General features: G+C 42.0%; 2 protein-coding genes and 1 non-coding gene across 3 annotated transcripts; all 3 read left to right on the forward strand.

Moving 5' to 3' along the window:
- The first annotated feature begins 78,463 nt into the window (after window positions 1–78,463).
- CPVL (carboxypeptidase vitellogenic like) lies at window positions 78,464–192,192 on the forward strand. The gene is made up of 12 exons (XM_052638916.1): window positions 78,464–78,632; window positions 86,463–86,581; window positions 103,711–103,825; window positions 104,800–104,858; window positions 106,662–106,741; window positions 112,059–112,125; window positions 127,260–127,382; window positions 128,101–128,232; window positions 134,233–134,331; window positions 136,436–136,609; window positions 164,604–164,786; window positions 192,088–192,192. The coding sequence occupies exons 1-12, from the start codon at window positions 78,467–78,469 to the stop codon at window positions 192,190–192,192; spliced, it is 1,422 nt and encodes a 473-aa protein (XP_052494876.1). The 5' UTR covers window positions 78,464–78,466.
- TRNAS-GGA (transfer RNA serine (anticodon GGA)) lies at window positions 184,460–184,531 on the forward strand. The gene has a single exon. It is a non-coding gene; the product is annotated as a tRNA-Ser (tRNA).
- A 47,808-nt stretch (window positions 192,193–240,000) lies between the features above and the next one.
- Window positions 240,001–242,430, forward strand: TRIL (TLR4 interactor with leucine rich repeats). The gene has a single exon (XM_052639245.1). It carries the CDS (start codon window positions 240,001–240,003, stop codon window positions 242,428–242,430), a length of 2,430 nt encoding a protein of 809 aa, XP_052495205.1.
- Window positions 242,431–288,358: the final 45,928 nt, after the last annotated feature.

A 288,358-nucleotide genomic window follows, 5' to 3' on the forward strand; every position in this document is an offset into this window, starting at 1 on the left:
GAAAAACATCTCAAAGTTTCTTTATCTATTACTTTACTTGAGTTGATTTTTCTTCTTTTTTAAAATTTATTTGTTTTTTATTTAAAGGATAATTACTTTATAGAATTTTGTTGGTTTCTTCCAAACATCAACATGAATCAGCCATAGGTATACATACAGGGTCTCTGTAACAACCTAGAGGGGTGGGGTGGGGTGGGGATGCAGATGAGAGGGAGGTTCAAGAGGGAGGGGACATATGTATACCTATGGTTGATTTTTTTTTCTTTCATCTGTGAAATTATCCATTTGGTGATCACATAAGTAATACGCAAAAAGTTCTTATTTCAATTATAAAAGCAAATCTGACTCAAGATCATTAAGAAAAGTATTTTGCAAATCAACAATTGTTTATTTCAGAATATAATCAAGTACCACAGGCTAGATTAAAAACTTAAGGATAGGGATTCCGTTCCCCAGCCCCCCATTTAAAATAATAAAGGTAATCAAACCTTCCTGCCAATCTAGGTGATTGTGAAATTTAATTACCAGCAGTTATCATTAAAACAAAGGCAAAGCAATTTCTTTTATACATAATTGAATATTCCAGAAGCAAATTTCTAAATAGTTCTCAGAAAATGTATTTAAAAATTAATTTTAACTTGATTATTTCATCTGTTGTGTCCCAGCTGGTAATATAGAATAAATGAGATGCTTAGGCAATGTGGTCCACCAATAGCAAGTAAGAACACATTTACAGGAAAATCAGATAACGTTAAGCTTAATACTGGGTAAACTGTTAGATTTTTACTCTTCATACAAATCCACCCAAACGTAAACCTCCCACAGCTATTCCTCTAAGAGAAGTTTACCCATGGTATTCTATTCAAGTTCACCTCTCCATAGGCTGGAGACTACAGAATCAACTGTTACCTTCTTAGCGCTCAATTGCTCAAATATATCCTGAGGTGTGGAGAGCTGGACTATCAAACCCACTTTTACCTGAACAGAAAGAAATCCTCCCGCAGCAGCAGCCTTGAGTGATCTGGCAGCTCCATGATTGAGGCTGTTGATGGGCCTATAAGCATAACTGTCCAGAGAAGAGGAACCACCAAAAAACAACCCTAAGAAGTTGAAAATTAGGCTATGAACTTCCCTATCTCCAGGCCTTTGCCTAAGATCATCCCTCTCCCTAAAATGCCTTTCTTGCTCTCTGTTTTCTGAAAACATCCCACTCATCCTTCAAGGCCCAAGTCATCAGTCACCCCTACTGACCCCTCACAACTGAGGTCATCCGTCTCCTCCCTGTACTCTCTTCCCCATAACTCATTTTCTCAAAATAGAGTATAGATTGTTGTTTGTCCATCTCTGCTGCTGGATGGGGAGGGAAAGGGTCTTGATTCATCTTTCTATTCCAAACACTTGGGGATTATGCCTGGAGGCTAAAGAAACTTAATAAATGCTTGTTTAATGGAGCTCAAACCTCAAGACCAAATCTAACATGCAATGCAAGAGGCAGATTTGATATGTGTTGGACTTACTTTGGTACCTACAGTCTGAGCCAGTGAAAGCTTTTTATTTTTTCCTTCCTCCAAGGAACAAACTTTATTCACACTGAGCATTCATTAAGTGCCACACCCTATGCTAAACGCTCTATACACATTACCTCATTTCATCTCCATGACATTCTTATGAAATAGTTCCTATTATTAGCATTAGATGAGGAAACTGAGGCGTGGAGAAGTTAAATAACACACCCCAACTTATCCACCGGTGGAGCCGAACTCAAGGACAATATCACAAAGCTTCAAAGCGAGAGGGGTATGTGCGTTAGTCACTTAGTAGGGTTCGAATCTTTGAGACTCCATGCACCATAGTCTGCCTGGCTCCTCTGTCCATGGAATTCTCCAGGCAAGAATACTGGAGTGGGTTTCCATTTCCTTCTCCAGGAGCTCTTCCTGACGAAGGACTGAATCTGGGTCTCCTCCGTGGCAGGCAGATTCTCTACCATCTGAGCCACCAGGGAAGCTCTAAAGAATCCTTAAATTATTTTCAACACTTAACCTCCTTGAAGCTGAGTCTGAGGCCAACCTGAGGTCTGGCACACAGTAGGTCCACCTACTATAGAAAAAACGGTGATTAATAGACTGATGAAGTGCCCTCTATTCTCAGACTCTGACCTTTGCCTGAGAACCCAGCTGCCATCAAAAACAAGCTCTATTCTTTCCTGCCCAACACTTCTCACAGGTGTGAATTGCTTGTGTTTTCTGAATTATTCATGATCCACATGATGGTAAGTGTGCTTAAAAAGAGAATTCTGGTTCTCATATTTTTCAAGACACAGTACCTGATTAATTGGTGAATTAGCCAATATAAGTTCATGGGCTAGATTGATTCATGGTAAACAACATATCCCGACCTACTTTGTGAATCTCAGCTTTCCTATTATCTCTCAGTTTTCATTAGGATTTAAAACAGTGGTAACTAAAGCAAAAAATAGAACCTTCACACGCATATCTCTCCTATCTACAAAGCAGTTAACGTCATTTAAAGCTTATACTGTGCTGCTTCAAACCCATGTATTCTTCCTAAGGCTGAGTTAGGTTTCTCAATAAGGCTCCTTAAGCTTAAGGAGATATTTCATCAAGATTTGAAAATTCAGATGCCACAGCACCTGTAATTCATACACCAGTAAATCACATGATAAAACCACCTTACTGTCCTTCCTCTTGTCTTCTTTCCCTTCATTACCACTCTCCCACCAGTTCATCTTGTGGGCCATTTTCAAAGAGGGGTAACCATATGGTAACCATAAGCCAACAGCACTGTATTTTAAATTCAATGTTAGTCAACCAAAATGAATTGAAAAGCAGCATCAGTGGTTTGAGGGTACTAAAAATAAGCTGTAGCATTTGCTGAGTTCTCAGAATTAAAAACCACAGGCGGTCGGTCAACTTGTTGCTCTTAATAAGATATGACTGTTCTGCCCCATTGGCTGCTACTACCAGAAACTTCGACTACCTTGTACACGTAACAACACTGTGCTTTTCATCAGTTGATAATGATCAAAAAAGGAAGTGCTATTTCACTGGAACTAAAACCTGCCAAAAAAGATAATAGATGACTTTCAAGTAATCACCTTGTTCCATGTCACAACTGCACCTTAGTCAAAGCACCTTGCATTCATGATTTAATTAGTCACACATCTAGAGATAGGGTTCCTTAATGCCTGGCTTGCTGTCCAATGCCTCCAATAGAACGTTTCTTTCTCTGAGTTTAATTTTTGGAGTAATAATTTAAAGTGGACACACAATAGAAATTAATACAATATTGATATATTGAGTATTTCCATTAGGACTTCAAGACCTTCTTGACCCTTGAATACTGTAAACTACAGTAAATGTCTTGTCAGCTATCCCTTTAGGGTTTGTCATTAAAGTTTTCAATGACCAGAGCGGTAGAAGCATTCTACCTAATGCATCATCCTGATTAGAAACCTGTCATACTCAGAATCCAGAGGGTCTGCTGCTATTGATTCCTACTCCTTCAGATTCATTAGCGATTTCTTCTCTTCAATTAGACCCGCTGATCAACCATAGAAAAGCTGAAAGAAGCCCTTCCTTTGCTCAGCCACACTTGAAAGAAAAAAAAAATGTATGCCGGGAAAGTAAAATTACCAAATGTATTCTAAGAGGCCACAGAGGAAAATCACACACACACATACATACGCACACTTGAAACTGGGCAAGTGGTCAGAGGCTGGGCTTGACCGCCGGTCTCTAACTTCAATCAGAATCAGAATGACAGAATCCCTGAATTATCCCTATCTCAAGCCCATACACCAAGCGTGCGTCTACACGGAGCTAATTTCTGAAACAAACAAAGAAAATGAAGTATGCGAAGAGCAAGGGTTTGCTCCCCTTGCCTTGAATCTGGGCATCCAGTGGAATGGGCACCGCACAGCCAGAGGGTCGGGGCGCCCAGCGGCACCCTCACCTTCCCCGACCCGCCAGCCCTGGTTCAGTGGCGCTAGAAAGTGCGAGTCCGCCCTGCTCGCCTCGCTTCTTGCCTGCTGCTCCACAAATCCCCAACACCCCTACTTCTGCACACCAAGGGCGCCCCCGCTCTCCCACCTCTGCGCTGTCAGACTCCAGGCGCGAAGGTGCAGTGGGCGCCCAAGGATGCCGGCCAGCCAAACAAGTGTCACAGCGGCCGCCTGCCCTCACTCCGGGAGAGCGGGCAGAACGGCCACAGGTAGGCTCTCTCCATCCCAGAGTGCGGGGCGCGGGCAGGGGACGAGACACCCAGCGGGGCAGCCGCTCCCGATGGGCTGAAACTCACCGGAGGACACCGAGGAGCCGGACAGGCTGGAGTTGCTGGACGCTGCCATCTCCGTGCGCCCCGCGCGACGCTTCTCGCTCAGCCCCGGAGCGGACGCCGCCGCCGCTGCCCTGGCCCGGCCGCTCGCAGCCTCCGCGGCCCCCAGCCCATGGCAAAGTCCAGGGGACGCGCAGAAAGCACCAGCCTCCGGACTCTGCCTGCACTTCCTGCTCCGCCAGATGACGCGCTGCTGCCGCCGCTATTTATTTGTGGTTTCCGTCCCTCTCGGCGCCTTCGCACGCTGTTCTCCGGGTGTCGGGGGTAGGTGGGAGCCGAGGGAGGCCGAGGGGCGGCCGGAGCGGACGAATCGCGCCTCCAGCCCAGCCCCAGCTGCGGTCCGCGCTTCCCAGCGCGCGGCTGGAACCCGGGCTCCCGGGCGGCCCACAGTCCCTCCACCAGCTCCCCGCACCCTCCCCGTGGGCTCCCTCCTCCCCGGCCGCACTTCAAGCTGCCCGGGCAAAGGCAGCGGGAGACAGACCGACAGAGCGACCTCCCCCTTCTCCCTCCGCCCCAACTCCTCTCGCGCGCACACAAAGGAAGGAGAGGAGACGCGGGAGCTCCGGGGCTGGCTCAGCGGCTGCGAGCTTGACAGCTCCTGCGACGGGGGCTGGAGGAGACGGCTATGGACTGCTGGGCGGGGGTAACACTGGCCCTAGGAGCCGGACCCAGAGGTGCCAGAGAGGCCGCGGGGGGCCGCGGGGCGAGCGTGGCGGCGGTGCGCAGCGCTGCTCCAAGGGTTTGAGGGCGCCCCGAGTGGGGCGTGGGGGGAAGGTGGTGGGTCGCGGCGCCCCCGGCCAGACTAAGGAGCAGCGAGACAGCCCGGGTGGGATGCAGAGGATGAAGGCGGGGTCACTAAGGACACGATGCTAGGGAGAAGGGGGCCTGGGATGCCAGAGAGGCTGTGGAGCGCTCCTTCCACTCCCCTCGAAATTGTCCTTTGTTGCTCTGGAGCCGAGGATCCCTGCCCTGCAAGAAGGTGCGTTTCCTAAAAGACCCTCAAAACACTCCGCAAGCCAGTTGGGCTGCACTTAAGTACCCCAGCCACCGGACCGCTCGACGGGACCACTGGGCTTTTGAGATGGGCCTTCAAAGAAATAGAGACGTTCCAGATATGTCATCAGGCCCACACAAAGCCAGCAGTCAAACAGAAAGGTTCTCAGCCTGTGTCTTGCAAACGAGCCTCACAAAAGACCTAAGACTTGGCAGCAGGTCCTACTGTGCGCTAAGCAACTGCTTAGGTGTGTGAGAGAAAGAGGCTCCAGCGCAAGGTGTGTACCTTACCCCTGTATTTAAAGCTAAATTAATTTCACTGGGAGGAAATATCATGCCGATTTTTTAAAGTCTATTTCACGCTCCCAGCAGGGTAATCAGTTCTTTCATTCCTGAAGCCACAGAAAACTGTGAAATTTGAACAGAAATTGTTAGATCAAAGGAAAAAGCAAACATTAAAGGGATGAAAGTACTCTCATTATGTAGCAAAGTGGAAAGTGTTCACATTGGAGTAGTTCAGTGTTTAAAAACACGGTTAAAAGGACATAGTCAATTTAAAAATTATCAGGAGTGACACAGGAACAGCAGCCAGTCCTAGGGGGTCCGCCTCAACCAAGCACCTAACACACAGTGAATAAATGTTGAATAATCACAATATGCACCCATGTAACATTTTCTAGTTGATTTAAACTATTTTTTTTGAATGCCCTCCAGGATACCATCCCAGTGTATGTTCCCAATAGGGCTCAATTTTTTTTTTCTTATGGACTTCCCTCATGGCTCAGACAGTAAAGAATCTGCCCACCATGTGGGAGACCCAGGTTCAATCCCTGGGTAGGGAAGATGCCCTGGAGAAGGAAATGACAACCCACTCCAGTATTCTTGCCTGGAGAATCCCATGGACAAAGGATCCTGGTAGGTTACAGTCCATGAGGTCGCAAAGAGTCGGACACAACTGAGCAACTAACACTAACAGAATACCATCCCAGTGACATTCCCATTAAGGCAGCTTGCTGAATAGTTGACAGCTCTTGAGTACTCTCCAGTCACACAGGACTAAGTCTTCCTGACCCTCATCTACGTGGTACTTGAAACATCCCTGTCTGGTATAAGGAGACCCAAGCACCCCCTCTCCCTCCCCTCTTCCATTTTTCTTTTTTGTGTGATGCAACCTTGATGCAGTTTACTGTGGTGCCCTTCAAAGACATACGGCCCATCAAAACCTTGACCACTCTATCAGAATGTAACTTCCAGTAATTTTTTCCAGAGTTCTGATCAAAGGCATCATCTTCCTCTCTGACTAGTGATCTGTGTATCCCTCCAGATCTTTAGCTGGTGGACTGTCTAAGTTGGCTATGTCACCTAAGTAGGGTTGTCTCTCTCTGGGCTTGGAAGGAGACAACACCTGGACTCAAACTCTGGTTCTGCCACTTATTAGCTATGTGACCTCAAGCAAATGACACATTCACTGAGCTTCAGTTTCTCCACCTGCAACCATACTCCTGATAACGTAGGGTGTTGTGAAGATTAAATGAGATATATAAAGCCACAGTACCTGGCCAATAGTCTGTGCTCCCTAAGTGATAGTAAATTGTTTACTTGAAAGATAGAATGTATGATTTGAACAACTTTCGCTTTCTCCATTGCATCTGGAGATAACTGAGGGAACTAATCAGTAGTGGCTTATTCTACCAGGGGAAATGCTCATCTTTGGCCCAAGGTTTGTATCTTTCTTGTCCCACACTGAGCAACATGCAACAGGTTTCATGACTCAGAAGTCTCACAAAGGGATGTCAGATTCTATTTCTGCAGTTGGGATGATAGCATTTACACTCAAAGAGCTTTACAGTCCTTAGTTGGAGAAAGTCAACCATGATTCTGTGAAGTAGGTCATTTTTCTTACTCCCAGTTGACAGGTGAAAGGAGAGCAGGACACCCGTTGTGAAGGCATCACCCCAGGGCTCCACCCTGTGCTGCACAAAGTAGTCTAAGGTGGAGAAGAACTTTGTCCACTGGGTCCAGAGGTCGGACGAATACAAGACCAACACATGTGCTTGCTGGGTAGAAATGGGATGACTGGGGAGGCTTAGCTTGATGGTAGGAAATGGATGGAAATTCTGAAGTATATTATTTTGAAGAACAAAAGGAAAGCTCTCAATTTAGAACTAAATTCTGAAAGACGATCAATAACTTGGATTGTTAAAGTCAGAGCCAACGGAGAGAACTCGGCAGGCACGATCACTATTGTTTTTCTTAGATTCAGAGGCTAATGGCTTGCTGCTACTTGTAACAATGTTTAATATCAATAGATTAGCAGCAGGCTGCTGAAACAACTTGCCAACCCCCTCCTCAATAGGCCAAGGAACCTGTTTGTGAACCTTCCAAAGCATTTCTCTAAGTGAAACCATCATTCATCTGTGTATTTTATTCACTCACATATGGCATTATTTCTAGGTAATGCCTGTTTGCTGGTAAAGAGGGAATATTGGTGCTGCAAAGATCTTAAGTCTGTTTGACAAGCAAGAGTTTTTCAAGACATGTCTACCTTCTTCAAATTGTAAAATACGTATGGGATGAAAGGAGTCTTGTCGATAATGTGGTCTATGACCATTTTGTTTTAACTTCGCTTACATGCTTAGTTCAGCATGTAAAGCCTTCCCACTTCCCCTTTCCAAACACATTTCCTGTTGTCCCCTTCACAAACGTAACCCCACCACATCACACCCTGTGCCACTTGGGGCTGCCAGCACCGGCCTTTTCCCATCCCTCCCTGCTGGACGTCCTACATACCCTGAAGGGTCAAGAAGAATGTTTCTTCTTAGGGAATCGTCCCTGCTTCTCATGCCGGAAACCAGCTCTCCTTCTGTTGAATTCCTATAGTCTTTTCTCTCTACCTCTCAAGTGGCAGATGCTCTGTCTTGCCTTGGTCACAATTGTGGAATATATTTGATCTCCCTACTTCATTAAAAGGCTTCCTAGGGGGTAGGTTTCTTTTCTGGCTAGCCTTTGCATTCTTTACCATGTTTGACACACAATAGGTGTTCAGTGGATATTTGTTGAATATGGGAGTAAACCAAGGAACAAGTGGTTCTCTTGGACACCAATTAATTTTCACATCAGCAGCTGTGACCACTGAGTAACAAGGTGATGAGTGAGGCATCTGGAGCACACACACACAAAATCCTGATGAACGTGTAAGGACACACTTTTGCTGTGAACAAGAGAAACTAAAATGGTGAAAATGAACAAATTTTGATGGATCACATGTTTGCCATCCCTACCCCCACGCCTATCACTGCTGTTACAACTCGTGTAATTTATTGTTTACAGAGTAGCTCTTATGTTACTGTAATTTGTTTATTTTTGCTTTACTGTTCGTTCCTTTGAAGTTGAAAAGCAGATATGAAAACACCACAGGGTGAATGTGGCTGCCTTGGCTGGGGCTGGGCTCCCATATTTCAGGCACTCAGGGGTGTTTGTGAAGGTCATTCCTTTTCTCTGTGATAAGCCTAGAATGAAATATTCCTGACTTTCAAGATTAATCCAGTGGCCAGCATTCCCTGGAGAACAGTGGAGCTATTTGTCAACTAGCTTTAAATATATTATGGCAAATACCTTACACAGGAAATGGGTCCTTTTGCCATCAATTTCTCCACATAGAGATACTCTTTGTTGTAGTGAGAAGTATTTCCCTTTGTAGTTTAAACTGTGTTTCTAATACAAAGATGCGTAGTCCTGTTAAAGAGAAAACACTGGCTCCTCGCGGGTAATGTCAAGTGTAACTAGTGACAGACGCAGAGAAACAGGGCATTTCCTCCAAAGAAGTGCGCCGGCAGCCCAAGCTGGGGTAACAGAGCAGCCGGCTCAGACGCCGCAGGTAGCAGCCCAGCCTCTGAACAAAAGGAGTCCACACCTGGGGTGCAGACAAAGGAGGCCGCCTCGGCTACCCAATTCCCAGTTCACACTGCCTGCTGCGGGAGACCCCTAGTGGCCACACGCCGCAAGCACAGGTGTTCCTGAATCTCCTCTGAAATGCGGGGACAAGCACAGGTAGGTGTTCCTGAACCTCCTCTGAGATGCAGAGGGATTCAGGGGCATCACTTTAAGCTTCCCTGTTGGCTGCATAATTTGGGAGTACCAAACACACTTATGACACGGCTGTCAGCTACAACCTCTTTGACTTGAGAGAGAGACAAAGGGAGGAAAAGAGAAAGAAAGAGGTACTGAGAAATTGAGAAATGACTTTTCTTACTATCTAAAGAAAAAAAAATCGAGAGTTCAGAAACTCAGTGATAGAGTTCCGAAATTTGTTGAATATGCTTTCCTCTGCAGATCACCTCTCTGGTTTTGTTCCCTGACGTTTAAGATAACAAAAATCTTTTCTACCCTCAATGTCCGAAGAGAAATCTAGTGTAAACTAAACTGAAGAGCGTTGTAAGCCTGCTCTGGGTAAACGTGTGTAGGGAGTTTGTTTTTCATGTCTTCTGGGGTAAGTTTGGCTTGATGCTCTTTTACTGTCAAAATCTGCTTTCACAAAAGTATCCTATGGATTTGTTCTCTAACTATCCATTCATTTGTGTGTTCATTATTTTACTCAATGATGTTTACTAAGCACTCACTGTGTGTCTGGGAGTATGTTAGCCCCCAGGAAGAAAGATAAGAGGAAAACTACATTCTTGCCCGGGGTGTGCTACAGTGTGGCGCCTCCACTCCTCCTTGGAACATTAACATTTTAGCTGGGGCAACGTTTTTTTGTGTGTTTTGTTTTTAAATACTGTACTCTAAATGTTCTGTGCCCTCACCTTCCAGAAAAGTTCATTTCATTCCCTGTAGCAGCTACAGATGGAACAATCTTTTTTTTTTTTTCTTAAAGGAGGGAGGGTAAGTGAGCATTGGAAGAAAGCTAATAGATACAATATCTGGCAATTTTCTGATATTAAAAAAACATATTTAGCCTTTTGCAAATATTCCAGATTTTTTGTAAAATGAGGTATGCAATGATTCTGGAAAAGTTTAATGTGTATCTGTGGAGTCAAACCAACCTGAATTTCAGTCCTAATTGGCATTTGTTAACTGTGAGACCTTCATCAAGTTATGTCTTAATCTCCTGATTTTTAAAAATGAGGTGAACAATTTTGTGAAGCCCAAACAAAACAACAGATATAACGCAGCGTCTTCCACACAGAAGCCCAGTTAGGAGTTCTGGGTGTCTGCTCCTTAGAGCAAGATACAGTGTGCTGACACCTGTCTCTCCAGAGCAGTCTGGAAGAAGAATGTCTGGAAGTCGTTTCCCCTCTGCCTACGTTCAGTCACCTGCGTGAGATTACAGTGAGACAGGTGAGAGAGGCCTGGGCTCTGGAGACTGACCCAGGTGCAAATCCTGGCTCTGCTGTGTCTCACGTGGTAACACTGGACAAGGAGCTTAATTCTTCTTATTCTCATTTTTATGTAAAAGGCACTGATGTTAGTGTATGCAGCATTATTTTAGTACTCAGTAGGCAATGGCAACCCACTCCAGTACTCTTGCCTGGAAAATCCCACGGACGGAGGAGCCTGGTAGGCTGCAGTTCGTGGGGTCGCTGAGGGTCGAACACGACTGAGCAACTTCACTTTCCCTTTTCACTTTCATGCATTGGAGAAGGAAATGGCAACCCACTCCAGTCTTCTTGCGTGGAGAATCCCAGGGACGGGGGAGCCTGGTGAGCTGCCGTCTACAGGGTCGCAGAGTCGGACACGACTGAAGCGACTTAGCAGTAGCAATATTAATGTCCAGCAGGGTTTTACCCGTAGTCGCTTCTGGAGACAGAGTGATTTTGCTGGAAGAAGAGTGTTTCAGAATCTTCAGAGAGTGGCATGTGTAATATTAAACTGTTTACTCAAGTTTTTTTTTTTTCCCTGTCTCTCTCTCTCATACACACACACACACACACACACACACACACACACACCCTACACAAGATAGCAATGCCTCACATTGAGACATTTTCCCACAACCTCTCTGGATAAGAATCCTGGTAGAATTTGAAAGCAGGGTTCAGTGTAAGAATGTAGGCAGATTACTTAACTTTTCTAACAAAACCTGGCCCCTATAAGAAAAAGGAGAGAAAACTAACGTTACTGCTGCTAGTGCTGCTACTTTTATCACCACTCAGAGCATTGCCTGCCGCTGGTGATGCAGAAGAATCACCTTCCACTCAATAATCCTTTACTGTGCGCCAAGCCCGTGCTGTACACGTTGTTCTATACGACAGTCCTGAAGGGAAGATCCTGAGCTCCCTTTTCCATCTGGGGAAACTGAGGCCAAAAAGCTATGTCACATCTTAATCAAGACAGACGGCGACCCCAGTATTAGGCAGTATCATCTCCTCTTTATCTCGTTAAGAAAACCTAAAGTTAGAGAGGGTACATCATTTATCACGCGTATACGCATCAATTTGAACCCAGCTTTGGCTCATTCTTTTCACAATACATGAAAATTCTTTTCAAACACGTAGTTTTTATTTGAAGAGTCTTTCTGCCTTTTTTTTTTTTTTTTTTCCGGTAAACATTTTCCAGTTCAAGCCTTTGTGTAGGTAAGAAAGGAAGTCTTTAAAATACATTTTCTTTGCTTTACTCACTCATGTATCCCTATTTGAACCTTGATAGTCCCATTGTCCTTGCCTTTGCAAAGACTGGGTTCTGGACAGCTCACAGGGTGACCTTGTGATCTGACTCCAAGGGCCTGGGCAGGGACAGGCATTGTGTCAGGGATATGAAAGCATTCACCCACATGGGGGGATTTCAGGGGACTATAAGTGCTTCTGACCAGAAACTCCATCGCATCCCAGCTTTCAGATGCTGGAAGTCTCATGATTAGAATTTTTAATAATTTTTTTTCTTCAATAAGAAAATGTTAACTCAAGTATAGTTAATCTACAATTGTGTGTTAGCTTCAGGTAAGAACTTATAATCTGACTTAATCAAACAGTGCTGTGAATACCTATTAAAATTCAATCACCTTTGGGGGACCTAAGACATTAAAGCAGAACCATTTTTACTTGAGTGAGCTTCCCCTACACCCCCAAGCTGATTTTAATACCCAGGGATTTTATACCAATTTTAATTGATTTTAATACCAATACATAGGATGGGGCTGTGCAACACTGAAGATGTCTACAGCTTACCTGGGAGTCTCCTTAGAATGCAGATTCAGATTCAGCAGGTATGGGGTGGGCTCCGATTCTGTATGTCTAGCAAGCTCCCAGGTGATGCAGATGGCACATCGGCACACCTTGAGTAACAGGACCCTAAAGTGATGGCTTGCAACTCTAGCTGAGTGTCAGAATCACCTAGAAGGCTTTCATAAATCCCCAACTTGCACCCCAGGACAGTCAAATCGTAAATCTCTGTGGGTGGGAACCAAACATCAGTACTCTTTTTTATAAGTCTTTAGTGATTCCAATGTACTGCTAAGCCAGTTATGGGAAAGATGAGATTTTTAGAAAAGATATCATATTGTCAAAGGAGTCAGTTGGGAGTGGCAAGGGCAAATATTGCTTTAATGATACTTTGAGGACTGTCTCTGTTCCCAAAGGAAGAAGAGAGAATCAAGTTCTTGTCAAGACCTTTTATAAGACCACGTGACCCCAGCAATTGTGGTGAAAGAAAACAGAATATGATCTAACATTAGGATAAAATTTCCTCAATCAACGTGGGGGCAGTTCTTCTTCAAATTTTAGTTCATGTTGCGATTTTTAAAATATACTTCTCAATGAATAAACATCGACAATATGCTCTTACCTTAGAGCCACTCCCACAAGGGCCACCAGCTGTCAGGGAGGCAGATGTCGGTCAGCAAATCCACTCTATCATTTCTCAATCAGAAAGAAGATTAGAGATGGGATTTTCAGCTCAGATGGGGTTGAAGGGGGATGTTTATGCCAGAGAAATACTTCACGCCACAGCTAGAAAAATTGCTTTGGGTAAAAATATAACCCCTCAACTTCCTATGTGCTATGAATACATGAAAACAAAATCCTCCACTTGGACAGAAAGAGGTAGTATCATAGGTGAACGAACCTGACTTCCACTTCTTATGTGGCAATAGCAGAGAGGCAGAAAGTATTTTAGCTAACTCTTCTACCCAAAGAATTTATCCTCATTGAGGTACACTCCCATTTCTCAGAGCTGAAACTTGAAAAGGTGACAAGGTAAACCAAAATGTTTACAACAGTTAGTTGAGGTATGATGGTTAATTTCATATGTCAACTTGACTCATGCGATGCCCAGACATTTGGTCAAAAAGTATTCTGGGTGTCTCTGTGAGGCTGTTTTTAGACGAAATTAACATTTAAAACAGTGGACTGAGTAAAGCAGATTGTCCTCCCTAGTGTGGATGGGCCCCATCTAATCAGTTAAAGGCCTGAATAGAACAAAAAGTTGATTCTTCTCTAAGTAACAGAGAATTTGTCCCCAGAGCCTCAGCTCTTTCTGGGTCTTAAGCCTGACAGTCTTTGGACTAGAAATAAACCATCAGCTCTGCTGGTCTCCAGTGTGCTCACTGAAGATCTGGAAGTACCAAGCTCCATATATAAAGGAATTGGCTTGGCATAAATATATATTTATACTTACATATGAATTCAGTTTATCTGGAGAACTTTGACTAATAATCCACAAGGGCAATTTTCCACCTTTTGTATTTCTCCAGATTTTCAAATGTTTCTATAATGAGATTGTATAATCATTGATTTTTAAATTGTGGGCTATTAAATGGACAACTGGAATGATTATAGGCTCTTACATCACGAGGGTCTATACTTCAGAGCAATGCTGCTTCTCAGACTTTAGAGTCTATGAACATTACCTGCAGAGCTGTTAAAACTGGGTCCCATCTGAGAAATTCTGATTCAGGAGGTCTGGGCAGGGAGGAGGGGCTGAGTGTCTGCATCTCTCACGGGCTCCTGGGAGATGCTATTCCATGGAGCCTGGTCTGAGCGATGAGGACTACGATCACTGTAATAATGATCACAGCGCCTTTCTGGGAAACTGTCCTTTAATCTCCACTTCCTGTGTTTATACCACTGTTTCAGCCATTAAAAAAATTCCACGATGATTTGCAGTTTTCTTTCTACCTGGCACGCTCATGTGATGGGAAGATTCTGGAGGGCAGCAATGATGTTTTGCCATTTTTTCATCTCTCTTCCCCAATCCAAGAACCTTTCTTATAACAGAATTTGTAAAATCGTACCAAAATTGGAAGTTTGAAAAATGTTTGTAAAATCCAACTGACTTCATTTGAAAATCTTTGTTCTGGTTTCCCAAGCCATTTAAAGGAGGCAGGCTGATTTTCCAGGCAGTTCTGATTTTCCACACGAAAGGGCAGGAGCAAAATGAACATAATTGGATGCTGTCTGATATTCTCTTCTGCCCTGTCCAAAGAACTTAATCTTCTATAAGCCTAGCTCTAATTCTTTTTGGGACAGTTATATCAAGAACCTTAATGTTCCATAACCTCTTTTGGCATTAAAGGCTTTTCTAATGAACACTAATGATGTTGGGGGATACAGAATTTACTCAGTTTGTATTTCTAGACATGTGAGTGTATGGAGTTGTATAAACAAAATGAGTAAAGGTTGAACTGACTTTTTCAATTTTGATCCAAATGTGTAATACTGGGTAAAAATATCCTAGGATTATACATGAGTAGATACGTAGATGACACCACCCTGATGGTAGAAAGCGAAGAAGAAATAAAGAGCCTCTTGATGAAAGTGAAAGAGGAGAGTGAAAAAGTTGGCTTAAAATTCAACATTCAGAAAACTAAGATCATGGCATCCTGTCCCATCACTTCATGACAAATAGATGGGGAAACAATGGAAACAGTGACAGACTTTATTTTGGGGGCTCCAAAATCACTACAGATGGTGACTACAGCCATGAAATTAAAAGACACTTGTTCCTTGGAAGGAAAGCTATGACCAACCTAGACAGCATATTAAAAAGCAGAGATATTACTTTGCCAACAAAGTTTTGTCTAGTCAAAGCTATGGTTTTTCTAGTAATCATGTATGGATGTGAGAGTTGGTCTATAAAGAAAGCTGAGTGATGAAGAATTGATAATTTTAACTGTGGTGTTGGAGAAGACTCTTGAGAGTCCCTTGGACTGCAAGGAGATCCAACCAGTCAATCCTAAAGGAAATCAGTCCTGAATATTCATTGGAAGGACTTATGCTGAAGCTGAAACTCCAATATTTTGGCCTCCTGATGCAAAGAACTGACTCCTTGAAAAAGACCCTGATGCTGGAAAAGATTGAAGGCAGGAGGAAGGGGGACAACAGAGGATGAGATGGTTGGATGGGATCACGACTCAATGAACATGAATTTGAGCAAGCTCCAGGAGTTGGCAATGGACAGGGAAGCCTTGGTGAGCTGCAAGTAGTAGTAAAAAGTCAGACATGACTGGATGACTGAACTGACTGATACATGAGTTATATTGACTGAACTTGTCAGTAGCTGAATATGATGATCTGGCAAGACTCAGGGAGAAATCTAAACAAAACTGCAACTTTACACATCTTCATTTTGATCTGAGTCTTCATTTCCCCATTTGGCTATACTCTGTGTGTCATACCACAATGACGAGCTTTTGTCTCTTAATGCAGTTTGTGGTCTCATTTATTATTGTTAGACAGAATACTATAGGCTCATACAAGTCTTTTAAGGCATTCAGAATAGAAATCTTCTGCCACCTCTAACCTTCCTCTGCCCTCCTATTTTCCAGGCTCTATCATTACCTTCTCTTCTGCAGAGCATCCTGTCATAGCCCCATAATAGAAGTTCAGCTTGTTTGCACATGCCTTTGCATGTCTTCATTAAGAGGAAGACGGCAAAGTGATTAATGAGCGTTATTTCTCATTTTGTAAAAGAAGTATGTCTATGTTTTTTACATTCTGCATTCAAAGCACCAAAAGAAAGTTATAACTTAGCTAAACATAAGTCATTTACAGCATTTGTTACTTAAAATGTTTTTCTTATAAAGCAATCATGCTAACTGTAGATGTGTTAGAAGTAAAAAAAAGAAATCAAAGAAAAGACAAATTGTCCATATTCCCAATAGCATGAATAAGTATGTTAATACTTTTGTTGTATTTTTCTTCCTTTGGGGATTAGTAGTTTAGCAGTCTGCTCTCTGCGGTTTATGTAGGAATATGAATATACATGTATAAAATGTTCTTTAGGACATTTATAAAAAATGGCTCTCTCTTTGTATGTTGAAATTATTATGACTATTTTAATTTTCTATATCGTGTCATTCAAAATGATTATATTTTACTTTGATATCAGAAACAGTAAGAAAGCTCCTTTTGTTTTGGAATAAGGGTGTACAAATATTCTTCATGTCATTACATAGTCAATGTGATTTTTAATGGCTATCTAAAATTCCGTTGAATGAGTCTATAATAACCTAATTCATCATTCCTCTATTGATTAAAATTTAGATTATTTCTCAGATTTTGCATTTTGTGAATTATAGTGGCATAAAAATCCTTGGAGATAAATCTGTTACTAACTTTCTTGTTTATTTTCTCAAGTTTGGTTGCTGTAAGTTGAGCATGTTAATGGTGGGGCCCCAGAGGCATGACTCTAGAGGGCACCAGACACAGTGTGTTCTATATAAATAGTGCAAATTCAGACCACAATGTGAGTTGAGTCTGTTGGAGTAGAGCAATGGCTGAGCATCATCGAAGGTGATAGGAATGTTTAAAGCTATTAATAAAAACTGCCAAATTTCCTTCTGGAAAGATTGTCTCAATGTATATTCATTCCAGGACTCATCACATACATATCAAAACTAAAAATGAGAACATATTTTACCATTTCAAATTTGCTAGGAAAAAATGATATATCATTGCTGTTTAAATTTTTATCTCTTGATTACTAATGAGATTTAAATTTTTGCCTTTCTACTAGTCACTTGTATTTCTTCTTTTCCAAGTTGCTTATTCATGCCAATACCACAGTAACTACTGAGTTCCAGTAATCACACTAACAGCTGAGCATGTATGATCTTGCATAAGCGCTACATTGATCCAGGTATGTCCCACTCTTTGCGACCATATGGCCTGTAGCCCACCAGGCTTCTCTGTCCCTGGGATTCTCCAGGCAAAAATAGTGGAGTGGGTTGTTATGTCCCACTCCAGGAGATCTTCCCAACTCAGGGGTTGAATCTGGGTTTCTTACATCTCCTGCATTGGCTCAGGGCTTTACCAGCATCACCACCTGGGAAGCCCCATTTACTCTTCTCAATTACATTGAAGCAATCACTTTTAGTAATTCTGTATCCCACATTAGAATGCTAAGAGGTGCATGAAAGTTAAGGGTCTTGCCCAGGGTTCTTCAGCAAGTGATAGGACTTCAGTTTGAACCTAGTTCTAACTCCAGAGTCTGGACTCTTTAACATTGGACTATATGGGAAATAGATGGGGAAACAGTGGAAACAGTGTCAGACTTTATTTTGGGGGGCTCCAAAATCACTGCAGATGGTGACTGCAGCCATGAAATTAAAAGACCCTTACTCCTTGGAAGGAAAGTTATGACCAACCTAGATAGCATATTCAAAAGCAGAGACATTACTTTGCAAACAAAGGTCCGTCTAGTCAAGGCTATGGTTTTTCCAGTGGTCATGTATGGATGTGAGAGTTGGACTGTGAAAAAAGCTGAGTGCCAGAGAATTGATGCTTTTGAACTGTGGTGTTGGAGAAGACTTCAGAGTCCCTTGGACTACAAGGAGATCCAACCAATCCATTCTAAAGGAGATCAGCCCTGGGATTTCTTTGGAAGGAATGATGCTAAAGCTGAAACTCCAGTACTTTGGCCACCTCATGTGAAGAGTTGACTCATTGGAAAAGACTCTGATGCTGGGGGGGATTGGCGCAGGAGGAGAAGGGGACAACAGAGGATGGGATGGCTGGATGGCATCACTGACTTGATGGACGTGAGTTTGAGTGAACTCCAGGAGTTGGTGATGGACAGGGAGGCCTGGCGTGCTGTGGTTCATGGGGTCACAAAGAGTTGGACACGACTGAGTGACTGAACTGAACTGATAGTGCTCCTTTGTTGCTATGTCAGTGTTCTTATTAGCTTGTAACAACTCTTTATATAGAAATTGTAATAAAATTTGGTCACAGTTGTGCAAATACATTTTTCCTGGCTCACTATTTGCCTTAACTTGATGTACTATAGATTTCAGTCTTTCTTCGTGTTAACCTACTGGACTTCTTTCTATAACAACGGTATTAGCCCTCTGTCACATGTTTTAAATACTTAAAATTTGTTTCAGATACTAAAATGCCTGGTGGGAAATGATATTTTCCTTCCTAAGTAAAAACAAAGCTACTGCAGGAAGAACCAATTTTCGAATACTAAGAATGTAACACATGTCACCACAATATGTGAATATTTGCAAATCAAATAATATACATCATTGGTGAAGGGTCATCTTAATTCTCAGTGGTGTTTCTACCATCTCTAGGGGGAAATAATGAATCAAAAGTATAAGACAAATAACAGATCAATCAAATGTTTAACAATGTAAATTACTCTAATATTTTAAAAATAAGATGGTGATTAGATTAGGTTTGTAATACCTAAGCTAATTTGCTGGAAATAATAAATATATCCTCATGTGCACTAATTCACTGAAGGTCTAGTATAAGAAAAAAATATACATAATTAACACTGCTGCTGCTACTGCTAAGTCGCTTAGCAGTGGGGATGTCCGACTCCGTGCAACCCCATAGACAGCAGCCCACCAGGCTCCCCCATCCCTGGGATTCTCCAGGCAAGAACACTGGAGTGGGTTGCCATTTCCTTCTCCAATGCATGAGAGTGAAAAGTGAAAGTGAAGTCGCTCAGTCGTGTCTGACTCTTCGCGACCCCATGGACTGCAGCCTACCAGGCTCCTCCGTCCATGGGATTTTCCAGGCAAGAGTACTGGACTGGGGTGCCATTGCCTTCTCCAAGAAATAGTCCCAATAAATGTTCTGTTCTCAACTGTACTTTGCATTCTTATGATACAGAACAGACAATAAATAATTTGTATTTTGTCATTTGAGAAGTGAATACATAGTAATTATTTCTGGTCCCTCCACTTAGAAGAGGAGAATTTTTATTGACATCTATCATAATAATTTTATTTGACAAAAAACGCATATAAACTATTGACATATTAATGTCTGCCTTATTCTTGTTGCTGAAGGAGACAGTATCAGGGTGAGAATTCTCCCTTCCCACTGCAGGAAGCCTTTGTGTTGAGCCTGGGTTCCTGGGTCCCCCAGTGTCCAAAGGTGGTTAAATAACTCTTAGATGGTATTAATAAAATTTAAGCCTGAGACTTCTGAGCAGAACCTTCAGGAATCCTTTCTCCAGTCAGGCTGATTGAGAAGCTGGAGCTGGGTCTTTCTTGGGAGTGAAGAGAGCAAACTTCCTCGTGACCTGGAGTGGGGCTGGTGATTCTCAAGGATGGCAGCCCACACCCCTTATCACACAATGTTCTGTGAGGGGACAGAGCCAGCATGACCTAACACAAAGAAGCCTCATGCCCAGACTTGAAAGCACTGCTTTCAAAGGAACCATGAGGGCTGGAAGTGCGTCAGCACAGATTAGAGAATGGTCTCAATTTTTTGACACCCCTGGGGCCTCTGTAACCCTAAGGAGTCAAGAGACCAATTAACAATGGCCAAGAGGGTAGAAGTTCTTGTTAGCTCTGGCAGATGGGGGTCCCGACCAGATTATCTGATTCTTAAACATGAAACGAGGTAACCATTTTTTGCCTCAGGTTGTGGAATTGATTAATGTCAGAGTCATTCAACAAATAATAACTGAGCTCCTGCTTTGTGCCAAGGCATAGTTATGGACTATGAGAGGGGCATCAGTGCACGGCTACAGCGACCTCCTACCCAAAAACTCTCTCAAAAGCACCCAGCGGAGACCACGGAGAGGAGCTTGGGAGTAGGTACAAATCCCCACGTGTCTGGGATCCCCATTTATTCTAGACTGATATAGTAGTGGCTACTCTGCCTTTAGGAATTTTTTTTTTCAATGTTTAAATTTCTTCCCCACGCTGTGGCAGGCACCTCTTCCTCCCACGCACTGTCAGAAGTAAAAAAAAAAAAAAAAAAAAAAAAAAAGCCATGTGCCCTGCGTCTCCTAGACGGGGACTTTTCATTCTTTGAGATCCAGTTTCCTGATTGCTGGTGACCTCAGCCCTCTGATGGGTTCAGGAAAGCTAAGATGGATTTTGTACGCCGTTCAGCATTTTCCTGTTGTTAGGATGGGAATGACATATTCTCACAGCTTTCCAGATCTCCAACAGAAGCAGAATTCCCATTCTACCCCTAACAGCACTACCTTTCACTTCCCAAGCACGCTGATTTGGAGGATAAATCACTGCATGGCCGCTGAAGGTCAGGACAAGCTCAAAGCCAGGAGCACCCGGCAGAGGCCTTCATGGCAATGTCAGCTGCAGGGCTCACTGCCTCTCTGGGTTCCTGCTGTCTTATTTTGCAGGCCTGAGAGGATTTCTCTTATTTTTGTGTAAGCCCAGACGTGCATTTAAAAAGATGTCTTTAAAAAAAATTACCTTATCCAGCATTTTTAGTGACACATAACATAATGTCTTCCAGACAATAAGTCCTATAGCTAGAAACAGAAGTTGGAAAAAAGTGTTTCATAATGTTAAAATGTTAATAATTCACTTTTTTCCTTTATTAAGATGAACGGTTCTCCAAATTGTTGATTAGAAGACTGCATAAGTCAAAAAGCAATGGTTAAATGTGAAATTAATATTTTAAAAATGGAATCCGTTAATGTGAAAGATTGACTTTACTAAGCTTTTCTTACATACTCTAAAAATTCAATTTATCTAGAAGATGTTAACATGAATAATTTAAAATTCATTTTCCAACTGCAGGAGAAAGAAAATTGATTTTGAGGATTTTCCTGAATCCAAAAGTTTATTAATATATATTTTTTTAATTTGACAAATGATGAATGGATGGTTACATGAAGTCAGAGGATCCTTGGGTCAGAAAGTTGATAAACTAGATACAACAAATAAGATAACAGAAATGAGCTCAGATGCCTATAGCACCTATGCTAACAAGACAGCTGTAGGACTGGATCCTGGAGAGAAGATAATGAGGAGTTTTGATGACCTACAGTAAGATGTTTTACTCAGGAGCTGAATCACTGCATGATTCCCCAAATAAGAAAACTAGTTGCTTCTGAATCACTGCATGATTCCCCAAATAAGAAAGCTAGTTGCTTCTTGGGTTCCATTCAGGAGGTAATGTTATCCCAGTATGTTAACATGATCCATCAGACCCTACAGTCTGATTTGGCTGATCTGGCTGACTGGATGGTCGTCTTCCTCCTTTGTTATTCAGTGAGTTTTCCTCTGTGCACACTGAGTGCTAAATTGAGGAGGACAACCTCTTCAGATAGAACTGATCGTTCTTTACTATCAAGAATATAGGGCTTCCCTCCAAACAAGCTCTTAAGTTTCATTTGTAGGAACTATATGTGAGGACTTCCCTCCAAACAAGCTCTGAAGTTTCATTTGTAGGAACTATATGTGAGGGCAACTTCCCTGGTGGCTCAGACTGTAAAGCATCTGCCTACAATGCCGGAGACCCAGGTTTGAACCCTGGGTAGGGAAGATCTCCTGGAGAAGGAAATGGCAACCCACTCCAGTATTCTTGCCTGGAGAATCCCATGGACAGAGGAGCCTGCTGAGCTACAGTCCATGGGGTTAAAGAGTCGGACACGACTGAGTGACTTCACTATCTATGTGAGGGCATACTTGAAAGCTTCATTACCATACTTCATTTCTTTAAAACGGTCGGTTTGATAGTTTTTGTCATTTCCCTACCCCTTTTGGGCAGGCCAAATAATGGCCCCACAAAGATGTCTTCACTCTAATCCCTAGAACCTATGAATAAGTTACTTTACATGGCCAAAGGAACTTTGTGGATGTGAGATAATCTGAAAATTAACCTAGATTTTGTACGTGCATGCTCAGTCATTTCAGTCGTGTCCAACTCTTGCAACCCTATGGACTGTAGCCCGCCAGGCTCCTCTGTCCAAGGGATTCTCCAGGCAAGAATACTGGAGTGGGTTGCCACACCCTCCTCCAGGGGATCTTCCTGACCCAGGGACCGAACCTGCGTCTCTTGTGTCCCCTGCATTGGCAGGCAGGTTCCTTACCACTAGTGTCACCTGGAAAGCCCAATCTAGATTCCAAGTGGGTCCAATTTAATCAAATTGGACAGTAGTTCCTCCCTGCTCCACAGGGATACATTCTAAGACTCCTCAGTGGATGCCTGAAACTGGAGATAGCGCTGAACCTTCTACATACATGTTTTGTCCTATACATTCATACTTATGATAACATTTAATTTGTATAATAGGCACAGCAAGAGATTAACAACAATAACCAATAATAAAATAAAACAACTATGATTGTGGCTATAACTTTGCAGTTTGAGGTTCAACAGCAAAATTAGCAGAAATTTCTTTTTTCTTCTTTACAATTTCATGGATGAAGATTCATTCTTACCACTGATCTCAGCAACCTCAGCATACAATTTTTCCTTTCCTTATTAATTTGAGAGATTTTACCTTTTCACTTAAAGGAAGCACTGTATAGCTTCTCTTTGGCACATCTGAATTACCAGCATCACTACTCTTGTTCTTTGGGGCAATTACTAAGTAAAATAAAAGTCACTTGAACACAAGCTCTGAGATACTGTGACAGTCAATCTGATAACTGCAACAGTGGATCTGATAACTGAGGCAGTTACTAAGTGACTTCCAGGATACACAGACAAAGGGAAGATTCAGATCCTGGGCAGGACGGAGCTGGACAGCTTAAGATTATAGCATGCTACTCAGAATGGTGTGCAACTTAAAACCTATGAATTGTTTATTTCTGGAATTTTCCACTTAATATTTTTCACTGTTATTTGATCTTGGGTAACAACCATGGGAAGTGGAACTGCAAATACAGGGAGGACTATTGTACTGGCTCAGATGGTAGAGTCCATGCTGGAGACCCAGGTTAGGTGGGGAAGACCTCCTGGAGAAGGGAATGGCTACCCACTCTGGTATTCTTGCCTAGAGGATTCCATGGACAGGGGAGCCTAGCGGGCTACAACCCATGGAGTTACATAGGGTTGGACATGACTGATTGACTAACACACTGTACTTAAAGACTGTTTGCCAGCCATGGTCAGAGAAATCCAAGGGAAGAAGAGGCAGGAGAAATTGAAAACAGGACAGAGACTTGATCCACTGTTGCTGACTCTGAAGATGAGAAAGAGGCCATGAGACAGCAAACCCAGGCAGCCTCTAGACACTCAGAACGACCATGACCAAGAGCCAGCAAGGCAATGAGGACCTCAGGCCTGTGAATACAACTTGTGAATTCTGCCAACACCTGTATGAACAAGGAAACAGACTCTTCCCAGAAGCCTTGAGAAAGAATGTGTCCCTGTAGAAATCTTGATTTTTGCCTGGTGAGACTCATTTCAGACTTAGGATCCACAGAATTATGAAATAATATACTTGTGATCCTTAAAGCCACTAGATTTATGGTAATTTGTTACAGCAGCACTAGGAAAATAACAGCCTCCTGTTTTCACGTCTCTCATCACCCACTGTATGCTTTACTCTGTTCTGACTCTACTTGTGTATTCCAGAGCCTTCATGGCTGTTTTAATGGTCCTGGGAGCCCCACTGCAAACACAGGGCTAAGCACAGCCAATCAAGTCCCTTCTAAGTTCCATTTGGGATTGATAGGGTTGCTGGGAGAGGTAGTATGTTTCTCCTCTTGAGATGACAAACCAAATAGAGGCCATGTAAACGTGGAGATCTCACAAGGATAACTCAAGGAAAAAACAGCTACAAGATTCTGAAAGCATAGCTCAAGTACCCAGATCTATTTATACCTGAAAGAAAATAACCTCTAGAATTTTAAGTTCAGGTCAGTCATTCAGTCATGTCCAACTCTTTGCAGTCCCACAGACTGCAGCATACCAGGCCTCCCTGTCTTTCACCATCTCCCAGAGCTTGCTCAAACTCTTGTCCATTGAGTTGGTAATGCCATCCAACTGTCTCATCCTCTGTCATCCCCTTTTCCTCCTGCCTTCAATCTTTCCCAGCATCAGGGTCTTTTCCAATGAGTTGGCCTTCTCATCAAGTGGCCAAAGTATTGGAGCTTCGGTATTAGTCCTTCCAATGAATATTCAGGGTTGATGTCCTTTAGGATTGACTAGTTTGATCTCATTGCTGTCCAAGGGACTCTCAGCAGCCTTCTCTAACACCACAGTTAAAAAGCATGAATTCTTTGGAGCTCCTCCTTCTTTATGGTCCAACTCTCACATCCATACATGACTACAGGAAAAACCATAGCTTTGACTAGATGGATGTTTGTCAGCAAAGTGTCTCTGCTTTTTAATATGCTGTCTAGGTTTGTCATAGCTTTTCTTCCAAGGAGCAAGCATCTTTTAATTTCATGACTGCAGCCACCATCCATAGAGATTTTGGAGTCCAAGAAAATAAAGTCTGTCACTGTTTCCACTGCTTCCCCATCTATTTGCTGAAGTGATGGGACCGATGCCATTATCTTAGATTTTGAATGTTGAGTTTTAAGCCAGCTTTTTCACTGTCCTCTTTCACCTTCATCAAGAAGCTCTAAAGCTCCTCTTTGCTTTTCGTCACAAGGGTGGTGTCTTCTGTATATCTGAGGTTATTTATATTTCTCCTGGCAGTCTTGATTCCAATTTGTGCTTCATCCAGCCCAGCATTTCACTCCATCCATAGTTCTTCAGGCACTCTTTCTATCAGATCGTATCCCTTGAATCTATTCACCACCTCTACTATATATTCATAAGGGATTTGATTTAGGTTATATCTGAATGATCTAGTGGTTTTCCCTACTTTTTTCAATTTAAGTCTGAATCTTGCAGTAAGGAGTTCATGACTGAGCCACAGTCAGCTCCCAGTCTTATTTTTGCTGACTGTATAGAGCTTCTCTATCTCCAGGTGCAAAGAATATAATCAATCTGATTTTGGTATTGACCATCTCATGATGTCCATGCGTAGAGTGGTCTCTAGTGTTGTTGGAAGAGGGTGTTTGCTATGACCAGTGTGTTCTCTTGGCAAAAATCTGTTAACCTTTGCCCTGTCTCATTTTGTACTGCAAGGCCAAACTTGCTTGTTACTCTAGGTATCTCTTGACTTCCTTCTTTTGCATTCTAGTCCCCAATGATGAAAAAGATGTCTTTTTTTTTTTGGTGTTAGCTCTAGAAGGTCTTGTAAGTCTTCATTTCAGTTATCTAACTTAAAAAAAAGAAAAAGAGCCCTTTAAGTTTGAGTGTGTTCCCCTTCCATTACAAGAGGCTTGGCAAATGAAAGTAGAAAAGTCTGGGTGTCCCTGTATTGCTGGGTATACTCAATCATGTTGGCCTCAGGCACAGTTTTTCAGTCCTTCCCAAGGAAAACCTCACGTTTCAGACATGCCCTCCCCATTCCCATCTCCAATCTCAAACTCTTAGGACTCTGAAAGGAGACATGGAAACCATGGAAAATCTTACACACGATAATAATGTGTATGAATCTTCTTATGAATTAACCTTTCTCACTGAAACTGAAATCTGTGGGGCTTCTGGATGCAGAAACCTTTCCATGTCCCCCATTTCTTGTTTGTAGGGAATAGACTGCAGTCTCCATGACCTGCCCTGAGTTTCAAAGGGCAGACTGCAACAGCTGCTAGTCAGGGAAGAAGGGAGGAGAAGTCAAGAAACGAAAGTGAAGCCTTGCTGCACAGCCTTGGTTCCTCCTCAAGGTATACACAGAACACTATCTTTGAGCTCTTCTATCACTGCAGATGGTGACTGCAGCCATGAAATTAAAAGACACTTGCTCCTTGGGAAAAAAGCTATGACAAACGTAGACAACATATCAAAAAGCAAAGACATTACTTTGCCTACAAAGGTCCATCTAGTCAAAGCTATGGTTTTTCCAGTAGTCATGTATGAATGTGAGAGTTGGACTATAAAGAAAGCTGAGAGTTGAAGAATTAATATGTTTGAAGTGTGGTCAAATCAGTCCTGAATATTCACTGGAAGGACCGATATGAAGCTCAAGCTCCAATACTTTGGCCAACTGATGCAAAGAACTGACTCAATGGAAGAGACCCTGATGCTGAAAAGATTGAAGGCAGGAGGAGATGGGGATGACAGAGGATGAGATGGTTGGACGGCATCACAACTCGATGGACATGAGTTTGAGGAAGCTCCAGGAGTTGGTGATAGACAGGGAAGCCCACTGTGCTGCAGTCCATGGGGTCACAAAGAGTTGGACAGGACTGAGTGACTGAACTGAACTGATAGAAATAAAATCCCCAAGGAATCAAAGAAAAACTACTTGATGAAGGATTCCTAATTCCAGAGAGAAGGTTATGGTTCCATACCCTTAAGAACCAGATAAGCTCATTAGGAGACCACCTGAAGCCAGGTTAAAGGACTATAGGCCCTGAACACACCCTGATCCTTATTTGCAACACCTCCCTTGAACCATTGCTAGAAAACTCTTCACCAAATCCTCCTGGGTTGGGACACACAATTTTGAGGGACACGACTTCACTATGCTCTCCTTTGCTTGGAAAAGCGATAAAGCTATCCTTTACTACTTCATGGAAAACTCTTGTCTCTCAGATTTGGTTTGGTACCAGTGCACAGAGGTTGAGTTTTCAGCATCAAAACTATTAGAGACTACAATTTGGGAGGTACTCTAGCTCCCAAGAGTGCATAGTGTATTTTAGGCACTGTGATACTGATATGGAGAAAACATTTTGGACTGGCCATTCTTTCATTGGTATCCCTTAAATTATCACTTCATTATGTCTGTATCTGAAAAACTAAAATTAAAAAAACCCTTAACTAAGACTGGAAAAGGTTCTAGCTAGGTTTTTCACTCTGCATACAGTGTCAGACTTTATTTTTTTGGGCTCCAAAATCACTCCAGATGGTGATTGCAGCCATGAAATTAAAAGACGCTTTTCCTTGGAAGGAAAGTTATGACCAACCTAGATAGCATATTCAAAAGCAGAGACATTACTTGGCCAACAAAGGTACGTCTAGTCAAGGATATGGTTTTTCCAGTAGTCATGTATGGATGTGAGAGTTGGACTGTGAAGAAAGCTGAGCGCTGAAGAACTGATGCTTTTGAACTGTGGTGTTGGAGAAGACCCTTGAGAGTCCCTTGGACTTCAAGGAGATACAACCAGTCCATTCTAAAGGAGATCAGTCCTGGGTGTTCTTTGGAAGGACTGATGCTAAAGCTGAAACTCCAATACTTTGGCCACCTCATGCGAAGAGTTGACTCATTGGAAAAGACTCTGATGCGGGGAAGGACTGGGGGCTGGGAGAGAAGGGGATGACAGAGGATGAGATGGCTGGATGGCATCACTGACTCGATGGACGTGAGTCTGAGTGAACTCCGGGAGATGGTGATGGACAGGGAGGCCTGGCGTGCTGTGATTCATGGGGTCGCAAAGAGTTGGACACGACTGAGCGACTGAACTGAACTGAACTTTTTGTAGAACCTACTATTTGTCACACTACATACCCTAGAGACAAAGGCCATGTAAGAGAAGGAACCATGTTTATATTTTCCAAATCAGGGAATGGCTACTTTTAAACAACAACATTAGCATTCTAAGTTGGTAATGGCTTGAGATTAGGCCCGTTCCTTTTTGGCATGTGCTTATACAGAAAAACAAACATGCATTGTTTGGAGACACACTGGAAGTTTTCTTAATTATTTCACATGCCTGGATTTGGCTGCATCGAGTTCTATGTTCTGAACTGTTTGTGTCTTGGCAGATATTTAGTTTGTGGAATCTGATTAAATAGAATCTCCTTATATTTTAGAGCTTGTCTTCCCTGCTCACATATAAAAGAAATATTAAAAGTCTCTGACCTTATACTCTGTATATAGAAGACTTCTGATAAAAACCTCAGGATCGAATTGAAGAGAACTCTGAGTAAATTCATTTCAGGGCATGGTGCTCTTTCTGGTAAGCTCAGCCTCTGGCTAATGCTGTAAGTTATTCCATTACCTACATATTATGTTGGATGATATCCCCACAGAATAACCAAGCCCAATTAACAGGTTGTTCTTACAGACCTGTGAAACCCCCTAGGTGCTCCTAAGGACTTTTTCGTTTCTAGGAGTGTGGCAGAAAGAATGTGGTGGGAAGCTTCTAAGGTGCTGTCAGCGCCCGTTATTTCCTGTTAAAGAGTAGTGCATATGTAAGTAGCATCAGGGCTTTGCAATCAAGTCAGAACTGGGAACTGAACTGGCAGTTCATTATGTTCAGCCCCTTTCATCTTGATTGACACACCTGGTAAACAGTCACTTTTAATAAGAGAAATGTGAGTTGGTATCCATCAGAGAAATGGATCTGCTGAGTTACAGGGCACTGTAAGTTGTTTTTGCCTGGAGGTTAGGTATTATAGAAAGTCAGAAGGATTCCATGGAGCTTGGGAACAAAAACACTAGAAGACATACATTTGTCATGTAATGATCGGTCATTCTTAAAAATATTCACTAGATATGCAAAAGCCGTCATAAAGTAGGGACAGATACAAGTTACTTAAATGAGCCATCAGATCAACCATTGGAGAAAATATGAACAATGTGGGGGATGGGGGGACTAACACAGGATCCAAGTTAATTTAAAGAAAGGACAAACCTCTGGGATCAAATAGAACAAATGTTTTATTAGGGATGCAGATAAAAGAAACATTGGCATGAAGCAAGGTGTGCTGATTAATTTTATGCATCAATTTGAGTGGGCCATTGGATGCCCAGATTACACATTGTTTTTGGCTCTGCCTGTGAGGTGTTTCCAAATGAGATTAGCATTTGAATTGGTGGACTCAGGAAAGTAGCTTGCCCTCCCCAATGTAATTAGGCATCATTCAATGGGTTAAGGGTCTGAATAGAACAAAAGATGGAGGAAGGAGGAATTTGCCCCTTTTTTTCCTGCCTCACTGCTTGAACTAGAGCACATCTCACCTCCTGACTTTGGATTGGGATTTACAGTTGGCTTCACTGGTTCCCAGGCCTTTGGACTTGACTTAAATTACACCACCAGCTTTCTGGGATCTCCAGCTTGCTGAGGGCAGCTTGTGGGGCTTCTCAGCCTCCATAATGGTATGATCCAATTCTCATTTATTTCTCATAATAAATTTTGTTCCTCTGTGTGTGTGTGTGTGTGTGTGTATAGAGAGAGAGCACATTGTTTTTCAGTTGTTCAGTTGTATCTGACTCTGTGCGACCCCATGGACTGCAGCATACCAGTCTTCCCTGTCCTTCACCTTCTCTTGGAGTTTGATCAAACTCATATCCATTGAGTCGGTGATGCCATCCAACCATCTCATTCTCTGTCGTCCCCTTCTCCTCCTGCTTTCAGGGTCGATTTCCTTTAGGATTGACTAGTTTGATCTCCTTGCAGTCCAAGGGACTCTCAAGAGTCTTCTCTAGCATCACAGTTCAAAAGTATCAATTATTCGACGCTCAGCCTTCTTTATGGTCCAACTCTCACATCCATAAAGGACTACTGGAAAAATCATAGCTTTAACTATAGGGACCTTTGTCAGCAAAGTGATGTCTCTGCTTTTTAATATGCTGTCTAGGTATGTCATAGCTTTTCTCCCAGAGAGCAACACACACACACACACACACACACACACACACACACACCCTATTGGTTCTGTTTCTTGGGATAACTCTGACTAATACAGAAGGCATATTAAAATCTTGCACTTAAAGATTCTTTGTTCCCTAGAGTTGCTCTAGTAATGAAGATTGGAAAGAAAATTGTCAGCTATTAAAACAAAGGACAGGTTTCATTAGTATCATTAGCCATCAATTGCTAAACATAAAATGGCCAAGAAAGCACATCAGAACCAGAGCTCAGGGAAGTCTCTCTTCTCTGTGAGACTCCTTAAAGCACAATTCCAGACCACGGGCTTCAGCCGGAAGTCTGGGAGAACTGGGTTAATCAAGAAGGTCAAAAACAAGGATCAAAGGGATGCACAATTCTTAACCCTGTCAGATGACCGTGGAATAAAGGTAAGGAGAGCCATAGGCATGCCAACTGTACAAGTAGCAGTCAGAGGGGAAGGAGGGGCATTTTTGGATCAAAGGTATCAAGCAAGCTCCGAGGAAAAGAGACAGCATTGCAATGATGGCCCTACAAAGGACACAAACTGGCAGAAACCAAAGGAGAAAAGGCAGGAAAAGTCAGTGATCCTGTGCTGGTCTTTTCAGTTACTCTTTGATATACTGTTAGCTACTTAATCTGCTCTTCCTCCTTTTTACACTGAAAGATAATATAATAGCAATAAAATAGTTGTATTTTTTTCATTAACAGAAAATCACTGTATTTGGACATTTATTAAAAAATATAGACAGAAATCACTAATGGAGTGCTGTGTAAAATAACTATTAAATCGTTATTTTTGAGAGGTATGCAAATGGAATTGTTAAACTCTGGAGACAAAGTACACTGTGTATGAATAACTGAGAAGAAACAGCTTGATTAGATGATACATTGGAAAAGTTCGAATGATAGAATGCTCTTTCTAGATTCTTCTTGAATGGTAATATCAGTATAGTGCCTTTATCCATAGTAGGACCACATATTTTCAGTTAAGTCCAGCGGGTTAAGAATCTGCCTGCAAGGCAGGAGCCACAGGAAGATCCCCTGGAGGAGTTAGTGGGGGAAATCCCATGGACAGAGGAGCTTGGCAGGCTACAGTCCTGGTCGCAAAGAGTCAAGACACTATTGAGTATGCAAACACACACACACACCTCTTTTAAAAAGCAACAGCGCTGAAGATACAACACATAGACTACCTAGAATAGGTGTGGAAAAAAGGAAAACTGAAATGAGTAGAATGGAAAATCCCACATTTTGTTCCATGTGAAATAAATTTCTTCTTATACCTATTAGAATAATCAGTGAAAATAAAGCTATTACTTGAGTTCATTTTCCTCATGATATCCTAACAATTACTAGGATATCTACTTTTACCAAATATGATTTATTCTATATTTAATTCTGAATCACATTGGACTGGGCATTATTTTAAACAAGGCAAATAGGAACAGTTCAGGCATTCTAGAAGCTGATAGGTTAAAACAGTGGTAAACACATACACATGTGAAAAACATACAAGCATAAAACATACCTACTAGTAAATATTCAAGCAACATGCTGCTGCTGCTGCTGCTGCTGCTAAGTCGCTTCGGTCGTGTTCTGCTCTGTGCGACCCCATGGATTGGAGCCCACCAGGCTCCTCCGTCCATGGGATTTTCCAGGCAAGAGTACTGGAGTGGGGTGCCATCGCCTTCTCCCCAGGCAACATGAGTATATACTAAACTAAATTAGTTCTGGTGCTTTTAGCACAATATAATGGAAAGGATGATGAAATTCACCTGGTTGCCTGAAACACAAATGCTCCTCAGAAGCCCACCACTTCGGTCTGAAGGGAAGGAGGAAATGCCTTAAGCCTCTGCAGGCTGGGAGATGGGAACAGAGTTCACACAAAGCTGAGTCTACAAATAGAAAAGAGATCTTTCTCTTCAGAGATACACAGATGAAGTTATATGATGTCTGGAATTTTCTTCAGAATAATCCACCAGTGAAGGGAACAAGTAACAATTACTGATGAAGCAATATTGGCCTGGAGTCAATAACAAACCTGAATTATGGCTTCATGGGGGTTTATTATACTAATTTCTCCAGTTTTGTATATGTTGGAAATTTTCTAAAATAAAATACTCTTTTTTTTTTTTTTAAGAACCATAGGATTAAAAGAAAACCCATAAATTGTGGTAATAAATTTGAAAGAAAACCAACAAAAAGATAATCCAAAATGTTTTAAGAACTCCTATCAATCAATAAAAGAAAGATAAATCAATTGAAAAATAGAAAAGCCATAAACAGACAATTATGAAAGGCCAAAAACTGGCCAACAAATACCAGAAGATGTTTAGCCTCATCATGTAAGCAGGAAAATGCAAATTAAAACCACAATGAATTTGCTACATCATGATAGGCTGGGTTAGATTGTTGCTGCCAACACTCAAGAATCTTATACTAACAAAATTTTATATCTCACACACACTAGCTATCCATTGTAGGTCAATTGGGAGACATATCCATCATAGTCACTCATGTTCCCAAGGTCACACAGCAGTCACTTCCTGAATGTTGCAGGTCTCTTTTCCAGAAGGAGAATCAGGGAGGTATCTGCATTAGCAATTAATTGCTCCAGCCTGGAAGAGGCACACATCTTTTCACGATTCATTGCTCAGTAAAAGTTACTGAACTCACCCAACCACGAGGGGTCAGGAAGTGTAATTCATCCTTCTACGTGCTTAGAAAGGGAGATATCTAAAAACGTGGTTACAGCAGCATTGTTGATAAACAAACAAAAATCCAGCTGGAGCTAGCTCTCACATCCACAAACTGTAAAATAGATAATTTGGGGAATATTTTTTTATGAGATACCATTCAGTATAGAAAATGAATGAACAAAAGATACACATTTTTATTTGGTTGAATCTCAAAAACATCAATGGAGAAGGCAATGGCAACCCACTCCAGTACTCTTGCCTGGAAAATCCCATGGACGGAGGAGCCTGGCGGGCTGCAGTCCATGGGGTCGCTAAGAGTCGGACACGACTGAGCAACTTCACTTTCACTTTTCACTTTCATGCATTGGAGAAGGAAATGGCAACCCACTCCAGTGTTCTTGCCTGGAGATTCCCAGGGACGGGGGAGCCTGCTGGGCTGCCGTCTATGGGGTCACACAGAGTCGGACACGACTGAAGTGACTTAGCAGCAGCAACAAAAACATCATAGTGAGTGAAAAATAAAGGTCAAGAATTGTGGTGTTTTGGGAAAGGCTTAAAATAATCAAAAATAATACATTGTTTTAGGAATATAAATAAGGATATATCAATCAATAAATACACCTTAAGGACTGATATTGAAGCTGAAACTTCAATACTTCGGCCACCTGATGCAAAGGGCTGACTCATTTGAAAAGACCCTGATGCTGGGAAAAATTGAGGGCAGGAGGAGAAGGGGACAACAGAGGATGAGATGGTTGGATGGCATCACCGACTCAATGAACATGGGTTTGGTGGACTCCAGGAGTTGGTGATAGACAGGGAGGCCTGGCGTGCTGCGGTTCATGGGGTTGCAAAGAGTTGGACACGACTGAGCAACTGAACTGAACTGAACTGAATGTAACACAAAATCAAGATAGATATAACCTCCGAGTGGGTTAAGGAAGGGGTGTGATCAGGGAGGGACTGATCAGGTGTTGGTAATATTTGTTTTGGAATAATGAGCTTATTATTATTTTAATAATGGAACTTTAAACATTCACTAACCAGGATTGGGTTGGATGGTCACTTATAGAACAGTCACTGGCAAAGAGGATATGTATTGCCATGACTGACTAAGGTCAAGCATGACTCAAGTCCTAGCACATTGTGGCCCTGCCCTAACTAAACTGAGACAGCAAACAGGAAGGGAAATGACTGATGGATAAGCAAGCAACCTTGTCTGCCCCAGAAAAATACAAAAGAATTGAACAGAGGAATATCAGGGAATTCAGTTCAGTTTAGTTCAGTTGCTCAGTCGTGTCCAGTCGTGTTCAGTTCAGTTCTCAGTCTTTGCAGACTGAAGCACACCAGGCCTCCCTGTCCATCAACAACTCCTGGAGTTCACTCAAACTCATGTCCATTGCATTGGTGATGCCATCCAACCATTTCATCCTTTGTTGTCCCCTTCTCCTCTCGTCTTCATTCCTTCCCAGCATCAGGGTCTTTTCAAATGAGTCAGTTCTTCGAATTAGGCAGCCAAAGTAGAGAAGCTTTAGGGAGTCTAAAAGAAGAAAAGTTATGACCAACCTAGATAGCATATTCAAAAGCAGAGATATTACTTTGCCAACTAAGGTCGGTTTAGTCAAGGCTATGGTTTTTCCAGTGGTCATGTATGGATGTGAGAGTTGGACTGTGAAGAAGGCTGAGTGCCGAAGAATTAATGCGTTTGAACTGTGGTGTTGGAGAAGACTCTTGAGAGTCCCTTGGACTGCAAAGAGATCCAACCAGTCCATTCTGAAGGAGATCAGCCCTGGGATTTCTTTGGAAGAAATGATGCTAAAGCTGAAACTCCAGTACTTTGGCCACCTTATGCAAAGAGTTGACTCATTGGAAAAGATTCTGATGCTGGGAGGGGTTGGGGGCAGGAGGAGAAGGGGACGACAGAGGATGAGATGGCTGGATGGCATCACTGACTCAATGGACGTGAGTCTGAGTGAACTCCAGGAGTTGGTGATGGACAGGGAGGCCTGGCATGCTGTGATTCATGGGGTCGCAGAGTCGGGCACGACTGAGTGACTGAACTGAACTGAACTGAATAAATTCCAGAATGTACTACTCATGTCTGCCCTCAGCATTGAACATCTGGCACCAAGTACACACATCATGGGTGCTCAGGACACATTTTAGGTTAACTGAATCTAGAAGGTGGCAAATTGAATGGAATTTAAACATGTAGAAATATTTACGAGGGCTGAAAAATCATAACACTGATATTAAAAAAGTGAGCTATCATTATCAGAAAGCCAAAAAAGCCACAATGTTTATCTTTAAAGAGGGCAAGATAATAATGAAGCCTGGCTCTTCACCATGACTAGCTGCTGATGGACAGGGCATATCCAGGGAGAAGACTGTGACTGCCAGTGAGAAGAAGAAAAAGGTGGGCACTGGATTCCCCTGGTGGTCCAGTGGTTAAGAATCCCGTCGATACAGGGGACACAGGTTTGATCCCTGGTCTGGGAAGATCCCACATGCCGTGGGGCAATTAATGCCACGCAGTACAACTATGGAGCCTGTGCTCTAGAGCCTGCAAGTCACGACTACTGAACCCTGTGTGCCTAGAGCCCAAGCTCTGAAACAAGAGAAGCCACCACAACAAGAAGCACACACATTGCAGCGAAGAGCAGCGCCAGCCCTCGCCACAACTAGAGAAAGCCCACGCGCAGCAACAAAGACCCAGCGCAGCCAAAAATGAACACATAAATAAATAATTTTTAAAAGGTGGGAACCTTTGATAGCTCAAAGAATGCCATTCGAGGACAGCACATTAATTCCTTCCACAATATTTACTGAGACTATATTATACATCAGGTGCTGTTCTGGGTACTTGCAATACATTATTGAACAAAAACAACAAAACATGTCCTATTCTCTTGAACTTATATTCTAGCATATAAAGAGTGAACTACAATTAGCAAAGGGAATTAAGATAGCAGGAGATAAGTGCTATGGAAATAAACAGAACAGGGTCAAAGGGGTCAATAATCCTGGGGTGGGCACTATGAGAAGGGATCAACAGGGTGGTCAAGGACATCTCACTGAGAAGGTGACAACTGAGGAAATTCTCCAAGGAGGTGAAAGAGGGCCAAGAGAACTTGTGGGAAGACTGTGTTCAATACTAGATACTCCATTTCTCCACTCTGCTGAGGGACTTTATTATTGGCACCTTCCCTGCCTCCAGCCTTCTAGAACTACGGGGTTCCCAAACCTTCCCTGAGAGGTCTCAATCTGCCAGGGAAGTGAGCCACTGCTTCTCCTTGAAACAAAATTGAGAAACTCTGTGTGTCCATCTCAATTTTGTGCACTGATGTGGATTTCATATCTTTTGCCATTTCACATTTAACACCAAGATGCAGTGCTTGTGTTTAAGTAAAGACGAATTGCCTTAATTTTATTGTTGCTTGTTATTATCACATTAACACGTCATTTCCAGTTAATGCTTGCTTGTGAGAACTGTAATCTGGACAACGTCATGGGAATGGTTAGTCCTTGAAAAGTAAGCTGAACCAAATGCACTGCATTTAAGATTTGGATAAATTACAAATTCTACCAAAATTTAGAAAACATTTGTGAAGGTGTCATGATTCTACCCTGACATTCTCTAAGTGAGACTTTCCAGTTAAGTAGGAAAAAAGAACAGTCTTGTTTTGGAGTGAGTCCTACACTTTTCAGTTGTGTCACTATTTTTTAGGTAAACTCAGTGGGCCTCAGAGTCCTTTTCTGTAAAGCAAAGAGCTGGATTGGTTGATCTGTGTGATCCCTTCCAGCTCCCAGATCATTTGACTCTAAATAATCATTTCATCAAGGTATGCACAGATTCCACCTTCTGCTTCTTTTAAGGGGCTTCCCTGGTGGCTCAGTGGTAAAGAATCCATATGCAGTGCAGGAGACACAGAAGATGTGGGTTCGATACCTGGATCAGGAAAATCCCCTGACGAAGGAAATGGCAACCCCCTCCAGTATTCTTGCCTAGAAAATTCCATGGACAGAGGAGCCTAGTGGGCTAGTCCACAGAGTCTCAAAGAGTAGGACTCGACTGAACCGATATGCATGCTTCTTTGAAGGAGACATTTATTTTGGCCAAAACTGCATTTTCAAAAGATTCGAATATAATTTCCAGTTACCTTGCTTGCTTTCCAAACTGTTAGTCTTAAGGTAGGGATCACTAGCAGTTTGTTTATACATAATACAGATTAATTGCATATCACAACACCATGGGATTCAGGATCAATTCAATGATAGTACATGATATGTTAAAAAATAAAACCCATTTTAAATGCTCTACTTTTTAAAAAGAATAGGTTTTTTTTTTTTTTTTTAAATTCCTTCTGATGCAGCCATCAACTCAGAGAGTCTTCAAATTCCACCATCCAAAGCACATGCATCTAGAGAAATTCACCCTACGTTCAGGACTAGTGCTCTGTGATTTCAGGGTGCTATAGAGATTTGGGAGCCAAATCCCAGTCTTACTCAAACAGCTGTGGATCCTGGAAAAATCATTTAACCTCTTTGCTCAGTTTCCTCTTCCACAAATTGAGGGAGCTGAAGGGGATGATACTTAAGTCCATTTCAGGTCTAAATTCTGTGATTCCTGAATAAATCACACTCCTGCTTACAGGAATCTGCAGCAGGTTCTTCTCACCTGCTCTGGAAGACGTCCTTACTCCCTGCAGCTCAGAAGAACAACACTCACAAATACTAAAGAGCCATCTAATGACTGTGTGTCTATGTGTGTGTGCATACGTGTTCAGTCGTGCCTGACTCTTTGCGACCCCATGGACTATACATAGCCCACCAGGCTTCTCTGTCTATGGAATTTTCCAGGCAAGAATACTGGAGTGGGTTGCCATTTCCTTCACCAGGGGATCTTCCCTACCCAGGGATCAAACCCATGTCTCCTGCATTGGAAGGCAGATTCTTTCACTACTGCACCACCTGGGAAGCCCACATAATTTGGGCAGCAAGATTTTGATTTCCTTTTATAGAACATTCCCTGGGGTAAAGTGTACTATCCAGTGGAATAACAGCATAGGATATTTTGATTGCTGGAGGATATTTCATCTGGAAATCAGGCTTCAGTTACATTCCTTTGATAGTTTTCACTTTCAGAACAAAGTGAAAACCCCCAAAGGAATGTTTATACTTAGAGTTTAAATCTATTGGAATATGAAAAGTATCTAAGAGTTAAGCATCTGTAAATATTTAAGACAAGGTGAAATCACAAACACTACTTCTAATAATCTCTTTTAAGTTTGAGTACAATCCAAAAGGAATGAACAAAATCCTGGGAACACTTTGATGTTAAACTGTTAACTCAAATCATTTCTAATAACGCAAATTGTAACAGAGAGTTGGAGGAAATGCATAAATTGTCCGTACAAATACACAACATTACATATAAGAAAGTGGATCATGTAGAAAAATCAGACTTTCTGCCTGAATTTTCATGATTTAGCTATCCTACCAGGCCTCCCTGGTGGTTGAAACAGTAAAGAAACTGCCTGCAATGCAGGAGGCTCAGGTTTGATCCCTGGGTCGAGAAGATCCCCCAGAGAAGGGAATGGCTAAGCACTCCAGTATTCTTGCCTGGAGAATTCCATGGACAGAGGAGCCTGACAGGCTATAGTCATATCACAGTATATATTTAATCTTCTCAATAGCCCATAAAAGTAATAATTGTTTGCCCTATTACAAGATGGTGGAAACTGAGGTCCCAACAGGTTATATGTATACTGTAAACTGCTTTCCCTTCAAATCCCAAAGAACATAAAGATAGTCCTTGATCATGGTCATTCATTCATTCATTTATTCATTCAAATAGAAACTCCTATTTCTAACATACACTGCTGTAAGGTAAGCATCCTCTAAACCCGCCCACTTCCCTTTTCTGACTCAGTTTTCACTGAATATGGGAACTCAGAAAAATGATTAGCTCTCTTGTATATTTGCCTCCATTATCTGATTACCCCTCTATCTTGCCTTTTCCCAGGATAAATTATAAAATTTCCTTTCTGCTTCCTTTTGGAACCATTTTTCCAAAAGACATCTTCTCCCATCATGGGGAGGGAGGTGGGAGGGGGGTTCATGTTTGGGAACACATGTAAGAATTAAAGCTTTTAAAATTAAAAAAGAAAAAACAAAAAAACAAAAGACATCTTCTCTTTTAGGAGCAGAATTGCAAACGAGAAAGAATAGTTTAGGAGAGAAACTTAAAACAAGAAGATTACCACAGCGTTTTTCCATTAGCACCATGACATTTCTAATAATCTACACAGAAGGATTTTTTTTTTCAGCATCCTCCTAAGTGCCTCTTGAAAACCTCTGTGACATACACGATAGCTACTGACTAATTTGTTCTGGCAGAAAAATGAGTTCAGTATTACTGAAAATATGTTTCCTATCACTAGATCTTATTCAGGTCATTGAGTGGCTTTTCACTGGTAGAAGGGAGTAGAATTTACCTTTAATGAAATATTATTGAGAAGAGAAGGAAAAATAACATTTTGACCTACTCCAACATTAGCAAAATGCAAATCATAGTCAATTTTCCGGGAGGCGGTATTTCAATAGTTTACATTTCTGTGGTTCTGCATCAATCTGAATATTTTTTAAAACAAGGTGAATGAAGGGTGGAAACAGACTGTGAATAAACAACTGTGAAAAACTAACTTTAAGCAGCTTTCAGCTTAGTGACTGAGATAATGCCATTTCTCCAGAGAGGTTCTAAATATAGAGGAATGATGGAGAGCAGTTTACCACAAGCTGTGTAGCTCCCTAAACCAGCGGGGCTGGGCATTGACGAGGGGAGGACTGTGCAGTCCCCACAGCAATTTCAGATTGATTAAGGATGGACTAGAGACAGGTTTCAGTGGGTGCGGTGGGGTGGGGGGTGGGGTGTCACATCTCATTCTTCCATTTTTTTTTTCTCTTCCTGTGCAGAGGTGTGGGTAGCTACCATGTAAATTGTAGATGTGGGTGATTAGGATGTTAAGTGGAAGAAAAGAGAGCTCTTCATTATTCTTCTTTTGGAAATAAAAAGGGATACAATTCAGCAATCATTTGCCTACAATTTGTCAGCACGGCTAGGACGCCAGCTTCCTTTCCGTAGGTGAGATTACTTCCTGCTGACACCAAGAGGAAGCCGGATGGACAAATGCGTGAAAAAGAAAATTAACCTCAAAGGGTAGCTTTTTTTTTTGATGGTGGCAAGACGTTTTTTCTTGCATTAAAATTAGATGTATTGATGACTGGCAGTGACAGGATTTTAACACTGAGAATTCAGGGTACACAGATTCTCAGGTGCATAAGACAAGCGTTAGTTTTGAGAGACAGCTCCGACTACTTGGATTTCGTCTTTAGCTATGCAGAACCGAAAAATCTGAACATTTAGCAGAATGCCTTCGGTAAAGTATGCCACGAAGTAAGAGTCACTTCTATTCTCATAAAAAGCTCCACGGCCAAAATCATATCAATAAATGCTTGTTTAATTAGAGTTTATAGCCAGAGAAAAAATTCAAAGATTCTTTCCTAGATGACATTTTTAAGAGATGTCTTATTCTAAATGCCTCATGGCAAAATTTCAACCCAAATGAAATAAAATTAGAGGTGGCTGGTTATTTAGCAAGATCATTGTCATTACACAGAATTGAACTTTTTTTTCAGTTAGAGCTTTATATATATTTTGGAGGTGGTTTACTGATACAGTGGCTTATATTTATAATTTTCTAATTAAAATGTATCATTCATATCAATTTTAGAGAAGTAACCAGCTTAATCCATGGCATTTAATCATTCGGATTTGTTCTGACATTTTTAGAACATGAAACCTAATACAGAGGTATGACTACTTTGCAAAAGATTTGCAAGGAAGGTGACATGCCACATGAGATTTTACAGAGGGAAAATGGACTAGTGTGGTAGGGTAAGAGAAAGAAAAGATCTCCATGTCAATTCTAAGTACATGCGTGACTTTCAAATCGCCTCTCTCTGAAGTCTAGGAATAATATTTTATGTAAACTTTCCTCCATTTTATCACGCTTCACTGTTCTACCCTGTCCCTCTTTAGATTTAAGAGGAAAAAACAAGGTTAAATGTGCAAGTAAGTTTGCTAACCAACAGCCAAAGGCTGAATGTTTGATTCACTCAGTAGGAGCGTGTGGGCTCCTCTGGACCCATCACCTCATGGCTTCTTGCCTGGTGCTCAGACTCTGACAGGATGCCCTAATATTGTCTCAACACAAACAGAAGGTATTTAAGAAGTGTCCTCTCCAGCCGCTCTTATAAGAAATTTACCACAAAGAAGAGACTAATACATCTAATTTTAACAAAAGAATAAAACGTAAGACAAACATCAAGAAGAAAAAAGAAGTCAACTGGTCCCCTCCAGCCAGACTAACTTTCTGGTCCCAGATGAGGGAGGGCTGTGTGCTGGTGACTTTGCTAAAGCGACAGGATTTAGAAATAGGGAAGTAAAGCAGGTGAAGTAAATAATCCAATTATTTATTTTAAGCTTCAGAATGGAGGCTACTAGACATAGATGTGAAAAGACAGTATCAGATAGGCCTCAATCTGAATCTTGATTCTGCCACTTGACCTTGGAAGAATTATTGAATATCTCTGTTCTGCAGTTAATTCTGTTATAGAACCAAGAATATGATACCTACCTTTTAAGGTTAGTGTGAGGTCTAAATGAGATAATGTGCGTGATATATTAAGCATGGTTTTTGACTGATAGTAAGGGCTCAATATCATTTGGGTTTTTTTAGGGCTCAACCGGAGAAGGCAATGGCAACCCATTCCAGTACTCTTGCCTGGAAAGTCCCATGGACAGAGGAGCCTGCTAGGCTGCAGTCCATGAGGTCGCAAAGAGCGACTTCACTTTCACTTTTCACTTTCATGCATCAGAGAAGGAAATGGCAACCCACTCCAGTGTTCTTGCCTGGAGAATCCCAGGGACGGGGGAGCCTGGTGGGCTGCCGTCTACGGGGCCCGCACAGAGTCAGACACGACTGAAGCGACTTAGCAGCAGCAGCAGCAGCAGCAGCAGCAGCAGCAGCAGCAGGGCTCAACACTTTTTTTTTGTTTTTGCTTTTAGAGCGCAAAACCTTTTAATATTCAAGGACCAGAGGGTCTTGGTCTTCCCTTCTAGCTTTGAAAAGAATTTTTTTTTTTGATAATTGCTTTTTTATTTAGGCTGTTAAAATGTGTTTGTTTTCTCCGAAATGGTATAAACCAAGTTTAAACGCTAATAATAGCACTTTATATGTTGGTCAGATGTGCACTGATTGGTCACATCTGGAGTAGGAGAAATACCCTATGTCTTGATATTGTTGGAAAAGAATCCAGTTTGAGCTTACCCTTCTGAATTTGAAGAGATGTCCAAAAATGACTGGTTTATAGGGACAGGGAAAAGGGTTGGGGAATCTCCTTTTACCCTCCTCCCCCTTAGACTTTAGAACATGCTAGCAGTTATTCCTGGTATATAGAAGGGAAAGGATTAGAATATATAGAATATAGAATCCGCCGGATTCAGTCTCTCTGGCCCTTGTTCTGTTGGTTACTTGGTAAAGCTGACTGGTGCCCCTTCTCCATGTGTCAACATCCTGCCCCAGACAGATTACAGAGATGCCCCAGGGCAGCCCTCACCACGGAACACAGTCCCATTCTCAGAGGCTCCCAGCACTCCTTGTTGGGTTTAGCCTGCACTGGCATCCATGCTGCCATTTTTTCACCTGATCAGTTACACCTACAAAGGTTCTGCAACTGAGAAACCCTCTATGCTGATGTAATAGCCAGATAAACCAGGCTATGATGGCCCCAAATATTAGTAACTTGAGTCAACAAAGGTTCATTTCTTTCTAAGCCCAAAGTACAGATGGAGGTCCAAGTATTATATGTCTAAGTATTTAAAGCTTGTCAACCAAAGTAACAAATGAAATGTGTTCTATCCTCTGGTATGGCTGTTAGCATAACCAACACCATCTTGGGCTGGTTCAGTTCCTCCTGTCCTTCCACTAACCCTACCTAGGTCTGTACCGTGTAGTAAATCTCTTCTCTATTGTCAAGGGTTTTGCCCTTAATAGATAGATTTTAGTGTTCATTAGTTGTGGGTGGCCTGTATGCTCTGTTAGTCCCCAAACAATGATACTGACACATTTCTGGCAACCACAAAACTAGTCACCCATCATAAGTCAGATACAGTTATGACATAGGAATACATTCCTTGTCTCTGAGCATGTACCCTCATATCCTAGTTTCAGTTCAGTTCAGTCCTTCAGTCGTGTCTGACTCTTTGCCACCCCATGGACTGCAGCACGCGAGGCCTCTCTGTCCATCACCGACTCCCAGAGCCTACTCAAACTCATGTCCATTGAGTCGGTGATGCCATCCAACCATCTCATCCTCTGTTGTCCCCTTCTCCTCCTGCCTTCCATCTATCCTTGCATCAGAGTCTTTTCCAATGAGTCAGCTCTTCACATCAGGTGGCCAAAGTATTGGAGTTTCAGCTTCAATATCAGTCCTTCTAATGAACATTCAGGACTGATTTCCTTTAGGATGGACTGGTTGGACCTCCTTGCAGTCCAAGGGACTCTCAAGAGTCTTCTCCAACACTACGGTTCAAAAGCATTAATGCTTCGGCACTCAGCTTTCTTTATAGTCCAACTATCACATTTATACATGACCTACTGGAAAAACCATAGCCTTGACTAGATGGACCTTTGTTGGCAAAGTAATGTCTCTGCTTTTGAATATGCTGTCTAAGTTGGTCATAACTTTTCTTCCAAGAAGTAAGCATCTTTTAATTTCATGGCTGCAAATCACCATCTGCAGTGATTTTGGAGCCCAGAAAAATAAAGTCTTGCCAGTGTTACCACTGTTTCTTCATCTATTTGCCATGAAGTGATGGGACCGAATGCCATGATCTTCGTTTTCTGAATGTTGAGCTTGAAGCCAACTTTTTCACTCTCCTCTTTCACTTTCATCAAGAGGCTCTTCAGTTCTTCACTTTCTGCCATAAGGGTGGTGTCATCTGCATATCTGAGGTTATTGATATTTCTCCTGGCAATCTTGATTCCAGCTTGTGCTTCATCCAGCCCAGTGTTTCTCATGATGTACTCTGCATAGAAGTTAAATAAGCAGGGTGACAATATACAGCCTTGCTGTACTCCTTTTCCTACTTGGAACCAGTCTGTTGTTCCACGCCTAGTTCTAACTGTTGCTTCGTGACCTGCATACAGATTTCTCAAGAGGCAGGTCAGGTGGTCTGGTATTCCCATTTCTTTCAGAATTTTCCACAGTTTATTGTGATCCACACAGTCAAAGGCTTTGGCATAGTCAATAAAGCAGAAATAGATGTTTTTCTGGAACTCTCTTGCTTTTTTGATGATCCAGCAGATGTTGGCAACTTGACTGGTGGTTCCTCTGCCTTTTCTAAAACCAGCTTGAGCATCAGGAAGCTCATGGTTCACATATTGCTGAAGCATGGCTTGGAGAATTTTGAGCATTACTTTACTAGCATGTGAGATGAGTGCAATTGTGTGGTGGTTTGATTATTCTTTGGCATTGCCTTTCTTTGGGATTGGGATGAAAACTGACCTTTTCCAGTCCTGTGGCCATTGCTGAATGTTCCACATTTGCTGGCATATTGAGTGCAGCACTTTAACAGCATCATCTTTTAGGATTTGAAATAGCTCAGCTGGAATTCCATCAACTCGACTAGCTTTGTTCATAGTGATGCTTTCTAAGGCCCACTTGACTTCACATTCCAGGATGTCTGGCTCTAGGTGAGTGAGCACACCATCTTGATTATCTGGGTCATGAAAATCTTTTTTGTACAGTTCTTCTGTGTATTCTTGCCACCTCTTCTTAATATCTTCTGCTTCTGTTAGGTCCGTACATTTCTATCCTTTATTGAGCCCAACTTTGCATGAAATGTTCCCTTGGTATCTCTAATTTTCTTGAAGAGATCTCTATCTAATCTTTCCTGTTCTATTGTTTTCCTCTCTTTCTTTGTATTGATTGCTGAGGAAGACTTTCTTATCTCCTCTTGCTATTCTTTGGAACTCTGCATTCAAATGGGTATATCTTTCCTTTTCTCCTTTGCTTTTTGCTTCTCTTCTTTTCACAGCTATTTGTAAGGCCTCCTGAGACAACCATTTGGCTTTTCTGCATTTCTTTTTGTTGGGGATGGTCTTGCTCCCTGTCTCCTGTAGTGTTACGAACCTCCGTCCATAGTTCATCAGGCACTCTATCTATCAGATCTAATCCTTTGAATCTATTTGTCACTTCCACTGTATAATCGTAAGGGATTTGAGTTAGGTCATACCTGAATGGTCTAGTGGTTTTCCCTACTTTCTTCAATTTAAGTCTGAATTTGGCAATAAGGAGTTCATGACCTGAGCCACAGTTAGCTCCCGGTCTTGTTTTTGCTGTCTATATAGAGCTTCTTCAGCTTTGGCTGCAAAGAATATAATCAATCTGTTTTGGGTGTTGACCATCTGGTGATGTCCATGTGTAGAGTCTTCTCTTGTGTTGTTGGAATAGGGTGTTTGCTATGACCAGTGCATTCTCTTGGCACAACTCTATTAACCTTTGTCCTGCTTCATTCTGTACTCCAAGGCCAAATATCCTAGTTTAAGTATAGAAATGTCCCAAAGGCCCCTCAGCTGCACAGAGAATTACAGTACAATCAGGGATATTGCTGTCTGTGTAGTCCCACTCTGTATGTAATTCATGCTATAATAAATTGATCCATTGACTATGTGCAACTGCCTACCTTGTTTTTCGGTCTCAAGATACTTTCTTAGTTCAATGATGGGTACTTTTTGTTCCCTCTGATTTCAGATATTTCTTATCTTGAGAAATATGACTTTACAACAACCTGTAAAACAAGACTTTAATTTAGAGTTCTGAGATGCTTTCTTACAGTTCTGTGTTAGAACTTGGTAGTAAACAGCATGATAGCCTTTTAGCCCATCCAGCTCCTTTACACCTTATCTTATACATGCAAGATCTGTAAGCGCTCTTTGACATTTCCCAAAGGGAGCATAAAACCAGAAAAGATTAGCATGCAGACTCTGGAATCCGACTTGTAGACTTTTGGGCAAGGAATTCTGAGAGCCCTGTTCTCTAAACCACAGAGGTGAATTTGCAAACATGGAATCCACAAAGAATGAAGAGTGACTATATTTTGATTTGTTTGTTTGTGTTCAGAATTTCCTGAGAGAAATGAACAACTGGGTACACAGAAAGAGGCAAGGTGGGATTAGTAACTCTTCTGACCATCCTGGTGCAGGGGAGCCCAGATTTTAATAATCCAGTGTTGAGTTCTTCTGAGAAGGAGAAGGGATCACTTCTTTTCCTTTTTGCTGACAGATCTCTGTGTGGGTGGAGGAGGACCAATTAAGCTCAGGCAGTTTACATCACACTGGTGATCACTGTGCCATCCATGACATGCACTGCACAGTTAATTAGCCCAGCGCATAATAACTTCCTAGTTCACTTAGTCGTCCATTACCACCCAGTGGGGTAAGCACAGCAGTGAGGGCAGAAGGAGCCAATGAGCTGTTACAATAGCTGCTTTCAGATGAGGAAACCAGGGTTGAGAGAAAGGCTATAATATCACTTAATTCTTGAAACTCCTGGAAGTCTTCAAGAGGTTATAGAACCAGAAAGGTAGAGAGTCACTTTTCTAGACCATCTCTGCATTGAATCATGCAATTAATCATAGGCACAATATTTTGTTAGTAAGGAGAGCCTGAACAAATCACTATTGATAATAAAGGAAAATAAAATAAAACCTGAATAAAAGAAAAAGAGGCGACACCACATGCCACTTCACTGATTTGATTTCTTTGATCTCTGATTATCATTTGTAAAACTTGCCTTCAGCAAATGAATGACTTGCTTGCTATGGGTAAGACATTGCACATACTAGCTCTATGTGCAAGTTAGTAAATCCTCAAATCAGCCCTGTAGGGCTCTCCTCTTTCCATATATGAGAAAGTGAAGGCTTAGGGAGGTTAATTAACACAGCAAAGGTCACACTGCTAATAAGCAGCTGAGCTGGGATTCAAATCCCCATCCATCTTCTCTATAAGCTGGGCTGTGCCCTTAATCAGATATTTTAGTGATCATACTGGCAGGTTCATCATAATATCAATACATACCTTGCAGGGCTGGCGTGCAAATTAAAGAGATGATATATACGAAAAGTGTTCAGCAAACCATGAGTCCTTGCAAAGCTTCGCTGTGATTATTTCTCACAGTTTTACACAGAGCCAGCTCTGCTGTCCTTAGTGGCCAAATCTATATTAATCCCATAATTCATCCTTAATCCACCTAAGTCTTGTTTGGCTGGCTTTCTCTATAACCAAAGGGATGTTGAAAGTATGCCTTTTGTAAGAAAGATTTAACACCTGCTGCCAAAAGGAGCTGGATAATCAGAGGAGAATAGATTCACTTACAAAAGATATAGATTAATTTGGACATTATTTCCCTACATAACCCAGGCACAAGGAGGCAGACAATCCAGGGAGGGATAATCATTCTGAGAGTGGAAGCACTTATTATAAATAATTACCATGTAATTATCCTCAAGTTCCCTGAGTCTGTAGTATGTTGCTGGTTTTAGGAGGTGGCCCTTCCTTACTAACTGTAAGGAGACTGTTTCCATCAATTTATCAGGGCATGCGTCTGTGCCTTACAGCTGGGTCATCACCACTTGGGCCTACTTCTCAAAGATGATGGCAGAACAGTTGTGGGGTCCCTTCCACTGGATCCATTCTGCTCTTCTCTCCTCATAGCACAGTGACTTTTTTTTAAATTTGCAAGTGTGTGAATGTGACACATCTGACTTCTTTTCTGAAGCAACATGTTTATAGAGCAAGTTCATATCAAACCAGTCCATCCTAAAGGAAATCAACCCTGAATAGTCTTTGAAAGGACCGCTGCTGAAGCTGAAGCTCCAATACTTTGGCCACCTGATGCAAAGCACCAACTCACTGATGCTGGGAAAGATTCAGGGCAAGAGGACAAGAGGGCAACAGAGGATGAAATGGTTGGATGGCATCATCGACTCAAAGCACATGAGTTTGAGCAAACTCTGGGAGATAGTGAGGGACAGGGAAGCCTGACGTGCTGCAGTTCATGGGGTCACAAAGAGTCAGACACAACTGAGCAACTGAACAACAACAGCAATACAATGGGTAGACTGTGATGTTCCTGTTTCTGATGCTGCCTCCAAGCTGTGTTCTCAAGCCATGAGGCGCCATAGAAGATACATAACAATCCTTAAAAGGAGCAATGGCAGAAGCCGTGACAAGTGAAGGGAAAGACACAGCCACTTCCAACAGGGACGCAGCTCTGTACAAGGTCAATTCCTCTGATTTTCATTCTAGGTCTGCATTATCTTGGTAGCAGCAGCTACAAATGTGAAAGCCAAGATGACTGGAATTGTATTTATCTGCTTGAGTCGTGGAAATGAGCTATTCTGCGTCTTCTTAGTTGGAAAGTAAGACTGCAAAGCTCTGGTCACAGATCAGTGAGGGACATGCTTTTCTATGTGTCCAGATACAGTGGGAGACACTGGGCGAGAAGACACAATTCAGTGTCTGGGGTGAGTCAAAGCATGACAATCACAGGCCTGGAACCTCACAGACTGAATCTCACAGGGTGTCATCATCACTACTGCTATAGCTATGGTTTCTTGGGCCCATTCTATATGGCAAGTACTTTATGGACACTCTCTCATTTCACCCTTTTAACAACACTGTGAGATAGCTAATATTATTATTTACCATGAATGAAAGAAAAAGCTGAGATTAAATAACTTGGTTGAGGTCACCAGATGGCAGGTTCTAGATTTGAACCAGGGTCCAACTCATGCTCTGAACCAACAGGTCTTAACAAACCAGAAGCTCCCCTAGGATGTGCAGGTACTGAGAACTCAGGGCTCAGGGGAACCCTGAAGTCATCTGGACCGATCGACTGGCCAATTTAAAACTGCTCTCAGAAAAGCCAGTCAGCGAGACTTCCCTCTGGATTGTGCTAAAAGATACTGAATTGTGTCTTCTCCCTCAGTGTCTTCCACTGTATCTGGATGCATGGAAAAGCATTTCCCTCATGATGGTGCAGTAGCTAAGACTCCACGCTCCCAATACACGGGGCCCAGGTTCAATCCCTGATCAGGGAACTATATCCCACATGCTGAAACTAAGAGTTTGCATGCTGCAGCTAAGACCAAACATCCCAAGTGCCACAACTAAGACCTGGCAGAGCCAAATAAACATATATTACAAAAAAGAAGATGAAAACTCAATCAGAGAAGCAGCCTTAATCAATCTTTCTACAAAGCCATTCTTTTGTCCATCTTTGAGAACTCCTGATACAAGGAATGGGTTAAAAATATTATTTCTAGCAGTTTGGTCCTCCTATGCATGTCATATATTTTGATTTTTCAGCTGTAAAGTTGATTACATTTATGGTCATTTGGAAAAAATGTAAAGAAATACTCTTTAAAGTACTAGAAATATTTGACCAGCTATGCCAAAATAAGCCAGTGAATAGTGTAGAAAAGGAATACATTTGTCCTTAAAGGAAGAAATGCACCAATTCTCTCCCATTTAATTGCTGATTATACCTGTGCAGTCTGGATGCAAGCACAGCCTACAGATGATCTCCTCCATTGAAGTGTGGTTTCCAAACAGAATTTACTCATTGGTTCACTAAATGGGTTATTTCAGAAGCCGCAGGTCACTAGAAAATGGATATTAATAAAGAGAGGGAAATTATTATTTCATGAAAATGTATAGATTCATCCTTTTTGCCCATCCCATGGTTAGCCATCCCCAAATCCTCTCAATGTACCCAAGTATCTTTCCAAGTTGTACCCTCCTTTCCATAGGGACTGTAGTGTGCTGACTAAGGCCTCCCGCCTTAAAATTCATATCCACCCAGAATCTCAGAATGTGACCTTATTTGGAAATAGGGTCTCTGTAGATGGAACGGGCTTCCCTCGTGGCTGAGTAAAGAATCCACCTGCCAATGCAGGAGACTCAGGTTCAATCCCTGGGCTGGGAAAATCCCCTGGAGGAGGGAATGGCAACCCACTGCAGTATTCTTGCCGGGAAAATCCCATGGGCAGAGGAGCCTGCTGGGCTATGGTCCATGGGGTCACAAAAGAGTTGGATACGCCTTAGCAATTGAGCACAGTAGACGGAACAAGTTAAGACGATGTCATATTGGATTACAGTGGGTCCTATATCCCGTGACTTGTGTCTGCATAGAAAGAAGAGAAGACATGAGACACACAGAGAAAAAGCCACGCAAATGTGGAGCAGATATTGCAGTGATACCGTTACAGGGAAGAAGTTTGAGGGATTTCTGGGAGCTGGAGAAGGCAAGGAGGAATCCTCCCCCAGAGCTTCAGGAGAGAGCTGACCTGCCACCATCTTGATTTTAGACCTCTCCAGAAATGTGAGAGAATAAATTTCTGTTGTTTTAAAGCACCCAGTTTGTGGTCATTTATTACCACATCCCCTCATCTTTTGCACGGGATTATTTTTAGTGAATTAATAGCAAGGAAAAATTGGAATCAACCCAAATGACCAAATGTTGGAAAATGGTTGATTAAATCATAGTATACTCATATAATTGAACATTATGTAGCCATTAATATGTTTTTGAATTAACAATGTGTGAAAATAATTGGGATATAATATGCTAACCGCTAAAGAAGAACACATATCTCCGTATGATTCCAATTTTGTTTTAAACATATGTTTGTTCAGATAAAGATTAGACAAAAATATACCATTTGGTTATCTCTAAGGAGTCACAGTGGGATTTTTATCTGATCTTTTAACATAGCCTCATAGTTGTATAAGGATCATGTATTACACTTATAATAAAAAAAAATAAGCGATACAGCTTACTTGAAAAATTCAGAAGACTTCCAGTTCAGTGGCTTTCAATTTATTTTGACCACATCTTCTAGTAAAAAATATAATTTGCATTATGACTACAATAGGCTGAATAATGCCACTCCTTCCAAAGATGTTTGAATCCTAACTTCCAGAACCTGTGAATGTCACTGTTGGAAAAAGAAAAAAAAATTCATTCTAGGTTCTTCTGATTGGTAAGAATTAACCTGACATAAGACAGATTAATAGGAGAAAGTCAAATTTAATCATGTATAGACAGAGGTCCCATAACAAAAATGGGGTGAATAGACAAGTTAGGTAATTTAAGAGTTACATGCCATCAGAGAAAAGGAGAAGAGAGTAGGAATTTGGGATCTCAAAACAAGGAAAGGAAATTCACAAGGAGATGAAAACAGATGTTTGGTAAACAAATGTTTGCTATGCAAATGTTTGATCTGAAGGCCCTACTCAGTTTCCATACCACCCCTAACCTGTATTCTTTGTAGATATCTCTGGTGATGGTGCTCTTCCTGGACCAGGCCCCTGATCTAAATTCTTTTAGGCAGGTTAAGGAAGAGGTTTTTTTTTTTTTTTTTTTTTGAAAGACTTCCCGAGTCTTCTGCTTCTTAAAGACAATCAACCTAAAATAATCCTCATGCCAAAGAAACACAATTTAGGCTGGCAAATCTGGCTTCCTTACAGTTTTGCCTTTGAAACTTCCTCAAGAAGTTTCACAGTCCAGAAGTTCAGTTGGTAGACCTGCTCTATCTCGTTGAAACAGTTTCTTAGTCCTGACAATAGGTCACTTCAGTTAGACCCACTTCAGGAGATGCTGATTTAGGTGGGCTCCCCAGACTTACAGTGCAAGCAATCAGGTGTTTAACAAGAGGCACCTCTACGGAAACAGCTCTCCCTGAATCACGAAGTGGAGGTGCAGATCATCAAGGAGTTTGAATCTGCTCTTTGAGGTCACGACAAAGTCCTATTTGTCAAGGTAGGAAGGTTGAATCTATTTTATTTAATAGTTTGTTAAGGGTGGTCTGACCTTGGTCTTAAAGGAAGAATTTTTTTCCCACCAATGAAATTTTTCTCCAGAAAAAGATAAGTGTGTAGAATTTAGTTCCTTACATAGTGTCAGTTCAATTCAGTCGTTCAGTCGTGTCTGACTTTAAGACCCCATGGACTGCAGCACGCCGGGCCTCTCTGTCCATCACCAACTCCCAGAGTTTACCCAAACTCATGTCCATTGAGTTAGTGATGCCATCCTACCATCTCATCCTCTGTCGTCCCCTTCTCCTCCCACCCTCAATCTTTCCCAGCATCAGGGTCTTTTCCAATGAGTCAGTTATTCGCATCAGGTGGCCAAAGTATTGGAGTTTCAGCTTCAGCATCAGTCCTTCCAATGAACATTCAGGACTGACCTCCTTTAGGATGGACTGGTTGGATTTCCTTGCAGTCCAAGGGACTCTCAAGAGTCTTCTCCAACACCATAGTTCAAAAGCATAAGAGATAGTGATGGCCTCAGCACATACTCTGGTACATTACATTTAGTGCCCACCACAACCCAATAAAGTAAGTACTTAATGAGAAAACCGAGACTCAGTGACATTAAGCAATTTGTTCCAGATCCGAAAGTTAACGCTACGGTTACCCTTAGCTGCATAACAAACTCCCCCAAACTGAAGTGACTTAAAATAACAGTGAATTTTTTCCCAGATTGGTGGGCTGGCTGGGCTGTTTCACTGCTGACACGTGCAGCTGCATTCTTGCTGAGGGTGGGCTGAGCTGGAAGGTCCCAATGGCTTCTCTCACCAGGCTCCCAGTTGGTGCTCTTGTCCCTGAAATGCCTCGGTTCTCCTGCACCTGACCTCTCACTCTCCAGGAGCCATACCAGCTTCTGGTCATGGTGGTCCCAAGGAGGCTGTCTCAGGGTAGAAACTGCAAGGCCTTTTGATCCTAGGAAGGAACTGGCACTTGCCCACATTCTAATGGTCAAAACAGGTGCCAAAGCCAGTCCTGATTCAAGGGGAGGGAAGGATATTTCACCTCTTGATGGGAGGAATGGCTAAGTCACCTTGCAAAGGAGCATGGTGACCTTGTTTTGGCCATCTTTAAAAACAATGGATCAGAGTTAGTAGCTTTAGAGCAGAGCCAGGATTCAAAGTCAGGTGGCTTGGCTAAGAGGCTTTCATAATTGCCGTTTCTGAACCATGGGACATGTGGGGGACATGGAAATGATGACACTCCTGTATTTTTTCTTATCTCTGTGCTCCTGCAATCTCCTTATCTTTTTAGTCTTAAGAAAAACAAAATTCAACTGATTAAAGATCTAATTGGTTTTATTAAACGATTCCTGAGCTGGGCAGCACCCCATCTAACAAAAAGAAAGGAGTCTCAAAAAGCTGCAGAAAAGCAAAGGTTCTTAAAGGCACAGGAAGGGAGGGACAGGAAGTCATAAATGAAAAAAATGAATTATTTCAGGCAAGGTTGTCTACTTTGAGGGGACAAAAGAGTCTACCAAGTGAATTATCTCACTGGTGCTGACCAGGGAATTCTAGACTGATTGGTTGAGATTATGTTAAAAGGGAGGGGAGGGTGGACTTGCAACTAGGTTAGGTATTAAGTCTTGGTTTGGTGACATGAGCTTAGCACAAGTGATACCATTGTGGGTCTGTTGTTTCTTTTTCTTAAACAAGTCTCTGTCTTCCCCCTAGTGTCTGGCTCAGTGGCCTGAACCTAATGGTGGTTAAAACTGCCTACTCAGGTAGGCCCCTTAAAAGAGATGGCCCTGAATGGACTACTTAACCTCTCCAAGTCTCAGTTTCTTGAGTGCAAAGTAGGGACAGTTATAACACAGAGTACATCCAGTTGCTCTAATATTCCGATGCAGTACTGCAGAGAAAGCACTTGAGAATGCACAGTGCTGGTTCTCAGTGCGCCCCCAGCATTAGTGCTACTACCGTGTGGAATAACTATCTAGGAATGTATGTTGGGCATTTAAACAGGGGAAGTAAAATACCACTCTGCTTCCAGATGCAAACAACAGATTTGCAAGCACCAGCTTGGGGAAATCATTTCAAAATACTGTGGAAATTCTAAGATAGCAGCTTCAAAAAGGTGGGAGAGAAAATCAAAACGCACAAAGGAACAAACAAATCAAATGGAGCTGCACCGCACGGTCAATCTTCCTCGGTTCATTGTTAATATCTCACGCTGAGATTGCTGGTTTCTTTCAGGATGGAAAAACGCTGATGGGGCGCGGCCAGATCGCGGGGAGAAATGGGTGGGGACGTACCTCTGGCCCCTTAGGTCTAGGTCACGTGGGTCTCCTCCTCCTGAAAGGGGTACTCTAAAACTCGCGGTCTGCAGGACACTGGGGACTAGGAGGGGCAAGGGAGAAAGCCGCCTTACTTCTTCCGGAGTCGGGAACCCTGAGAGATCGGTTCTGCGTGCACTCCGAAGCCGGGAGGAGCGCGGTCTGCCCTGCGTAAGTGCGCTGCTCCGCGGCGGTCGCTAGTCCCGGGACTCACAGGCGCCGGGAGGGCGGTCTCATCAGTCCTTGGCACCGAAAAGGAAGAAAGCTCGGTGGGGTAAGATGGGGTCGGGAGATCTTGGCTGGCTGGTAGTTTCCAAGTTGGATAATTCTTTGCGTGCGCTCAGCCGGGAACACGCTCCCGAAGGCTCCTGATTTCAGTGCAATCTGAGGACATCGCCCCCGGGCTTCTTCCAAGCCATGGGCGCTTCAGGGAGGCTCAAAGCTGTGGGGTCCTCAGTCATTCTCAGTAAGAGGGGTGGGAGGGACACGCCCTCCTCCTTCAGCAAGTCTCTTTGGGACGTTTTGATTTCATGGATTTTATGGAAGAAAGTGGAAAATGCCTTCAATTAGTGCGTGTCCCACAAAAGGAGACTTGGCTTGAGCGAAGCAAGGAAGGCACACGAAAAGGCTATTTTTCCTGGAATACAGAACTAGGAGGAAACCAAGGACATGGGGCAGGTGGAACGAGCTCCCTGCCAAGTGGATTTGGTCCATGCAGGGGAATTCATAGGAGCCAGGGGGGCATGTAGAGGTGTGTGAAATGGAAGCATCCAGTGCCTTTCAGGTCCCCTTGATGTCCTGGGGGAAAAGTACTTTGGCATATGTATGGATTTGAATCCTAGCATTGCCTTTGGCTAAGTGGTGACCCTGAGCAAATTATTTATGCTTACTAAGCTTCTGTCTCTCCATTTAAAAGATACTTGTCCTTTCCACATCCCCTTAAATGTGCAATGAAAACTTTTTACTTTTTCTTTTTTGTTGTTGTTGTGGGATGAGTAAGAACAGAGATTTAAGGAGGGAAAAAAAAAGTCCTATGGGACTTTGATTAACTTGAAAAAATACTTTTAAGAAAGTTGTTCAAAATAGGGATTGGAAAAATAGGGATTTGGGAAAGTAACTGCACTGGCTTTGTTGGCATATGAATAAGTCTGAAAAGTTGTCAAAACCCTTTAGCTGATTAGGCTTTCTATATTTGTACTCCAGGCTAATCTAAGTCCAGTGGAAACCCTTTATAATGTAATGCAAGTGTTCTTAGCAAGAAGCAGTCTTACTCTTCTTTTACAGGAGTTGGTTCTTTGGGATGGGCATAAGTGGCTCCACAATATATGTGAATCCCATTTATAAACTAATTTACAGTGGAGTTTTACTAGGCTTAATTTATAGCCTGAGAAATAAGTGAGCTTTGACTGACAGGCAGTTCAAATGACTTAGAAGAGTGTTAAGGGAAGTCCCCTGGGTTTATCAGTTCACTCCTCTTGGTGGGGGAAACAAGATGCAAACACCATGATAGTATTTTGTTACTGACTTTTTGTTGTGGAAAATGTTTGGTTTGTTGGAGGGGAAATTGTGTTGAATATTACCCTGCTATGCGGTTAAGACAGCAAGAGAGGAAGAACTTAGTTACTGCCCCAGATAACATCAGACTCCCCTATATCTTTCTCCAAATACCCAAGTTGAATAGGTACCGACCCATTCTTAATAGGAAGTATAGTTCATTTTAAAGAGCAAACATGTTTATTCAACATTCCCAGGGGTTTAATGATGTGGGATTTTCAGGGACTGAACTAAGAAACATTTTAAAAGAACTTAAGTAGGGAAGTGTGTGAAAGTTTTGTGTCTGACTCTTTGCGACCCTATGGACTGTGGTCCTCCAGGCTCCTCTGTCCATAGAATTTTCCAAGCAAGAATAAAGTTATGCATAATTAGAAAGGTGCCTCTAGAAGAACAAATCATTAATATCTATATTGATTTGGGAGAGATGTAAGAGGGCTAAGAACTATACTTTGTTGGTCAAAATCAGTAATAGAGTTTGAATTTTCATGCTATGCAGTTGCAAGTTCAAAGATTTAAGCAATAAACTGAGTTCACAGGAGAGTGGTCAGGTGCTTTCTTCATAAAACCTATGCTGCTGAGTATAAGCACACCAAAACCAGAGTATTGAGATTCCTCTCTCTTGGAAATATTGCAGGTACTGCCTTGAATGAAGCCACATGCTTTACTTTTACGGCTTTAACCTAGAATCTGAGAGCAAGATGGGGGTGGGAGGACTAACTCACTATGTCCTTAGATGCATTAACCTGAACAAGCAAATTCTTAGCATCACATCGTTCCAGTATCCTTAGGTCTTATCTTCTAACTTTTTCCCTGTGTTCTGATTCTAGTTAGTGGCAGTCTTTAAATTGCTAGGGTTGTTTACCGGCCAAAATAATTATTTAGGCATCCCGGGGCTAGCTCTTCCTCCTTTCCCTCTTGGAACTCCATATTTTGTTACTCATCTGTCAGAAAGACCCTTTGGCATATCTTTTTGTACCTGTATGGTTATCTGGAGAGAAGAACCCAGCTCCCAAGAGAGTCATTCCTTCATCTTACATGGACTAATATTTTTCCCAATGTCTGATTATGAAAGTTTTCAAACATTCAGAAAGGTTGAGAGAATTTGACAGTGTATTGTATACTCCCACTTAGATTCTATTGTCATTAAACTGATACTGATTTGATGTCTCCTATTTGCCTAGAGCTATGCTTACCTGTAAAGACATAGAAAGCAAAGTAAAGCTGGGAATAAAAAAAGACTTGATTTGGTGGGAGAATACAGTTTATGAAGGGGTCATATCACTTTGGCTGCAAAGTTATGCCAGAGTCACATTGTGGGAGACATTGAATTTCATGGCAGGAAGTTTATACTTTATTCTGATTGCATTTGAGAACCAGTGAAGGCATTTGAGGAGAGAAATGTCTTGTGCTTTAGAAGTTCAGTCACTCAGTCGTGTCCAACTCTTTGCGACCCCATGAATTGCTGCACGCCAGGCCTCCCTGTCCATCACCAACTCCCGGAGTTCACTCAAACTCACATCCATCGAGTCGGTGATTCCATCCAGCCATCTCATCCTCTGTCGTCCCCTTTTCCTCCTACACCCAATCCCTCCCAGCATCAGAGTCTTTTCCAGTGAGTCAACTCTTCGCATGAGGTGGCCAAAGTACTGGAGTTTCAGCTTTAGCATCATTCCTTCCAAAGAACACCCAGGACTGATCTCCTTCAGAATGGACTGGTTGGATCTCCTTGCAATCCAAGGGACTCTCAAGAGTCTTCTCCAACACCACACTTCAAAACCACCAATTCTCCGGCGCTTAGCTTTCTTCACAGTCCAACTCTCACATCCATACATGACTACTGGGGAAACCATAGCCTTGACTAGATGGACCTTTGTTGGCAAAGTAATGTCTCTGCTTTTGAATATGCTATCTAGGTTGGTCATAACTTTCCTTCCAAGGAGTAAGCATCTTTTAATATCCTGGCTGCAGTCACCATCTACGGTGATTTTGGAGCCCCTCAGAATAAAGTCTGACACTATTTCCACTGTTTCCCCATCTATTTGCCATGAAGTAATGGGACCAGATGCCATGATCTTAGCTTTCTGAATGTTGAGCTTTAAGCCATATTTTTCACTCTCCTCTTTCACTTTCATCAAGAGGCTTTTTAGCTCCTCTTCACTTTCTGCCATAAGGGTGGTGTCATCTGCATATCTGAGGTTATTGATATTTCTCCCGGCAATCTTGATTCCAGCTTGTGCTTCTTCAAGCCCAGCGTTTCTCATGATGTACTCTGCATGTAAGTTAAGTAAACAGGGTGACAATATACAGCCTAGACGTACTCCTTTTCTATTTGGAACCAGTCTGTTGTTTCATGTCCAGTTCTAACTGTTGCTTCCTGACCTGTATATAGGTTTCTCAAGAGGCAGGTCATGTGGTCTGGTATTCCCATCTCTTTCAGAATTTTCCACAGTTTATTGTGATCCACAGAGTCAAAGGCTTTGGCATAGTCAATAAAGCAGAAATAGATGTTTTTCTGGAACTCTCTTGCTTTTTCCACGATCCAGCAGATGTTGGCAATTTGATCTCTGGTCCCTCTGCCATTTCTAAAACCAGCTTGAACATCAGGGAGTTCACAGTTCACATATTGCTGAAGCTCGGCTTGGAGAATTTTGAGCATTACTTTACTAGCATGTGCGACAAGTGCAATTGTGCGGTAGTTTGAGCATTCTTTGGCATTGCCCTTCTTTGGGATTGGAATGAGAACTGACCTTTTCCAGTCCTGTGGCCACTGCCAAGTTTTCCAAATTTGCTGGCATATTGAGTGCAGCACTTTAACAGCATCATCTTTTAGGATTTGAAATAGCTCAACTGGAATTCCATCACTTCCACTAGCTTTGTTCGTAGTGATGCTTTCTAAGGCACACTTGACTTCACATTCCAGGATGTCTGGCTCTAGGTGAGTGATCACACCATCATGATTATCTGGGTCATGAAGATCTTTTTTGTACAGTTCTTCTGTGTATTCTTGCCACCTCTTCTTAATATCTTCTGCTTCTGTTAGATCCATACCATTTCTGTCCTTTATCGAGCCCATCTTTGCATGAAATGTTCCCTTGGTATCTCTAAAGAGATCTCTAGTCTTTCCCATTCTGTTGTTTTCCTCTATTTCTTTGCATTGATCGCTGAGGAAGGCTTTCTTATCTCTTCTTGCTATTCTTTGAAACTCTGCATTCAGATGCTTATATCTTTCCTTTTCTCCTTTGCTGTGCGCTTCTCTTCTTTTCACAGCTATTTGTAAGGCCTCCCCAGACAGCCATTTTGCTTTTTTGCATTTCTTTTCCATGGGGATGGTCTTGATCCCTGTCTCCTGTACAGTGTTACGAACCTCCGTCCATAGTTCATCAGGCCTTCTGTCTATCAGATCTAGGCCCTTAAATCTATTTCTCACTTCCACTGTATAATCATAAGGGATTTGATTTAGGTCATACCTGAATGGTCTAGTGGTTTTCCCTACTTTCTTCAATGTAAGTCTGAATTTGGCAATAAGGAGTTCATGATCTGAGCCACAGTTAGCTCCTGGTCTTGTTTTTGCTGACTGTATAGACCTTATCCATCTTTGGCTGCAAATAATATAATCAATCTGATTTCAGTGTTGACCATCTGGTGATGTCCACGTGTAGAGTCTTCTCTTGTGTTGTTGGAAGACGGTGTTTCCTATGACCAGTGCGTTCTCTTGGCAAAACTCTGTTATCCTTTGCCCTGCTTCATTCCATATTCCAAGGCCAAATTTGCCTCTTACTCCAGGTGTTTCTTGACTTCGTACTTTTGCATTCCAGTCCCCTGTAATGAAAAGGACATCTTTTTTGGGTGTTAGTTCTAAAAGGTCTTGTAGGTCTTCGTAGAACTGTTCAACTTCAGCTTCTTCATTGTTACTGGTTGGGGCATAGACTTGAATTACTGTGATATTGAATGGTTTGGCTTGGAAACGAACAGAGATCTTCTGTTGTTTTTGAGTTTGCATCCAAGTACTGCATTTTGGACTCTTCTGTTGACCATGATGGCTACTCCATTTCTCCTAAGGGATTCCTGCCCGCAGTAGTAGATATAATGGTCATCTGAGTTAAATTCAACCTATCCAGTCCATTTTAGTTCACAGATTCCTAGGATGTCAATGTTCACTCTTGCCATCTCCTGTTTGACCACTTCCAATTTGCCTTGATTCATGGATCTAACATTCCAGGTTCCTATGCAATATTGCTCTTTACAGCATTGGACCTTGCTTCTATCACTAGTCACATCCACAACTGGGTATTGATTTTGCTTTGGCTCCATCCCTTCATTCTTTCTGGAGTTATTTCTCCACTAATCTCCAGTAGCATATTGGGCACCTACCGACTTGGGGAGTTCCTCTTTCCATATCCTATCATTTTGCCTTTTCCTACTATTCATGGGGTTCTCAAGGCAAGAATACTAAAGTGGTTTGCCATTTCCTTCTCCAGTGGACCATATTCTGTCAGACCTCTCCACCATGACCCGCCCATCTTGGGTGGCCCCACATGGCATGGCTCAGTTTCATTGAGTTCGACAAGGCTGTGGTCCGTGTGATTAGATTGACTAGTTTTTGTGATTATGGTTTCAGTGTGTCTGCCCTCTGATGCCCTCTTGCAACACCTACCGTCTTACTTGGGTTTCTTTTACCTTGGAGGTGGGGTATCTCTTCATGGCTGCTCCAGCAAAGTGCAGCCGCTGCTCCTTACCTTGGATGAGGGGTATCTCCTTACCACTGCCCCTCCTGACCTTGAACGTGGAGTAGCTCCTCTCAGCCCTCCTGCGCCCGTTCCCTTAAGCATCAGTGTTAGGCTGAATTGGTGTGGATAGGACCTGAAGTCTTACAGACAAGATAAGAGGCTTGACATAAGTCCTCAGGGCAAGTGGAAGTTGACTTGTGCACCAAATGTGAAGAAAGACGGGACTTTGCCTGTGACTTGACATTTGGACTCAGTTTTAGAGCCTTGGGTGCCATTAAGAATTGGGAAGTCAGAAGAGGGGGGAGTTCAAGAGGGATGTTAATGTTTTGTCATAAGACTCCATGGGTTTGAGGGACCAATTGCGTACCCATGTGTAGGAGCCCCTACTGAGAGTGGGGAACCCAGTAGCAAGGTTAGGACGAAACAAAATTCTGGACTAGCAGTTAGTGATCCAGGGGGTGGTTGAATGAAAGTGTACGATGGAGAGAAAAAGGACAAGACCTTGAAGAAAATCTGACTATATGTGAATTCGTGGAACAGAAAAACATATAGATGTTCAATGATCAATTTGTATTCAATATTTTAGTGATGATTCTATCTACAGCGTTGTTGTAGCCACTGTTCTCCTTGACAGCTTACAACAGTCAATCTAAAGAGCATACCTATATAAGTAGAGTGATGTTTTTCTTATTCCCACTGCAGGAGGCACGGTGTGGAGAAAGGCTGTGAAAAGAGGGTGGAGAATGAAGTGACAGGATAGGGAAGAGAGAAAGAGAAATTCTATTTTATCTAAGACTTTTAGAGTATACAGTGCTTTATCTGTGTAAGCCATTTCTGAATACCAGGCATCTAGGTAATCTAATGAATTTGTCTATCTTTCACAAAGCAGCTCCTACTTAATCTGGGAACCATATCACCCTGTCATGATGGTGGTCATACTTTCCAGACGAAACCTCAGGTGGGACACATATTCTGAATGCCTGGTCACCAAGCCTTTTATCCAACTGTTTAGCAACCAGAACTTTCCTCTCCCTTTTTATATTATTACTTTTGTATGTGCTCTATGTGATGAATAAATAAATGCTCAGCTCTGTAAACCCATCTTATTATAATTTGCCACTGACTAAGCAAGGGAAATTAGATTTAATTAGCATCTGTCCGTGGTTAGGGGCTGTTTTTCGGTCTCAATTAGAAAGCGAGGGCAGGGACTGTCTTTTGTCTCTCTGCAGTATTGTGTATGAATTCATATATGTACATGTATCATTGCCATCATAACAATGAGTGGTAGTGTAAGTCCACTTGTACGCAGGTACTTTGTCTAATGGTACAGTTTTTAGGTGGCAGAGCCACATTTGAAGTTGTGTCTAAATTCTTTGTGTTCCTCCCATTGGACTGTATTACCTTCCCAAATGCTGACTGACTGCGTGCCTGGCATTATATCAAATGTTTGAACATGTGAGTTCCTTCCTATCACCCCTCTGATTTAGCAGATAAGTCATAGGAAAGCTCAAATCAAAATTGGTTATTTTTAGTGGAGTATCTGCCCTCTGGCACTGTCTTATTTTCACTTAACTTATTTTTTAAAAATGTATTTCATTGAAATATAGTTGATTTACATTGTTGTGCAGATTTCTGCTGTACAGCAGAGTGATCCAGTTATATATATACACATTTTTTTCACTTTTTTCCATTATGGTTTATCTTAGGATATTGAATATAGTTCCCTGTGCTATACAGTAGGACCTTGTTTATCCATCCTGTATATAATAGTTAGCGTCCCACACTCTGAATCCATCCCAGCCCCACCCACTTTTCTATTGGCGACTACCAATCTGTTCTCGCTGTCTGTGTCACCCAGCTTCTTTAACTCTGCAGAAGAGTCAAACCTTCTCAGAAATCCCACCTGCTAAGGTTCAGTTTAACAATCACTTTACTAATTCTTCTGGAGATCACACCTTCAGTCCTCTATGCTATGCTGAGTTTCTTTGGTCCTGTCTGGCTCTTTGCAACCCTATGGACTGTAGGCTCCCAGGCTCCTCTGCCCATGGGATTCTCCAGGCAAGAATACTGGAGTGGGTTGCCATACCCTACTCCAGATGATCTTCCCAACCCGGGGCTCAAACCCATGTCTCTTATGTCTTCTGCATTGGCAGGCAGGTTCTTTACTACCGGCACCTGGGAAGCGCTAAGAGAGAAAAACTCTCTTTTATTTGTTTACCTGCTTGTTTCACTCCATCAGTCTTCTGCTTTTCCCATTGTCCACTTGCTTACATACCTAAAGTCATGTTCCCCTTTCGTTCCTTACTTTCCTTCCATCCAAAAGCTTTGGAGAGAGAGTGGAATAGGCTATGGGGCTTACAGCAGAATTTATATTGACTCTGTAATTTATTGTAATTGACTCTGACGTGTCTATCTGTTCTCTTTATCCTTTGTTCTTGAAGTTGGAAGTAGCCAGTGGCACAGTGAGCAATAGGCTTGGCATTGGGAGTGAGGTAATCAGCCAGTGAGAACTTGAGTAAGCCTTGTGTTTATTAGTAGTGGCTTAGAGGATGATGTTTCTTGTTCCTTATTGCAGAACTCAAGCAGTCTGCCTGCAGATACTGGGTTTTGTGCATGCCTGCCTTCTTTTCCTGAAGGTAAGTTCTATGCCTTTTTAATCTTTGACATCTCCACAAGTTTTAGCAAAGTATTTTGTGCTTTAGTTTATGCCCAGAAAATTCCTTAATGCATTGAGTTCTGTTAAAGAAGAGAAAACTCTTTGTATGGAGAAAGAATGTGGAGAGGCCTCCACGTCTGCAGGATCCAGAAATGTGATTGTTGCAGGGAAAGCCCTAACTGGGTAAAGCCGGTAAGCTCCCAAGGTGGGCCACAAGAAATGTAGAAAGTTAACCTTTGTATAATGAGATGTAAAATTAGAGATGACGAATCTGTGTAAATTGATTATTCGCCATTACTGTTCTAATAATGGTCAACACTATATCTAAAGTGTCTGTGGTTTGTCTGTATGATGTTTAACTTTCACTTTAAACCACACAGAATAAATTAAAATGAAAAAAAAAAAAAAGATGAACCAGTCTGGAGCCTTGTAGAGTTTATATTTGACACATGGGGAAGGCAGTAATAGCTAGTTCTTAAAATGAAATATTTTCTGCCTAAGTTTCTTGATGAAGAATGTTATTGTTGTTGTTTAGTCCTAAATCATGTCCTATTCTTTTGCGACCCTGTGCGCTGCAGCCCTCCAGGCTCCTCTGTCCTTGGGATTTCCCAGGCAAGAATATTGGAGTAGGTTGCCATTTCCTTCAAAGAATGTTATTAGCAATCAAGAAATCAACTGGAAATAATCTGTTTTTTTTTTTTTTTCTCCTTCTCTGAGGACCGGAATGTTTGTAGAATTAACTTGGCTTGGAGGAGAGTGAACCCCTTGTACTATTGCACAGGCACTTTCAGAACTGGGAGACTACAGCACTTGCTATGAAACCAAGATTCTTTCTGCAGTTCACTGTAACCCAGCACCTAAATGTTAGTATCTAGAAAGTCTGAGACTTCTGTTTCTAAACTTACTGGAAGCCACTGATTTGGAATTTGGTGATAGGTTTTTTAAAAAAATTCTATGTTCAGTAAACATAAACGTCTTGTAGCATAGACCAAAAAATAGCCTTTCACCGATTTCCAGCCTTGCAGACACTCAAATGTTAAGTTCACCCAACAGACATGAAAGTTCTTTCATTGAGGTAGCCTGCAGGAATCATCACTGTGACTCAGAACCTGCAGCAGTTTTATCCCTATGCTTGGCTACTTTTTAGAATCCTAGAAATTCCTAGACAGGACGGCATGTTGGGAATTAGATAGTACATCTAATCCCCATAATTTGCAAATGAAGGAAGTGAAGTCTAGAGAGAGAAGTGAATTGATTTGCCTAAGGATGTACCTGTTGACAGAGTGGTTTTGGTGTCAGGGTAATGCTAGCCTCATAGAATGAGTTTGGAAATATTCTCTCCTCTTCACCTGATGTGAAGAGCTGACTCATTTAAAAAGACCCTGATGCTGGGAAAGATTGAGGGCAGGAGAAGGGGATGCCAGAGGATGAGATGATTGGATGGCATCACTGTCTTGATGGACGTGGATTTGAGTGAACTCCAGGAGTTGGTGATGGACAGGGGGGCCTGGCGTGCTGTGGTTCATGGGGTCGCAAAGAGTCTGACACGACTGAGCGACCGAACTGAACTGAACTGAACTTCAACTTTTTGGAATAGTTTGAGAACGATAGGTATAAAGTCTTCTATAAATGTTTGTTAGAATTCCCCTGTGAAGTCATCTGTCCTGGACCTTTGTTTATTGGGAGGCTTTTGATTACTGGTCAATGTCATCACTAGTTATTGGTCTGTCCAGATTTTCCCTTTCTTCCTGACTCAGTCTTGGAAGATTGTATGTTTCTAGGAATCAATCCATTTCTTCTAGATTGACCAATATGTTGGTATATAATTTTCCAGAGTGTTCTCTTATGATTATTTTTATTTCTGTGATATTGACAGTAATGTCTTCCTCTCTCATTTTAAATGTTACTTATTTGGACCCCCTATCTCTCTTTCTCTCTCTTTTCTTTTTTTTTGATGAGTCAGGCTAAAAGTCTGTCAATTTTATTTATCTTTTCAAAAATCCAGCTCCTAGTTTCAGTGATCTTTTCTAAGTCTCTATTTCATTTATTTCCGCCCTAATATTTGTTCTTTTTTCTGGTTTTGATGTTTGTCAGCATAATTCACCTACATAAGTTAAAAATCCAAGTCTTATTAAAATTTTCATAACAGACAATTTTAGTCCCCTATCTGACCACTCCCCAACCTTCCCTTATCTCTGAGGTCTCCTTCCATACTCTTTTATTTTGATTACTGGTCAATGTCATCACTAGTAATCGGTCTGTCCAGACTTTCTCTTTCTTCCCGACTCAGTCTTGGAAGATTGTATGTTTCTAGGAATCAATCCATTTCTTCTAGATTGACCAATATGTTTCTTCTAGTCTTTAACTTCACATTTCTAAATAATGTGCTTAGTCTGTTTCTCAATGTATTGGTTTTAGAGTTACACTTTTTATCAGTCTGAGGGATTTTCTATTAATTCCTACTAAGCAAAGTCAGAATTGAGCATTCTAACATACATTATACCCCAGCTTTCCTACCCTCTGCCCTGTTCAAAGCGTTACAGAGTTTTTTGTTGCTGCTATAATCCATATCTTCTGTTTACTATACTGATTGTAAAAGTATTGCTCACTACTGAGCTAAGTAGTGTACACTGGTTGCAATGCCTTTCTTGTATGATTTGATATTCTTCATTGAGTTAATAATTGCCTCTTTTCAGATTGTTTAGTTTTCTATGCCACTATCAGAACTTCTGTTCACTGAGAGAACTCTAGTATCCTTAGATATGATTTTTCACAAAACTCATGAAGTAATCAGTCATATATATATTTTTATATGTGTGTGTGTGTGTGAGAGAGAGAGAGAGAGAAAATGTCAGTCATTCAGTCCTGTCCAACTCTTTGAGAATCCACAGTCTGGAGCCCACCAGATTCTCTCGCCATGGGATTCTCCAGGCAAGAATAATAGAGTGGGTTGCCATTTCCTTCTCCAGGGGATCTTCCCGCCCCAGGGGTGGAACCATATCAATATCTATTGACTTTTATTTTTTTCTGAAGGGTCTTCCCTGGATCCTTCTGTGTCACTGCTTCAGTCTGCATTGGTTTTCCTTCAGGCATATAGCTGTCATCTTGGGAGCGCTCCTTTGTTAGTTCCCCTGTTAGCGGGATCCCACGTTTTTCCCCTTCGGGTTTCACTTTCTCGTGTTGGTGGAACATATATGTTGGTAGCTTTCTGACAAGTGATATATGAGTCAATTTTTTGAGGCTTTATGTGTACTTGAATGTTTCTTTAATTTATAATCATTTTTGTTTGATAGTTTGGCTGAGTATACAATTCTAGTTTGGAAATAATTTTCCTCTAAGCATTTTAAAGGCATTTTTTTCTACAGTGTCTTTTAGCTGCCATTGCTGCTGTTTAGTCCAGTGCCATTTTTGTTCTTGATTCTTTTTATATACTATCTCTGTTTTTCCCTCTGTCTCTCTTTTTTCTCTCAAGTTTGCTGTAGTCTCTTTATTTTTGAAATTTGTTCTATGTCTTTTTGTTCCTTGATCCAAGAACCTGATGATTCTTTTAAATCTGGAAATTATGTCTATACCTCTGTATTATTCCTTTAATAATCTCATACCCTGAATTTTACCTGCCTTCTCTTTCTAGTGCTTCCCTTAGTCAGAGATTGGCCTTCACAAGATTTCTTTGACTTTACTGTTCCACTCTTTTATCAAAATTTTAAAATTACTATGACCTAGTTTTAATTTTCAGGAGCACATTCTTGCTGTTTGTTCCTTCTTCATATAACATTCTATTATTTAATGAATGCAATGTCTTTTCTTACCTCCTGAAAGATATTTTTTGTTTTTGAAGAGCTATTCAGTTCTATGCATTACAGTTTTTTCCTGAGTTTTTTTTCTTCAAATAGTTTCTTTCTTTCCTTTTCAAATTACAGGCTTTCTTCCAATGTCCAGTGGCTCTTTGCAGTCTGGTTTATATTAAGTATGAGAAATTGAGCTTGTGGTTGGAAGCCCCATTGTGTTGAAGGGATTTTTCAGAAAGTCCCTGAAATTGATTGGTGGGTCCAGGAATTTTCACTGGAGGACCTCACGTGTCCATATATATAGGTCCTTTCTCTAAGATGCTTCACTTATTCCAGAGAAGAATCCTTCAGTCTCCTGCACAGGGTGAAAGATGGAGACATGGAGAGCTTCAGGGACAGTTTTCTTAGAGCTGAGTGTTAAGGGGCATGTTTGGGGTATATCACTAGGTAGACTTTCTCTTGGTTTTCAATTGAGTGCCTCATTCCCAACTTTTTCTGTTTCATATTCCCAATACAAGAATTTCTCTAGTTTAATTTCCCAAAGAATAACTTTTCTATAGACTCTCTTCTTTCCCCTGATGGAGTGGGGAAGGGTATCTGAAGCTCTACCTGCAGTTACAGAGTTTCATCAGTTCTTCTATTTTCAGCCGCATGCAGTTTCATCAATTCTGTTTTCAGCCGCATGCCTCACTTTTACCCTCTTTGTATCCAGTACTATTTTTGAACCTTTCTGTGTTTGTAATGTGAATTAATTAGTTTATTTCTCGTTTGTATTCTGGTTTCATTATCTGCAAATGATTTGTTCACTTTAAAAAAAAATTATTTTATATTGGAGCACAGTTGATTAATAATATTGTGTCAGTTTCAGGTGTACAGCAGAGTGATTTGGTTTTATGTAATTCTTTTCCCATTTAGGATATTTAGGGAGCAGAGTTCCCTGTGCTATACAACAGGTTCTTGTTTATCGGTTTTAAATTTAGCATGCGTATGTGTGAGGGCTTCCCCAGTGGGTCAGTAATAAAGAATCTGTGTGCATTGCAGGAGATACAGGGGACATGAGTTTGATCCCTGGGTTGGGAAGATCCCTTGGAGGAGGAAATGGCAACCCACTCCAGTATTCTTGCCTGAAAAATCCCCCGGACACAGAAGCCTGGTGGGCTACAGTCCATGGGGTCGCAAAGAGTCGGACACGACTGAGCACACATGCATGCACACACATGTACATCGTGTACATGTTAGTCCCACACTCCATCTGACAACAACAAAGTCTGATGTGCTGTATTTGCTTTTGTTGTTTCTATTTGGGTGGGATTTCTACCTTTGAAAGTATCTTTTTCACTTTAACAGGGTTTCATGAAGGAGCAGAAACAAATGTGTTCAGTTCACTGTTTTAACAGACAAATTAGGCTCCATTTTGACAAGCTGAGTTTAATATGCTCATGGGACATCAGGTGAAAATGTTCAGCAGGCAGTTGAATAGATGAGCCCACAGCTTTTAAGAGGAACTATCATTTTGAGTGGTGTCAATAGAAAGTGCTACTCAAAGTGATGAGACCACCATGGAGAGAGTGTGTGGAGTGAGATAAGCTGTGGACCAAGAAGAGATTCCTGACAAACCTGGTAGACAGAAGAAGAAGGAACCATGAAGGAGAACAGTCTAGAATTTACCAAAGGGGTAATGTCAATGTGTCAAAGAAGTCAGTTGAGATAATGGCCAAAACTTTTTTTCTTTTGCGAAGTGGGGAACATGGACATCACTAATGACTTTGGCAGGATGGTGTGGACAAGTCTGAATGCAGCAAATAAGAGAATAAAAATAGTTTTGTTTTGTTTTGCTTTCAGTAATCGCTAAAGAAGCAGTAATCGGGGTGTTTCCATGGTTCAAGAACCAGATTAACAAGTCTGTGGGCTTTTTCTGTTGTGTCCTCTTGGGATGCTGTCCTACTTGATTTTAGGATATTTAATGAGATGATTCAGAACAGCAACCTTTTGTTATTGCTGAATAGTCTGGTTGTGACTTTGCTGCCCTTTTATTATCTGTGTGTAGATATTTCGAATGGTTTGATTTTAGAAATAATTTTTCACCATCCATTTTCATAACTTTCCAATGCTGGTGTGGGCAAGCCAAACTGTTAGGTACTTCAAATTTTGGATATGTGAGTGAAGCTGATACTAGTAACCACTTCTTTTTTCAATCACATATATGAGGAAATGTTTGCAGAATAATAGAGACAGGGGGGTGTAGTGGGAAAAAATTCCAGCCCATTACCCTTAGCATAAAGCCCAAATTCCATTCTATTGGAGTTTCTGAAGGATCCTCCCCAAATAGCAAACTTTTTGCTGTTGCCTGAGGTATGGGGTAATTGAGAAGACAAAGGAACAAGGCAGGTGGAGAGTAAAATATTACCTTTCTTACTAAAAGTGACTGGGTTGGGTTGGTGCTCTCACTTCTAGGCAAGTGGACTAAAACCCAGACTAGAGAAGACTTGCACAGACATGCACAGCCCACGTGTGGAGACAGAAAGCATTATTTTCTGGGGAAACACCGGGAGAGCTGAGCCCAACATGCCCAATTTATCCACATTTATCTATCTGATAAATCTTTCTACCTCTCATCCTACCCTCCTCAGAATGAACAAGAGGGTGGCAAGAGGCCAGCCTTACCAATGATGGAAACATCAGAGCTGGGAAGAAGTGAGCCCCCCAAATACACGTTGGCCTTCAACACCCTGCATGGTCTGATACCTGATCCCATTTGTACCACCCTCCCCATCACTCTCACACTGCTGCCATCCTGGCTTCCATCCTGATTTCTCTAGATGAGGGGTCTTTGCAGTCACTATTCTCCAGCCCTGGATAAGGAAATGGCAACCCACTTCAGTATTCTTGCCTAGAGAATCCCTTGGACAGAGGAGCCTGGTGGGCTTCTGTCCATAGGGTCGCACAGAGTCGGACATGACTGAAGTGACTTAGCATGAGTGCACGCACTGGAGAAGGAAGTGGCAACCCACTCCAGCATTCTTGCCTGGAGAATCCCAGAGATGGAGGAGCCTGGTGGGCTGCTGTCTATGGGGTCGCACAGTTGGACACGACTAAAGCGACTTAGCAGCAGCAGCATTCTCCAGCCTGAAACTCTTCTCTCTAGATAGTCACTTGAAACTCTCCAGTACCTTCAGATCTTCCCATGTGTCACCTCTTCAGAGGGACCTCCCCTGATCACCCGACCCAAAAATGCCGCTCCCCCACCATCCCTCTCTAACCCTTTACCCTGCTTTGATATTCTTAATAGCTTTCCTCTTGTCTCCTTTATGTGGGAAGCTTCATGAAGGCAGGCACTTTGTCTCTTTCGTTTTCTGTGCCTGCATTGGAGTCTTGCTCATAGTAGAGCTAAACTCCATAGGAGCTAACATATATTTGTTTATCAAATGAATGACCAGTCCAGTGAACTTGGGGTCCGTCCCAGCTCTGCTACTGACTAGAGTGTCACTCCTTGGGAATTTGCTCCATCCACCTGAGTCTCTGTTGAAGAGCTGCATTAACTCCTTTCAAGAGTGATGTTGAGGATCCAATGAGATAATGTGTGCAGAAGAGATGAGGGAAGCACTGAAATGATCTAAGTTCTTGCATAGGGATTGCTCCCAATGACAACACTGTCTCTTTTGGAATCAAGGAGGAGTTAATTTCTTGTCACCTTAGTGACAAGTGATGGCTTAAGGTGATGACATTGAAAGATTTCCCAGGACCATCCTCACACAAAATACTCTTATCCATTATACCCAGTTTTATCCTTGTATTTGCCACATTGTGTATCCTGATTTTTTTTTTATGAAAAATTTAGTCATAATAGATAGCAAAAAGGAGGTTCATTCTAAAAAAACATAGGAATACATTTACTTCAAAAAAAAGAATTTCTCAGCGGAAAACATTTCTTTTGCCATGAGTCTTAAAGGATTGAGGGCATCAGCCATTCCCCTAAAATTATTTTCCAAGTGGAAGGAAGCTAGAAATTAATTTTGAAGCAATTTCTGAGCATGTGAATTTCACTTTTTTGCAAATAAACATGCCCTTAAATCACTCACAATTTCAGCACCGATAAATCTTGCCAATGGCATGCCAAGATAATCCAGTTAACCCAGAATTCTGCTTTTTTGTCAAAAGTTGCATGGAGGCAGATTTTGTTGTATTATGTCATTTACATAATGATATATATGAAATCAACCCTGAATATTCATTGGAAGGAGTGATGCTGAAGCTGAAGCTCCAATACTTTGGCCATCTGATGTGAAGAGCCGACTCATTGGAAAAGATCCTGATGCTGGGAAAGATTGAGGGCAGGAGGAGAAGGGAGTGATAGAGGATGAGATGGTTGAATGGCATCACCAAATCAATGGACATGAATTTCAGCAAACTCTGGGAGATAGTGAAGGACAGGGAAGCCTGGCATGCTGCAGTCCATGGGATTGCAAAGAGTTGGACAACAACAATATGAAAAGTATATGGACTTTGGACTCATCTAGATCTGGCTTCAAATTTGAGCTTCTACTGTTTAAAGGTTGAATTGAGAGCTTGAAAAAATTAACCTCGTGCTTGAGAAGCTAGTCAACCCAAGATTAAGTTTCCTCATCTGAGTATGTCTTATATAAACCTTGAGACTTAAGGCCTTTCTAAGAAGAGTGACACAGATATAAATGAAATAAATAAAACACATGCTGTCCATGAGCAAGTGAGAGGCTCTGAAACGTTCATTATATAACCAGGAAACCCATTTTAATTTGTTTGGCCCAGATTGTCCTAAACTTTTATCCTTATAAAACCTAATAATATCTTGCTGAATCAGTATTCTATAGAGGATTGTGTAGGAAATCCTGGCTTGCCAGAATGCCAGACATATCTTAAATGTAAAATCCATTTATCTTCCCTTTCCCATTTTATTGTTGACCTCTCAGAATTTTCACCCAGATGCTTAATACTAACTTAAAGTAGAACAGTTTAAGTTCTACTATTTATTCCTTTATCCCCTCCACCTTGGCTTCTTCCACAGTCGTCCCGACTATCCAGGTAGTAGTTTTATAGCAGTGCTATAGCAAAGTACCACACATTGGGTGGCTTAACTCATCACAGATTTATTGTTTTAGACTTCTGCAGCCTAGAAGTCCAAAATCATAGTGTTGGTGGGGCCTTGTTCCCTCTGAAACCTTTAGGGAAGAATGTTCCCTTGTCCTCATTTACCTTCTGGCAAAAATTTTATTTTCTTATGTTATTTCCAAACTCACCTGAATAGGGAGATAAGATCCTGGTGCACATCGCTCATTTTGGAGATGCTGTTAATAGTATTATGGGCTTCCCTTGTGGCTCAGATGGTGAAGAATCTGCCTGCAATGCAGGAGACCCAGGTTTGATCCCTGGGTCAGGAAGATCCTCTGGAGGAGGCAATGGCAACCCACTCCAGTATTCTTGCCTGGAGATTCCATGGACAGAGGACTCTGATGGGCTATAGTCCATGGGGTCACAGAGTCAGACGCAACTAAGAAATTGACACAACATTAGCAATATTGGAATTATTGAATGGTCTTTGAAAATTGATTGGTATTGGCCTCACTTCTTTGCTGTACTACTTACTACCTGTGTGATTCTGGGCAAGTAACTTAAATTCTCTGAGGATCAATTTTTCATCTGTAAAATGGGATAACAGTACTTATCTGATAAAGATTAGAAATAAAAATATAAAGTAGTTGGCACAGTTCTGATACATGGAGTGCGTTTAATGACGGGACTTTTAGTGATATCGTTATCATGAGGATGCCTCGGATCATGGGGGCGGCCTTCCTATTTCAACTATTATTAATGTTTTGGGACATTGGCTACTTTTACTTCCTACCTCCATTCAAATTTTCTTTCTGGTTAGCATGAAATTTCAAAGTAAAGCTCCCTACTATAGTGTCAGATAGTTTAAGTTCCTCCTCTTCCCGATTCTTTTCATTCACCACCTGCCACATATGTTGAGTTTGTCTCCCTTTCCTGTGAGCCCAAGGATGTGGTGGCAGAGATAGGGGTGACTAATTCAATTAGCAAGATGAGACACCACTGTCTGATGCCAGAGGGGGAGCCTGTGGAAAGGAGATAAGCATGTAAGTCTCAGGGCCCCTTCAGCAGAAGCTTGCCCATCGCCTTGTATATCATGTACTATGTCCTCTCTGGGGAAACAGTGCTTCAAATATCAACTTTAGAAATTAAAATGATGCCTTAAGGAGAACGAATACTGGATCCTTTGAAATAAAGGTTTTCTTCTACCATTTGTTTTCATGGAAATCCTTAGCAAAAAAAATAGCTAGATTTGGGGTTTGGGTTGGTATTTAATTCAGGGTTGCACAATAGCCCTTCAAGATTCAAATGCTTTGGATATGCCTGAATAATCTTGAGAGGTGACTGAATCCTTTTTAATAGGGGGACCACTTTTATGCACCTTTCTTTAATCGCAAATTTCATGGAAATGTCTGTTACTAGTTGGCCTGTTTTTTGTTTGTTCGTCCGGGGGAATGCTTTTCTTGTTATGGGAGTACTCAAGGCAGTTAAATACGTGAGAGGACTCCAAATAAATATTTTAATTGCAGCTATGACGTTTATTACATGAACGACTTTTATCCTTTAGAATTACCTATAATGTAAAATGCAGAAGTGGGAAGGAGAGAAGAAAACATAGGGCTACTTAACATGTTTGCTCTTTGTCCTCATTCTGGAGTTTTTGTTTCTAATTCTTTTTTTCACTGGTAGAACACGCACTTTCCGGTGGCTTTCTCGGATTTCTTTTCTCAAAGCGTTGCCTATCTGAGCATATTAACTGGTTGCTTCTACACACAGATGACAGCTTGGCAGGATTTCCCACTTTTGTCTCTTCTAATCATTTTCATTGGAACTGGGATGTGAGCTGATGGAAAGTAGTTTCCAGATCAGTTTTCAAGTAAGAAACATGAGACTTACATGAGCAGGTAATAAAATGTTGAATATTTGTGGTGTTTGCTGATTTCTATGGTATAAATATTCCCATCATGGCTGATTTCAGGCTACAAGATGTTACTCAACACCAGGTTGGAAAGAAATGCACAGTAGCAAACCATTATATAATCTTTCAATTAGATAAATATGAAAAATATAACTCCAGAGCATAGATGATAGAAAACATAGTAAACATGGTAAAATAGTTCAGTAGTGATGAGTTTTGAGTATTTATCACTTATTTTTTAATATAACATATTTAATGGTAAAGCTTCTGTACTCTAATTTTGAACAATAGCTGCATTGAACAGCTGACTCTCACAGTTCCTGGAGATCTAACCATTGGTTTTAACATATTGACTGGGACCCAGAAAAGTCATTGTCCTACCCAAGGTTCAGTGAATGAGTCATGTTAGAACCTGGATTAGTACAAGTCGTTTCTAAAACCCAAATTTCTCTGGAAAGACTTACTTATTGACGTATCTGTTTATTCATTTGTTTATTTATTTGTACTACATGCTTTAAAGATTTAATGAAAGAAATTTAGACTGTAGCAGACCATTACTATCTATCGAGACAATAAGAGGCAAAATATTTGAATATATATAATTACAACCACAGATGGGCGAGTGGAAAGCAGATTAGATTTAGGGCCATAAGTGAATCCTGGCTTTGAGTCTTGGTTTTGCTGCTCAGCAGCTTACAACATATTTTATTCTCTAGTTCCAGTTGTCTAGACGGTGAGATGAAGGAATTGGACCATATGAACATATACTGCCTCCTGTATGTCTAATATATCATGATTCATTATTTAGATCCATCAGTTCAACAGCTATTTGCTTAGAACCAATTATATTCTCATTTGTTATGGACTCTACTCCAGGCAGAACTGGATATAAATGCAATCGGAGTAATTATTATTAGAACAGCATCTCATGTTAATGCAGAGCCTTCTAATTCAACAAAGAGAAACTTTACTTTGAGTCTCTGAGGTTCTATGACAGTATGAGATCAGGACACATCTTCACAGAATGTTAGCGAGAGCAGAACCTATTCTAAAAGGACGAACAGAACTCTTACTCCTAGGAAACGCAAGAGGTCATAACCAGGTAGTAATAAGGAATAAGGGACAAGCCATGCCTACCAGTTGCTTCACTGATAAAAAAAGCAAAATCAAAAATGACTTTCTTCTAATTATAAGATTAGTTATTATAGAAAATTTAGAAATTATTAATGAGTATTAAATAAGGACAATATACTTTACACCCAATTTAATAGCTTCCCTTTCTTTACCTAATATTTTAGTATATTTTATAAAACATTCTCAGTAGAGTCATTTTAATTGCTGTATATGATTCCATTTTTTTAATGTACAGTAACTTATCTTAAATTGTTTACATTGTTGACAGTTTATTATTCTAAATAATACTATGATAAATACCTTTGTTGATATTAAAAAATTGTCTCTTGTACACATGATTTCCAGTTGTAATATTTAAGGTTTTTAGTAAGGTTTTGAGCTTCACAGGTGGCGCTAGTGGTAAAGAACTTGCCTGCCAGTGCAGGGAACACAAGAGATGTGGGTTCAATCCCTGGGTCGGGAAGATCCTCTAGAGGAGGGCATGGCAACCCACTTCAGTATTCTTGCCTAGAGAATCCCCGTGGCAGAAGAGCCTGGCAGGCTATAGTCCATAGGGTCACAAAGAGTCAAACACGACTGAAGTGACTTAGCACATACACGCTGTAAGATAGTTATAGTGAATCACAGATTTTGACCTGTAGCATATTTGATTCTGCCAATATTGTTTTGTACTTACATATATTTTATTCTGTTTCTGAACATTTATTAAGAGGAGCAGTTTGCCTGTATCCTTCAGTAAGATGTATTTGAACTGGAAATAACACCAATGTTTTCATATCACTTCAAGTAGATACATAATACAGTGTAGGGTTAATAATTTTTTCACTCTCTGCGGGCAATAACTTCCAATACAGAGTTTATTAGTTTAGAAAGGACTCAATAAATGTTCAATAAATGAAAAGATTTTGGCTAATTTAGGATAGGCAAAATACATTAGCGAAAGAGGTGAAGAAAGAAAATACTCCACTCATGATATGGCTTTCATTTTCATCAGGAGAGATGACAGCTAAGCACAGTCCAGGAACTCTGACCATTAAATGAAACAGTGAAATGAAGTATGTTGTTTTTTTAATTCACCTACATGGGAAACCATGACTCTAATAGTTATTTGATTAAATGTTAATGGGGGCTCCTAAGTTGACCCAGCTCTTGCTTTTGTGTGTTAGACTTATGTCAGCTAAAACAAGACCAATTTCACCTTTCTTTCTTTAACATCTTTGAGTCAACATTTGCTGACAAAAGAAGTTGTAACTACCCTGGTTATTTAAATATGAATGATTTCCATTAAAGGGGGCTGGATGTTTACAGCAGAATGATTGAGAAATTAGCTGGTATGATTAGTTCCTTGCCTCTGCCTGCAGGAAAAAGCCTCTTAATGGAAGAGCTCCTTCCAGTATGTTTTTCATACCACAGATTTTTTTTCCCCGTGAACCAGGGAGTAAGATTGTTGACTTCAAGCATTCCTTGAAAGTAGCTGTTATTAAAACATTAGCATAACAAGTTCTTATAATTAAAAAAAAATCTTTCATCAGTGCCATAGTGGTCATAATACTTGGGCTTCTTGGGAACTTAATTTCAGTTTCTAAAGTCATTTTGTTCCTTATTATAGTAAAAAGACAAAACCACTCTTAAGTACATGGTCTATTTGGTTGGGCTTGTTTACCTTAAGTCTGGGGAATTCTATTAAGTTAACCATGAAAGACTTGACAAGGGTCATGTATTCAATCAAATTATAGTTATAAACTTTTATCTTATTGGAGTACCTTTCTAAATTTGCTAGAACCAATATTTTCCTATTATGCTAAATTGGGTTGTGATTAGCATGTGGTTAATAGATTACAACACCTTGTATATTTTTAAGGTATATTAATGACTTGGTATATTAAGGCACTGAACAATCAAGCCAAGCGTTGTATTTGCCTATATTGTATATTTCTCTTTGCATCCAGAATCTGAGTGAGCAGAGTATTTAACTAGCGGTAGTACAGAGTCATTTAATAGCACTGGTGCAAGAATCATATTACTTAATAGAGTCAGGATTAACAGAAGCAATTGAGGCACCTGCCTTGGATGTAAAATCTAAGAGTGCCAAAAAAACTCAGTAATCAAGATAAATAATATTTAATGCAATACTTGAAAAAATCAAAGTTAACTCAAAAAAATCCTTGATGGACAAAATTTCAAAATTAAAAAAAAGATAAGGTCCCACTTTACGTGGGACCACTACGTCAGACTCACTTTACCCTCAGCCCAGCCCTGACTGCATACTAGTTCTGATTTCTCTGTTTTGATGTCTGTAGATAAGGTACTCCTTTGAATCAAATTTTCCGTGTCTAAGATTGATGATGATAACCCTTGTTTTCCTGGTTGAGTTATCAGGAAGTTCAAATCAGCTAAAAATACATTGGAAAAACCCATTGTAAATACAATTTACATGTTTACAAGTTTAGGGAATTCACCACACATTTTTCAGCAAACATCAGGTTAGAAGATCCTTGAAAAGCTTTGTGTTAATAAAATGTGAGGTCTAACTTTTGAGTTCACTGGACAGCTTGCTATAGGGGTAAGGGCCTGTAAATGGTTGTAGGATCTTCTGTCTCTTCTTTCTTTTTTGTTTTTGAATGCAAAGTTTGGTGATTTGTAAGAGATAAAAAGCTGGCCAGAAATTATTTTAAATTTCCCTGCAAAACACCCGTGGACAAGTCAAGTCCGACTTTTCTCAGGCTTTGCCTTCCACCAGTGATGCCTTCCCCATTTCTCCTGCCTAACTGAGCTCCACCCACCTTTTACTCACCTTCTACCTTGGTAAGGTCTTCCTTCCTAGGTTCTCCTGTCCTGAAATATGTTCTGAGCCCTCTGCCTGGAGTAGATGACTGTCGCTCCCACTCTGTGATTTGTTTAGAGTCCCTGTTGTCTTCATGGTTCCTGTAATCCTTCATAGAATTTATTTTCCAGACCACAGTTTTAGAAATGGAAGTTGTTGCTCTAGTTATATTGCCAATCACTTAAATAGCCTTCCATTAGATTGTTAATTTCAGGATGAGCAAGGACTGGGTTGATCTTATTTAGGCTGTATCTAAGGTACTTAGCCAGAGAAGGCAATGGCAACCCACTCCAGTACTCTTGCCTGGAAAATCCCATGGACGGAGGAGCCTAGTGGGCTGCAGTCCATGGGGTTGCTAAGAGTCAGAGACGACTGAGCGACTTCACTTTCACTTTCACTTTGATGCATTGGAGAAGGAAAGGGCAACCCACTTCAGTGTTTTTGCCTGGAGAATCCCATGGACAGAGGAGCCTGGTGGGCTGCTGTCTATGGGGTCGAACAGAGTCGGACATGACTGACGCGACTTAGCAGCAGCAGCAGCAAGGTACTTAGCAGAGAGCTTTATGTGTATTTTTTGAGTGGCTAAATGAGTGTTTTGCATATAAAGGGGTTTGGTAAATATTTACTCTTTGGATTCATTTGTGGAAAGTTATTGTTTTCATTCTAGGCCCAGAGGGAACGGTTGGTGCCATGTGGAAGGCACTTTTTTTGCTGGTTTTGTTGGCGCTTAGCCCTGGTGCTGATGGGCTGTTTCGCTCCTTGTATAGAAAAGCCCATGTTTCCAGACCACGTAAAGGAGACCCAGGACAGCGATTATTTCTGACTCCTTATATTGAAACTGGGAAACTTACAGAAGGTAAGCTTAAATCTGAAACCGCTGAAACTGTATAGTTTCAATAGTTGTTGTTTTAGCAGATGTCTCACAGGATCCAAAAGAGAATATATTTTACTCAATTGTTTCATTTCATATATTAACAATTTGATATCATATAGTATCCGAGTTTTGAGCCAAAAAGAAAGTTCATCAGGGTCAGATTAACTAGTAGTTGAGTCTCCACATATCTATTTATAAAACTAGTATATTGCCTGTCTACAACTGGTCATTTAATGAAAGTGAAAGTGAAGTCACTCAGTCGTGTCTGACTCTTTGCGACCGCGTGGACTGTAGCCCACCAGGCTCCTCCATCCATGGGATTCTCCAGACAAGAATACTGGAGTGGGTTGCCATTTCCCTCTCCAGGGGATCTTCCCAACCCAGGGATCGAACCCAGGTCTCCCGCATTGTGGGCAGACACTTTAACCTCTTAGCCACCAGGGAAGCCTGCTCATTTAATAAGGCTAATAATAACCTTAGAACTTACTCTGTGTCAGTTATTGCTTCCAAGCATTTGATATAAAATCATTTAAGTATCTCAACAACCTATTTAAGCTTCTTTACACAGAAGATAACTAAAGCAGAAAGAAATAAAGTTACTTGCCAGTCATGCAGACACCAGCTGGTAGATGCAAGGGTCACATCCAGACAGCTTCATTCCAGAGTCTAAGCTCATAGCCATTGTGCTTGGCCCCTTTGCCTGAGAAGTTATCTGAGTCTTAGGACTCATTTTTCTCATTGATTAGATGGAGATAAAATAATTCACCCAAGTCACAGAGATGTTAAAAATATCAGATTAAAAAATGTACATGAAAACTCTTTGTAACCTGTAAGTTGCTCTCGAAATACCTGTATTCGCTGATGGCTTTTATTTAGAGATTGTCCTAATACCAGTACAAAAAGTGTCATTTGGTGTCATCAGAGTCTAAAATTTATGACCTGCCTCTACTATTAATGCTTCTTCATGCTTAGGGAAATCACTGTATAAGATAAATGATGTAATCTTTCTGGACCTCACGATGCTCCTAAACTATAAAATAGTATATAGACAGCTATCCTGAAGAGCTGTTTGTGAAAGGAAGCAGAGAAATGGGGTGGTGGATGGGGAGAGTTATGGAGTCAGGAAGGGTCATTAAGAGAGTAAGAGATAATGACAAGAGTGGTCCAGTAGAGAGGGGAAAGGTGATGGGATGGGACATCGCATGGTGGAGCGTATCTTGGAGATGAGCATCCGTAGATGGAGGTCTTGGTGTTTGCTTTGGATTTTATCCCTAGTCACATGTAGGAAGGCAGACTTAATGCCTGTGAAGCTGATATGCTGGTAGGTTTCATGGGCATGTGGAACTCAAACTAGAAATTTTAGGGAAGTGATCATTTTAAAGATAAAAAATAAATGCATATACTCTGTATGGAAGTTTAAAATAAAGCAACTTTTCTTCATTTGAAGAGATCTCATAGTCAATAGACTGTCATCATTTTTTTTTAAATTTAAAGCCAAAACATTTCCCCTTCTTATGGGTGCATTTGAGTTCTGTTCATATATCTTTGCCTGAAATATGCATTGATTCCATGTTTCATCATGTTGTTTTTTTTTTAAGAAAAGATGAAAAACTTTGATAATATAGTCAATGATAATATAATGAGGCAATGCAGTCTTTTTTTAAAAGACTCAATTTTGCTTGATGTAGAAAAGTCATGAAAATATGGCAGCCCAGTGGTACAGGCTGATGTCACTTGACGTAAATGAAGAGGCAAATTATCATTAATCTAAATCCACCCAATTGAGTCACGTGCATTGCTTTTCAGCTCAGCTCAGTCGCTCAGTCGTGTCTGACTCTTTGTGACCCCATGAATCGCAGCACGCCAGGCCTCCCTGTTCATCACCAACTCCTGGAGTTCACTCAGACTCACGTCGATCGAGTCCATGATGCCATCCAGCCATCTCATCCTCTGTCGTCCCCTTCTCCTCCTGCCCCCAATCCCTCCCAGCATCAGAGTCTTTTCCAATGAGTCAACTCTTCACATGAGGTGGCCAAAGTACTGGAGCTTCAGCTTTAGCATCATTCCTTCCAAAGAAATCCCAAGGTTGATCTCCTTCAGAATGGAGTGGTTGGATCTCCTTGCAGTCCAAGGGACTCTCAAGAGTCTTCTCCAACACCACACTTCAAAACCATCAATTCTTTGGCGCTCAGCCTTCTTCACAGTCCAATTCTCACATCCATACATGACCACAGGAAAAACCATAGCTTTGACTAGATGGACCTTAGTCGGCAAAGTAATGTCTCTTCTTTTGAACATGCTAGCTAGGTTGGTCATAACTTTTCTTCCAAGGAGTAAGCGTCTTTTAATTTCATGGCTGCAATCACCATCTGCAGTGATTTTGGAGCCCCCAAAAATAAAGTCTGATACTGTTTCCCCTGTTTCCCCATCTATTTCCCATGAAGTGATGGGACCGGATGCCATGATCTTCATTTTCTGAATGTTGAGCTTTAAGCCAACTTTTTGACTCTCCTCTTTCTCTTTCATCAAGAGGCTTTTTAGCTCCTCTTCACTTTCTCCCATAAGGGTGGTGTCATCTGCATATCTGAGGTTATTGATATTTCTCCCAGCAATCTTGATTCCAGCTTGTGTTTCTTCCAGTCCAGCGTTTCTCATGATGTACTCTGCATATAAGTTAAATAAGCAGGGTGACAATATACAGCCTTGACGTACGCCTCTTCCTATTTGGAACCAGTCTGTTGTTCCATGTCCAGTTCTAATTGTTGCTTCTTGGCCTGCATACAGATTTCTCAAGAGGCAGGTTAGGTGGTCTGGTATTCCCATCTCTTTTAGAATTTTCCAGAGTTTATTGTGATCCACACAGTCAAAGTCATAGTCAATAAAGCAGAAACAGATGTTTTTCTGGAACTCTCTTGCTTTAGCTTCTTTAATAAATGGGTACTGATGACTGAGATTATGTTCATTCACAAAGGAGAGTTAAATACTCATCACCAAACCCTACCAATCCACAGATGAGGAGCTTGAGACTCAAATATTTTACATGACTTGCCCAAGAGGACACAGGTAATAGTAGCAGAGATGGGATCAAGATCCAAATTTTCTGCCTTCTGCTCTGTAATTTGCCTACTATAATTTATTTTCCTTTGTTTAAAAAACTTGTCCTCTGCTGGAATAACCAGATGCACACACATGAAACAAGGAATCAGGCAATGCACGCTAAAGTGCTAAAGGATTACATTTGAGGTAGACATGCTGTAATTTTTTAGAAGGAAGCTATCCCTGTTGGTTGGCATAATCCAGGTAGAAAATAGTAGTAGTAGTAATAGTAGTAGTAAGAAATAAATAGCTAACATTTAGTAGTAATTATATCCCCTGTTCCTGTCACAGTGCCTGTATGTAATAGGCACTCAATAAATATTTGTAGAATTTGATATGAGACCTAACTATGTTCCTGGAATTATGCTTTATACACATTATCTCTTTTAATCCTTAGAGCAACCCTAATGAAGGATGAATAGTTATTGTTCCCATTTTATAGATGAGAAAACTGAGGCCTAGAGAAATTAAGTATCTTGCCCAGGGCTATGTAAAGCTAGTAAGTGGCAAATCTGACTTTAAAACCTATCTCTGCTGACTCATGATTCCTGGGTCAGGAAGATCCCCTGGAATAAGAAATGGCAATCTACTTCAATATTCTTGCCTGGAAAATTCTGTGGGCAGAGGAGCCTGGCAGGCTATATAGCCCATGGAGTGGCAAAAAGTCAGACACAACCGAGCACTTGCACACATGCATGCACGCACACCTGCGCGTATGCACACACACACACACACACATACACACACACACTGCTGACTCACAGCTCAAGGTGGGAACCACTGTGCTATGTGGCCAGACTTGAAGATATAGGGTAAGATTTGGACAAGTAAGAAAGAGTCTGCACATCCTGAGAGAGGAAGACAGCTTAAACAGCATTAAGGGAAAGTGTCTTTGAATTGTACATCAGGTAGAACCAAGTGCAGAGAATATAGAGAAATCTGCCCGAGATTGTCCACATCCCTCCCATTCCTGGATTTCTTGCCTATGAGCATTTCCCTCTTACGGATGTTAACGGTAGTAAAGAAAGATGTCAAGGGAAGTAGTTTTATCTTCTGTCCTTTTGTGCCAGCCCTGTTAGATCACCATCTGATAAGTGACAACATTTAAAATATTAAATCTGGTGTAACATCACTTTCTAAAGTTCTGTTACATAGTCAAAAATCTTTAAATGGAATTTTAAATGGCTGATCCAAAGTCTGGTACATCTGGGTATTCAAATGTAGCCCTGACAGCATAATTAAGGATAATTTTATTCATTCGCTTTACTGAAAGTTCAGGAAGCTTTGGACAGATGGTCAGCTCCCTCCCCTGAATCCCTTTTGTGCATCAAGTCTGTTGAAATCTTAGGGACATGAGTCTTAATATCGCAACAAAACATTTCTGAGATAAACAGTAGTTCACAATAAGACACAGAAAATTTTAATTTCTTTTAAATTCCCAGTTAACTAGCTTAGTTTTACGTAGTTGTAATTGTGTGTTTGCTTTCTCTGCAGCTAGAATAAACTGTCACTCCCTGAAACAAAATGAATAAAATTAATAATTTTAATTAAAATTAAAATAATTAAAATTAAATAAAATTAAAATAATTTTAGTGTACTTCCAAATGCTGCCTTTTCATAAACTTTAAAGAATATTTTGCTATTGGGTCTTAATTTATTAAAAATTATGGCCTGGTTGTGTCCTGCCCATCCAGATGATGTTACAAGTCTTTGCAAATATGGAGTGTCTGATTAGCTGGCTCAAGCCCTTCTTTGGTCATGCTCCAATCTTTTTGGATTGGAAGTGTTACTATCACAAGCACCAGTCACCACAGTAAGAAGTAGGAAGTGAAGCCACTTCAAAGAAAACCTTTTTCCTTTTTTCAGCTGTTTCAAACATTTGTATTATGAGTCATGGTTCCAGGAAGAAAGAAACTCCTACATCTTGGGAGTTTATTTTCCACATTCCATTAACAGATTCTGAAAGGATGAATGGGACATTTGAAAATGCCAAAAAAAAAAAAAAATCAATTTATTTGAGAGAACTTTTAATCATTTTACTGTGGTATAGTTAGAGGAAATTTAAAATTCAAAACAAGGCGAAACTCTTCCTTGTGGGCCAGAGAAAAGTTTTTCTGAATTTCCTAAGATCTTAATAAGGCCTGCCTACCTTAGGAGGTTTTTGCAGAAATGAGCTGGTCCAAATGCATTGCCAGTGTGTCATGTTTTAGTTGGTTAATTCACATTTATTCATTAACAAGTATGTATCGAATGTCTTAAGTGTTTCAATCAGCATGCTGTGCCCCTGTGGGTACAAAGGTAAGCAAAACAAATTCCCTGCTTTCCAATAGCCCCTGATCTAGAAAGGAAGGTAGAAAATATACCCCCGTGAGTTCAAGGCAACAGAGATAGAACTTTGAGATGCTCAGAAAGGGTCAGTAAGAGAGGACCAGGTAAGCATCTGAGTCATCTTCAGAGCAGGCCAGCGGACCTCGTGTTGTGCTGGTCTCAGAGAGAGAAATTGATTCAATCACCCATCTCCCGAAGTCCATTCCCTCCTGCTCCTTTCTATTATATGTTTTCTCTTCTTCTCATTCTACTCTGACCTTTCTCATTTTTCTCTGTCTTTCTTGAATGCCCATTTACTCCTCTGGGATTTACTTCTCACTCATTCCCAACCCTTCAGTCTTCAGTTCTCTGCTCTCATTTTTTTGGGAGGGTCTCTGCTGGATTTTGAGAAGGTTAATAGTTTTGTGAAAAATATTTCAAAAGTGTTTTAGGTACAAGCTTCCAACTCCAAAAGATAGGATGTGGGCTGTGATGTATGTTATAGTAAGAAGAGTTAATAAACTGTCTTGCATAGAAAGTTGCTAAGAGAGTCAATCTTAAAAGTCCTCATCACAAGAATAAAAATTGTAGCTGTAGGGGGTGATGGATGTTAACTAGACTTACTGTGATGATCTCCTCACAACATATAGTGTATGAATATTCAATCATGTTGTACGTCTGAAACCAGTATCATGTATGTCAATTATATCTCAAAAAAATGGCCAAAAGAATTGTTTTAAAGACTGCCCAGCCCTGGAGTTGATTTTTCTTTGGGCTAACTGAGAGTGGAAGCAAACACGGGAAGAGGGAACGGTGGGGGAATGGAAATGGGCAGGTACACACTATTTTCCCCTAACATCTCTCTTTTCTGTAAAATCTTTCTTTTGTCTTTGCCTTTTTTTTTTTTCAATTGGGAGGGATAAATCTCACGGGGAAGAAAATGGGGAAGAGGTAGAGAGATTGAAATAATCTTTCCTGGGGGAACTGCACTGAGTCCAAAAAAGGCAAAGTCTTCTAGACTACTCTTGGGGTGGCCCACAGGCTTATGAGAATCACCCCTTTCTTTGCCCGAGCCCTTATTTTATGTGCATCTCTGTCTGTGCTCAGTGGTCATATGCATGCTTTCATTTGATCCTCACATGCAGTCCAGGGTGGACAGATCAATATCCACATTTACACCATGGCTTACCACGTGCTATCAGTGATGTCACTGAATACCAAGTTGGGAAGAGATGCTGTCAATCGGCATTCCAGGGCCTGTGGGCTCCGGCAACCCACTGGAGACATCTCTAGTTGGTAGCACATGTATAGGATCGAGTTTCCTTGTCTACTCTCTACTAGCCAGTCTCCAACTTAGTAAGTCTCAGACTTCAGTAGCTATTCTTGAACAATCCATTTTTAGCAGGGACACTTGCTTTGTTCCCCCTAAAGGTCTCCTCTTCACCCAGACTTCGCCACCACCCCCTGCTTCCTACCTGCTTACTATCCCTTCTCCACTCCTTTCTTATTCACTGCTTCCCCCTCCACTCCCTGCTGCCTACACCTTCTGACTGACTCTCTAGCTGAGGTGCCTTGTAGCAGGGTAGGGGCAGGAGCTATCTCTGCAGCCTGACTGCTGGGTTTAAATTCCAGCCCTCTTTTACTATATGTGACCTTGGGCAAGTTACTTAACCTCTCTGTGCTTTTAGCTTTCTCATCTGTAAAGTAGGGGTAATAATTATGCCACATAATATAAAACCCTTGTTAAATCGGCCTTGGAAATGTTAGTTCTATCGGTTTTGTTTACTCCTGGGCAGCCTCAGCTATCTGAGCTTTTTCTCCCTCCCGGTCCCTTAGCTGCCATAAGAAAACCAGGACCTGTGCCTTTCACAACTCTCCCCCGTCCTGTTTGGCTCCCTCTGGGTGGCCTCACGATCACCCCCAGTCCCACTGCCTGCCTCTCCCCACCCTCCTTAGCCATCCCTAAGTATCCCCACTCCCCACACGCCTCACTTCATTTCCCTTAGTGGAAGTGTCAGGCCCTTTGCTCTCAACATCAGAAGAGTGTGGAGAACACAGGCCTTCCCTAGGCTGAGAGCTCATTCGCTGTGTTATTTCCCTTGCACCCCTCACCCCCACCTTTTGGAATTAGGTGACTTTATCCTGCCCTGGCCCTCCAGGTGGCCCAAAGTGAACACCTTGATTTAACTTTGGAGTGGAGTTGAGTATAGCTGATTTTCTTCTTGGCTAAAAGGTGAATGTTGAATATGTGGACCTGGCCAGGGCAGTAAGCACCTTTATGGCAATCCCCCTGTAGCCTTTCTGATCACTGATTCCAGACCTGGCCCCTGGGAGAAGTCTGTCCAAGATGGAGATGGCCAGCACTGCATTTATTTTTGATCTAATCCTTATACATTTTTCCCCCACTAGGGAGACAGTTGAGTTTGGTACCTCCTTTCCCAGGATGGAATTTGACAAGCTATTCCGGTTACATCACCGTGAATAAGACTTACAACAGCAACATTTTCTTCTGGTTCTTTCCGGCAAAGGTAGGCCTGCAGCAGTGCCCACACAGGACCCTGGTGCTCAAGAGCTGACTCTGTTGCTCCAGGTGGAAACGTTGGTCTACAATCAACCCAAGGGTGTTTTTTTTTTTCTTTAATCTTTTAGATTATTTTTTTTCTAAAAATAAGTGCCAATGATTCCATGTAGTGTTCCTGTTTATGTGCAGGAAACAAATGCTACTGGGGGAGGTCCAACTTTTAAATTCCTTGCAACCTAATTCGGAGTATTAGTGCCGCTATTCTCTTCCTACCACGATCTTTTCCTATCTTTTTGTTGCTTTATTCTAAAAATATTTGGGGGCAGGGATGGGTGGTGGCAAGCAAGGAAGGACAGGGAGTGGGGAGATTCCTGAATTTCACAGGTAATGCATGTCTAAGCCTGTCTACATTTAGTCAGGGATTGACTGCTCTGTCTGTGGATTTTACTGTACTGATTTTTGTTCTTATACTCCTTTGTGCATCCAATACCCACTTACTGTGTAGATCTTTGTGGGGACACAAAGAAGAGAGAACTGAACTCACTCTGTGGGCCATTAGGGGAGGGCTGGGAAGGACTGGTGACCCAGGATGGCTTCCGAGGAGGGGTCTCTTCACCTCACATCCATATAGACATATGTCCTTGTATTTTACCAGCTGTGTTTAGCTCAGTTCAAGGTTACACAGTGCTTCAGCATTGACAAATCCCTTTAGGCTTATGGATACTATTGGGGGTTATTGTAAGAGGTACTGAGATGAATACATAAATCTTATCCCACCACAGGGTAATTTTCTGTTTTTATTTTCCAAATTGAGTTTGCTTCAGAAGCCAGAGAAAACAAAGAAAAAGTTATCCCTGTGGAGGGTGGTGTTTATTTTTGCATAAAATTTGCAAATTTTATGCATATAACAGCAGTGTATATGTAATAACTGCAAAAATTGCTTAAACAAAGTTTCTTCTCTTGGTACTGTGGGGTTGTGTTTTCTTGACTTTTCATTTCTGCTTTCTCAGCCATGGCCTCTGATTGTTCATCAGGTGGTTGTGTGAGGGGTGTGGAGAAGGCATGTGAGAAATGGTGAGGAATTCCAGGTTCTTTGTGACGGGGGCTCATAGTAGTTTGCAGGCTGTCATCACTCTGGGATGCGTCTCCTGGGCCCCTTATTTCTTCCTCACTGTACTCTTGAGTGAGGCAAGGAAGGTTCCTAAAGCACAAAATTTAAGGACTCACTTTCATGGGTGAGCACCTACGAATTGATGCTTTTGAACTGCAGTGTTGGAAAAGACTCCTGAGAGTCCCTTGGACTGCAAGGAGATCAAACCAGTCAATTGTAAAGGAAATCAGTCCTGAATATTCATTGAAAGGACTGATGCTGAAGCTGAAGCTCCAATACTTTGGCCACCTGATGTGAAGAACTGACTCACTGGAAAAGACCCTGATGCTGGGAAAGATTGAAGGCAGGAGGAGAAGGAGATGGCAGAGGATGAGATGGTTGGATGGCATCACTGACTTGATGGACATGAGTTTGAGCAAGCTCCAGGAGTTGGTGATGGAAAGAGAAGCCTGGTGTGCTGCAGTCCATGGGGTCACAAAGAGTTGGACACGACTGAGAGACTGAATTAAACTGAACTCATGGGTTTACACGTGCAAGGCTGGCACTTGACTGTCCTCTAGACTCCTGCTGGAACCCCTCGTGGGGGAACCCAACTGGAAACCAGAGGGCAAGGGAGTCTGGCCCTTTGAGGTCTGCCTACCAGGGCACAGAGCCAAGTGGAGACTGGATTTTCAGAAGTGGTCAAGAAAATATCTGAATCTCCAGCACAACGATATTGAGGACAGTTGGTATAAATTAAGCCTAGAAAGATGACCTATTTTTGACAGGTGGGAAATTTCCTTGTGTTCTTAGAGTCTCTTAAACTTTATGCCTTTCAGAAACCATACTGAATGGTTTGTGATATCACATCTGTCTATATAATAGGCAAATGCAGGCATTTATCATGAATAGCAGTTGTATGAGTTTTCAATTGCCATTCTACAAATTTAGTCACTTTAAAAAAACACAGATTTATTATTTCACAGTTCTAGAGATCAGAAGTCCAATACAGGTCTCACTGGCCTAAAGTCAAGTTGTTGGCAGGGCTGCAGTCCTTCTGGAGGCTACAGGGGAGAATCGGTTTCCTTGTCTTTTGCAGTTTCTAGAGCTGCTGGCATTCCTTGAATCAATGGCTCCTTTTCCTGTCTTTACAGCCCACATCAGTGAGCTGAATACTTTGCACATTGCATCACTTTGGCCAACTCCTTATTCATCACCTTCCCTACTCTTGTATGTTGCCTCTCTCTTCATATAAGGACCCTGGGATAACTTTGGACCCACCTGGATAATCCAAGATAAATCTCCTTATTTTAATGTCAGTTGAATAGCAACCTTAATTCCATCTACAACCTTATTCTTCTTAAGAATTAACATATTCACGTGTTCTGGGGATTTGGATGTGTACATCTTTGAAGGCCATTCAGTTCAGTTCAGTTCAGTCGCTCAGTTGTGTCCAGCTCTTTGCAACCCCATGGACTGCAGCATGCCAGGCTTCCCTGTCCATCACCAACTCCCAGAGTTTACTCAAACTCATGTCCATTGAGTTGGTGATGCCACCTAACCATCTTATCCTCTGTCATCCCCTTCTCCTCCTGCCCCCAATACCTCCCAGCATCAGAGTCTTTTCCAATGAGTCAACTCTTGGCATGAGGTGGCCAAAGTACTGGAGTTTCAGCTTTAGCATCAGTCCTTCCAAAGAAATACCAGGGCTGATCTCCTTCAGAACGGACTGGTTGGACCTCCTTGCAGTCCAAGGGACTCTCAAGAGTTTTCTCCAACACCACAGTTCAAAAGCATCAATTCTCTGGTGCTCAGCTTTCTTCACAGTCCAACTCTCACATCCGTACATGACCACAGGAAAAACCATAGCCTTGACTAGATGGACCTTTGTTGGCAAAGTAATGTCTCTGCTTTTGAATATGCTATCTAGGTTGGTCATAACTTTCCTTCCAAGGAGTAAGCGTCTTTTAATTTCATGGCTGCAGTCACCATCTGCAGTGATTTTGGAGCCCCCAAAAATAAAGTCAGCCACTGCTTCCACTTTTCCCCATCTATTTCCCATGAAGTGATGGGACCGGATGCCATGATCTTCGTTTTCTGAATGTTGAGCTTTAAGCCAACTTTTTCACTCTCCTCTTTCACTTTTATCAAGAGACTTTTTAGCTCCTCTTCACTTTCTGCCATAAGGGTGGTGTCATCTGCATATCTGAGGTTGTTGATATTTCTTCCAGCAATCTTGATTCCAGCTTGTGCTTCTTCCAGTCCAGCGTTTCTCATGATGTACTCTGCATATAAGTTAAATAAGCAGGGTGACAATATACAGCCTTGATGTACTCCTTTTCCTATTTGGAACCAGTCTGTTGTTCTGTGCAAAATGGATCCTTAAAAAATTTACCCGGATTAGTGATTCACAATATGTTCTTTTATTTTATTATACTTAAGAATGATCTTCAAATTCCCCAGAGATTCTGACTCATAAACTAGGAGAGGCTAGCAAGTTGTAGGATTAGCAGGTGGACCATGCTTCAGAAATCATTGCTTCAGCCTACAGGCTACTATCCTGGATTCAGTGTTCCTGACCCCAAAGTGACTCACACTTCATTTGCCAGAAAGAAACAGCCAGAGCAGGGAAACCCCGATGGAGGTGGGTGTGTTATTCCATGCACTTACCTAGGATGAAGGCTGGAATGGGAGACTGAGGAGGTGAATGCAGCCTTTGGGGTCAGCTCTCCTAATCCTGCCACTGCCGGGTCTCCAAATCCAATGCGCTCTGTCTCTCCACCCTCACCCTAGTCCTGCCTGATTCCATACTCTCTCTTCTGCTTTGGTGGCTGGTTATGATACCAGTGAGCTCCTCATTGATTTCTGCATGATGTCTTTTTTTTTTTTGGTAATGATCCAGATTTGTGAAAACAGGGAAGTGATCAAACAAAAACAAAACGAAGACTCAGTCTTTTCCTTTTTAGGTTGCCTCTAAGCAGGTGGACAGCTTTATCAAGGAGACTGGCGATACTCTGGGACTGTAAAGCTGGTCAGGGAAAAGGGCTTAGGGTTTATACTCACTTCTAGTTGCCGGACTGAAACCCCTTGCAGTAAAATAACTGGACTGTTGGGGCCCCCCTTTAGTTAAAGAAGACCCGCCTATGCACCCCCAGAGTATGTTCTCTGGGGGTCCAGAATTGTAGCCTTAAACACATTCTAAGATGATCCCAGAAGACTTGAAACTGAGGCCACTGCGGCATGAAAGATGCTTAAGAACGTGGTGTTCTATTGGAAGTGATAGACTGTGCTTCAGGAGAGAGGCACAGCAAGATGAAAAGACGGTTCTGTTGACAGGTTATCACCACATGGCAGCTGGGATAGATAGTTCCAAGACCTCCTTCAGGGGAGCCCACACACACAGCCAGGTCCCCAAGGCCCCAAAGCAACCTTTCCTGCCTAGGCAGTCAGGCTATAAATTATGGACCAGGCCATTTTGGGTGAAGGAGATAAAGCATGCGACAAGGAGAAGCAGTGGTCACTGAGATGGGAGACAGTTCCTTTCATTTGGCAGAAATAATAGTTTGTTGCCTGTCACAGGGGAACAGCTGATACGATCATCAGGAGAGAAATGACCCCTTACGAAAATTGAAGGTAGAGAAAATAAGAGACCCAGGAAGGATGCCACACTTGTAATAGCCCCTGGGTAATTTTTTGGACTGCTGTTTCTCAAATTAATTGTGTTTCCTGTTATTTCTGTGAATCTTCCCTCTTATTATATACAAATCAATGAATAATGGGTTCCAGAACTTGAAACTGGTGTGCAGTTGGGGGACACAATCAACATGAGAAATGAACAGTCATTTTTCATTGAATAAAAAGTACAATGAAACCAATGAAAATGTAACAATTATAATAGCTGCTCTTGATTGAACATTGACTATGTGCTAATAAGTACTGTGCATTTTTCTTTAATCCTTATGAAAACCACATGAGGAAGGAATTACTATCTTCATTTTACAGTTGGAAGAGAATTGCAGAGATTAGATAATTAGCTCCAAGTTTCCCAACTAGAACTGGGCAGAATTAGATTTTAAAACAAAATCTCTGTTGGAGAAATATTTGCTTTTGATCACCCCAGGTTGATTGTGAGAAAACAAATCATGGAGGGCAATAAATTATAATTGTTAAAAGTATGGCTCTTGAGTCAGGCTTGGATAAAACCTTGGCTCCACTCCTTATGCCAAATGTAACCTTAGGCATGTTCTTAACTTCTCTGAGCATTGGTTTCCTGTTTTTAAAATGAGGCTCAAATTACCTACTGAACAATGGTTTTGAGAAAATGAGATAATATGATAAAGTCTCAGAATGGTGTTTGATATCTAATAAGTAGAGTTGCTATTATTATTTCATTATCAGTATTATCACTGTCATTACTAGTTTTTCTAGTATTAACACAAATACTCTACGGAACAAAACCAGACATAATTTGGGAGATTAAAGATGTCAGGAGATAAGGAGCAATTCCAAATTGGAAGGAGTCGGATGCCAGCCAAGAATGTGGATTAATTGTTACTGGGAAAGGAAATTACAAAGTGGAATTGGGATTTTTCATGTTTAAGAAGGTAAAAAATCATATATTATTTGCGACCCCATGGACTGTAGCCTACCAGGCTTCTCTGTCCATGGGATTTTCCAGGCAAGGATACTGGAGTGGGTTGCCATTTCCTTCTCCAGGGGATCTTCCTGACCCAGGAATTGAATCCGGGTCTCCTGCATTGCAGGCAGATGCTTTACCTTCTGAGCCACCAGGGAAGCCCATTTTTTGAAATTAGCATCCTTTTCATTAGAAAAACTATCCAGCATTTAAGTTTTTCTTATAGATATAGGAGTAATTTGTGGGATGCATTTATCTAAAACCTGTAGATTATTCAACTGCCATAGAGTCAAAATCTGAAATGTTTAGAGTTGAGTCTAAGCCCCTTTGGGCTGCCCCAGTGGCTCAGCAATGAAGAATCCACCTGCATTGCAGGAAAGGCAGGACACACGGGTTCAATCCCTGGGTTGGGAAGATCCCCTGGAGTAGGAGATGGAAATCCACTCCAGTATTCTTGTCTGGAGAATCCCATGGACAGAGGCCTATAGTCCACGGGGTTGCAAAGAGTCAGACATGAATTAGTGACTGAGCACACGTACACGCTGCTGCTGCTGCTGCAAAGTCGCTTCAGTCGTGTCCGACTCTGTGCGACCCCATAGACGGCAGCCCACCAGGCTCCCCCGTCCCTGGGATTCTCTAGGCAAGAGCACTGGAGTGAGTTGCCATTTCCTTCTCCAATGCATGAAAGTGAGAAGCGAAAGTGAAGTCGCTCAGTCCTGCCCGACTTAGCGACCCCATGGACTGCAGCCCACCAGGCTCCTCTATCCATGGGATTTTCCAGGCAAGAGTACTGGAGTGGGGTGCCAGTGCCTTCTCAAGCACCCTTTACTCAGGTCCCTACCTCGTTCCTCAGACCAAGGAGAATAACTGGTGTCCCTGGAATCTGACTGTCTGGTGATGGAGAAAGGTCAGTCTCATATTGAGGAGTCAGCAAGGCCGGGATAGAGTGAGGCATGGGAGGTGCCAGGAGGCAACATTTGAGATGATCCCTCCCTCTCAGGGTCCTGCAGGTGCTGACCCTGCTTACCCGGACGCCAGGAAAAGCATGAGTGCAGGGGATTAGATGAACACAGTCCCTGCATCCACAGTGCGATGCAGAGGCAATGAGCCACTCTGATGCTTGTGGCCAAAGCAAAAGGCATTCTCTCTGGGAGCAGGAGAGCAGGTCCCCAAGGGTCCCTGGAAGCCAGTAGACAGCCGACCCTGAGAGTGCAGACACAGGGCCTTTGCACACACTCAGTTCACTTCCTCCTTTGGATGTTTAGACTGCTTCAGTAACAGAATGGCACAGAGCAGTAGCTGCCAAACTTGTGACTGCACGTCAGACACAACTTGGGAGCTTTACAAATATGACAGATCCTCCAGCTCAGTATGTGACGTCTCCCAACAGAGATCTGATTTGTTTGGTCTGGAGAGGGCCCAGGGATCAGTGTTTCTAACAAGTTCCACAGTGATTCCAGTGCAGCTAGTCAGTTCTTTGAATTTGGAAAGAGAGAACTAAAGGTCAGGGTACTTTCTCTAGTGTAATCTCCAGACATATTGTCTCATAGTCCCTGTGCTCAAATGGTATCTGACCAATTTAACAAGTATTGAATTTTCAGCGAACACGATATTTAGCTTTGTCAGTAGAGGGTGCTGGAGGGACACTGCAGGAGGAAGTTGACGTCTCTTCTTGGTCCCTTGTTGTGCGTTTTGCTTTCTCTTGGCCCTGCTGCCCAGGCCGTCAGCAGTGTATGTGGAAGGACAATCAGTGGTGCTCTGCCTTAGCAGGGCACCCAGACCATGAAGACCCTCAGCAAGTTTATGGACTGGACTCCATCCCAGTGACCACCTGTCTGTGGCCCTCACAGACAGGTCTCACCAGTAAGCAGGCTTCCTACAGCCTAGGCTTCCTACTTTCTCTGGCACCCTCTCATCAGCCTGGACTACCTGCCTCCCAGAGGGTCACTTCCAGCAGCCTTCCTGGCATGGACACCATGCGCTTCTGGTTGTCCATGCCCTTCAAGCAAGCAGCCTCCCAACATCCTGACTTCCTCTGCATTCCTGGCCCCTGCCAGCCATAGCCTGCTGTCCTGCAGGCCTTTCCTTGCCCAGGGGTTGTTGGCCTGCTTTGCCTGGGCACCTCAGTGAATTTCTCAGCCCCTCAATGGGCTGGAACCATAGCTTCTCCAACGTGATCTGGACCGTGGCCTTGGGAAGGGCCACACCCCACCTTATGAGTTCGTCCATCCACCCGCCCTTCGGTGGACATTCTCCCTCAGCCCAGATACCCTTTAGAGTTCTCTTTACATATTTATGGTTATCCTTCCATTATAATGAACATCCATTTACATTAAAATATGGACACAGGAAGCCTACCCAGCATGCTGGCATTTGGCCAACACCAACGAAGTGGCTCAGTGGGGAAGAAGACCCTCTGGTATTCCATCCCCACCCTTGTCCTGAGCTGAATGAACATGGCTAATGGAGGCCAGAGCAAACACTAGGACTTGTAATGGTATTGAAGGTCGGTGTTTTCAAGTTAAAAAAATTTTGAAAAACAGAAAAATTTAAGAGTTAAAATTTACTGCGTGGTTATGGAGAAGTTGTCAGGACCCGCAGCAGCTGGTCTTTCTGCCTCAATCTTATTCTGCTAAGACCAGTGAATTACTCATTTGTGCTTCGTTGCAGATCAGCTTGCCTTGCTTCTTCAGGCATTTAATAGAAGATGGCTACCCTGCAGTTTCCTAGTCCATCTGTCCTTAGACCAAGCGGTAAACAGAGATTAACTAGCACTTCTCCTGGGGGCAGAGTGTGGTTGGCCCAGTTTGGATCAGGTGTTCTTCCTCAGTACTATGAGCTAAGACTGAGGGTGCTGGGTCATGTGATAATTAACATGGCTAATGGGCTCTTTCCATTGGTGAATGGACTTAGAGAAGGGGATGTAATTTGGACAAATCTCTTAAAATATGTCTACCACTGATGGCTACAAATACACCAATAATGCAGTAAAGATGTGGAGGTCACAGACATTTGTCTTCTTTAAATATTCACTGTTTATCTTCTCTTGGCTATGCACTGATAACATCAGGGATCTGGGAAAATAGAAGGTAGGTGAGTGAGACAAATCAAAAAGAAAGTAGCTAAAAATGACAAATTATGGATCATCCCATCCATAGGTATGCTCAGGCTCTGCAGAAACCTTGATATGCCTTACTGCCTTTGAGAAATGAAATTTTAATATGGAGAAACAAGTAAACTTTCAGCCATTTCTTCTGTGCATCAAGAAAGGAAAGTCAGTAATTTTCTCCAACACCCTTCCCTCATTCTTTTAATGTCCAGCGTTTTGGAAGAAGGCATGAACAGAGAAGCTAGAACTTTCTAGTGAAGAATTAACAGCCAGGTAGAAAGGTTAGGAAGGAGAAAGGTAAAGACGATTCTAGTGGGGTGTGAGCTGGCTCAAATGAATGAGACAATCCAAAGCTTGATGAGAGTCAGTGGGAACTTGGAAGGGATATGAGGAGGCTTCAGGACAGAAAAAAAGTTTTAAAAAGTTAATTGTTCATATGATGGTACAGTGGCAACTATCATAGTATAGGAAGTTTTTAGAGAGTGTTCGAAATGAACCACTATGAGTAAAATTCCCCTGAAAAGCACTGAATGTCTTGAGTAAATTATTTTTATGTGTTGGGAATATATCTGTATAATTAAAATGTTATTAAGTATCTAGTTAACAGTTCTAGTCACAAAACCAATTGCTTTAAATAAAAAACCTCTGCCTTCATTAGTATCATTAGTGTTGCAGCTGAAATATCAGCTGAACTGGGACCTGTGTGGCAAAATGGGAGTCCATTCAAACATACTCGGGGGAATTTTCAAGACAGTTACATGGGGTACTAATGACTTCAATTACAACAGAACGCATTACTTAAACCAAGCAAATGATCAGCCTCTGCATATAGAAGTGTGAAGGGAGCCTTAATTAATTTACTAATTGCTCTTCTTATTTTAAGTGGTACCATTGGTTTGGGTCTAGAGTGGTTAGGTTGCTGTTTTCTCTTACAGAGTGTGGTGTTCCTCTGTGGGGCTGGAGAAAGGGAGTATGTCCCCAGGCCTAGGCATTGGCAGATTGCTCCAGTACTTATTGGGTACCTAAGATTCCCTAGGGTTACTCCAATAAGTCCTCTGTCTACAATAAAGTACTGAAATCTGCAAGTGTTTACTGCATCCCCAGCCCCGGTGTACGAACGTACTGCTTCAGTGATTATGTAAGGTTGGAAGGTTATCTACCACGTGATGTAGACGGGGGCCCAGAAGGATGGAGTGAAAGATGGGTATTGTTTGATGGGGAACAGGGTGAAAAGGAAGACTCGAAGTATAAGAGGATGCTACTCATGTGGGAACCAGTAGGGCAGGAAGGTTTCATTTCATTAGTATTTTCATATAGAGTCCTCTATGCTCACTTTGAGAGTTGGACTATGAAGAAAGCTGAGCGCTGAAGAATCGATGCTTTTGAACTGTGGTGTTGGAGAAGACTCTTGAGAGTCCTTTGGACTGCAAGGAGATCCAACCAGTCCATCCGAAAGGAGATCAGTCCTGGGTGTTCTTTGGAAGGACTGATCTAAAGCTGAAACTCCAATACTTTGGCCACCTGATGCGAAGAGCTGACTCACTTGAAAAGACCCTAATGCTGGGAAAGATTGAGGGCAGGAGAAGGGGATGACAGAGAATGAGATGGTTGGATGGCATCACCAACTAGATGGACATGGGTTTGGGTGGACTCTGGCAGTTGGTGATGGACAGGGAGGCCTGGCGTGCTGCAATTCATGGGGTTGCAAAGAGTCGGACATGACTGAGCGACTGAACTGAACTGAACTGAACTGATGCTCACTTAGAAGCAAGGAGGAAGAAGCTGGGTGTTTTTGAAGAATCTCTTTATGTACAGAAAGAAAGAAAGTGAAGCTGCTCAGTTGTGCCCGACTCTTTGCAACCCCATAGATAGTAGCCTGCACCAAGCTCCTCCGTCCATAGGATTTTCAAGGCAAGAGTACTGGAGTGGGTTGCCATTTCCTTCTCCAGGGAATCTTTCCAACCCAGGGATTGAACCCAGGTCTCTCACATTGTAGACAGACACTTTACCGCCTGAGCCACCAGGGAAGTCCTTATGTACAGAATGTTAAATCAAATACATGAGTTTTAATACTTCAAATGACAATCTGTTAAGACCTAGGGTATTTTTTCACCATCATAGTGAATGAATAATGGAATGTGCTAATGTGAGAGATTGTGAAATTTTCTTCAGTAGAGATCTAAAAATTAATTGCTAAACTACCTCTTTCTGGGCTCTTCCTTTAGCAACAAACCCTGAGGAAAGAGTGTCCAAGTTCATGAATTGGCCACCAGGGGTCACCAGAAGAATTAAAAGGGCTTCTGAGGCAAAGCCATAGTTTCCTGTTCACTGAAGAGGGCAATTTGTGATTCTATTGTTAGAGACTTCTCACTTAAATATTTAGGATCCTTTTGTCCCTTCTTTTATATTTAAAATTTCCTTGTCCCTTATTTTTGATCGTCAGTTCTTGCTACACTACTCTGACCTATATGTCATTGGTAGATATTTTTCTTTTTAATTAAATATATGAATGCTTTTTTGTAAGGTATTATTCACATTTCAAATGCTAGTCCATCACGGAGGCTGCCTTTAAGTATTCACTCTAACATCTTCCTGTTGTTCTTTTATATTACCCATTTCTTTAATTACTTATTTATTACCTGTCTTCCCACTTTACCAGAAAAGTAGCCAGAGATAACACTTAAGTAGATACTCTAGGCACTGTTCAAGTGCTGGGCATATATTAACTCTGAATCTGCACAACAGTCCTGTACAATAGACATTATTATTATTCTTATGTTCAAGCAGAAGACACTGAGACACAGAGAAGTTAAGTAACTTGCCCAAGGTCACACAGCTATAAAACAGCATAATTAGAATTCAGACCCTGGCAGTCTGGTGCCACAGTCCATGTTCTTCATTAACTATCCTTCCTGTCCATGAGTGGGAGCTGGCCTGCATCCCCAGCCCTAGAATAATGCCTGGTGATGTTGTATGTTAAATGAATTAATAATTCATGGTAAATTCAGAGTGTCAGACTATTCAGCCAGATGATGATATGTACTGATATATGAAGAGATTTCCACAACATGCTGTTAAGTGACTGCAGCAAATATAGAATATTATATATTGTTGTTTTTGTTCAGTTGCTAAGTCATGTAGGACTAGTTTGGGGGAAAAAAAGGTACTTATGTACATAACATATGTAACATCTATGAGATATTTGCATATGTACATGTGAGGAGGTGGGGTAGGGCATAGAGAAAAATCTGAAAGACTAAATACTCCAGTGATCATCTGTAGGGAATAGGATTGGTGGGCAAGGGGGATTTTTTTATACCCTCTTTGAAAAAAAGTAAGAATAAGTATTTTCTCTATGATATGAAAAACTTTAAGTAAAAATTTTTGAATTTTTGACAAAAATAAACACACTCTCTCATTTCATACATTCTTGAATTATAGTTTCAGAATAATAAGTACTTTAAAAGTCCTTCATTTCCTAAATCTATAAATCAAGTAAAACAGTTGCTTCTTACTTCATTCGAGTCTGAATTTTGCAATTTTGTTCAGGGCGTCTTCATTTACTTTTATTCTTTTCTAAATGGGGGTAGGAGGTGGGGGAAAGGCTTCATTCCCACAACTGAGAGCTAAATATATCACCCAAGGAGTTAGATTGCCAGGGTCTGAATTCTAATTATGCTATTTTATACCTGTATGACCTTGGGCAAGTTACTCAGCTTTTCTGTGTCTCAGTGTCTTCTGCTTGAACATAAGAATAATAATAATAATGTCTATTGCATAACTTTATGCCATTATTATTGACATAATTACTGTGTGTATCATGACGTTGTGATGTCTGCATGTGTGTGTGCATGTTCAGTCACTTCAGTCATGTCTGACTCTTTGCAACCTCATGGACTGTAGCCCACCAGGCTCCTCTGTCCATAGGATTCTCCAGGCAAGAATACTGGAGTGGGTTGCCACGCCCTCCTCCAAGGGATCTTCCTGACCCAGGGATTGAACCCACATCTCTGGCATCTCCTGCACTGCAGGTGGATTTTTTACCACTGAGCCACCTGGGAAGCCTTGTGATGTCATGTCATATTAAAAAAGTCTGCAAGCTGTGGGATAACTGACTCTTGGACTTTTTGCATTGAACACACAAACCTTTCTTTTCTAGCATCTGATTTTTGCATTTCATTCCAAATAAGGGCAATATTTTCTTCACAGTTTGGTTGGCACATCAGAGTAAGACGATGTTTGCGTGTAATTTTCTTTTTAAAAAAGTGAGCTTCTTCAAAGATTGTTGAGCTCATTCACCTCCTTCAAGAAAGTAAATTTGAGGAGCAGGGTCAGCTGAGGTTGGAGGTGTGTATGCAGATCTCTTATTATTTAAGAATGCCAAGAATGCAGTGTCCTGTGCTTCAAAGTTGCATAATAAAGATGTTTGGCACCAAGGTACCAGACTTGACTTTGTAGTGTGGCCTCTCAGGGTCAGCCTATTTTTCTGAGAGCCTGGAGGTCCCATCATTGTGCCAGGTCACAGGAAGAGACATGAAAAGCAGGGGAGGATGGAGTGGAGAGCAGAGGGCCCAGGGCATCCGAGAGGGCAAAACTCTCTATTACCCTCACAGCTTCTCGGCCCTGCCTGCACATTTAACCACCTCAGTTTCGTTCAGTTCAAGCGCTCAGTCGCGTCTGACTCTTTGCGACTCCATGAATTGCAGAGTGCCAGGCCTCCCTGTCCGTCACCAACTCCCAGAGTTCACTCAAACTCATGTCCGTCAAGCCAGTGATGCCATCCAGCCATCTCATCCTCTGTCGTCCCCTTCTCCTCCTGCCCCCAATCCCTCCCAGCATCAGAGTCTTTTCCAATGAGTCAGGTCTTCACATCAGGGAGCCTAAGTATTGGAGTTTCAGCCTCAGCATCAGTCCTTCCAAAGAACACCCAGGACTGATCTCCTTTAGGATGGACTGGTTGGATCTCCTTGCAGTCCAAGGGACTCTCAAGAGTCTTCTCCTCCACAGTTCAAAAGCATCAATTCTTCGGCCCTCAGCTTTCTTCACAGTCCAACTCTCACATCCATACATGAACTCTGGAAAAACCATAGCCTTGACTAGATGGACCTTTGTTGGGAAAGTAATGTCTCTGCTTTTGAATATGCTTTCTAGGTTGGTCATAACTTTCCTTCCAAGGAGCAAGCGTCTTTTAATTTCATGGCTCCAATCACCATCTGGAGTGATTTTGGAGCCCAAAAAAATAAAGTGTGACACTGTTTCCACTGTTTCCCCATCTATTTCCCATGAAGTGATGGGACCAGATGCCATTATCTTAGTTTTCTGAATGTTGAGCTTTAAGCAAACTTTTTCACTCTCCTCTTTCACTTTCATCAAGAGGCTTTTTAGCTCCTCTTCACTTTCTGCCATAAGGGGGGTGTCATCTGTATATCTGAGGTTATTGATATTTCTCCCTGCAATCTTGATTCCAGCTTGTGCTTCTTCCAGCCCAGCATTTCTCATGATGTACTCTGCATATAAGTTAAATAAGCAGGGTGACAGTATACAGCCTTGCTGTACTCCTTTTCTATTTGGAACCAGTCTGTTGTTTCATGTCCAGTTCTAACTGTTGCTTCCTGACCTGCATATAGGTTTCTCAAGAGGCAGGTTAGGTGGTCTGGTATTCCCATCTCTTGAAAAATCTTCCATAGTTTATTGTAATCCACAGAGTCAAAGGCTTTGGCATAGTCAATAAAACAGAAATAGATGTTTTTCTGGAACTCTCTTGCTTTTTCCATGATCCAGCGGATGTTGGCAATTTGATCTCTGGTTCCTCTGCTTTTTCTAAAACCAGCTTGAACATCTGGAATTTCACAGTTCATGTATTGCTGAAGCCTGGCTTGGAGAATTTTGAGCATTACTTTACTAGCGTGTGAGATGAGTGCAATTGTGTGGTAGTTTGAGCATTCTTTGGCATTGCCTTTCTTTGGGATTGGGATGAAAACTGACCTTTTCCAGTCTCATGGCCACTGCTGAGTTTTCCAAATTTGCTGGCATATTGAGTGCAGCACTTTAACAGCATCATCTTTCAAGATTTGAAATAGCTCAACTGGAATTCCATCACCTCCACTAGCTTTGATGCTTCGTAGTGATGCTTTCTAAGGCCCACTTGACTTCACATTCCAGGATGTCTGTCTCTAGGTGTGTGATCACACCATCGTGATTATCTTGGTGGTGAAGATCTTTTTTGTACAATTATTTTGTGTATTCTTGCCAACTCTTCTTAATATCTTCTGCTTCTGTTGGGTCCATACCATTTCTGTCCTTTATCGAGCCCATCTTTGCATGAAATGTTCCCTTGGTATCTCTAATTTTCTTGAAGAGATCTCTAGTCTTTCCCATTCTATTGTTTTCCTCTATTTCTTTGCATTGATCACCGAGGAAGGCTTTCTTATCTTCTTCTTGCTATTCTTCGGAACTCTGCATTCAGATGCTTATATCTTTCCTTTTCTCCTTTGCTTTTTGCTTCTCTTCTTTTCACAGCTATTTGTAAGGCCTCCCCAGACAGCCATTTTGCTTTTTTGCATTTCTTTTCCATGGAGATGGTCTTGATCCCTGTCTCCTGTACAATGTCACGAACCTCCATCCATCGTTCATCAGGTACTCTATCTATCAGATCTAGGCCCTTGAATCTATTTCTCACTTCCACTGTATAATCATAAGGGATTTGATTTAGGTCATACCTGAATGGTCTAGCGATTTTCCCTACTTTCTTCAGTTTAAGTCTGAATTTGGCAATAAGGAGTTCATGATTTGAGCCACAGTCAGCTCCCGGTCTTGTTTTTGTTGACTGTATAGAGCTTCTCCGTCTTTGGCTGAAAAGAATATAATCAGTCTGATTACAGTGTTGACCGTCTGGTGATATCCATGTGTAGAGTCTTCTCTTATGTTGTTGGAAGTGGGTATTTGCTATGACCAGTGCGTTCTCTTGGCAAAACTCTATTAGCCTTTGCCCCGCTTTATTCGGTATTCCAAGGCCAAATTTGCCTGTTACCCCAGGTGTTTCTTGACTTCCTACTTTTGCATTCCAGTCCCCTATAATGAAAAGGACATCTTTTTTGGGTGTTAGTTCTAAAAGGTCTTGTAGGTCTTCACAGAACCATTCAGCTTCAGCTTCTTCAGTGTTACTGGTCAGGGCATAGACTTGGATTACCATGATATTGAATGGTTTGCCTTGGAAATGAACAGAGATCATTCTGTCATTTTGAGACTGCATCCAAGTACTGCATTTCTGACTCTTGTTGACTGTGATGACTACTCCATTTTTTTTAAGGGATTCTTGCCCACAGTAGTAGATATAATGGTCATCTGAGTTAAATTCACCCATTCCAGTCCATTTTAGCTTGCTGATTCCTAGAATGTTGATGTTCACTCTTGCCATCTCCTGTTTGACCACTTCCAATTTGCCTTGATTCATGGACCTAACATTCCAGGTCCCTATGCAGTATTTATTGCTCTTTACAGCATTGGACCTTGCTTCTATCACTAGTCACATCCACAACTGGGTATTGTTTTTGCTTTAGCTCCATCCCTTCATTCTTTCTGGAGTTATTTCTCCATTGATTTCCAGTAGCATATTGGGCACCTACCGACCCGGGAGTTCATCTTTCAGTGTCCTATCTTTTTGCCTTTTCATACTGTTCATGTGGTTCTCAGGGCAAAAATACTGAAGTGGTTTGCCATTCCCTTCTCCAGTGGACCATATTCTGTCAGACCTCTCCACCATGACCTGTCCGTCTTGGGCAGCCCCACATGGCATGGCTTAGTTTCATTGAGTTCGACAAGGCTGTGGTCCGTGTGATTAGATTGACTAGTTTTCTGTGAGTATAGTTTCAGTGTGTCTGCCCTCTGATGCCCTCTCTCAGTGCCTACCATCTTTCTTGGGTTTCTCTTACCTTGGACGTGGGGTATCTCTTCACAGTTACTTCAGCAAAGTGCAGGTGCTGCTTCTGACCTTGGACGAGGGGTAGGGCCTCATGGCTGCTACTCCTGAGGATATACAAAGGCAAATCTTTGATCATTCCTGGGTATTCTGGCTATTGGCGAGAAAAAACGTAACTGCACAAGATAGATACCAGCATATGAAATAAATACTAATTCTAAACAAGAAATGACAGTGCTTTACTTCTGTAGAGAGTGGTCATGGGGAAGGTTTGATGAGACTTAGTCAAGGCTGTGAAAGACAGAGGATTTAGATGAGTTTGCTTGGGTATTTTCTGAAGCCTTAGCACTCTGTGTATTCACTGGGTTCTTTGTCCTTTCTAGGTAGAGCCAGAGAATGCACCAGTTGTCCTTTGGCTGCAAGGTGGGCCAGGAGGCTCATCCATGTTTGGTCTCTTTGTGGAACATGGACCTTACATTGTCAGCAAAAACATGACTTGTAAGTATTGCTTGGACTCTGGTTTCCCACAGAGAGTTCTTCCTTTGACCCTTGTATCTGCTTTAGAAATAACTTAGTATGTACAATGAACCCCTAGAAATAGCTTTACAGTTTCAGATTATGAAAACACAATTTTCTGGCAATGTCTGTCCAAGAAGGAGGAGCCAGCAGGGTGAGTGTCCTGACTGGGCTGCTTTCTGCCTTGAAATTTGAGTGAAATGTTCCACACTTTGTTCTGCTAATCTGCTGCTGACTCAAGCAATCCAGACTTATGAAAATAGTTGGCATTTATTACTGTCTGGGTGAGACCTTTTGCGTAGGGCAAGTGGATGGAATTATATCCCTAATTATTCATACAAACTGAAAGGCGTAGTTCAGCCACACAAATGATCAGGTATCTTGGAAGCAAGGTGCTGAGGGCTGAGGGCAGCAGGAAGGAATGGAGAAGGAGCTACATCCAGCTCTAACCCAGGCTTATCTCCACCTCAGTTTTAGGGGAGGGGAGATTGTTTACTTTCCCCAGGTCAGAATTTGGAGTGTGAACGAGTTTGTGACTCAGTATACTTCTGTACACAATTCTGTCGAAGTTGTGGGTCTCTTCAATGTTGGATGGGAGGGAAGATTCTGGAGAATCAGAGGTTAAAGAGGATTCACTCAATTGGACAGATAGGTTTATTGCATCTGTGGGTGATAGGTATTTCTGCATGAGGCAGTTGCATGGGGTTTTGTTTCCAACGTTCATCTTAGATGTAGAAATTCTCTGGTTCTGGGAAAAGTAAAGGAGAGGAGGGGAAGAGGAAAAAGCAGCTGGTGTCCGTACCTGCTGCAGGACAGTGATGCAGGGTCAGAGGGACACGAAGCATTCCCCAAACTGGAGGGGACAGGTGGGAGTGTTGGGCTCCAAACTAGAGCTAGACATTAGGTGGAATGTGTTAATAAGGACTCAGTCTCAAGCCTCTTCTCTGCTTTACTAGTGTTTGCCAGAGACTTTCCCTGGACTACTACGTTTTCCATGCTCTACGTTGATAATCCCGTAAGTACCCGGGGTCCTGTGAAATGGCAGTGTTGACCTCTCTAGTCTTTTTTTCTTTCATTAAGTACATTTATTAAACAGAAAGACACCAGATTTTTTTCTTTTTAACTATGATTGTCTATTTTCTTTTTAAAAAAATTTTATTGGGCTGCTCCAGGTCTTGGTTATGGCCTAAATGGGATCTTAGTTGCCACGTGCAGGATCTAGTTCCCTGACCAGGGTTCCCACCTGGTTTCCCTGCATTGGGAGCACTAAGTCTTAACCCTTGGAGCACCAAGGAAGCCCCTATAATTGTCTATTTAAAAAACACATTTGATTCAATTTGTCCCACCCTCTCCTTCAGCACTGAAACACGTACATGGCCATATATAAAATAGAGAGCTAACTAAGGAAGTTGCTGCGTAACACAAGGAGCTGGTGCTCTGTGCTCCGTGACAACCTAGAGGGGTGGGACGGGATACAGGATGAGGGGTAGGTCCCGGGGGGCACATATGTATACCTATGGCTGATTCATATTGTTGTATGGCAGAAGCCAACACAATAAAATAGTTATCCTCCGATTAAAAATTTTTTTAAATTGAGATTTAATTTTTCTAATATGTACCATTATATCCAAGTTTGGGGGTTTTCCTTGCTGCTTTCTCTCCTTCCCTCATTTCTGGTCTTATGAAATGTCCTCTTCACTGAGTTATACCGTCCAGGAAGGGATGACTTTCTCTCTAGTGATAATATGGGTTTCTCTATAACTTGGGTGTTTTTTTAATAGCATGGGAACACCTAATCTTTCAAATAGAGCTCTGATATAAAAAGTCAAAACTAGCCCCTTTCGCTTATCACAGTGAGCTGAATGCCTCATTTCAGGGAGAGCAAAAGGTAGAATTCTCCTTGGGAAGTTTTATGAAATCAAATCAAATAAACAACAATACAGGAGAGTGACTTTAGGGTTAACTCCTACAGATTGGGAGTATCTGTCCTCTAATCTCTCTAACTTCTTTCACTTCCCAGATGGTTCAAAGAGAAAAGAGAAAAATAGGAAGGAAAAAAATCCAACATTCTTGCCCCCCATCATGTTTTGTCAGCCATCTTCTTTTTTAGTCTATAATTCCATGTTTACATTAAAGTCAAATTAAATGTCCTGTTCCCTTGGCTGTTTGGAAAAAAAAAAAAATATTTACAACTGATGTATATGGTGGGGGTGCATTCCTTGTATATATTGTTGACCCAAAATAAGTAGTAGCTTTTGCTATTGATTTACTCAGTTGACTGTGAACTTCCAGGAATAAGGAACTATTAGTTTAAAGCTAATCTTTATTTTAAAACCCCTTATCTGCTGAAGGTGAAAGGGCTTAGTGGCCATATTTATCACAAGTAAAGAAATGGGGAAAAGAACTGCACACACAGAGGTAGCTTTTATCTTTGGCCAATAGAGAGTTCCTTCTTAGCAGGACAGAGCAGTGCACCTTCCAGGTTTCAGAGAGGAGACAACTTTGAGTCTTTTGATACTGTAGCAGAGGCCAGGAAAGGTGAGTTTCTCATCCTTAAATAATCATCTGGCAGGGTTCCCGCTGCAGGATCAGAGAAGAGCTTTGCATTGCTAGTTTATTTGGGCTCAGCAGAGGGAAGGGGGACATGGTGACATGCAGCATCCTTCTGTGAGCATGGATGAGTGCACATGGGGGATGCCAAAAAGCTGAGGCCAAAGGCATGACCTTGGGAATAATGTTGATTTCCTTCTCGAGCGGTGTCTCTCAGCAAGATGTGTGTTTCTCTCTGTTTATACCTGCTTATTTATTTCACCTTCAGGTGGGCACAGGTTTCAGTTTTACCGACCATGTCCACGGATATGCGATAGATGAGGATGACGTGGCTCAAAACTTATACAGGTAAAAGGCCCTGGCGCTCTTTTGACCATCTTCAAACCAAATGATTTTCTATTTCAACATGAAAATTCCTCCAGTAGTAGAAGTATTATTGATTGGTCATCATAGTCCAGTTCTTGAAGATCTTTTAAGAATACTTCTACATGAGGAGTGCATGCACACACACACACATACATATGTGGCCTGTTTTCCATTTTGTTATGTTATAATTGATAACTGTGAAGTGGCCAGCAGAGAAAGTAGCAAGAAGAACCAACATCTTAAGGTGTAATTTTGTAAAAATATCCTTTGAAAAACAATAGAAACAGCAGAATTATTCAACCAAATATACTTTTCCAACCTTTCAACTAGCTGCCTGAGAGGTTGCTGCTTGCTTCCAACATTATTTGTATATTGAACTTTGGATTGTTTGTCTTCTTTCCCAGGAGTCCTCCTTTTGTGGCCATCACAAAATGCGGTTTTTCACTCCTGTGTTTCTCCTTCATGCCTTTTCCAAGCTGAAAGCTCAGCTTGCTAGCTAGTTTCTTACTTCTCCTTTCAGATTACAAAGTTATTCTTTTACACAAAAAATTAAGGAAAATGTGAAGTTGCAAACCTGATCAAACAGTATACATATAATATCTTCCTTTCTCTTTTCTTACATTCATTATAGCTATTTTTAGTACATTTTCTTAAAGTGACCTTTCTTATTTGGTTATTTTTTTTCCCAGTCTGTAAATTATTATTAGAGACCAGGTCCTATATTCTTTCCCATCACTAGGGCTCCCCCCAACCCCCGGCCCTACACATTGTAATAATTTGCTGAAACAATCCTAGTCGCCAAAAAGAGGTAACCAGCTCCTCTATGCTGCCCCCTTACTTTCACCAAACACCCTGTCTGCTCATTGGTGAGCAAACCCAGCCAATCCCCAAAGTGAAAGTGAATCTAATAGGAGTCAGTGTTTTTTGATCTCTGAGGAAAGCTTTCCATTTTATTCTTTCTCCCCAAGGCGATGGCTGGGAGGGGTGGGGGCAGGGGAGAGGAAAGAGGCTTAACTTTTGGCCTCTCTCCCAGAGATGTTTCTTCTCTGCTGCCCCAGAAAACGACATGGCTGGTGTCTGTCTTGCACACTTTTGTTTGCCACATGTCCCGTTATTTTAACACAGTCATTCAGTCTCCAGGTGAGCTGACTAGGACCCACACTTCTGCTTCCAGATCCTATGGGTCCTTAGCCAGATCCTGGCAGGGGTCCCTCCGCTGCCACCAGCTCAGATACCTCCTTTTCCCCCGCCACAGACATAATCCTGACGGCAGTCCTTACAAGTTAACTCAAGGGCCACGTCTTCCTCATTTAGTACTGACTATGAGCTCTCATTTTTCAAGTCGGAAACATACGTCCCCCATACCCTCCTCCTCCAACCCTCTTTTGGCTTAACTCCAAACAACCTCAGTTGTTTAATTAGCAAATACCCTAAGGGCGGAGGGTCTGTATGAAAGAAATACATCAGATCCTCTAAGCCAGAGCCTTGCACCCCTGCCCTTCCTCTTCTGGCTCTCCGGCCCCTCCCCCAAGGATGGTCACAGCTTCCAGTTGACCCTCCGAGTGGGTATTTACTGCTGACATGTGGTTCATCTCCTCTTGCAAGACATGTAAAGAGAACCTATTTCAAAGCATCCATTGTTTATAGCTGTTTTAGTTCTTTTTGCTTCAGGCTCTTAGAACTGGAAAATAGCTAATCAAGGGGCAGAAAACTGATTTCAGCTGTTTCCTTTATGGTTTATACTATTTGTTTCCCTTTGTGACTGCACTCTTCTCCCCAGCTGTCTAGATGGGTGTTTGGAATAAGAAGGTCGCTTTGAAACCTGTAAACAGGCTACTACAGGTTTAAAGAGTAGAACTTTCTTTTTCTCCTGAAAACCATCTTTCTTTTTTTCTGAAAATCCCACTGCATTTCACTAGTATTAGTGCTCAGCTGAGAGGATGTCTAAAAACACATTTGACATTTACATTTAGGCTGCTTTTCTTTGTTTGGAAATGAAACTTTTTCCGCAAACAAGATGCTTAGACTTTTTTTTTTTTTTTGCTGTGTTAGTTGCTCAGTCCTGTCTGACTCTTTGTGACCCAATGGACTGTAGCCACCAGGCTCCTCTGTCCATGGAATTCTCCATACAAGAATACTGGAGTGAGTAGCCATTCCCTTCTCCACGGGAATCTTACCAACCCAGGGATTGAACTCGTGTCTCCTGCATTGCAAGAAGATTCTTTACCATCCGAGCCACCAGGGAAGCCCATTGCTAAATAAAACTTCATAACAATGTGACTATGAAACAGTTTTATATATTAAATTGACAACTGCACTGAATGAAAGGTGAAGGTGAGATCATGGCCCGGCCACACTAGATGTGGAATGAATGAATGCTCAGGATAGCTCCCTATCTGATGCAAGAGAGCAAAACCACTGGGATCCTTGTCGCTATGCTTCTTTCAGCCAGACTGTCAGTGACTAAATGTATACCTTGTCTGGCTTTTGTTGGTATGGAGCTTTTGCTAAGATTATTTTCACCTCAGTTCTCCTGAATGTCTTGTATTTCTATGATCCTGACTCCACTAGAGCAGACCAGAGTCCAGAGCTGTCCTTCGATCTGTAATGCGTTATCATTTACATCCACCTTCCCTGCCCTGAGCCCATCTTCTCTTTAATAAAATTATCTGAGGGGTGGTTTCTCCTGATCATTCACCCTTGCCTTCTGTGTTTCATCCTGTTGTCTCTTAATGTAACTTTCTGCCACTGAGTAGCCTTTGACTAAAATTCTACTTATTTGATAAGGCCTTGACACGATGCCAGCAAGGTTCCAAATGGAAAGTCATGGAAGAGAGATATGCTTTGTGTGCCATATAGCTCTTGTGCCTGAATAAATGCATGGAGTGTGCACACGTGCACACACACACGTATGCTATGTATTGGGTTGATCAAAAATTTGTTCAGGTTTTTCCGTAACATCTTACAGACAAACCCATATGAACTTTTTGGCCAACCTGATATTATTATATGCTTTAGCAGTTGTACTTACAAAGTTTGCAGTTTAAGGTGAGGATGATTCTAGATTTTATTTTTGAACAACCCTTTACCATGTAATGGTCTAATCCTTGATGACAACACAGTTCAAGGAACAAACGGCATATGTACCTCCAACTTACCAAATTTCCCTTTTTCATTTTTCATTCCCATTTAAGAAAGACCTACTAAGGCATTGCTATGATTAGCCAAGTTTTTGTTGAGATCCTACTGTGAAATTAAAATTTCATGATAACTTCCTCAATTGGGACCTTGCCTTGGAAATGTCAACTAGAGAATCCTGTTTTTTCAAGCTAGAAGTAAGCTGGGAGATTATCTCCTTCAACTAAGATTATCAGATAAAATACAGAATGCCAGTTAAATTTGAATTTCAGATAAACAGTGAATAATTTTTTAATCTAAGTATGTCCTGTGCAATATTTGGGACAGACTTATACTAAAGTATTATTTGTTGTTTATCTGAAATTCAAATTTAGTTAGACATCTGGTATTTTATTTGCTAAATCTGGCAACCCCAACAACTCTCCAACAAATTCTTTAAGGAAATAAGTTTTAAGCTAAAGCACAAGGCTTAATTGAGATTTACTATATTAAATTGCCTATTGCCATTCCAACTAGCAGGAAGAGAGAAAGAGAAGTAATTTTTAGCTTGAAGGTTAAAGAGGCAAGGGTGGAGAATAAACTCCTATTTTTATCTTAGCTCTAAAGGCAGCGTATTGCCAGCACAAACATGGAGGCTATGTAATGCACTTTCCAGATTTAGTTGCTACAAAGATTTCAGTTACTATAAATAATAAATAAATACACTGAAACTCTACAGTAGGGTTTAATGTTGGCTTGTTTTTTTTTCAAGATTATTTTTATGTGGACCATTTTAAAAGTCTTTATGAATTTGTTACAGTATTGGTTCTGCTTTATGTTTTGATTTTTTGGCTATAAGGCGTGTGGGATAATAGGTTCCTGACCAGGGATCGAACCCTCACCCCTTGCACTGGAAGCGCTAACCACTGGACCACCAGAGAGGTTCCGATGCTGGGTTCTTAATGGAGCCTTTGAAAATTAAGTTATTGCCAGGATTGTGGTGATTGCAATGACCCAGTTTTGCCTCTGTGTAACCCTTGAACTTTCTGCTCCTGGTTTTGCAGGGCCTCCTTGCCTTTTATCTTCACTGGCTAGTTCACGGCTTTTAGTCCCTCAGCAGGAAACTGGAACAAAAACCCTGCCCAGCTTCTCAGGCATTGCAATCTAGGTCAAGACATTCATAAGGCTTCGGAGTTTCACAAGTTTTTGTCTCCTTTATGAAAGATTCTGTTCAAGTAGAGAATCGTTTAATAATCCACCCTTTTCTTGCTTGTTATGAAATAATTTCTTGAGTCTGTTTAAATCTATTTCAGCATACCAAAGTGGCTGTTGGCAATCTTTAGTAAATGTGGATATTTTGAGCCCAGAGGCCACTTTGCATTTACTTCCATATCTGTGGGCATTTGGTGATTTTCCTTTAGACTATAGTCATTTTAGGGGGCTTCCCAGGTGGCTTAGCGGTAAAGAATCTACCTGCAATTGTAGCAGACACAAGAGACATGGGTTCGATCCCTGGGTCAGGAAGATCCCTTGGAGTAGGAAATGGAAACCCACTCCAGTATTCTTGCCTGGAAAACTCCATGGACAGAGCAGCCTGACAGGCTACACTCCATGGGGCTGCAAAGAGTCAAGCACACTTGAGTGACTGAACACATACACAACCAGTCAGTTTACAGTTTTTTCTGTTCTTTGGTTATTAAAGCACTGAAATTCTAGGGGCCCCATTAGAATATAGAAGTGTTCAGTGTTCCCCACAGAGAGAGGTTGGTAAGCAACTGAGGTTCCCATTGCCTCACCACAAACTGAGGTTAGTGGGACTATAATGTTTGTAGAGCAAACTCCACAAATTGCTAAATGAGAGGTGAAAGCCTGGGGCACTTTGCTCAAGGGTCCCCTCAACAGGCAAGTGATTCAAGTTGGTAACCCAGGGATTTAGAAACCTTTCCAGAGTGTTGATGTTCACTTGTATGAACTTCTGAGTATCACAGAGCAAGCCTACAAGTATTTTTCTAACCATCCACAGAGTATGGAGTGTCACACTCATGAGACTTTGAAAACAATACCTCCAGAAGCTTATAGCATAATGGTATCTTAATTCAATGCGAAACCTCTTGTCTGAGGGTGAAACTGGGTAGTATAGTATGATTCCATGTAATTTTTATTGTTGCTTTTCTTTTTGCAGTGCATTAATTCAGTTTTTCGAGTTGTTCTCTGACTATAGAGACAATGACTTTTATGTCACTGGGGAGGTAAGTTGAAATCATGTTTTCTTGTGTGCTTCCAACATCATCAGGACTGGAATATATTATGACACCTGTGGTTTATCCATTCAATGTGTACACACACATTAATATTAATTCAATCCATATAAAAATTCTCAAATCATTCCCTACTATGTCTGAGGCTTCGGATAAGTATTAAAAATTCAGTGATGAATAAGATATTAATTCTGCCATAAATCTGAGAGTCTGATAATAAATACAACACAGAATGAAAAGTACAATTAGAAAAGTAGCTGTAAAGACAAGTAGCTTAAGGTGAGCAAATAGCTACCTCTCAAGGTGTGATCCGCAAGGAAAAGTCAGACAGAGGAGGCAAGAATTAAACTGGATTTTGAAGGATGAATATGGGTGTATTAGTCAAGGCTCTTCTGCTTACAAGTGACAAAAACCCTATTCAAAGTGGCTTAAGTAAAACAGGGGATTGACTGGTTGGCATCAGGCATGGCTGGATCTGGGTGCTCAAACTTTATCATCAGGATTTTGTATCACATTCTCTTGATCTAGTCATTTGGCTTTGCACGTGTCTGGTTTCATCCTCAGGTAAGTTCTTTTCACCCATGCCCTCGCCTCTCCAATCCACTCCAGAGCTCTAGAGATAGCCTACAGGCTAAACTTCTCCCTCGTCAGAATTCCACCACATTTCTAAGTCCCGTTGTCCATTTGGAGCCCATGCCCATTCTAGGGGTCAGGGGGATGGAGTATACAGATTGACCAGAATGGTGCCTAAGGCCCACTGCAATGCCCTAGGAAGCAGCGAATCATCTTGAAGCCTTTACACCTGAGCCGCAAGCTTGAGAATGGGAGATGAGCGGTCTCCAGAGGAAGATCTGAGTGATGATACCAGAGGGAAGGCTGGAAGGATGCAAGCATAGACCACAGGTTTCCATTGTAAGGGTGTTAAAGTGGAAAATGGTCTCAGCTTTTCCAAGGGAATGGCAAGTTAACGGAACTAGGATCTTCCCTCTCTTCACCTTCTTTCTCCTTTTTCTAAACTGTCTAGAAAGGATATCCTGACTATTTAGCTTGTTACACTTAAGTCTTTTTAAAAGACCGATACCTTTAGGATTTTTTAGGACCTCTCCCTGCTGTTCCTTCCCTTTTAACCCATTTCAGAAGCAGCATGGGAAGGAAGAAGGAAGCGACATCCCTGTCATTTTGGTAGCAACCTTGGAAAACACCCAGTCAGCAGAATGATCTGCTTAGAGTGTAATTCCTTGTCTTGTGAATAATGTGACAATGTTGTTAACCGTGATATTGAACTTTTCAGCAAAGCTGCCAAATTTTCAACGAAAAACTTGACTTGTCTACTTCATGTCAGTCTGGTGGTTTCATGCATGTAATTTCTGAATGTGTGCAGGAAAGGAGTTTTCTTTTTACATTCTCTGCTGCCAGGATGAATACTTTTAAAGAAACCTGTGCCTTCAAAGTGATGAAGGAAGATGGGAATGAGGGCAGGCAGGGGCTAGGGTGGAGATGCCCTTGCCAGGCAGCAGCATCTCTGTAAGAACCATGCAGGAGATGTTAGATCAGGGAGCACACCTTTTTCTAGAAGGAAGAGCACTCAGTAGTGCCTGATGGTTTATTATTTGCAGAATGTGGTGTTTCTCTTTAGTTTGTTCCATCTGGTCTTCTGTTAAGGCTAGGAGGAAGGATGGAGAAGTGGAAGGAATTCTGCATTAATAATTAGAAGACCTGAGGTTCATCACTGGCTGTGTCTCTCTCTGTATGATTCCAGACAATTTCTTTAATTTCTCTGGGCCTGTGCATTTCATCTTACTATCAGAAGGGTTGGTTTTTAAATTAGATCACTTCCAGGGATATTTTGCTTTACTGGATGTTCAACCATAGTTACCTTAGACATACCCTTAAAGCATCTGTATATAAATGCAGTTTTAACATAATACCAACCCCACCCTCCCTGTGTCCACTGCCAAAAAAAATGTTGTAATAGATTCTCAAGAAAGGGGAATCTTTTCTCTTGCGAACTCTTAATTTCTTCATACTTTTGGGAGAGGTTGAAAATAATGCTGCTAGATTTGTAGAACTGTTCTTGGAAAAGAAATGCATAAACTCAGAAATGGTTTTCTGCTTCTCATTGCAAACGTGAAAGTGTTAGTCGCTCAGTCATGTCTCACTCTTTGCGACTCTTTGGACTGTAGCCCACCAGGCTCCTCTGTCCATGAAATTCTCCAGGCAAGAATACTGGAGTAGATATCCATTCCCTTCTCCAGGGGATCTTCCCAACCCAGGGATCAAACCTGGGTCTCCCACAGGTGGATTCTTTACCATCTGAGCCACCAGGGAAGCCTATTGCAAATAAATATCTTCCACTTTTGTGTGCTGTGAATGAGAGTAGCCTGTTGCTCTAAGCGACTTGAGCAGCTGTTCAGTGCCCTGAATTTGTTGTAAAGGAGTCTGGAAGTAATAACAGTACCTTCTGTATAGGGTTGGTTTGAGCATTTAATTAGATAATCCTCCTCAAATATTTAACAGAGTGACTGGCTATAGAGAGTACCCAACACATGATGACTATTACTACCATTCATGTTGAAAAGTTGGATTAATATATTATTGCACCAAAGCATATGGCCTAATGCATGTAAGCAGGGGCTGAGATGTTTGAAGAGCTCTGCTCACTTGTTTTGGGGGTGTGGCATTGTCTCCCCTCTTATTTTGAAATCTGTAAAAGAAGTTGTTCACTTCATGAGGAGATGATGGTGGACCTTAGCAGCTTTGGATAGTAGCAAAATGTGTGTGGACCAACCGAGGGCCCTCGCCCCTGCTGTGTGGACCGTGGCGAGGCCACAACAAAGTGTGGTGTGGACCCGCATTTGAAGCAGTGGAGAAGGAAGAATTGCTTTGTCTCCTTCCCTTCTCTCTGCTTCTGCCTGGAACACCAACTGGAATTAATTTTCTCTAAAGAGAGACAAATGTGTCTGTAAATCACCCTCCTCGAGGCATGAAAAAAATGTACTTCAAAAAGAGAAACAAGCTGCATTTAATTCACATAATTAACTTTCTTCATAAGTGTTATCCTTTCTGAGCCAGTAACTATTAGTGAGATTGCTCTTTTTCATGAGGTTCAGACACTCTTTAGAATCCGCTAAAATGTACGTGGGCCCAGCTAGAAATTAAAGTAAAACAGCCCTGGTGCATGAATGCAGGGAGGTGGCAGGAGTGAGGGGTCCGTCCACTGTGCTCTGTGCCTGTGGTTTTCAGTCCACTCGTGGAAAAGATCCAGTGCTTAGGGGCGGTTGTGCTAATGGGTGGGATTGCTTGTGAATGGCATTTGAAAAACCTGATCATCTCTTTTTGATCAGCAGGAGGGGGCTGCTTTCCCTAGAAGCAGTTTGCAACCAGGGTTTATTTGAGGCAAAACTTTGAAGCTATTTAAAAAGTAGCAAGCTTAATAGGATACTTTATCTTCACCCACATGAGGAAAATCCTGCTGGGTTCACAGAGTCTGATTTCTTCATTGAAATCATCATGGTCCAATGGGTTCAGAGGGACAGGATCCCAGGAGTCAAGACCCAGGTTTGCCTAATTTGTTTCATACAATACTAGGCACAGTGTTTAATGGATGTTATAGAGTGGCTTCAAGCAAGGCATTTGCCAGATAAAAATATCGATGACACTTCTCTTTGGCTTTTTTTGGTCTCCCGTTCATGGTTCTTCTCTCCCTGTACAGTGCCCTAACTCCCACTCTCAGCCTTCCTTTCCTTGGCTGTATGGTGTTTGGTCCTGGTTCTCCCATGCTTCTTCCGTCCCCATGATGATTATTCTGTTTCTCTCCCCAGTTCTAACTTGTTACCAACTCACTGTCCATTAGAGAAAATTAGATTAAGCATACTCCCAGCATGCTGCTGCTGCTGATTAGTCCCTTCAGTTGTGTCCGACTCTGTGTGATGCTATAGACTGCAATTCACCAGGCTCCTCTGTCCATGGGATTCTCGAGGCAAGAGTACTGAAGTGGATTGCCATGCCCTTCTCCAGGGGATCTTCCTGACCCAGGGATCGAACTCGCGTAGCCTGCATTGTTGACAGATTCTTTATCACAGAGCCACCAGGGAAGCCTCTTCCCAATATACTTGTCTTTGAATAGAGGACAGAGCCTAAGCCGTAGAAGGATACTTGTAATAGGGGAATTTCAAGCACTGACATGCTTGTAAAGGGGCAGGCTGGGAGAACTATCCAAGTGATAGGTTTATACTTGTTTATGAAAGCCACACCTTTGTCTTAGCCCAGCCTTGAAATCCTTGAATTTGGTAGGTAGAGAGGGACCTTCTGGAGAAGGAAATTGCAATCCACTCCAGTATTCTTGTGGGAAATTCCAAGAACAGAGGAGCCTGGCAGGCACACAGAAGAGTTGGACACAACTGAGTGACTAAACAACAACAAAGGGGACCTTCTAGAGTGTTTAGTCACTTTGTTTTATTTGTAGATCTTATTTGAGAATATTTATTGAGAGTGGATCATATGACAGGTATTATGCTGAGCACAGTTTCATGCATTTCCTTATTTAATCCTCACAACTGCCTTATGAAGCTAGTGCTGTTATCATCATACCCATTTTACAGCTGAGATAAATGAGGCTTGGAGAGGTTACAAGCTCATCCAGCCCAGAATTAGAACCTAAGCAGCTGGACTCCAGAACCTAAGGACTGTGGTCAAGGGACAAGCTAAGGATTATAACCCCCTTCATAGAGATGCTTTCTGGAGCCTGGCTGCACTCTCCTGTCAAACTGCACTTCTCCGGAACCCACCTATTCCCACAGAATAGATTTGTCTGTACAAGGGAATCAAACATCCTTTCTAAATTTTGTGCAGTCTCTAAGCGTTACTGCTGCTGCTGCTGCTAAGTTGCCTTAGTCGTGTCCGACTCTGTGCGACCCCATAGACGGCAGCCCACCAGGCTCCTCTGTCCCTGGGATTCTCCAGGCAAGAACACTGGAGTGGGTTGCCATTTCCTTCTCCAATGCATGAAAGTGAAAAGTGAAAGTGAAGTCGCTCAGTCTCTCTGACTCTTATCGACCCTGACTCTTAGCGACCCCATGGACTGCAGCCTACCAGGCTCCTCTGCCCATGGGATTTTCCAGGCAAGAGTACTGGAGTGGGTTGCCATTGCCTTCTCCACTAAGGGTTACTAACCTTATACACACAGTAAAGAAGTTCCCAGTTTCTTGGATTTCTGGTCAAGACTTCATTTTAATCATAAAGGCTTGGCTTTGATCATAAAGTTTTATGGGGTAAATGGAGGTTTCAAGTGATCTAAAGGCTTGAGGTCCTTGGAATGTAATTATTTCTCAAAGCATGGAACTTGCTGAATTTTATTAGATAACATTTGAGCTGCTTTAACTCTTGAGCTCATGACAGATGTCTATTTTCAGTTATGTTCTTCTGACTTGCCAATATTTTCTTTTAGAATTGAAAACGGATTTTGACTATTTAATGTGTTTAATATTAGAAAAGTCAAGGTTTAAGCCGCAACCTGAAGAACTGAATGGGGGCATATGGAAATGGTTGCAAACTGGGCCTCAGGCTTTTGGATAGCATATCTAAGTCAAATCAGCACATATTTACTGATTCTTTAGTTACATGGAAAAGAATACGAGTAAATGAGAAGTAATTATAAACTTTGTCTGAAGTGAGCTACCATGCTGGACCAAGCAGGATGGCGACACAAATAATACCTGATTGGAGGAGATGTGTTGGCTGAGGACCGGAAATGCTAAATTAAATCTATTATGCACAGCTTCAGCCTTCTGAGTTCTATCTACAGTGAGCAAATGAAGGATTCAGTTTGTTGACTGTGGTCCAGTATGTTCATGCTCTTTATTTAAAAGTTGAATTAACTACAGTCTCTAAACAAAAGTGTTTACTCCTCTGATCAAATCACCTGGCTTCAAGCTGTGTATGAATATCTCTAAAATCAGCACCGAGGTCAGAGTTAGGGGGAGGTAAGGTGCATCTTTTTCACTAATTTTAGTCACTGATGGAATTATTTTTTAAAGAAGCATCATCTCAAAACGAATAGAAACATATCATTTGGAAGGCAGTAGATACTTTTTCATAAATTTATGTGACTAAAAGTTGGATACAGATCAAAGTGTTTTTCTTATGTCTAGCCCTGTAGATTCTGCATTTCTTTTTAAGCCCATAGTCAAGAGAAATAGCTATTTAGATAAAACCATATTAGAAGCCCCCACCCTTTTTTAATCACAGCAGTGTGGTCTTGAAATTAGATGATGCATGGTCTAGCAATGTCTAGGAAGTTGTGGAGATTACCACAATCTATTGTGTAGAAACCGAAGTGCCAGTTTACCCCATTCATTAATTTTCTGAACTAGCTGTGTTAAGGCTACCTCTCTTCTCTCTTCAGTAGAAAAATGGTGCTGAGTGAAGTAAGATTTTGTCCCAAGGCTAGATGAAGTCAAGGTTGTCCGAGCTTAATCCAGTCCTCTTGACTGCTGTGTCCTGTGTGACTCCATGCAGCTTAGGCTTTTCACCAATTTTTTTTTTTTTTTTTGTGGCAAAATTCTCTTCAAGGCATGTCTCCCTCTTAAAGGCATGTTCACTTTGATCACCCTCATACTTGGGAGTAGCTCCACCACAATCTGTGCTTGGGGACAGCTAGATGAAATGAAACTGGTGTGACTCTGTCCACAAGGAGAGCTCACCTGTTTTTCTCCTGAGCATGGAAGGGTTCTCACCAGCCCTGAAGTGAATTCTTTAGGTACGTTCATCCCACCTGGTGTGGCTGGGGACTTGGTGACGGAGCAGGGAAAAGGGCGTTATGACCCTGACCATCCTCATTGTGTCATTGCTGAAGCTGACAACTGCCTTTTTCCACTTCCAAGCAGAGGTAAGGGGCTAGGGACAGTAAATAGTGACACTTGGTAACCAGATTTGAGAGCCATTACTCATTATCACTGATAAAGTTTCTGTAAGTTTTACCATAAAGGTATACTTAGAAGCAAGTCAGAGAATGAATATAACGGCGTCTACTTTAGTAAGAAATGTAGACGACGGAGAGTAGCTTACACAATAGTAACTGCCAACATATGTGAAGTTTCTGTCAGAGGACATTGTTTCCATTAAAGTATTATTCTCTGACATGGTTTTTTTTCCTTCTGGAGGAGCTGATTGAAACTTGATTTTTAGATATAATTTTTTTCCTTCCTTAAAAGTAAGTGGGTGGCAGGGCTGCAGTAAGTCTGCTGTGAATGCTGTTGAAACATGTAAGAAGGGAGAGATTCAGACGGAACACACAATTACAAGTTTCTCTAAGTCCAATTGCATTGTGCTTTTACACATCTGGATAATTAACCAAGCATTACATTCTCTCTAGACTATTTTTACGAGTACAGTATGCTCCTAACATGATTTCCATTAGGCTGTTCCAAATATCATTTAAGAACTCAGAAAGATTGCAGACCAAAGATTCAAAACCACTGTTCAACTGTAATGTTGAGACCTTTTTCTCTTGTGGGAGAAATAAAAGATTGAGAGCTGAATTCGGAGAGCCTTCTGATGTCAGAGGAAAAGTCTAGGTTTGTTGCTTCTTCATGCTCCAACAAATACAAGCACAAACAAACATACACTAATATCTCTGGCCCTTCTTGCCAGGGGTGAGCTCAAAATATGGTCTCTGTGGAGGAAAGAAACCATATCAGGACAGTGCTGGAAATCGCAACTTCTTTAAATATTGGAAAGGAGTAATTACTAGGGGCAGACTGAAGTCCTGACATGTTGATTGCTAATCGAGTTTGAATTATTATGATGGTTAAATATATTTATCTGACTGAGTTCCTCATTTGAAGGTCACGGCTGAATTCTAAAAGAGTACGTGTTCGGATAGTTTCTGGCCACACTTTTCCTCTTTCCTTTTATAATTGCTTTGATGCTGTTCCGAGCTTTTATGAGGCCAGGGTCTGATCCGAAAGTAGAAGGTTAGTGTTAACTCATAGATTTCAGGAACTTCCTTGGCCAGCTGCTGCCCATATTGGTGAAGCCCAGCCAGAGAACAGAGAAACCACAGGGCTGATAATTGTGGTTGTCATTGCTTTATTTGTTGTTATGGGTAGAACTCAGAACAAAAGAGGCAAGAGTTCATAAAATTACAGGATCATAACTATAAGTCCTAAGGGGCCGTATAGTCCATTTCTGATCCATAAGACAACCACACCTAATTTCTCCCCACAGAGTCTGGGCTTCTATTTAAAATCATATCTGGAAAAGGGAAAACTGGGTAAAATCAAATTGGTTCAGTTTAATCGCTCAGTCGTGTCCGACTCTTTGCGACCCCATGGACTACAGCACGCCAGGCCTCCCTGTCCATCACCAACTCCTGGAGTCCACTCAAACCCATGTCCACTGAGTCGGTGATGCCATCCAACCACCTCATCCTCTGTCGTCCCCTTCTCCTCCTGCCCTCAATCTTTCCCAGCATCAGGGTCTTTTCGCTTGATTTATTGTCTGGTTATCTTTTAAAGTGCTCGCAGTGGTCAGAGAATTGTTAAATTGAGAAATAAATGGTTCAGAAAGAATAAACAAATCTGATCTTGAAACATAAAGAAAGAAATGTGTCTCAGCAAGGAGAATGAAAATAATTGAAATTTCATTATAATGTTTCGCTGTTCGTTTTCCATAAAATAATCCTATAATTGTCTGCTGTTTTGACAGTCTGAGTCACTCAACCAGTGGAATGATTAATGAAAGCAACAGGGAAGGATTTGTCACCCTGACACAGGGCAAGGAAGTGTGTGAGTCATTAAAAAGCAAAAACCAAGGCAAACATCGTCACTGCTAGGTTAGCAGATATGGACTGAACATTGAGGAGTCTGTTTTGGACGTGGTTATATTACTATCCATGTCTGCCTGCTAAGTTGCTTCAGTCGTGTCCAACTCTGCAACCCTATGGACTGTAGCCAGCTAGGCTCCTCGCTCCACAGGATTCTCCAGGCAAGAGTACTGGAGTGGGTTGCCATGCCCTTCTCCAGGCAATCCTCCCAACCCAGAGATCGAACCCGCATCTCTTTTGCCCCCTGCATTGGCAGGTGGGTTCTTTACTACTAGCAGCACCTGGGAAGCCACTTATATGAACTACCTATATATATGTATACCTATATATATATATGTGTGTGTGTGTGTGTACACAGAGACATGTATAGTGACTGCAGACTGCATGTGTGCTTATATATATACATATATATATGTATACACACAGACACGTATAGTGACCACAGAGTGCATGTGTGCTCATATATATACACACATATATGTATACACATAGACACGTATAGTGACCACAGAGTGCATGTGTGCTCATATATATTCTTATATATGAATACACACAGACACGTATAGTGACCGCAGAGTGCATGTGTGCTCATATGTATACACACAGACACGTATAGTGACTGCAGAGTGCATGTGTGCTCATATATATACATATGTGTATACATATATGTATACACACAGACAAGTATAGTGACTGCAGAGTGCATGTGTGCTCCTATATATACATATATAATATGTATACACACAGACATGTATAGTGACTGCAGAGTGCATGTGTGCTCTGTCGTGTCTGATTCTTTTTTTTAATTTTAATTGGAGGCTAATTACTTTACAGTGTTGTGGTGGGTTTTGCCACACATCGACGTGAATCAGCCACAGATGCACATGTGTCCCTCCATCATGAACCCCCTCCCACCTCCCTCCCAACCCCATCCCTCTGGGTTGTCCCAGAGCACTGGCTTTGAGTGCTCTGCTTCATGCATCAAACTTGCACTGGTCATCTATTTTACATATGGTAATATACATGTTTCTATGTTATTCTCTCAAATCATCCCACCTTCGCCTTCTCCCACATAGTCCAAAAGTCTGTTCTTTATGTCTGTGTCTTTTTTGCTGTCTTGCATATAGGGTTGTTGTTACTGTCTTCCTAAATTCCATATATATATATATGCGTTAATAAACTATATTGGTGTTTCTCTTTCTGACATACTTCACTCTGTATATTAGACTCCAGTTTCATCCACCTCATTAGAACTGACTCAAATGCATTCGTTTTTATAGCTGAGTAATATTCCACTGTGTATATGTACCACAGCTTTCTTATCCATTCGTCTCCTGATGGACATCTAGGTTGCTTCCATGTCCTGGCTATTGTAAACAGTGCTGCAATGAACACTGGGGTACACGTGTCTCTTTCAATTCTGGTTTCCTCGGTGTGTATGCCCAGCAGTGGGATTGCTGGGTCATATAGCAGTTCTAGTTCCAGTTTTTAAAGGAATCACACAGCCTTCTCCAGAGTGGCTGTACTAGTTTGCATTCCCACCAACAGTGTAAGAGGGTTCCCTTTTCTCCACACCCTCTCCAGCATTTATTGTTTGTAGACTTTTTGATGACAGTCATTCTGACCAGTGTGAGATGGCACCTCATTTTGGTTTTGATTTGCATTTCTCTGATAATGAGTGAGTTTGAGCATCTTTTCATGCGTTTATTAGCCATCTGTATGTCTTCTTTGGAGAAATGTCTGTTTAATTCTTTGGCTCACTTTTTGATTGGGTCATTAATTTTTCTGGTTTTGAGCTGCATAGGCTGCTTGTATATTTTGGAGATTAATTCCTTGTCAGTTTCATTTGCTATTATTTTCTCCCATTCTGAAGGCTGCCTTCTCACCTTGCTTATAGTTACTTTCATTGTGAAAAAGCTTTTAAGTTTAATTAGGTCCCATTTGTTTATTTTTGTTTTTATTTCCATTACTCTGGCAGGGGGTCATAGAGGATCTTGCTGTGATTTATGTCAGAGTGTGTTCTTTCTCTCTTTTCCTGTAAGAGTTTTATAGTTTCTGGTCTTACATTTAGATCTTTAATCCATTTTGATTTTCTTTTTGTGTATGGTGTTAGAAAGTATTCTAGTTTTATTCTCTTACAGGTGGTTGACCAGTTTTCCAAGCACCACTTGTTAAAGGGATTGTCTTTTCTCCATTGTATATTTTTGCCTCCTTTGTTAAAGATAAGGTGTCCATAGGTGTGTGGATTTATCTCTGGGCTTTCTATTTTGTTCCATTGATCTATATTTCTGTCTTTGTGCCAGTACCATACTGTCTTGATGACTGTAGATATATGTTTGATTCTTTGCAACCCCTTGGACTGTAGCCTGCCAGGTGCCTCTGTCCATGGAATTTTCCAGGCAAGAATACTGGAGCAGGTTGCCATTTCCTACTCCAGGGGAACTTTTTGACCCAGGAATTGAACCTGCATCTCTTGGCAGACAGATATATATATATATATATATATATATATATATATATATTGCCACTGAGCCACCCAGGAAGCCCAATAAAACAAAATAAAACTACCCATTTCACTTTCTTATTTTCTGTAAGTGATCCACTTGGCAAGTGTGCAGTGGCTAAATCCAAGAGTGGGTCGCAGTTTTGGGGACCAGAGACTCGCAGTCATTTCAGGACCGTTGGTTGAAATGTGATTTGATGTGAGAAATGGAAAGAGTGGAGGCAGCGAAGCCCAGATAGAATTCTAAGTGGGCACATGACTGAAATGCACAGACCTTTGTTTTCATGATTTTAAAATATAGGAAGATAATGTTAACTTTACATTGGCTCACATTAGAGTAAGTGAAATAACCTGTTCATAGTAGATGCTCAGAAACTGAGAGGGTGTTCCTTCTTAATCTCCTGCCTGAATATATCTCAGAGACACATGATGATCGCAAGGGGGAAGGTGCCATAAAAATGTGACTGTTTTAGTCTTGATTTGTCATCACTACCTATAAAATACACACTCTTCTATCTCTGAAAAAGGCAAGTGAGGGGTTTTATTGCCAGGTCCTATAACAAGACAACCTGAGTGATAACATCACTGGAAGGTATACATTTTTAGCATTTGTACTAATTTCCAATAGAGAAAAAAAATGTTTAGAAATGTCAGATGGGTCATTCATCTATCAGATGTCTTTTTATGTACCTAGTATGTGCTGGGCAATGTACACGTGGTGGAAATGATAAGCCATGAAAATGGTAAACTTAGCCTTAATCACATGAGTCAAGTTTTCCATAATGTATTTTTCAAAGAAATTGTGTTTTGTGATTTATTTATTTTTGTGTCTACTCAAGTATCTATCATGATACCTTTGACAGAAAAGTTGCAGGATAAACCACCACTGAATGAAGAGTATATAATACATCTTTACCAGTGAAATGATTATTCAAAGATGTTTGCTTTTTGGGATCAATTTACAGAAATATTACTTGATTCATTTACTGTCCCTAAAAAGAAAATAAAGCAAAATTACACAAGCCAAATTTCAGACGTGTAACCACATCTTGATAACACCACGTAGGGAAGTTAAAGTGTACTCGTGAGTATGTGCTGTGCAAGTCACTTTAGTCATGTCCGACTCTGAGACTCTTTGGACTGTAGCCCCCCAGGCTCTTCTGTCCTTGGGATTCTTTAGGCAAGAATATTGGAATGGGTTGCTGTGTCCTCCTCCAGGGGATCTTCCTATCCCAGGAACTGAACCCGCATCCCTTACATCTCCTGCTCTGGCAGGTGGGTTCTTTACCACTAGTGCTACCTGGGAAGCCCACTCCTGAGTACAGTTTGATTCAACACCTTGCCTAAATAATTATTATTACAAGAGGAGTTCATTAGTGAGGTGATTTTATATAAATTATGGAAATTACATTCTTCTTTCATAGTTTGGAGGTGGTTTAGGATTCAGAATAGGTCAGACCACATTTGGGGCTTCCCTGATAGGCCAGTGGTAAAGAATCTGCCTGCAATGCAGGAGACCTAGGTTCGATCCTTGGGTTGGGAAGATCCCCTGGAGAAGGGAAAGGCTACCCACTCCAGTATTCTCGCCTAAAGAATTTCATGGACTGTATAGTTCATGGAATCTCAAAGAGTCAGACACGACCGAGCGACTTTCACTTTCACTTTTAAAATTGGGCTTCCCTGGTGGCTCAGCGGTAAAGAATTCGTATGCAATGGCAGGAGACACAGGAGACGTGGGTTTGATCCAGGGGTTGGGAAGATCCACTGAAGAAGGGATAGGCTACCTACTCCAATATTCTTGGGCTTTCCTTGTGGCTCAGCTGGTAAAGAATTGCCTGCAGTGCAGGAGACCTGGGATCGATCCTGGGTTGGGAAGATCCCCTGGAGAAGGGAAAGGCTACCCACTCCAGTATTCTGGCCTGGAGAATTCCATGGACTACAGGGTCACAAAGAGTCAGACATGACTGAGTGACTTTCACTCACTCCTGCACTCAGACAAGGTTTGATTCTGGCTCTACCACTTAGGTTCTTTGAGCCCCAGTGTCCTTACATTGACATGGGAATAATAACTCCAGCATATGATTGTGGCATGGAATAAGAATGAAAACTTTCCAGAATTCTCAGACTGTGAACTTTGGAGCCCTGGAAAGCCTTGGAAATACTGTGAAAGTTCTACAGGTCCATATGTACCCACTTAATGCCTCTAGTCTATCTAAAACATGTGCATTGCTGATTCTCAAAGGCATGTAAGTTAATTCAAAATTCATTCATTCAGCAGCTGTTTATTGAGCACTCACAAAAACACAGCACCAGGCACAGGGGAAACATTCATAAACGAAATAGACATATCTCTGTGTTCATGGATCTTCTGTTCTAGTGTGGGTAGAGGATAACAATACACAAGATAATAAAAGTCTGTTGGAGAATGATAAAGATTAAGACGAAAAAGGAGAGAAAGGGAGTCTAAAATATCAAAAAGCAGTGTTACAATTTTAGATAGGGTGGCCAGGGAGGGCAACTCTGAGAAAGCCTCCCTTAAGGAAGTGAGGGAGTAAGCAGATGGATATTGGGGAAAGAGCATTACAGGGACAGGAACAACTAACGCAAGGGAAGGAATAGTGCTGGAGATGATGAGCAAGAGGACAGTAGAGGATAAGGTGAGGAAAGTGACCAAATCATGTCAGCCTCAGAAAAAGGACTTGGCTTTTGCTTTGAGGGAGATGGGAAGTCATTAGCGGGTTTGAGCAGAGGAGTTGCTTGATCTTATTTGACAGACCACTGTCTTGAAATTAAACTGGAAGAGCAAAAACAGAGGCCCACTGAGGAGGCTATTGCAAGAATCTAGGCAAGAGATGATGGTGACCTGGGGCAAGGTAATAAAGTACGGATGTGGAAAGACACTGGATTCTGCATTTGTCTTGATAGACTAGGTAGAGTTGATGAGATTCACTGATGGACTTTTGTGAGGTCTGAGTGAAAGAGGACAAGAATAGCACCAAGTGTGTTGGCCTGAGCAGTTAGAAGAACAAAGTTAACATTAATGGAAAGGGAGGCTGCAGGGAGGGTTGGAGGGTTGGAGCTTCATTTTGAACATAGGAAGTTTAATACTAGACACACAAGTGGAGATGTCAGGAAGGCAGCTTTTTCATGGGAGGAATACAGAACTATTTTTAAATATCACAACCAATAATAGCTCTTTTCAGCATAATCTAAAAGAAGAATTATTATCATGTTCATGTCCACAAAATATTTCAAAATTTAAAAAGGCCTTTTACTGTAAAAGGCTGAAAACAGAGGTAAGTTCAAGTGACCATTCTAGTGGCCAATAAATATTTTTCCTTTTCCTCTTCCTTTAATACATATTGATTTCAAATTTTGGCATCATTATACAGATTTGAAATCTTAACTTTGGCCTTTAGATTTTTTTTAAAAAATAAAACTTGCAATGGAACTTTCTGGTAAGAGAAACCCTAAGGATGGCAGAATTGTGTTCACTGGTGTTCATGTTATTTTCTTTTGGAAAGAAATTAGAATGTTCATTTAGGGCATGTTCACTTAGTATTTTTTGTGCTTCTAACCTGTAACTTGCACGTCACTTGGTACTGTTTGGGATGACAAAAGAAAGAAGAGACTGAGCTCAGTGCTGTTGTGATATTTGCAGTGTAAGGTTAAGAATAAAATACATGGTGCAAGTCTTGTGGAAATCCTGCTTGTTTGATTGTGATTTTAATTCACCTAAATGTGTCATTTTAGTAGCACCGATATGTGATGGTTTGTTTTAATGTCTGTCCTTCTCAGTCTTACGCTGGGAAGTATGTGCCAGCCATTGCCCACTACATCCACACACTCAACCCTGTGACGACCATGAAGATCAACCTGAAGGGAATTGCTCTCGGAGACGCGTATTCTGATCCCAAGTCGGTAGGTGGCTCTTCTTTCCTTTCCATTTTGTTCCTTAAGGAGATGTAATCCCCTTTAATCAGACAGCTGCTGCTGCTGCTAAGTTGCTTCAGTCATGTCCAACTCTGTGCGACCCCATAGACGGCAGCCCACTAGGCTTTCCCGTCCCAGGGATTCTCCAGGCAAGAACACTGGAGTGGGTTGCCATTTCCTTCTCCTTAGTCAGACAGAGGCTCCTCTCAACCCTAGAGACCTAACTTCATAAAGGGAAATACTGTTGCTCGAATGGCTTTCTAATAATTTAAATCTTCTAATTTTTACCAAATGTTCTATGGCGTCAACTTACTGTGTCAGCCTAGGTTGGCTGTGCGTGCAAGTGTCAGTGTGTGTGTGTGCCTGTGCTTGGTGTGTTTGTGTGTATTTTGTATATGTATGTGTTATATGGGTGTGTGTGTGTGTTGTGTGGTTATGTGGTATATGTGTGCATGTGTGTTTGTGTGATGTATTTGCATATGTTGTGTGGTAGGTGATGCCTGTGACATATGTTTGTGTGTTTGTATTTTTATGTCTGTGTGGGTGTGGAGTGTTGTGTATGCATTGTGTGTGTTGTGTGTGGGTTGTGTGTGTTGTCCTGCTCCACTAATTAACAAGTTACAGAGAGTTACTTCTCAAGCAGACGGGCTCCCCTCACATCCCTTTCTCTCCCTGTCATGTCTGTGTTTGCCTCTTTTCTCCTCAGATCATAGAGGGCTACCCATCATTCCTGTTCCAAATTGGCTTGTTGGATGAGCAGGAGAAAAAGTACTTCCAGAAGCAGTGCAATGACTGCGTGAAATTCATCCACCAGGAGAAGTGGCTTCAAGCCTTTGAAGTGAGTTCTGGGTCCCGCACTGCCCTGGAGCAATAAGCACCATCTGAGAAGGTCTGGAAGCACCGAGGTGCCTGGCCTGGTGTTTTATTGTTAGAGAAGCTGTATCCGGGGTGCTGTCACAGGTCAGGAGGCGAGACAAGCGGGCTCAGAAGGAAGAAAAGGACCATCTGAGTTTCTTTGAATTTACTTTGGCAATATTTTAAACCTGAGATCACCTCGGGGTGTTTATATAACTGTGTCTTTCATTAACTGTTTTGATTTCTGTACATGCTGTGTCGCCCTCGAGGCATCCCTACTATAGGGAAATCAAAAGAAAGGCAACCTGGAAAGTGGATGCATATGCGTCCACATGTGCTTTAAGCCCTTCAGAGGGGAATATCTGCACACGGGGCTCCAGCTGGGGAAGTGGCCACAGTTTAACAAATGTCACATGTGCCTGTGTGTCTGGAACAAAGAGTATAAACGGTGGTGTGGTCGTTTGCAACTTTTGCAAAGAGCTGTTGGCTTTTGTAAATATCATCACATCACTCTCCTAAAATTGAATTTGAGGATCCAATAATATGATTATGTTCTTGAACCATTTTTTTTGGTTGTTTAAAGCCTAAGACTCTACTAAATATTAGGATATGCGGTGGGGGGGGGCACTTTGTTTGCTGGCCTGTGCAAACAAAGACCATGTGTAAGCAGTCTTCCTTGGGGGTTATGCCACCTTTGCCATAGAGCCATGATGTTTGACCCAGTAAATGTGGTGTGACTGAATTTTGAGGCCTTTAATCTTGTTATTGAAGGCACAGCCTGTCACCGTTAACGTAACAACATTGTTATTATTAAAGCTGAGGCCTGATATTAATAGACTTAAGGCACTGCAGGTCAGCTGGTTCAGATCAAAACAGGAGACATACAAATTTATGGAGAAGAGTTGGGTAACAAAATGATGCTCCATTTTACAAATAGGGTGCCAGGGCACTACCTGAAAATCCCCAGGGAGTGATGCTGTGAATTCTGACAGCACAAGCTGTGTGAGTGCGGCAGCTCAGGAAGTCCTGGGTCACCCTGCAGGACACTGGTGGGCTCCCCTTTCTGTTCCAGGACCCTTGATATGGCTGCAGTGTGCATACAGGATTTCTTATGCAATTGTGAATGCAATGGAAGAAGGATCTTATCGGAGACATGTTGGGTCATTCTTCAACTTGCAATCACAGTATTTTTAAGACCGGTTTTAGGCTATTTAGGCAGGAAGGGTAAAAAGGACTAAACTTTCAGAATTTAGAATTAATATGAAATATAACATTAGATGAGGCCCAGCTGCACATGAGACATGCAATGTGTTTTGGAAGAAGTATACAGGGATTAAGCAATATCAAGAGCAAGAACATTTGATAGATTCAAAGGAATAAAGAGGGACTTCTCTGGCAGTCCTGGGGCTTACCTGAGAGCTCAGTTAGTAAAGAATCCGCCTGTAATGCAGGAGACCCTGGTTGGATTCCTGGGTCAGGAAGATCCACTGAAGAAGGGATAGGCTACCCACTCCAGTATTCTTGGGCTTCCCTTGTGGCTCAGCTGGTAAAGAATCTGCCTGCAATGGGGGGACCTGGGTTTGATCCCTGGGTTTGGAAGATTCCCTGGAGAAGGGAAAGGCTACTCACTCCAGTATTCTGGCCTGGAAAATTCCATGGATTCTATGGTCCATAGGGTCGCAAAGAGTCGGACATGACTGAGCGTCTTTCACTTTCCCTGGCAGCCCAGTGGTTAAGATTTTGCTTTCCAATGCAGGGGGTGGGTGTGAGATCCACGGTGGGGGAGCTAAGATCCCACATGCCTCAGGGCCAAAATACCAAAACATGAAACAGAAGCAATATTGTAACAAATTCAATAAAGACTTGAAAAATGGTCCACATATTTAAAAAAAAAAAAAGGTGGGGGGATAAATAAAGCGATAGATGTCTGTGGTGTATGCTCCAGCAGCCTAAGCACCCACAGAACTAGTGAAACTGCTGAGAAGTTCAGGTGTTTTGTATATTCCGAGACAATGAGAAAATGGCATACGAGTCTCTCCCAAACCAAATTCACCAGAAAAAAGAGAACCACCCCCCTGCGCCCCCGCCAAAAATCCTGAAGGTATGCAGTGTTTCTGTGGATCACTGGTCCAAAATCTTGAGTAATAAATGAAAACACTTTTGCTTTTTCAAGGGAAATAAAATGATACTTGTGTAAGTCAGCAAGTAGTGGGAAAATGTGTTTCAACTTATGTAATCAGTTTAGTTCAGTTCAGTCACTCAGTCGTGTCAGACTCTTTGTGACCCCATGGACTGCAGCATGCCAGGCTTACGTGTCGGTCATCAACTCCCAGAGCTTACTCAAAGTCACGTCCATCGAGTTGGTAATGCCATCTAACCATCTCATCCTCTGTCGTCCCCTTCTCCTCCCGTCTTCAATCTTTCCCAGCATCAGGATCTTTTCAAATGAGTCAGTTCTTTGCATTAGGTGGCCAAAGTATTGGAGTTTCAGCTTCAGCATCAGTCCTTCCAGTGAATATTCAGGACTGATTTCCTTTAGGATAGACTGGTTGAATCTCCTTACAATCCAAGGGACTCTCAAGAGTCTTCTCCAATACCACAGTTGAAAAGCACTCACCTTTCCTTATAGTCCAACTCTCACATCCATACATGACCACTGAAAAAACCATAGCTTTGACTAGATGGACCTTTCTTTGCTAAGTAATGTCTCTGCTTCTTAATATGCTGTCTAGGTTGGTCATAATTTTTCTTCTAAGGAGCGAGCATCTTTTAATTTCATGGCTGCAATCACCATCTGCAGTGATTTTGGAGCCCCCCAAAATAAAGTCTGCCACTGTTTCCACTGTTTCCCCATCTATTTGCCATGAAGTAATGGGACTGGATGCCATGATCTTAGTTTTCTGAATGTTGAGTTTTAAGCCAACTTTTCACTCTCCTCTTTCATCAAAAGGCTCTTTAGTTATTCTTTGCTTTCTGCCATAAGTGTGGTGTCATCTGCATGTCTGAGGTTATTGATATTTCTCCTGGCATTCTTGATTTCAGCTTGTACTTCATCCAGTCCAGCATTTCTCATGATGTACCCTGCATATAAGTTAAGTAAGCAGGGTGACAATATACAGCCTTGATGTACTCCTTTTCCTATTTGGAACCAGTCTGTTGTTCCATGTCCAATTCTAACTGTTGCTTCTTGACCTGCATACAGATTTCTCAGGAGATAGGTCAGGTGGTCTGGTATTCCCATCTCTTGAAAAATTTTCCACAGTTTGCTGTGATCCACAGTCAAAGGCTTTGGCATAGTCAATAAAGCAGAAGTAGATGTTTTTCTGGAACTCTCTTGCTTTTACGATGATACAGTGGATGTTTGCAGTATCTCTGGTTCCTCTGCCTTTTCTAAAACCAGCTTGAACATCAGGGAGTTCATGGCTCATGTACTGTTGAAGCTTGGCTTGAAGAATTTTGAGCATTACTTTGCTAGTGTGTGAGATGAGTGCAATTGAGTGGTAGTTTGAGTATTATTTGGCATTGCCTTTTTTGGGGGACTGGAATGAAAACTGACTTTTTCCAGTCCTGTGGCCACTGCTGAGTTTTCCAAATTTGCTGGCATATTGAGTGCAGCACTTTCACAGCATCATCTTTCAGGATTTGAAATAGCTCAACTGGAATTCCATCACCTCCACTAGCTTTGTTCGTAATGATGCTTCCTAAGGCCCGCCTGACTTCGCATTCCAGGTTGTCTGGCTCTAGGTGAGTGATCACACCATCATGATTATCTGGGTCATGAAGATCTTTTTTGTATAGTTCTGTGTATTCTTGCCACCTCTTCTTAATATCTTCTGCTTCTGTTAGGTCCATACCATTTCTGTCCTTTATCGAGCCCATCTTTGCATGAAATGTTCCCTTGGTATCTCTAATTTTCTTGAAGAGATCTCTAGTCTTTCCCATTCTATTGTTTTCCTCTATTTCTTTGCATTGATCACCGAGGAAGGCTTTCTTATCTTTCCTTGCTATTCCTTGGAACTCTGCATTCAAATGGGTACATCTTTCCTTTCTCCTTTGCCTTTTGATTTTCTTCTTTTCACAGCTATTTGTAAGGCCTCCTCAGACAACCATTCTGCCTTTTTGCATTTCTTTTTCTTGGGGTCTTGATCCCTGTCTCCTGTACAATGTCACCAACCTCCGTCCATAGTTCTTCAGCCACTCTGTCTATCAGACCTAATCCCTTGAATCTATTTCTCACTTCCACTGTATAGTCATAAGGGATTTTATTTAGGTCATACCTGAATGGTCTAGTGGTTTTCCCTACTTTCTTCAATTTAAGTCTGAATTTGGCAATAAGGAGTTCATAATCTGAGCCACAGTTAGCTCCTGGTCTTGTTTTTGCTGACTGTATAGAGCTTCTCTCTTTCCTTCTCCATCATTACTTTGCCAACAAAGGTCTGTTTAGTCAAACCTATGGTTTTTCCAGTAGTCATGTATAGATGTGAGAGTTGGACTATAAAGAAAGCTGAGCACTGAAGAATTGATGCTTTTGAACTGTGGTGTTGGAGAAGACTCTTGAGAGTCCCTTGGACTGCAAGGAGATCCAACCTGTCCATCCTAAAGGAGATCAGTCCTGAATATTCATTGGAAGGACTGATGCTGAAGCCGAAACTCCAATACTTTGGCCACCTGATGCGAAGAACTGACTCATTTGAAAAGACCCTGATGCTGGGAAAGATTGAAGGTGGGAGGTGAAGCGGATGACTGAAGATGGGTGGCATCAACGGATGTGAGATTGAGTAAACTCTGGGAGTTGGTGATGGATAGGGAGGCCTGGCGTGCTGCAGTCCATGGGGTCATTAAGAGTCAGACTGAGCGACTGAGCTACTGAACTCACTCACTCACTCCCTCAGTCTTAGTCTCTGAATAGTTACCTTGTTCTCTTTACCTTAGCTGCTCATTCCCTTTCCCACCTGCAAAAAAATGCTGGCAATCACTCCACAATCTCAGATGCAACAGATTCAAACTCTTCCCCCACCTGCCACCTCTGGTCCTCCCAGCTCATTTCTCCAGACATACCAATGGGAACTGTCACCCTACAACTGCACTCTCTTTCGACCCCTGGTTCCTACTGCTCCTTCACGGCCCCCTACTCCTGCAAGTCTTAACCCAATGTAAACCCACGCTCAGTCCTGCTTATTCTCAACCTGTGCCCCCTTTGCACGTCCTCCAACTCCTTTGGCCAAGCCACAGTCCTGGCTAAACGCCCCTCTCCACCACTTCATGTCTGCCATTGTGCAGCTCAGCATGACCTGAGAAAAACACACCATGTGCCAATTGTTCTCACTCCTGGTTGATGACTGGGTTTTCAATGCCAGCAGTCCAAAGCTTGCTTCCACCAGTTTCAAGCACCTGGAGGTATGTCTCCTGCCCCCTCTTACCTGGGTGAGTGGTCAGTGGTCATATTACAATCACCCTTCCCACAAGGCTCACTCTTGCAGTTGGGGCCTTTGGGCCTGCTGTTTTCTCTCCTTGGAGTATTCTTTTCCTACATATCTGCATGCCTTGCTTCTTCCCTCCAACAGGTCTTTACTTAAATGCCACCTCTTAAGTGCGACCTGTTCCTCCTCTCTGCAGTGTCCCCTCCACCCAGCACCAGGCACACACACATGCCCACAGACATCCATGACACTTCCTCTTCCCCTTCTCCTTGTTAGTTTTCTCCTTTGCCCTCACTGCTATCTAATACGGTGCATGTTTTACCTATTAATGCTTGTTTAATATTCTTTCTAGAATATAAGCAGTTTTGATCTGTCTTGCTCACCACTGTTTCCCCAGTGCCTTCGACAGTGTTTATAGCACAGAGAATATGTGCGGTGAATGACTCTTGAATGAAGCAGTGTGGGAATGACACAGTTATTGAATAAATGAAAAACAAATGCTTGTACTTATTTACCTACCCTGATGTTTTCCTCATTTCTTTATCTTCTCTCTCCCAACCTAGTTACTGGACCGACTACTAGATGGCGGCTTAATAAGTGAACCTTCTTACTTCCAGAATGTTACAGGATGTTCTAATTACTACAACCTTTTACTGTGCACGGTAATGACAACATTTAAAAAACCCTAATAGTGTTTGCTTAAAACTTTTGGCATAACCAAACTTCCTCAGATTTGGGAAATATTATAGTTGACTTTACACTAGAAAAACATGTCCAAACTATATTGCATTATTTGGTCTACTAATCTATAGGATCTTTTACCTTGCCAATGTTGTATACTGTATAATCTGACCATTGAGAATGTCTGATATCCCGGATAACTCAAAAAGAAAAATCTCTGATTAACACAATTTCCACCCGCCCCGCCCCCCCCCCCCCCCCCCCCCCGCCACAGTAGAGCTTGTTATACAGAAGTTCTTTTGTGAAGGAGAAAGGGTATCAGGCCCCAGAGCTCCAGGCTTGTAGTGAGTTTCTTGAAAATGCCCACATTATTTGTTCTGTACTTAAGACAGCTTGGATAACCCAAACTGCCAAAGCCTTTATAAAAATATTTGCTTTGTCTTACTTTTAACTTAAGATTTTTAATTCATTTAGTATGGCCCTCACTTTAAGCCCTTTGGAATATTCTCAAAGTATTCAAGTAGTTTCTTTCATAAAAATATGCCAAAGTTGATGTCTATTGTGTAGCTTTAATCGAATAAGACAAAGGGAGCCAAAGTAGGGATTTGAAATTGTATAAGCCAAGTCTAGGGTATATGACTATGCATTCTGCTTTTAAAATTGCCTTATTTATGAACTATTTCATATATAATATATAAAGGTAATTTTAATGGAATTTGCCAATGCTGGGGTTTTAGACTTAGATTTGACCAAGAGAAAAACATTTGCTAGGCAAGAAAGAAGCAAAATTTGAAACTATATTTTTTTCTTCACAAAGTAATGTATTCAGTTAGCAAAAAATATTGATGATTCACAAAATTGTTGATTTCAAACTTTAACAGTTTTTTAATTCTTTCATAACTTTTTGAAAAAAAAAAACCAGAATTTAGTCCTTTTTTTCCTTTTAGCTTAATGAATCTTACAGAGACTTTTATGCAATGTTTTTAAAAAATAGGCTCATGACACGTTTTCTTTTGATTTATGTCCTTCATAAAGTATCATCTATTTTTACACTTGATATGTTTTTCCTCTTAAATTATGGAATCCCAGGGACAGAGGAGCCGGATGGGCTGCCATCTATGGGGTCGCACAGAGTCGGACACAACTAATGTGATTTAGCAGCAGCAGCAGAGTATTTTGTGTGTGTGTTTTTAATAAACAGCAGAACACGAAAAAGAAATCTTCATCTTTTAATCTACTACATCATTTCCCTGGCTCCTTGTGGTCCATTTCACCCTCTTTCCCAAGAGCCTCCAACAAGGAGCAAGTTGTCTTTGATAATCTCACCTCTTCATCTTCTCTATCTTTGTCGTGAAGGGAGTTTTTAATTGGAGTCACAGATGGCCAAATACTAGTTACAAAAAGGAAAATCCAGCATTTGAAAATTGGATATTGGCTCTGAGAGTATCAGATCATCCAGACTTTTTGGATAAAATGTGAAGTGAAGTGAAGTGAAGCGAAGTCGTTCAGTCATGTCCGACTCTTTATGACCCCATGGACTGTAGCCCACCAGGCTCCTCTGCCCATGGGATTCTCCAGGCAATAATACTGGAGTGGGTTGCCATTTCCTTCTCCAGGGGATCTTCCCGACCCAGGGATCAAACCCAGGTCTCCTGCATTCCAGGCAGACGCTTTAACCTCTGAGCTAAATCTCCTCAAAACCCCCAAGTCAAAATGTTTGGGATGAAGGCCAGTTAGTAGTCGTGTTGTGTCTTGTTCATTGTGTGGGAAAGAGAATGTTGTCACTCAGTTGCTCCATTGTGTTTGACTTTTTGTGACCCCATAGATTGTAGCCCATCAAGTTCCTCTTTCCATGGAATTCTCCGGGCAAGAATACTGAAGTGTGTAGCCATTCCCTTCTCCAGGGGCTCTTCCTGACCCAGTGATCAAACCCGGGTCTCCTGCATTACAGGTGGATTCTCTACCACCCGAGCCACCAGGGAACCTTCATTGTGGTATATGTTAGGAAAAATCTGAAGTGTTCCCCAGCATGGTGTTCCCACCCAGTTGTATTTCCTAATGTCTTTTTGATGCCCCTTCTGCCAGGAGCCTGAGGATCAAAGTTACTTCGGGAAATTTTTGTCCCTTCCCCATGTGAGACAAGCCATCCACGTGGGAAACCAGACTTTTAGTGATGGAGCCAAAGTTGAAAAGTACTTGCGAGAAGATACAGTCAAGTCAGTGAAACCATGGTTAACTGAAATTATGAATAATTACAAGGTAAGAGGGCTACTTTAGTTGCTATCTATTTTAGGAACTTTTCAGATTACCCAGAGTAGAAGTGACCTTCTTTTACTCGTAATTCAACTCCTACCATTTTTCACTCTTCTGATATCTTACAAATGTAAATAACAACCACTGCATTGTTTGATTTCTTTGAATTAAAAGTTCTTTTTTTTTCCTTTTAATTAAATCACTTTCCCCTACTAGTTCCTAAAAATGAAATTCTCTTTGGCACATGCCACCTCTCATCATTTCTTGAGAAAAGAGGGATAACAGAGCCGGGAAGATGACTCGCCTTGTGTAAGCCAATTTCCCCCTATTTGCTTTATATTATTAATCCCAATGAAGTCAGGGATAAATGAAATCAACTGGTTATTCCAAAAATGCTTTTTGCTTGATAATTGCATTCATTCAGATCACTCAGCCAGTTTCTTCAGTGTCTACTTCAAACCAGGTGTTGTACTAGGCTGTCAGGTTGAAGTGATGAATGAGACAAGGTCCCTGTTTTGAGGCATGTAGAGTCAAGCACTGTAGTATCTGACTGAGATGTTCTGCCTGCCTCGATGCTGCAGGTACCAGAGGTTCAAGCAGAGGAGCTATGACCCCTAGAACTCTCACTGAGAGGGAAGGACTCCACGAGCAGATGACAGAGAGAAAGTTACCTTGTGCATTTTCTTCTAGGAGTGTTAGCTTTGGTCCTAGGCATGGTTTGGGAACAGCCCAGCAGGGTAAGTGTGCTAATGACAAAGAAGATCACCGCCAGAGGTGATCTACTTTTTCTCTGTTTCCTGGCAGTGGCAAGAGTAATGATTGGGATGAAAAAAAAGGAAAAAAAACCATGGCAGCCAGTAACCAACACGTGAAGTAGACAAATGGTAATCTGTACTCAAGTACTTTATTTCTATCTAAAAAATTGTGCTGATATACTGCTTTTATTTGAACCAGACTCTTTCCTGCCATTTTCCAACATAAGAAATACATATTTCAGCAATGTCTATGCTGGGACTGTTCAGTGTACAACCCTTAGTACTGTCCAGGGAGTCCTTGGCCTAATGCATCCTTACTAGATTGTATTTTAGAATATGCCCTACCTAAAAGACCTATTTTCTGGTCCTGCCTGTAGTACAAAGAGTTTCAGTCCAGTCCCTGGACATACAACTTTTATTCCAAATAATCTAAGGTCAACGGTATGCAGACTCTACAAACCCATTATAAATCTGGAGAACTTGACGAAATACTTTCTAGGCAAGAAAGAGTCTAACTAGATGAGGTCAGACTTTCAACCACTCTTATCTTTGGTTCTGTTGGGGAAATGTAGTGAGTGGTTCTTAGTGCTTGCCTGCTTGGAGCCTTCACTGAGCAACTTCCCAATGCTCTGCTGGTTGTCCTCCTCTGAACTCTCTGACCATGTGGCCTCTACCATTGGGAGCACGCTTAGCACACTGTACTACCATTATGGGCTGTCAGGTGTAGCACCAGCCTCAAGCAGACATCAATAATGCATAAATGGATGGATGAAAAATCAGTTCTTTAAACTAGTGCTATATCAAAAATATATCTATTAACTTGTTCATAATTCATCATATATTTATTACCCACAAATTTATTAAACCAAAAAGAAATCCACATCAGTTTCTGTATAGACTACTTAGCATTTATTTATGTCTTCAAGATGAAAACAATTGGCTATAACATTAAGGAATGCACAATGATTTTCTTGAGTAGAGAGTGGAAAAAAAAGTTCCCATGTATATTCTTTGTGCCCTTGGAAGATCAATTTTCTCGCTCTGTAAATTTAACTAGATATGATTCCTTTCTCAACCAAGTGAGGATAGCATGGGGCATGTAGTTCACTTGATGATGTAAAACTCTTGATACTGGCTTATCGCCATATAGTGTCCACTTGATTGATGAAGAAGAATATGCTGATTAAAGATGAGCCTGTGTTTTGATATTTAAACATATCTGTCTCTGTTTCCCATGGATCCTAAGCCTGCCAATATGAATCCCAATGAAATCAGAATATTTTCTGAACTTTCAAACTCTCAGTTGCAGAAAAAGAGAATAGATTTGTGATGCAGATAAACCATATTTCCAGAAAGAAAGAGAACAAGGTATGCAGTCAGTCTGAGTGCGGACCAGAAAGTGGCTGCTGCTAGAACAGACTGCACATTCCTGGCTAGAGCTGGCGTAGGCCACAGGGTAGCGATTATCTTTGGCTTGTCTGTCCATGGTGGTGAACCTCAGTATGTATGCACTGGAATCAGAACAACCTAGGCTGGCTTAAAACATTAGTACCCTCGAGGATATATTTATGTAAGACTCAGTACTAATTTGTCCTAGAAAATAGTGCACATGTTTCTATTCATAAGAACATGGAAGTCTTTTTCTGGTACTATATTCATTTTAGCCAATGTGGAGTATTCTCTGATGGGCTGAGGAAGACCTTCATTGGTTTCTGGAAACTTATAGAACTCTTTGCAGCACATCAGTTTCTGTGTAGACTATGTGAAGATATAACCCTTTTCTTGTGATGACCTACTTGGGATGTGTACTTAAAGTCATTCTCTTTTCAGTAATTTTAGATGTTTGTATGGTAAATTTGAAATATATTAGCAGTTTCCAAGACAACTAAAAGAAGAAATAATCTGTTGGACTATTGGAGTTACTGATAATTAAATCAGATCATGGTTAAATATAAATCTTATTAGGAGTAACACAACCTAATCCACCAATGAATAAAAAAGATCAGGTTGAGTTGATCTCATAAATGCAAGAACATTTTTGCATTAGAAGTTCCATCATGTAATGTATCACCTAAAACATTGAAAAAATAAAAAAAACATTCATCTTAATAGATGCAAAAACTGAATTTGACAAAATCAAAACCCGTTTAGGATAAAAGTTTAAATTTTTTTTAATTTATTCATTTATTTATTTGGATGTACCCTCTTAGTTGCTGCATGTGAGATCTTAGTTCCCTAATCAGGGACTGATGCTGTAGCTGAAACTCCAATACTTTGGCCACCTGATGCAAAGAACTGACTCATCTGAAAAGACCCTGATGCTAGGAAAGATTGAAGGTGGGAGGAGAAGGGGATGACAGAGGATGAGATGGTTGGATGGCATCACTCATCAATGGACATGAGTTTGAGTAAACTCTGGGAGTCGGCGATGGATGAGGAAGCCTGATGTGCTGCAGCCCATGGGGTTGCAAAGACTTGAACACGACTGAGCAACTGAACTGAACTGAAGTGAACTGAACCAGGAATGGAACTCGGGACCCCTATGTTGGGAGCATGAAGTCTTAGCCACTGGCCACTAGGAAAGTCCCAGGATGAAAGTTTTTAGCAAACTAAGAATAGTCGTATCTGTATTAGATTCCTATGCTTGCTGTAATGAATTACCACAGTGTAAACTACAGAAATTTATTTTCTCACAATCTAGAGGTTAGAAATACGAAGCTCCTCTCACTGGGCTCAAACCAAGGTGTCAGTAGGATGACTAATGGGACAATCCATTATGGCGTCTGGTGGCTGTTGGTGTTCCTTGGCTTGTGGGTATATGATTCCAAATCTCCCTCTGTGCTCACATCGCCTTCTCTTCTGTGATCAAACATCCTATTGCCTTCCTCTTAGAAATATTCATGAGGCTGCGTTTAGCGACCTCCTAGATAATCTCCCTATCTTAAGATGCCTAAGTTAATCAAATCTGCAAAATATTTATTTTTTAATTAATTAATTAACACTGTATAAGGTGACATTCACTGGTTCCAGCGATTAGGACTAGATATGTTTTCAGTTCAGTTCAGTCGCTTAGTTGTGTCCGACTCTTTGCGACCCCATGAATCGCAGCACGCCAGGCCTCCCTGTCCATCACCAACTCCCAGAGTTCACTCAGACTCATGTCCATTGAGTCAGTGATGCCATCCGGACATCTCATCCTGTGTCGTCCCCTTCTCCTCCTGCCTCCAATCCCTCCCAGCATCAGAGTCATTTCCAATGAGTCAACTCTGCACGAGGTGGCCAAAGTACTGGAGTTTCAGCTTTAGCATCATTCCTTCCAAAGAAATCCCAGGGCTGATCTCCTTCAGAATACACTGGTTGGATCTCCTTGCAGTCCAAGGAACTCTCAAGAGTCTTCTCCAACACCACAGTTCAAAAGCATCAATTCTTCGGCACTCAGCCTTCTTCACAGTCCAACTCTCACATCCTTACATGACCACAGGAAAAACCATAGCCTTAACTAGACGGACCTTAGTCGGCAAAGTAATGTTTTAGCAGAACAGTATTTAGCTACCATACTATGAGACTTTCTTGACCTAATAAAAACCTACATGTGTAAAATAGATAGCTAGTGATAAATTGCTGTATAACACAGGGAGCTCAGCCTGGTACTGTGTGACGACTAGAGTGGTGGGATGGAGGATTGTAAGGGAGGCCCAAGAGGGAGGGAATATAGGTAAACTTATGGCTGATTCACTTGTTGTACAGCAGAAACCAATACAACATTCTTCCAATTTAAAGAAAAAACCTACTAATAAGCATTATTCTGGTCTTAAAACTTTAGACCAGACTTAATGCATAAAACTTAATATGCATTCTCTTTAAAATCAGAGTTATAGTGATACAAACATATATAAAATGAAAAGGAGGAAAATCCAATTAATAAATGTATAAGAAATAATGGAATAAAAAATTATTATCTGATGAATAGTACAATAATAATTGTTTCAGGAAAGAATCATCAGTGGATACTAACATCAGTTAGTGAAAGTATGATGAGAATCAGAATATTTACCTGATCTCAAAGTATCCCCTTTCAAAATGTCTATGATGAAGGGGAAAATAGTAACTTTATAGTGGAGAATCCTGGCACGTGAATGTATATGTGCTGTTGCTCAGTCATGTCCAGCTCTTTGCAACCCCATGGACTGTAGCCCAGCAGGCTTCTCTGTCCATGGGATTTTTCAGGCAAGGATATTGGAGTGGGTTGCCACTTCTTACTCCAGGGGATCTTCTTGACCCAAGTCTTCCGCATTGGCAGGCAGGTTCTTCACTACTGAGCCACCTGGGAATTCCTAGTGATGGGACAGAGCTACATTGTGTGTCTCCTGATGTGCTATACTGAGGACACAGCAATGCTAATGTGTGTTGCCAAAAGTGTATGGCAGGGGACTTCCCTGGCAGTCCAGTGGTTAAGAATCCACCTGTCAACGCAGGAGACACGGGTTCAATTCCTGGTCAGGGAAGATTCCACGTGCCATGGAGAAACCAAGCCTATGTACCACAACTACTGAGGCTGCGTGATAAACCCTGGTGGCTACAGCTATGAAGCTCCCCTGCCGCAACTACTGAAACCCTTGTGCCTAAAGCATATGCTCCACAACAAGAGAAGCCACCCCGATGGGAAGCCCGAGCACCGCGATTAGAGAGTAGCCTCCTCTCACCACAACTAGAGAAAGGCTGCTGACAGCAACAAAGACCCACCACAACCATAAATAGATAAATAAAAATTTAAAAAAAGAATGCACAGCATGGATTTGATCATGAGACAACAGCAGACAAACTCAAATCAGGGGACAGATTTAGCCACAAAATAACTGGCTAGTGCTTGTCAAAAGATTATGAAAGAAACACACACACGCATACACATACAAAGACTGAGGGATTAAAGAGACTTTACAACTATATATATATAACATGTGCTTTTTATTGCTTCCAGGACCAGAAAAAGTATATTAAGGAACAACTGAAAATTTTTAAAATAAAATTTGTAGCAAGAAAATAGCATTATATCAGTGTTAATTTTCTAGCTTTGATGATTATATGATGGTTATTTAAAATGTTAATATTTTGAAGGCTACATAAAGAATCTTCATGACTTCTTTATACTATTTCTTTAACAACTTTATTGAAAATATATTTCACATACTATAGAATTCAAATTTGTAGTTTTTAAATATTCATCAATTTTTGCAGCCACCATCACTATTTAATTTTAGAACATTTTTGTCAGATTCCCCCCAAATTCCTTATGCTTTAGGAGTAATTCTCATTTATACATTGATTGTAAGTAAGTTGTATCTTGATTTTCAAAGTAATAAAATGCAATGGGGAATGGATAGCTAGGTGGATAGATAGATAGATTAGGGCATCTCTAAAGTCTAGGAAATATAGCCCATATCCTATAAAAGCTATTGGCTTTAACTCCCTTGCTCTTTATAGAAGTCCCCTAGTCCTTAAGTATTTTCTGATAAAGAGGTTACACATTTTTCTTATGAAGATTCTTGCTAAAGATTCTGAATATGTTGTCAACCTCCTTTTTTCTGTTTGGCTACAGTTCTTGCCTGTGTAAAAATATACTCTTTTCAAAGACTAAAGAGTACAGGAGAGAGAGGGAGAATGTGATTGTGTATGAGTGTGTGTGGTACATTTCCTGTATGAAACTATTATTTCAAAAAAACTGGAGCTACAGCTATATATATAGAGGCCATTTGTATCCAAAGCAAAACATTGCCCTTGGATTAAGGTTGCCATTGTTGCTAAATTGTCTGGAAGGCCACTGCAGTTTTAAGAAGGACCATCTCCAAAGGCCAATACCTCCATATGCTTTTGCTTTTAAAGGTTAAATTGCCCTTGGGTAGGGCTTAGTTTGCTGTGTTTAAAAGTTCATCTAGTCAGGAAATTGTAAATATAAAGTTACATTTCCCTGTCACTTATCATTCTGCAGCTCATTAAGTTTCAACTAATTGCATCTTCAGAATTCAGAATCTTAGAGTTTCTCAGCTTTACCGCCAGACTGAAATCTTAACACCCAGGTCGTTAGAGTTTTATTTACTTATCCTAGACTATCAAAAGATCTTCGTTTAGAAACCGGCAATTCCTGGTTAATGGATGTGACTCAGGACTTTGAAAGGTAAATATTTCTGGTAATCTAACTCGTTTTAGCAGTCATTCTAATTGCTTGTGGCATTTTCCTTAATAACATTTTCTGATGGCAAAATATCTATGGTAATATTGCCAGGAAACTAGATTTGATAAATGTCTAGCATACCAATAAAAATTTAACACTTAAGTGGGCCTGATTCTTCAGCAGCTAAATTGGACTCTAAGCTTTTGTCAAACTATGATGACCATAATCTGATGGATCACTTCTCCTCCAAACCCTTTGAAGACCTTAAGGAGAATGTCAGTACCATTCTGTGACAGACTTCTGTGAGGAGGGAATAATTCTTAGAGAAGCATAGCAGAGGAGAGGGAAGCTAATCCTGAGACATTCGCTTTATGTAATCATACTATCGATAAGGAATGATCACTTGGCAAGCAAATAAAAAGTGTGCATTTGAAAGTCAGTTTTACTGCAGAGTCCCTCGCAAATTACTTTCACGTATTTTAGTTATAATTCAAGTCAAGAGTAGAACTAACTTTTTTTATTTAATGAGGCACGCTTCTTCTAGGCCTCTTTTTTAAGCATTTCGGTGAATAAAGGGGAAAAGAATACCCATAAATTATTTTTTCTTTTATTATCCTTAAATTATTATTTTTTTTAATTTTAAAATCTTTAATTCTTACATGTGTTCCCAAACATGAACCCCCCTCCCACCTCCCTCCCCATAACATCTCTGTGGGTCATCCCCATGCACCAGCCCCAAGCATGCTGTATTCTGCATCAGACATAGACTGGCGATTCGATTCTTACATGATAGTATACATGATAGAATGCCATTCTCCCAAATCATCCCACCCTCTCCCTCTCCCTCTGAGTCCAAAAGTCTGTTATACACAGCTGTGTCTTTTTTCCTGTCTTGCATACAGGGCCGTCATTGCCATCTTTCTAAATTCCATATATATGTGTTAGTATACTGTATTGGTGTTTTTCTTTCTGGCTTACTTCACTCTGTATAATCGGCTCCAGTTTCATCCATCTCATCAGAACTGATTCAAATGTATTCTTTTTAACGGCTGAGTAATACTCCATTGTGTATATGTACCACAGCTTTCTTATCCATTCATCTGCTGATGGACATCTAGGTTGTTTCCATGTCCTGGCTATTATAAACAGTGCTGCGATGAACATTGGGGTACATGTGTCTCTTTCAATTCTGGTTTCCTCGGTGTGTATGCCCAGCAGTGGGATTGCTGGGTCATAAGGCAGTTCTATTTGCAATTTTTTAAGGAATCTCCACACTGTTCTCCATAGTGGCTGTACTAGTTTGCATTCCCACCAACAGTGTAGGAGGGTTCCCTTTTCTCCACACCCTCTCCAGGATTTATTGCTTGCAGATTTTTGGATCGCAGCCATTCGGACTGGTGTGAAGCGGCACCTCACTGTGGTTTTGATTTGCATTTCTCTAATAATGAGTGATGTTGAGCATCTTTTCATGTGTCTGTTAGCCATCCGTATGTCTTCTTTGGAGAAATGTCTATTTAGTTCTTTGGCCCATTTTTTGATTGGGTCGTTTATTTTTCTGGAATTGAGCTGCATAAGTTGCTTGTATATTTTTGAGATTAGTTGTTTGTCAGTTGTTTCATTTGCTATTATTTTCTCCCATTCAGAAGGCTGTCTTTTCACCTTGCTTATATTTTCCTTTGTTGTGCAGAAGCTTTTAATTTTAATTAGATCCCATTTGTTTATTTTTGCTTTTATTTCCAGAATTCTGGGAGGTGGATCATAGAGGATCCTGCTGTGATTTATGTCGGAGAGTGTTTTGCCTATGTTCTCCTCTAGGAGTTTTATAGTTTCTGGTCTTACATTTGGATCTTTAATCCATTTTGAGTTTATTTTTGTGTGCGGTGTTAGAAAGTGATCTAGTTTCATTCTTTTACAAGTGGTTGACCAGTTTTCCCAGCACCACTTGTTAAAGAGATTGTCTTTACTCCATTGTATATTCTTGCCTCCTTTGTCAAAGATAAGCTGTCCATATGTGTGTGGATTTATCTCTGGGCTTTCTATTTTGTTCCATTGATCTATATTTCTGTCTTTGTGCCAGTACCATACTGTCTTGATGACTGTGGCTTTGTAGTAGAGCCTGAAGTCAGGCAAGTTGATTCCTCCAGTTCCATTCTTCTTTCTCAAGATTGCTTTGGCTATTCGAGGTTTTTTGTATTTCCATACAAATCTTGAAATTATTTGTTCTAGTTCTGTGAAAAATATGGCTGGTAGCTTGATAGGGATTGCATTGAATTTGTAAATTGCTTTGGGTAGTATACTCATTTTCACTATATTGATTCTTCTGATCCATGAACATGGTATATTTCTCCATCTATTAGTGTCCTCTTTGATTTCTTTCATCAGTGTTTTATAGTTTTCTATATATAGGTCTTAAGTTTCTTTGGGTAGATATATTCCTAAGTATTTTATTCTTTTCGTTGCAATGGTGAATGGAATTGTTTCCTTAATTTCTTTTTCTACTTTCTCATTATTAGTGCATAGGAATGCAAGGGATTTCTGTGTGTTGATTTTATATCCTGCAACTTTACTATATTCATTGATGAGCTCTAGTAATTTTCTGGTGGAGTCTTTAGGGTTTTCCATGTAGAGGATCATGTCATCTGCAAACAGTGAAAGTTTTACTTCTTCTTTTCCAATTTGGATTCCTTTTATTTCTTTTTCTGCTCTGATTGCTGTGACCAAAACTTCCAGAACTGTGTTGAATAGTAGCGGTGAAAGTGGACACCCTTGTCTTGTTCCTGACTTTAGGGGAAATGCTTTCAATTTTTCACCATTGAGGATAATGTTTGCTGTGGGTTTGTCATATATAGCTTTTATTATGTTGAGGTATGTTCCTTCTATTCCTGCTTTCTGGAGAGTTTTTATCATAAATGGATGTTGAATTTTGTCAAAGGCCTTCTCTGCATCTATTGAGATAATCATATGGCTTTTATTTTTCAATTTGTTAATGTGGTGAATTACATTGATTGATCTGCGGATATTGAAGAATCCTTGCATCCCTGGGATAAAGCCCACTTGGTCATGGTGTATGATCTTTTTAATGTGTTGTTGGATTCTGATTGCTAGAATTTTGTTGAGGATTTTGGCATCTATGTTCATCAGTGATATTAGCCTGTAGTTTTCTTTTTCTGTGACATCTTTGTCAGGTTTTGGTATTAGGGTGATGGTGGCCTCACAGAATGAGTTTGGAAATTTACCTTCCTCTGCAATTTTCTGGAAGAGTTTGAGTAGGATAGGTGTTAGCTCTTCTCGAAATTTTTGGTAGAATTCAGCTGTGAAGCCGTCTGGACCTGGGCTTTTGTTTGCTGGAAGATTTCTGATTACAGTTTCAATTTCCGTGCTTGTGATGGGTCTGTTAAGATTTTCTATTTCTTCCTGGTTCAGTTTTGGAAAATTGTACTTTTCTAAGAATATGTCCATTTCTTCCACGTTGTCCATTTTATTAGCATACAACTGCTGATAGTAGTCTCTTATGATCCTTTGTATTTCCGTGTTGTCTGTTGTGATCTCTCCATTTTCATTTCTAATTTTATTGATTTGATTTTTCTCTCTTTGCTTCTTGATGAGTCTGGCTAGTGGTTTGTCAATTTTATTTATCCTTTCAAAGAACCAGCTTTTGACCTTGTTGATTTTTGCTATGGTCTCTTTTGTTTCTTTAGCATTTATTTCTGCCCTAATTTTTAAGATTTCTTTCCTTCTACTAACTCTGGGGTTCTCCAATTCTTCCTTTTCTAGTTGCTTTAGTTGTAGAGTTAGGTTATTTATTTGACTTTTTTCTTGTTTCTTTAGGTATGCCTGTATTGCTATGAACTTTCCTCTTAGCACTGCTTTTATAGTGTCCCACATATTTTGGGTTGTTGTGTTTTCATTTTCATTAGTTTCTATGCATATTTTGATTTCTTTTTTGATTCCTTCTGTGATTTGCTGGTTATTCAGAAGTGTGTTGTTCAACCTCCATATGTTGGAATTTTTAGTAGTTTTTCTCCTGTAATTGAGATCTAATCTTAATGCATTATGGTCAGAAAAGATGCTTGGAATGATTTCGATTTTTTTGAATTTATCAAGTTTAGATTTATGGCCCAGGATGTGATCTATCCTGGAGAAGGTTCCATGAGCACTTGAAAAAAAGGTGAAATTCATTGTTTTGGGGTGAAATGTCCTATAGATATCAATTAGGTCTAATTGGTCTAATGTATCATCTAAAGTTTGCATTTCTTTGTTAATTTTCTGTTTAGTTGATCTGTCCATAGGTGTGAGTGGGGTATTAAAGTCTCCCACTATTATTGTGTTATTGTTGATTTCCCCTTTCATACTTGTTAGCATTTGTCTTACATATTGTGGTGCTCCTATGTTGGGTGCATATATATTTATAATTGTTATATCTTCTTCTTGGATTGATCCTTTGATCATTATGTAGTGGCCTTCTCTGTCTCTTTTCACAGTCTTGGTTTTAAAGTCTATTTTATCGGATATGAGTATTGCCACTCCTGCTTTCTTTTGGTCTCTATTTGTGTGGTACATCTTTTTCCAGCCCTTCACTTTCAGTCTGTATGTGTCTCTTGTTTTGAGGTGGGTCTCTTGTAAGCAGCGTATAGAGGGGTCTTGTTTTTGTATCCATTCGGCCAGTCTTTGCCTTTTGGTTGGGGCGTTCAACCCATTTACGTTTAAGGTAATTATTGATAAGTATGATCCAGCTACCATTTACTTTATTGTTTTGGGTTCGGGTTTATACACCCTTTTTGTGTTTCCTGTCTAGAGAATATCCTTTAGAATTTGTTGGAGAGCTGGTTTGGTGGTGCTGAATTCTCTCAGCTTTTGCTTGTCTGTAAAGCTTTTGATTTCTCCTTCGTATTTGAATGAGATCCTTGCTGGGTACAGTAATCTGGGCTGTAGGTTATTGTCTTTCATCACTTTAAGTATGTCTTGCCATTCCCTCCTGGCCTGAAGAGCTGCTATTGAAAGATCAGCTGTTATCCTTATGGGAATCCCCTTGTGTGTTATTTGTTGTTTTTCCCTTGCTGCTTTTAATATTTGTTCTTTGTGTTTGATCTTTGTTAATTTAATTAATATGTGTCTTGGGGTGTTTCGCCTTGGGTTTATCCTATTAGGAACTCTCTTTGTTTCTTGGACTTGGGTGATTATTTCCTTCCCCATTTTAGGGAAGTTTTCAACTATTATCTCCTCAAGGATTTTCTCATGATCTTTCTTTCTGTCTTCTTCTTCTGGGACTCCTATAATTTGAATGTTGGAGCATTTCATATTGTCCTGGAGGTCTCTGAGATTGTCCTCGTTTCTTTTAATTCGTTTTTCTTGTTTCCTCTCTGATTCATTTATTTCTACCATTCTATCTTCTATTTCACTAATCCTATCTTCTGCCTCCGTTATTCTACTATTTGTTGCCTCCAGAGTGTTTCTGATCTCATTTATTGCATTATTCATTATATTTTGACTCTTTTTTATTTCTTCTAGGTTCTTGTTAAACCTTTCTTGCATCTTCTCAATCCTTGTCTCTAGGCTATTAATCTGTGATTCCATTTTGATTTCAAGATTTTGGATCATTTTCACTATTAATATTCGGAATTCCTTCTCAGGTAGATTCCCTACTTCTTCCTCTTTTGTTTGGTTTGGTGGGCAACTCTCCTGTTCCTTTACCTGCTGAGTATTCCTCTGTCTCTTCATCTTGGTTATATTGCTGCGTTTGGAGTGGCCTTTTTATATTCTGGTAATTTGTGGAGTTCTCTTTATTATGGAGCTTCCTCACTGTGGGTGGGGTTCTATCAGTGGCTTGTCAAGGTTTCCTGGTTAGGGAGGCTTGTGTTGGAGTTCTGGTGGGTGGAGCTGGGTTTCTTCTCTCTGGAGTGCATTGGAGTGACCAGTAATGGGTTATGGGACATCAAGGGCTTTGGAATAATTTTGAGCTGCCTGTATATTGAAGCTCAGGGGAGTGTTCCTGTGTTGGTGGAGAATTTGAGTGGTATGTCTTGTTTTGGAACTTGTTGGCCCTTGGGTGGAGCTTGGTTTCAGTGTAGGTATGAAGGCATTTGATGAGCTCCTATTGCTTAATGTTCCCTGAATTCAAGAGTTCTCTGATGTTTTCAGGCTTTGGATTTAAGCCTCCTGCTTCTGGTCTTCAGTTTTATTTTTACAGTAGCCTCTATACTTCTCCATCTATACAGCACCGATGATAAAACATCTAGGTTAAAGATGAAAAGTTTCTCCACATTGAGGGACACTCAGAGAGGTTCACTGAGTTACAAGGAGAAGAGAAGATGGAGGGGGTAGTTAGAGGTAACTGGAATGAGATGCGGTGAGATCAAAAGAGGAGAGAGCAAGCTAGCCAGTAGTCACTTCCTTATATGCGCTCTATAGTCTGGACCGCTCAGAGGTATTTACGGAGTTATACGGGGAAGAGGAGAGGGAGGAAGTAGACAGAGGTGACCAGGAGGATAAGAGAGAGGAATGAGAAGGAGAGAGACAAATCCTGCCAGTAACCAGTTCCTTAGGTGTTCTCCACCGTCTGGAACACACAGAGATTCACAGAGTTGGATAGAGAAGAGATGGGGGAGAAAAGAGACAGAGGCCACCTGGTGGAGAAAAAGGAGAGTGCAAAGGAGAAGAGAGTGGTCAAGCCAGTAATCTCGCTCTCAGGTAAACTTGGGTAGTGAAGTTTGGGTTTTTAAATGTGCAAAATTGACAACAAAAACCTAAGAGCAAAGATTAAAAATCTAGAGTAGAGGTTGAATTTTCAAAAATACAATATTAAAGAAAAGAAGCAGAAGGAAAAAGGAGGAAAGAAAGAAAGAAAGAAAAAACAAGAATTATTAAAAACAAACAAACAAAAAAACCCAAAACAAACAAAAACAAAAAAAAAACAAAAAACCACCAACAACCATCCAAAGGCTATATATGGTGTTTGCCTTAAAAAAAAAAAAAAAAAGTCTTTTTTTTTAAATAGTAATAATAGATTATAGTAATAAAAATTAGAGGAGAAATAGAAGACTTAACAATTTTAAAAAAAGTTAGAAAAAAAAAAGGAATGATTTTAAAAATAGTAAAAATATATCTGGTCCTTCTCTGATGTTTTGGGCCGTGTGGGATCACTTCCAAGGTGGTTCCCTCTGTTTAACTTCTTCCGTTTGCTGGTTTTTTAGGCTCACTAGTTCAGTCACGCTGTGGGGAGGGGGGATGCTGCAAACAAATAGCACTGTCGTGTGCACACAGTGTCTCAGCCCCACTTGACCTGTCCCTTCTCCCGGCGCACAAACCGCTCCAGCTCTACGATGCTCAGCCGGGAACCATCTGGGGCCGGCCCTAGGCTGCGTGCACTTCCCCGGTCTAAGCCGCTCAGGTTCGGCGCTCAGGCAGCCCTCAGAGGCACAGATTCGGCTGGGACTGCGCTTTGTGCCCTTCCCAGGTCCGAGTAGCTCAGGAGTTTGGCGAGCGCGATCGCCGCGGCTTGTCACCTTTTCTGCCGCTGCTGCTCAGCTTTCTGGGTGGACGGCTGGTGTCCCCCATGAGGCAGATTGTGACTGTCCAGCACCCCCAGAAGTCTTAGCAAAGAAGTCTGCTTGCAGTTTGGTAAGTAAAGTCTCTCCGGGTCTGCAATTGCCCCTTTCCAGTCCTTACGGCTCTGGCTACCTGTCCCTGGCGGGGGATGGTCTGCAGCCGGCTTTTTCCGTTCTGTCCTTTGTTCTGTGCTCAGTCCTGGCGGTGTCTTATGTTCGAGCTTTTCGTGCGGTAGCTATCCCACAGTCTGGTTTGCTAGCCCAAGTTAGATCGTTCTGGTTGCGCGTGGGGCGTTCCTGCCGGATTCTTACAAAGCACTGCAGCCCGCGCCTCCCGCGCGTCCCTGCCCTGCCCCCACTTCCCAATGGCGGATGCAGGCGTCTGTGCTACTTTTCCGCTGGGGGAGTTACTGTTGGGCTTGTAATCTCTTGGTTTTAATTATTTCTTTATTTTTCCTTCCTGTTGCCCTCTGTGTTTCCAAGACTTGCCACAGACTCGGCAGGGAGAGTGTTTCCTGGTGTTTGGAAACCGCTCTTCTTAAAATTCCCTTCCCGGGACGGGCTTCCCTTCCCGGGACGGAGCTCCCTCCCCACCTCCTTTGTCTCCTTTTTCGTCTTTTATATTTTTTCCTACCTGTTTTTGAAGACAATGGTCTGCTTTTCTGGTTGCCTGATGTCCTCTGCCAGCCTACAGAAGTTGTTTTGTGGAGTTTGCTCAGCGTTGAAATGTTCTTTTGAGGAATTTGTGAGGGAGAAAGTGGTCTTCCCATCCTATTCCTCTGCCATCTTTATCTATTATCCGTAAATTATTAAAAAGACTTTGATTTCATCCCAAATTGCCATGCTAGTGCCAAACACCTTTTCTTGTTTGTCCTTTAAATTAACGTTGGGGTGAAATATGCAAATGACAACCAGCATATATTTTCATTTACTCTTACTTATTTTTTTAAGGCATTTGATAATTCTACTGTGTGAATTGGCGTATTTTAAATTGATTTGCTTGGTGAGCATGTCATCATTTTGTTGTTGTTGTTCATTCACTCAGTTGTGTCTTACTGTTTGTACCCCATGGACTGTAGCATGCCAAGTTTCCCTGTCCTTCACCATCTCCCAGAGTTTGCTCAAACTCATGTCCATTGAGTCAGTGATGCCATCCAACCATCTCATCCTCTGTCGCCCCCTTCTCCTCCTGCCCTCAATTTTTCCCAGCATCAGGGTATTTTCCAACGAATCAGCTCTTTGCATCAGGTGGCCAAAATATTGGAGCTTTAGCATCAGTCCCTCCAGTGAATATTCCTGGATGATTTCTTTTAGGATTGACTGGTTTGATCTCTCTGCAGTCCAAGGGACTCTCAAGAGTCTTCTCCAGGACCGTAATTCAAAGGCGTCAGTTCTTCAGTGCTCAGCCTTCTTTATGGTCCAATTTCTTTATGGTCACATCCGACTACTGGAAAAACCATCGCTTTGACTATATGGATCTTTGTTGGCAAAGCAACGTCTCTGCTTTTTAATACACTCATAATTTTGCCAAGGCTTTATTTTGTTGCATTCAAAGGTACCTCATGTTGAAAACATTAGAAGGTACATTTGTGATTTATGGCAACATAAAAGTGGAATTTAATCTTGAGCCATCTAAATACAGCAGAGTGAGGGTGGTAAGAGAAGAAAGATATTAAATGCTGATACCATTGGTTATGTAGATTCCAAGGACCTAAAAATCAGCAAGCTTAGAAATGCACATTTAAATCCAGTTGCTGTGAAATTCAGTTGTTATGAAACACAAGCAATTACATCAGTTGACTTTGAAAAGATGAATATGGAAAGAGTGAGAGGAGTACTGCTTTCTGGATACACTGAGGACTCCTTCTTGTGCAATAGATGTCACCATGCTGCAGTAGCTTCTCAGTCTTTACTCTTTGTGTCTTAGTGAAACAGAAGATGCTTATGATAACACATTCTAACTGATGGGACCACAGGACACCAGTGGTCTTCAAAGCAGTGTGTGCCCACCACCATACCTTGGGTCATGGGAGGGAAAAGTGTACATTAATATTTTTTAAAGGAAATTTAAAAGTAAGCATTATTTATGTTTAATAGATGGGTTGGCACTAGGGCACTTATTTATCTCTGTGATAGTCACATTAGATGTGGTAGAACCAGAGTGCAAAGCCAGGATTTGGATTTGGGTTTTGGTTTTTCTAATCAAGGAAATGGCAACCCACTCCAGTATTCTTGCCTGGAGAATCCCATGGACAGAGGAACCTGGTGGGCTACAGTCCATGGGGTCGCAAAGAGTCGGACACGACTGAGCGACTTCACACACACACACTCACACACACACACACAATCATAGTCACCATCATTTAAGTCCATTTGCCACAAAATCTGACTCCAGGTGCAGTACTCTGACTGCTGTTCCTTTCCTCCCCTGTAAATGTGAGTAACTTAATCCAGTAGCTGTTGGCCTTGGCCTTTTGGTCCAGTAGGGAAAGCAGCATTTGCATACTTCCCACCACCTGAGGAAGCTGCAATCGCAACCTCTAGGGCTTTTCCCACTGGCTTTTCACCACCAAATTTGCCTGGCCTGCCTTGTAGAAGTGATCTAACCATGCCCTCATCATGGGGCAGCCTATGCCATCTCCTTGCTTATTATGAGTGTGAGCAGCTTCTAATGTTGTCACCAAGTAGACAGTGCTTCAGCGCAGCACTCCTGTGTGGAGCAATGTGACTGAATGAAAGCCAGAAGAACCTTCAACCGAGCTTTCAAAAGAATCGCTCTGAGCAGGAGCCCGTGACTGCCTTTGTCTTGATTTTCCTCACCTTGTGCTCTGTTCACTCTGAATATTCACATCTGTTTCTTCAGCATCTCCGCAGTCCACATTGAGTGACAATGATAATGTCAGGGAACAGGGAGCTGGCAGGGGGACTGATGGCACGAGGTTTTCCTGCAGCTCTTGTCTATTTCTGCTGGAACTAAAAGTGCTTCCGCCTGCCAATGCCGGAGACAGATTCAATCCCTGGGTCAGGAAGATCCCCTGGAAGAGGAAATGGCAACCCACTCCAGTGTTCTTGCCTGGAAAATTCCATGGACAGAGGAGCCTGGTGGGCTACAGTCCATGGGGTCACGCAGAATCGGACACGACTGAGCACAACACAACCAATAACCATAGGTGAGAGGTGATGTCAGAGGTGAGGGGATCAGAAAGGGGTATGAGAACAGACCCCGAAACAAGCTGAGCAAAGGACCCCCTAGAGTGGGCCCCCAGGACTCTTCAAATGAGACAAAAATATTCTGGACATTATTAAAGCTCATTTTAAGTGTGATGTTCTGGGTAGTTAAACATTTTTCTCAGATCCCTGGATTGGAGTGATGGCTTAGTGGATTATTTTCAAGTTGGCTTTACTTATTGTTCCATTCTAAAAGCAACTAAATTATTTAGAGTGAAGCTGCAAGTTAATTTCATTTCAAGTTAAGTTACATGAAATTAAAAGATACTTGCTCCTTGGAAGGCAAGCTGTGACAACCTAGAAAGCATGTTAAAAAGCAGAGATGTCACGTTGCCAACAAAAGTCCATATAGTCAAAACTACTGGTTTTTCCAGTAGTAATGTACGGATATGAGAACTGGATCATAAAGAAGGCTGAGCACCAGAGAATTGATGCTTTTGAATTGTGGTGCTGGAGAAGACTGCTGAGAATTCCTTGGACTGCAAGGAGATCAAACCTGTCAATCCTAAAGGAAATCAACCCTGAATATTCATCCAAGGAACTGATGCTGAAGTTAAAATTCCAATACTTTGGCCACCTAATGCAAAGAGCCAACTCTCTAGAAAAGACCCTGATGCTGGGCAAGATTGAAGGCAGGAGGAGAAGGGGGTGACAGAGGATGAGATGATTAGATAGCATCACTGACTCAATGAACATGAGTTTGAGCAAACTTCGGGAGATAGTGAAGGACTGGGAAGCCTGATGGGCTAGTCCATGGGGTCACAAAGTCTGACACGACTTAGCAACTAAACAACACCACCAAAAGTTGCAAGAAAGCAGAAATAACTTTCTTTGACAGAAAGACATTTTATTTGTGTTATCACTGGACACTCACTCAAGCTCCCTGCCCCACTTTCATTATTCTTCACTCATCTTGGCAAAAGCAACTGGTAGGAGAATGGCAGGAACACTCTAAGAGTGTTCAGTTCGTTTTTCTCTCTCTTTCTTTCTTTGTCTTCCTTAAACTTGGAAGCCAAATTTGTCTCATTTGAAGAACGACTTGGTTGCAGAAATGACTACTGTTTCATTCAATGGTTGCATTATTTTTCTGTCAAGTCTCCTCCAGGCGGGCTCTGGAGACTCTGGCTTCCATAGTATTACAGCGCTATATCTCTGCGAAGTCACCAGGAACTAAGAGGCCCAAAAGTGCAAACAATGGGCGACTGGGGCCCAGGCGTTGTCCCTGGAAGGATAACCAGTTGGCCTCCAGTGGGGAACATTGCTAAACATTATACTCCATAGCTGAGATTGTTTTTCTTTTGCAGCTGAGCTTTTGAGAAACCCTTGGGAATTGCCCCTGGGTTGAGTTGGATATTAGTGAAATTAATTCTCAGCTATTCAGGAGAAAGTTACTCTAGGTGGGTCATGCTAATTGCTCCAGGCAGAAAGAACTCCCCAGTATGTTGGGGTTTGTAATAGAAGAATGATAAGTAAAGCAGCCAGAAGAGGAAGTGTGGAGGGCTGCTTTGTAGGAGTTTCATTGATTTAGCATCTGTAAGGAAAGTTTATTTTTTAAAAAAATTCTTTTTTTTTTTATTAGTGAACAGGAGAACATTCAAAACTAAGACAGATAGCAGCCAACTGGGAATGCTGTGCAGTTTGGAATAGCTTAGGCTGCTGTTCAATCATTTCCCCAAACAGGAAACCACAAAATGTTAGAGATTAAGGTCACTGGATCATTGGGAAAAGAGCATAACTTTGTCTGCAAAGTATTATGGTGGATTGTAAATGGGCCAAAATGTAAGCATAAATCTTTCGTCTAAAAATGCAACAACAAAAATCCAGCCTTCTCACAAAAGCTCAGTTTGCTTTCCTGTTGTACCAAGAGACTGAAGCCTCTTCCTGTGGCATTTCTGTAATTTTCCTAATAAGTAGAGGGGTAATTGGGGAAATAAACAGAAATGCTTTGTATGGTCTGTCCTCAATACGTGTGTTTCGGTTTGGATTTTTAAAAACGGTTAAAGTTTAGATCAGAAAGTGGCCCTTGTGTGATTTATTTTCAGTCTTAAGCTTTAATATGGGTGACAGTGAAAATATAACAAAATGCACATTTATATACGTATCTTCCCCCAAACCCCTTCTTTCAAGTGTTCGGTTATATGCATGCTAAGTTGCTTCAGTTGTGTCCGACTCTGTGCGACCCCATGAACTGTAGCCCGCCAGGCTCCTCTGTCCAAGAAATTCTCCAGGCAAGAGTCCTGGAGTGGGTTGCCATTGCCTCCTCCAAGTTTGGTTGTATAGGAACCATTAAAAGCACAGGTATCTTTTTTCTCCTTTGAGTGTCATGTGCCCCTCTCACCAACTTAACTTAAAGTAAAAATCTGAGTTTAGAGGCTGTGAGTTCTTCTTAGCTGAGTCAGCAAGTAAACTGGTCTGTAGATAATCTATAGTTGACACAGTTGGTTGTTTTATGTCTGCCTGGAAAATATTTATCCTTCAGAAGCATTTACTATGTAAAATAAGGATTAATCATCATCTGATTGTGTTCACTGGATTTTTCCCAGAGGGAGGTTTCCTTGCTAAGAGAAGTTAAATTATGAAGAAACTACTGACTTATGTGTGTGCAGAACCTGAAAAGTTTATGCTTTGGAATATTAAAATGAGTAGATTTGAGAAAGATTAAAGTGAAACCGACTTTTTTAACCCCTCTTTTTAAGGAAAACTTAAAGAATGAAATGGAGAAGGAAATGGCAGCCCACTCCAATATTCTTGCCTGGAAAATCCCAGGGACAGAGGAGCCTGGTGGGCTACAGTCCACGGGGTCACAAAGAGCTGGACATGACTGAGTGACTTCAATTTCATTTATTAATTTCAGGGAATGAAAGAGGAAAAACCTGCTTTTCTTCCTCTGATTATTCACTCTTTTGAAAAGTTTTTTAAAATCTAGGGTTATTAGGAGGACAGGAGGCACATCTTTTCATGTCTATTCTCTTGGTGCCCAATCCTTTGGCTCTCCATAAAGATTTGAAAGTGAAAGTGAAAGTCAGGCGCTCAGTCATGTCTGATTCTTTGTGATCCTTTGGACTACACAGTCCATGGAATTCCAGGCAAGAATACTGGAGTGGGTAGCCGTTCCCTTCTCCAGGGGATCTTCTCAACCCAGGGATTGAAACCAGGTCTCTCACACTGCAGGCAAATTCTTTATCAGGTGAGCCACCAGGCTAAATAGAAATTTCATGGGAGCAGATTAAGCAAATACTTGCCATGTATAAGTGAGCACACACTCCTTTCTCTAACTCAGACCAAAGGCCACTTCCCTTCCATTTCAGATGGAAGTGAAACTTAGCTGCCTGTGGATCCAGGAAGGAAATAAAATAAATGAGTAGTGTTGGACTGTGACACACTGATCTTTCTTTCTATCTATGACAGAGACATGGATACAAAGGAATATTTTTTTCTAAGAGCAACAGTAGCATAAGCATTGAATAAATGACAGCTGCTCCTGCGCCTCTGTTGGGGGTGGAGGAAGACACTCAGGAAGGGGGAGGACTGTGTCTTAGGGGGACAACTACTGCCCAGCCTTTGCCCCTAGTAGCCAGGTGGAAATATGGGCCAGTGTGGTCTGATCTGCCAGTATTTAAATGCCAGCATCTAATTACAAAAACAACAACACCCTGTGGACTAGATGGATATGTCTGCAAGCTAAATGTAGGCCCCTGGCAGCCAATTTAAAACTTTTGCACTCCACTATGGAGGGATTACTTTGGAAGGAATGATGCTAAAGCTGAAACTCCAGTACTTTGGCCACCTCATGCGAAGAGTTGACTCACTGGAAAAGACTCTGATGCTGGGAGGGATTGGGGGCAGAAGGAAAAGGGGACAACAGAGGATGAGATGGCTGGATGGCATCATTGACTCGATGGATGTGAGTCTGAGTGAACTCTGGGAGTTGGTGATGGACAGGGAGGCCTGGCGTGCTGCAATTCATGGGGTCGCAGAGTCGGACACGACTGAGTGACTGAACTGAACTGAACTGAACTGAACTGATGGAAGTTTATTTTTCAGATTATTCTTGGTAGAAAGTAACAAAAACATGAATGAAGCCTTGCTGTTCAGGTTACAGGATATTTTTACAACTTGTATCCCGTTTGGTCCTCCCAAGAACTAGGATATTCCATTTCACAGAAGACAAAAACTAAGGCTCAGAATGGATAGATGACATCTCCAGGGTCACTCAGTAGCCCCGGCTTTGGGAAGCTGAGCCAGGTCTGGAGCTCAAGGCTCCTTTTTGCAGGTGTCATAGTAACGTTTATAAGCCCCTGATGTTTGTTTCATCCAATTGATGATTTGGTGCAGTTATGTTAGAACTCCTATATCTTAAGAGTTATTCTAACTCTTACTTACATCCCAAATCACAATTATAATTCACAGGCAACATCTCACTTGGAAATAATGAAGCTATTTGAATAGCTATGTTGAATTATTCTAGTGTGATGATAATAATAATAGCCAGCATTAACTGAATACTTACTATCTGCCTGGGCTATGAAGAACTTTACATGCATTATGTTATGTAATTCTCCCAATGACCTTCCCTCATAGATGTTTCTCTTCTATTCATTTTACAAATGAGGAAACTGAGCTCTAGACAGGCTAAGTAACTTAATATCAAGATAATCTTGCTAGTAAGTGGCAGAGCTCAGTTCATACCCAGCCACAGGGCCTGTGCTCTTAATTCTAAACATGTATCCTTCATTCCAAAGAGTCACGCTTACATGTAAGTGTGCTCCTTGCATGTGTAATTACAAATAAAGAACAAACTACCTGTTCTGTGTCCTCTGAGCAGGGGGTGGTGGTAGTGACTAAGGCAGTGTGGAAGAGGGGTTAGGAGCACACAGTTTGGATTCAGGCAGATCTGAACTTGATCCATGTCACCAGTTGGCTCACTTCCCTACACCTCTGTCCCTTTGTTCCTAAAATGGATAAATAAGACTTGCCTTTGAGGGATATTATGAAATCACGGATGTAAAATGCTTAGCACAGTTCCTGCAGCATGGTAAGAAGAATAAGAGCATTCTACTATTAATATTATTCCAAAATGTCCCATTAAAAGCTATACTCTTAACCATACTTTTCTAGCATTTCAAGTATGGGGAAATTCCTTGGAATCTTGAATCCCAAGCTACAAAATTAAGGATTCCTTTCAAAGGATAATTTATAGACTTATGGCTCTGACTATCAAGAAAAGACTGCTGAGACACCATGCCCAATGTGTGTAAAATTAGTCTTGAAAGGCATGTTATTTCATCCATTTGAGTTCGTAGAGTTCAGATTTACTCTCCCTGGGTTCCCTCCTACTTGTCGGCCTTTGTCAGAAAGAGTGAAATTGGCAACCAAGGATTTGATACAGAAAGACCATCTGAATACTCTGAAGGTTTGTTTTAGAAGAAGTGTTTTTTTGAGTCAGTCTTCCAAGTCGTTATCACATTATCAACCTAGTTGCAAAGGAGGAGAACTCTATTTACCTAACTCCCCCAATTTGTGTGCTGTGCTTAGAATCCTGTTCACATTTTCTCATTAATTCTCACTGGAGTAAGATGTAGGTCTTACATCTACATGTCCAGAAAAGGGAACCACAACTCATGGAGGGTGAGCCATGTGTCCAGGGACTCCCAGTCACTTCATGCTGTGGCATGTGAGGCACGGGTCCAGTGATGTGTGAGCTTGGATTTCATGCTTTTAGCAACAGCAGCGACTCTGGTTACCTGAAGCACCAAAGGAACTGATCAGAAGACAGGATACATCACAGAATTCATGGACAAACCGAAGAACTCGCATGAGAAAAGATAGGGGCCGGGGAAAATTCTGGGAATAAAGGTAGCAAAATTAATGGACAGACTCATCAGGGACTCTTGTGTCACTACTCACAATCCAAAGTCTAGGGAAAGAGCATTTGAGGGTCCTAGCTTAGGTCACATGCTCATCCCTTGCGTGGAGGAGGAAGGACACTGATCGACAGCCTTCACGAGCCTCCCTTGAGGGAATGGCAGTACAGTTACCAGGAGACAGGGGAGTGGACCGAAGCAAGCCAGAATGGCAGACAGTCACTATAGCACTACAGAATCCTTTAAAGAGTGCAGTTGACTCTACCCTGTAAGTGTTGATACGTCTTATGGGGTACTGGCACTATGGGAGAGCTGTGGGTGGACCAGTGGCTCGGAGGGCTCCATTCTCCACAAGCTGAGGCTCTTCCATAGCTGCTTAATCATGGCCACTCCCTGCAACAGAAGTGAAGTGTCTGTCGGCAGCTGAGTAATGGCCTTGCACACATCCTGGTTCATACAGCCAAAGTTACAGAGAGATGCTGGACAAACAGACTTGAGATTGTTTCTAAACTGGACATGTGAACGATGTCTCCTTCCCCACTGACTGTTTCCTACAGCTTGAGTAGTAATTATAGAGCTTCTGTATAGAGTAATTATGGGCTTCCCTGGTGGCTCAGATAGTAAAGAATCTGCCTGCAATGTGGGAGACCTCGGTTCAATCCCTGGGTTGGGAAGAGCCCCTGGAGGAGGGCATGACAACCTACTCTAGTATTCTTGCCTGGAGAATCCCATGGACAAAGGAGCCTGGTGGGCTACAGTCCATGGGGTTGCAAAGAGTCGGGTGTGACTGAGCGACTAAGAATACACACACAATTCTAGAGCAGCAACAGTGGGATCATAGTTTTTTATTGGTTTTTTAATGAGAAGTATTTTATCATGTCTTTGCATCACCATCAATTTCAACAAACTAACCAGTAAGGCATATAGTAAAAGAGAAGAAAATTCTCTAAAAGGAATGGCTCTGCTCTTTCACTGGGGCCTCACAGCTGACCAGAAAGGAAAGTGAGGACACTGGCTATTCAGGGGTGCTGCCTGCTGTGTCCCTGGAAACCTACTCCACCAGCGCTTTCCCTGCCCCTTGTTTTGTTAAGAGTCACTCCTGACAAGGGAAGTGTAGCTAAACGCTGCATTCATTTCTGTCTCCTCCTCTCAATCTTTAGACCCTGTTGCTTAAAATACCAGTAAGCCTCAGGGGAAGGTTTGCCCCAGACTGTCCCAGTTTTAGCCTGCAAACCCTGCATCCTGGGAAACTCCTCCATCCTGGGCAAACTGGGACAGCAGATCGCCCACCAGGAAGAAGTGGGCATGTGTGCACATCCTTCATCAGTGGCCAACCCGCTGGGGCTTAAGCTTTGTCCTAGCACTTCTCTGACTCTCAGGATGTGGGTGGCCAACACGTGCCCTCTGACTTCAGGACCACCCACCCCTGTGCTACACCCACCTGGCTTCTTAGCTCACTGTCACCGGATCTGGGGATTTCTCGCCCACTCACCCAGCCCTGGAGGCACCCAACTGGGATATTCCTGTGGGGGCTGAAGAGAGTAAATATGACATTTAAGTTAAAATAGCAGCTCTGAAATTTCTTATATTTAAGGCAGCCTTAAATGTCAGCTCTGAAATCACTTCGCTTGATCGTTATTAATCTGATCTCTTTTTGTTGTTATTGTTATATTTGGCTTATGTGCCCTGTAGAAGTTAAAAATGTTTTCCTTGCTTTTTTGCAAAGGAAGAATTTCTATTTGCCCCACAAAGTAGGCTTCTGCACATCACATGCACAAAATTATGCAGTCCGGCCCTTTACTGCCTTACTCTGGAGAATTTGTACTCTTGTTTAAAATGAGTCTGGAGAAACAAGAGAAATGGCTCAGGGATGGGCTTTATTTCCATTCAGTTCAGCAAATGTATACATATCACTCTGTTTTTGCTGTAGCCTGTGGATTTTGCTATCATCCCTCAAAACTGAAGATTCAAATCTATTTCAGTAAATACCCTGATAAAGTAAGGTAGCAAGTGACACTCAGAAAGGTGCAGGCTTCACAGAGTGGTGACAAAGAGGAAAAATGGTTAGGTACATTTGTGTGTGTGCTAATCAGCATCTTTTCATCGATTTCTAGCAGAAAAATTACTTTATAAAGATTCTGTTCATTAATCAGCTATAATCAGCCCTTCCTAGAATGGTGAAGTATTTAAGCCTTGTTTGCTGGTACAGATCATGTGTAATTGTTTCCATATTGTTGGTAAAACAGCTGTAGGAGTTTTGCATGGGCCGTAAGTACTCAAGGTCTTCGAGGCAATTTCTTTGTATAAACAATGCAAATTTTTATTGCTATAGTTGAATTTTTTAAAGAGGCTTTAAATCCATGAGGACTTTTTTTTTTGAGAGGAGGGGTTCTTCATAGGAGACTGGAGGTGGTGATGGTGACTGAATAGCATGAAAGACCCTGTGTTCTTATAGGGGAGGCCCAGGGCCCTTTCATCTCAGGCTGAATCCTGGCCCACTGCTGCTTGAGGATTTGGAGTGTGTAAAAGTCCTGGGCTTTTTAATTATGTGTAAGCCTTTTAAGACGCCTGTACCAGGAGAGCACAGATGGAAACATGCAATGTAACATTTTATGTCCAGTTTGAGGATTCGACCAGAGGTCTTCACTTGAGTTAAACCAGAGCTTCCACATAGATGAAAGGTGGCGTGGAGTTGAAGACAATCTCTTTGTTGGTGGTGGAGTGACAATACCTCATGAGAATCAAGGATTGCAAAAAAAAAAAATAGCCTAAGAATAGAAAACAAAAGGGGAAATTATTCACATCTCCACCGGCGAAATTAATCAACTCTATTCCTTTTTTAAAGTTTCACTCCATATTTGTAAATAAATATATCAATTGTATATATATATAATAATTGTGATATATGTTTGGCATTCATCTTTCTTTTTTCATCTAACTGTAGAAATGATTTATGTACTTATGTTAGTACTTATTTTGCTGTGCTGGGTCTTTCTTGCTGCTTGGGCTTTTCTCTAGTTGCGGAAAGCAGGGGCTACTTCTAGTTGCAGTGCTCAGATTTCTCTCTGCGATGGCGTCTCTTGTTTCGGAACAAGGGCTCTGAGGCCTGACGGCTTCCGTAGCTGTGTCGCGCGGGCTCAGTAGTTGTGGCTCCTGGGCTCTAGAGCGCAGGCTCAATAGTTGTAGCCGATGGGCTCATTTGCTCCACAGCATGCGGGATCTTCCTGGGGCAGGGATTGAACCCATGTCTCCTGCACTGGCAGGTGAATTCTTTACCACTGAGCCACCAGGGAAGCCCAGCGTTCAGGTTTCATACTTAATATTGTATGATAAGTATTTTCCACACTGCTTCATGGTTTAGTCAGACAGTTGAAGTGGCTTTGCAATATCCCATAGACTATCTGTACCGTGGTGATTTAACTACTCACTAATATGGAACTTTTAGACTGTGTTCAAATTTGTCTTTATAAAAATTCAATGAATATAGTTATTTTTTTTATTTCTTTGGGTTTAGTTTCATAGAACTTATTCCACAAACTGGGATTAACTGGGACAAAGAGTCTCAACATTTTAAAGTCTTTGCATTAAACAGTGACCATTGCTTTCCTGAAGAGTAATACCATTGTACACTGTCCCCAGTAGCTTCACAACTTCAGCAGCACTGGGTATTATCTGAATTCTTGTTCAAGCAACTAAAATGTTGTTTGGGAAGAAAAGAGTTGCCTCAGAGTTTCTCCTATAGTACCCATCAACTTGGCTTAAAAATGTATTCTAGGCATTTTGAAGGACATTCCTCATTGTTGACAAATAGCTATCATATTTAAGAATGGAGGCCTTTGGAAGGACATGGCAGACATTGCTGCCTCCAACAAATAAGAGACTTGAGGCACCTGCGTCTATCTGTCTGCCTCAGAAAATTATAGTTGCCACTGAAATGTAGGAGGGGAAAGTAATATGGATTAGCATCAGCTGATGGAATTCCCAGCTTGCCAGCTGCTGCAGGGCCTGAAAGTGAAGACAATGAAATGCAGGCTTTATGAAAGTCCTAGAATATGGTATCCCTTAGTTCCACTGAAATGTAACCACAGTCCTCTTCCTTCACATAGCCATAAGCAAAACCTATAGTGCCAGGTAATACAGCACAAATGCTTTTGCACTTGTAGAGGTGTACATAGAGCTGTACATGAAGATTCCTATGAAGAATCAAACTTTTGGAAGAATGCAATGGTTGAGACAAGGCTGAGTTTATTTCAGGTTGCTGGTATTTGTAACCAACTGGAAGAAAATGATCCTACTGAGTTCCTGGGCTGGCCTCTCTGAGCAGTACATCAGAGATGCTTACATCCCCTTTTGTGTCTCATCCCCTCTCTCATTACCTAGACACACGACTGGCTTCCCCTGCTGAATCCTGCATTTGCCCACGGCTCAATTTCGTTTCAGGTTCTAATCTACAATGGCCAACTGGACGTCATTGTGGCAGCTTCCCTAACAGAGCGCTCCTTGATGGCCATGGACTGGAAAGGATCCCAGAAATACAAGAAGGCAGAGAAAAAAGTTTGGAAGATTCTTAAATCTGATCTTGAAGTGGCTGGTTATGTACGGCAAGTGGATAATTTCTGTCAGGTATGAAAATGCTTCTGGGCACGCAGATTGTGGAAATGGGATGGTGGGATTGAAACTGAAGCCCGAGAGACTTCCCTGGTGATCCAGTGGTTAAGACTCCATGCTCCCACTGCAGGGGGCACAGGTTTGATCCTTGTTTGGGGAACTAAGATCCTACACATGGCTTGGCATGGCCGAAAAATCAAGCAATAAAACAGAGGGTATATATGAGAGGAATTAGACTTACAGGAAAAAAATAAAAGAAGAAACCCGGAAAATAAAAGCCCGAAAACCCATTAAGGCATGGTCAACCTTAAGCAAAGACGTACACCAGCCAAAATACATGTCCCTCCTTTCCACAGAGAAGGATGGTCTCAGTTCATATTAACATACAAACACTCCATGTTAAGACAAAAGTTGATAGACACAAATGTAGGTATTGTTTAAGAGATAAGGTGACAATGAAAAATATAAAGTCTGTGTGCTTAGCCGCTCAGTCATGTCTGACTCTTTGCAACCCCATGGACTGTAGCCCCCCAGTCTCCTTTGTCATGTGGATTCTCCAGGCAAGAATACTGGAGTAGGTTGTCATGCCTTCTTCCAAGGGATCTTCCTGACCCAGAGATCGAACCCAGGTCTCCCACATTGCAAGAGGATTCTGGTGGGCTACAGTCCATTGGGTGGCAAAGATTTGGGCATGACTGAGTGACTAACACACATATTTTCATAAATAGTTAACTCTAAAGTCAGATTCCAAAATATTGGACAAGTAGATGCTCTTTGGTTGCAGAAAATAATCTGGACTTAATTTTTCTTGTCTGTTCGTCCCTAAAAATGTTTAAGTTTTTTGAATTGAATTCAAAAATTTTTTAAAAAGAAAAAATCAACAATTTCAACACCTGAAATTGCATTTTAACTGATGCCTTTGTACACAGGTAAAATTTTATACATAATTTTAACAGTGAAATGTGAGATTGATTCTGCTTTGGTACTTTAAAAAATCTTATTGAGTTATAATATAGAAAAGTTAACGAGTCACAAAACAGGTAAATGAAATTTCACAAAGTGAACATATCCATGTGACAGTCACCTAGATAAAGAAATAAAATAGAACCAATGCCAGTTGCCCCTCAGTCACTACCCCCTCCTCTCCAAGGTAACCACTGTCCTGACTTCTTATGGCCTAGATTATTTTTGCAAGTTTTTGAATTTTTATAAATGGACACATTCAGTTTGTACTCTTTCCTGTGTGGTATTTTTGCTCAGTTTTATGTTCATGAGATTTATTTATACTCTTTTTTATGGAAATTTGATCCTTTTTCCTGATATGCCTATGAGTTTGAATGTCAGACATTAAACAGGTCAAGTTATGGAGAGAGTTTGAGTTTTTGGCTGATGATATTTACCTTCAAAAAGATTTTGCTTTGCTTCTGTCAGGCAATTAGAATACAGGCAAGCACCTTTATTAAGTCTGGGATTGTGTGTATTTTTAGAGACGGCAATGGCAACCCACTCTAGTACTCTTGCCTGGAAAAGCCCATGGATGGAGGAGCCTGGTAGGCTGCAGTCCATGGAGTCGCTGGGAGTCGGGACTAAGTGACTTCACTTTCACTTTTCACTTTCATGCATTGAAGAAGGAGATGGCAACCCACTCCAGTGTTCTTGCCTGGAGAATCCCAGGGACGGGGGAGCCTGGTGGGCTGCCATCTTTGGGTTCACACGAAGTCGGACATGACTGAAGCAACTTAGCAGCAGCAAAACTGTATTTTAGCTGGCCTATTTCCACGGCCCTAAATTGACATTTGTGGTATTAACCAGGGGCTCTACTCTTTGGCAGAGCACGAACACCAATATTTGTTTCCCAAAGCTCCTTTCAAGTTTCCAGTCTCTTAACTACCACTTTATTCTTGGTTTTGTTGCCTCTTGGCCCCTGAATCAATCATTGCTTTGATGCAGACAGGGTTAGAGAATGTCACACTCAGCTTGTTGCACACACGTGCACAAAGAAACCTTTCCCTTAATCTCTGGAACCTGTCAACGTGTTGTATCATATGGAAAGAAGGAATTAAGGCTACATATGGAAATAAGGTTGCTAATCATCTGACCTAGAGATGGGGAGATTATTCTGGATTATCCAGATCAGCCCGATATAATCACAGAGATCCTGATAAGTGAATGAGGGGAGAGGTGAGTCAGAGTTTTGAAGGTGCTGCACTGCTGTATTTGAAGGAAGGACCATGAACTAAGGAATGCAGGCAGCCTCTGGAAAACTAGAAACCACAAAGAAACAGATTCTCCCCTAGAGTCTCCAGAAGCAAGGGAATCTTGGCAGCATCTTAGTTAGCTTGCAGCTATCTGAAAGCAGGGAAGAGAACCCTTACCAGAAACCCAGTCAACTAGCACCTTGATCTTGGACTTCCCAGACACCAAAACTGTGAGAAATTTCTGTGGTTTAAGCCACTCAGTCTACAGTATTCTCATAGGATTATTGAGGGGACTTAATAAGCTAAGCAACTTAAAGCAGCCCCTGACTCACAAGAAATATTTGCTAGTGTTATTATTACTGTGGATCACTTATAAGGATATATATAACAAAAGGGAAATCATAAATAGTAAAAATCAAGATCAGAGAAAATGTTGGATTTTTCCCTTAGAGGAAATCAACCCTTAGAGGAAAGTTGGGATATTACTATTCAGACGCATGCTGAGTGACCAGGGCACAATGCTGGGCATGTCTTTGCCCCCATCTGCTGCACTGCTTTATGATGAGAATCCCACCAGGCACACCCAGCATGTCCTCCACATCCTCTGATGGCTGCCTCAGCCACCGGTTATCTTACGTCCCCCAGACCAGCATTCTGAATGCCTCCAGTGCCTGGCATCACACGTGTGTCCTGCTCAGCATCGTGCATGGAATGCCCAGCATAGGGGCTGAGACTGGGGCTGCAGGGCGGCGTGAGCCACAGTGGTGGGAAGAGGGATGTTGACTTTCACTCAGAAACTTGTGGCAAATGTCACACTAGGCCCACTGACTCTTCTGGTGAATGCAAAACGCATTGAGAGATGAAATGGCACTCCTCCGACTGCCAAAAACTGGGTAACAAAAGAAGCGAGGCCCACATATGTTTGTGATAGAAGTGTTTTACCGCACGGTGAGGGAGCTGCATTTTATGTAGGTGATTTTACAACGTTGGCAGCGCTCCTCTCCCCTAATGCCTCCACGTAGGATTGGAGGTGGCTTGTGGAGATGGGGGAGGGCGGGGAAGAAGGGTGGAAAAGAACTCCGATGTTCACAAAGGCATTCTCTGTGGATTAGGGATACCGTTCAAATGTCAGGCGTCTGATAATGAAAAAAACGGGCTTCAGCCGTGGACTCGGCTTTTTAGCATTTGACACACAAAACAGAAGCATGTGTCTGTGTCTGCCAAGAGAGAAACCTCGCTCTCTGCCAAACTCCACAGCTCTTAATTTAAAAATTGAAACCAAAGTAGACTTGTCTCTGAATGGTTCCTTAAAATGTCCACTTAGAGGAATGACGGCTCTCCCAGGGGAGCAGTAAGGTACCGAGATGAGGGAGCATTTCTCCATGAAGGGATGCCCAGGGACACCAACCAGCTCCATCCACCCCTCAGAGATCAGATGAAGAATGAGTCTGCTGGTTGCCCTTTGCTGCTCTGGCTGCTTCTATCTGTACAGTTCTCAGAATCAGACTCTCCCTTCTTATATCATCTGCGAAGTAATGGGCTTTTCTCAACCTCAATTTGTTCATCTGTAAATTACAAGGTTTGAACCAAGTTATCTCTAAAGTGAAAGTGTTAGTCATTCAGTCGTGTCCAACTCTTTGCAACCCCATGCTGTAGCCCGCCAGGCTCCTCTGTCCAAGGGATTCTCCAGGCAAGAATACTGGAGCGGATTTGTCATTTCCTTCTCCAGAGGATCTTCCCTCCCCAGGGATTGAACTTGGATCTCTTGCATTACAGGCAGATTCTTCACCATCTGAGCCATAGGGAAGATATCTTTAAAGAAAGATCTGAAATAGATTTTTCATTAATGTCCAGAGAGGCTCAGTTTGCAAGCAGAATAGATAGTGGCCTTCGGTGAGAGAGAGAGAGAGAGAGAGAGAGTGAGTGTGTGTGTGTGTGTGTGTGTGTGTGTGTGACTCAGTAACATTACAGCATAGATCAAAGGTGTAATCCTCTCTCTGCTTGGCTGGTGACAATCCATGTCCATCACTGTCAAGACCACCTTGCTGCACGTTTTGGGGTCTTTCTCTGCCTTTCTCCAGAAATCACAGCTGCTGTTCATGATCTGTTTTGATGGCATCACTGCTTTTGAAATGCAGGATGTTTTTGTTCTTACATCATTGAATCATCAACTCCAAACATGCCAAGATGCCACATTTTTAAATATAAAATTTTCATCAGAATAATAACACTGATGAATTCTTTAAAAACAGCTTTCTAGAAAAAACTTCATGAAGCTACATTTTCTGGGGAAAAAAGCATTTTTTAAATATCTTTATTTCACTGAAAATATTTGTATGGAGAATAATTATTTTTCATTTAGAGATTAAAAGGAAGACATGAGTCACCAGTCAGTTCTCATTCCTGTGCAATCATAGTGAGCGTAGTTTCTTCTACCATTAATTTTGCATTATTTCCAACAAGTCTCTTTTTCCTGATTGCAACTTGAGATATCATAATTTTTGTTTTCATTATCAGTATCAGCTTAGGTTATTCAATAAATTATTTTCTCTCTCCTGTAGGTAAAATTTTCCAGCTGGAGCAAATTTTAGATCTCATTTTCCAGGTGGAGACTAAAGCCTGGAGGTTAAATGACTGTCCCAAAGTCCCGTATCCATTTCATGTCTGAAATTAAGTTCGATTTCAGGTCCCCTGGCTTCCAGCTCAGTAGTTTTCTACTTCACAAGGGCACCCACCTCTGGAATGATGGACTGGCAGCAGTAAGCTAGTACGCTTGAAACTGGAGCCTGCATGCACATCTGCCGTAATTAAAGCAGGCCTAGAAAGAGTGTATTTTACTTCTAGTGTTAGTTCTTGAGTTACATACATGTGCCTTTCTATAGACAGAGTATCAGGGATTTTTTTAAAAGGTAGGTGGTGCTTAGTAGGTGGTGAGGCAAGGCTCATCCAGTGTTAAGAAGCGTTATAGATTTACCTGGGGAGTTCTCATGTTAGTAAAAGAATCAACGCTGAAATTGGCTAAAATGAGCAGAGAAGAAGCATGGTGAGCAGAGCCTCAGAATGGGAGCATACAGAGCAGGACACAGGCAGAGCACACAGTCTGGTTTCTATTCTGGTGCCTGGAGGGTGCAAGCTGGGAGAGAAACTGGAAAGGGATCATGGAGCCTCGATAGTAGGCAAAGGGGTGAGTGTTCCATTGTCTTAAGCAGTAGGAGGGGTGGGAATTGAATAATTTTTTTCCAAATTTTTTTTATTGTGATAAAATATACATTGAAAACTTGCCATCTTAACCATTTTTAAGTATAGAGTTGAGTGGTATTAAGTGCATACATATGATTATGTACCATCCATCTCTACAGCTCTTTTCATCTTGTAAACCTGAAACTCTGTAATTTTCAACGCCAGCTCCCCATTCCCCCTTCCCCAACCCTTGGCAACCACTATATGAATTTGAGTGCTCTAAGTATCTCATATAAGTGGAAGCATACAGTGTTTGTTGCCATGGAAGATAATTAAGCACATTTTCAAAGCTTTGGAAAGTTTAAATTGGCAGCAATAGGATGAATTCAGGGCAGAAATAGGTCAGAGAAGAAGGAAAGTGAAGTGAAAGTGAAAGTCCATGGAATTCTCCAGGCCAGAATACTGGAGTGGGTAGCCTTTCCCTTCTCCAGGGGATCTTCCCAACCCAAGGATCAAACCCAGGTCTTCCACATTTCTGGCAGATTCTTTACCAGCTGAGCCACCAGGGAAGCCCCGGAAAATAGGAGTACCCCCAGGAAATAGAGAGTCATGTTAGTACTGGAAGAAGGTTCTTCATCTACTTCCCGAGATCACCTTCTTGGTGCTTGATCCTGAGGTCTCAAAATAGAGGAGATAAACTTTATAATGTCCAAGCTGTGAGGACCGATTCCTGTTTGAAAAATAGTGTTTAATGTGCAGTTAAATGAAATTGAAAGCTAAATACCCACAAGGAGTGCCTGGCATGCTGGTGTCATCCTGGTGCCCTCCTCAGGCTCACAGCAAGCCTCCCAGTCTCCAAAAGCACAAGCCCTGAGCCACGACTTATATTTTGACCTTGACTCATGTTTGGCCTTATGAAGTTCTCAGGCCTATGGTTTGCCACACTCTTCTCAGGGGTTTCTCCCTGAGTTTCCAAAAGGAGTGAGACTTTCCACTGGGGGATACAGAGAAGCCAAAGGGGAGGAGCCCACCACCCTTGAAGCTTGACTGTTTTGGAGAGTCAAGATCGACAGGAGATGGTTTGGGATAATGAGAGGAAGGTGGACTGTGCAGTCAGACCAGCCTGTGTGAATTTCAGTCTTGCCACTTACTAGGCGTGGTGGTTGGTTCATGCGGGTGTCAGGAAGGCCAGAAGAGATGCCAAGGATGGCTACTGACCCTCCAGCATTTGCAAGCCCTCAAGCCAGTGGTCTGCTACACGCTTTCTTGGCCACAGTTTTATAGAATATTGGTAGCTCCCCTCTAAATTATGTGATTGTACTTACTAACTTACAAATAAAGAAACAGAAGTTTCACCTGAGAAACTTCCTTAGGGTTTCAAGCAGCAGTCGTACCAGGGATTTAACAGTCCACATCTTGCTCTTTCCTCTGCACCACCGTGCTTAAATACCTGTGAAGGCTACAGAGCGGGAAGGATAGAATACTCCAGTTGCCCGCCAGACCTCAGCTACAAGTCTCGCCTCAGGGTGTGTATGTGATGGTGGTGACAAATGTGGGTGGAGTGTTGGTGGTGGCCAGTGTATTTGGCAGCACATCCAGTCCCCACCGAAGAAGCTATTTTCTAAAGGGAAGCAGAGTGCTTACAAGGAGGAGGAGGATGGGGAAAGCCTGGTGTGCAGACAGAAAGCAGTAATAACCACAGCTTCTTCATTGTGCTAACATTAACTGTTTTGTTCCTTTGACTACATGCAACTGAAAAATGGAGAAAAGAATAACCATAGTCCTTTGAGTGGAAGGGAAGCTCAGGCTAGGATTTCAACATGTCCACGGATAATCCACAGAGGGAATGATAGAGAGTCGGCCACCTGCCTCTCTTGACCTTCCTGCTAAAATTCTTTTTTTTTTTTTTTAATTTAGAATTTTAAACAGCTTAGGGAGCATTAGAAACTATTTTTGAAGGAACCAACAGTTTCCAGAAAGGGCTTCAGCAAGTCCTTGGTTGCACTGACAACGATCAGAGTAAGCAAACAGCAATAAATGTCACTTTTGCATTCAACTAGTTGATAGGGGATGAGAAGTTAAAACAATATTTAATGGAGGAAAGTAACTGTTAAACAGATTTGAGACAATGATTACCAAATGCAGCTAATTCCAGGGAAAATGTTTTGGCTATGTTACAGAAATTGTTAAATAGAATCTTCATCTCTATCCCAGCTGTGTTGATTTCTACAAAAAGGGATGGCCTTATCCATGGGTTCTTTGTCTCCATCTTCCAGACCTGGGGAAGGCTCTTCTATTTATGGGAATCAAACTATGGGCAGACAATCAGAATATAGCCATCAAACCATCCCCTGCCCTCACTAATAAGACTTGCCATTATTAGAGTTTCATGGCAATTACAAGTTAGATTCTCCAGAGGCAGGTATTGAGGCAGACTTTAGGGTACAAGGTGTTCATTAGGGATTAACACCTGAGAAAGGAAGGAGTAGGAATCAGCATTGGCAGAGGAGGAAATCAAACTATGATGCGGGCCTGACAAACCTTGGCCAACCTGGGAGGGAGGTCCAAAGAGAGTAGTTTCCATCAGAGTATCTTACATCAGACAAAAATGATCGGCCTTTATACACTCCCCACCTCACTTAGTCAACAAATGCGGGATGCCCCAAGAAGGGCATCATTTTGGGAGAGGTTGTGCTGTGCAGCTGAGGCAGACCCTGAAGGAGCTGACAGCTGGAGGCTGTCTGCTGACTGGATTTCCCACAGCTGGACTGCAAGTCCATCCTTGAAGGAGGATCTGATGATGCATTTCTCTGTCTACCACAAAGGCCACCCAGATGGTGCAGTTGCAAGCTCTCAGGATTTGCAGGGGGGATAGGTGGGGGTGGTAGACAGCAGTAGGAGCTGGTGGTTTGCCTAAGACCACATGGGGTACTAGTCTTCCTTTGTTTGCATAATATGCACTTTCGCTTAAACTGTCATGTCATTATGTCTTCTCTCTTCATGAGAAAGATGAATCCAGTCTTGCTTTTCAATTTACATCAAGATTCCAAGATAGGAATAACAAATCTTTCAGGGGAAAAAAATGAAGAGTTCTTAGTAAATATTTCCTTCTTACAGTTATTTGTTACAGAATAAGGAATCACATTAAAACTTACTGGCTTGACTCAATAACAATGTATTATTTCTCACAATTATGTGGGTGGAATGGGCTCAGCAAGGAGGTTTTTCTGATTGGGGTAGTTCACACCTGCAGCTGCATTCAATTGAGAGTTTGGCTAAAGCTGGAACATCCAAGTGAGTCTCTTCTCTAGTGCTCTCTCCATATGACCTCTAACCATGCAGTGTCCTGGCCTAGACTTCCCAGCATGGCGGCAGGTCTTCTAAACTGAGAAGCAAGAGATGCCCATCCTTTTAAGGCTAGGGTTCAAAAGTCCCAGACTGCATTTTCACTGCATCATCTTGGTCAAAGCAAATCACAGAGCAAGGCGAGATTCCTCTTGCTAACAAGAATGGCAGAGAACTTGGGATCATTCCTTTCCGTTACGGTTTCCTAATCCAGTGTGTCTCAATGCTAGCAAATATAGATTCCCAAGGCCTGTTTCCAGATATTCTGACTTTATTGGTCTAGGGTTAAGACCTGAGCATCAATATTTAAGCTTCTTAGGGAATTTAATATGCAGCTGGTTTGGGGACATAAACTGTATGTCTTTTGTTCCTTTATTGATACTGAAATGGCTCCCATCTATCTCACAGGAATCCTGTGTGGCTTATGTTTGGATAAACTTCTGTTCTGATTCCTAGAGGGTGCTCTAAATCCTGAGCTATTTTACTTACTTACCAGCCAACCAGAAACGTGAGAACATAGATTTACTCTTAACAAACCAGCCATTGATCTGAAGCATCACATTTAGAAAAGTGTCCTCTAGTCAAGTATTTACTGATGTTGCTTTGATTCTCTGAAATCCTCAGCCAAAACCTTAAACTAAGTTTTAAACTTTAGTTCCCTGCCATGTATTGTAGGTTGACAAGTGGTCTTTGTTCTCTCAAAACACTGATAGACTGTTGGTAATTTAGATTCATAGAAAAACTTTTTTATTTACTCAAAACATTAGCTTCCTTTTCCCAGCAGCATTCTGTCCTATACCAAAATGATGTGGTCCTCATGTGTGGTGTCTTCAGATAGTAGTGCCTTCTTATTACTTTCCAACAAGGATACAACTAGGTCAAGCAAGATCTCCTATAAACATCATCCAGAGAGTTCTCAGCAAGGATGTCCACCAGTCACAGTTTGTTTCTGGATATTAATTATTGATCCAATAATATATTAGATAGATATGATTAGTTCTGTGCCAAAGCAAAAATAAAATTGCAGTGATTTAGACTGAAGCCTTATCAGGAGTAAACGTAATGCTTCTTAGTTAGGTTATTTAATAGATTGCCAACCTGGGGTGAGGCTTTTTGGTTAGGATTTAAGAGGTCAGTGAACTTATAAGGGGGAAAAATTGCATCTTTATTTTCACTAACCTCTAACTGGAACATCATTTCCTCCTATTATGAATTATGAAATTTAGCATTTCCTTCCATTACGAATGTAGGCAACAAACCAAAGCAGTATTAGCAGTGCCTTTGACTTTGTCACCATAGAAAGCAGAGATAGTTTCATATCAAATACAGATGCTGTTGCAAATAGCTAGAAACAATGCTTATACCTAAAGTTATAGAAGTTATGAGACCCACAAGTTGCTCTTTTGTTACGTGTTCATATAGAAGGACATATGTTGATGTGTCACAAATTCATGTTTGTTATTTTGTTTTGTGTTTTTTAATATTTATTTGTATTCATTTTATTTATTTGGCTGTGCTGGGTCTTAGTTGTGGCATGTGGGATCTAGTTCCCTGACCAGGGATCAAACCAGAACTCCTGCTCTGGGAGGGAGTGCAGAGTTTTAACCACTGGACCACCAGTGAAGTCCCATGTTTAACTGTTTTGATAATGTCAATCTATAATTTTAATTTGCAATCTATGATACGTATGTATCATAATATATATGAGTGAATCATGTATTTAAAAACATTGTTCTGAAAGGTATTTATAGGTGACACTAAACAGCCATAGGGGTCTATGGCACAAAAAGACAAAGAACCTGTGCGTTAGACTGTTTGAATTGTTGATAATAATTCGTAGACCTTCCCATGTACCCAAACATGGGCCATCTTCTCAAGCTGAGAAGTTATGAACTTGAATTTTATTTATTACCTTGGTGATTCTCACTACTTCTACTATCACCATACTCAAGTGACCCTGAAGTGTAGGAATTAGGAGAGTGGATACTGTGTTCAACCTGGATTAGCTCCTAGCTCCACCACTTACTAACTGCATGACCTTGGGCAAATTTCTTAACCTCTCTAAGAAGTTCCTCATCGTAATATTAATACCTAATTCTCTTGCAGAAGGATTCATTATTAGGATTAACTAAGATAATGCTTATGTATTCCTTGATACTCTGGGACCTAGTAAGCATGTAATAAATATTATTATCTTTATCGACATCTCCTAGCATGAATCTGTTTTCACAGGATAAGAAGCTCCCCCCAGTCCCGTCTAATACAGTCCTTATGAGATACTATGTCTTAAAGGCTCAGATGATGAAATGGGGTATTATTCATCAGACAGACCTATAAATATTTCCACTGTATCTAGTGTTTACTTTACCATAACATGGAAACAGTCTTGATGAGAGATGGAAGAAGTGGAGGGGCCTGCACATTTTGTTCATGGCAGTCTAACAACAGTATATGAAAGTTGCTAAATTGAGTGATGAGATGTTTCTAAAGCATTTGAGTCCCTTCTAGTTTAAAAGTGATCTGAAACATCCCTGTTGACAATAAATGAAGCATCCAGCCTTTATTTTATTCTGTTTTCCGCCCCCCTCCCCCCCCCCACTTATACTGAGCTTCTAACATACAGAAACAGGGAAGAAGGGGAATATATAGGCTTAGATTTAGAGAATAAAAAATAATCTAGCAAAACAAAAAAATGTTTGGCAACTTCTTGCTCTTCTGCTCTACAGCATGGAGATGTGGGTGTTTATTTTTGTTCCTCTATTTATTATTATTATTTATGCAGCAACTGGAGTCCCAAGGTTTCCATTGTAGTACCAGTTCTGTCTTCTTGGAGCCGCTTGCCAGAAGGGGACTTCCCACTTTTGCATTTGTTTTGTTCAATTGCTTCTCCGTATTCTCCCCACTTACCATGTTTAGACATATGGTCCATTTCATTATCTCTGTGTTGGGCGGAAGGGAAAAGCACAACAGAGAACATGTTAAGTTTCTTATAGATTCATTTTTATGAGTTTGGCAGTATCAACAGGTGGGTTTTTTTTCTTTTTTAATTAAAAGTTGAAGAATTACCAAAAATATGTATTATACTTGTATAAGATCAAACAAACAATGATAAATGACTACTCCTGTGCTTACAAGTCATTTAGGAAATGTAGCATTACCAGCAGCCCATACTCCCAATCCCATTCTCTTCCCTCACTGGCCCTGGAGGTAAACCACTGCCCTGGGTTTTGTTTCTACCATCTTTTTTTTAAAATTTATAGTTTTACTACAGATAAACATCTCCATAAACAATATTTTACTTTTCATGTTTCAGTTCAGTTCAGTTCAGTCGCTCAGTCGTGTCTGACTCTTTGCGACTCCATGAATCGCAGCACGCCAGGCCTCCCTGTCCATCACCATCTCCCAGAGTTCACTCAGACGCATGTGCATCGAGTCAGTGATGCCATCCAGCCATCTCATCCTCTGTTATCCCCTTCTCCTCCTGCCCCCAATCCCTCCCAGCATCAGGGTCTTTTCCAATGAGTCAGCTATTTGCATGATGTGGCCAAAGTATTGGAGTTTCAGCTTTAGCATCAGTCCTTCCAATGAACACCCAGGACTGATCTCCTTTAGAAAGGACTGGTTGGACCTCCTTGCAGTCCAAGGGACTCTTAAGAGTCTTCTCCAACACCACACTTCAAAAGCATCAATTCTTCAGCACTCAGCTTTCTTCACAGTCCAACTTTCACATCCATACATGACCACAGGAAAAACCATAGCCTTGACTAGACGGACCTTTGTTGGCAAAGTAATGTCTCTGCTTTTGAATATGCTATCTAGGTTGGTCATAACTTTCCTTCCAGTAAGCGTCTTTTAATTTCATGGCTGCAATCACCATCTGCAGTGATTTTGGAGCCCCAAAAATAAAGTCTGACACTGTTTCCACTGTTTCCCCATCTATTTTCCATGAAGTGATGGGACCGGATGCCATGATCTTCGTTTTCTGAATGTTGAGCTTTAAGCCAACTTTTTCACTCTCCTCTTTCACTTTCATCAAGAGGCTCTTTAGTTCCTCTTCACTTGCTGCCATAAAGGTGGTGTCATCTGCATATCTGAGGTTATTGATATTTCTCCCAGAATCTTGATTCCAGCTTGTGCTTCTTCCAGTCCAGCGGTTCCCATGATGTACTCTGCATATAAGTTAAATAAGCAGGGTGACAATATACAGCCTTGACGTACTCCTTTTCCTATTTGGAACCAGTCTGTTGTTCCATGTCCATTTCTAACTGTTGCTTCCTGACCTGCATATAGGTTTCTCAAGAGGCAGGTTAGGTGGTCTGGTATTCCCATCTCTTTCAGAATTTTCCACAGTTTATTGTGATCCACACAGTCAAAGCAGAAGTCAATAAAGCAGAAATAGATGTTTTTCTGGAACTCTCTTGCTTTTTTGATGATCCAGTTTTACATAAAAAGAATTCTTCTATATATAGTTTGCAACACTGTACTTTTGCTCTTCAATATTTTGAGATTCACCCATGTTGATATGTTCAGGATTGTGCTTTGTTCCTTTTCACTGCTGAATAGCATTCTATCATATGATTACATCATTCATCTATTCCACTGTTGATGGGCATTTGGGTTGTTTCCAGCTTTCTGTTACTATAAACATTGCTGCTATGAACAATATTGCTGCACATATCTCCTTGGGCCTGTATGCTAGAGTTTCTCTTAAGAATAATGTGTAGAGGTAGAACAGATGATTTAATAGTGTTTGAACCTCTTTAGCTTCCTTAGGTAATGCCAAACTGTTTTCCCAGTTGATTGTATTCTTGCCAGTAATATACAAGAGTTCTTATTATTCCACTGTATCACCAACTCCTGGACTTGTTTCTGGGCATCTTTCACCTGAGCTTGTGAAGTGGAAAGGGGCCTAATGTCTAACATTCATAGTCTAGCTTCCTTTTCTCTCGCTCTCATTCCCGTATTCTTCTCTGGCTATCGTCAATTAAAAGACTATAGCATCCACACCCAGTAAAAGGATGGAATGGACGTGTCATGTCTAAGTCTTAGTGCTCCTCTAGTTGGGAGATGCAGTTTTCTTTTTGGATGACCTGGGTTAATGTTGGCTATCAAAATACCCAGCTTAAAGCAATTAGAAATTTAGTCTTTCAGCACCTTTTTGCCTCAGTTTACCAACAGTGGCTTAGTATAAGAAGCAACTAATAAAAGAGACATTTCAACGTATGTCTGGATTTGCAGGCAAGCTCTGGACTACAGGGAGAAAAATCTGAATCTGTTTCTAACACTTCCATCACTTTTCCACTGAAAGAACAAGGAAATGGTTTAGCCAGTTGCTTTGCTGTGAGTCTTACCAGAAAATTAAGAATAGCTATTGGATTATAGGAGAAAAACTATTAAAAATTCCAATATATGGAGGTTGAACAACACACTTCTGAATAACCAACAAATCACAGAAGAAATCAAAATATGCATAGAAACTAATGAAAATGAAAACACAACAACCCAAAATATGTGGGACACTATAAAAGCAGTGCTAAGAGGAAAGTTCATAGCACTACAGGCATACCTCAAGAAACAAGCAAAAAGTCAAATAAATAACCCAACTCTACACCTAAAGCAACTAGAAAAGGAAGAATTGGAGAACCCCAGAGTTAGTAGAAGGAAAGAAATCTTAAAAATTAGGGCAGAAATAAATGCAAAAGAAACAAAAGAGACCATAGCAAAAATCAACAAAGCCAAAAGCTGGTTCTTTGAAAGGATAAATAAAATTGACAAACCATTAGCCAGACTCATCAAGAAGCAAAGAGAGAAAAATCAAATCAATAAAATTAGAAATGAAAATGGAGAAATCACAAGAGACAACATAGAAATACAAAGGATCATAAGAGACTACTATCAGCAATTATATGCCAATAAAATGGACACCGTGGAAGAAATGGACAAATTCTTAGAAAAGTACAATTTTCCAAAACTGAACCAGGAAGAAATAGAAAATCTTAACAGACCCATCACAAGCATGGAAATTGAAACTGTAATTAGAAATCTTCCAGCAAACAAAAGCCCAGGTCCAGACGGCTTCACAGCTGAATTCTACCAAAAATTTCGAGAAGAGCTAACACCTATCCTACTCAAACTCTTCCAGAAAATTGCAGAGGAAGGTAAACTTCCAAACTCATTCTGTGAGGCCACCATCACCCTAATACCAAAACCTGACAAAGATACTACAAAAAAAAAAACTACAGGCCAATATCACTGATGAACATAGATGCCAAAATCCTCAACAAAATTCTAGCAATCAGAATCCAACAACACATTAAAAAAATCATACACCATGACCAAGTGGGCTTTATCCCAGGGATGCAAGGATTCTTCAATATCCACAGATCAATCAATGTAATTCACCACATTAACAAATTGAAAAATAAAAGCCATATGATTATCTCAATAGATGCAGAGAAGGCCTTTGACAAAATTCAACATCCATTTATGATAAAAACTCTCCAGAAAGCAGGAATAGAAGGAACATACCTCAACATAATAAAAGCTATATATGACAAACCCACAGCAAACATTATCCTCAATGGTGAAAAATTGAAAGCATTTCCCCTAAAGTCAGGAACAAGACAAGGGTGTCCACTTTCACCGCTACTATTCAACACAGTTCTGGAAGTTTTGGTCACAGCAATCAGAGCAGAAAAAGAAATAAAAGGAATCCAAACTGGAAAAGAAGTAAAACTTTCACTGTTTGCAGATGACATGATCCTCTACATAGAAAACCCTAAAGACTCCACCAGAAAATTACTAGAGCTCATCAATGAATATAGTAAAGTTGCAGGATATAAAATCAACACACAGAAATCCCTTGCATTCCTATACACTAATAATGAGAAAGTAGAAAAAGAAATTAAGGAAACAATTCCATTCACCATTGCAACGAAAAGAATAAAATACTTAGGAATATATCTACCCAAAGAAACTAAAGACCTATATATAGAAAACTATAAAACACTGATGAAAGAAATCAAAGAGGACACTAATAGATGGAGAAATATACCATGTTCATGGATCGGAAGAATCAATATAGTGAAAATGAGTATACTACCCAAAGCAATTTACAAATTCAATGCAATCCCTATCAAGCTACCAGCCATATTTTTCACAGAACTAGAACAAATAATTTCAAGATTTGTATGGAAATACAAAAAACCTCGAATAGCCAAAGCAATCTTGAGAAAGAAGAATGGAACTGGAGGAATCAACTTGCCTGACTTCAGGCTCTACTACAAAGCCACAGTCATCAAGACAGTATGGTACTGGCACAAAGACAGAAATATAGATCAATGGAACAAAATAGAAAGCCCAGAGATAAATCCACACACATATGGACAGCTTATCTTTGACAAAGGAGGCAAGAATATACAATGGAGTAAAGACAATCTCTTTAACAAGTGGTGCTGGGAAAACTGGTCAACCACTTGTAAAAGAATGAAACTAGATCACTTTCTAACACCGCACACAAAAATAAACTCAAAATGGATTAAAGATCCAAATGTAAGACCAGAAACTATAAAACTCCTAGAGGAGAACATAGGCAAAACACTCTCCGACATAAATCACAGCAGGATCCTCTATGATCCACCTCCCAGAATTCTGGAAATAAAAGCAAAAATAAACAAATGGGATCTAATTAAAATTAAAAGCTTCTGCACAACAAAGGAAAATATAAGCAAGGTGAAAAGACAGCCTTCTGAATGGGAGAAAATAATAGCAAATGAAACAACTGACAAACAACTAATCTCAAAAATATACAAGCAACTTATGCAGCTCAATTCCAGAAAAATAAACGACCCAATCAAAAAATGGGCCAAAGAACTAAATAGACATTTCTCCAAAGAAGACATACGGATGGCTAACAGACACATGAAAAGATGCTCAACATCACTCATTATTAGAGAAATGCAAATCAAAACCACAGTGAGGTGCCGCTTCACACCAGTCCGAATGGCTGCGATCCAAAAATCTGCAAGCAATAAATCCTGGAGAGGGTGTGGAGAAAAGGGAACCCTCCTACACTGTTGGTGGGAATGCAAACTAGTACAGCCACTATGGAGAACAGTGTGGAGATTCCTTAAAAAATTGCAAATAGAACTGCCTTATGACCCAGCAATCCCACTGCTGGGCATACACACCGAGGAAACCAGAATTGAAAGAGACACATGTACCCCAATGTTCATCGCAGCACTGTTTATAATAGCCAGGACATGGAAACAACCTAGATGTCCATCAGCAGATGAATGGATAAGAAAGCTGTGGTACATATACACAATGGAGTATTACTCAGCCGTTAAAAAGAATACATTTGAATCAGTTCTGATGAGATGGATGAAACTGGAGCCGATTATACAGAGTGAAGTAAGCCAGAAAGAAAAACACCAATACAGTATACTAACACATATATATGGAATTTAGAAAGATGGCAATGATGACCCCATATGCAAGACAGCCAAAAAGACACAGATATGTATAACGGACTTTTGGACTCAGAGGGAGAGGGAGAGGGTGGGATGATTTGGGAGAATGGCATTGAAACATGTGTAATATCATGTAAGGATCGAATCGCCAGTCTATGTCCGACGCAGGATACAGCATGCTTGGGGCTGGTGCACGGTGATGACCCAGAGAGATGTTATAGGGAGGGAGGTGGCGGGGCGGGGGGGGGGGGGGGGGGGGGGGCGTTCATGTTTGGGAACGCATGTACACCAATGGTGGATTCATGTCAATGTATGGCAAAATCAATACAGTATTGTAAAGTAAAATAAAGTAAAAAAAAAAAAAAAAAAGAAGCTATAAACCAAAAAAAAAAAAGAATAGCTATTGGCAAATACGACTCACCCCGTTCTTTAGCTAGCCTTTCTTGCATTTGGTTTATAGTACCCTTCTCACTGACTTGATTTTACTCACTTCCTAGTGCTTGACACAGAAACCACAAAGAACTACTTGAAAAACACTAATTTTATACAAACCAATTAGAAAACATACAGCATTTTGGAGGACATAAAAAAATTGGCTATACTACGTTATGATTTCTTAAGTGAAACAGTTTTTGCTTTGTGGTGTTTTAAGAAAAGCCACAAATTTTGAAAGATGCTGTTCAGGAACACTCTGAATATGTGTTTTAACTTGTTGTTTAAACTTTTTCCTTTTAAATAGCCTCCTTAGCTGGTCTTAACTAGTATTCTTCCTCTCCAACCTACCCTTCTCTTTGTGCTTTTTCCAGAATGTAAGTCCAATCCAGTTTTATCCTTGTCTAAAATCTTTCACTAACTCCCTGAAGAATGAAGTCCGAACCCTATACACACATAAGTAAGGCTACTTGATCTGGCCTCTGCTTCCTTCCCCAACCTGGATTCTCACTCTCCCTCTTTCTTAATTAGAATCCTGAAAAACAAAGCAAAACATGTTATAGTTCCCCAAACATACCTTACTATTTTGTCAGCCAGTAATTCCCATGGGATTCCCTCTGCTTTTCATACCAGGCCCTTCTTCCTCCTCCAACTGCCTGGAAAACCCCCATTTGCTTTTCAGAGCTAAATGCCAGTATCACTTCTAGGAAGCCCTTTTCCCAAAATTCCTCCTTTTCTGCATCTCTATGTACAGCTCCTGTTGTAGGCACCCCCCTGGGGTTTCATTTACCTTTCTCCCCTATTTGACATGGAGCTCCTTGAGGACAGGAATGATATCTGACTTATGTTTGTAGCAAGCCCCTTAGCACAGTTCCTAGCACCCAGGAAATTTCAGTGAATTAGAATTAAAATCAAGTTGGCCCCTACCTTATGCCCACACCCCTCTCACTACTGTGTGTATTCAAATACTACAGTTCTCAAGGAATGTAGTAGTGGCTCACCACTTGTACACACCAGAATTTCTTCTAGGAAATAGACTAGACATGCTGAGATAATGAATAGTTCAAAACAATTCCCATCTAGCAAAAGGATGCATTGTTTATGTCCACCGAAGACTATTTCCTTTCTGTGTTACATAAAAGAAAAACGGAGAAATATTTTGGGCAACAAAGATTTATGGAAGGAGTTGTAGAAGTTTCATTATCTCAGTGGCTGACAAGTGTGTCCTCTCCAAAAAAAATTGAATTCTCGGTATTTGATGATTTTTTTTTTCCCTTTTCTTAAAAAAAACACACACACACAGAGCTTGCTTCCTGAAAACAAAGGAAATAATAAACAATAGCAACTCCCAATTTTACTCTGACTATTTGCCAAGAGTCGGTTTAGTTCATGTGATTCTATTTCATTAGAGAGGACTGATTAGCATAAAAAGAATGCTTCTAAATTAAGCTACCCAAATATGCACTTAGTTAATACTCAGGGAGCTAATTTATTGTTATCTAAAATATAAATTGGATAGCAGATCTATTTGCTGAGGTATAAAGCTAAGCAATGATGCATAATTTTCTCTTAGCTGCTAAGTTTTTTTTTTTTTAATAACCTATTGAAATTTAACAGAGAACCATTTCATTATGGAAAGTGAATAAATACTAAGAAGGCTAACATTTAAAGTATTATCCACACGTGGAGAATGGGTTTTAAAAATTAATGATATTTGAGGAACAAAGGGAATTGGGGTTTGCTTTTTAAACAGTAACTTTTTGTTGTTTTAATTTGAAGTTTAACCAGATTTACTTATCTGGTTGCTTACAGGAACCAAGTTGCTTATGGGAATATTAAATGGAGCCAACATGGTACAGTGTAGAGTGGGTAGAGAAATGAAGGAACAAAATAAGGTTGTGTTGCGATATTGCTGCGTTGTCAGCTGGACTAAGGGCACTATTTTTGCCTGCACTCTTTGGTTTATCAGTAAAGACGGTGTAGATTGGAAGCAGGCAAATATTACTATTCTTGTTGTTCAGTCGCTAAGTCATGTCTGACTCTTTTTGCAACCTCATAGGCTTCCCTGGTGGCTCAGAGGTTAAAGCATCTGCCTGGAATGCAGGAGACCTGGGTTCAATCCCTGGGTTGGGAAGATCCCCTGGAGAAGGAAACAGCAACCCACTCCAGTACTCTTGCCTGGAGAATCCCATGGAGGGAGGAGCCTGGTAGGCTACAGTCCATGGGGTCACAAGGAGTCGGACACGACTGAGTGACTTCACTTCACTTCACTTCAGACTGTGGCCCACCAGGTTCCTCTGTCCATGGGATTCCCCAGGTAGGAATACTGGAGTGGGTTGCCATTTCCTTTTCCAGAGGATCTTCCCAACCGAGGGCTCAAACCCACATCTCCTGCATTAGCAGAGATTCTTTACCACTGGGCCACCAGGAAAGTCCATTAATATTCTTACCTTCTTGCAAATATTTAAAACCCAGCCCATCTGATATCCTGAGCCAAGGTTTCAGAGATTTGGGCCTTATAATTTACGTATTTGAATGAATATTTCTTTTGTTTTGGGAAAGAGGAAGAATGGCCTAAGATTTCATGTTTCCCCAGGAGAGTCAAAGTATCAGAGAACCAGTGGTCTGAGGTAAACTAGCTTGGAGAGGAAGGGAGACCCGGATCTCTAGTGCTTGCTGATTTCCATGGTGTAAGCTGTCCCACCATGGCTGATTTCAGGGTACCAACATGATGTCTCTGAATGTGAAGTAGATCAGCAATGTGCTCATTAATCCAATCTCCTGAGCCAGTGGAAAAGAACTTCAGCCCACCACTGCTGGAGCCAACCCGCACTGCTGTTTGCAGGAAGCCAGATTTTGGCAAGTTGGCTGGCCCTTGTTTCCATGTTACCCAGCAGACAGTGAGTCAGGATCTAAGTCCTCACACCACTCCTGGCAGAGAGCATTTGCTGCTCTAACCTCTGCCCTCTCCTCCACTCTCAGTCTCTCCTCCAAAAGAAAACTACAAACTGTATGTAGCTCATAAAGTTAGATATTGAGGAAGGTAATTAATGAACTGGATTGTGCTTTTTATTCCCTTGTGGATATCAAGTATAAAAACTGGACATGAAGGAAGTAAAAATTTGATTACTTTTTAACTGCATCAAATCCTGTGTTATAAAGTGTGTTCTTAAAAGGCAAAAAAGACAGTGGCTTTTTGCCATTCTGCTAAGACAAGTAAGGTCTTGCTTGCTTGACATTTCTGTGTGGAGAGAAAAGGGTGTTTGGCATTGCATGTGGTGAAAGCGGGTGGAGGGAAAGAATGGGATGGATCTTGATGTTGGCAGGCTTAAGGGATACAGTTTGCTCTAGACAGGTAAGCATATTGACAAAGGTTTGATTTCTTATTTAAGTTGCTTCCTTACTTTAATTGGGACCTTCTTTCCCATGGAAGGAAGGATTTATAGCATGGAAATAAAAGAAGCCTGGAAGAGAAATACATCCCTTCCTAAAGAAAATATTGTGATCTATCTTTCTGAAAAAGTATAGTAATAAAGTTTACAGTTCTTAGTAACTTCTAATCTTTCTCTGCTCTTAAAAGGAAAACATAGTCTGTTGACTATTAAAATTCAGATAATGACACTCTGGTTGAGTGCTTATTATTTGCCTATATGCTACGTGGTACGAGCTTAATATGCATCTGTGGACTGAGTGCCATGGGATGTTTTATATGCACTGTTTCTCTGAATTCTCACAGAAAGGTTACTTTTCTTATGGTGACTAACCATTCCAGATTTCAGCATTAGCACTAAAGGCTCTATGCTCCTAATAACTTCTCAGTCCTGGGTAAACTGAGACAATTGGTTGCCTTAATTCCTATCTCCATTTTACAGATGGGAAAATAGGGATAATTAAGTCATTGTGCCCAAGTCACAGAACTAGGCTCAAACCTAGATCTGCTGACTCATGATTCCATGACCTTAAGTTTTTATTGTTGTTTTTAATAGTGGCATTGGTTTGGCACATGCTATTAATGTGTCATAATGAAAAGTAGAAATCCTAAATTATGATTTTGTTTCAATTGATTAAGTTAGATGGTGCACCTGGAAAGCACCTTGGAACTGTAAGGTAGCACCGAAGTTATGTATTGACTACTCTAGAAATGATGCTGCTGCTGTGGCTACATTTACATCAGCTAAATTCGTCTATGGGGTCGCACAGAGTCGGACACGACTAAAGCGACTTAGCAGCAGTAGCAGCAGCAAAGCACCTTTTTGCCTCCATAATCATTTGCTATAGTAGAACTTACAGTGGTAAATGTGAAGGAGTCTTCCCAGAGTGTTGTGGGAGCAACACTGAGCCTTGATCTTGGCTTTTTTTCTTTTATTGAAAGTGATTTGCCTCACTCTTTTGTTATGAGGTGGCTGCTAGCAAGCTTTGGCTTGTTTTTTATTGTTATTCCCAAGTACCTTTTCTTTTTAGTATACATTTTAGTTGAATGCCTATTTATTTAACTTATACTCAGGGTTCATCTCTGAAAGTGAAAAGGTAAACATTTGTAAATGTGGAATGGAATAAAAATAATAAAAGAACTTTAATGTAAGTCACAAACAAACAAGATGATCTTGAGTGTCTCCATCAATCTGTAGTAGAAAACAAGAACTAAAAATCTGTCCTCTTTAAAATAAATAATAAAAATTTTTTTGAAAATAATAATTCTCTGTATAACTTAAGATTAATCCTTAATTTTAAGGTATTTATTAGAATAAATTCCTTTAAAGTGAAAAAAGAATGAACTGCTGATGAGAAATGGCAGAAGGACTTTGTGGCTGTGGATGAAATCTTAAATTTTGATTTTTGGAATCGAGTGGGAGAAGGTAGGTAAGACTTAAATCAAGACACCCAAGCTCCAGCCTGACACTGTCACTCACAAGCTGTATGGCCTGAAGTCAGGCACCAAAACCTCCTCTGTGAATCAGAGGAGAGGGAAACTAATCTGGATGAACTCTCAGATTCTCGCGCTCTACTAAATGAAGTGGTAAGGGTGATGTTAGCCACTTGCCTCATGGTGATGTCAGGAAGATGTGTTCTAAAGCCAGGGTTGGCCAACTCTGCCTCTCTGCCTGTGGCACACAAGCCAAATGGCACCTCACTCCAGTACTCTTGCCTGGAAAATCCCATGGACAGAGGAGCCTGGTGGGCTGCAGTCCATGGGGTCGCTAAGAGTTGGACACGGCTGAGCGACTTCACTTTCACTTTTCACTTTCATGCATTGGAGAAGGAAATGGCAACCCACTCCAGTGTTCTTGCCTGGAGAATCCCAGGGACGGGGGAGCCTGGTGCGCTGCCGTCTATGGGGTCGCACAGAGTCAGACACGACTGAAGCGACTTAGCAGCAGCAGCAGCAGCAATGTTTGAAAAAAAAGAATATGATTTTTGTTTCACATAACAGTTGTATGAAGTTCTAATTTCAGTGTCCAGTTTTATTGGCACACAGCCGCAGTCATCCAAAAATAAAAAAAGAAATCTGTCCTCTTTCACCTGCCTCCTGACCTGCTTTGGCCGTGTGCCTCTTGGTTAATAACCAAGCTCCATGTTTCAGAAGCCTGGAATGGGAAGGATGTTCATGTGTTGGGGAGCAGGGAGAGAGTTTTCCACTTAACTTTATTCCTGATTAATCACTAATTTTTCAGGTTCAACCCCAACGTCCCTCTTCTCTCGCCTTCTTACCATCTCTGCTTCACATCATTTCTCACCTGAACAGCTAGTCTCCTAACTTGCCTCCTTGCCCCAGTATCATTTCCTTCATACCAGCCCCCTCAGTGGCTATGAAGTCATCTTCCTTTAATGCAGATCTGAGCATATCACTATTCTGCTTAAACCTCTCAAGAATATACCCAGAATAGGCAACAAAAACATAGAAACAAAAAGTAGGTTAGTGATTGTCAGAGACTGGCAGGGAGACAGGAATGGAAAGTGATTGCTAATGGGTACAGGTTTCCTTTGCAGTGATGAAAATATTCTGCAACTGGATAGTGGTGATGGTTGCTCAACATTGAGAATATATTAAACGTTACTGAATTGTTCATAGTAAAATGGTTAGAGTGATAATTTTATGTTATGTGTATTTTAACACACACACACAAATCCTGTATGAAAAGGTCGGTGGATCCCAGCAGCATGTCATATGGGGTTTACCTGTTCAGCTGCTCCTTCTGCTTTCCTTCTAATTCCTCATAACCGGAACTCCTTTCAGATTCTTGCATGTGCAATGCAGTTTCATGCCCCACTGTTTCTGAACGCAGTTTCCTGTCTTTACTCCATCTCTTTCCCCCTCCCCACTCACCATTGTCTGTCCAGTGATCTGCTCCTCCTTGACCCCCCTTGAAGTCTCCCATGACACATCTGTGTCAACACACCCATTGTGAATTTCCCCTTATATTTCATCTCAAAAGGCACAGTTGAGAAATCTTTATCGCCCGGTCCATGTTTCTAGTTCCATGGAGAACCATATTCTTTTCTGAAACATAAAGTGGAATGAAACTTTAAAGTGTTTCGTATAACCCTTTTAAAATTCATGACCTCTGGAACACATGAGTTTAGCAGTTTCAGTTCTAATGTGAAAGCACCCAAAATATCCAGTTTCTGGTGATGAGACCATTTCTATCCAGGGAGCCTCAAGATTAGTCTGGTCACATTTAAATATATAATCATGGCCCTGTCACATACACACCTCTAAAAACTCTGGAGTGGTTTGTGTCCTTGATTTGTGAGTGGTGAGTGGCTTGGCTATTACAACAGAGTGGTTTATTTTTTCAGCACTCATAAATTCATTTTTGAGGTTAACTTCAGGAAAATGCTATATGGGAATCTGCTAGAGAACATACTTTGAGAATTTTGTGGCATGTGAAAAAGACTTTGTTCTTAAATGAGCTTTTCTTTCCAATCTTAATGACACCATTTATGATGTCATTTGGTCATTACGTATGGCAGCTCAGAACTGGATCAAGGATCAGGCAAGTCATTGAGAATAAGAATTGTAACACCTAACCCCTGTCACTGTCATCTCTTCTTCGCTACTTGATTATCATGGATGTAGAAGGGTGTGTGTGTGTGTGTGTAGAAGGGTGTGTGTGTGTCTGTGTGTGTGTGTATATAAACACCAGGAGAGCAGATGATTAGAAAAAAATACACTAAGGTGAGGTCATTAGTAGATGTTACACAAATTTTTCTTTGTGATTTCCCTTGATGTAAAAACAGAACAACCTGCCACAAAATAGGAAGTTCTTTTAAATAGAGGTCCTCAAAGAGTAGTCTTTGGACCAACAGCACCAGAATTACTGTGCAATTGTTAGAAGTGCAAATTCTTAGTCCCTGGCTGGGACCTTCAGAACTGGGAGGTCTAAGGGTGAGAACCTAGCAATTTACTTTAACAAGCTTGGGTAATTTTATTCCCCTTTAGGTTTGAGAACGACTGTTTTAAACAACTCCCTTAAACCAAGATTTTTATGCTAATGTAGGAACACGATGTTCTACGTTAGTTATGTTGGTTACATGAATTTTGATCTTACATTTTCAATAGAGATAATTATTGGAAGAATAATTACAACAACTAATATTTCTCAAGAACCATCCCAGGCCAGGCACTGTGCTGTGTTCCATGGATATCATTCCTTTAATTCCTTATACAGCTATCTCAGGACATAATATTTCATTCCCTGTTGTACCGTTAAGAAAACTGAAACACAGAGATGTTAAGTTGCTTGCCCAAGGTCATATAGTTTGCGGTGCCTCTGGTCAAGCTCCTGTCCTCCGACTCCCAAGCCCAGGCCATGAAGCACTGTGCTAGCCCTCCATTAGCAGTAGCCCTGGTCGGGGAGGGAGGCAGGATGACCTTTAGCTCCTGAGTATTCAGTTTCTTACTGTTCTGGACGATTGCTGCCAAACTCATTTCCAGCTGAAGCAGCTGGGTTTTGTCATAAACACGACTTTGCTGTGTCCTCAGCTGAGCTGAAGTTGCATGAAAATCGCTCATCTGATTCCTGCCAAGGCTGGAGGACTGGATGGGAAGCCACAAGAGGAGAATTCTAGCCTGGGGTCGTGGGGGCAGCAGAAGTCTTTCTCCAGGGTCACGTGCTTGGGCTCCTGTCACAGATGCGTTCACTTTTGGTCTGTGACAAAGAAGGGAACATGCTGGGTTTCCAAATGCAAGCTGGAACACAAATGTAGATGGGCATTGCTGTCATAGCAGCAAGGCACAGCTGACTGCTGGTGGAGGGTAGCATGAAGCAGTTGTCTCCAAAGGCCAATGAGGGGTAAGTCCATCTCATAGTCCTTGCTGCTGCTGCTGCTAAGTCGCTTCAGTCATGTCGGACTCTGTGCAACCCCATAGACGGCAGCCCACCAGGCTCCCCGGTCCCTGGGATTCTCCAGGCAAGAACACTGGAGTGGGTGCCATTTCCTTCTCCCTCATAGTCCTTAACTATCTCAAAAGTATGTGGAGAGATGGGTGAAACATTCTGTGACCAAGCCGTAAAGTTCCCTTCATAGTAAGAAATTATTGTGAAAGTACTGGAATTTGACTTAAAACACTAGTGTTTACCTCAGAAGCCAGGGTTCTAGCTACTTCCCCCACTTAACAATTGTATGACCTGGTTGTTGTTGTTGAGTCACTCACTAAGTCATGTCCGACTCTGCAACTTCATGGACTGTGGCCCACCAGGCTCCTCTGTCCATGGGATTCTCCGGGCAAAAATACTGGAGTGGGTTGCCATTTCCTTCTCCAGGGGATCTTCCCGACCCAGGGATCAACTGGCATCTCCTGCATTGCAGGCAGATTCTTTACTGTCTGAGCCAATAGGGAAGCCACCGGAGAATCCCACTGTATGTCAATTTTACACAGAATTTGGGAGGAGTATACTGACATCCCCATCTTACTCTGAAATGTGTCAAGAAGAAAAGGTGGATTAATAGATGGGCAGTGAGATGCAGCTGTAAGAAAACGAGTAAAGTGTTAATGAGAGTATCTAAATGGTGTGTATATGAAATTCTTTCAAATCTGCTATATGTTTGAAAATGTTTTATAAAAAAATCTTGGAAAAATAGAATTCTAATTTTTTGCTGCTCAAAAAAATTTTAGGCCTTTTAAAATTTCAGGTGTCAAGTTCTTTTTTGTTGTTGTTTTAATTTTTTTGAGACTCAAAATATCTCCTTTATTACTGGTAAAGACTAAGGTAGAAGGTGTAATTAAGGTAAAAGGTGTAGCTTAGTGTGAAGGCCAATGGACCAGCTTACCGAACGGTAGAATTAGGTACATTTCTCTACCTAGTCGCAACCAGAGCTGGTCTAGGGTAGGTCTCCCAACCTCAGGCCCCTAACAAGGTAAGAGTTACAGCATAGCATGGAGAAGCAGACAGCTCCCACCTAAAAAAAGACAAAGAAAAATTTTCCAGTTTCATACACATGAAAGATGGATGCAATTTGGTATAAAATCAAATAACTACACAATTTGAAAACTTTCTTACCTTAAGGTACCTATTATTAATGCTATCAAAAGCAGACAATCAGCATATCCAAAAGCATGGGCCGATACACTATGTTCTTTATTTCATGTAAGCTTTAAGAACATTTTAATCCAAATTAAAGGTTTCCATGTATTTAGAATATCCAGTTTTCTAAATTTCAGTTTTTCTTCTGTTTTTCTTCTTTAAGGTAATTGTTCGAGGTGGAGGCCACATTTTGCCCTATGACCAGCCTCTGCGATCTTTTGACATGATTAATCGATTCATTTTTGGAAGAGGATGGGATCCTTATTGATGGATAAGCTGCTTTCCTAAAGGAGACCATCATGGCTTTTAATCTTTGAAAAGAAAATTTTTAAGACATAAAATGTTACATAAATAACAAAATTATCCTTTTAAAACTGCAAAATGTTCCTCATCAATAAAAATTATCCTTAAAACAAATGAGGCTCTGTTTTGGGGGAGAGATGGTTCATTACAAAATTAACTGTAAGAAAATGTTGTGCATGAGTGAGAATTACATCATTTATCTTAACGGGTACAAAGAATGGATTCTGAGACACCAATTCAGATAGAAATGGATAAATAAATGGGATGTTGGGGCCTTGAATAAGAACTTTAACTTCCTTCTCTAATGATGTGAAAAGTGCAATAAATGAATAGAGTTGTAACTATCTTGTTCTGTAAATAACAGAAAAGTTTATCATACCATGTATCTGAAGGTGTTGCATAAATATTAGATAAGGACATCTGAATTATCATTCCAAATGAATAGATGAACTTATAATAGTGGTGAGAAAGGGACTTCAGAATGTAGAAAGTCTTAGCAAGAAAGGTGGCTTGCAATTCTTTGAATTAAAAATCTTATATGTAAAAGAAATAATGTATCTGTATCTACTTATTGATGATAAGCAGAGAATCTTATTCAGAGAACATACTAAATCTTTGCCTATTCTTTCTTTGTTCTCTTTTTTTTTTTTAGTTCATAGGTTTATTTTAAGTATGCACATTTATCAAACAGACTGCAGGCCATATTAATTATGAGCTGTTTTTACCTTGAGTTTTAAATTCTGTACTTCTTTAGCCAAATAAGGAATAACCTAATTTTGTATAATTGTTGGAATATAAAAAAAAATGAGATCCTCTTGCATCAAAATACATTTATAAATATGCATACATTAGTAACTTTCCAACTAAAATACCACATCTCGGCACATCTTTCCTATTTATGCATTTATACATCACATGATCACATCTCTAATTCCACAGCACATTTGCCTTTTTCCACATCATTTCCCCCTCATATTACCCATCTATGAATTGGCTCACTGGGGAACTTAAATTTTAAAAAGTCAAAGCCTATTCTCGCTGCGAATATTTTATTGAGTTCTTTTAATATCTCATTTCATTCAGGATTGAGATTTTCCTTTTTTAAATATACATGTTGTTCACTGTGCCCATATACTATAAGACCTCAAATGGAACATTCTCATCAAAAGCAAATTTTTATTATTGCAGAGAATAATTTGGAGGAAGTGTGCACAAAGTTTTGCATATAGTGCCACCAGCAAGTTAAAATTGTTGCATTTGGTCCCAATAACATGTGATGGAAAGGGCAACAACTGGGTATGAGAGACCTAGAATCTCGTTCCAGGTGTATCACACATGCAATGGATGTTTTTGGATAAGTTATCTCACTATACTATCCTCTCAAAGTCTCAAAGAAAGTAGCCAGAAGAGATTTCTGAGGTTCCTTCCAGCTCAGGTATCATTGTCAAAGTGACTATTTCACCAAGGAAGCCTCATTATTAGTGGGTTCTATATTTGCATCACTAACTAATTAAAATTGATCTGTAATCCTCAAATCAATACTTGCTCACTTTGTGGTCATGCATGAGTATGTGCAGAGTGATGAAAAATTTGAGTTACCCAATCGGCACATTCTCAGCAGAGGGCAAATGAGGCAACATTGCCTTCTTGTTTCAGCTCTCCTAATGTAAACACATGTCCTTTTGGCAGTCTGTTCAGTGCCACATTTTCTGCATCTTTGTGCTTTTTTGTTGGTGATTTTGCTGTTTAAAAGGGCTCCCATGCATAGTGCTGAAGTGCCGTCTAGTGTTCTTGAGCACAAGAAGGCTATGATGTGCCTTATGGAGAAAAGCGTGAGTTAGATTTTGTTTAGGCATGTGTTGTATGCTGTTGGCCATGAATTTAATATTATTGCAGCAACAATATATGTTAAATAAGGTTTCTTTAACACACATAAAACAAGGTTACCTAATGTTTGGTTGAGCCAAATGTTGTGATCAGAATCTATTAAGAAACAAATCCTGCATTTCCCTGGAAGAGGTGTTTCAGAACTAATTCAGTGTTTAGGGAGACGTTATAGAAAATACCTATAGTGAACAGAGAGAATGGACTGTTTTTATGGAACACTTAAGAGTAGGGATCAACACAAAATCGTTGCTTAATAAATGGAAGTGGCCAGACATTGTCATTTTGACCATCTACCTGCCTCAGGCACTGGGACTGGGCCAGTGGGGACTGCTGAGGACAACTTGCCAGACCTTCCCAGAACAACCCTAGTGAAGTCCCTTGAGGAGACAGTGCTGTGGAGACTGAGTCTGGGAGGTATTTTCATTAAAAGAAGGAAGGAAGGACTTCCCTGGTGGTCCAGGGGTTAGGAATCCATGCTTCCATTGCAGCAGGTATAGGTTCCATCTTTAGGTCAGGAACTAAGATCCCACATACCATGTGGTGTGGCAAAAAAGAAAGAAGGAAGAGAGGGATAGTTCACAGAGTAAAGAACAAAATAAAGCTTTTTTGAATTTAATAGGAGAGAGTCCTTTGTGGAGAGAATCTCCAAGTGGGGTACACATCCTCCATGGGATACATCAGTTCATTAAGGTGCCCTCCCTTAGTCCAGACAAGAGGCAGGCAGAGGGTCTCACATGGCTGCGGTTACTGCAAGCAGACAACTTACAGAGAGAGAGGGAGTTGCGGTGAGGACAGGTGAGGCGTCTTCTCATGCTTCTGGGTCCAGCGCACCGCCAGTGATTGCCTGCAGAATATTAACCATGCCAAAGTTCACATGCCTGTGGGTGTTATCAATGTGGTTCATTTCATAAAAACAAAGTCTTCAGCTAGGAGGAACTTTATAACTCTTCACCACGCGATGGGGAGTGGCCACGTACTCACAAGCTGTCTCAGGGCAGTGTATTTAAAGAAACTGTAGAACTGAGCATGGGTCTGGCATTCTTTCTTTCTTTCACAAAAAGACAAGGGTTGCAGATGAGCAAGTGGCTATTGTTAACATGTCATCTAAGTGAAAGTCGCTCAGTCATGTCCAACTGTTTGCGACCCCAAGGACTACACAGTCCATGAAATTCTCCAGGCCAGAACACTGGAGTGGGTAGCCTTTCCCTTCTCCAGGGGATCTTCTCAACCCAGGAATTGAACCCAGGTCTCCTGAATTGCAGGCAGATTCTTTACCAACTGACCTATCAGGGAAGCCCCAATATGTCATCTAGCACATTTTTTTTAAGCAAAGTACTAATAGTACGCCCTAAGTCGAAGTGATACTTCAACATTTAGTGAGAAAGTAATTTCTTTCCAAAAGAAATTTAATCTATGGCAAAAGCATTTTGAAAACAGATGTTTGGAAATGTTCCCATTTACTCTGTGTGTATTACCAAAAAAAAAAAAAAAACCAAACCCTTAACTCAGGAAAAATTTCAACAAATGTCTTTACATAAAAGATGGTATTGAAAAATGCATGTTGGGAGTTAATAAAGCTTATCTAATGAGGTATTATTTCCTTTTGGATCTACATCTCTGTAATGTGTCTTTTTCAGCTCTGATGGACTTTGAAACCAAGTATCAAAATATACTGAACATATAACTAGACAGTTGAATGTTATCTCACAAAAGGATCACCCAAAATTTTCAGATATGACAAAGCATATTCAACACATTGATCCTATTAAAAATACTAATAGTAATATTTTAGAAAGCACAAATATTTTGTACTAATCAAATAAAAATTTAAAAATTAAGTGTTCAAATTTTCATCCTTATTTTATTTTCTATTTTAATATTTCATAATATAAATGTTACTAGTAATTAGTAAATTAATATTTCATAATATAAATGTTACTAGTGACATGGTTATACTTTATAAAGGAGTGAATAATTACATATTTTTTGTGTGCCTTAGGAAATTTTTTAATGATAGGGGAGACAAAGCATAAAGGTTTGGAGAACACTGAGAGGACAGAAAAAGTCTAAATTTAGCAGTGGCCTTAAACTATGCACCGATTTTATTAAGTTAAATTATGTTTCATTTACAAGAAAGGGAGAAAGAAGGGGGAAAGGAACAAAGGGAAATAAACAAATAAAGATGGGAGGGAGGGAGAGAGATACACACACAGAAGTTTTTAAAGGAACAGAGAGCACCTTTGGCTTCCCTGGTGTCAAGAAGGGACCGTCTTGGCTCAGTGTCGTCAAGAACCCACCTGCCAATGCAGGAGATGCGGGTTCAATCCCTGGGTCATAAAGATCCCCTGCAGAGGGAAATGGCTACCCACTTCAGTATTCTTGCCGGGGAAGTCCCATGGACAGAGGAACCTGGCAGGCTACAGTCCATGGGGTCACAGAGTCGGACATGACTTAGTGACTAAACAACACAACGGGAAAGATAAATAAGAAACCAATACCAGTAAGCAAGGAAGGACTACATGTTGCTGGGCATGGGTGGGAGGGAGACAATTTTCTAAAGTATATTTTGATTTTTATACCATTTTGTGCTTATGTTACTTAGTCGCTCAGTCGTGTCCAACTCTTTGCAACCCCATGGACTGTAGCCTATCAGGCACCTCCGTCCATGGGATTTTCCAGGCAAGAGTGCTGGAGTGGATTGCCATTTCCTTCTCCAGGGGATCTTCCCGACCCAGGAATCGAACTCAGGTCTCCCGCATTGCAGGCAGACGCTTTACCTTCTGAGCCACCAGGACTTAGATGTTACTTATGTAAATATTAAAAATCTGGTCCCAGGAATCTCAGAGAAATAACTTCTTTCTGTGTTAGCAGAACCCAGAGGATAGGCCCTGTGGACTAAACCTGCTCAGCAGAAGGCCAGAGGGAGTATTGGGGTTCCCTGGGCAGCCTGACAGTAGAGAGGAAATGGTGCCAAAAATTCAAGAAAAGGAGGGGGGCTCAAGGAGGTAAAAAAGGGAGACTCTGGCCACATGTTGGCTGAGATCAGAGAAATTTAGAAGTGCAGAATCTTTAACTAGAAGCAATGTTAGCCCTGCCCTCCCCACTCCCACTACACAGAAAGTATGGGAGGTTTGCTTAGTGCTATAGTTGCATTGTGCTGGTGGGCTGGGGTAGGGAGTGAGTTGATTTGATCTTTGAATTACAAATATCAACAGGCAGAAAAGCACTTCTGTTGAAAAGGAATCTATTGGGAGGCCCATAAGTAGGTCTGGAAGGCCTAGCCTCAACCTCTGACATTGTTACCACGTGGTGAAATAGGCATTCCCTGGAGGTTCACTTCAGCTGTAGATACCCAATTCTGCGAAATCAGAAGTAACAATAACAGCTACCCTTTTTAAGCCTCTAACATGTACTGGATGTTCACCAAGACATCACCAGGTAGATGGTTTTCCCATTTCACAGAGGAGGTCATGGAACTTCATTGTTACAAAGAGACTTGCCTGAGTTCCTACAGCCAATGGCAGAGCCAGTCCAGATTCAAACTCAAATGTCTCTCCTTAAACTCCATCCTCTCTCCATGAAGAAGGCACCCTGCCTCTTGATCCTGAAGTTCTTTCTCATCTGATAACATCGACGGGTAAGTATCAGGTGAGCCCACTGGGGGTTAGGGTGTATACCAGCATTAAAAATGTGCTTCATTTTAAACATTACATATACCAGTTATTGGAAACTAGATGCTGTATCTGCTCCACCCAAGAGGAACTAGTTTAAATTTGAATCCTGCTTCTCTGGAAAGTATTAAGAGCTTTCATATGATTACTTATTTGTGTGAAGTTCTTCGGCCATCTTTTCTCATGCTACACAAACATGGTAGATAAGGCCAGAAACCAAAGACAGACCCTGAGACAGACTACTTGACTTGAGTCTTGATTTGTTTTGGAAAGTTTCTGGCATTCCCTTTCTTTCTTCTTGTGAACTTGGAAAAGACCCCTCCTCTTACTGCTGATGATACATGGGCCACGGCTGTGTCGATCTTTATGCCACGTAAGCTGCTGGTTCTAAGCTCAGAAACCATTTCATTCTTCATGCTGAACCCTTTCAGGGTCACTCTTGTCCATGGGACTAGCTGCAAAGATGAGTGATAGGGGCCCATTCAACTCCATCATCACACAGGAAGTTTGTATCCTGGGATGAAATACAGCTACCAGGACAGATGTGTTTACTTTTCTTGCATACGGTAATGGTTATTGCTATTATAATTTAGGAGATTTAAAAAACATCCAGAAAACAAACCTGAGAGTGATTGATTCCGCTGCCCCTAAGACAAGGAGTCAGGAATTGAAAGCAGTCCGCTGTGATTTACATCCTCTCAACCCCAAGGAAAGACATCTGTTCAATCATTTTACAGGGATTTTTGGCAACTTCAGGAGTGTGACGTGGGCTGTCTACATTCTCCTGGGACTCTGCAGTTGAGTAGAAGAGGCCAGGCCTCTGGTTGCTGTTCAAACTGATTTAACAGGAAAATTCATTGCATCCAGCCAGATCTTCTGGGTCAATGTTACTCTTTTTCTTAAATCTTTAATTTGAAAACTGTTCATTGTAAAAGTTAAGTAAAAAACATCCCTTCCCCAACCCCACACTGTACCAGTAGTGACCACTGATAACGCATCCCAGGCTAAGGGAGGGTGGGCTACCTTGAATCAGTATCACCAAGACTGCGCCCAATGGGGGAAGACAACTACCTCCCCACTTCAAGAAAAACAAAACAAGATGTTGTTACTAGAAGAAAGGAAGCTTGAACACCAGGCAGTCAAGAGCCAAAAAATGTCTGCCATGTATAGAAGTCAAAGCTCAACAAAAATAGTAAAGCAAGCCTCAACATTTTGACATGCAGTAGGAATGTGTTGCTTCAGTCATGTCTGATTCTTTGCAACTCTATGGACCATAGCCTGCCAGGCTCCTCTGTCCATGGGATTCTTCAGGCAAGTGCAGTAGGAAATACACATTGGTAGTTTTCTTAATTTCCCAATGAATATTTATAATCAAAACTCACATGTACCTTGTAATTTTTACTGATACTTAAATTTTTTTTTACATGAATCCAAGGGGAGAAAAGAAGTAAGTGGCCGACAGAATTGAAGAGCGGGAGAGGGAAGTATTGTGTGAAAAGTGAAAGTTGCTCAGTTGTGTCTGACTCTGCAACCCCGTGGACTATACAGTGCATGGAATTCTCCAGGTCAGAATACTGCAGTGGGTAGCCTTTCCCTTCTCCAGGGGATCTTCCCAATGCAGGGATCGAACCCAGGTTAGAACCCAGGTTTCCCATGTTGCAGGTGGATTCTTTACCAGCTGAGCCACAGGGGAAGCTGAAGAATACTGGAGTGGGTAGCCTATCCCTTCTCCAGCATATCTTCCTGACCCAGTGTGAAGAGAACTGGAAAATCCAGCTACTCATCTCCACACAATGAACAGAAGTTCACCAGGATCCCTGACCCCATTACAGCTGCTATCATGGTTGCACTAAGATGCGTCATACTACACCTCTGGTGACAGGACCTCTTCTGGTGACAAAGATACAGAGACAGTTTTGGCCCACTCCCCTGCCCCTGAGACCCTGTAAATGGGGGAGAGGAGCATGGGAAAGGTGAGTGACCACTGCACAATTAAGCACAGTCCCAGACTGCTAAGTACTTAGGTAGAGGAAGGTACAAAGCCCTCTGAGAGCACAGAACAGGAAGCGATGAACAGGGAAGGGGATTTTTCCAAATTGAGGGACAGGAGGAAGGCTGGAGGTCCAGAAGTCAAGAATAGCGCTGACCTGGCTTAAAGCGTGAGTGTAAGTGTGCTGGGGAAATGTGGGACTCTGAGCACTCCCTGCCTTCTCTCCTCTTGTTTTTATTCTCTCACTTCTGTTAGTTCAATTATTTTGTTGCAAAATCTGAATTCTCAAAGGATTGTTCTAATCTTCTGTAATGGAAATAGTAGAAGGGCTGATTCCTGTATTCAACTGATTTGAGTAAACCCCTAAGAACCTGGTTTTCATTTTTCCACCTTGTCTAAAGTGAGGGAAAGATCTAGAAAGCTGTCTCCCTGTAAGTCCATCCATCAAGTGGCTCTGGTGACAGATGAAATAACATTTCTTTATTAGAATCCCCACATGCTATTCAGTAACATATTGGGACAGGCTGTCTTATACCAATTTCCCATCTACTCTGGGAAGAGAAACATCCTGTAAGGTCATCTTGAGATGGTCCCACAGTGTGACTCACTAGAGGGAAATGCCAAAAGCTTTGGGGCAAAAATAAACAAAAGTGAAAAAATATGTCCATTCTACTAAAAAAAAAAAAAAACAGCCGGGAGTGGTGCTACACTGGCAAATTGAAGCTGATCTTGGGCAGGGTGGAGGGTATAGTGAAGGGGGATTTTGTTTAGTAAATTAGATATTGGGTAGTTTGTTGAGGGCTCAATTTCACCAGCATATACTTTTCTGGGTAGGGCTGTGAAGGACAGAGGGAAAGGAATCTCAAATGAGACATGGCTCCCTCAAAAGAGCTCCTTCTGCCCCTGATAAATCTTAACATCCATTAGCCTAGAGCCTAAGTTCTACGAGTCTTTCAGAGTTCTAGTTCTAATGTCTTCAAGAGTTGCAGTTTCTTCTGCATTGAGAAATGTAAGTCTCTTTTGGCCTCTTAAGTAAAGAAATCAAACTCTATGTAGCTTTGCCTCTACATCATATTCTTCCCTTGCTGGGTGTCAGAGAGTTAAAAAGATGTACCAGCCCGGGGAGGATGTAATTTTCAACTCCAACTCCAGATTTTCTGGGATTTTCAACTCTTTAGGGAAATTTTTTCTGGTCGCTGGGCTTGAATGGACAGTCATATATTTAATTTAATAATACAAGGACAAGAAAATTTCAATAAGCTGGAGATACGATAAACTGGAATTGGGTGGTTTAAAAACACTAGGGCCAATAATTCCCAAGGACTTTGTCTTTTGATGAAGACAATACTGGTAAGATTAAGAATGCAGACAGATTCCTATTATTATTTCTTACTTCTTCAGTTCAGTTCAGTTCAGTCGCTCAGTCGTGTCTGACTCTTTGAGACCCCATGAACCATAGCACGCCAGGCCTCCCTGTCCATCACCAACTCCCAGAGTCCACCAAACTCATGTCCATTGAGTCGGTAATGCCATCTAACCATCTCATCCTCTGTCATCCCCTTCTCCTCCTGCCCTCAATCTTTCCCAGCATCAGGGTCTTTTAAGTGAGTCAGCTCTTTGCATCAAGTGGCCAAAGTATTTGAGTTTCAGCTTCAACGTCAGTCCTTCCAATGAACACCCAGGACTGATCACTTTCAGAATGGACTGGCTGGATCTCCTTGCAGTCCAAGGGACTCTCAAGAGTCTTCTCCAACACCACAGTTCAAAAGCATCAATTCTTCGGCGCTCAGCTTTCTTCACAATCCAACTCTCACATCCATACATGACCACAGGAAAAACCATAGCCTTGACTAGACGGACCTTTGTTGCAAAGTAATGTCTCTGCTTTTGAATATGCTGTCTAGGTTGTTCATAACTTTCCTTCCAAGGAGTAAGCATCTTTTAATTTCATGGCTGCAATCACCAACCGCAGTGATTTTGGAGCCCCAAAAATAAAGTCTGACACTGTTTCCACTGTTTCCCCATCTATTTCCCATGAAGTGATGGGACCGGATGCCATGATCTTCGTTTTCTGAATGTTGAGCTTTAAGCAAACTTTTTCACTCTCCTCTTTCACTTTCATCAACAGGCTCTTTAGTTCTTTTTCACTTTCTGCCATAAGGGGGGTGTCATCTGCATATCTGAGGTTACTGATATTTCTCCTGGCAATCTTGATTCCAGGTTGTGCTTCTTCCAGCCCAGCGTTTCTCATGATGTACTCTGCATATAAGTTAAATAAGCAGGGTGACAATATACAGCCTTGACGTACTCCTTTTCCTATTTGGAACCAGTCTGTTGTTCCATGTCCAGTTCTGTTGCTTCCTTTCTGTTGCTTCTGTTGCTTCCATATAGGTTTCTCAAGAGGCAGGTCAGGTGGTCTGGTATTCCCATTTGTTTCAGAATTTTCTATAGTTTATTGTGATCCACATAGTCAAAGGCTTTGGCATAGTCAATAGCAGAAATAGATGTTTTTCTGGAACTCTCTTGCATTTTCCATGACCCAGCGGATGTTGGCAATTTGATCTCTGGTTCCTCTGCCTTTTCTAAAGCCAGCTTGAACATCTGGAAGTTCACAGTTCATGTGTTGCTGCAGCCTGGCTTGGAGAATTTTAAGCATTACTTTCCTAGTATGTGAGATGAGTGCAAATGTGCAGTAGTTTGAGCATTCTTTGGCATTTTCTTTCTTTGGGATTGGAATGAAAACTGACCTTTTTCAGTCCTGTGGTCACTGCTGAGTGTTCCAAATTTGCTGGCATATTGAGTGCAGCACTTTCACAGCATCACCTTTCAGGATTTGAAATAGCTCAACTGGAATTCCATCACCTCCCACTAGCTTTCTTCGTAGTCATGCTTCCTATGGGCCTCTTGACTTCACACTCCAGGATGTCTGGCTCTAGGTGAGTGATCAGAGCATCGTGATTATCTGGTCGTGAAAATCTTTTTTGTACAGTTCTTCTGTGTATTCTTGCCACCTCTTCTTAATATTTTCTGCTTCTGTTAGGTCCCTACCATTTCTGTCCTTTATTGAGCCCATCTTTGCATGAAATATTCCCTTGGTATCTCTAATTTTCTTGAAGAGATCTCTATTCTTTCCCATTCTATTGTTTTCCTCTATTTCTTTGCACTGATCACTGAGGAAGGCTTTCTTATCTCTCCTTGCTATTCTTTGGAATTCTGCATTCAAATAGGTATATCTTTCCTTTTCTCCTTTGCTTTTCGCTTCCCTTCTTTTCACAACTATTTGTAAGGCCTCCTCAGACAGCCATTTTGCTTTTTTGCATTTCTTTTTCTTGGGGATGGTCTTGATTCGTATCTCCTTACTTCTTACTCCACACAAAGCCCTAAATTCCCAACAGAGGTACCATCAAAAAAAAAAAAGACCAGATTTAGAGAGATAGGGGTAGCATGCTTATCAGTTCAGTTCAGTTCAGTTCAGTTCAGTCGGTCAGTCGTGTCCGACTCTTTGCGACCCCATGAATTGCAGCACACCAGGCCTCCCTGTCCATCACCAACTCCCAGAGTTCACTCAAACTCACATCCATTGAGTCAGTGATGCCATCCAGCCATCTCATCCTCTGTCGTCCCCTTCTCCTCCTGCCTCCAATCCCTCCCAGCATCAGAGGTTTTTCCAATGAGTCAACTCTTCGCATGAGGTGGCCAAAGTACTGGAGTTTCAGCTTTAGCATCATTCCTTCCAAAGAACACCCAGGACCGATCTCCTTTATAATGGACTGGTTGGATCTCCTTGCAGTCCAAGGGACTCTCAAGAGTCTTCTCTAACACCACAGCATGCTTATAAAAGACCACAAAAGGAGGTCAATAAAAATGGGTCCTGAACCACCAGAGGGCAGCATGTGGTGGCCGTCCCAGCCATGAAATGAAATGTATTTTAGGGTCCCCCATTTCCCCTTGCTCCCCTTGTAGATGCAACAGCTGCCTGGAAACCACAAGTATGGCTGGTCTTCACGATGAACTCTTTTTCCCCTTCTGCTCCACACCATGAGTATAGAAAACAACTTGGCCTTAAGATTGTGGGGCAGGTGATGATGAGCTACCCTGAGGACAGACACAGCTCGGAGAAAGCAGCACAGAGTTGGCAATGTGGGCAATGAATAGTTGCTACTTTTCCATGTTTAAGATGATGAGGGATTCTGGCATCTTATGAAGTCCCCAAAAAAACAAATTTCCAATGAATGGCATAACAATTGTCTAGCAGAGAGAGTAACTCATTAGAAAAGGCCCAGATGCAGGGAAAGATTGAGGGCAGGAGGAGAAGGAGACAACGGACGACAAGATGGTTGGATGGCATCACTGACTCAGTGGACATGAGTTTGGGTGGGCTCCAGGAGATGGTGAAGGACAGGGAAGCCTGGTGTGCTGCAGTCCATGGGGTCACAAAGAATCGGGACACAACTTAGCAAATGAACAACAACAACAATGCCTTAAACAAGATATACAATGTGAAAGCTATTTCTTCTCACATCTGCCTGGATAGATTTCATAAAACTACCATAAAAGTATTCTGTATTTACTGGAGAGAAATCTTGATGCTGCATGGGTCTGCCCTACTCTTCTTCAGGAATTGACTATATATTCACCAGAGCATCTGTTACAAACCGTTCCTATGATCAAACTCCAAATGACACACTGACTGTTTCCCTTATTCTTAGCAAGTGGCCTTGCCTCTTACTATACTGAGATGATCAAAAGAATCCGACACTGGATCCCTTAGTTTTGCTCCTTCACCCCAAAACACTGCTGCAGTGTTATTACACATATTCTCTTTCTACCTTGGGAAAGTCGTGAGCTCTCTTCTGAGCCCCTCATCCACAGCCCCAACTGTCCTGATGGAAGCTCAGACTTAATATGACTATTCTGGTCCTCTTTTCCCCAAATTAGAGGCTCCTCTTGGTTTTCTTTGCCTGCTGAGAACACCCCCATTCTTGTAATCACCATCCTTCTCTTGCCTTTCTCTTCTCTTCATCTGTTGCTGCTGCTGCTTAGTCGCTTCTGTCATGTCTGACTCTGTGCAACCCTATGGCCTGCAGCCTGCCAGGCTCCTCTGTCCATGCGATTCTCTAGGCAAGGGTACTAGAGTGGGTTGCCATGCTCTCCTCCAAGGGATCTTCCCAACCCAGGGATCGAAACCAGGTCTCCTGCATTGCAGGCAGATTCTTTACCGCTGAGCCACCAGGGAAGCCCCTCTCCTATTCAGCTCAGTTCAGTTCAGTCTCTCAGTCGTGTCCAACTCTTTGCAACCCCATGAATCGCAGCACACCAGGCCTCCCTGTCCATCACCATCTCCTGGAGTTCACTCAGACTCACGTCCATTGAGTCAGTGATGCCATCCAGCCATCTCATCCTCGGTCGTCCTCTTCTCCTCTTGCCCCCAATCCCTCCCAGAGTCTTTTCCAATGAGTCAACTCTTTGCATGAGGTGGCCAAAGTACTGGAGTTTCAGCTTTAGCATCATTCCTTCCAAAGAAATCCCAGGGCTGATCTCCTTCAGAATGGACTGGCTGGATCTCCTTGCAGTCCAAGGGACTCTCAAGAGTCTTCTCCAACACCACACTTCAAAACCATCAATTCTTCGGCACTCAGCCTTCTTCACAGTCCAACTCTCACACCCATACATGACCACTGGAAAAACCATAGCCTTGACTAGATGGACCTTAGTCAGCAAAGTAATGTCTCTGCTTTTGAATATGCTGTCTAGGTTGGTCATAACTTTTCTTTCAAGGAGTAAGTGTCTTTTAATTTCATGGCTGCAGTCACCATCTGCAGTGATTTTGGAGCCCCCAAAAATAAAGTCTGACACTGTTTCCAGTGTTTCCCCATCTATTTCCCATGAAGTGATGGGACCGGATGCCATGATCTTCGTTTTCTGAACGTTGAGCTTTAAGCAAACTTTTTCACTCTCCTCTTTCACTTTCATCAAGAGGCTTTTTAGTTCCTCTTCACTTTCTGCCATAAGGGTGGTGTCATCTGCATATCTGAGGTTACTGGTATTTCTCCCACAAATCTTGATTCCAGCTTGTGTTTCTTCCAGTCCAGCGTTTCTCATGATGTACTTTGCATGTAAGTTAAATAAGCAGGGTGACAATATACAGCCTTGATGTACTCCTTTTCCTATCTGAAACCAGTCTGTTGTTCCAACCAGTGGTCAAACCCTATTTACTCTACTTCAGCAATATCTTTTGCATCTCCATCCTCTTTTTCCTTTCTATTTCTAAACTACTTCTCAGCCTGCTAAGGGTTCTTTCTGCTTCTAGCCTTCCCATCACCAGTTCCAACTATTAATCTATTCTAGACGGTGTTGCTATTTCCTAATGCACAACTGTAATCTATCTACTGACCCAATAGCTGCCAAATACTGTCAAGTTAATATTAAAACATCCTCACTTTCAAGCCTTGTCACAAGCTGATTCTACCTGTTTTGGGGAGGGGGATCTTTTCCCACTGCTCAAATACAACAGTCATATCAGGCTATTTGCCATCCCGTATATACCGTCTCCATTTTATCTTTGCTCATGCCACTCTTTTCTATCCATCACACTCCGAAATGAAATACTCCAAGCCTTCAAGGCTCATTCCAAAGCACAAGATGCCTTAAGCCTTCCTCCTGGCTTGGTTTCTCTCTTCCCACTCCTGCCTGAAAAGAACCACTTTCTTCCCTGCAATGGCTGCTTCACTCCTTTAACATACATTTCTGTCTTGTGTCAGAGTTGTCCAAAGTTGTTCTTGTTCGTTCCCCATTTAAGCAGGTAGCAGACTCCACATACCTTGCTTCAGGGAGGTCAGGGGCAGAATGAAAAACAGAATAATTTCTGGCTCTTTTTAAAAGCCAGAGGCCCATGGGGAGAATAGAGTTTTAGAGAAGGTTAGTGGCTTGGAAGAACAGGAGAAAAACATCAGGCTAAAAGGAAATTCTTCCAATTAGAGGTGGAAGCAACTTCTGCAGATTCTGCTAACTGGCAGGGGGCCATGGTGGGGAAAGACCTTGAGAGGAAAAGCTTTTGGATGAAGCATCTGGGGAGCTGGGGCCATGGGCAGTAACATTTTCAGTCTTGCCCAGAAGCAGCAGATCAACAGGTGTGAAGGCACCATGATGAGGCACACAATGGGATGGGCTGCTCAGCAGTGGACCTTTCCCAAAGCCCTTATTACTGCATAAGATTCTTGAAAACTTACAACAAGTCCCCCACACATCCCTGGTGATGGGAGGAATGGAGCAGAGCAAAAGATGAGATGAAATTTCCCACCAACCCAGCACGGTAGAGGTGCAGAGTTTTTAAATTATTGTAAAAAATAGAGATACCATCTCTTTATCACCTGAATTTGTGGACTGATATTCATTCTAGATTTGTTTAAATATACATATCACAACTTCTCCCTTGAGGAAAATTCAATTCAACAATATTTAATGAGTGCCCACTATGACAGGCACCCTTCTAGATGGACAGAGATACAGCAGTGAACAAGCCTGAAGACCCCTCCTCCAAGGCATTACATTTTGGTGGGAGGTCGGTGTTCAAGTACACACAAGCCTAGAGGGATACCTATCGATATGAGCCACAAAAAATCAGAGCACTACAGGGAATCCAGTGTGGTAGGAAGTGAGGGCAGGATTACATAGGTGGTGGGAAAAGCCCTCCTGACATGCCGCCATTCGAGCTGGGTCTGAAGGAAGGGCAGGAGGGAGCCCACCTGTATCTGAGCAAGTACACTACCAACACTGCAGGACCAGCCAGGACGGCCAGCCCACAAAAAGCTCAGGCTCTGAACCAAGAGGAGGGGCTGCTGCCGTCAGAGACATGAGGGCATGGATCAAGGTGAAGACCTGGAATTCTCTTGGCTTTGCTCCCTCCGCAGGGTGCCACACTCAGAATGTGTGCTCAGGAAGTATTTAACTGAATGAAGGGGGAGCCGAGCATCAAGCATCACTATTTATACCACAATGAGAAGTTATAGCTAATGCATAAAAATATGCATATATATATATATATATGACACGAAAATGATCCATAAGCTCACAGCCAGACATAACCAATTTTAAATTTTAAATACTAGTCCTACTAGTGTTTTATTATTTGTAGACCCTGATTTTTTCACATTTGAGACAACATATGTCCTGTTTTCTTCACTTAATCCTATTGTGATTTGTAATATTATCCATTAACTCATTGAAGTGACACTGACGTGCATCCCTAGCTGGTTTCAATACCTTGGACAAAGTGGTAACAAGGCGACTGACTTTATTAAGGGAAACAAGGGGTGCTCAGAAGCCACTGAATTTTATGAGGAGGGGGATCCACAGGCCAGCAAACTTGTAGACAGAGAAAGCGTTAACGGCATGGATATCCTGGCTCTAGGATGCCCGCTGCTAACAGAGGGAACATCCTGGCTTCCCTACGCATAGGGCATGGCCACCATTAGCAAGATGGTGCTTGTGAATTCTCCCCTGTCCCTCTGGGTTTGAGGCATTGGAACAGTTCCTAAAAGAGTCATTTTGTTCCTCTCGGGTTTCTGTTTTACTCTAGTAACTGCCCCCACCTGTTCCTAATGTTCTCTCTGGAGGGAAAATTCAGCTTGATTCAGCATCTATAACCTGTGGCATTCTAAAAGAGCCAGACCACGTTGTAACACAAGGAAATGTAGCTCAAACTCCTAATATAATAACCATACATTAGAAAATATAAAATGTATTTATTTTCAGTGTCCAGGATTATAAACTCTTCAACTAAGAAAATAAAACATGTGCCTAGGTTTAAAAAAAAAAATCAGAAAGGACTTAATCGAAATCAAGCCTAAGCTCTTCTCTGATGCAGCTTCCTTTCCTTCCGTCTGCTTTGGGAATGGCTCTTTCTGGAAAAACTGTAATGCCTGTGCTAGGGTATCCTCTTAGCCCCCAGAGGAATCTAATGGGCGTGTTCATGGCCAAAAAGGAAGACCCTATTACATGTTTTTGGAGTAAATGCATATTTTTACAAATGAATCAACATTGCTATAGCTTGAGGATGATTTAGGCTGGTTGCTGCAGCTACTTTTTTGCCCATGAGCAACAAATTAATTTATTCAAGACCTGCATTACTGAAAGGAGAACAAAACGGAGGCAGGACAAAATTAATGGGAAACTTAAGAAACTCACAACCACCAACAAACAACCCTCAGTTTGGCTGAGATAATTAGAGCCAGATGGAGGAAGGAGCCCAGGTAACCAGATGGTTAGGACGCATCTAAGGACAGAAACGGCTGTGCATCAGCCAGCACAGTCCCAAACCTTCAAATCACTTGGAATAGCAAAGAATATTTCCTTTTTTCCTCTTTCTCTTCCCTCCACTTTTCTTCCTCTTTCCCCTTTCCCTATAGCAATGGGGATGTTCCACGTTGGAGCTCTTCTAAACACGAAGGCACAGTGAGATGGGGCTGGGCACCAAAACCAAGGTGCAGGGGTGGATGGAACAGAGCAAAGCGTCCGGGACTTTAGTCACAATCATTCTCCCCAAACTCTGGGTTTCAAAATAGGACTCCCATCCGAGGGATAATAAAAGGCACATTCAGCTGTTCTAAGCCTGTCCTACAATTTCTGGTGGGCTGTTAGACGCTTTGAGCTTAACCAGACCTGTGCGTATCCTCTGTCTAATTCTATCATGTGGCTTCTAATGCCTTCATATGTAGCCTCTGGCAACAAAGCCATTTTCCAATTGCTAATATCCTCTCCCTTCAGCACTCATCCTGCCAGAATCATTTACAGCTCTGTGTCTGAATCTCCCCAGAAAACAGATTTTTTTTTTCTTTGGCGAGATGGTTTCCGGAAAACAACCCTCTCCACAGGACAAATGAATATAGAAGTTCTGTTCACAACAATCAGCACAATAGTGAAGAAATTCAGGGATATTGATGCTTCATTAAGGACAAGAAAGTTGCAGAAGTTCTTTATGCAGTATTTTAAAATTTACGGCTCTTATCACATTTGTGACTTCCCCCATTTAGTGAAGAACACTAGTTTGTTCATCTTATCAACACTTTTTAATGTTTCAATTAAATTTGAAACATGAAACATTAAACTGCAGAAACCCTTATGAGAAACTGCACGAGCTCTACAAAGATAAGGACTTTGGTCTATTGTGTTCAACTCCATGCTTACAGTTTCTAATATAGTAGCTGGCACTTCAAAAGGATTCATTAATATTTAATGTTTAATGAACCAAGGTATTTTCCGTTGGGAAACCAAAAGTCTGGCCATCTTTTGATTTGTGGTATTCTGTGGGAAACAAGTGTTTATCTATCTTGGGGTTAAGAAGGAAAATTCTGACCTAGTTTCTCTTAGGAAGCAACAAAACTCTTAAAATAGATTTCTATCTAGCTTATTTTAAATGTGCAAACTACCACTAGGTATTTAGAAAGCTGATCCTTTCTTCGATTACAAATAAAAATTCCATCTTGTGTCAGAGCAGTACTCCATTATCAGCTACACGCTAAGCCCTACCTGCAACAACAACAGATTGCTCACCTTATGCTATGCCTAACAAGAAGATTCTGGACTCCAAAAGAAGGGCAGACTTCAAGATACATATGCTAAGATGGCATTTTCTCACTTCTCTCCATCTTTGGGGAAACAAAATTCCAAAAATACTCCATATTGTTTTATTTTTAATCATTCTTAGCTATTTGATATAGTGGCTGAGGATCTGAGCAAATATAAAATTTCCACCTCTGCTTTTCACTGTTAGAAAAAAACCTGATTTCATAGAACTCTAACAACTGTTGGCCAAATTCCAGATGACGCTGTGCAGTGATTAGGAACTGACTTTTTAAAATTCCCTTTTATAATGAAATGATAAACTAAAATCCAGGCTGCTATAGAATCTTTTCCAGAGAACAACAGTCTGTTCCAAATGTGCTGTCAGCTACAGAGAAAACCAGTGGTGCTCCCAACAGGAAAAGTGGGCTTGGATGAAAGAGGCAGAACTGAATCCTATGAAATTCAGATGGAGATCTAATAGTTTTCTGGGTTTTCTTTGAAGCTGAGCATAGGGAAATGTACCAGCAAGAGGTAAAACCAATTCATGATGATGTCAGACCTGGTGCTTCTGAGAGTGCCTCACAGACTGCATGTGGAATTCCCAAGAAAAGGAAAGCACATGCATTAAGAAATCTCCAATGTGCCATTGAGGATTTGGGGATGGTATTTCCATGTACTTCCTGTTTTGATAGTTTTAAAACCAATTACCATGAAATGTGGATATGATCTAGTTGCGGACTTAGCCTGTGGGTGTGGTTATCGAGAAAATGAGGAAATCAATGGACCATTTATCTTAGACAACTGCTGTCTCATCTATTAAATGTTCAGTAGAAACTATTTTGTGAACTGTAGTAGGAGTGATCATAAATCATTGTTATTTGTGACTATTACCGAAATGTAAAACATTAAAATTTTTCCTTTTCATGCCTTCTCACTTTGGGGTACTGTTTGGAAATATGCTTCATGCATATCTTCCCAGATTCAGCCCCATAAACAGGAAATGTGATTTACAGCATTTAAGCTTGCTTCCAGGTGGCCCTAGTGGTAAAGGATCTGCCAATGCAGGAGACATAAGAGATGTGGGTTCGATTTCTGGGTCGGGAAGATCCCCTGGAGGTGAGCATGGCAACCCACTCCTGTATTCTTGCCCGTAGAATTCTATGGACAGAGGAGCCTGGTGGGCCATAGTCTATAGGGTTGCAAAGAGTCGGACACAATTGAACAAACTAGCAGGCATGCACACAAGCTTTTGAGAGCTAAATGGGCTTGGCTATTGATTTCTTACCGCATTACCTGGGTTATTGGAAATGTATTTGTTAATTTGACTGACAATGAGGTTGACAGTATAACAGTATTACCACCAAAAGCAGCTTTGATTTTTGCCTTTAATTAGAATTTTCATACCATAGCAGCTTGGATTTGTCAGGGATTCATGCTTTAAAAGGATTATGTTGAAGATTATAAAAGTAGAACCCTTGTGAAAAGAGCCTGGATATTCATCTTAGGAACTGCAGTCCCATACCCTGTTGGCCAAGTTGCTTATGAATGTTTAAGGATTCCTGTCACACTTTAAGTTGCTGTGAAAGTGTAGAGCAACTAGAAAAATCCTCCCAAGGAAAAGGCTGATTGGGAGTTGGCATGGCAACTGTAAACACGACCCAACCTTCCCATTTTAGAGAACTCAAACAAACCTTAAGAGCTGGAAGGAGAATGCCAGAATGATCGGAATACCTAAAAGATGAGAAGATAACAAAAGTGCTGTTTAATTAAAGAAGATACAATCAGAAAACAGTAGAAGGATGGTGTTAGCAAAGAGCTAAAGAGCCTTTCATTCTTTAGTCTAGCGGAAGCAGAATATCAGATGGCTGAGATGGGAGTGAGGCAGCCCCGTGGAGATGAGGGCATTGTGCGGAGCTGGGCAGCCTTCCAGCCCCGAGGTGGACTAAGCGGACAGGGTGCACAGAGACGGAATTAGAGCACTGCCCACAAATCAATTAAAATATTTCATAATTGAGGGGAAATGGTTTCTAAGGAGCACTGCCTCCATGAAAGGGATCTGGAATGAGACCAATAATAAAATTAACTGGACCTCGATTTGAGCCACTGCACTCTGCGGCAGTGTTGACTGTGTCATCTGCTTCAACCTCAAGAGAAAACCTATGTTTATATGAAGGGATACAGGGCTTTTCCCAGACTGCCAATCAGATGACACATTTGGATGACATTAATCATAAGGGAAGAGGCACTACTAACGTCTCTCCCATCCCACCCCCACATCATATTTACATATTCAAAAGGTGATATAAGATCAAGCCTCAAGGTGGTTGAAATTCATTTGGAAAGGATAAGGCTAGAATATACATGGACAATACTTTAGACCACCTATGAAGCATGTATAACTAGCTAAATGTGGACACTCTCTAGATTTCAGAGTCTAGTTTAATCCCATTTCAGCTATTTAGATCCCTGCATAAGAACTTTAGCAGGCATCATTCCAGATTGAGGAAGAGATGACTATTGCCAAATACATGCCTTGACAATGCTTTCCTAAAATGGAAATGTCTCTACTACCCTTACAGATTAAAAAACAAAATTGAGAGCAACTTAAATATCCATTATCTGGGTCTTCTTATATAAATATGATGCATTCCTCTTTATTTTTCTAAATTAGAGAATGAGGAAGTTCACTTTGTTCTGATACAGAAAAATTTGTAGCATTTGGCATCCAAACAAGAGAGTAGAAACCACCATATACATTTCAAGTAGAGAAGGATGCAATGTAGGGAACCGGTTAAAAACTGCTGGAAGGGCTGAGGAGCAAAGAAAAAAGGCAGCTGTAACTTAAAGACTGGAAGCTGCCACTGTCCCTTGGCTGGATCCTGTGAGTGGATACTCGCTGCCAGTGTTGCTGAAACCACCCCCAGGCTGGTGGAGCTTGTACCACAAGCAGTCAAGCCCAGTTGCATGTCCCTGCTGCTTCCAGTAGCATGAAAGAAAGTGAAAGTCACTTAGTTGTGTCTGATTCTTTGCGACTGTATAGTCCATGGAATTCTCCAGACCCCAATACTGGAGTGGGTAGCCTTTCCCTTTTCCAGGGCATCTTTCCAACCCAGGGATCGAACCCAGGTCTCCCACACTGCAGACAGATTCTTTACCAGCTGAGCCACCAGGGAAGCCCAAGAATACTGGAGTGCTTAGCCTGTCTCTTTTCCAGTGGATCTTCCCAACCCAGGAATCGAGCCGGGGTCTCCTGCATTACAAGGGAAATTATTAATCTCTTTCCTCTGCACTGAAACCTACCATCTATGCCTTCCGTTGAAAGAAGCTAACATGAAATCGGTTAAATGAGTGAGTCTGGAAAAGGGTCTGGAGATTATCTAGAAGGATGAATTTGGACCTAACAAGAGACACAATCTGTTACATCTACTCTTTTGCTGCTCATGTTCCATTGTATCCGCTCAACATCATACTTCTACCTAACAGAAAGCAAAGATATTGACCATATAAATGAATTCAGGCTTACTCTGTCTCCAAAAGGGGGGAACACAAAGTGAGACCACTATAAGGAGGCAGCTTCAGTCACTGTGTTCACCTCTGGGTGATGTCATTTCTTCTTCTATTTTAATCACCATACCACCTTGGATTTGAGAAGGAAATGGCAACCCACTCCAATATTCTTGCCTGGAGAATCCATGGACGGAAGAGCCTGGTGGGCTGCTGTCCATGGGGTCGCACAGAGTCAGACACGACTGAAGCGACGTTGCATGCAAGCATGCATTGGAGAAGGAAATGGCAACCCACTCCAATGTTCTTGCCTGAAGGATCCCAGGGACAGAGGACCCTGGTGGGCTGCCATCTATGGGGTTGCACAGAGTCAGACATGACTGAAGCGACTTAGCAGCAGCAGCACCTTGGATATTCTGTAACCTAAAGACTAAACTGGTTGGATCTCCTTGCAGTCCAAGGGACTCTCAAGAGTCTTCTCCAACACCACACTTCAAAACCATCAATTCTTCAATGCTCAGCCTTCTTCACAGTCCAACTCTCACATCCATATATGACCACTGGAAAAACCATAGCCTTGACTAGATGGACCTTAGTCGGCAAAGTAATGTCTCTGCTTTTGAATATACTATCTAGGTTGGTCATAACTTTTCTTCCAAGGAGTAAGCGTCTTTTAATTTCATGGCTGCAATCATCATCTGCAGTGATTTTGGAGCCCAAAAAATAAAGTCTGACACTGTTTCCAGTGTTTCCCCATCTATTTCCATGAAGTGATGGGACCGGATGCCATGATGTTCATTTTCTGAATGTTGAGCTTTAGGCCAACTTTTTCACTCTCCACTTTCACTTTCATCAAGAGGCTTTTTAGTTCCTCTTCACTTTCTGCCATAAGGGTGGTGTCATCTGCATATCTGAGGTTATTGGTATTTCTCCCGGCAATCTTGATTCCAGCTTGTGTTTCTTCCAGTCCAGCATTTCTCATGATGTACTCTGCATATAAGTTAAATAAGCAGGGTGACAATATACAGCCTTGACGTACTCCTTTTCCTATTTGGAACCAGTCTGTTGTTCCATGTCCAGTTCTAACTGCTGAACTGTGGTGTTGGAGAAGACTCTTGAGAGTCCCTTGGACTGCAAGGAGATCCAACCAGTCCATTCTGAAGGAGATCAGCCCTGGGATTTCTTTGGAAGGAATGATGCTAAAGCTGAAACTCCAGTACTTTGGCCACCTCATGCGAAGAGTTGACTCATTGGAAAAGACTCTGATGCTGGGAGGGATTGGGGGCAGGAGGAGAAGGGGACAACGGAGGATGAGATGGTTGGATGGCATCACTGACTCGATGGACTTGAGTCTGAGTGAACTCCGGGAGTTGGTGATGGACAGGGAGGCCTGGTGTGCTGCGATTCATGGGGTCACAAAGAGTTGGACACGACTGAGCGACTGAACTGTAAGACTAAACTGTAAACTTAACCCCCAGTGACATTCAGTGTTACACTTAACAAAGCAAAAAGTACACAGAGCTGCTATAGTTCTTGTTTTAGTAACTGATTACAAAAATAACTGAATGATAATGGTAAGAGTTGAATAATAACTGTTACTGAGCTTCTTCCATTGTCTAGCCCATGTTCCATCTGCCTTAAATTGACACCTCAGTTGTGTGGGGTTCGTTCCTGCCAAGACAATTTAAACCCTCCTTTCTAAAGGGTCTGAGTTTTTAGTAGTCTTGCAGGTTGCAGTACTATTCCAAAAATTGTTTTTCCATAAAGGAAAGCGTTCAGTGCAGTAACTGACTGGTGGCTGGCTGGTCCCCCTGGGGAATGAGGCCACTTCAGGTCTCTGCTGTCCAGCAGGCTAGATACCCAGCAGTGACAGTAGCCTCTGTCACTGGAGTGACATTGTCATATGCAGGGGAAGTCCATACTGCTGAGCCCGTGCACGACTTCCATTCTTACCACAATGGCCACATTTTACATGGGCCTACTGAGCACACCTCAGGGTGGCTGGGAAAGGGGCTGACTGGTCCACAGAGTGGGCATCCTGTCCAGCTGGTTACTGAGAGCCTAATGGCAGGTGCCCTATGGTGAGCTTTCACATACGGAGTTGCCCATATGGAGAGACTCATCTGCAAACCTCTTCCTCAGACTCCTGTGCCACCAATATACCAACCAAACCACTAGCCACCCATGAATTGGTGTACAGCCCTCCCTCTGGCCATCTCTCCATCCAAAGTGGACAACTGCTTTACCCTACTCCTGCTCCAGACTGTTAATGTCTCTGTAGTACACATCCTTCTGGTGCCTTCAAACTGTAAGGGGCCATCCATGAACCTGATTCAAACATTTTCTTCTCAGTCATCTGTCAACCCCAAAATGACAAGAGGCAGGTGCTCCGGGAATAGGAACTCACTTGTACACTCAGGACCTCCTCGGGTCCAGTCTGGAATATGCTCTTTACACTAGATGAGGATTGCTGCTTTGCACGCCAATCGTATGGCTGGTGGACCCATGTATTGCTGCAAAACAAATTATCCTGAAACTGAGCAACGAGCATTTATTATCTGTCATGGTTTCTGGGATTCAGGAATCCAGGTTAATTAAAAAGATCTAGCTCAGGGTCTCTTCACAAGATTGCAGTCAAGTGCCAGCCAGTCCTTCCCTTGAGGTTTACCTAGACATGCTATTGGCCAGTGGTTCTCAAATGGGGGAGCAATTTGGGAGTAGAAATGAGGGAAGAGCTGCTGCTGGAATCTAATGGGTAGAGACCAAGGATGCTGCTAGACATCCTACCATTCTCAGATAGCCTCCCACATCAAAGAACTTTGTCACCAGATGTCCACACTGCTGAGGTTGAGACACTTTGCTAAGGAGCCTTGTTCTGCTCTGGTCCCCGCACAAAACTTGGCAGCTTTATGCGTTACTCAGATGTGGCTTTGATCAATACACTCAAAAAGAGCATACATTATCTCAAAAATCAAGGGGTAGAGAACACTGTTTGATCTTATTCAGTGATAGGTGGGTACAGAGTGTACAATTTGCCTTTCAGTTTGCAGAGGAAATGCCACCATTTCCCAGACCACTGGACCCCTAGAAACTTCACTGAGGTCGCAGGCCTTTGACTATTCTTGGAGTCTCTCTCTCTCACCCTCTGGCATACATGTGTCTCATCAAGGCTTCGAGGGCATGTACTACTTTTGCTCATCATGTCAATAATATAATATATCAGCATTGTGTTCTGGGGAATATCAAGATGATCAAGGTCCCTGCAGACTAGATCTTGTCAGACAGCAGAAGAATCACATGGGCCAAAGAGAAGCCAGGGAGGGTGTTATGCTGATCCTGCTAATTGAGAACAAACTCCATCTGGTGTTCTTTGTTAGTTTGGTATCAAGAAAAAAAAAAAAAAAAGCATCTGCCAGATCAATAGTTGCCTTCAAAGTGCCAGAAGCTCTGCTCTGTTATCCAACAAAGAGACTACATCTGGTCCAGTACCTGAATAATTCTTCGACAATTCACAGTCTTTCTCCAATAACCACCACCGCCGCTGCTGCTGCTAAGTCGCTTCAGTTGTGTCCGACTCTGTGCGACCCCATAGATGGCCTCCCACCAGGTTCTCCCGTCCCTGGAATTCTCCAGGCAAGAACACTGGAGTGGGTTGCCATTTCCTTCTCCAATGCATGAAAGTGAAAAGTGAAAGCGAAGTCGTGTCCAACTCTTCGTGACCCCATGGACTGCAGCCCATCAGGCTCCTCCATCCATGGGATTTTCCAGGCAAGAGTACTGGAGTGGGGTGCCACTGCCTTCTCTGAATAACCACCACAGTCATTCTCTAATAACCACCTTCCTTCTGCCACACCAAACAGGTAAGTTAAATGAAAATGTGGCAGGACAACCCCTGCATTGTCCAAGTATTAGATGGAAATAATCTCTGCAACCCCCCCAAGGATGTGGTATTGCTTTCAGTTTACTCTTACTCTTATGTAAGAAGAGGAAATTCCAGGAAGCTTCTGCAAGGTCCTGCCTACCATAATAAAGCTCACCACACAGGTCAGGGAATCAATACAGGGGAATCAATAATCTTTTAGTTATTGAGGACACTTATCACAACTCTATTCAGGGATGGGAAAATAACCACAGTGGATTAAGTGGACACACTGAGAGGCAGCCACAGGCCAGAGTTTCATTTCTCACCTGATCAAGTGACCTCTACACCCTTCATGTCCCAGAAGTATGTTGGGGCTTTGACTCAGAACTAATGTCCAGAAAATCCCCAAAGGCCTGGATAGTCCCCCTTCCTCAGTGCACTTTGGGGAAGAGTTAAAGGAAGATTTACGCTAGATACTTGGGCTTCCATGGTGGTGCAGCAGTTAGAAGAATCCATCTACAATTCAGAAGCTGCAGGAGATGTGGGTTTGATCCCTGGGTCAGGAAGATATCCAGGAGGAGAATGTGGCAACCCACTCCAGTATTCTTGCCTGGAGAATCCTTTGAACAGAGGAGCCTGGCAGGCTACAGTCTATAGGGTCACAAAGAGACACGACTGAAGTGACTTAGCACACAGGCATGCTAGATACTTACAGCAATGTTATAGGGTCCCTTCTCGAGGCTTCCCAGCCTCTTCCTCACTTAATATCAGGGCTCTCAAACCTTAGCATGCATAGGAATCAGCTGAAGTGCCAGCCAAAACAAAGACTGCTGAACCCCCACCCCCAGAGTGTTGGTGTCCCTTGGGCTAGAGGAGGGTCTGAAAATTTGCATTTCTAACAAATTCCCAGGTGCTGTTGCTGCTGTTACTCCTTGGACACAGCTGCAAAATCAATCATCCGGGGATTTCTATGTCTTTGAACTGATTCAGATCTGAGACTTGGGTAATGAGCTATTACTCTACATTGAACAACTAAGGTTTCTATTCACTGGACCTAGAGATTTTCCAGTTACACAAGTCAAATAATTCTTAGTAGACCTCCTATCTGTTTTGGTCCTCAAGATACCATGAAAAATAAACAAACATCAAAGATTCTTATGTTCTGAAATACTCTGATTACTGCCCCAGACATTCTGCCCATGATAGTAACTGCACCTACCTTGAAGCCAGCTGATAAGAGCTGCCACTTGGCTCTGCCCTTCCAGAAGCCTGCCACTGATGGATATCAAGAAGTCTATTTTAATGAAAGTGTCTTCTTTCATTGGTGAGATTCGTAAGAACCCCCAAACAAGAGACCTTAAAACATCTGCTGAGTCTAGAGAAAATTGACCACAATAATATCAATCAGGAAAGAGATTTTCCATTCTTCTCAACAAGCTGTCTCCCAAAATCTCTATCTTGGAGAAGCTAGAAACTGTGGTTAGCATGCTAGGGTGATAAGAGTAGACACCTTGCTTGGGCAAAAGGAGAAAAAGCTCATCACAACTTCACCACTACTACATGCTTAGAAGATGAGAAGATTAAGCAGGGTTCTGGTTATTAATGGAATTAAGGTGGTTCTGGAATTTAAGGTGGCTCAGAGAGTAAAGAATCTGCCTGCAATGCCAGGAGACTTGGGTTTGATCCCTGGGTCAGGAAGATCCTCTGGAGAAGGGAATGGCTACACACTCCAGTATTCTTGCCTGGAGAATGGACAGAGGAGCCTGGTGGGCTACAGTCCATGGGGTTGCAAAAAGTCAGACATAACTGAGCAACTAACATTTTCACACTTTTTAACTTAATTACTAAAATGAGTGGGTTCTTGTGATTTAAAGTGACTAACTGGAGGCCCATTTGTATTATTTAGGAGTCACCAGAGAACTCAGAGGTCTGCCTGAATTTCCATCCAGGTGATGGTAAAGAAAATCCCATGGAGTAGATTATAGAAGATACTGAGAAATGCAAATAATGTTGCTTGGCAATTGAAGCTTCTAAGACCTGCTTGTTAAATGTGGAAGTTATAACGGCAAATGACGTGGAAACACATGGAGGTGATTATATCTCTATGGAGAAGGCAGGAGATAAGCCATCATGCTACCAGACACAGTCACAGCTTCCCAGATCACCAAAAGAGACAGGCATCTGTGGATGGTACGATCTGAAGCACTAAGGGTTCCATTGTAGCCTAGAATCACACTCTTGGACTTTTATACCCTCCTGGCCCTCCCTCACACCCTTTTGTTCCAGAGACTTTGCTTATGTGCCTACACACTCATGGGGTGCAAAACACCCCCCATGTGGTTGAGTGTTAACTAGGAGACTGGATGAAATGAAACACAATGTCATAGAATATTATCCAGGAGGCTCAGACTTAAGGTCTGCCTGTGTTTCATTCGTGAATGTCCCAAAACCATTTCTTGGAAAATACATCATTTTCCCTCTCTTCATTAAACACTAAAACAAGCATTTAAAATAAAGCATTTAAATATATAGATAAGTCCATTTCTGGATCCTGTTCTCGGTTTCCCTTAGATCCCTTAGCTTTATGCCTGCACTGGCACAAGAAGAATAGCAAAAAGGCTAACGGGACTAGAACAGAGAGAGAGAGGAGCAGAGTAACCGGAGATGAGATCAGAGAGGAATCTTCTCAGGGGGTAAGGGGGAGAGTTGCAGTCTGCCTTTAAACTTTGTGAGCCATGGAAGGGTTTTGAGCAGCGGGTGATGTGATTTGACAGGTAATAACAAGATCACTCCAACTGCTGTGTTGTTCTATGCAGAACAGATGGCAGGGGGAAAGAATGGTAGTGGGAAGTTATTGAAATAATTCAGGTGAGAGATGACAGCTGCCTGGACTGGGGTCTTGGAGGTGGAAGTGCTGAGAAGTGGTCAGAATCTGAATCTGTTCTGAAGGTAGAGCCAATAAGATGTCCTAGTAGGCTGGATATGAAGTGGGAACGAAAGCATGAGGTCAATAATAATTCTGAGGTTTTTTGGTCTGAGTAACCAGAAGGATGGAATGACTATCACCTGAAATGTAATAGAGTGTAGAAGGAAGAAGTTTCAGGGGAACAACACTATTTTAGACGTGTCTAATTTGAGATCTCCCAGATACGCAAGTAGAGATGTCAAGCAGGTAGTTCAACACACAAGCTTGTGTTTAGGAGAGAGACCCAGGTCAGGGATCAACCAGACGATCTGCAGCCTTTGGGACAGACACAGTATTTATTTAGTGCCATGTGATTGTATTGGATTGCCACAGGAGAGGCACACACAGGGCGGGGATCCAAAGACTGGGACCTGGGGCACTCCAACACCAAGATGTCATGGAGATGTGAAGAAACCAACAAAGGAAACTGAGAAGGAGCAGCTTATATGACTGGAGGAGAGTGTGGCAACGCTGAAGCCAAGAGAAGACAGTGGTCCAGGGAAAACGGACGCATCACTCCTATCAGAGGCTGCCGACAAGCAGAGCAAGATGAAGACTGAGAATTCAACACTATAGCAGTGGGCATTGGCTACTTGCTGGAAGCAGTGTTGGTAAAGTGGCTGAGAGTTCTAACTGGAGAAGATTCAAGAAGACAGGAAAAAGACTTGGTGGTCCAGTGGTTAAGACTCCATGCTTCCAGTGCAAGGGGCGTAGATTCAACCCCTGGTCAGGGAACTAAGAACCCACAGAAAAGAGACAGACAGAAAAGAGAAGGACTAGAGACAGTAACTATAGACATCTTTTTCTAGCAATTTTGCAGTAAAGGGGAAGCAGCCACGTGGGGCAGTAATGGATGGGGAAAGTGGGGTCAATAAATAGGCTTTTATTTTCTTTTAAGATGCAAGAAATGACAGCATATTCATATTTCCGTTGAATGGTCCAGTAGTGCAGGAGACACTGATGATGTGAGAGAGTAAGGAGTGAACTGCTAAAATGATGAATGGGTACCCATTCAGGCCAACAGGCACCCTCAAACCCTTCTGGGGATACTGCATACTGGTTCAAGCAAAGGGAAATATGGCATTAAGTATCAAAATTATATATGCACATATTCCTGGACACAGCAGTTTTATTTCCAAGATCCTATTCTATAGACATACTAGCATCTAGATGCAAAGACACAATTTCATGTTATTTATTAGAACACTGTATATAATATCAACAGCCTTCCCTGGTGGCTCAGTTGGTAAAGTGTCTGCCTGCAATACAGGAGACTCAGGTCGATCCCTGGGTCAGGAAGATCTCCTGGAGACGAAAATGGTTACCTACTCCAGTATTCTTGCCTGGAGAAGCCCATGGACAGAGGAGCCAAGCAGGCTACAGTCCATGGGGTCTCAAGAGTCAGACGTGACTTAGCAACCAAACCACCACTATATAATATCAAAAGCCCAGAAAACACTTAAATGTGGATGTTTGGTGGATGATTAAATTCATACCTGGAATACCATGAAGCATTGAAAAATGAGGTTGGTCTACATGTACTGTTCTGGAAGAAACCTCCAAAATTACTTAAGTGAAAAATATCAAGGTAAAGAAGAGTACAAGATACCTGTGGGGGAAAAAAGCAGAGTATCATTTTATGATACACAAAGATTTGGGTTACATACAAAACATATATTTATATGTGCATGAAATATTTCTGAGAGATGTGGACCTACTTCCCACTGGACATTCTTTTCTAATGTTTTCCATTGTTTACGGCTCAGATGGTAAAGATTCTGCCTATAATGCAGGAGACTTGGGTTCAATCCCTGGGTCAGGGATTTTCCTTCCTTGGAGAAGGAAATGGCAATCCACTCCCGTATTCTTGCCTAGAGAACTCTATGGACAGAGAAGCCTGGCAGTATATATATAGCCAATGGGGTCTCAAAGAGTTGGACATGACTGAGTGACTTTCACTTTAAGGTATATTTATTATTTTTCATTAAAATTTAATAAAAAGAGAAAAAACTTTATTAAAAGGATAAAAGTAAATTTACCAATTCTGTCTGTCCATTACTAATGTAAAGAAAATTTTCTTGTATAATGTTTATGGAGAAATGGTATTATCTTCTAGGTTTAGGAAAGTAATGGAAAAAAATCCTTTTAAATTGATTTTTACTGAACCAGCAAGGTCTTTATTCAATAATTTGAAATACTGGGATATAAATTCTCATGGGCTTCCATGGTGGCTCAAATGGTAAAGAATCTACCTCTAATGCAGGAGACCCAGGTTTCATCCCTGGGTTGGGAAGATCCCCTGGAGAAGGGAATGGTAGCCCACTCCAGATTTCTTGCCTGGAGAATTCCATGGACAGAGGAGCCTGCTGGGGTACAGTCTATGGGGTTGCAAAGAGCCAGACACAACTGCACACGTACCTAACACACATAGCCACAATGAAAGATTTTTACTTTCAAATATAATATTTTAAAACAAGTAAATTCAATTAGGACAAAAGACTGTTAGTTTCAAAGTGTATTTCTGTTGGGCAACAATAGGCATCCTATAAAAACATTTTAGGTTGAATCGGATCACTAATTAGATGAATGTCAACCCTATGCCCTGGGAAATGGGATTTAAATACAAAACATTATTGAGGCTCCCTTCTCTCAAAGGTGAGTTTGTAGGTGCGTATATATGTATGTGTATTTAATATAGATTAGCATCTTTTCTTTTTAGTTTTTGGAAAGAACATAAGGGTGCTATGAACTCAAGCAGGAAGTCATTTTGATACAGTTTAGCAAATGATTTAATCATATCATTAGCAAAGAGTAAGTTATCACTAGGAACAGAAAGGAAAATGAGGAGAATAATCTCCAGTAGTAGAAATTCTCCTTGAGGCTGGAGTTTAAAAACATACCTATACTGAATCCCGAGGGTATTTTAAACATAAAAGTTCTCATATTAATAGTTCTTAAAAATAAAGAACTATATCCATTAGGTACTTTCTGAAAAGGGAAAGTGGAAATTCATCATTTTTAGTGTGTCGGTCTGGAATCTCTTATTTAGTACTTTCATGAGCCGCATTTATATTGAAGACCACACTGACAAGACCTTGAACTGCCTTCTGAAATATCAGGTAAGACTGCATTCCTTTCTATATTTTTAGTATTAAGCATACTTATAGTAATAAAATATTTTGAAACCTACCACTCTATGCCATACGTATAATAATCTTCTCATTTCCCAACCTTAAGGGTATGCTAAGCATTAGGAATTCTCTGCTGTTTGTTTAAACTTGCATGTTTTTGCTTTCCCCAGTTTACTGATTTATTAGTCACTCAGTATTCATGCTCCGTGATAAGTGCCACTTCTCTTTTGCAGTTGGAGGACAAGTATCTTATTCTGTTTCATTATCAATTTTAAAGCTCATCTGAAGCTAAGAAGCAATCATTCACCGTGATGGAATTTCTGGGATGGTAGTATATTTTCAAAAACACTGGGATTTTGTTTTTAACATTGGGTCTATTTGCTGCTTTTTTGTTCGTTAATAGACAGTGATATATAGGCAATACATAAAGTCTTTACACTAAGGTGTAATTATTTGTAGGCAAGACCTGCACCTTGTCAGGCTTCCAAGATGAAAACAAAAAAGCTGAAATTTGATTTGCTGACAAAATGTTCAACTATTTGAATTTAAACAGGAATTGATTGATGGAACATTTTAATACTTATATGCAAGTCCATGCAAGATGCTGCAGACCAGCATTTTTCAAAGCTTATGGTGTGAAGGAATCAGCTGGCAATTTTGTTAACATGCAAATCTGGATTCATCAATCTAGGATGGGACCAGAGATTCTACGTTTCTAACAAGCTGATGCTGTTGGTCCACAGAACTCACCTCAAACAGGAAGGTACACAGTAGAGGTCCTCAACCCTGACTGCATGCCATGGGAGAACCTAGAAGAAACAGAGTCCAGGTTCCACTTCAGATCAAGAGAATCAGGATATATGGGCATGAGATTCAAGTACTGCTAATTTATTTTAATGTTCTCAAGTGCTATTGGAGAAGGCAATGGCATCCCACTCCAGTACTCTTGCCTGGAAAATCCCATGGACAGAGGAGCCTGGTAGGCTGCAGTCCATGGGGTCGCTACTAGTCGAACACGACTGAGCGACTTCACTTTCACTTTTCACTGTCATGCATTGGAGAAGGAAATGGCAACCCACTCCAGTGTTCTTGCCTGGAGAATCCCAGGGACGGGGGAGCCTGGTGGGCTGCCGTCTCTGGGGTCGCACAGAGTCAGACACGACTGAAGTGACTTAGCAGCAGCAGCAGCAGCAGCAGCAGCAGCAGCAAGTGCTATGCTTGGATATGGGCCACTGAAATGCACATGCTGAAGCTATAACCCCAATTTGACAGCATTTGGAGATGTGGCCTTTGGGAGGTAACCAGGCTTGGATGAAGTGATGAGGTGAGGACTTCGTAGTGGCATTCGTGTCCTTACAAGATAAGCTTGCTCTTCTTCTCAGCCACGTGAGACATAGTGACAAGACAGCCATCTGAAAGCCAGAAGAGGCCTCATCAGAACCTGACTATGCTGGTATTCTGATCCTGCACTTTAAGCTTCCAGAACTGTGAGAAAATAAGTCTCTCTTGTTTAAGCCACACATGTGTGCCTGCTCAGCTGCTTCCGTCGTGTCCGACCCTTTGAGACCCTTTGGACTGTAGTCCGCCAGGTTCCTCTGTCCAGGGGATTTTTCAGGCAAGAATACTGGAGTGGGTTGCCATTTCCTCCTCCAGGGGATCCTCCCCACCCCGGGACTGAACCCGAGTCTCCTGCGTCTCCTGCACTGCATGCAGATTCTATACCCGCTGAGCCACGGGGGCAGCTCCTGCACATCTGTATGGTATTAAAGTAAACCCATGCAGAATACTTTCTGGTTACAGAGGACTAACCTCGCTCTATAGCAGTAAGCTCAGGCTGCCATCCCATAACCAGAAGAAAGTCTGAATTTCAGTATCTAAGGGTAGAAGCCACATGGTGTGCACCTCCTCATGGAGTGCCACATGAAACACACAACAGCATCCAAAATGAATTCTAGACAAAACTTATTAATGTGACTTGACCAAGCTCTTTGATGTAACTTCCGATTTACAGGAAATACAGGGAACAGAGAAGCAAGCTAGGTGATCACATGAGGAAGCAATCAGAAAAACACTGAGAAAGAAAGTTAGTAGTTGAAGAAAAGGACTATTTTAGATTTAAAATACCTAAGGGACATACAAACCATTAAAAATGCATGGCCCAGAACTAAATCCTGAGTTGGACAAACCAGCTTTAAGGAAGTAGTTGGGGAACAATTAGGGTAATTTCAATATGACTGCAGTATTATCTGCTATGAAAATTTACTGATAGGGAAAGAGACAGATTATTAAAGGAAAACAAGCTGTTTATAACATCATGATAGTTTTAGTAAAAAAAACAAAAACTTATGTGTGTATAAAAATCTAAAATGTATATATAATAGAAGATTAACATGTAACAGTTCCTGGTTAGCGGCATATTAGTTTTCTATTGTTGCCACACAAATAACCAAAATTTGGTGGATTAAAACAATAAAAGTTTACTAGCTCACAGTTCTGTAAGTCAGAAGTCCACATGGTCTCATCTCACTGGACTAAAACCAAGGTGTTGGTAAGGCTGCATGCTTTCTGGAGATTCTAAGGGTAATCCATTTCCCTGCTTTTTCCAGCTTCTAGAAGCTGCCCACATCCCCTGGCTCATGGTCCTTTCTTCATCTTCAGAGCCAGCTGCAGCAGCCTGAGTCTTTCTCACACCGCATCACCCTCAACTTTTCTTCTGCATCCCTCTTCCACTTCTTAGGACCTTTGTGGCAATCAGGCCCATCAATATAACCCAGGATACCCACCCATCTCAATGTCAGCTATTAGCAACCTTAATTTCATCTGCAACCATATTTCCCCTTTGCCACGTAATTTAACATGTTCACAAGTTCTGGGGATCAGACATAGATGTCTTTGAAGGACCATTACCAGCCTGCCACGGTGAGAACACGGGGTTTATTTTCTTATTGTTGCTTATCTGTATATCTGGCTTTCCCCAATGCATATATATTCCTGTAATGACAAAAGTCTGTTCTTCATTGAAAAATAAGTACAGTGATGGAGAGGAAATAATACCATAAGCAGTAATATCATGAAATCATGGCTGTACACCTATAGTAGGAATTTTTAAAAATGTGACCTTATTATATGTGAATACGTATTCGTGACTTGGAAATTTTCCACTGATGGAATCATATTAAAAAATGCTACAACTCAAACAATGTATATGAAATGGCAGATGACATATTCTGGAAAATGGTGTGTATCTGGACAATGGTGTGTATCTGAAAAATGACTCTAACTGATGACAAAGATTCATGTGAAAAGCATGAATGACAATTCTCATAAAGCATGAGTTCAAGTCCCAGCTCTGTCAGTCACCAGCTGTGCGGCCTTGTGCCAGTTATTTAACCTCTTCTTGCTTCTACTTCATTACCTATAAAATGAAGCTAATAACTGTACTTTCCTCACGGGATTACTGAAGGATTAAATAATTTAAAACCTGTACAGAGCTTAGAACTATGCCTGGCACATAACAAACACTCTGTAAATGCTGGTCATTTTTGCTTATTATTCTGGCAGGTGTTTGTAGCCACCTGTCTCAAATGGAAAATCACTCTGGAATTTTAGTTGTGCTGGTAGTTATAGTCTATCACCTCTAAAAATCATGAAAGCCATGCACTGATTATCAATGGGGTTCTTACACCCCAGGATACTAGAGTAATTACTCTGAGGGTTTCAGTACTGGAGTTTTTCCCAAATGGCTGAGTTCCTAGGAAACACCCCATCAGTGCTAGTACAGTGGCTAAATAATAATTGTGAAGCATCAACAGTTACTTAGCCCAGAATTATCAATATGACAAATGACATTTACAACTATGGGATTCTAACACCTGCATCTTGTTAGACAGAAAAGTCTAATAATTTGTTAGTTTTGACAATTTGCAGGGAAAGACAACAAGTTTTCCAGGAAGATGAGAGACTGGAGACAACTTCAGTATATATCATTCTGCTTACTGTGAATTAGTATTAAACCAATAGGGTACTGGGAGTTGTTGAGATCAGTTCAGTTCAGTTCAGTCGCTCAGTCGTGTCCAACTCTTTGTGACCCCATGAATCGTAGCATGCCAGGCCTCCCTGTCCATCACCAACTCCTGGAGTTCACTCAGATTCATGTCCATCGAGTGCGTGATGCCATCCAGCCATCTCATCCTCGGTCGTCCCCTTCTCCTCCTGCCCCCAATCCCTCCCAGCATCAGAGTCTTTTCCAATGAGTCAACTCTTCACATGAGGTGGCCAAAGTACTGCAGTTTCAGCTTTAGCATCATTCCTTCCAAAGAAATCCCAGGGTTGATCTCCTTCAGAATGGACTGGTTGGATCGCTTTGCAGTCCAAGGGCCTCTCAAGAGTCTTCTCCAACACCACACTTCAAAACCATCAATTCTTCGGCGCTCAGTCTTCTTCACAGTCCAACTCTCACATCCATATATGATCACAGGAAAAACCATAGCGTTGACTAGACGGACCTTAGTCGGCAAAGTAATGTCTCTGCTTTTGAATATACTATCTAGGTTGGTCATAACTTTTCTTCCAAGGAGTAAGCGTCTTTTAATTTCATGGCTTCAGTCACCATCTGCAGTGATTTTGGAGGCCAAAAAAATAAAGTCTGACACTGTTTCCACTGTTTCCCCATCTATTTGCCATGAAGTGATGGGACCGGATGCCATGATCTTCGTTTTCTGAATGTTGAGCTTTAAGCAAACTTTTTCACTCTCTTCTTTCACTTTCATCAAGAGGCTTTTTAGCTCCTCTTCACTTTCTGCCATAAGGGTGGTGTCATCTGCATATCTGAGGTTATTGATATTTCTCCCAGCAATCTTGATTCCAGCTTGTGTTTCTTCCAGTCCAGCATTTTTCATGATGTACTCTGCATAGACATTAAATAAGCAGGGTGACAATATACAGCCTTGACGCACTCCTTTTCCCATTTGGAAGCAGTCTGTTGTTCCATGTCCAGTTCTAACTGTTGCTTCCTGACCTGCATACAGATTTCTCAAGAGGCAGGTCAGGTGGTCTGGTATTCCCATCTCTTGAAAAATTTTCCACAGTTTACTGTGATCCACACAGTCAAACGCTTTGGCATAGTCAATAAAGCAGAAATAGATGTTTTTCTGGAACTCTCTTGCGTTTTCCATGACCCAGTGGATGTTGGCAATTTGATCTCTGGTTCCTCTGCCTTTTCTAAAACCAGCTTGAACATCAGGGAGTTCACGGTTCACGTATTGCTGAAGCCTGGCTTGGAGAATTTTGAGCATTACTTTACTAGCATGTGAGATGAGTGCAATTGTGCGGTACTTTGAGCATTCTTTGGCATTGCCTTTCTTTGGGATTGGAATGAAAACTGACCTTTTCCAGTCCTGTGGCCACTGCTGAGTTTTCCAAATTTGCTGGCATACTGAGTGCAGCACTTTCACAGCATCATCTTTCAGGATTTGAAATAGCTCAACTGGAATGTCATCACCTCCACTGGCTTTGTTCATAGTGATGCTTTCTAAGGCCCACTTGACTTCACATTCCAGGATGTCTGGCTCTAGATGAGTGATCACACCATCGTGATAAGCACTTTCAAATCAATTTCCCAAAATGTGTACTTTGGGCAAGTATGATTTGTCCCTTTTTATACATGAGAAAATGAACTGCTGATCAGACAGACTACGACATGGTTCAAGGTCAGAGTTTTAGCAAGTGGCCTCCATCTTCTGATCACCCCAAAGTGATCATATGGGTTTTTCATGACAAATCTTTGGATTTTTATGAAACCTGCATATGTTTTGGGTGTCATTTTTTTTTTTTACACTGCATAGAGTAAATTGTTTGACTATATCCAAGATTTTTTCGATCATTAAGACTGATTTTTTAAAGGCTTGTAAGAAAAACCATTTGTAATAAGAGAATGAAGACAGGGCAGGGCAATGGACAAAGCAAGCATGAATATCGTATCATGTACTCTTTTTACCAAAGATTTTTAAATGCAAAAACACATGCTTATCATAGAAAATTTTGACTGCAGAGAAAAGTAGAATAAAAAAAACATCTGTTCTCTCATCAACTAATGCAAAGCAGTGATCAGCCATCCCTCACTCCCCTAATTTTTAAAGTTATACAAACTATAAAACTGAAAATTCACATAAAGATTTTGAAGATTTTTTAGTTCTAAATATCTTTAAGTGGTAACAATCTTTTTTTTTTTTTTTTTTTTGCAGTCTACAATGTATCATAGCAGACCTTGAAAAAAGTGTGAGGTATATCAATTATATTTTGGAAATTAAATAGGGATGCATAGAAGCTGGAGGAGTGTCCTTACAGATCCATTAGCATTCTACCAACAGAAATGTTTGATCCTACTTACAATGCTGGGGCTGAAACCTTTGATCTTGAGTCCCACTCCAGCATATGGTGCTACTAAGCATAATCAAAGTGCAAATCTTTATAGAAATTACAGAGACTAAAAAGAGGATGGAGGCTTCCTTCCTCTAATTTCCTTTCCTGCCATGTCTCTGGTCCTAAATAAAAAACATTTGGTCTTTTGATGAAATCTGTAAATAGTTTGAGGGTATTTTACACTGTATATAGTCAATTACTTGACTGTACAAGATGATTTCCATTACTGAGATTGACAATGTTTCTCGCCAGGATAATCGAGTCCCAGTTTTCGAAACTGCTTCCCTTATTTTGGCCCCATATAGTGACATGAAAATAAGGAGATATCTATATTTCTGGAGGACTTCTTTTTTGGAAGGGGTACTTGACATGTGTACATCCAGATTCTGCCAAGAAGTCTTTGAACATATACAGGATGAGTTGCTAACTCTTGAAGACAATACACTTCAAAAGAGCTGTCCCCCTGCAAATATTTTTAAGCCATTACTGACAACAATTCAGATGAAGTTGTGAAAAAATGGTATTTTTTATGAAATCCCCTTCAGATACTTCTCTCAGCCCACTAAAGAGAGTGGGAGGCAATTTCTGACTTAAAATTTGTAAACAAAACTCGTGTTCTGTTAAGGTGAATGTCTTTGCCCTCTTCCCAACATCATGTTGTTCAGTCTGAGCGACTGTGATGCACCTGGATTCAGACAGACAGGCCTCAGGCAAGTCTGCAGTTTGGAAGAACATGGACCCAGGATGACTGTGTGTTGTTTCTCATGGTGACTGATTACTGAGCCCAAGTCTTACTCAAATTGTTTTTAATAATGTAGTTATTAAGGAAAAAAGACTAAAGCACCATTGGAAAAGTTTAGTCAAGTGCAGGCAAGTCCACTCTCAGCTAGTGGGCACTGGTTGGCCTCTGTCTGCCCTGACTGGGCAGTGCCAAACCTGGTTGGTTGGTGCTCTTATTGGACGAGTTGCTAAGTATTTTAACTATCACTTTGAACTGGCCTCATTAGTTGTACATATAGGCATGTATCAACATGGCACCCAGCAAGGTCCAACTATAAAGTCCTGGGGTCAGAAGTCAAAGATTTAGATTGTGATCTGAATTCTGTCATTACAGTGGTGGATCATCCCAGAAGTTAGCCAACTCCTTTAATTCTTAGCATCCTTGGCTCCAAATTAGGGATATGAGTGCTGCTGGGTGCTTACTTGCTCAGTCATGTCCAACTCTTTGCAATCCCATGGATTGAACCATGGGCTGCACCTGTAGCCTGCCAGGCTCCTCTGTCCATGGGATTCTCCAGGCAAGAATATTGGAATGGGTTACAGTTTTATTCTCCAGGAAATCTTCCTGACCCAGGGATTGAACCCATGTCTCCTGCATCTCCTGCACTGGCAGGCAGATTCTTTACCACTGAGCACACTGGGGCTTCCTGGGGATAAGACTAATCCTCACTTAGTTGCCTTATGAGACTTAGGTTGAGGTTGAAACCAGATATTAGATGTGAAAGCATTCATTTTTAAAATTTTTTATTAATTCAAAGAAATCTGTAGTAATTGTACATCATTTGGAAAATGCCAAAGTGTAGGATGTGAACAATTATTCATTTTCTCACCATGTAAAGAACACCTGTGAACATTTCAAAAAGTTTCTTCTAGCTTTTTATAAAAACCGTTTGACAATTCAACAATAGTTGCTGGTTCCACAAAAATGAAATAAAACAAGGTTGATGTCTTCCAGCTGGGTGGGGATAGCAAATGGTTCAGTTCAGTTCAGTTCAGTCGCTCAGTCGTGTCCGACTCTTTGCAACCCCATGAATCGCAGCACGCCAGGCCTCCCTGTCCATCACCAACTCCCAGAGTTCACTCAAACTCACGTCCATCGAGTCGAGTCCAGCCATCTCATCCTGTCGTACCCTTCTCCTCCTGCCCCCAAACCCTCCCAGCATCAGGGTCTTTTCCAATGAGTCAGCTCTTCGCATCAGGCGGCCAAAGTATTGGAGTTTCAGCTTTAGCATCAGTCCTTCCAATGAACACCCAGGACTGATCTCCCTCAGGATGGACTAGTTGGACCTCCTTGCAGTCCAAGGGACTCTCAAGAGTCTTCTCCAACACCACAGTTCAAAAGCATCAATTCTTCAGTGCTCAGCTTTCTTTATAGACCAAGAAATCCAAATGAAAGAATGGTGAAAAGCTGTCCCATATCATGCAACTACAGGTCTGATTCCTGGAAGTGACAAATATTTCAGTATTTAGGAATTTGTTGTTGTTGTTGTTCAGTCGCTCAGTTGTGTCTGACTCTTTGCGACCCCATGGACTACAGCACACCAGGCTTCCCTGTTCTTCACCATCCCCCGGAGCTTGCTCAAACCCATGTCCATTGAGTTGGTGATGCCATCCAACCATCTCATCCTCTGTCATCTGCTTCTCCTCTTGCCTTAGGAAAAAGGAACACTTTTATACCTAAATCATTTCCTTATGCTACTGACTTGATTGTATTTTAGGGAGAACATCATTAAATTACTGCTATAAAATTTCAGGTACACAAAAATACTCTATGCTGTGACCATAAACAATATGTGTGTGTGTGTGTTCAGTCACTCAGTTGTGTCCAACTCTTAGTAGCCTACTAGGCTCCTCTGTCCATGGGCTTTCCCAGGCAAGAGTATTGGAATGGGTTGCCGTTTTCCCCTCCAGGAGATTTTCCCAACCCAGGGATCGAACCTGCATTGATAGGCAGATTCTTTACCACTGAGCCATGTGGGAAGCCCCCAAAATATGTGAATTTGACTTATTTCCTAAGTTATTATGCTCAGCTAATAACCATCTCTCCCTTTTTAGCTTGCCAGAGGGCCCACATTTTACTGTAGTTTTATAGATAGGCAATCTGTTTGTACATGTTGGTTTCAAATAATCAGGCATCTCTGAAATGATGGATAAGGACATTCTTTGGACATAAAATCCTTGGACTTTTTCCGAAGACATAATTTTCTTGAACTGTTAAGAAACACCTTGTAAATGGCCTTAGACACAGACAGTATTATGTGGACTGATACTTTCTACAAAGATTTTACTTTATTACTTTCTTCTCAAAAGATAATTGCTATGAGCATAGCATATGGCACTCGTGTGTTTATTTATGATGACACCGTCCTCCTAAATTATCTTCTTAAATACATTTAACTCCCCAAACATCCTGAGCTCCCAGAAGGCATGGGCTTTGTCTACTCTGTCCATCCCCAAGCTCCTAGCAAAGAAGACACTGAAATGTTTGAATAAGCATGTAAGAATTCTTGTTCAGTCACAATACCTAAGATGATATCTGGGAATGTGCTAAATAAAGATCCCTAGGCCCTATTCTGGAGGTTCTGAATCAGACTGTCTGATGGTAGGCCTAGGGTCCTGTATTTTTAATAAGCTCCTTGGTTTCTTCCTTGTAAAATGGGGATAAAAGTAGGCCCTACCTCACAAGGTAATTGTGGAAATGAATGAGTTATTTCATGCAGTGTTCAGACAACTGCCTGGCCCTTAGCACTACACCAGTGCCCATGTTACTACTGCTGTTATTAGGATATGATCAGCCCATCATGAACAGGTGCTCAGGAAATAGTGTCTATTAATTTTCTCAAACTTAAGTGTGCATAAACATCAGCCAATGGCTTAACAATACAGGTGCTGGGGCCTTGCCCCCTGAGATTCTGATTTAATAAGGCTAATACCTAGCCAGGAATCTGCATTCCTATATTCCCTATATAAGGGAAAATAGAGAATCAGCAGATAAACTGTAAACCAGTAATTCTCTTATTCACATTCCTAACCCTCAAGGCAAAGAAACTTGCCTTTCCGACTGGGGCTAAGAGGGGGCTCAATTCAGATAAAGAAAGCTTTTTTTGGGGGTGGGGTTCATCTGATAGCATGCCAAGGGACCACTGGGACTCTCAACTTACTTCATCTGTGTCTGTCTGGCATTGGCTCATGAAGGGTGAAGAGACAGCTGCCTTCCCTGAGTACACTGGGGATGCTGCTCCAGCAGAGCTTGGCAAATCCACCTCTCCCTGCAGTGGGGAGCAAGGCCTGAGCTCTCCTCCCCCTAACCTGTCCTGCCCCAGAGCAGCCTGGGCCAACTCACACCAGCTCCAGAGGCTGCTGAAGACAGGGCCTGGAATCCTTCCCACCTCTAGAGCTGAAATTCAAGGGAACCACAGTTGCTTGAGAAGAAAGTGTGTACATCCCTGGCAAGCCCAAGATTCCAAGTCTGGGCAAGAAGAGCCAAAATCCCTCATGCCACATATATGCGTCATGGAACCAGCCCAGACTTGCTTTTGCTTCTGACCTCTGCAAATTCCCCCCAGTGTGCCTGAGATTTAAAGGGCAAATTTTCCAAAAGTAAAATGACAGTGCTCTTGTTTCTCTTACAAATAGCTTTCCTTCCTGGATTTCTCTTTCTTGTGATTATGCAAATTATACACTTAAGCATAATCAATACTTGACTCTCCTGGAACCTGATCAAGCTGGGATCCATCCATAAACAGAGACATTACATACTTAAGAGATAGGCATTTAAATGGAGACAACTCTGTCCTTGCTCTAGCTAAAAATTATTGCTTTTTATAGAAAATGAGGTATAGGCTATGTTATAATAAAGTAGAATTTACATTTTAAAAAATGCTTTCAACTTCTGTAATTTTTCTCCTTGTTCTTTAATCCAAGTACACGTACTTTCTTCTCCTAAAATGCTACAGAGGAACAGACCTGTCTCCAATGTTTGAAAAGCTTGAGGTTAGAGCACTGGTCCATGGTTCCTCCTCTTAGCTCTGGCTCCTGGAATGTCACCAGGAGTTTCCTGGAGGCCTCCCAGGCATTAGAGTGGAAATCCTAGCCCACACCTCCATATTCTTTTGACAGCTGCCCTTTAGCCTCCTCTTGGCCCTAGGGATATATTCACTTGTGGCATGACTGGTCTCCAAGGGGACAGAAAGTCCTGCAGAGAATTGGGCAATTAAGTAAAGAACTCCAGGGTCTCAGGAACCCTGAACAGAGGTGGGGACGTAGGCAGTGGGTAGGTACATGTCTCTGGAAGCCTGAAATCGACATCCTGCTCTTATGGGGACGAATACAACCACAGAAAGATTGGACACAGCCCTCTAGAGTCCAGGGTCAAGTGCAGGTCCAGGAGTGGTATCATACATGCGGTTATCTATGCAATGCTTGCAAGTGTGTTATATAAGTGGATACCTTAGTCTAGATGTTCCATCAACACATGCCCCAGAGAAACCTCTGTCAGAGATTCCAAGGTTTGAGATGTCAAGAACTAGATAGATAACATTTTCTTTGTGGAGCATTGGGAGAGGTATCTCTTGATATTGCCCTGCAAATGTGATTATGTCAACTCCCAGCTGAAAGGGGAATAAGGCTCTATTTATTTGGAAGTCATTGTATGAGCAAGGTTTCTTGTTACTGTTTAAAAAACACAGATGTTGGGTGCTTCTCTGGTTGTCCAGTGGTTGAGATATTGCCTTCCAATGCAGGGGGTATAGGTTCAATCCCTGGGCAGGGAGCTAGGATCCCACATGCCTCCCAGCCCAAAATACCAAAACATAAAACAGAAGCAATACTGCAACAAATTCAGTAAAGACTTTAAAAATGGTCCACATCAAAAACATATTTAAAAAATAAAAATAAAAGGTTTAAAAAACAAACAGCAACAACAAAAAAACACAGATGTCAAAAGAATTTCACCAACAAAGATTTAGACAGAAGATTTGAAGGTTTCTAAGTCACTCTCTGGCACTGGTCCCCAGGTTTCGCCTCCTCGTTCCCTGCTAGCCATCACGTAGCTAGTACTCAGCACTGACCTCCTCTGAAAGGCTTCCTCAAGCCCTCAGTCCAGCCAGGTGCTCCTCCTCAGGGCTCCCACAGCTCTTAGCACCTGGCACTGCAATTGCTCCCCGCCCGCCCGGCAGCCTCTCCACCCTCCTAAATTGCTACACCCTGAGGTCTGGCCCCATGTCTTACCAGCACTGCATTCCCACGGCTCATGCTGGGATTTGACACATGCGAAATTCTCACTAAATACTTCTTGCCTGATCACCAACAGCAATATGGAGTTGCTTTTATAGCTCTTCACTACCAGAGGCTCTAAGTACTAAAGAATTCGGGTAAAGTTTTAACTCCTGGAAGAGACAGATGGTCTGAAAATAAATCAGACACTTGAACATGTAGCATCGCAGACATGGAGACCACCGGGGGCATGTACAGATATCACATACGTGTGCTTTGCACTTTTTAATCTTATTCATTTGTTAAGCTGACCTCAGGTTACATGCCTTAAAAAAGGAAGCATTTCTTAAAAAGTTGGCAATCATGCTTCTTCATAAAGAACATATATGTACCTATACACACGCACACACTCACTCACTCACACACACACCTCATCTACAGATTTCAAAATCTTACCCTTACTGAAATTAGATTGACGGTGCTAGGGACACCTATCAGAAACTTTCTAGTCACTTAAAATGTGGCACACTATACCTATTTTAAACAATGTTAACCACAAGGGGCAGATGGGTTACTTCAAGAAAACAGAGTGCTATGGAAAACCAGTTGTCCTTTGACATGAAACCACAGATGATATTATTTCTATCTGTAATCCAGGACTACTGGTAGAAATATTAAGCACTGGGCAATAATAAATACTGAACATCTGCAGGGGTCTGACAGCAACCCACTCCAGTATTCTTGCCTGGAGAATCCCATGGACAGAGAGGCCTGGTGGGCTACAGTCCATAGGGTTGCAAAGAGTCAGACATGACTGAAGTGACTTCGCATGGCACCTCACAGCAAGACTCTGATAACTGTGTACAACTCACTTAAATGTTAGTCGCTCAGTCGTGTTCGACTCTTTGTGACCCCATGGACTACAGCCCACCACACTCCTCTGTCCACGGAATTCTCCAGGCAAGAATACTGGAGTGGGTTGCTATTTCCTTCTCCAGGACAACTCACTTAGAGGCATCTAAATATAAAGGAAAGCCATTCTCAGTTGAGTAAGTGATTAGTCCAAACTGCAGTGGCCTCTGGGGGAATGACCCTGCTGTCCTCCTTTGTGCTGTGCTGTGCTTAGCTGCTTCATTCATGTCCAACTCTTTGTGACCCCATGGACTGTAGCCTGCCAGGCTCCTCTGTCCATGGGATTCTCCAGGCAAGAATACTGGAGTGGGTTGCTATGCCTTCCTCCAAGGGATCTTCCCAACCCAGGCTTGAACCCAGGTCCCCTGTATTGCAGGGGGACTCTTTATCATCTGAGTCACCAGGGAAGCCCAAGAATACTGGAATGAACAGCCTTCACTCTGGATATTTTCCTGGAAGAGCCAGGAGAAGAAAAGAAGAGTCTGATTTCTGCTGCTGCTTCTTCCATGTCACACCTCTCAGTCTCTGACCTCTTTCCTGCTCAGAAGGCTGCCATCCCCATGCTGGGGACTCAAAAGTAGATGCTGCCACAGCTCCATCCCAGGTAGTGGCTCAACTGGAGCCAGCAGCTTCTTAGTTTTTTTCCCTCTGAAAAGTTGAGTGACCTCTGTTGCCAGCAAGGATTGAGGCCCTTCCAGAAGCTTCTGGGGCCCAGATTAGGAGAACTTGTTCTACATGGTGTAAGCTTGGGCCTTACCCTCTAGGGCACCAGACCTTCATAAGGAGGACTGGAGTCAAGAACTGAAAGATTTCAGAGGTTTCTCACAACGAGAACTAAAACCCCAAACACCAAACCACCTGACCAACTTCATCTTTTCATCTTGTTCAGAAAGACACTTTTTACTTCCTCAAGTTTATCTTTTACTAGAAATCTCACAACAAATACAAGCAAACTTTCCCTGCTCACTGTGCCCTGAATGGACATTTTACTACCTACCTACCTTCCATTTTCCAGTGCCATCTCTCTGGTCCCTGCTCATCCATAACTCCTCACTGACTACGCTGCCAATGGTCTCATCTTTCTATAAATTCACCTGCCTGCGTAAGTTGCTAAATGAGGCAATTAATCAGCATCAACACTGGAATTATTCAAAATCACCTGTATCTCAGCAGCTTTCTCATTCTACAGCCTTAGTTTCTTATTTAATCTTTCCTGTCTTGTCCCCCTTACTAGATTGTCAGCCTCTTCAGGTGAAGATATGTCTGCTTTAATTTTCCATACAGTAGGTCCTTAAAATCTTTTTTTCTGAACACCCTGGGATGAAGGTAAGGGATAGCTTTCAGGAACAAACAGTAATTAAGAGCTCTTCCTTGCCCTTCTCATTCTCAGTGGGGGCTTCCCTGAATGGAGCCATTAATAAATACTCCACTCCCCATGGATAATAAATGTTCAGACTTCCCCAACCGAATCAGGTCTGAAAAACCGGGGGGCCAAAAAACTCTGAAAATTGCTGCAAGCCCAGGCATAAAGGGGGAGGGCCCAGCTATAGGAGTAACCAGAGGGTCTGTGCAGGTTAGTATACACACAAACACACGTACGTGTAGGGCTTGTCCCAAGGGCTCTAAGACTACAGGAGAATTAATGGGACTAAATCACCAAAATGTGACAAGACACTTTCACGGTGGTAGAACCAGTTCTGAGGTTTCTTCACGTTCTTGCCTACAGCAACGCAAAGCAGCTACTCTGTTTAGATCCCTAAAAGGTGGGCGATGCCTCTCCTGGACTGTCGGCCACCAGTACAAGGATGTCAAAAACCCAAACACGCAACCTAGCCACTTCCGACAGTGGCCCACCGGCGGCTCTTGGCAGACAGCCTTGTGCGCCCCAAACTTCGCGGAGATCGCTGGCGGATTCCGTGCTGCCCGAACTTCTTGCAAGGGGCCACCTGGAAGAGCAAGTGTCTTAAAAATGAATAAGACGAGCTGCGCTCCCACTGCTTCGAAGCGACTGGAGTGTTAGTCTAAAATAAAAAGGTTTCTGTCTGCAAATCCCGTTTGCTCCCCCGGTAATCCATCCCCGCCCCCAGTCCGGCGTGTCCGACCCGTACAGCTGTTTTTAATCCCTACTTTTCTCACTTGGCGTCCCTGGCTAGCGTTGACCAGACGCGGAGCCCCACTTAGCGTTTCCTCCTCCCCCTACCCGGGTCTGTCCTCCCTCCGCCGTCTCCTTTTTCTCCGCCTGCATCCCCGGGGGCAGAGTGTGGGAAGAACGAATTTCCGCCCGGTTTGCTCTCCACTCGCCGACTTGGGTCCCTTCCGGACGCAGCCTGCACACCCCCGGCTCCTCCCGGGGCTGTTCCACCGAGGTTGCGCTATCGCTCCCGCACCCGGAGCGAAGAGGCGCGGGCTGCTGGGGCTAAGCCGCCGGGGCTCAGCAGCCAAGCCTCGCCTGGAGGAGCTCTTGGAAGGGCTCCCGCCTGCAGCTGGGGAATCCGCTCGGCAGGGAGAATCCGTGCCAGGGAATCCAGCTCTCCGGACTCAAGCTGCAAACAAAAAGCTCAGGTCTTGCTCCCTCCCTCTGTTTCCCCCACCCCCACCCCGATGCGCACCCAGAGAAACAGTTTTCGGCAGAAATGCAACAAGTAGCACCCGGAGCTCGCAGAGCGCCCTGCGCCGCCTGACTTGGCCCGGCAAAGCCCGCCTGCAGAGACCCGGGCCAGCCACCGGACAAAGGGCGGAGGAGGGGCTGGACAGCACTGCGAAGTCCGAAAGAGGCCATTTAGCGACTCTGGCCAGGCCAAGGGGAATGCAGAGGAGACACAGAGCCGGCGGGCCAAGAGGACGATCCGGCCGCAGCACGCAGGGCGGGCGGCGATGGAGGCTGCCCGCGCCGTGCGCTTCCTCCTCGTGGTGTGCGGCTGCCTTGCGCTCCCGCCGTGGGCCCAGCCGGTGTGTCCGGAGCGCTGCGACTGCCAGCACCCCCAGCACCTCCTGTGCACCAACAGAGGGCTCCGCGCCGTGCCCAAGACCAGCTCGCTACCGAGCCCACAGGACGTGCTCACCTACAGCCTCGGGGGCAACTTCATAACCAACATCACGGCCTTCGACTTCCACCGCCTGGGGCAGCTCAGACGGCTGGACCTGCAGTACAACCAGATCCGCTCGCTGCACCCCAAGACCTTCGAGAAGCTCTCGCGGCTGGAGGAGCTCTACCTGGGCAACAATCTCTTGCAGGCGCTCGCCCCGGGCACCCTGGCCCCGCTGCGCAAGCTGCGCATCCTCTACGCCAACGGGAACGAGATCGGTCGCCTCAGCCGCGGTTCCTTCGAGGGCCTGGAGAGCCTGGTCAAGCTGCGACTGGACGGGAACGCCCTGGGGGCGCTGCCGGATGCCGTCTTTGCCCCCCTGGGCAACTTGCTCTACCTACATCTGGAGTCCAACCGGATCCGCTTTCTGGGCAAGAACGCCTTCGCCCAACTGGGGAAGCTGCGCTTTCTCAACCTCTCTGCCAACGAGCTGCAGCCCTCCCTACGCCATGCGGCCACCTTCGCACCGCTGCGCTCCCTCTCCACCCTCATCCTCTCGGCCAACAACCTGCAGCACCTAGGGCCGCGCGTCTTCCAGCACCTGTCGCGCCTCGGCCTACTTTCACTCAGGGGCAACCAGCTCACGCACCTCGCGCCCGAGGCTTTTTGGGGGTTAGAGGCCTTACGCGAGCTGCGCCTGGAGGGCAATCGGCTGAGCCAGCTGCCTGTGGCACTGCTGGAACCTCTGCACAGCCTGGAGGCGCTGGACCTGAGCGGCAATGAGCTGTCGGCTCTGCACCCCACTGTCTTTGGCCGCTTGGGCCGGCTGCGTGAGCTCAGCTTGCGCGACAACGCGCTCAGCGCCCTCTCCGGGGACATCTTCGCAGCCAGCCCGGCCCTCTACCGGCTGGATCTAGACGGCAATGGCTGGACCTGTGACTGCCGGCTGCGGGGTCTGAAGCGCTGGATGGGCGACTGGCACTCACAGGGCCGGCTCCTCACCGTTTTCGTGCAGTGTCGCCACCCTCCGGCCCTGCGGGGCAAGTACCTGGATTACCTGGATGACCAGCAACTGCAGAACGGGTCTTGCACAGATCCCGCGTCCTCGGTTCCCCCGATTGCCGACAAGCGGCGGCCCCTACCCACAGCTCCAGGGGAGGCGGTGGCGCCCCCTGCAGGTGCCCTCGCGGAGGAGCTGCTGCCGCAGCCACAGCCACAGCAGCGGAGTCGAGTTCTGCCAGCGATGGCCTGGGATGGGGCGGCCAGGGAGCTTTCGGGTAACCGCAGCTCCCTAAGGCTGAGTCGGCGGGGCCCAGGCCTCCAGCAGCCGGGCTCCAACGCCGCTGCTGCCGCGGGCACGGCGCCACACCCGCTGGACCTCCTCGAGAAGCCTGAGCGGGCACGTCCGACTCCGTCGGATCCTGGCCCCGCGGAACCCACCCAGACGGCCACGCTCTCCTCTGCGCCCACCGGCGACCCCTGGCAGCGCGCGGCGAAACAGCGCCTGGCGGCGCAGCAGCAGGAGAGCGCCGCCCAGTCCGACGGCGGGGTCGGCCTGCCGCCGCTGGTATCCGACCCATGTGACTTCAACAAGTTCATCCTGTGCAACCTGACGGTGGAGGCAGTGGGCGCCGACAGCGCCTCGGTACGCTGGGCTGTGCGCGAGCACCGCAGCCCAAGGCCGCTGGGCGGCGCGCGCTTCCGCCTGCTCTTCGACCGCTTTGGCCAGCAGCCTAAATTCCACCGCTTCGTCTACCTGCCCGAGCGCAGCGACTCGGCCACTCTGCGCGAGCTGCGCGGAGACACCCCCTACCTGGTGTGCGTGGAGGGCGTCCTCGGTGGTCGGGTCTGCCCGGTGGCTCCCCGCGACCACTGCGCGGGGCTGGTCACCCTGCCAGAGCCTGGGAGCCAGGGCGGCGTTGACTACCAACTGCTGACCTTGGCCCTGCTGGCCGTCAACGCGCTGCTGGTGCTCCTGGCCTTGGCAGCCTGGGCGTCGCGCTGGCTGCGGAGGAAGCTGCGGGCTAGGCGGAAGGGCGGGGCTCCCGTGCACGTTCGCCACATGTACTCTACCCGACGACCTCTGCGCTCCATGGGCACTGGCGTGTCCGCCGACTTCTCCGGCTTCCAGTCGCACCGGCCGCGCACCACCGTGTGCGCGCTCAGCGAAGCGGACCTCATCGAGTTCCCGTGCGACCGCTTCATGGACAGCGGGGGCGGCGGCGCAGGCGGCAGCCTCCGGCGGGAGGACCATCTCCTGCAGCGATTTGCCGACTAGGTAGATCCAGGGCCTCCAGGGGCTGTGGAGACCATCTCCTTGGCCCTGGGGAGCCGCCTATCCGCGGGCCCCAGCAACCCACCTCAGGGGAAGATCTCCTTTTATCAGACCTTCTCTCTTCTCCCTTTTGTGCATTTGCCAGAAGGGCCAAAGATTGATAGCAGCTAAATCCGCACCACCCGCCAAATCCCGAGACTCGCTCATGAAGTAAATAGTTGGTGTTTGTGGTCAAGACCAAGAATAAGGGACAAATGGATGGTGGGGTCAAGAGACTGGAAGCCTTCTTTTCTACATTGGTGCAGCTGTGAGAATGGACTTGTTTAATGCAGTAGTCTGGCCTCTGGGGTAGAAAAGGGTACTCATTGCCCCATACGTGGCCATGAAAGAATTGGATGCTTGTGTTTTTGTTTGTTGGAGTTTTGTTTCTATTTAAGGAAAAAAAGACCGTATTACCATTACAAAGGTAGCTTGGCAACTGACTCCACTGGTCTGGTAGTCTCTGCCAAGAAGGGTGATGTTGTAAACAGGTGGTGAAGTTTAACACACTCATGGAGGGACTCTTGTTGACTGATAGAACGTTCAGGATAACTTAATGTTTAAATAATTAGAAATGCTACTTTTTTTTTTTTCAAAAATGTGAAGATTTCTGACATTTAACAAACTGACCAGTAAACTCAAGGACCGTTTTAGTTGAGCAGGGCAGTTCAACTATTTTTCTTTTAACATTAACACCACGAAAACATTTGCTGACCTTTGGGTTAATTAAGATTACAAAGTTTCTAAGGAGGAGGCTGCGTGCAAGACTTCTCTGTAGGGGTTGCTCCTGTGGCTTTTTAAATTTTATTTTTTAAACTTTCGTGTGGAAAAGGAAATTTCAATGCCAGACTCCATAAAAGAATGTAAGGTGTACATAACTGATGACCCAACAGAGAATGCCATCGTTCTAGTTCGCTTTACCGCATCTCTGATGACCTGTCCAGGTTGGAATAAATGTGATGTGGTACTTCTCATGTTTTTATCAGTAACACACAGTTGACTGTGCCATACTTCTCTTGAACTGCACAGTTAAGTGATCAAGGTAATTTCCTGATAGGAGGTGAGCAAAAGGTGACTTGCAATTGATAGTGAAATGTTTGATCACGTTATTGTCTTATATGAAAGAGTGGGGAGGGGTGAAAAAAATGTACATCAGTGGTTGTATGTTTCTACTAAAACCAGATTGTTAGGAATACTTAAACCTCACTGTGAAATAATTATATATTTTGCAAATTAATCCCTCCACTACCCAGTGGTTTTTTTTCCCCCATGTTATTAAAACTTACCTTTTAGTTAATAATTGCAGTATTTTTTAAAAATGTTTTTGTTTTAAACTTAGGGTTAGTCTTTATTTGTTCAGTTGTTTTCAACTCTTTGGGATACTTTCATTCCTTAATATTTATGAAAGTAGATGTTTATCACTAGATGTAGTGCTTTGGTTTACATGAATAATTTTGTGTGTGGTCTAAAAACACAGTCACTTAGAAGATGTACAAGATGGTTTTATTCATCGTGGTTACAGATTCATTGGCAGCAGGGTGCTGGGGAAGCCACTGCAAAGGTGCTAAGGCTAACAGTGAATTTTCTGTTGAGGGCCTTAAGCCCCCGAGGGTCCTGAAGACTCAGGGAATCTGTCATATTCCAGAGGTCCTTCAACCCCGCTTCACCCCTTTTCCGTTTCGTCTCCATTGAACCAGGCCTGCCTTGTCCCAACAGCTGAGTAGGAACACAGGGATTTTAATGAACTGATCTTTGTTTATGTTCAGATGAGTAAATGTCCAGACCACTTAAAGTACAGCTGCTTTTCTGGCAGTCTTATCTGTGGGGCCCAAACTTAATAAACCACAGGAAATAGACTGTCATTCTTAGTTTGTGGCCAAGGCTTGCTTCAGATTTTGAGCCTTGGGAGAAGTGGAGTTTGCTCTTATTTGCAACCTTGTGGTTATCTTGCACCTTTTGTGCTCCTACCTTTTTCACTCAGAGAGCAATTGCATTTCTTAGCTCTTGCTTTTTTTACCCAGCAATGTAATAAAGTGAGTCCCTTTGAAAGTCTGAAACAGACCTCTGGTTCTTCCTACCACCTACCCTTTCAACTGCAGAAATCACTGAAAATGGTTAATGCCTGAATCCATGTAAAAACACTTTCACTGGAAAGTCTTTCAGTGGGAAATAAATAAATGTTATACATTGTTATGTTCAGTTATGTCAATAAACCCACTTACTAATGGAGATGTTTTCTTGTTGGAGTTTCCAAATATTTTACAGCCTTTCATAATGGTACACTGAATTTTTATACAGCAGTTTTCATCAATGAAGATGAAACAAACTGGAAGTCTTTCTGTCCTCTTTCACTGTCTTTTAGTTTCCATTTCCAAGCAGAGTGTGGGCTTTCTTTTTAAGAAATGCTTGTGACTTTCTTCCCAAAGAAACAATGAGATGGCTTTAGAAGCAGGTGGTCCGCCATGATGTGAAAATGCTGTCAAAACACCAGTGACAGCAAAATAATGGGTCTCAGCAGGTTCCAGTTGTTTAAAAAACACTGATTAAAAGTCAAGCTCTTGCACTCTCAAGGTCCAAAATAAGAAATTTTCTTGACCTAGAGGCCATTTTTGCCATTAAAAAGTACATCAAAAATAAAATTCCTAAAGAAAAAAAGAAAACTTTGGGAGAGTTAGGAGTGTTCAGTTAAAGAGCCATTGATGAAGTCTGGAATGTGTTGGGGTCATCAGCTCAGCCAGTAAGACTATTGCTTTCATAAGGCAGATCATTTTATGATGCTGCCAGTTAATAATTAGCATGTGTTCAGAACACCTTCACTAATTTGCCAAACACCTGGTTTTTCTCAGAAGTACAGTAACATGGGCAGCTACTGCATATTAAGAAACTATTACAGTAGACACTGGGTTACCTGGTGTTTGTACTTAACCACTCCCTCCTCTGCTTCTGAGACTTGGAGATAAGTGACAAGTATTCTAGTGCCACAGATATATTCAAAATTCCAGACCATGACCCAGGATCAAAACATTCTTATAGGCCTCCTATCTTCACCATCTCAGAGAATTATAGCAACACTAAAATTCAGAACGATTTTAAGGAAGTGATGAAAGAATTTCAAGTCATCTGAGATTACTTTCTGTTTACTTAATCACTTTGTGTTTGAACTTCTACAGCAGTGAAAATGAGGATCCTGGGTCTGACTGCATGGCGCTATTTTAAGGAATAAATAAGTAAAAAAACATTAGCACCAGTTATAAGGCAGATCTTCATAAGCAGTTCTTCAATGTTCCAATAATACATAACAGATGTATTATTGGTATTATTGGTAGCAGTATGACCCTATTGGCAGGGTATGACACATTTAGAAGTTACATGATACATTTTAGAAGTTTCATGGGCAGGTGATGGGCTTAAGCCCTTAACCAATCAAAATTCAGATAATACTACCACAGTGACTCTTCTCCTTGTTTTGGTTAATTGAAGCTCTTCTATGATTTAGTGTAGAAGAATAGCTCTTGAAATATTTTCTCATTATTTAAAAAAGAAGTGAATATACTAGTATTTGAGCAACATGTCCTATGTTTATTAAACTCGACATAAATTAATTCATCTTTTAGATCAGAACTAAGACTGTGTAAATGGTCTTGCTTATATAGTGCCCCCCTACTTCCCATTAACTTAGTGATAGCATCTCCAAGTGTTCTTTTACACTTAGTTTACTTAAAAGGATACTTTGCATTCACAAGTGCTTTTTCTTAGGGATTTAAAGTCACTTTATCCTCCCCAATCATCTGGCAAATAGTATTTATTTTGCATGGGAAACAGGTATTTAGAGGTTATACTTATTTGACTACTGAAATAATTTAGGGGAAAAAGTAGCTTCCTGATACCTGGTTGCTTTATCTTGGGGCAGAATACCAAAATATCCCACTGCATCTGTTTGAGAGATTTTAAGCTACAGGCATTGTGATTCCTTATGGCACAGAAACGGGGCTTTGTAATTTGGCTGTCTAGCATCAGACAGACAAATTGTCATGTACTAACACTGTAAGTAACAGCATCTCCTGAATCTGTAACTTAATAAAAATTTGTTTCAAATTCACCAAATTTTCATAAATGCTAGTCCTGTGCCATAGTTAATGCTGAGACAGCCACATTGTTTTAGGTTAAGACCAGCTGTAGCCAAGTAGCAATTACTCACTTTTCCAAGTTAAAGGTTTTGATGAACTGATGCTTACCCTGCAACTAACTGTATACTTAACTCTTAGTATATGTACACACTTTTAATAGTGATCATGCTTTTATTCCTTTTTTTCTCAGTTGTGGTGTCCTTCTAAGGATTTTTACTTTAGGAAATGAAAATGAGTGCAAATAATAACAAATACCCATATTGGTTCAGTTCAGTTCCTCAGTCATGTCTGACTCTTTGAGGCCTGATGGACTACGGCACACCAGGCTTCCTTGTTCATCACCAACTCCCAGAGCTTGCTGAAACTCACGTCCATCAAGTCAGTGATGCCATCCAAGCAACTCATCCTGTCATCCCCTTCTCCTCCTGCCTTCAATCTTGCCCAGCATCAGGGTCTTTTCTAATGAGTCAGTTCTTCACATCAGGTGGCCAGAGTATTGAAGCTTCAACTTCAGCATCAGTCCTTCCAATGAATATAGATGGACTTTGTTGGGAAAGTAATGTCTCTGCTTTTTAATATGCTGTCTAGGTTGGTCTTAGCTTTTCTTCCAAGGAGCAAGTGTCTTTTAATTTCATCGCTGCAGTCGCCATCTGCAGTGATTTTTGGAGCCCCCCAAAATAAAGTCTCTCACTGTTTCCATTGTTTCCCCATCTATTTGCCGTGAAGTAATAGAACCGGATGCCATGATCTTAGTTTTTTGAATGTTGAATATTAAGCCAGCTCTATCACTCTCCTTTTTCACTTTCATCAAGAGGCTCTTCAGTTCCTCTTCACTTTCTGCCGTAAGGGTGGTGTCATCTGCATATCTGAGGTTATTGATATTTCTCCTGGCAATCTTGATTCCAGTTTGGGCTTCATCCAGCCTTGCATTTCCCATGATGTACTCTGCATAGAAGTTAAATAAAAACAGGGTGACAATATACAGCCTTGACGTACTCCTTTTCCTATTTGGAACCAGTCTGTTGTTCCATGTCCATTTCTAACTGTTGCTTCTTGACCTGCATACAAATTTCTCAGGAGGCAGGTAAGGTGGTCTGATATTCCCATCTCTTGAAGAATTTTCCACAGTTTGTTGGGAAACTATACAAAAAAGATCTTCATGACCCAGATAATCATGATGGTGTGAGCACTCACCTAGAGCCAGACAACCTGGAATGAGAAGTCAAACGGGCCTTAGGAAGCATCACTACGAACAAAGCTAGTAGAGGTGATGGAATTCCAGTTGAACTATTTCAAATCCTGAAAGATGATGCTGTGAAAGTCCTGCACTCAATGTGCCAGCAAATTTGGAAAACTCAGCAGTGGCCACAGGACTGGCAAAGGGTAGTTTTCATTCCAATCCCAAAGAAAGGCAATGCCAAAGAATGTTCAAACTAGTGCACAATTGCACTCATCTCACACACTAGCAAAGCAATGCTCAAAATTCTCCAAGCCAAGCTTCAACAATATGTGAACCAAGAACTTCCAGATGTTCAAGCTGGATTTAGAAAAAGAGGAAACAGAGATCAAATTGCAGCATCCATTGGATCATCAAAAAAGCAAAAGAGTTCCAGAAAAACATCTATTTCTGCTTTATTGACTATGCCAAAGCCTTTTACTGTGTGGATCACAACACCCATATAGCACCACTCAATAACAGTTCACATTTTGCAATGTTTGTTTTCAGCCTTAATAAATACCTTATTGACAAAGCCCCCGACTTTCTTTCCCAGCTACCACTGTGAGATTGATGTGTGTCCTTCTGACAGTCAGCTCTCCTTTTTCACAGAAGTTAGGTTGTGTAAGGTCACAGCAAACATTAAGTTATCAGACACTGAACTATTGCTCCCAGGGGAAATTCAGGGTTAGCTTCCTGTGTGTCTCTGGCCACAACATTTTCATCAGTTCATCAATATATAACCTTATTTTATGTGTGCTTCTGTTTAAAGATACCATATTTAGTATGTATCATTGACTCATTAACCTTGAACTCATGGCTCACCGCACTATAATCTATGCCTGAAGGAAGTGTATCTAACACATATATTTTCTCCCCAAGACTCATCACAGCCTTTCAGGCCTTCCTTAGGGGCACTAGCCAGCACTTCTGCACTATGCTTGGGAGCCCTTTCAAACCACAAAGTCACCAACAAAAAGCACAAAAACTAAAAAAAAAAAAAAGTAGCACTAAATAGACTGTGAAAAGGACACTTGTTTAGAGTATGAGATAGGAAACAAGAAAGCAAAACAGCGTTTTGTTCAGCACCAGCTGGGAACAAATCTACTCCGCGCGTGTTGGCCAGCGGCTGTGAAAGTGCCGCAGAGCAGCGATTCTGGGGTTACAGATAAGTTCAGGTGACTAGGTGAGCTTACAAACAAATAACCTGTGAATAATGAAGATCAACCATACATTTCATCTTCCCCATCCTCCTCCTGTACCCACGACCCCTTTTCTCAACGCCATAAATTAACTTTTCTATCCTTTGAGCAATCTTTTTTAAAGTAAAATTGGTACATACTATTAGTTTCAAGTGTACAACATAATCCTTGGATATTTGTATACAAGGTACACTACAGAGTAGTTACCACAATAAGTCTAGTTACTATGGTCACCATGCAATTGACTGCCTTCACCCATTTCACCCACCTTCCAACCGCCTTCCCCTCAGATACCCATCAATCTGTCCTCTGTATCTCAGAGTTCTGTCTGATTTATCTCACTTAGCATGATATCCTCAAATTCCACCCATGTTGTAAAAAAAAGGCAATGGCAAGATTCCTTTCTTTTTATGGCCGAGTAATATTCCACAATATATGTATATCACATCTTCTGTATCCATTCATCTGTTGATGGTCACTTAGGTGGTTTCCATATTTTGGCTATTGTAAATAATGCTGCAGTGAACATAGGGGTGCACTTTTCTTTTTAAGTTACTGTTTTTTGTTTTTGTGGTATAAATAAATACCCAGAAGTGGGTAGCTGGATAATATAGTAGTTCTATTTTTAGCGTTTTCTCTTTTGCATGGTAACCACATAGATGTGGTTGTATTGTTGATGACAGTGGCTTTGGGGGTGTGTGCTGAGGATGGAAATGGAAGGGTTGCTTTCTTTTTCTTTTTAGACAATTTTAGTTTGGTATTTTCTAGCGATTGTCTCTGAAGTGTTTTGCTCTTTTACTACATGTGCGCAATCTCTGTTTCTTCTTTGGTGCTATTTATCATACACTAAAAATGTACCTACTTATGTATCTTTTCTTACCTTTGCACATTACTACTTCCCCAATTTTCAGGCAGTGTGCCACAAAAAGAGGAAAAGTCTAAGTGCATCCCAGGGCTAAGTATATCCCAGACCTAAGTACATCCTGGGGTTAAGCGCATCCCTGATCCCATCTACTCTATCCCCTTTTCCAGTTCATTCAGTTTTATTAATTTATGTTCTTATCATCATCATCATTCTCAACTTTTTCCTTGCTTTTGATCTCTTCTTTTGCTAGTTTCTTAATGTAAAATATTTAGATTATTGTGACCTTTTTTTCCTACTAATATAGTCATTTGATACTATAAAGGTCAAGTTCCCTACAGATTTTGTTATGTTGCATTTCAATTTTTACTCAACTGAAAATATTTTCTGATTTCCAGATGGTTTCTCCTATGACCCTTGAATTACTTAGAAGTTCAGTTCAGTTGTTCAGCCATATCCGACTCTTTGTGATCCCATGAACCGCAGCACACCAGGCCTCCCTGTCCATCACCAACTCCCAGAGTCCACCCAAACCCATGTCCATTGAATCGGTGATGCAACCCAACCATCTCATCCTCTGTTATCCCCTTCTCCTACTGCCCTCAATCTTTCCCAGCATCAGGGTCTTCTCAAATTAGTCAGCTCTTCCCATCAGGGTGAAATGTGTTGTTGCATTTCCAAATATTTGGAGATTTTCCAGACATCATTCTGTTGTTGATTTCTAGCTTGATTCCTTTGTGGTCAGAGATTTCAGTTCTTTAAAACTTGTTAAATTTTGTTTTATGACCCAGAATACTTTCTGTATCGATAAATGTTCCATGTGCACATGAAAAGAATTTATATATTCTGCTATTTTCATGTAAAGTATCTTGTAAATGTTAAGTAAACATAGCTGGTTGATAGTTTTGTTCAACTCTTCTGTTTTGTTACTGATTCTTTCGTCTACTCAATTAAGATAACGAGAAAGAAATGTGGATTTGTCTATATCTCTTTTCAGTTATCTCAATTTTTTTGTGTATATTTTGAAGTTTCCTGTTTTGGATTGTTATATCTTATTATATAATAGTCCCTTTGTATTGTATAATGTCTCCATCCCTGCTGAAAATATAACCAGTTCAGTTTTTTTTTGAGGGAAAAAAATATTTTTTTGAGGAAAGAAAATATATACACACACATATATGTGTGTATATATATATATATATACACACACACATATATCTATATGTATATATAGATATAAAATAATATATATACTTACATATATAACATATTGTGATATACGTTCTCTTTAAAAAAATAATTTCTGGTCCCCTGTAATTTGGGTGGTAAGTCCCAGTTTCTATATGATGTTGTACTCCTGCCTGAAGAACTTCCTTTAACGTATCTTATAGTGGAGTTCTGTTGGCAATGAATGATCTCATCTTTTTCAGAAAATGTTTTTATTTTACAAGAATTTTTTTTGTGGGTGTTAGAGATTTCTTCCTTGACTCTTGCTTTTCTCTCAGTGCATCAGCAATGTTTCCCACTGTTATCTAGCTTGCTTAGCTTCTGGCAAGGGGTCTGCTCCAATTACACGGGACTCTCTGAATGATGCCGCTCTTTGTTCTGGCTGCATTCGAGATGTTCTCTTTAAGCTGTCTTCCAGCAGTTTGCTTGTGACATGTCCATGTGTTTAAAACGTTGTTCTAACTACTTGAGTCTCTTTGAGCTTCTTGCGTCTGTGGTTGTCTTTCAGTAGTTTTAGGAAATTGAGTCATTTGAAATAATTCTTTAAATATTTCTTCTGTCCTGCTTTTTTTTTCCCCCTCTTTTTTATCTGGGAATTTAATTACACATATGTTAAACTGCTTGATTTTGTCCTCTTGGATATTCTGTACTTTTTTTTTTCTTTTACACATTTAAAATCTTTGTAATTCTGCTTAGATCATCTCTATTGGCCTACCTTTAAGTTTACTAATCGTTTTCCAACTGGTTGCAGTCTGCTAATTAGCCCTTTAAGGAATTATTCATCTCTGATACCTTTTTTTCCTAGCTGGGTTTTTTATTTTTTGGTTTGTTTCTATTTGTTGAAATTCCTTATCTGTCCATGCATGTTGTGTAATTTTCCAGTAGATCTTTTAATATATTAATTCTTAGTTATAGTAAAGTTTCTGTCTAATAGTTTCTGCATCTAGACATCTCTGAATATAATTTTATTGATTGCTTTTTATTGAAACAATAGGCTATTTTTCATGCTTTTTTATTCTAAGCATTATAAGTCTTGTAAGTTTTATTTGAATGCTAGACTTTGTGTCAGAAGAATACTCAAGACCAAGACAAATATTCCTTATGCCCAGAAGGAGAGACAACTCTTCTCTCAGACTATACCAAAACAGTACTTTAAAAATCATCTCTAACTAATTTGGCCTTTATGTGTTGCCTGTTTCCCTTATTATGTGTCATACGTCCAGGGCAATACCCAGAGTTACATTATTCTTCTGTAAATATTTGATGATTGACATGCAGCCCATCTCACAGCCACAGTTGCTTCCCTCTGTCTTGACATGGACGGGTCACTATCTTGCGCTATGAGGTTAGTCCTTTCCACTAGTGTGTGAGCTCTCTTAGGACAAAAATTCCATGTTACATTTCTCTGTTTCTCCACAGAGCCTGACTAGCTTAGCGTTCCTGGCTACCTGCTTATCGATGAGTTTACAAGGCAGCTGTTCAACCTTTCCCTCTGAGACACACATGCCGGACTGTTCACCTAAGTCATATGCACTCCTGTGCTGAGGCAAGTCATTAAATAGCTGTAATCCCACCAACTGTACATGTATATAAGAACAGTTGAAAGCTGATTTAGGTGCTGTAAGATGGTATGTTTGACTGGGGGTACAATATGATCTTACTTTTTCTACCTTTAATATAGGAACATAGTTCTCAAAAAATGAACATCTGGGAAATTTAACATATGTTTCTTCCCTTTGTGTGCTATGTAGAGATTTCATGTTGCTGAGGATAAATCTGGAATTGTGTCCTATTTATGTTGGTATTCCCATCATAGCATATTCCTGCATAGTGCGTTTCACATAGTAGGTTCTCAATATATCCCAGTGGATTTCTTTTTTTTTAAATTTTAAGCATTAGTCCTATTAGGAAGGGAATATGATAGGAGGAGTTCGAAGCCTGAGTTTGGGCTTTTTAGGATGTGGAACAGGATATTGTTGTCAACACACTGATGTTATTTTCCACCTGGTCCCTGTTTTTTAGTAACTTCTTCCCCTACAAAATTATGACTGAGACTTTAAAAAATCCAAGGCAAAACAATCATGTTTGAATTTCTTTGTGCACCAGAAAGGCACAATAAGACAAGTGTTTTTGTGAGATAAGGAGTGTTTCAGTGACATGGTGAAGCATGAATTGAAGTGTAGGCCACCAGTCCCACCAGGTGAATGATTATCTGCAGTTGCCAGAGTGAGCAGCTTCCATGGCTGATGAAGCTGCTGACCTTGGCATATTTATCATCATTACCTTTGGGGACAGAAACCAATATCTCTATTCTCATGAATATACATCCATAAAAGGAGACGCAGCTAGTTGAAAATAATTTGTGTGTATAGGTGTTGTGTCCGTGTGTGTGTTGATAAAAGCATGGTGAGGTGGGGAGTGAGAAATGGTTGCTTACATTTTCTTTCCTCTTTTAACTTTTTCCTGTTTTTACTGAAAAGAGAAGATGACATCAGTCTCTCATCTGCAAGCTCGAATTTATAATAGATACTCCAGTCTGCAAGACTTCTAGGGGCATAGTTTTTCCTTATAAGGGAGCTAAATAAGGCTGCAAAACATGGATAATCTGTGTTATCATCTCTCAGGCTATGATTGCCATCCGATTAGGGAGGCCAGGGGTGAGGGATGTGACCTTGGATGACGCTGGATGCTGTCTCCCCCAACCCCCTACCCCAGCATGGTACTAACTGCTTCCTGGCCTGGAGTTTGGAGGCAGGCTTCGGGACATGAGTCCACAGACAGCACCAAGCCTGCCAGGAAGCTGTTTGGGAAAAGGGGTATGGGTGGCGGGGCTCTAGGTGCTCAGGCCAAACCAGTCCTGGAACAAGGTGAAGGACATGAAAGAGACTTTATTTCCTGAACGAAGTGATCGCCCTATGTTTGGGTTTGCTAGGGCTGCTGTAACAAAGTTCCATGGACTGGCTGGCTTAAACAGCAGAGGTGTATTGCTACATAGTTCTGGAGGCTGAAATCCAAGTTCAAGGTATCAGCCAGGCTGGTTCCCTCTCAAGGCTATGGGAAAGAACAAGCTCCACATCCCTTTTCCAGCTGCTGGTGGTTTTCTGACAATCTTGGGCTTTCCTTGGCTTGTAAATGCATCAACTCAATCTCTGCTTTCATTTTCAAGTGATGCTCTCCCTGTGTGTGTCTAAATTTCCTCCTTTTATAAGGAGACCAGTCATGTTAAAGTAAAAGCCCACCCTACTTGCATATGACCTCATCTTAATTGCAGTTATGACTGCAATGACCCAATTCCCAAATAATGTCACATTGTGAGGTACTGGGGGTTAGGACCTCAACATCTGAATTTTGGAGTTGGGGGGGTACACAACCCCACCCCTAAGAGAATTCATCCTGTTGATGGTTGATTCAGTTGGGAGTATTTTCTTGATTATTAAAGGCAATAGGGACAGGACATGGGAACAGGGGAGGAAATGGTGGAGCAGTTTTTTTTTTTTTTCTGACAAAGAATCAGTACCTGGGAGCTTGAAGCCTGCAGGGAGAAGTGTTAGGATTCCTTCACTGTGCCTCAGGAGAGTCATATTTTTGAAGACACAGACAGTATCTGGGTTGAAGTATGATCCATGAGTCAGAGCACCTAAGTCCCCATAACTTTTCCAAACTTGCCAGTGGTATGTGAGTTTCAGCCACCCAGGCAAAATTACCCAGAGTTCCTGTGTGATGCCTTCAGAAGTTTTGGGGTGCTCTCCTGAGGAGCCTTTCTCCTTTCCTGGGCTCTGGAATATGGTGGGAACTATCTGAGGAGCAGGTCCATTGGAAAAGTCCTGACCTTCCAGCCACTTGTTTTCCTAGTAGTATAGTGTTTTCCTAATAGTATAGTGTTTATGGCATCACTGACTTGATGGACATGAGTTTGAGCAAGCTCTGGGAGTTGGTGATAGACAGGGAAGCCTGGCGTGCTGCAGTCCATAGGGTCTCAAAGAGTCGGACATGACTGAGTGACTGAACTGAACTGATAATAAGTGTTTTCAAAACAAATTATCTATTTCCTTAACAAATGCCAAGGTGGGATGGTGTGTCGCTAAGACCAGGCACTGGATACTTTGTGAGATATAATGTATGCATTATGTTAGTCATTAGAGAAACCCATAATAGTATTATTCCCATTTTCCAGATGAAGCAATCAAGGCTTGTCCAGGAGCTCAAAGGCATCAAGTGACAGTCAATTTCTATCTGTATTCTTTTCACTCTTCCTCCGTGCTGTCCTAAGTTTTTGAAGGTAAATCTCCGAAAGATGTGGATTTTTAAAAAAACAAATCTTAAATACCACACTAAAGACTTCACTTTTTTTTTCCTTTGAGTCTCCAGTATAAAATGAGGAGACTGGATTTATTCAGATGATCACAATGGGTACACGTAGCCCTAAAATGCATCTAATATTATGATTTAGTTTTCCTATTTGGATATAAAAAAGAGAGGATGTAGGCTGTCGATCTGCTTTTTTTTTTTTTTTTTTAAGATGGAATTTCAGCATCTCCTTGTGGAATTTCCTGGTTCTCAACCAAATATGTAGATCCCGCCTCTCACAATCTCATCTATTTTGGACAGCAGTAGGATAATAATCTGGTTATTTCGGGGATCTGGTCTTTGGAGCCTTATGGTATTATTTTTTTCTCTTCTTCCTCCGTCTCTTACCACTCCCACAGATGTTCAGAGCTGACCACATTCAGCCTCCCTGGCACTGCAGTAGCCAGTCTCCCTGGCCAGGGAAACATGGTCACCCTTCTGTACTGAGATCAGCTCCCATTATGGGCACATCTCCTGTGAGCCAACCAACAGGCTTTGACTGATTGAGTTCAGGAAGACTTGCTTGTTTGTGGATATGGTAATGACGCCAGTAAAATTCAATTACTGGATCCCAGAGGACTGTAGCGAGTGATAATAAATTAGGAAACATGAGCTTTGGAGTATCTGAGCCGAAATTATAATGGGGCTATTGAAAAACAAACAAACAAAAATCCTAGGCATTCATTTAATAATAGACGCTGCTGCTCTCCCCACCAAAAATTAGTTCATCGGCTAACCCTTTGTTCTTGTCATAAAAAGAATGTGCCCGAGACAAAGCCAAGGACATTTTGTCTTAATTACTTGGTATTGTTGTCACCCCCAGAGCCCACCTGGCTTCGGGGTAACTGGTGCACAGGGAGGAAGCAGCCGCCTGGAGGGGCCTCCCAAGGCCACGGCACTAATCCATGCTGGGCTCACAGATGCTCGCCGCCCATGGCCTTGGGTTTCAGGTTGCCATCCTGGGAGGAGGTTTGAATGGAGGTTGTAACCTCAGAAGGTCCGGCTAGCACTTAACCACTGACATCCATCAAGAATGTCAAGGCTCGCATTGTCTCATTAATTTGAACCAGTTTTCCTGCCATCAGATCCTTTTTCATTCCTAACCTTTCCGCTGTGTCTTTCTTCCTTTGTGAGAAGTTTATGGCCTCCCTTGTTTATGCCCTTTGCCTGTGAGTTGTACCCTGGAAGGCCAATCTTAGGGGAAAGGCACGTTTTCCCTCCTCTATGCCGTAAGTGGGACTTGCAGAATTGATTGACGTTTCTTCCCCAGGATGAGTTTCAATTGTGTGAAAGAACATCTAAGGCAATCTGGATGTCTCTGTAGACTCTGTTTTGCAGGTAATCTTAAAACTTAAAACAAAAAAATTATTTGGCTCCATTGGGTTTTCGTTGCTATATGTGGGCTTTTCTCTAGTTATGTTGAGCAAGGGCTACCCTCCCTCTAGTTGCAGAGTATGGGCTTCTCGTTGCGGTAGTGTCTCCTCTTGCAGAACACACGCTTCAGGCACACAGGCTTAGTAGTTGTGGCTCGCAGACTCTAGAGTGCAGGTTTATTAGCTGTGGTGCACAAGCTTAGTTGCTCCAGAGCATGTGGGATCTTCCCAGACCAGGGATCAAACTAGTGAACCTGCGTTGCAAGGTAGACTCTTAACCACTGGACCACCAGGGAAGCCTCAGTCTTAAAGTTAAAATGGTTTGTCATTGCTGTCTTCCTTCACCTTATTTCCTTTTCAACCAGATCCCAACCCCCAAGTGTAGACCACAGAACTGATGAACAGGAGGTATGGAAAGATGGCAAAGGTGCAAAAAAAAAAAAAAAAAAAAAAAAAAAATTCTGACCTAGCAGTACAGTATTTTCACTTGCAATAAATATCTTTTTGAGGTATCTATTGAGACCAAGTCCCTTTCTTGCCGAATTGGTCCTGACTCCTCACACCACTGAAGGAATGTAAGTGTAGAATGCTTACTTTATGTGACCCCACAAGGCTGGTCAACTCACGACCCAAGCTGGGCACCCAAGCTGGGGAAATTTGCCATGACTCAGAGAAGTTAAGGGAAGAAGATACCAGAGACTGTCCATCCCTGGAGAGACAGGAAAGTCACTCCCTTGGTTTGGAGTGAGTCCATTTTCTACTTTCAGACCATTGTGAAGCCTGACTGCATTTCACTGGGGACCCTAAGGGTCTCCCAATAAAGCCTCCTTTTTTCTTTGGTTGATCTCCCTATGTTAGGGTGTGTGTGTGCTTGAATGCATGTTTAAACTACAACATTACCATCTAACATGTCCTTGGGCTTGGATGATGTTTGAGGACAGTGTCATGAATGGCTGTCCAGCACGAGATGTGGAATATAGCAGGTTGTCCACATGACATATATTGAAAGGATGTAAATAGCCCTGGCAGCAAGGCGGTCTCGCTATAGAAGTGGAACCCTTCTGTAAAGGGTGACCCTTCATTTCCTTTTGCTCTTCCCCCCAAATCTTGCATGTGTCCTCTCTGTAAGACCCTCCGCTGGGTGCAGCCTCTTTAGCCTGGAATCTTCATCACTTCTTCATCTCATTCACCTTTTGGCAATTCCTGCAACGTGTCCCTCTTCTCAGCACGTTGAAAATTGTTTTTTCTAAGACGCTTAGGGATGATCAAAATGTAAATGTATTTTCATCAGGGGTGAGGGAACTGGCCGTTTGTGACACACTGTCTTAGGACTTGTCTAAATTAGGGGTGATTCTAAGACAGAAGTTTCAGATATCCAGAGGCAAAAAGCAGACAAAGGATTTTACTGTCTTTTTATTTCTCATGAAATAAAATGCTTAGCAGTGTTCAGATCTTACCCCCACTGCTTCCTGACCTCTGCTGAAGAGTCACTTGCACCGACGCCCCAGGGTTTTTTGGCCTGTGCTGGAGTGGCTGGCAGGGAAGGGGGACATCCAGAAGGGTTTTACTCTGACCACAACTGTGCCTGGAGCCTCTGTGCAGACAATCAAGTAATCTTCCCTCAGGGAAAAAGCCTCTGGAAGTCTATCTAGACTTTTGGCACAGTGAGGAGCAATTGTCTCCATTTGTCTATCAGAAGACGAACCATCAAGCACAATCTCTAAATAAAGGGACACTAAAGAGATGATATTTTTTTGTTTTCTTGGTGTTAGTTATCTTCTGGGAAAAAAGGCATGGGTCGTGGTGTGTGTGTTTGTGTGCTTAGTCGCATCCAATTCCTTGCGACCCCATGGATTGTAGCCTGCCAGGCTTCTCTGTCCATAGGATTGTCCGGGCAAGAATACTGGAGGGGACCGTCATTTCCTCCTCTAAGAAATCTTGCTGACTTGGAGATCGACCCCGCATCTCCTGCAACTCCTGCATCGGCAGGCGAATTCTTTACCACTGAACCACCTGGAAAACCCAGCCTCAGGTTCACCTGCTTCTTTATACTAGTTTTACTCACTCTAATACATTATTTACCAAATTTGCCTGACAAGACTTCTCAGGGTGAGTGCTTATTCAAAATCCCTTCCTGGGACTCACTACAGATTGAATAAATCAGAATCTTCTAGAAATGGGTAGAGGAATTCATCCCAGGTGAAGGTTTTCAGGCAAGTTAGATAAATGCTGCTGCCATGCTTTAAAGGCTTTTTTCCCCCTTAGTAACTCAGTGAGTCTTGGCAAGGTGGGCATTAAGAAAGGCTTTCTCTTTTTAAATAGGCTTTTTATTTTGTAATAATTTTAGATTTACATATAATTTGCAAAGGCAATACAGACAGGCCCCATATCCCTTTTCTAAACTATTTTCCTCAGATGTTGAGATCTTACACAACCACATTACATCTGTCAAAACAAGGAAACTAACCCTGATCAGTTAGTAAGAACTGTATGAGGTCACCACTTATCCTGGAAACAAGGACAGAGAAGAAAAGGGAAAGGCAGGACAGCCCATAGTTCCTCTTTCTTTCCTTATTCCTCAGCAAGCCAAAGGTAGAGAGTTGGTAGAAGGCCTCTGGTTAAGAAGCAATTTGAGTTCATGGTGAAGTATTTCCACCATTCTGGTGAGGGTGAAATACAAATGCATGTATGAACTACCAAATGAAAACTATTAATTTTGGTCGTCTCATGTATAGAAGTTAAACGTACACAGTGTTGTTGTTCAGAGGTTATGTCCGACTCTTTGTGACCCCATGGACTGCTGCACGCCAGGCTCCTCTGTCCTCCACTATCTCCCTGAGTTTGCTCAAATTCATGTCCATTGAGTCAGTGATGCTATATAACCATCTCATCCTCTGTTGCCCCCTTCTCCTGTTGCTTTCAATCTTTCCCAACATCAGGGTCTTATTCGCCTTTAAAACTAGCATTATGTAAAGATAAACAGTGAAATTCAAACTAACAGTTAAAATTTTTAAGTTTTATTTACTTGCCATAACATTAAATAGCTCATTAAAAATAAGTTGAAGCATTAAAAGCAAGTTGAAATGGAGACTGGAGAAGAAAGGAAAACATTTGTATTTTAGTTCGACTGCACATTTTTCCTACTCTTTGGACAAAGGGGCCCACATTTTCACTTTGCACTCACTGGGTGGGACGAAACAGCCAGTCCTGTTGAGCCCTAGTCAAGAACCCCTGTCTTAACCTAATGAAGCCACCGATGGTGGCACCCAGGCAGATGTGTGGAAAGATGTCGAGGGCAGAGAACTTTCTGCCATTCTAGGCGATGATAGCCCTGGAGGAGGCTTATTCTCCTGTGTTAACCAGCCCTGCCTGCCCAGATGGCTACGGGCTCTTCCCGATGATTCCTGTTATTTGAGTACTTCTACCTTTGGCCCAAGGGCAGGAGGATTCCTGTTGCATCTTCTCAGTGGCCAAGCACTTTCTGATGCAGAAAGTGTAACAGCAGATGCCACATCAGGAAGCAGTTACACCCTCGACCTGCCCCAGGCATGTAGCTTTTGCAGGACCACTCTCTATTGTAATGCATGATTTCTGTACTCCAGTGGGCAGTTTTTCTTGTTTTGCTTCAATATTAAATCAAAGAAATACCTTCTACACCTACACAGCTTGCTAATTCATTCACCAAGGAACAGGGAGTTTGTGTGAAGGGGCAGCTCAGTGGGCTGAGAATAGCAGCTTTAATTTATATCTGAAAACAAATTAGCCTAATGGAGCAGAACGGATACAAATGGCTGTACAGCAGCTTGCCCCATCTAACACACAATGTGGCTCTGGCAATTAACAGACAGTGGCATTCTCCTCTACTTGGAAATGTTCACTGCAATGTGCCTTTTTGGATAGGCTATTCCTTTTAAAATAAGAACGATTTCCAGCTGGTGGTGTAGGTGCATCCTTCTCTTGAGAGTGAGGCCATGATATTTAACGTGTGGAGAGATGCTGAGCAGTAGGAGGAAACTTCCCTGTGCTGAGGTGGCTGCTGGCAGCCCTGGGTGTGGATTGGCCCTTCTTTCCTGGTGAGAGAGTTGTGTCCCCAGTGGTAAGATATGTGACCAAGGATCGGGCAGGGTTAGTAGGTGGCCAACTCAAACATGCCCTATAACCTTCCCTTCTTTGGGAATCAGCATAGGAGAGCCATCGGATGAAAATGGTCCTTTACAAACCTGTGGTTTGATGGTTTGGATCCTCTGATTAAAATCCATTGTTTTCATAGTTGTAAGAACAAAGGTTTTCCTCTTGATATGCAAGGTCCTAAAAGCTCTTTCCAGAATATTCTTCCTCCAACTACCAGCAAAGCTCATTCCTTTCTTCCTTCAGAATATGTTTCAAATACTCAAACTGAAACTAATGCCCTTGACACTCCTTATCCTGCCCCCACCGCCCCCAGTCGCTATACCCCTCCCCACTGGCGCGTTTTGCTACTGTACTTGTCAGCTCGTTGGCTGATAGACTGGATCTTCATCTGTCTTCTTTACTGTCTTTTTCTTTACCTGCGCCAATGTAATTTCTGCCAAGTCGGATATTTTTCTCTGTTTTGTTTGCTGCTGTATCCTGTCTGATTGTTATTTGTTGAGAGAATCATCCATGGATCTGAGCCTCACCTGCTTCTCCAGCTGTGCTCCCTGCCACATCCCTAACCCTTCCCCCCACCCCCTCACTCCAGCCACAAGTTAGATCCGTGAAACTCTATATCACACCTCCGTAAATTTGTTCATGCAGTTTCTTCCCTTTGCAATACTTATCTCCCTTTTCTACAAATGCTACTCTCTGCTTCATTGTTCTGCATTCCCCTGGAGCCTCAGCAACCCCATCATGCCTTCCATAATGCAGTGCTGGACCACGCTAAGTGAGGCTTGGTTAGTCAGCATCTTCTCCCAGAGATGCTCAGCAACCCCAGGGCCAGACGGTGCCATTTGGATCTCTCTCTCCACCCTGGTGCTTCAGTTGTTTGATGAATAAACACACAAATGAGATGTTCAAAGACAGACAACAACTTAGTGGCAAGGACCAGAGTGCACGCATGCATGCTAAGTCGCTTCAGTCGTGTTCAGCTCTTTGCCACCCTGCGGACCCTAGTCTGCCAGGCTTCTCTGTCCCTAAGATTCTCCAGGGAAGAATCCTGGAGTGGGTTGCCATGCCCTTCTCCGGGGACTCTTCCCTACCCAGGGATTGAATCTGCATCTCTTATATCTCGTGCATTGACAGGCCAGTTCTTTACCACTAGTGCCACCTGGGAAGCCCCAAGGACCAGAGTAGTGCCCAGGTGTTCTGGTCTTCCCCGCCATGGTACTTTATTTCCATCAAAGAACTCCTTTGAGAAGACATTCTGTCAACCTCCTGAAAGACACAAGACAGTTTCTGCCCTTTACATCCTCCAGCTTCCTAGTACCCAGCCTCTATTTTTTTTTTCCAGAAACAAATTTTTCTTAATTTGTCATTCTCCTAACTCCCCACATTAATAATGATGTCATCTGATTAATTTTCACAAAGTGGCTGTTAAGGAGAGAGAGACTTTAGGCATGAAGATTTTGTTGAGGTTTGAAGTTACTCAAGTCAAAGTCCTGGGCACATTTGCACGCTTTTGTTTTCTGTTCATTTGCTTCTTTTTGGTGTCTGTTCTAGGAATACATTTTATTTTTCATGAAAAATTTCAAACATACATAAAAGCAGCAGGAATAGTACAAGCCTCAAAGATTCATCACTCAGATAAACAGTTATCAATGGACTTCCAAGGCAGTCCAATGATAAAGACTTCGCCTTCCAATGCAGGGGGTTCAGGTGTCAATTCTTAGTCAGGGAGATAAGATCTCTTTTTGCCTCGAGGCCAAAAAGCCAAACCATAAAGCAGAAGAAAATATTTTAACAAATTCAAGGAAGGTTTACAAACTTTAAAAAGTTATCAATGATTTGAAACATTTCCTTTTTGTTATTGAATTATTTGAAAGCTTATTCCACACACCACATCATCTTATCCCACTTCAAAAAAAAAGATAAACACAGTACCTTTATCACCCTCAACAAAGTTAAAAATAATTCTTTGGAAATATAATTTTTATGGACTTATTTGAGGTGCAGCTTCCCTGTTCCTCTCTAATTGTGTAGCAGAACAGAAATAACCCATACTAAGGAAGGACAGGAGTATCCATTTTACCTCCTCATACTTTTTAGATGGAAGTTTGAAATGGCCCATGCTTTCTCATCTGGATGAGTGGGGCTTCTTTGGGTCTTTATGTTGTTCAGCCGCTAAGTTGTCTCTGACTGTTTGCGACCCCATGGGCTGCAGCATGCCAGGTTCCTCTGTCCTTCACTATCTCCCAGAGTTGGCTCAAGTTCACACCCACTCAATCGGTGACGCTATCTAACCATCTCATCCTCTGCCGCCCCCTTCTCCCATTGCCTTCAATCTTTCCCAGCGTCAGGGTCTTTTCCAGTGAGTCAGGTTTTCGCATCAGGTGGCCAAAGCTTTCTTATTAATCTGGAATTTTCTTCTCTCAAGTGTCTTAGTAGACCTTGGCTTTGGGAAGTCTCGTTGTCCCTCCAACCCATCCTCGGGCCATGCTTCCACAATCTAGTCCCTTGGAGGGCTGGCTCTTCTGCTCACCATCTGCAGGCTGCCTATATGCCAAGGTTATGTTGGACTCAGATGACCAGGGATTACCATTTCTGTTTTCTTTGTGGGCTCTGGCACATCATAATCATAGTGACCAGTTGGCTCTGTGGTAAAGAATCCGCCTGCAGTGAAGGAAAAAGTGAAAGGAAATTGAAAGTGAAGTCGCTCAGTCATGTCGGACTCTTTGCGACCCCATGGACTGTAGTACCAGGCTCCTCCCTCTATGGGATTCTCCAGACAAGAGTACTGGAGTGGGTTGCCATTTCCTTCTCCAGGGGATCTTCCCGACCCAGAGATCGAACCTGGGTCTCCCGCATTCCAGGCAGATGCTTTAACCTCTGAGCCAGAGGTGAAGGAGACCTGGGTTCAGTCCCTGGGTCAGAAAGATCTCCTGGAGAAGGAAACGGCCACCCACTCCAGTATTCTTTCCTGGAGGATCCCATGGACAGAGGAGCCTGGAAGACTACAGTCCATACGGTCACAAAGAGCAGGACATGAGTGAACAACTAACACTACTATTAGTGGATTAGTTAAGTGAATAGCATTCAAGTTCACACTTTCAAAATCCCAACATCACCTACACCATCCGTATGGGGCCAGAGAGAGAGCACCAAAGAGACACAGAATCTGGATGTCAAAACATCCTGTAGTCTTTCTTGCTTTACAAGAAAACACTTAGTGGTGGGCGTGTCCTCCCCACAAGATCCTCTCCAAGTGCGTGCCTGCAGGGGTCAAAGGGCACTGTTGCCCACCCTGCTCACACACTCCCAGATCTGCCAGGACCCAACCCCTCCTGTGCCTGCCCTCCTTCCTCCACCCACCGTGAGGCTCATTTCTCTTCCTTCTGGAGAGCCACTTGTTTCCCCTGTTGCTAAGCAGCCTTGTGCACTCAGGCAGTGCTGGCTGTCGCCTGCCTGTCCACCCCTGCCTGATTCAGATTATTCAGATTAACCCTGTGAAGCCGGACATAGCTTAAAAACCTGGGGCTATGTGACAATCCAAAGAACTACATGGGGGAGTCAATAGCAGCCCACACTTCCCTTTCGCTAGCAGCCTGTCCTTTCTGGGAGGCAAGGGAACATGGTGGCTGCGGTCTCTGTGGCCACATGCACTTGACTTTGAGCTCTGGCCCCACCACTTAGTAACCAATTGACTTACCAACTTCTAGGAAGTTACTCACTCTTTCCAGCTGAGTCTTGGTTTTCTCATCAGTGTAAAGGGATAATAATATCATGGTTACTGCGTTTGTCTGCTCTGAGGACTAAATGACTTCACATGCACAGACTGCGCAGGAACCTATCTGCCTTGTAGGAAGAACTCAAGACACGTTAGCCAGTAGCAATACAATTTGTACTTCCATAGCTATCGTCTGCTTTCACCACAGTATTAGTTACTCGGTTGGAGTAACAGTTAATCTTCCATTTTGGGGGATGGAAAACACAGGGGGTAGAATAACCTGCCCAAAGACAAACAGCTACACTCACATTAGAATCCGACTTGTTTTGTGTGTTTCCTACTTTGTCACGGGGCCCCAAAGATATCTAAGTCTGAAGATCAATCTTTCCAGCCCTTTAGAGAAGAGAGCTTATGTAGAAGCAGCTGACTCCTCGGGCCTTGTTTCCTACCTTGAAACAATATGTTTTGATTAATATTAAATCATCCCCGAGATGAAACTATGTGTGTCTATTCCCATGTCTTTTGTATTGAGAGTGAACAAATAGTTTGGACTTCAATCCAAATCAGAACATGAAGACAGAAAAATGAAAAATTAGCCTTGAAGTTGTGGTACTGAGGCATATATGCAGTCCATAGACATGACAAGGCTATAAGAAAGCTGAGTTTTACGAAAGAAAAAGTAGTAAGAGTATATCATGCTGCCCAAGGAAAAGTAGATAATTTTTTCTCTTCTTCCAGCCTCCTAATGATTCTAATTATACTGCTTCTAATGTTTACAGTTGTTAATTCAGCTGGTTTCCAAGGAGGCAGAGGCTCAGATTTAGTGCCCCAAATGCCTGTCTCCCTCCGTTCTGTTTTGTAGCCCCAGGCTGCCTGTGACCCCAGCCTGGTCCTGGTCGTTTAGGGCAGATCCAGTGAGGGCTGGTGGGGCCTGCTCTCAACTATTTTGGAGGTTCAGTTCTAAGACTCTACAACACTAAGTGGCATTTGAGTACCACTTTCAAAATCTTGTCAGGTATTGAACCCTTATTTGGTTAACATTTTCTTTAAATTTATGCATTATACTTAAATTCTTTTTAAATTTATTGGATTAGTCAGTATACGAGGGGCTTTGTTGCAGTAATAAATAAACCCTGGTATCTAAATGGCTTAACACAGCAAAGGGTTATTTTTTCTCTTATATAAAATCTAGTATGAGTCAGATGACTTTCTAGGGCAGCTGTTTTGAAAATGACCCAGACAGTGATTCTTACTTGTAGGCTCCCTCTATCTGCAATGCTACCTTCTCATGAACATGCTGCCCCTAAACGTGCCACTTCGATGTACTGAGTATTTTGAACTGAAACAGCAAATTCAGGATATTCCTGGTCATCCAGTGGTTAAGAATCTGCCTTCAAATGCAGAGGACGCAGATTCGATCCCTGGTCAGAGAACTGTGATCCCACATGCCTCGGGGTAGCTAAGCCCTTACACAGCAACTACTGAGCCCAAGCACTCTAGATCCTGCCACAACCAGGACCTGATGCATAAATAAATATAAATAAATAAATATATCTTTAAAAAACAAAGCTGAAAATGCAGGGAGAGACTTTCTCTGAACTTCCCTTATCTGCCTAAAGACAGATCCTCAGAAAGGAACTCTATTGTTGTGAATCCCCTCCTCCAGAGTTTTCGTCAACCGGGGAAGATTGAGGAGGAGAGGAGGGGAGACGAGGTGAACACCACATCCAGACACAGTGTCACAAATGATCATACCACCCATCCATCCTTCTAAGGGCTCATTCATCTTTCCCAAAACTCATTTATTCTCCTCTGAGTCAACACGCCCCTTCCCCTATCAAGAAGGTGTGTGTGTGCGCTAGTCACTCAGTTATGTCCCACTCTTTGTAACCCCACAGACAGACTATAGCCCGCCAGGCTCTTCTGTCCAGGGAATTCTCCAGGAAAGAATACTGGAGTGGATTGCCATTTCCTACTCCAGGGGATCATCCTGACCCAGGGATGGAACCCAGATCTCCTTCATTGCTGGCAGATTCCTTACCATCTGCACCACCAGGGAAGCCCCATTATATAGTCCAGTGTTGTCAATACCTTGTCCATGTCCTATCTAAAATCGTCTCTGTTTCTACTTAAAATCTAAAGGGACAGCAGTGGTGCACGTGTCACAGTCTGGGAAACATTGTCCTCGTGGGCCTGGGTCCACATCGCCATCCGAGGCAGCAGCCGATATTTGTAAGATTTGCTGTGTGCCTGGCACTGCGCTCTGGCTGCTGTGCGCACCGGGTTCATGGCGACCACCCCTGCCTCAGATTCCGCAGGATGGACAGACAGAGAAACAAGCCAGCAGTGTATGAAATGCATTTGGGAAGTACGAGTTGGGATTAGAGGGACCTTTGAAGGACAGCAGGGTTTTAAACAATTCCAAAATGTCCTTCTTGTGTTGTATTTACTGTTTGATTTTGTTTCCTTTTAATTTTTCTTTCGCGTGGTATTTATGGTATTCTAAAAGAGCCTCTTGATGAAGGTGAAAGAAGAAAGTGAAAAAACTGACTTGAAACTCAACATAAAAAAAAAACTAAGATCATGACATCTGGTCCCATTAATTTGTGGCAATTGAGAGGGAAAAAGTGGAAACAGTGTCAGGTTTCATTTTCTTGGGCTTCAAAATCATCCCAGACAGTGACTGCAGTCATGAAATTAAAAGATGCTTGCTATATGGAAGAAAAGCTATGACAAACCTAGACAGTGTATTAAAAAGCAGAATCATCACTTAGCTGACAAAGGTCCATATAGTCAAAGCTATGGCTTTTTGCAGTAGTCACATATGGATGTGAGAGGTGGAACATAAAGAAGGCTGAATGCCAGAGAATTGATGCTTTTGAACTGTGGGGTTGGAGAAGGCTCTTGAGAGTCCCTTGGACTGCAAGGAGATCTAACCAGTCCTTCCTAAGGGAAATCAGTCCTGAATACTCATTGGAAGGACTGATGCTGAAGCTGAAACTCCAATACTTTGGCCACTTGATGCGAAGAATTGACTCATTTGAAAAGACCCTGATGCTGGGAAAGACTGAAGGCAAAATAAGTGGGCAGCAGAAGATGAGATGTTTCGATAGCATCACCAACCCAATGGACATGAATTTGAGCAAACTTTGGGAGATAGTGGAGGACAGAAGAGCCTGGGGTGCTACAGTCCAGGGGGTTGCAGAGAATCTTACCAGGACTTACCAAATGAACAACAACAACAGCAAATTCAAGGCAAAACCTGTGGTTAGAAGAAAAAATTTCAGCTAATATTTTCTTGATACTTTGAATTTTGTGTCCCTTGAGACATCAAACATCCTCATAGGGCCTCATGATTATAAACGTGATGCTGCTTCAGGATGCAGAAAAATGGGTTGCAGGTCGTGGAGAAGGCTAATAACAATGTCAGATCAATACCACAGTTATTGAATTCACTAAATGGAGGGAGAAGGACTGCCAGCTGTGGGAACACTCCAGGTCCTGCTCCACCTCCCTCTGAACAGGGCAAGCCTGGCTCCGCTGTGCTCAAGTTGTCTTCTTGGTAAAATTAGTGGATTGGACCAAACATGCATGTCCCGCACAGGAATGTTCATGGTTGGAAGGGAAGCTTTCCCCTCCATGGAGAAGGGATGGCCTTGGAGTTCTTGCCCTCTAAGTGTAGCCTCAGCCATTCCATCACCCTGGCACATTTGGCTTCTGGTTGGATATTGGGGAAACAGGATTAACCACATCACTGTTGTTTTCATTTATGTGTATCTTAGTGCTTGGGCTTCCCTTGTAGCTCAGCTGGTAAAGAATCTGCCCACAATGCTGGAGACCTGGGTTCGATCCCTGGGTTGGGAAGATCCCCTGGAGAAGGGAAAGGCTACCCACTCCAGTATCCTGTGCTGGAGAACCTCCATGGGGTTGCAGAGTTGGACACGACTGAGTGACTTTCACTACTTAGTACTTGCTATGTGCCAAGCACTGCCCTTTGCACTTTAACAATTTAACTTAATCTTATAACAGTGGGTCATCATAGCCATTTTAGAGGGGGAAAACTGGGACCCAGGGAGGTTAAGGAACTTGTTCAAGAGCAAAAATCTAGAGAGGGGCAGAGAGATATCCAGTCTCAGGGAGTCAGCCTTGGGCCAGAGTTCGCGATCACTGCTCTGCACTGTCTGTGGGCAAAATAGTTGAAAGTGCTAATTATAAGGCAAAACATACAGTAATGACATACAAAATAAGTATGTTTTAAAACAACTAAATGTTGAGGCATGACAGAGGTTGCACACGCCCTTGGGTGAAATCCTGTGAGAGAAGAAAGCGGATCCAAGCGTAGGTCCTGGGAGACAGAAGGGGGAAATGCCTTGCGTGGTTGCAGACCTACTGGGATTGATGTATGTGAGCTCATGGCTCCTCACAACACCCTTACGGGGCTGGTGCAGTTATCGTCCCCATTTTGCAGATGAGGCTAAGTGACTTGTTTAAGGTCACACAGCTGGCAAGCAGGGGAAGCCAAGTGCCTTGGGGCAGAGTTGGTCTCTGGCCCACCGCCTGGCCACCTGGGGGGCGCGGGGCCAGGAGATCTGCTGCTGTCAGTCCAGGACCCAGGAGTCCGGGTGTGGTGAGGGGGCAGCTGGTGACAGCTCTTGTGGGGACGTGGAGGCCACCCCCAGCGCTTCACTACTCCTGCGATGAAGGAGTGGAAGAGTGAAGTGCAGCGGAGAGGTCTCGTGGGGCTGGCAGGGATCTGCAAAACCGGCTTCTCTGAGCAATGCATTTCAGTCAGACTGACAGGTCTACTTAGGGAAAAGATGTGCAGTGCATAGGAGATACATGTAGACAACAAGGAGAATGTGCCTGGTTTAAAATGCTGCAGCACTGGATTATATCCCTATTGGGAAGAAATGCATTTAAAGGCAAGCCGTGGACCACGATTCCTCGGCCTCAGTGCTCTCGACGTTTTAAGGAGAAAAACCCTGCTGGTTGAGCTCCACTTCTTTGATTGTGTAATTTGGACTTAAGAGCAGAGAATGCTCCCAGAAATTAAACTGTTTTGAGTTTGATGAGTGGAGATTTTCTCTAAAATTCCTTCTAATTCTCAGAACCTGAGAGAGAGGGAGGGAAAAAAAAGAGATGGATTAGCATCTGCAGTACCTTATCACCCAGTTGGTTTCTGACATTTTGGTGAGCGTATAGAGAAGAAGGACTGGAAAGCACAGGGAGCACACTTCTTTATGACAACTGTATTTTACTTATCTGTGGCTGTTACTTCCCCTCATTGTGAGATCAAGCTCTTGGCTTGCACCATAGTGCCCTCTAGCGGCCACCACGTTTTGTAGCCTACAGAAGAGGCGTTCAAGAAAATGCTTTTAAGAATGAAGCCAAGGAGGGGAAGTGGGCGGGTGCAAAGAACACCGAATAGCTTCTGGCTCAGTCTCCTTGTGATCCGCGGAAGTCTCCTTCCAGCCGCTCCCTTTCCTCCTGGAGCCCCACTAGGTCTTCCTGCGATCCCACTCCTACGCGTCCCAGAACCCGGTGACCTCTTACTCTTTCCCGCCGGTGTTCTGGGTATATTCCCTGCGCGGAGAATTCAAAGCTGCTTCCATTTTAAATAAAAAGAACATCCTGTGGCTAGAAATATCCGACGAGAAGCGTTTTATGAACGCCCCGAAGAGAGTGGCTACGTGAAAAATACTTGATTCAGCTGGGGAAATATAGATACTTTGTTGTTCGTTGTTTCTAACCTGGACCGCACGAACCAGGATGTCTTCCCTCCCCAGTGGAGAGCGCTGCTTCGCAAGGACCCCTGTACCCTCCGCACCCTCCTCCAGACCATTTAGTTAACCCCCTGGGACAGGAGCAGCTCTACAAATGCGTGTATTTGTCATCTTAAGAGCTTGGCAAGCCAACTTGAATTTCAGATAACTAGAGACCATACTAATGGCTTTCTTCTGTCAATGGGTGACATGGGGTAATTAGTAATCCTATAAAGCTTTTGAGGGTAGCTTTACTGAAAAAAATAACAAACGATGAAAATCAAGAGAATGGAGACAAAGAAAGCTACTCTGCAGAGTTAAACCTCATCTACAGGGAGGCTATTTTTTAAATTAATTGTACATCTACACGTGGGCTTCAATTATATACTTATGTATGTCAAAATATAATGCTCAAATATAACTTACCCAAGCTTGGATGGTGAATTCATGATAGTTATTTACTTCTTTTTTTTTTCTTTTTTGCAAAGGGTGGTTTCTATTTCCATTAAATAAATTTTTGTATAAGACTATGGGAGCTAAAATTTATCTTAACAATTAGGTAAAACAGATGACCAAAGAATTTAATTGTATACTGGGACTGCTACTGCTTGTCTGAGTTTAGGCCGTACTAACAAAGAACAATAGATAACAAAGCGCTTGGAAGATCAGATATAATGGACACGGAATCTGCAGAAGCCTTGGGAATGGGCAGCAGCTGGGTTTCCTTAAGATTTACAGGCCTAATAGAATAAGCCTGTGTTTGTTTGCTTCTACTTTATATGAACATACACCAGATGAAGACCCTCTACTACTTCCTTCAAATGCCCCACATTTGGAAAACATCTCTCCTTGTTTCTTCTTGTCTCTTGAATGTCTTAATTAAGCAGCAGGTTGTGTTTTCAGGCTATAAAACATACATAGATGTTTTACTTAAAAAGTGGGAAGAATAGGCATTTTTATATGTATGTTTATATTTCTGAAGCTTATTTAAGCTTTTTTTCCTTTCATGTATGACACCCCAAGTTGACATGAGCCTGAGCCTCAGTACTCTGGTGATCAATACTACTGAAAAGAAAAAATGACATCTGTGGAGGTATAAAAGAAGGACTATCATCAATGAACTTGACAATGTGATCAGCAGAGATCACCATCACCAACCCAGGGAGATCGGGCCAATGAAGTACGTACAGCAATTGAATTACTCATCCTTAGATCCAAGGAACTAAACGACACTTACAGCTTTGTAAACACAGCACCCAAGCTGACTAGGGGCAGCTACTATGTGACAAAGGAGTCAGGGGTCTGCTGCAAACTTCCAGAGCAAGTGGCTGAATTGCTTAAGGAATTTCAAGACCCTTCAGCTAGATGAGGGCAAAATAATACATGACTAAAAATCATACAAAATAATTCAGTTAATATAATCAGGTGATTCTTGTTAACAAAATGTCCAACAAATCACAGGAAAAGAGTCTAATTTTGTCTCTAGCTATACAGAGGCCCTGATAAAGTGAGCCTTTTGGCTTATTGTATATCCATCTAGTCAAGGCTATGGTTTTTCCAGTGGTCATGTATGGATGTGAGAGTTGGACTATAAAGAAAACTGAAGGCTGAAGAACTGATGCTTTGAACTGGAGTGCTGGAGGAGACTCTTGAGAGTCCCTTGGACAGCAAGAAGATCCAACCAGTCCATCCTAAAGATCAGTCTGGGTGTTCATTGGAAGGACTGATGTTGAAGCTGAAACTCCAATACTTTGGCCACCTGATGTGAAGAGCTGACTCATTGGAAAAGACCCTGATTCTGGGAAGATGGAGGGCAGGAGGAGAATGGGACGACGGAGGATGAGATGGTTGGATGGCATCACCGACTCAACGGACATGGGTTTGGGTGGATTCTGGGAGTTGGTGATAGACAGGGAGGCCTGGTGTGCTGAGGTTTATGGGGTCACAAAGAGTCGGACGCAACTGAACTGAACTGGACTGGATGTCTATTGAGACTGTTGGAAGTATGTTAGAAGTATCAGAAGAGCAGAGATCCAGTTTACTTAAAAGGTAGCTTACAAAAAAAAAAAAAAAGATGCTCTTAGTACTGATGCTCCCTCCATGGAGCAAACTGAGCCTGTCCGTTTCCTTCTTCTCTCTATTCCTTTCTTCTCTCCTTCTCTCTATTTTTCTAGGACAGCTGTGTTTCAAGCACTCAGCTGAGCCATGACAACCTGAAGATTTGTGAGAAGTCGTTTCAGCCTTTTAGGAGATGAGAAACAAAATATTTAACATCAAAAGCACAAGCAGGGGCAGATCCTGACTCTGTGGAGCTTGAAGCTTATACAATTTGGGGAAATCTCTTTTTTTAAAAAAGCTATACAAAGATAAATACAAAATTAGACACAATAGAGAATATTTACTGAGAATGCAAAAATTAATCACAACAAATTATTAGAAATTTAGAGGCTTTGGTCCTTCCTCTTGAAAATCCGTTTAGTCAGTACACCAAAGATGCTTCACTAGAACTGCTTTCTGATGGCAACCTGGCTTCCTCTGCTGCTGTGAAGCCTCCAGTGACTCCTAGAACTCACAGTGGCCTGAGCTAAAGAGGGCCAGAGGCTTCAGCCTCATTTACTTCTTTGAATTCCACATCTTGTCTTAGGAGCCATCACTCAGAGTAGTCAGCAGCTGAAAGCAGCCTCTGACCAGGGACAAAGATCCTGAACAGCATCAGAGTGTCTGTCCCAGAAGCACACTGGGAGGGAGTGTAGTTCATGGTCAAGAATAGCGGTCTGGTTGTGCTTGGCAAGATGGGTTCCAAGTCCTGTTTGTCTGAACTTCACTTCTTGGACCTCTTTTTTTATGTCTGTAAAACTAGGGTGATTAAAAGAGATGAAGTATATAAAGCACGCAGCCAAGTGCCTGGCATAGAGCAAATAGCCTTCGCCTGATGGAAAGATTTATTTGAAAGTTTGTTATGGAAAGTTATTTGTGTGTCTCTTTGCATTTGTCTCACCCCCACCTCCCTTCACTGCTGACTACAGGAGACGTTGAATATCAGTGAAAAATCCATTCCCTAGTTAATGTTCTCCAGCTTTCCTTTTATACTGTCTGTCGGGTTCAATCCATCATGTATGTAATCATATTATACGTTGCCTTCTCTATGAATAAGAAATGAGGGGATGGTAGTTTGATTTCTGCAGTCCCCTATCATGAGACTAGATGCAGGATGCAGATTTCAGCTCCATGGCTGAAGGGAGGGTGCAGATAATAAATCATTTCACATTTCTGGGATGGAAGATGGGTTCCTCTGGGGATTCTGTAATTGCTGAAGCTGTGGTCTTCTTCATGATCAACACTGCGTATGTAGCTTGTGCTGGCCACTGGGGAATGAATGCAAAACTTAGGGTACAGCCAGTTCTGCCTGGGTGGGGTTCAGGGAACACTCCAGAGCCAGAGTACCCAGTGGCTTAGGTGAAATGCCTGTGGAATTTACACTACCTCACAGACATCAGCGACTTCCCTTTCACTTTTCACTTTCATGCATTGGAGAAGGAAATGGCAACCCACTCCAGTGTTCTTGCCTGGAGAATCCCAGGGACGGGGGAGCCTGGTGGGCTGCCGTCTCTGGGGTCGCACAGAGTCGGACACGACTGAACCGACTTAGCAGGAGCAGCAGCACAGACATCAGTGTCCTAGAGAAGGAAATGGGAACCCACTCCAGTGTTCTTTGCTTGGCGAATTCCATGGAGTGAGGAGCCTGGCGGGCTGCAGTCCATGGGGTTGCAAACCCCTTGTTGGACATGACTGAGCGACTCACACTTTTCACAGACATCAGTAAGATGTTAGGACCCCAAACACTCCTCAGTGCTGCAGAAGGTTTTGCAGTCTTTGAATGCCAGGAGCTATCACTTCTTAATCTTTCAGTTCCTTACTTGGAAATGGGTATAAAATCTCCCTTGCCTATCTCCCCGGAAGAACAAAATATAACAGTGTTAGTGGAAATTCCTTGTACATGTGGAGAGAGCTATAAAATAAAATAGTACTATTACAGGCAATAGTGTAAGTTAGCCTTATGGAGCCTTTTAATTTCTAACTCATTTTTCAGCAATGCAATTTCCTCATACTTCTTACATTTGCATTTTGGTGCTATTTTTCGTTACAGAGCTTATAGAAATTAATTAAAGCAAATTCTACTGGATTCTTCCCTTCAATTTGGGATAATACTACGAAGGTGATTCATTCACATACTGTCATAGTCTCCTGTTGTCACCAGAGTTGTTTTTAGCATTTCTCAAGTCAGTGAAATAGTGCCACCGTGTGGCCACACAGGTTACTGTCCATCTCCCATTTAAACCTTTGAATTTTTAATTGTAAATACGGGCAGATAGGGCTTCTCAGGTGGATCAAGGGGTGAAGAACCCACCTGCCAATGCAGAGATGTAGGCAGGAGACTTGGGTTCAGTCCCTGGGTCGGGAAGATCCCCTGGAGAAGGAGACGGCAACCCACTCCAGTATTCGTGCCTGGAAAATCCCATGGACAGAGGAGACTGGAGGGCTATCGTCCATGGGGTCTCAAGGAGCTGGCATGACCTGGGGAGTGAGCACTGCACAATATTTGCAGAGAAGTATCAAAAGTCTATTTTGTGCTTAAATTCAAGCACATTTACCTGTATTTCCCTGTAAAATATATGGACATAATGGAAAATTTTAAAAAATTCAGTGGAAACTCTCCTCTTCTCCATTTATTAATAGCTACTTTTATGAATTATTTCTCTGAAAGAAAGTTTCCATTCGTTCTTAGCATGAACGTGGTTGAATAATGTTTGTGAGTGGCAACTAGCTCCATCTCAGCCACAATTTTGCCTCTGTGATGGTGGTATCTAAGAAAATGCACTTTTAAAAGGATGCCGTGCTGTGCTCTGCTCAGTCATGTCTGACTCTGAGACACTTTGGACTGTAGCCTACCAGGCTCCTCTGTCCATGGGAGTTGTTAGCTAAGGATACTGGAGTGGGTAGTCATTTCCTCCTTCTGGGGATTTTCCAGAGCTGGGGATCAAACCTGAGTCTCCGGTGTCTCCTGCATTCCGGTGGATTCTTTTACCCCCAAGACACTGGGGAAGCCCTAGAGTACGTGTAATATGTATATTCCACAAAATAAATTTTAATTGGCTAGAAATACATAGGGTAATAAACCTTTAACAAGAAATGAGACTCAAAACAAAATTTTAAGGTAATACATCTTTAACAAAAAATGAGACTCAGCTAGATTCACTCATCTATCCTTGAATTAATCAGTTCAAGGCAGAAGCACTTTTGGAAATGATGCAATAACCCTACATTGGCCCAATATTAAGTAGAAGATCATGGCAGGGATATATATGTTAGGGAGAATATCAGAACAAGGGATGGTTCTGGTGTTTTTTTTGTTTTGTTTTGTTTTGTTTTTACCATGGAATAAGCCAATGCAGGAGACTTTAGAGATGCAGGTTCAATCTCTGGGTCGAAAAGATCCCCTGGAGAAGGGCATGGCAACCCACTCCTGTATTCTTGCCTGGAGAAGCCCATGGACAGAGGAGTCTGGTGGACCACTCAGAGCTGCAGGGTTGCGGAGCTGGACACGACTGAAGCGACTTAGCACAGCACAGCACAAGAGTGGAGATAGTAAGTGTTTATTTAGCAATACATTATGTAAAACACTTTACCTGCATGGTTGCATTCAGTAACTGGGGGTGTGGTCAGGCAAGTCCCTTTAACACTATAAGATAATTTTTTAAAAAGCACAAAAACTAGGCATTGTGAGCGCAAGCAAGCCTTCAAGCTAGGTACCTGCTGTGCTGGGGGCTCAGTAACTTTGAATGCTCTGGGTGGTTGATGCCCTCTGGTGGCGATTGTGGGAATTTACTAATTTAACACAAATAAGGCAGTAACAAATGCTAGCACCCAGGATGCCTGTTGTTGGCATTTGTGTGTGTGGACACAGAGGAAATTTCAGAACGACAGACATAAAATGATCAATAATCCTAACCTCTGGGGATGAAGATGAGGGCAACAGAAAGAAGACTTTTACTTTATCATTCGTTCATATGTTAATACAAACTTGTGTATCTTTCATAATAATACAATTTTAAATAAAATATACAGATTAAAAATGAAGAACCAAACATATGCCCATGTGAAACATAGCATACCCTGAAAAGTACAATAGGCAGGTTAGGGAAATGTAATTTATTATTTAAAACTTCAAATATATATATATTGGTTTTGGTGGAATTTGTATTAATTTCCCAGTAGTTTCCTTGCTCCTTCAGGTGAAACAGAAGCTTCCTTGACCACAGATCTAAAATATTTTCTTTCCCTGTGGAGGAGTGTGACCCAGCAGTACAAGCAAAAGTTTGGATTCCTTTTTCTAAGTTCCAATGTCACTATTTCAATATTTGTTGATCTTGTTTTAAAATGTCCTTTTTAAGGCAAATAATATTTTATAGACTACAATTATGAAAAGTCATTCTGGTGCCATTTATTTATACCAGGCCTCTGGGTGAAAGTATTTAAGATGGATTTTGAAATCTATATAGAATACAGAATAACAGAAAATTAAAATAGGTACATGGCATGAGGAAGGAGAGAAAGAAAGGGGCATGAAACAGAAGTCCAGACTGCAGACAACCCACAGAGCTCACTACAGAAAACGACGTTCTGTGAAACTTTTGGTGAATCATAGGTTTAGTTTGGAGTTTGCTAGCGGAGAAGGCAATGGCACCCCACTCCAATACTCTTGCCTGGAAAATCCTATGGACGGCGGAGCCTGGTGGGCTGCAGTCCATGGAGTCGTTAAAAGTTGGACACGACTGAGCGACTTCATTTTCACGCACTGGAGAAGGAAATGGCGACCCACTCCAGTGTTCATGCCTGGAGAATCCCGGGGACGGGGGAGCCTGGTGGGCTGCCGTCCATGGGGTCGCACAGAGTCGGACACGACTGAAGCAACTTAGCAGCAGCAGCAACTGAAACAAAGACGAAACACGATAAGTTCCAGGAGTCCCAGACCCTTGGGACACAAACTGATCAGGAGTGAAGGAGAAACAACAGATTCTGGACTGTTAAGACAAGAAACAAATGGCCCCTGCTTGATGGGCTTCTAGATGAGTTTAAGATCTTACTCATCCTTCCCAGAGGAAGACGGAATTCAAGTGCTGAAATACTCCATTATCCTGGGCTTCAGGGGAGGCACCTACTGATAAATAATCCTCCGGAAGTTTTCATTGTCTATTTTTAGCTTTCTCCATTTCCTGTCTGCCCAGATCTGGACCCCAAACTTATTCTCTGCTTCCGGGGCCCTGACATATACTCCATTTCTTTTTGGCCCGTCTGTGCTCAATGGAATGGCTACTATAAGGCACTTTAATATTTTTATGCTTGCTGTTCAGTCGCTCCGTTGTGTCCAGCTCTTTGCAACCCCATGGACTGCAGCACACCAGACTTCCCTGTCCTTCACCATCGCCAAGAGCTTGTTCAGACTCATGTCCGTGAGTTGGTGATGCCCTAGAGATCAATAATACAATTGTGCCCCTTCCCCACCTATGTATTTGTGTGTATTTTTTTGTTCTCTTAAAGTGGCAGCTGGGCAGATGGGTGTCATTATTCATTTTTATAACAGTTGTTCCCTTTCACTCTGTTAGCATCTCCTCTGGCTTTTTACAGTATTCACAAGTTCTCCTTTAGCCACAAAGATCACAAGTGAACCCCCCTGATTAAATATGTTAGCTTTATTTAATGCATGCCAGGGCTATCTTCCACATATTTTACTCTAGACTTGTTTATTTTCTTACAGCCATCACCCACTGATATTCAGGATAGGGTCTACTACCACCCCATCGTCTTTTAAATCAGTCTTGAAATAAGTCCGTTCGTTCCCACCGGCTGTCATCCCTGCATTGCCTCCCCCAGTTTAAGTGTTCATATAGCATCCAAGTTCACACGTAAAACCACATGGCGCAATGACAGACTGTGATGTCCTAACCCAGGGCAATAAATGGACTATTCATCTCACCAGCGTCTTGGCCTCTGAAGGAGACTTGAAAGGAAAATAAACAAAGTTGTGAGTTGGTGTGGGTGGAACCCTCCACATTTCCTTTCCCAGACAGCACAAGAAAATTAGGCCAAATGCCCAAAGTGTAGGCACTGACACTCTCTGCTTCTACAGTTTCCTTGTACATAAGATAGGAAAGTGGTAGTGGGTCTATTATGTTTCATACACCAGGTAATGGATGGGCCAGTTCAAGACTGGAAGTTTTCTTGAAAACCAGCATTCCCTCTAGCTATTTTTGGTCATGAGTGCATGATCAAGGTCTAAAAGCAACAGGTTTTACAAAGTGGGCACACACGGACCAAAAATCAGTGCTGGCACTGGGGAGAAATGAAAGCTGCCAGATGCCCTGAAAACCTCTTGTCCCTCTCTGGCCCAAGTGTGTGTGTGTGTGTGTGTGTGTTGGTGTGTGTGCGCGCGTGCTTAGTCATATCTGACTCTTTGTGACCCTTTGGACTACAGCCCACCAGGCTTCTTTGTCCATGGGATTTTTCAGCTGGAGTAGGTTGCCATTTCCTCTTCCAGGAGATCTTCCTAACATCAGGATTGAACCTGTAACTCCTGTGTCTCCTGCACTGCATGCAAACTCTTGACCCACTGAGCTACTGGGGAGGCCCTACAGCCTCATCTCTGCTGTGTCACCTCCCGTCCCAAGTGTGCGGTGAACAGTGAGAACCAATGGCCAGCCCTCCTCTAGAGCAGGTCCACGTACGTTCGACCTGCTGACATCAAGTAAATGGTTGGTCTTCATGAGAAACAGAGCTATACTAGGTTGCAAGTTTTTTGATCAAAGAGGTGGAATTAGCCTTAGTGAGTGTAAATTCAAGTTGTAAACCCTCCTCTGCCACTGTTAATTATCATGTATGTGTTTATAAATGGAAATCTGCGTGATATACCTAACAATATTGTTCTGGTAAATTTTTGAAGATTTTACTTAATAAAACTTGATTTTAGTTCATTTGATGCACAGAGGTTTGCAACTGATTATCTTGATGGTGGACTGACCTGTTGACAGTATAAAATGACATTCTTCAATTCATGTAATACTGCATGCCCTGAAATAGCCTTTTCTGATGTTATGATTGCTTCCTCTGCTTACTTGTAGTTTGTATTTGCTAGAAAAAACTGACTATAATTTGTTTTTAACATTTAAAATATATATTGAATTATAACATATATATAGAAATCAGAATATAAAAACTTGATGGATTTAAGACAGTGAACTGCCTAATGTAAGCAGTTCCCAGGTCAAGAAATGGAATATCACCAGTATCCTGAAAGGTTCTCTCAAGCTTCCCCCTGTTACAACCCCACACCAAAGATAAACATTAATCTGACTCCTAACTCCAAAGAATTAGAGAGAGAGTGATGGACAGAGAAGCCTGGCATGCTGCAGTTCATGGGGTCACAAGGAGTTGGACACAACTTACTGACTGACCAACAACAAAACTCCAAAGATCAGCTTTACCTATTTTTGTACTTTTATAAGTGAAATCATAGAGTTGTACTGTTTCGTGTTTGACTCTCTCATTCATCTTTGTGCTTCTCATATCCATTCATGTGGTGGCAGGGAGAAAGAGCACATTCTTATTGCTGAATAGAAATCCATGTGCAAGATGGCACTGGGATAGTAACACTTTTCTTTTGCTGTTTAAATAACTCCGTAAAAAAATAAAATAATTTTTTTTAATGTTCAAAGACATTTTTGGAAAGATTTTAGTGTTGTCTCCTAAAAGATTTTTGGAGTTCACCATGGGAATGATTTTAACATCAAAGACATTGTTTCCAGCCTATAAAACACCATTTTTACCCACAATGAAGCAAAGTTTAATCCTCAGAAAAGCAGGGTTAGCACAGACCTGTGGTATTTTAGTACCAGAGGTTCTTGGAAATGATCTGGAAGATTTATAAAAAGGCTCTACCATGAATTCAGAGGAAGGTGAAATGAAATGTATCTAACACTCTGGCCAGGCTGCAGTCGCCTTGCATCCTAAATGAGAGGCAGGTGTTGCTCTGGAGCCAGGTGAGACAGTGATCATAAAACACACGTATCTGTTCAAAAATTGCAGGGCACATGACCATTTACATCAAAGTTTTGCAGTGATCCTCAGCCAGGCTGTGCAGACACACACAGGTAGGAATATTTTTAAAACAGAAAAAGGTGATGTAACCTTTCAAACAAGAGGCTTCTGTTTTGAGGTTCTTTTTAAAATCGAAAAATTTAAGGTGATATAAAAATATGCAAAAATGTAGCATCAAAGGAAAAGTAGTACAACACATATTTTAAAATCTGTCAGCAAGAGTTGTCCCTTTCTAAACAAAACATTGTCAAATGTTTGCATTAGGGAGAATTTTAGAGATTAACCTCTGTGTCACATTTATTTAGGCCACAAATATTTATATATTTAGCCTTCCTCTGCACCAGGCAGAAGAGAAAACTGAGATAGAGAAGTATTAAACGGTTTTACCAGTATCACACAGAATCTAATAGTCATCTATGTAGGTTACAAATTACTCCCAAATTTAGGAGCCTAAAATAGCTTACTATTTGGAAGTTTCTGTTCATCCAGCATCTAGAATAGTTTACCCTGACCCTCTACTTCAAGGACTCCTCAGAAGGCTGCAGTCAAGGTATCAGCAGGGTCGGGGTTTCATCCGAAAGCTTGCATGGGGAAGAGTCCCCTTTCCAAGCTCATTTGTAGAGTTGTTGGCAGAATCCAGATCCTTGAGGCTGTTGGACTGAGGACTTCAGTTTCTAACTGGTTGTTGGCTGGAAGCTTCCCTAATCTCTTGCCACATGAGCCTCTTCAAGGTACATTTTTCTTCATCAAAATCAGCAAAACAGTGTGTCTACTAACAAAAAGGAAGTCATACCTTTTGTAACCTAATCACAAAGTCCTGACCCTCCCCTGCTGTCAACTGCCCTCCCCCGACCAGCCCAGCCTATCATAACCTTTCTCATATTCAATTGATTAGAAGCAAGTCACTTGGTCCAGCCAAGCAGAGAGGATTTATGAGAATGCTCAAGGGATGGGGATTATATAGGGTATAATTCCAGGAGGACTTCCCTGGTGGCGCAGAGGTTAAAGCGTCTGCCTGCAGTATGGGAGACCTGGGTTCAATCCCTGGGTCGGGAAGATCCCCTGGAGAAGGAAATGGCACCCCACTCCAGTATTCTTGCCTGGAGAATCCCATGGACGGAGGAGCTTGGTGGGCTACAGTCCATGGGGTCTCAAAGAGTCAGACATGACTGAGTGAGTGACTTAACTTAATTTCAGGAGGTGGGGATCATTGAAGACTATCCTTGATGTTTACCTACACACAGAGTAAATGGTAAGACATAAAATAGATTACGATGTGTTTTCTACCCCATGGACAACATAGTTTGGGCAAATAACAGAGGAGAAATTTTTTTTTTTCTTTTTTGAGCCATGTAGAGTGGTATTTGCAGAGAAATCCAGTCGATTTCCAAAAAAAGTTTTTAATATCCTATCAATTACCTATATTTTGAGGAGGTGGTCAAAAATATTTTCAGCAAACAGTCATAATCCAAGGGACCCTGTTTCTCATTCCCCGCTTTAATCCACCTATATTAAGGAGGGTAACTATATAATTTATCATTTGAACTAGGACGGTTTTGATAGAGAAAGGGTTTTGATAGAGAAAGTATGATATTAGAAACTATGGGAGTGAACCGGAGCCATCTCTGATAAACCTGACCATGGAGCCCCCCTACTTATATCCACAATGGAAGAACAATCCTCCTCCAATTGGGACACTCAGAGGAAGGAGAGACATGGAATCAACCTTGATTACCCATGTGGGTTCTTCATCTAGCTGTGTGAGCTCTGTAGCTGTGGTGCACAGGCTCCAGAAAGTATGGGCTCAGTAATTGTGACGGATAGGCTTAGTTGTCCTGAGGCAGGTGGGATCTCAGTTCCTCGACCATGGATCAAACCCATGTCCCCTGCATTGGAAGGCAGATTCATAACCCCTGGACCACCAGGGAAGCCCCCAGAAGAGATTCTTGATGCTCTTCCACTGCTCGCCCTCACTGCCACTTCTCATTCCTTTCTCCATTAATTTTATGAACAAATATGAGATACACCTTGCCTTTTCCTAGTTCTGTGATAGCTCTGCTGTTCTTCCGTTCTTTCACTTCATTTTTAGTATTCCAGATGCAGCTAATGCAGGACAGATGGCCAGGTTTGCTGATGACTGGGGTTTGGATGAGGCGGTTATTACTATAACACTGACGATAGATTCTCAATAGAAAAATGATAGTACAGTGTTTCATCAAATGTTTACTTAAAAGTGAAAATCTGTAACACAATTGTCTTCGATTCCTCTTCCTGTTTTAACACTTAACATCTTATACTTTTACATTAAATTTATAGAACTTAAGTTGATTAATTGAAGACAGCAAGCCTTTGCAAATATTTGTCAAAACTCATGGATATTCTGCCTATAAAGCAAGCACTTTTTGGTAAAAAAAAATATTTGTTGAAATGAATACCTTCACTGAGAAACAAAAGCTATAAAACATTTACTTTGAATCAATGTATTATTACTTTGAACAGAGTTCTAAACATGAAAATCATTTCTTTATACTCAGGGCATCAGTTAAAAGTGAGGTCAGACAGAAAGACAAATATATGATCTCACTTATAGGTGCAATTAAAAAGATCATGCTCACAGATACAGAGAAAAGATTGGTTTTGCCAGAGGTAGGGGTTGGGGGTGGGTAAAATGGGTGAAGGTAGTCAAAGGGGCAAACTTCCAGTTATAAGATTAAAAAGTCCTGGGGATGTAATGTATAGCATGGTGACTATAGTATATGTTTTTAATGAAGTCTATTTCAAATCCTGAAATATGATGCTGTGAAAGTGCTGCACTCAATATGCCAGCAAATTTGGAAAACTCAGCAGTGGCCATGAGACTGGAAAATGTCAGTTTTCATTCCAATCCCAAAGAAAGGAAATGCAAAAGAATGATCAAACTACCGCACAATTGCACTCATCTCACATGCTAGTAAAGTAATGCTCAAAATTCTCCAAGCCAGGCTTCAGCAATACATGAACCGTGAACTTCCAGATGTTCAAGCTAGTTTTAGAAAAGGCAGAGGAACCAGAGATCAAATTGCCAACATCCGCTGGATCATCGAAAAGGCAAGAGAGTTCCAGAAAAACATCTATTTCTGCTTTATTGACCATGCCAAAGCCTTAGACTATGTGGATTACAATAAACTGTGGAAGATTCTGAAAGAGATGGGAATACCAGACCACCTAACCTGCCTCTTGAGAAATCTGTATGCAGGTCAGGAAGCAACAGTTAGAACTGGACATAGAACAACAGACTGGTTCCAAATAGGAAAAGGAGTACGTCAAAGCTGTATATTGTCACCCTGCTTATTTAACTTATATGCAGAGTACATCATGAAAAACGCTGGACTGGAAGAAACACAAGCTGGATTCAAGATTGCCAGGAGAAATATCAATAACCTCAGATATACAGATGATACCACCCTTATGGCAGAAAGTGAAGAGGAACTAAAAAGCCTCTTGATGAAAGTGAAAGAGGAGAGTGAAAAAGTTTGCTTAAAGCTCAACATTCAGAAAACAAAGATCAGGGCATCTGGTCCCATCACTTCATGGCAAATAGATGGGGAAACAGTGGAAACAGTGTCAGACTTTATTTTTGGGGGCTCCAAAATCACTGCAGATGGTGATTGCAGCCATGAAATTAAAAGACGCTTACTCCTTGGAAGGAAAGTTATGACCAACCTAGACAGCATATTCAAAAGCAGAGACATTACTTTGCCAACAAAGGTCCGTCTAGTCAAGGCTATGGTTTTTCCAGTGGTCATGTATGGATGTGAGAGTTGGGCTGTGAAGAAATCTGAGCGCCGAAGAATTGATGCTTTTGAAGTGTGGTGTTGGAGAAGACTCTTGAGAGTCCCTTGGACTGCAAGGAGATCCAACCAGTCCATCCTAAAGGAGATTAGTCCTGGGTGTTCACTGGAAGGACTGATCTAAAGCTGAAACTCTGGTACTTTGGCCACCTCATGTGAAGAGTTGACTCATTGGAAAAGACTCTGATGCTGGGAGAGATTGGGGGCAGGAGGAGAAAGGGACGACAGAAGATGAGATGGGTGGATGGCATCACCAACTTGATGGACATGGGTTTGGGTGAACTCTGGGAGTTGGTGATGGACAGGGAGGCCTGGCGTGCTGCAATTCATGGGGTCACAGTCGGACACGACTGAGCGACTGAACTAAACTAAGGACAATTTCTCCTATGAAAGAATTCCAGGAGTACAATATATGCATGATTGAACTTGCCCTCTGGTGACTTCTTACAGGACAGCACTCCCTCCATATCTAAGCTGTCCATCAGGGGGTCCTGTATTGTTTTTCAGCCACATAAACAAGAGAACCAGGGCAATGTTCACAATTCCACCTTCATCCCAATCTGAGCATCTCTGCATTTTTTCTTGAATATATATATATATTATATATATATATATAAAACATACACTCAAACACATATTACAATCTGATTTCTTAGAGCAACCATAGTTTTGTTGTTCTTCAGTCACTAAGTTGTGTCCAACTCTTTGCGACCCCGTGAACTGAAGCATACCAGGCTTCCCTATCCTTCACTGTCTCCTGAAGTTTGCTTAAACTCATGTCCATTGAGTCGGTGATGCCATCCAACCATCTCATGCTCCATTGCCCCTTCTCCTCCTAGTCTCAATCTTTCCCAACATCAGTGTCTTTTCAATGAGTTGGCTCTTTGCATCAGGTGGCCAAAGTATTGGAACTTAAGCATAAGCCCTTCTAATGAATATCCAGGGTTGATTTCCTTTAGGATTGACTGGTTTGATCTTCTTGCTGTCCAGGGGACTCTCAAGAGTCTTCTCCACCACTCCAGTTCAAAGCATCAGTTCTTCAGCCTTCAGTCTTCTTTATGGTCCAACTCTCACATCCATACATGACTACTGGAAAAACCATATCTTTGACTTTATGGGGTTTCCCTGGTGGCTCAGATGGTAAAGCGTCTGCCTGCAATGTGGAAGACCTGGGTTCAATCCCTGGGTTGGGAAGATCCCCCGGAGAAGGAAATGGCAACCCACTCCAGTACTCTTGCCTGGAGAATCCCACAGATGGAGGAGCCTGATAGGCTATAGTCCATGAGGTCACAAAGAGTCGGACATGACTGAGCGACTTCACTTTCTTTCTTTTTCTTTCTTCTTGACTGTGTGGACCTTTATCAGCAAAGTAATGCCTTTGCTTTTTAATATGCTGTCAGTGATTTCTTGTGTATCCTTCCAGCTTTTTCTATGTACATACAAGTATATAAACATTTGCATGTATGTTTCTTTTTTTTTTTTTCACAAGAGGGAGAAAATTATCATACTTAGAGAAAAACCAAACTCAAACTTCACACTGTACTTTGACATTCTTTCCAAGTCAATATTTGTTGATTTGGCTCATTACATCTAGCAATGTCGTAAGTATTTCACAAATGCATGCATCACATTAATGTAGCCAGGCCTAAACATTTAGGTTGTCTCCGATTATTAAAAACTTGCTGTCTATCTACTTGTAAACTCTTAGAAGTAGAGCTGCTTAAGCCAATATACATTTTTATTCTGCTAAATATTGCCAAACTGATTAAGTCTATTTCCACTCAGACTGTCTCCAAATACACAGCCAACTCACAGAGAATAAACATGCCATTCCCCTACATCTCTAACTTGTGTTCATCATTGCTTATCTCATTGGTGAAAAACATACTTTTTTTTTCTGATTTGATTTTCTTTCATTATAATTATGGTCAAGTATCTTTTCAAATATTTGTATTCTCCTTATATTTCATTTTCTGTGAATAGCATGCTTTCAGATTACTTGCCCATTTTTCTGTCAGATTGGTGGTTTTCCCCACTCTGGAATTTGAAAAGTTCCACTAGCTTTGGGTGGAGTTTTCATATAGATATATTGCAAATTTATATAATACATACTGAATCCTGGATCAAGTTTTCCTGGGAACAGTCTGACCACCATAATGTTCTTATGTGCAGTTTTTATTACCCTTTAGCTGCTATGGTTTTGGGCTTTAAAAAATACACAAGGCCTGTCTTTTGCAGAATGGATTTCAATTTTTAATGTCAGCTCTTAAGAAGGCCTCACTCCTATCTTCCCTTAATGATGTGCTGGCACTCGGCGTCAGCAAAGGGCATTTGTTCTATGAAAGCATTTAACTCTCTCTGGTCCTCATTTTCACTGGCCTTCTCTGAATTGCTGTCAAATACCATAGTAACAATAAAAGTAATTCAGTGTGTCCCTTTGAAGTGTTAAAGTTGAGGGTCACTAGGAGAGACTGGTTTTATTTGGCCAACGTGGAAAGGCCTTTTGAAACTGGGGCACATAGGTTTGTCTTGATCTGGCTAATGTACCTCTTCAGAGTGGCTATGCAAATAGAATATATTTATCCGTTCTTTTGATTTATATGCTTTCTTAAAGATAATGATTTACATTCTGGTTCTCTATCTCTCCTAATGTTGCCTTCTGAGAAATGCAAAACCTGTGGGGAGAAAGAACTGGATTCCAGGATCTGGCTTTTGTGAGATTTTCAAATGTAACTCCCATTAGTATCACTGGAGATGGGGCTCCCCCCTCCTTCCCTCTTACCCCAGCCAAATGCCTGGAGGGTAATGGATTATCTTCCTCTCAGCAGACTCCATGGGAGATATTCTCAATGGTTTATGCATTCTGGCCGGAAAATACTCCCTGCAGACAAACGGGGAGATTTCTTCCTGTGTTCTCCAGCAGAGGTCCGCTGGGATTGAATCTGGCTCATGAAGTGTAAACCCCATGTACTGTAAAAAGAAGATCAAGGGCAGCGTTGGCACTAAGTGGTTGTTCAAAAGTTTCCAACTGTTCTAACTTTTCAAAAACAGAGAGTGAGTTCTTGTTGCTTTAGCCTTAGGGAATACTTGAAGAAGGTGTCTTTAAACACCCACTCAAAATGCCCAGATTTTAGGAGAAGGAAAGAAAACTATAATGGGAACAAAGTTATTGGTTTCGCATTTGGATAAGGAAACAGAAAGGCAAGAGGGGGTGAAATGCAAAATCTTTCAGAACAGGCTTTTCTGTTTGTCTGTTACAAAAGGCATTTTCAAATTGAAAGCCAAACAACGGGTAACCAAAAAATTATGTGGTAGCTCCAAAATATTTCCTTGACGTGTAATTGCATTGCATTAGAGTTTAGGTATCTATAACATCTTTTGTGATGAAACAAGGGGAAAGCTCACTAAATTAATAATGCACTTTTGGAAAATCAGCAAGAAAATCTTTGAGTGTAATCCAAAGAAACAAAAGAGCTTTCTAAAAAAAATCTTCGGGGTGGAGTTGTTTCTGCTTTTCAGATCCTGGACTGGGGCTATTGGAAGATTGATGCCATTATCCAGTGCACATTCAACCAGGGCAACTTCATCACGTAATGTTTTTCTGGTTCTTCCACAGAGCTTAAAGGACAAAAGGTTAGCAAACACTTAAATTACCAGTCACATTAAGCTTTTGTTTTGTGATTCTTAGGCTCCAGGGAGGCCTACAATTTTGGACTTGAGTTGATAAAAGGCAGATTCAGGGAATTATTTATTTCTCTCTCTCTCTCTCTTTTTTTTTTTTTTTTTTTTTCCATCTGGGCTTCCACATTAATTGAATGGATTCATTTGGTGCCATTTTTGTTCCCTCTAGAATTTTGGTCATGAAAATTAAGAATCATAACTCTCATATCTCACACAGTCTGTGAGTAATGGCAGGATGCTTTATTGCTCTGACCTTTCCAGTTTTCTAAG

Source organism: Budorcas taxicolor, chromosome 4 (assembly GCF_023091745.1).
Source record: "Budorcas taxicolor isolate Tak-1 chromosome 4, Takin1.1, whole genome shotgun sequence".
Taxonomy (NCBI): Eukaryota; Metazoa; Chordata; class Mammalia; order Artiodactyla; family Bovidae; genus Budorcas; species Budorcas taxicolor.

Bases quoted from the DNA above. Each gene is read 5' to 3' on its own strand.
- CPVL (XM_052638916.1), top strand. From the start codon at position 78,467: ATGTGGAAGGCACTTTTTTTGCTGGTTTTGTTGGCGCTTAGCCCTGGT. The intron at 104,859-106,661 runs GTAAGTACCCGG...TTTCACCTTCAG, and splicing joins TGCTCTACGTTGATAATCCC to GTGGGCACAGGTTTCAGTTT. The intron at 164,787-192,087 runs GTATGAAAATGC...TTCTTCTTTAAG, and splicing joins AAGTGGATAATTTCTGTCAG to GTAATTGTTCGAGGTGGAGG.
- TRIL (XM_052639245.1), top strand. From the start codon at position 240,001: ATGGAGGCTGCCCGCGCCGTGCGCTTCCTCCTCGTGGTGTGCGGCTGC.